Source organism: Aptenodytes patagonicus, chromosome 3, assembly GCF_965638725.1.
Source record: "Aptenodytes patagonicus chromosome 3, bAptPat1.pri.cur, whole genome shotgun sequence".
Lineage (NCBI taxonomy): Eukaryota > Metazoa > Chordata > Aves > Sphenisciformes > Spheniscidae > Aptenodytes > Aptenodytes patagonicus.
In genome coordinates, this window is record NC_134951.1 from 61,996,797 (window position 1) to 62,273,970 (window position 277,174).

General features: G+C 42.7%; 4 protein-coding genes and 1 non-coding gene across 14 annotated transcripts; 4 read left to right on the forward strand and 1 right to left on the reverse strand.

Annotated features, from left to right (window-relative positions):
* The first annotated feature begins 1,095 nt into the window (after positions 1 to 1,095).
* On the forward strand, positions 1,096 to 12,449 carry HEY2 (hes related family bHLH transcription factor with YRPW motif 2). 2 transcript variants are annotated; one of them, XM_076335489.1, is made up of 5 exons: positions 1,096 to 1,272; positions 2,439 to 2,517; positions 2,625 to 2,708; positions 5,389 to 5,470; positions 10,475 to 12,449. In XM_076335489.1, the coding sequence occupies exons 1-5, from the start codon at positions 1,190 to 1,192 to the stop codon at positions 11,149 to 11,151; spliced, it is 1,005 nt and encodes a 334-aa protein (XP_076191604.1). In that variant the 5' UTR covers positions 1,096 to 1,189; the 3' UTR covers positions 11,152 to 12,449. The 2 variants fall into 2 exon arrangements, with proteins under 2 accessions (XP_076191604.1, XP_076191605.1); XM_076335490.1 differs by lacking the exon at positions 2,625 to 2,708.
* Positions 12,450 to 25,627: 13,178 nt separating this feature from the next.
* Positions 25,628 to 25,699, reverse strand: TRNAE-CUC (transfer RNA glutamic acid (anticodon CUC)). The gene has a single exon. It is a non-coding gene; the product is annotated as a tRNA-Glu (tRNA).
* Positions 25,700 to 25,965: 266 nt separating this feature from the next.
* Positions 25,966 to 131,417, forward strand: NCOA7 (nuclear receptor coactivator 7). Of its 6 annotated transcripts, none has more exons than XM_076333533.1 (17): positions 25,966 to 26,048; positions 28,232 to 28,422; positions 50,539 to 50,668; positions 69,701 to 69,954; positions 94,275 to 94,354; positions 95,215 to 95,322; positions 96,742 to 96,843; positions 97,900 to 98,025; positions 100,370 to 100,554; positions 102,001 to 103,067; positions 104,551 to 104,719; positions 114,917 to 115,064; positions 126,106 to 126,231; positions 126,709 to 126,861; positions 127,404 to 127,499; positions 128,171 to 128,244; positions 129,157 to 131,417. In XM_076333533.1, exons 3-17 carry the CDS (start codon positions 50,619 to 50,621, stop codon positions 129,290 to 129,292), a joined length of 2,874 nt encoding a protein of 957 aa, XP_076189648.1. In that variant the 5' UTR covers positions 25,966 to 26,048; positions 28,232 to 28,422; positions 50,539 to 50,618; the 3' UTR covers positions 129,293 to 131,417. The 6 variants fall into 6 exon arrangements, with proteins under 6 accessions (XP_076189648.1, XP_076189652.1, XP_076189653.1 ...); XM_076333537.1 differs by having other exon boundaries at positions 102,034 to 103,067; XM_076333538.1 differs by having other exon boundaries at positions 25,967 to 26,048; positions 102,001 to 102,653.
* Positions 131,418 to 133,609: 2,192 nt separating this feature from the next.
* On the forward strand, positions 133,610 to 140,860 carry HINT3 (histidine triad nucleotide binding protein 3). Its single transcript, XM_076333539.1, has 5 exons — positions 133,610 to 133,762; positions 134,552 to 134,669; positions 136,039 to 136,108; positions 136,944 to 137,070; positions 139,041 to 140,860. Exons 1-5 carry the CDS (start codon positions 133,610 to 133,612, stop codon positions 139,086 to 139,088), a joined length of 516 nt encoding a protein of 171 aa, XP_076189654.1. The 3' UTR covers positions 139,089 to 140,860.
* Positions 140,861 to 149,673: 8,813 nt separating this feature from the next.
* TRMT11 (tRNA methyltransferase 11) lies at positions 149,674 to 180,007 on the forward strand. Of its 4 annotated transcripts, none has more exons than XM_076333540.1 (13): positions 149,674 to 149,752; positions 153,304 to 153,369; positions 154,103 to 154,176; positions 156,118 to 156,199; positions 156,294 to 156,386; positions 157,449 to 157,583; positions 159,250 to 159,406; positions 163,515 to 163,595; positions 164,274 to 164,438; positions 165,847 to 165,919; positions 166,666 to 166,797; positions 171,714 to 171,834; positions 179,418 to 180,007. In XM_076333540.1, the coding sequence occupies exons 1-13, from the start codon at positions 149,678 to 149,680 to the stop codon at positions 179,547 to 179,549; spliced, it is 1,386 nt and encodes a 461-aa protein (XP_076189655.1). In that variant the 5' UTR covers positions 149,674 to 149,677; the 3' UTR covers positions 179,550 to 180,007. The 4 variants fall into 4 exon arrangements, with proteins under 4 accessions (XP_076189655.1, XP_076189657.1, XP_076189659.1 ...); XM_076333544.1 differs by lacking the exon at positions 149,674 to 149,752 and adding an exon at positions 151,633 to 151,651; XM_076333542.1 differs by lacking the exon at positions 166,666 to 166,797.
* The last annotated feature ends 97,167 nt before the right edge of the window (positions 180,008 to 277,174 follow it).

Consider the following 277,174-nt stretch of genomic DNA (forward strand, 5'->3'; position numbering starts at 1 on the left):
CCGCGCTGCAAGTCCTCCGTGCTGCTGAGCGACCCGCGGCTCCGTGTGTCCCCCGAGAGTCACGGTAACACGGCGGTGCCAAGGCTGGTGCCGGCGCCGCAGGGCGCCGACCGCCCCCGGCCCCCCTCGGCCAGCGTCCCGGCAGCAGGGGCGGGAGAAAAATGTCCCCGGGAAGGTGGCAAAGGGGACGGAGGGGGGACAGGCTGAGAGGGATAGTCACCGAAGGTGAAAGATTGAATTTCCGCGGATAATATATCGGAGAACAAACCACCCCGAATGTGTTTTGTCAGGAATCCGGAATTAGAAAACACAGTCCCAAACAAAAGCAAAATAAAACCCGCCTGTTACAGATCCGCCAGTAACCGAGCCGCTAAGCTTCCTCCAAGTCCTTTCCAGCCGGGATTATCGCCGTGCTTGGCTCCCGTCCCTGCAAGTGCCCGCTACCCCTCGGCGCGCCCGTGGGAGCCCTGTGGGACGGGGCGGACGGGGCCGCTCGCCCGGCCGGGCCGGGATTTATACCTTTCCCGGGATTTCTGCCTTTCCCGGGATTTACGCCACCCCCAAACCCGCGCTCCTCTCCCCTGCAAGACACCCCGCGGCATCCCAGGAGGGGCGGCCAGGGCTGCCCGGCACCGCCGGAGGCTTTGCAGGACAGGGCGGGGGGCTGATCCGGCTCGGGTCTTACGGGCCAGGGGCAGCAAGGCTCCCCAAAATGCCGGGTGGGATTGCGGGGCCGCCCCCCGCTCCGGCGGCATGGGAGGGCTGGGAGCCGGATCCCGTTTCTTCCCCCCGGAGGGCGAACCCCGGGGCTGCCCCGGAGCTCCGCGCCCCCCCCCCCTCCAGCCCCATGCCGGGGGCATCTGCCCCTCTCCGCTCCCCGCCTGCCGGGGGCCGAGGGCGGCCGGGCCCCCCCGCGGGGCGGCCGCCCGCTCCTCCGCGCCGCTCCGCGCCGCTCCGCGGTGGGCGGCCCCCCTTCCCCGTCACCCCCGGCGGGGCGGGTCTTGCCGGGGGCGGGCCGTCGGGCTTGAGGCCGTGCCGCGGCGTGGGAAAGCACCTCAGAGAGGGTTTGCCCTGCTGACGGTGCGGAGCCGAGCCGAGCCGTGCCGAAGGCCCCCCCCCACACACACCCCGGATTTATTTATCTCTGCCCCTCCCCCGGCTATAAGCTGCGCCGCGTCCTGTGCCCACGATGAAGCGACCTTGCGAGGAAACTACCTCAGACAGCGACATGGACGAGACTATAGACGTGGGGAGTGAGAACAACTACTCGGGGTAAGTGGGGCACCCCCGGCCTCCCCGGGGGCCGCCGTCTCCGCGGGCGGTGGCGGGGGCCGGGATGCGCCCCGGCATGGGGCAGAGCGAGGGGGAAACCCGGCCGGGGCGGCCCCCCGAGTGCGAAGCGGGGTGCGGTTTTGTCCCCCTCCAGGTCAACTAGCAGCTTGTTGATAGCCCCCCAAGAATTCGCCCCGCGGTCTAGCTGCCCGAGCCTCGAAATTACGCGGAGCACTCAGGTGGCTTGTGAGCCAGCAGGCTGCAGTTGATTAGCTCCGCTTAATTTGCCGGCTTCAATCAGATCTCTTCCCAAATAGCTCCTGAGCAGGCCGAACAACCTAAGGGAATCGGCGCCAGTGGGAAATGAGCTGTGGAAAGTAAGCAGGGATCCACGGTAGTTGAAGGGTAACCTCAGCAAACCCTGCGTGCACGCCGAGGGTGAGCTGTGGCCTTTGCCGACGGAGGGCCGGCCCGCCGGCTCCGCCGGGACGGCGCTGGTTTTCAAAGCTGGTCTTGCCAATTTAGAGGCACATGCACCGGAGCCCCGTCCCGTCCGCACCAGTGGCTAAATGAGTATCAAAAGCTACTGGATTTTTTGCTCGCTCATGGTGAAATAAAAACCTTTCTGTACTTGTGGGTAGTGTAGTTTTAAAAGTGGATTTTGAATTCTGTTCCTGATGCGGGACAACGCAACAGAGCCGGGCTGGGCGGCTGGCTTTGTACTCGAGCATCTGCTGACTCGTGTAGCAGTGGGCAGGAACGTCAAAACCTAGCAGGCCAGGCAGAAGCCGTGGCATCGGAGACATGTGCTTGCCACTGCTGTTAGCGTATAGAGATGGTTCACGTGGTTTTGGGTCCGGTTCTTCGGCCCGTGTTTGGTAGGCAGGGCTATGCAATGAAGACGAAATCAGCTGAGCTGGGCAGTGAACTGTCTTCAGACAGGGACTTTATTCCCGACAGAGTGTTCTGTCAATTCAACATGCATGCTGGGGCAATCCACAATGAAATCTCTCTCTCTCTAAAAATACTGTGCAGTGCAAAGCGCGTCTTCTAAGCAGTGAAAACGGCATGAGAGGGACTATGCATACTTAATGTGGTGACCTAAGGTGTCTTCGGAGAGCAGTGTCAAGTTGTGCAACACCTGACATACTTTTATTGTTTCACAGGCAAAGTAATAGTTCTGTCATTCGATCAAATTCCCCAACAACGACATCTCAGATTATGGCCAGAAAGAAAAGGAGAGGGGTACGTTGCGTTTAATTCTTTTCCCGTGTGACAATTTGCATGTGTGCTGTGATTTTGCCCTTCAACATTTTTTATAAACTTCATGTGTTTTGTTTTTTTGGGAATAGATTATAGAGAAAAGGCGCCGTGATCGTATAAATAACAGTTTATCAGAGCTGAGGCGGCTTGTGCCAACTGCTTTTGAAAAACAAGTAAGCCCTTTTTTTTTTTTTTGTAATTCTGTATCTCATCTGGCAATGTTAGTTCTCTTGTCAAACTCATTAAAATAATATTGTATGTGTCCTGATCTGGCACAAAGCAGGCATTTCAATAAAATGCTTTCTTGTGGCGAAACTATTAGAAACATAATTCATTATAAGGCTGAAAAACATTTCCATTCTTTGGCTTGTTTTTCCCTTAAGGGTAACTGTGTTCATGGTGCCTCTGTTCTTTCGATGAATTCCAGTAGTGGTTTTGTTAAAAATGCACTTTACTCCATAGTTAAAAAAAATACTCAAACCCAAGACAACTCCCCCAAACCTCTATGTCAATTAGCCTTCTGTCTAAATCTTTAAATATAATCTCCTTCACCCCTACTTTAAGAAACCTTTATTTTTTAGTCTGTATTTCAGTTGCAGACTAATCAATCCAGTTTCCTGAAAAGGGAACAGACAGTCTGGATTATTCACGTTTTAAAATGACTCTTTAGAACCAGGGCATTAGGAGAGGGAATAGGCCCACGTCGTGTGAGCCAGCGAAGTTAGTGATACGTTCGAAGACATTCAGTGAGAAAGTGTTCAGTGGGAACGCTGGAAGGATCCAGCTAACTTTGGTTCAGCTCCTTGGTCATGAAAGTACAGACCAAAAGGTTGGAATACAATCTGTTCTGTAGAAAAGGGCATTTTGTTTATGCCATTCAAATTAAATTATTTATTTACTTTTCCATATCTTGATTTTTATTTTTCGGGCTTTGATTCAGTTTTTGTTCCTGTTTTACTGGAGGTATCTGAAGATCTATGGATATGTGCAATTGACACTACATTTGAATAAAAAGGAACCAACTGAAAATAAAGAACCTGACTTTCTTGTAGTAGTAAAATAAAAACCAGAAAGTAAAATTTGAGAGCAGGATTGCAAGGTGCTGAATGTCAGTGGTAACTGCGTAGCAAGCACCGCACCATATTAGGCCTGTTACATCCCTGGTCTGAACAAAAGCTAAAAAGAAATTTTAAATATTGTTATCATGGTGAAAGCATCACTTGTGTCACCTGCAATACGCTTTTAATAACTAGTAGTTGTAACTGTGCCCTTCCATAGGTCCTGGCAAAATGGAGTGATGGAGGTATTTCCAGCTAGATAAACAGGGGCAAGAGACAACAGTTGTTTGTCCCATTCGATTGTTTACTTCTTGAAAACCACAAACGTTATAAAACAAGTCCTACAGAGCCTTTGGAAATTACCCAGCGCCATGCAGTTTTTAGCTATTAGTCACTCTCACTGAGATGGCTTGTACTGTGTCTGTGGAAAAGATGAAGTCTGAGAAAAGTGCAGGATGTAGTCGCATGTAAAATGGGGACTTCTGACCAAAAATTCACAGGCGCACCAACCTAGGAAAGCGCCGAAGGCAATAAGCGGATTGAAAAAAATGTATTGGCGTAAAAATGAGCGCGCGCTGTATTCTGTTCAGAAAGCCCCACCATTTTTCTGCAATATGCCAAGGACAAAGTCATCAGTCCTTTTCCAGCTCCTTGACATTCAGCTCACTGAAGTTTCCACGTTGGAGGTTTAGTTTCGCTTCCGCCTCCCTCCCTCCTTCCCTCCCCAAATCACAGCTCTGCTCTCCAGAGTCCCTCGCAGAGATTAGCGCTGGCGAAGCGGGGCTGCAGAGGAGGGTGTAAGCCTTACCTAACTTGCACACGTGCAACCTGGGTGAAGCCGGCTGAGGCTGCAGGACGGCCGACGGCAGTGGGGTGGCCCGGATGATAAGTAAGAGAAAAAATTGGCTTGCAGGATGCGATTCGCCGGTGGCTGAAGCTTGTGCAGCCCTGGTTTTAACTGATGCCAAGGGATGATCTCTTGCACTGGAATAACATTTGCGTGGTAAACTCAGACATCTGGGCGTGCTCCAGATATTCCAGGGAATGCTACCATGCAAAATAGTTTTATTTATAGATTAATATTGTAATACTGCCTTTCGAGTTGTACTTTATACTTTTCCAGCTCCTATTGTGGCTCTGTGAGTCACCCTCAGTAACAGAAGAGATTTTTACTGACACAGAAGCTGAACTCTTCCCTTTTCACAGTGTTTAGCTTCATGTCCCTGCAAACTAGGCCTCTCGCTAACTTAAAATACAGTGGACTGTGGGGTTGTTTTTTCAGTCGAGAATGAGGATAGAATATTCAGCAGCCAAATGACATGTTGAAAAGTAATAGGCGATAAAGAAAGAGGGATACTTCTCGGTGTGTGTCCACAGGGACACCTACTGGTAAAAGCAGAAAAAAAATGTTGCAGCAGGGTCTCCATCGATCACTGTGCAGACCTGTCCTGCCGGCTCTCCGTTTGTGTTTGTTGTTAAAAAGAAAGCCCGGAAAGTTACGTATTTCTCTCATTTCATGAAGACGTCATCTCTGCACTATCTTCATGGCCAGAGCTACGCTGAGCTATAGCCTTAATAAAGCAAAGTTGTGCTGCTGCTGCTTGTATTGCTAGACAGGAGATGGCATTAGTCCTTAGACAAAGTCTGGGAGGCAGATGCTCGCGAAAGAATTAAGCTGAGAATGTCTAACGATAGGGGAAATTGAAACCATAAGGCTGAGCTCAGTGGAAAGTATATCAAATGAAAGTTTCTAGTACTTGTAAGCCTTTGTTTATATGAGTCTCTTATCTCAAAGGGATCTGCCAAATTAGAAAAAGCGGAAATACTGCAAATGACAGTGGACCATCTGAAGATGCTGCAGGCGACGGGAGGTAAAGGTAAGGAGCCGACGGTTTCTTTTCTAATATTTGGGGAAATCTCAGCAAAAAAAGTGCTTTGAGGAGCCGTGATAGGCGTTTCCAGATTAAAGGAGTGGAAATCAATGCTAATGGCAGGATTGAACTCGTGGGAAAGAACTACTGGGACAAAAGAAGCACTTGACCCTGGGCTTGTGTTTGCTTTCATAACACTGTGGGAGTAAAGGCTTCATTCACAGGCAGCCCAGTCAGAGATTTGTTTGGGGTTTCCAAAGAGGACTGAAATCTGCACAGGGAGACAAAACAAATACACAAACACCAAACATAAACAGGAGGTTTGTGGCAACAATTGTGTAGCACAAAACCCATGCTAAACCTCATTATCCAGCAGCTATACCGAAGGAAGTGGATGGAGAGGAACTTTCATTGTTTATGTATTTTCTTTGTTCTGGAAAGACTTTTAAATGCCAGGTTGGACCGTCTCATTCGCCAGAACTAACCCCAGTCTTGCTCTGTGCAGCTCCAGGTATCTGATAAAGCAGACAGGCAGACGGCTAGCAGTGCTCTCTGCACTCGTATTTATATGTTGTATTTGTGTGTCAGAGGTCTGGCTAGCTCCCTGCTAGTGGGTGCTGGCGTTGATGCAGGGGCTGCACTGGCTGACCCACTAGATCAGCCGGCTGCCGGGAGTCGAGCGTACCTCGCTTCTGCAAGCTGACAGTCCCGAGGCTGGAGGCCAAATGATTTCAGCCACCCATGAGATATTCTGTATAGCCATGATTTTGGAACTTTTGGAGTGAAAAACTTGCTGGCCTCCTGTAAGCGCGGTCCCACGTCCCGTGCCATCGACTGTGATTACGGTTCAAATTGTTGCAATGGAAACCAGCTGATTTTTCATTGACCCATTCTGCCATATAAGTAAAGGCTAGAAAAGAGGCGGCTGCTGCTCTGTCTCTTACTTTTTCGATTAAACTCAAAAGTTTTTAGCCCATGACTGAATTACTGCTCCTTTCTGTACCTTGCAGCGATTACAGAATTCAACGTGGAATCAGTGCATGCTTAACAACAGATGGTTATAGGAAAGCATGTCGAAGGCTGGTGTTCTGTTATTTGTGAAAATTAACACCGGGCTGATGTATGTATTTTCTAGGTGTTAAGAGGCTTTTCCTAGGGGTCCATTTAAGCTTAAAATTTATGGGTAGCTTGTTCCATGAGAGGTGAAAGGGATTTTATTGCCCTTCATATAACAGATACACCTCCTGATTCCTCGGAAAATGTGCAAAATTAAATAAAAAAAAAAATCCTAATTTTTATATCTAAAAACATCCTTTAAAAAGCACTATTTAGTTGGTAAAGCTACACTTTTGAAAGTTACAAAACACCAGAATTAATCATGCTTGTGCAATTTGAATTCAGATCCTCTGTGTGTGTGCGTGATGGTGCCATCTTTAATGGCATGGTTGCGTGCTGGCTTTCCACAAGCTCTGTCTCACTTGGTGCACAGGGCGATCAACGCTCAGCTGCTGAGGGAAGCGGTGGTTGTTTCCCTTCATCCTCCCCATGCGACGTGCAGCTCAGCCATCCTAACGTCACCCCTGCTTCACGCTGCACATCGTCCCTCTTAAAAACTGCACCAGCTCCCACCCCTCTGATGTCTGCACTGAGAGTGGGAAGGCCAGGAGGTCAACCCTCCTTCCCCTGCCTCCCTACCCCAAAAAAGTATGTGGGGGATTATTTTACAACTGGGTTAGGTCGGGTGGCCCAGCTAGCAGGGCAGGGGATGAAGTGCCTGGGGTGGGAGCTGCCGGGCAGAGAGAGGTGTCGGCAGAGCCCCGGCCTCCGGCTGCAGCCAGGCAAGCTGGATTTTATTAGCAGTCCCAGGTCCTGCGGTCTCTTCCTTGGCCCACCGCCGCTGCCGTGCCTCTCCCTGCCCCGGCTGACACCGGCGTGCCTGTGGCTGCCAGAGGGCGGTGCGGGGAAGGACGAAGCGTCGGGGTGCGGGGAGAGGCGATGCCGACTTACACCCGTATGAGCCCACTGCCGCCGGGTGTGCGACCGCAGCCACCTTCACGCCATACACAGCCCTGTTTGTTGGTCGCAGGTGGCACATCAATATAACACCCAACTGCTTCACAAATACTATGACTTTATCTTCTCCTTCTGATAAGAGTAATCTCTCCAGAGATAAGCGTAATCTCACTGCATGGATTAAGAAACTTTTAAGAAAAAGAGGTTTGCAAGTTAGTACCGGGCAAAGTTTAAGCCTGCGTTTCCTGCTTGCTTAATGTTTTACTTCGCAACCTAAGTAACAGCTTTAAATATAATTTCTTAGGGTGTTTTTAAGGCAGACATTTGTTTTATTTGCAAGTGTAGTTATTCCCACTTTGTAACTCATCTTCCGAGCCAGAAACTTTTTTGGATCAGCAAAAAAATGAGTTCCATCATTTTTCCTATGGATCAAAGCTATTATCGCAGCAGGGAGAAATGGGTCCTGATACCCTTATGCTCCCCTGTGTTGAGGGCTGGGGAGAGCTCGTCCTCTTCCTCCTCACACAGAAATGGAGGACACCCACGATGGGGAATGCCTGGGGCTAAGAAAGCCAGGGTGGAGTCATCCGCTGCTCAGCGTGCTGAGCCCGAGGTGGGTACGGCAGAAGAAAACCGACGTGGCTCCCATCCCTTCTCTGCTTTTCGGAGCTGCCCAGGCTGCCGCCTCTGAGGTCCTGCGCAGATTCCGTGTTTCCGCCGCCCTGACGCAGGTGCGGGCAATGGTGTCCTGTTCAGGTTGAGTTATTATTTTGGCCTGGGGCCAGGGCTTTTCGCTGACCGTGCAAGCAAGCACAGGGGAGGAGTAATTTGTCAACAGCGAGTAGCTCGCTGGGACTTCGGTGTTGTTTTATTGCAGCTTCACTGCAAATTTAGCTTGGGTGACTGACACCTGGGTCAGCAACATGGATTAATATAGCTCAAATGACTTAACTGGTGTCCTGTGTGCAGAGCAGGTGGGTTACCAGGATAGCTGAAGGAAAACCGAGACTTCCCATTCGCTACAAAATGCCGGCATGTATGCGTGTGGTGGTGGTGGAGGATGTTCTTGGGTTTTGGAAAGAAACGAGAAACAACATTTTTAAGTCTCTCTCAGAAGGGGGAAGCTAGCAAAGGGGAAACCTGGAAAAGATAACCTTCAAAATCGAAACATAATGGAGCCTGGGAGTCCCAGCTCTCATCTCCCCTCTGTTTTCATGTCTCGGCCACCATAGGAGACTGAGAGGGAGCCAGGATCACCAGGGCTTTGGGACGGCTCATCACAGAGCCAGCAGCTCACACTCAGGGGAAGCTGGTGACAACCACATCCCCCACGTCTCCTCCGGTCCGGAGGGAGGGAGGCCGGGAAGCCCTGGCTTGAGCTGCGCGCTCTCAGGACTCCCAGGCTGGCTGACTCGTGGCCAGAGCCGGGAGGCGGCTTTGGCTGCGCGACAGCCCCTCTGAAGCCGCCGGAGGTCCTGGAGCCTCTGGCGCGGAGGCAGTCCCCATGCCAGGCTGGCTGGCACCCGAGCAGGTACCCTGCTAGCTCGCCACCGCTGGCCTGCCTGGCATTTGTTTCTCAGGAGTTCACTCAAACCGTGGCATTTTCACAGGTTGCTTGGTCGCAGTGGACCTGGGAAAAAACTGCAGGAGTCAGTGCTTGCCGAGACAAGTCCTCGACCCCTCATGCTCACCGATCTGCTGGCTGAGCCGGCATTTCTCTCGGGTTTCGTACAGCCTCAGATGAGCGAGGCAGCCTGGGTCAAAATCGCTGTTGTAATTTGGCAAGAAGGGGTATACAGCAGGCAGGGGATTTGGGGCGATGTCTATAAATGTGCCCAAGTTAATTCTATAATGCGGGCGTGCAGTGACAGAAAGGCTCTTTTCTTGCTTGAAAGTTGATAAAAGTGAAAACAACTATCTAAGGTGCTAGCATTTTTCAGAAAGACTGAGATTATTTCATGCCAGAGGGTGCAAGGCCTAATGCAGGTATTTCTGCCACATTCCTCCATAATAAGGGCACTTGATCTTTATATACTAACACACATCATAGTCACACATACCTAAAAATTTTCACTGAAAGCAAGAGGAAAAAACACCGTGCCAGCTTGGGAGTGGATAGGACATTGTTTCCCCAAGGAGACTACTTTTAAACTAAAATAGGAAAATTCCAAAAACTGGAATAGGTTTTTGTAGTTGATGAGCTGCAACTTAAGCACTAGATTTGATGCTAGACCCTTTTAGAAAGGGAATATCTTTTCATGTGCATTTAATAAGGCTTTTCTTTTTTCCAAATGCTTTTTTGTCCCAAGCCTGTGGAGCTCCAGTTGCTGTTTGTTGAAATACCTCATGGGCCATATGACTGTCAGTCTTCCATCTCCAAATTAGCAATGGCATTACATAAAACGTTTTCTCAGTAAAGCTTTTTATTGTGTGTGTGCAGAGTCATGACAAGATGTTTTTAGTTTGTAGTTAAATAACACCGTATGTCATATTGTCTTAATGACTCTGTGAAGTAGATGGGACCCCGGCAGCAGTTACAACTATCTCACAATGTCGAGAAATAGTTTGAGGGCATTACTAGGAATGCCAGTGTAGGGAAGAAAAGGCAGGGTAGTACATGCAAGCTCTCTCATCTCCAGCCTGTTTCTTTGTGTGGATAAACGTCTGGTTCAGACACACGTGCAGGGTCAATATTGCACTGCAGCAGCTTGCTGAGGAATTTCAGGAGAGGCATCGTATATCTTTTTAAGTATCACGAGTACTTATGGACTTAATTCTTTTCATTTGTATAGTCTGCAAAAACAACTGCAGCCTATTGCATTACAGGGATGGTCACACAAATCATTTACAGATCAGAGAACAAACTTTTCGCGTTGCAAATCTTAACCCGTAAATGGGAGATCTGGCGGCTGAGCGAGGACCGAGTTAGCCATGTCACCTAATGCTGGCTGGGAAACCGGATCGACACTCAATGCATCTTTTGCCCTCCCCTTGCAGGTTATTTTGACGCTCATTCCCTGGCCATGGATTTCATGAGCATTGGCTTCCGGGAGTGCTTGACAGAAGTCGCTAGGTACCTGACTTCGGTGGAAGGTCTCGACACATCTGACCCCCTGCGCGTTAGACTCGTGTCTCACCTGAGCACCTGTGCCTCTCAGAGGGAAGCCGCCGCCATGACCTCCTCCATGGCCCACCACCACCACCCCTTGCACCCTCACCACTGGGCAGCCGCCTTTCACCACCTCCCGGCCACTTTGCTGCAGCCGAACGGACTCCACGGCTCCGATGCCGCCCCGTGCAGACTCTCCTCGGACGTGCCCCCGCACGGCTCCGCCCTGCTCACAGCCACATTCGCCCACGCCGACGCCGCCCTCAGAGTCCCCTCCGCTGGCAGCGTCGCTCCCTGCGTCCCTCCTCTTTCTACCTCCCTCTTGTCCCTCTCGGCTACCGTTCACGCCGCAGCAGCGGCAGCCACGGCCGCTGCCCAGAGCTTCCCCCTCTCCTTCACCGGCGCCTTCCCCATGCTTCCCCCCAGCGCGGCCGCCGCCGTGGCTGCGGCGACAGCCATCACCCCTCCATTGGCTGTATCAGCCACCGCCAGCCCTCAGCAGGCTGGCAGCGGGGGCAGCACTAAACCATACCGACCTTGGGGGACTGAAGTTGGAGCCTTTTAAGTCCCCCCTCTCCCTTCCCGGTCCGGCTCCCTCCTCTCCCTCAGCACACGCGCGCGTGCACACCCACACCCCCACGTGCACACCCACACACGAGCCTCCGGGACTCGGCATGTCCTTCCTGCTCAGCCCGGCCGAGGGGCCGCCTTCACCCAAAGGGCCTGAGAGGTGCCAGCAAGCCCGCCGAGGAATGGCGCAGCCATCCTCGTTTCAGGCGTCAGAGAGGACACGGGATGGTATCTTCTTCTCGGTTTGTTTTGCTGGAGGCACCTTGAGGGAGCAGCAGTGGCTTTCAGAAACAGCGTGACCATATCGGCATGTAGAGGTTTCCTGGGAAATACGTAGACACTAGAACTAATAATTCTCCAGCTATGCATCCTTGTTTGGCAGAGAGCTGAGGGATCGCACCTACCGGATCTCCCCAGGCTAGAAAAAGAGTTCGAGTTTCATAAGTGCCTGACATTGAAAAAATAATAATAAAGAAATTATATATATGTGTGTTCTGCTAAAACAAATAACATTGCACAGGTATGGAAATGGTATGGGAGAGAGGGGAAATCCTGCATTCAACTTCAGGACTAGGATATCTTTCCAGTGAAGAGTGTGCTCTTGAAGGGGAGAGGGTTTTTTTAGCCAAAAGATTGCCGAGAAAGAATGTTCGATTTGACAGGCCTAGTTCTCGCTTCCTTAGTTCACTTTCTTTGTACAGACTTGCCAAATTGTGACATCTAGCATAGCATTGGTAAAAGCAATTATCTTATCAGTGCTGGGATTAATGAACGTTTCAGCACTGCCTGTGAGCCTTGAGGCACCCTTTTTTATGGCTTAAATATGGTGCTAGCTTGTATCTGCACAAACAGTGAATTTGTCATGCACCCAGAAGTAACCACCTATTTAAAGTGTGCACACTTGGATACGGTTGATTCATGCCAATACAAGAGACTCGGTGTTGCAAGAGTTCAAATTAACTTATTTAGCCGTATTTGGACATTTACTTTTAGCCGATTCTGTGCAAGATCCCTCTTCTTTTCACTATCAACTACAGGGAGAAAGATCACTCTGGGTATGAATGAAGTTACGGTAGGGACAATTTTTAAATTGGCTATTAACACGCCAACATTGTAATGTGGGTTTGATTCCAAACCAAAATGAATGTATTAAAGGGTATGTCAGTAAATTATTTTGTCAATACCCAGACAACTAGTGCTGCATAAAATGGTTTGCTTTCATTTTTTATTACAGTGACTTAAAATAACCTAAGTATTTTAATACATCCAGTCAAGAACTAGAGATTTTATGTAAAAAAAAAAAAATAAAACACAGCATGTATTATTATGCACTTGATTTCTCTGCTGTGTGGAGAAAGCAATAAGCATTGAGAATGTTAAACATTATGCAAAATATACTTTAAAATATTTGTTTTAAAAATACTGTACCTAGTCGGTCTTTTATGCATTACTTGGTTAACCTTTTTTCTATGCAAAAGTCTTTACATATCACTAATTAAACGAAGTCCTTTTTGACTGCATTTTATGGATGATTTGTTGCAGTTCTTGTTTGCTCTTGAGGAATACTCGTGGACTCAAAGTTAGCTTCTGCCACTGGTAAGAAGCCGGTCGGCTGCTCCGTCCTCTTCTGCTCCCCTTGCTCAGCCAGGGAGCCCGTCTCATACAGCGTGCTCTGAAATAGGCAGAAAAAAGCAGTCAGTAAAGGAGCATTGGTTTTCAGGCTTGTAAACTGGTTCTGCATTGACGGTACGCTTGATGATACAAACCCATCTGTCCATCCCAGAGAGCCCCCAGAATTGTTGGGGTTTCTAGGTTCAGCTTTCCTTCAGATCCTCACTAAGGGCCTGTGTTTAGAAGGGGAAAATTTCAACCCAATGACATCATTAAATATCTGGATTGAGAGAGGGTGGTTTTCTCCTCCAGTTCTGGTCTTCTAATTTAGCAGTTCTCACTGAGGCGAGGGTTTGTTACCGTTTCACCTTAGATCTGCAAAGCCCCTCTGTAGAAGGCGTGTAAAGCTCTGTCCGTAAGGATAAGCAGGAAGTCTTAGTGTCCAAAAGACACTAAAAGATTATTATGCCCAAATAACAGCTGACAAGACTGAGGCACAGAAATGGGGTGACCACCCTCCAGCCAGACAGAGACTTCATCCGTTGCCAAAATGCAGCCTCAGCTCGGTGACTCGCTCCCCATCATCCCTTTCTCCCAAATGTTAAACGTGTAACCCATCCCCTCCTGCATCAGCTGGGCTCCAGCACCCAGGCGAGGAGGGGTTGTGATCTGCCAGAACAGCATGCTGTCCCATGGAGAAAATGGACAAAAGAGGGGGAAGAAGGCTTGCTACCCCTGCACTGTAAATCATCCTTGATATTCTTTGAAGTTTTGTTGTTTGGGGAGGAATTTGACATTCTTTGGTTCAGGACACAAATGCTGTACTGCTGTAGTGGCACGTTTAGCAGCATCCAGTTCAGGTACCATTCACTTTCCGTACGAGCAGTTTCAAGAATAAAGATGACATTAGTCAACTGGGAAGTAGACAAAAAGTGGGCTTTGTTTACATGAAAAAGAGCAGGTTGCAACCCTACTTGACTTTAAGCTGTTAATTATTCACTTGCCCTCTAAGAGCCTGGTAGGAGGTCTCCCGTGCATCACACCATGTTAAAAATGGGCAGCCACTGACTTGGTTCCACCTAAAGGCTTCAATCTAATTGATGTGCTGCAAATCATTATAATTTGGTGCCCCAAATGCAACATTTTGCCCCATTCTAAAGAAAGAAATTTTGAAAAAACATTTCTGAGACTGATTAGATGAAAGCATAGTTGTTTTAGCATCCTGAAACAACGCATCATGGATGGATTTGTGCAGCCTCTGTGTTTGGGCTTATCCCATTTTCACTGTCGCAAAACAGGCCAAATTCATGTATGCTGAGTTGCTGATGTCTCCTCTATTTCTTGTTTTGTAATCTTTTGTTTTGGCTTGTTTTGTTTTGTTTTTTAATCTGAATCACCTGAAGGGACCAGCACATGAGGCAGGAGCTCAGCCTTCATACCTGTTTAGTCCTGAGCTTCTGTTGGCAATGTTACCTCTGTGACAGCGGATGAAGATTTCCCAAGTGAGAAATTAATGGAGAAGAAGCATATTTTACATATACTGCTGGAAAGACATCAGAGGGTAATAGTTTCTGATGGCTTTGGTTGTAGCTGTGCTAACAGGTCAGAGCTGAAGGAGTCTGTAATTTTTAAAACAGAGCAAGGGAAAGCTGTTTCCTTGGCATAAACAAGATCCAAAAGGTAGGACTCGTGGCTGTGCATGCGCAACGTTACTTCGGCCCTTTTCTATCTTTATTCTGCATTCAATGATGAATGGACCTGGAGGAAGAAGAACATTTGTAATTTATATAATTTAGGACTAGATCATAGCACATGAAAGCAAATCAGGCTGCTTGCTCAAAAGTAAGCAGTTGGCTTTGAAACCTTAAATTCCAGTTACCAAGAGGATCAAAGGAGGTGATGCAATTTCCTAGAATGTTTTTCTTAAGAGGAAAAAGCTAAAAACCAGTTCTGTCACTCAGCATTAGCAGGTTTGAAACCTTAGCCCTCAGCAGCGCAAATAAAAAGCACTTAGGCTGCTCTAGCTGCGGGACTAACTGTGTCACACAGCACCGGGAGAAGATGATTACCCTAGAGAGGACACGGGCATCTGGGAGGCGGTGCCGCCTGCCCTCCCTTTGCTCTGACTGCAAGTGGAGGAAATCCGGCATTAGGTATTGCCCCAGAAGAAAAACCGGCTACTGTGGCCGAGGGCTGAATGCATATATTCAGAGCAGAATAATCGTATCCTGGCTGTGACTACATCTGCCTGAACAACTGCCAGGAGGTGCCAGTTCATGCTCATGCCTCCTTAGTGTATGTAAGCCTTCAAAATGTTTGTTTGCAGCTATTCTGAAAGATGATACTTCAATTGGGTTGTCATGAGATAAGTAAAGGGCATTTACCGAAGCCTGGGGCGTGGATATTGGCAAATTCTTAGGGCCATTGTAAACGAGAAGTTTCTTCTTCGTAATACAAAAAGGTCACAAGCATCTTTTCATCAGATATCAGAAGATACCACATCAGAAAATACTACTGAAGCGTGGACTGTTACCAGCTCTGCAGTCACCAGTCTCATTAGTCACCTGCTTCTACAGGCACAGTTAGCCTGAGATCACACAAATGAGGACCTGAGTGATTTAATAGTCACAGGTACTTTTGTCCAACTTCAAGAAAAGATGAAGAAACTGGTATAGCTTTGTTGGCAAGCTTCATGTGCCCAGCCTCATTTGTGTGAGGCTACTGCCTGAACCTGAGTGTAATTTTACTTAACGCTGAAATGTTCACTTGTGCTCTGTTCCTCTGCTTCACCATTTTACACAGCAAAGAATTGTGTTTTGGAAGCTAATGTGTAAAGGTCTCAGAAGGGATGGCCGCAGCAACACATCTGACCGTGACCAGAAATGATAAGCAGAGGAGCACCAGGCAGGTGCTAGAAATGCTGGGATCTCAACTTAGAGGGTAAACCCAAGCTTTCCTGATTTACTAATGAAACAGAATTTTGACAGATAATTATCTGAAAAGAGGTGTTTTGGTTTGGGGTTTGGTTTTGGGTTTTTTTTTGGGGGGGTGCCTCTGGAATTGCTACTACTGAAAGTTGTAAAGTGCTATTAATGTGTAAATACAATCACTTAGTCGGCATTCAGTTGCCTAAATGTTTTCCATGTCCTAAGCTGGGCTCCAACTATTAGTCTGGAAGGTGCAGGTCTCCCTTGTGTCCTGTGTCACCTCTACCAGCCCGGTGCAGACGCCTGGGAAACCCAAGGTTGCTTAAGTGGCACTAAATGCATATGGCCAGGCAACTGAATTTCTCCTTCTCTATCTTGCATCATCTGTGGAGAGATAGGATTTGAAGCTTAATAATATTTTCACGTGATCTAATTTTTTTCAAAGAATCAGCCTCCTTCTCACCTGAAGAAACAACAGAACAGTATCAAAATCATTTGATGATAATGTGTTGTTATCACCTACCCATTTTGTAAAACTAAGACCAGTCAACACCTGCAATGGGCTCATTCAACACTAACTTCAGAACTTCTCTTAATGCTCTGGCTGCAGCAGTGGTGGTGATTATAACAGGATGTCAATATAATTTCTTTTTAAAGGGATATTTTTTCTGCATTCATGGTGGCAGTGCAAAGCTGGGATACGTGAATTAGTGTTGTACCCTAGAAATTCAAAAATCAGAAGCAAAAGGAAATTAATATGGGAAATAAAAGGAAATGTGTCTACAAATGTTACTTTCATGGTCTGGAGGGGCAGACTACTTTTTTACAGCTACAGCTGCTGATATTGAATTAAAGAAAAGCTAAATGTTTTAGATGATGTTTATCTGAACAGTGCTATTACTTATTCTACAGGAAAGTCCTTCTGAGGTGTTGATTTAATTTTGCTTTCCACACAGTCCATATTCAGCGTTTTTCTCTTCTACAAAGGAAAGTCTTCAGGATGCAAAAAATACCTTGATGCAACACTGAAATTGCGGTTGCAATCGCCTAACAGCTGAGAAATATTCTAACTCTGCCCAGGTCTTCATGTATGCTACACTGCAAGACCTCCTTCTATGGAATCAACACACTACTCCAGGAAAGAGTATATTACTGGAAGATGTGAAGAAAAGTGTTTTACCTGTAAAGAATACCCATAGATAGTATTCTGTATTACTGTGTGGTAGGTGAAAATCTAATAAATGACTACAAGGCAATCCATAAACCCAAGGAGACAAAACTACAATTACTTAAAGGCCTACGCTTTTTCCCCCCTTGGTTTTGATTTAACTCTGAATGCCATTTTTTTTTTCATGTATCAGACAGCCAAGTAACTTTATTTGTCTTTAGGAGAAGGACTCTCCCTCGGGAAGTTTAAAAGGAAATGTTATGCATTTAAGGTACACCTTTGCAACTAGATTAACAAGATGAGGTCTGTTGTGTGTGGACAGCTCAGTTTTCAATTACTCTTCCCAGCACAACACTTGGGTTTAATATACAAGCCTTAAAATAAAATAACATTGTTTCTCTCCCCACCCCCTCTCCTTCTGTTGCTTTCTAAATGTGTTTTGGTGGAGAAGGGAGTTTATTTTGTTTGGGTTTTCTTGCGTTTGTTTTTCTGAAGAGGCACTGGGGTGGCAAGGGGGAGCGGCGGCGGGGCACGCTGGCTCCTCGGGCACGAGGAGCATCTCCTTCCTTCTGGGTAGGGAAAGCCGCTTCCTCGCCTTTTCCCTCCCCTGCCCCCTTTTTGGGCGGCCGTCCCACCGGGCAGCCCCCTCCCCGCTTTCCCGACAGAAAGGAAAGGCAAACGGGTTGCAACCACCGCGAAAGACTGCGGTTTCAGCCGGCTGTCCCAGTCTCTCTCGCAGTGCTCTTTTCATTCCGTCGATCACAAAGGCCAAAGTGTGTGGTTTTTGATCATTGCCTCAGGTCTTCAGCCGTGATCCGCCATCACATGACTGGTGTCTGCTTCCTTCCCTCCCCCTGTTATCACGGGCCTGCTACCTGCCCAGCTACGATGACTTTGTCCCTTCATTTATTATTGCAGTTAGTGGATAAAAATGCTACAAACAGGAATCCCAAAACAAAACAAAACAAAACAAATAAAAACGTTTCTCGATACTGCTGAAAACTGACCTTCATGTGCCGCCCTGTCCTCCTTCAAGGCCTGCTAAACCCACAATAAAGATTCCCATTAGTAAATCACTATTGGATCATTAAACCTTTTTAAGGCAGTATGTGCCTTACCAAGAGAATGAAGATTACGACACAGCAGTGGCTGCTGCCCACTGACAATCATGGGAACCAACCTCAGTAATAAATCCATGAATTATCTGGCTCTCTTTGACCGGTTCTCACGCCAGAGCAGCTCCTTTGATGTGACCGTCAAAACCCAAGGATGCCCAATAGCAGTAGCCACCAACAAAACAATAGAGAAGTAATAATTCAATGTAAATATGTAAAACCTGCTTGCCCATATGCCCAGCTTTTGCAGTGGGGTATTTCTGTGCCTGTGGTTGAAACAGGAGACAAAAAAGAGAAATAAAGCCCTTTCTTTTCTGTGTATAACCTTTTAAGGGAAGAAAAGCTGGGCATGTTAGAGAGGTATTTTTTAGCTACCGTTGATGTGCATGACTTTTTCAGCTAAGGGGGGCTTCCCTGCCGCTTTTCAAAATCAGTCTGATACTTCAGCACCAATATGCACTTAAGGACTGATCCTGCAGATGGACTAAGGATGTCCCTCTGAGGGACACAGAGGAACTATTTCTCTTCAGTGGGACTATTCATATAAATAAAGTTATTCGTGCTTTTAAGCCCCTGCAGGACCAAAAATTTAGAGGATGCATTCTCATTTATCTGATTTGTAAAAATATTTAGGTGTCAAGCTCCTTTTCATTGTTTAAATATGTCAAAAATACAACTGTGCGTTAGTCTGCTTCTTGGCTGCCCACCTGTGAAGTGGGAATAGTGTTACTTAGTTTCTTGTCCTTGGTCTTCCCTAATTAGACCTCAGACTCCAGGGGAAAGATTGTCTCCACACTCATGTTCATCTTGTGAGCACCCTTAACTAGAGTTTCTGGTCCTTACCGTGAGCCTCCAGTTAATAGAAGGTAGTAGCTGTCCTGGAGCCCAGATGCTAGTGAGGGAGGCAAATTTCTGATGGCATAAGGGATGACATGGAAGACAAATACCCTTCAAACTGTATGACCAGAGGAGAAGCAGGATTTATTACATTACTTTTAAACATTCATTTTTTAACTCTTAAAGCAGGATCAGCAAACTGTAAGAGAGAGTAGGTACAAAAGATTTTAAGATACCTGGTTTTCAAAAGCACTGAAGTACCTGTAAGTACACCAACATGATGGGAATGAATAAGCAGAGGACACTAGTTCTGGGTATTGCTGTGCTGAGCTGTCACGGGGGAATCGCTGCCGTGCTTGGGGCGAGGTGACTCTTGCCTGCCTGTAGGCAGACGGCTGCCCGCTCCCACTGCCTGCGGCGTGTTTCGTGAGCTACCCACTCCAAGCAGCCCAGCAATGGAGTGCAGTCACCAAGAAAGCAGACAGGCAGGGGGTGACGGGAGCCTCTTCTAAACTTCTGTGTTTCTGAAGAAGTGTGGCAGTACGGCATATCGCAGCGAGCTGTTGCATATTGCCTGCGTTCACAGCCAGAGCCGCCAGCAGCCCCCATCACTCCTTTCTCACCAAACACAGACCGCAGGAGGTCATGGTGGGAAGCCCAGAGGTGAGCACTTCAGAACTGTGTTTGGCATGCACACAAGGGCTCCCTGTGAGCCTTGCAGCAGGCAGTGGAGTCACGGTGATAGGAGCTCGTGCTCGTCATCGCATGTGTTTCACACTCAGCTTCAGCCTGCTTACATAAGGGGAGATGAGCGCAGTGTGGTTGGAGGGATGAAAACCACCCGGCAGGCTACATCAAGATGCTCCATTTCGATTGACCTGAGGCCATTGTCCAAACACATCTGAAGCTGAGACTTTCTACCCAGCTTCGGGTAGAGAAGGAACAAACTGAAGACCATATACTGCAAAACTTCATCCTCTTACAATTAGACAGGCAGTCTCTTATCTGAACAGAGGGGAAGATCATTCCTGTTTCTTTCATATATTTTGCTGGATCCCTTGCGCAGAACTGCAGCTTACACAATACCGATTATGCCGTTTATGGAATAGAGAGTTGTCATTTATGTCAAAAAAATCCCTTGTAAAGGATGCGGGGCCAGTTTGAGTGCATAGCCGCTTGGCAGCAGAGCTGCAGAAGGCACCCTGCCGTGGCCACGCTCCACCAGTCGCCTTGGCCTCGCCTGGGTCACTGCTATTCCCTGTTACACGCAGCGGGCAGCACCACCAGCCAGAGCATGTGTTGTAATATCAATTTATAGCCTGTTATTATTTTCCTGCTTTTGGGGGAAGCTGGCACCTCCCAGCTCCGTTTTCCTGCCAGCAAGACAAAGATTAGGCACAGCATAATAACATTGTCAATACAGTTTACTAAAATGTGATTAATCAAAAGAGCACATGGGAAACAAAGCATGGAAAAGCAGAAGGTAATGATTGACTGTAGACACAAGGCAGTAATAAAAGGGGTCTAGAAAGCAGATTTTCAGCGTGTAAGTGAAAAAGTTCAGGCATTTAAAAGGATCAGAGCTCTCATAATTTCATGATCAGAGCACTTCTTAATAGGACATGGCAATTGCTCCTGTAAAAGGACTTTTTGGAAAATGGTCCTTGGGTAGTATTATCTAGATCTGTGTGTCGTAATTAAATCTGCATTGGACTTTCATTACCGTCACCTTAAATAAAATGCCTCAGTTTGGACAAAATAATTTATCTTAAAATATGATTCAGAGTAAGTTTTCCAGCTGTAGTTCTGAAGGGACAGTCCTAGCAGGATTTGAAATGAGGTTGTTATGTTTTTTTAGTTTATCTTACTGTCCAGGAGATGTTCCATATCTGTAGCTAGGAAAGAGATTTACAGTTATGTTTTAAGACAGCAGTATTTTACAGAAAGGATCTTGGGGAGAGATAATAGGAGGAGGGGGGAAAAAAAAAGTCTGGAGAAGGGATTGTGCCTGAAAGCATCTTTTTTTTTTTTCCCCTTCCATCTCCAGCAGTTTAATAAACACTTTGCTTTGTTTGTGTGCTTTGACTGCCATGGTGACAACAGCACTAATGTCATAGCACAGGCTGCTCCCATGGTCCACCAGCCTTGTGAATCAGTGCAGAAGGGAACAAAACCAGACCCTTCTTGTCTCCCTGGCCAGCTGATCACGATGCCCTGGGATCCTGATCTGGGATGCAGAAATTCTGGTTCCCTCCTTTGCTTTGGCACAGACTTTCTGCATGATCTTCAGTTCAAAATCTACAGGTGAAAAGCAGAGATGCTGCTGGCCCCTGATGGAGCAGCTGTGAGGATGAACACATCCACGGCCACACGGTTCTTCGTCACTCTGGTAATGGCATATATCATCAATGTATAAATGCCACAGAGAGACCGAGGTGTTAAAGAATCCAAGACATACTCCTGATAATCCTTTGTAACTTCTCTTTTTTAAATGCTACATTAAGGCTGTTTAAAAGACAGCTTGTAAAGCTTCCACGTACAGCCTTAGACTCAAGGAAACACGTTGCATATGATTTGGCTTAATAGCAGCTTCATCTGTACATGAAGTTGGGTTTATCAGCAAATACAAAGCCTTCATTACAGCTTATTGGAATTAAACGGGCACAATGTTAACCTATAGAATTAAATCTGAAACCTTCAGAGCAGGGACCATGCTGGGCGGCACGGGTGGGTGGTGGCAGACACGGGACCGGGGTGCCACCTCGTGGCATATTCAAACAATATTTTTATCAATAAGCAGAGGCTCGTTGCCCTGTAGAGGACAGCATGAAGTTGTACTTGTTTATGTCTGCAATAAAACAAAAAATAAGGGGATAAGTGGCCACCAGAACGTCCTGGGAACAGAATAAATCCAGTGACCGCATGACTGTATGCCCTTCAGATAGAAGTGAAATATGAGGGCAAGTAGAAAGTATGCCTTTAGAAAAAAACTGGGAGCTTTCATTTTCTAAAGAGTCTATTGGTTGTAAAAGTCATGAAAAAATTTATGTTCACTCACAGGCAAGATATTTCATATAAGATTGGAAAAAACTTAAGAAGCGGAATTAATGTAGGGCTATAACTTAAAGGAGGTAACCAGAAAGAAAAGTTAATGCCAGAGATAAAAGATCAAGTTTGGATGTGAAAGCTCCTGTTCCCAAATTTTCCAATAAAGTATAGAAAGTAAGAATTAACAGTCTTATCCAGAAACTCAGCTGCTGGTTTAAATTGATCTATAGTTAAAGTATTGTATTCCTTACCTTCTTTATTTCTACTGCAGTGCATTCCCATCAACCTTGGCTGCGAGATGGAAGGCAATTGGTCAAGCTTTTGAGGAAGAACAGAAATGAAAGTAAAATCCAGTATCTCAGAATAATCACAGCTAGAAGCAAATTCAGCCACACTTTGAGAATGTGATGCTTAAAAAAAACCCCAAAACCAACAACAAAACAATAACAACAACAACCACCACCACATTGATCTTATATTTGTTTGAAATACCTTTGTTCTAGCCTGTGCAGCCATGTGCCAGATTGCTTTTGTAATGTGTCTTTGATTGTACTGCCAGTCCTCTGCAAAATAGCCCACCTTTTCTGGGGCTTCAGCATGCCAGTGTCATGAGTTACTTATTATTTAAAACAAAAATATCAACAAAGACCCTAGGAAAGATGCTTCTTCCACCTGTTAGAAAGAAGTACCCTGTTCCTTCCCTCCATCATGTTAATCTAAGGCCCAGGAAACAGGGAGTCAGAAACTGCCATAACTGTTCAACCCATACTGAGGATGAACACTTAACCTGGAGTCTTTTCAACTCAAACTAGGACACCTTTAATTACAGTGGAACCTGAAATGGTAGGACACCAGCAAGAGGACTGGTTCCCACTCCTTGCCAGGTGGATATTTGTCCTCTGCGCAAGGGCAAGTTTTAGGTCTGCCGTTGGACTGCAAAGGGGTTAGGAAGGCCATTAGGTAGCTTCCTCAGAGACTATGCTTCCATTCCTAGCAAAATACTGGAAACTGTACTCTTTCTTTGTGTGCAAGAGCTATTCTGGTGACTTCTTCCAGGTTTCTAAAATCTTACATATGATTATCCTTTCTCAGATGACTCTAAAGCTGGACTCATGGTGCTAAGAGCATGCAAACATATTACTGCAAAAAATGAGTTAAAACCAAAGGAAATGCTTTTTTTGCTACTATTCTGCAAAACCATACCTATACCTTTTCGGGGAGACTAGTCAACACCAGAAATTCACTTTAGCTGCTTCTAAAATGACCCATCATTTTCTGAAGTAGAAAACAGCAACTTCTTCCACCAACCTGGTAAGGCATTTCACTGAGTCTGAAGAGGGAGGGGAGAATCTAAGAGCCCCACACAGCTATCTCAGTGCAACTCATGTAAACTGGTAATTATAGGGGAAAGTCCAAGATGAAGTAATAAAATTAGGACTCCCAGGACCTTAGGAGACCCACTGAGCTATTCCCCTGGCCCAGTCTGGGACCCTTGATGAGGTGCTTGCCCAGCCCGCTCTTAACAACCTCCAGCCACAGGAATGCAGTAATTCCTTAGGTTACATCCTTTGGTCCCAGGGCTTAGCTATTATTGGGCAGCTTTTCTTAATATCTAAAGGGTAATGACAGCCCTTTTGACTGTTTGCTTTCTGTCTTAAAGCAAAGGCAATCCCATCCTTTTGCACCCCCCTGAAGCTTCCTTGTCATAAAAAATATAGCGGAGGACCTTGGGATTTCTCATGAGACGCTCCTGTCTACATTGGAGGGCAGCCCAGACGGCAGTACGTCTCCGGCACGCCCTGGAAAAGGCAGCCAAAGCCATTATTTCCAGTGGTGTTTTCACATTAGGGCAAAGTACTCCAGCATAAAGCATGCCCTGCCAGTATTAATGAGTTATATGGGTGATGCAAGGGCCATGGCTTGCTCCTGGCAGCAGGGAGGATCCCTGCTGAAGCATAATCTGCCAGGTATGCTAGCCTTTGTTTTGCAGTCTAAGATGATAACTTTATTATTCTGATTTATTACCAATATTTCTTGGTTTAACTGCAGCAGTGTATTTGGTCTGGCTCGGATGGAGTTAATTTTCCCCATAACAGCCCTCATAGTGCTGTGCTTTGTATTTGTAGCTAGAAGGGTGTTGATAACACATCAGTGTTTTGGCTACTGCTGAGCAGTGCTCCCACAGCATCGAGGCTCTCTCCCCAACACTCCCCTCTCCCAAGGCCAGTAGGCTGGGGGGCGGGGAGGACAGTTTGAGAGGGGACACAGCTGGGACGGCTGACCTAAACTGACCAAAGGGATATTCCATATGACAGTCGTGCTCAGCAATAAAGACTGAGGGAAGGGTGAGGGGAGGGATTAATTTTTAAGGCATTTGTCTTCCAAAGCAACTGCTACGTGTACTGGGGCCCTGTTTCTAAGCAAGTCAATGGGCATCACCTGCTGATGCAAAGTAAAGAATAAATCTTTATTTTGCTTTGCTTCCATGCATGGCCTTTGCTTTCTTTCATTAAACTGCCTTTATCTCAACCCATGAGTTTTTCATCTTATTTTCTTCCCATATCCTGCTGAGGAGGGGGGTGAGAGAGCAGCTGGGTGGGCAACTGGTGGCCAGCCAAGGTCAGCCTACCACAGGCTGCTCCAACATGAAGGAAGAGGTCCTCCCACTGCCTTCTCTCTCACCCCACAAATCATGGGCGGGGTGGGAGGTGGGGGGCGAAGAAGAGCAACTCTTGCTGGAGCCCTGGATGTGGGTTTGGGTGCGCTGCTGATGTGCTCTGCTACAGGACAGAGCTGGGAGCTCCGGGAGGAGGAGGGGAGGCACCCTGCTGCTGCAGGACTGGAAGAGGCTTTACCCGGTTCTTATCCCCTCTCTTCCCCACCTGCCAGGGTACCCGCACCGTTTTTAGGAGCTGAGAAGGCGTGGTGAGGGCTTCATTGCAGGAGGGAGCCAGACAGATGCTAATGACAGGGAGGTATTAAAACTCCCTTTGCCCTCTCCGGTTATTTCTTTCCACCTCCTGAAGAACATCTGGGATCTCTCTTGCCCCCCTAACCATATACCCAACAACCCTGCATGGTGGGGGTTGTGCAAATACACTGCAAAGAGACAGTCTGTTTGTTCCTCAGGTGAGCAAACACCATGGAGAATTGCAGCCCCCCTCGTGCCAGGACAGAGGGGACAAACCCTTCCCACCTGCTCTGGGGGAAACAACACGGTCAGAGAGGCATGAGCACACCAGTGACAGCTAAGGGCGTCCCCCCTGCCATGGCTCAAAGATTCATGATGGCACCAAATGACCATTCATCTGTGGGGAGAAAGCTGTGGGAACACCCTTAGCAGTCAGAGCAGCCAAAAAAAAAGGAAGACATGGTGTTTCTAAGTGCTGGCCAACAGCCCTGCCTGTGCCTCTCTAGGCAGACATTGCTCAGCAGCCCTCTGCTGACTCCTAGAAACCCTATGGGTGGGCATGGGGTGTCCGTAGGCAGTTTTGTGAAGGGAAGACTTCCAGACAGATGCTACAACAGGGCAGGCTTCCCCTGCCTGCCCGCGCCTGCACAGGGCGCTGAGACTTTGCACACTCCCTTCATGCATGACTCCTCCTAACTGCCAAGTGCGTCTTAAAACTCGCTGCTGGGCAGCAACGCCGACGCCTCGGGCTGGCACAGCAGCCGGCCGGATGCTTCCTGAATTGTGAAAGCAGAACGAGGGGTCGGAGAGAATCCGAAAAAGCCAGGGTCGAGGGGAAAAAGAAAAACAAGTCTTTCCCTGACCGGGAATCGAACCCGGGCCGCGGCGGTGAGAGCGCCGAATCCTAACCACTAGACCACCAGGGACCTCTATGAATCGTTTGCAACTTCTTCCTCAAGAGCGAACTCACATAACCACACCCCCGAGTCTTACTGCGTTGCTGGTTTCTCTTCTTTGTGCTCCCCCCTTCCGGGTAGTACCAAGTCCCGGAGGCAGCTGTGTGTAGGGAGGGACGTTCCATTCCACCCCACGGAAGGGGGGAGCGGCGGCGGAGTGGGGAGGAGAGGGGACGCCTCAGGCGAGGCGGGTGAGGGGCCCTCGCCGTGGGCGGGAGGCGGGATGGCGGTGGGAGGCCGGGCGGTACAGAGCCTCGGGCCCTGCCGTCAGTCCGGCGGTGCAGGAGGGGGAGCACGTGTGCCCCGCACAGCGCGACAGGCAAGAGCTGCGCGGCCGGGGCAGATGGCGGGTAGTTAGGAGGAAGGCGCCGGGGCGCGGGGGAGGCCGGGGCTTCTCCCGCCGCTTCCGGCCGCTGGGTGGGTGGCAGCCCCCGGCGGGAGCGGGGCCGAGCGGGGTTATTTTTCCTCATTTCGCGTTGCTTGTTCACGTTGTTCCTTACAAGATAGCCTGTCTACGGGGTGTTGCTGTAACGGCTGCAGGCAGGGCCTGGTCAGCCAAGCGCTCTGCATTGCAAATCCCGGCCGGCGGCTCCCGGGAGGGGAGAAACGTGCGTGCTGGTGGCGCTTTCCTCCGCTCCGTCTTAATTCCTCTTCAGGCAGGCTGTGGAAAGAAAAAGACCACAGCTGCTCCGGTGTTCGGTATTTGGTCTGCAGGGGAGAGCCGATGGAAAGGCCTGCCTCAAGTGGAATTCCGTGGCTCCACAGAGGGAAGCCAGATTGGCAGCTCACTTGCCTTGCACTGCCAGGGCCTTCTCACACGACAGACACAAATCTGTGACTTTGGTTTTTTTGGTAAGGTTTCTATGAGAGGAGTGCAAACTCTGCCATCGATGCAGATGACATCTGCGTAAGTGGTTTTTCCTCTGGTGTGTTGATTTCATGAGCAAAGTAGATCTGCGAGCTGTACTAGCAAAAGTAACTTTCCCTATTTAAGCAGTGTCCATAATATAAGAGGTTTTGCTCTATGCAAGCAAATATCTCTAGTTCTCAAACCCTCTGCTCTGAGATGCGTTATATAACATTCCATGTTAAGATAGATAAGCTTCAGACTATACGCTTGTGGACTCTGCAAATATGCGTTAGCTTATCTTTAAAAGCTTTAGAGGCTGAAAACAAACTTACCGAGACCACTTTTCCTCAGGGATGTACTCGGGAGGTTTGAGTGTTTGGTTTCTGTCTCACCAGAGTCCCTGTTCAGCCAATGGTTCATTTCATCCCAAACCCTTCACAGTAGCAGGCTTGAACAAAATGTGTATCTTGATTGCGATGGAGCTTTCTTTTGTCCAAACTGAGCAATTTTACTGTGCAATGAGGTAGATACAGTCTGATGTCTTACATACTGCAAGAACTGCATTTCACATGTGTGTATCGATAGCAGCTTCTTTGGTAAGAGTAAGGCATTTCAGGCCTTGAGGAGACGAAGCTGTGGAACGCTGGAGGCAGAGCACAGCTCACACTGAGGCACCGCTGCGGCCTGAGGCCACTGCAAAGAGGGGGACGTGGTTAGGTGAGAGAGGTCACCTGGTCCCAGCATGTAATCTGTGCCCCTTGTTGAAGAGAAAGGCAAAGTGGGACCTGGTTTCCTGCAACTTGGAACTTGCAAGGAACACCAACCGAATATTAAGGTGGTTCTATACTGCAGAAACTGAGCAAGCTTTAAAAGAGTTCATAGGCTTCACTAGGTCCACAGTGTCGTGGTTAAAATCATAGGCTTCCCCACCCTGGGTGCTTCTCAGGTGGGTTTTGGAGAGGTACTGATTTCTGTGCTTCCGTGGCTGTCATGCTAGCAGCACTTGAGACAGCTAGGTTAAAACTAGGGTAGGTCCACGTCAGCTGCATTTGCAGTGTTGAAGATGTGTGTTACAGAAGGGTCGTTGCCACTGTTTGTTCTTGGAGTGCCTCTGTTGTGCAACACCTCAGAGGAAGGCAGGGGTGAGCCCCCTGATTCTTAAGCTGCCTGACTGATAGAGACAAAATATTCCCCCCGACAATTTCAGAAAAGTAGCTGAACCTATGAAAGATGGGATCTCATGGCTGATGGCAGGACAGGTGAACGTGTTTTGTCCATGCCCTAGGAAACTGTTAGATGTAGAAACAAATAATTCTTGCTCTGTCATGCTTGACAATTAGCAAGCTGTATTCAAGATGTGTAATATATCATACTAAATTCCTATTGAGCAGTGAAAGGGTTGTTGATTACAGCCGTAAGTGTAGTGAAAACTCTAATGTATGTGCTAGAGAAATTTTACCGAGATAAGAAATCTTTTCCTGGATGTGAACCCAGGTTGTGGGGGGCAGGGGGGCTGACCATTAGACCACCAGGAAAGTAGCACTGAGAGTCATATGCTGTCTAGCTATTTTTAGAAATAGTTTTCTTTTCTGTACAAGTCACATGCACTGACAAAAGATTATGCCTCTTCTCTGGCTTCCTATATCCGATAGGGAAACGCATCAGTGAAACTGTCAGCGATTCAGCCTCCTGCCAGCGCAGAAGCAGCCAGTGCCTGTGCTTGCATCCCTGCGATGCTAGCTGGAGAAGAATGATCTTCCCAAAAGCGCCAGAGAAGGAATGTCAGAGGCTGATGTTTCTTTTCACTTAACACAACGGAACGGCAGTGTGTCAGTAAAACCAAGTGAGTAACATTCGATGTTAGAGGTACTGTACCCCAGCTTTCAGAGTTTGGTATGCAAAGCTGAATTTTGGAACCTGAAAAATCAGAGCGATTACTTTAAATGCAAACTGTCAAGCAGCATGAAATTAACTTGTCTGTTCCATATGAATACATTACGTATTATTATTACTTTAATTTGCCATGTTAATTGATGTGTGACAGTAGGCTTACTATGTAAGAATAACATCAAAGTAATGTGCTAATTTACTGGAAGTATATTATTTGGGTATGTTTCCGCTATATAATGGTAAGTACAAATTGTCTTTAGTACCTGGGGTACACGCTTCAGCAGTAGTGAAAATCCTTGATTTGCACAGAAGCTGTAAATGATATTTATAACTGTGTGTAATGTGTGCGTTTATCACTCCTTTCTTTCCTCAATGGTGTATTTGATCTGGAAAGTCTTGACATCAGCTTTTCTTCCTTAAGTTAGCCTGATTTAAAATGTACATCATCCCAGTTTCAGGGAGGTGGAGAGGAAAGGGAAGAAAAAGGTGATGCACGGTCTTTTGCTATTTTATGTTTAATTTCCATGTATGGTCAGAATGGTTACTTAACTCTTAGATTATAATGATTTTCTGGGGGGAAAAATACTATTGTAGTTTATATTTCTTATATCTTTTTTCACCATAATAATGTTTTTATGGAAATAATCTAAGAAAAATCTCAAAAGGCGTTGTCCAAATGTTACAGCAGTTCTGGTACTCCTAGCTCCAAGATCATCTTCCAAGCTGTACAGTGACTTGCTCTATCTTCTTGTAGTTTAATTTAAATAGAGCTAGGGGGCAGTCTGTGAGAATTTGCAGTGTCATGTCTTAATACTGTGCAGACTAGTCATTTGCTACTTACAGAAAATATTTTAGAGATCCTGAAGAAAAATGAGGGAGTAACTCACCAGCAATATTTTTATAAATACTTTTACAAGTTCTTGTATTGTTTTGCTTGATCTTCCATTCTTCCTCTGACACCGTATTTGATCCAGGAAAACTGTGTCAGCTTTTTTTCTCTTAGCCTGTGTTAAAACGCATGTGATTCCAGGGTTTGGGATAAGGTATGGCGGTGGGGTGCTTTATCCAGCGTCCACTGAGCTCAACAAAATACCTTAGTTGAAACAAATGTGACTCTTTTATCATCTCCTCATGTATCTCAGCAAATTCCTTTTCTTTTACAGTCTGTCTTCTGCAGCACATTTTGGAAGCAACTTCTGGTTTGCTCTACTAGACAGTAGAAATGGGTGCACAGAATTGGTTATTAGGGGAGAACTTCTTATAAAAGTTTCAAGCTCTGGTCCCTTTCATTTTTGTGAAACTTGTAGACATTTTCGATACCTCTGTCAAATTGAGTTATATTTAGACAATCAATTCAAAGTTACAGGGTTAGTTGGGGACACTCAGAAAATTCATCATTACATAAACCGAAGAAACCAGGCTAAAAATAGCAATGTATTGTTACAGAAGTCAACCCCCAGTGCGTGGTAGGATCAAGTAGAGCCTCAATTATGCATAAAAGTCTGCCTGTATGAAACCTATTTTGTGACTGCTTCATGCTGAATAATTGTAAGAGTAATTGGGGAAAACAGGATGACTGCTAACGGAAAAAGAAAAGATTGGTGTCACCTTTATTTTTATACCTTTTCAGAACTGGACTGTTACAGTGTTCAAGCTCATCAGTGTAATTCTTAATGGCAGGTTGTCTTCCTTAAATAAACGAGCCGTAAGCTCACACTTGCAGATGTTAAAAAGAAATTACATGTAAGGGAATGGAGTTTCTGGTAACTATAGTGGGTTTTGGTTTTTGGGGGTTGGGTGAAGAAGCCTGCATGCTGGCAGCGTGGAAACAGCAGATGATGTTTGCAGGCTTTTCAGTTTCCCATGGATCTAAAAGCTTTGGTTAACCTCAATTTCCAAAATCGGTTGTTTTGTTTTCGTACTGCCCTTGAGAAAACTCCTCTCCAGAGGCAGAGCCTGGCGTTTGGGCTTTACGAAGAAATACGCCACACTCGGCTTTTTTTTTTGGCCCCAAAGACAGACCCCTTCTCCAGGACAGGGCTTGCCGGCACCTCGGCGGGTGGGTGGATGCTGGGGCCTGCGAAGCGGCTCAGGAAAAGCGCGCCTTTCTCTCCCCGCCCAGTGCTCCGGTACGGGTCCGCTCCCGGAGCGATGAGCCCATCCAGAGCCCGCCGATCCCCGGCTCCGGGGCGACCGCGATCCGCTGGGGCCGGAGCGGCCGGGCGGGGCCGAGCGGGAGGCGGGATCAGCGGGGCGGGCCAGGGGGAAGCGGCGAGGCTGGCGCTGCTCTGGCCGAGCGGGGAGCGCTGCAGCCGGCGCTCCCGCAGCGACCTCCTGCCGCCGCCCGGCAGCGGCGCCTGGTCGCAGCGCCGCGCCGCGCCGCGGGGCCGCCATGCCGCCCGCCCGCCGCCCTGCAGGTGCGCGCCGCGGGGGAGGGCCGCGTTATTTTCCTGTTTACGCCGTGCTGAGGGAGGGCGGGCAGGCGCGTCCGCTCGGCCACGGCCTTCTTCCCCGGCGGGGGGGCGGCGGGGCTGGGCCTCGCCTCGCCCCGCCCCGCCCCGCCCCGCCCCGTGGGGGCGGCAGGCAGGGGCCAGCGGCTAGCGCCGCCGGTGTTGTGGTGCCGGAGGAGGTGGCTGCCTGCTCGCTTGTTTACAGAGCCAGCCCGGCATCGCAGCGCGGGAGGTGAGGGGCGACGCCGCGGTCGTGATGTGTTTCTCCTGGTGCGTGCGTGGCCGGGAGGCGCGGGGCGGCTGCGGTGCCCTGCCCGCCAGCGGCGGCTCGGCGAGGGCTCGGCCGCCGGCCCGGGCGGCGCAGCTTGCGGTGCTATTGCTGCGAGCCCCGGCTTTCGCCTCTGCTGTCGCGTTTAACCAGCCGATACAGCTGAGTGGATCGCTTTGTTGGCTTTCAGGGCTTCCAACCTCGTTTATTTCCTCCCTCCTCAGATCTTGGGTGATTTACGGGAATGTTCTAGGCTCTCTACGTATTAATTTGTAGTCTCAGGTTGTCACGATTAAGAAGTGCTGCCGGGTGCCAAAGGTGTGTTAGTAACCGATTTTTGTCTCTTAGTCTGTGCAACGGACGTCCGTCTCTGTACCTTGTTATATGCTACTTCAGAGTTGTTTTTTAGCTGGAGGGGGTAACCTGTGTGTTGGTGATGTGTTTGCGATATTACGGTGCTAAAGGATGCAGTAACTGTTTGTCCTCTAGGTGATGAAATAAGATGATGAACGCTTAGACTCAATAATAGGCTTTTACCATGTGTTTACTTTACACGCCACAATTATGTTCTTCCATTAAGTAGTCATACATTTCTTGTATTAATGCGTAACGATGGACTTTTAATATGGGTGGGTGCCCATTAATCGATTACTGTTTGCCTCAAATGCTGTGACCCAGACTAAGGGCCTGCGTCTGGATGATACTTAAAATGCATATTGATGAACCCTCCCAGCATATTGTATCAGCAAGTGTTCACATAGCGTGGAAATCATATTTTGCTAATATTGTTCTTTTGGATGTGTATGTATACACATGCAGACTTCAGGAAATTAATGGAGAAGGCAATAGAAAATGCCAAGAAAAGTATGCGTGCGTATATACTTTCTGAATGAAAATTACTTTATCAGGAATATATGTCTTTAAATGTAAGTCATGGTTAAAAATATATAACCCCTAGTGCATTTTAGGCTGCTTTCTCTTTCATGCTTTTACCTGGAAAACGTTCATAAATATACACAAAATATTTTAAGGCTCTAAACGGGCAAGTAATGTTGGTCCTGTGAAGAGTTGTATTGAAGCTGATGGGACTGCTTATAGGCAAAATGCTGTGTGATGGCTTTTGCCTTTTTTTTTTTTTTCCTCCTACAGGAAATGCTGAACTTCAGTTAAATTCAGTACCTTTTTTCTTGTTGTGTGTTATGTTATGAAAAAGAAACACTTCTAGAAAGCTGGTTTGCCTAAGTCAGTTGTGAGGCACAGTCTCTGAGTCTGGCTCCTTGCCTTTGCCCAGTGTCCTGTTCTCACTGCACCAGCGGCCACACTCCCATTTGGATTTGTCAGGTCTACTGCTGAAATGATAAGTGATTCCCTTTGGAGTTGAAGTGACTTAGAATTGATCGGAACAGTCCTTGTCTTGTTGTATAGGAATACAGCTTTGTTGCTTTGTGTATCCAGGATTTTGAAAGAGAAGAGTAAAATTGGGTGGGGATTGGCTCTAGTAAATATTTGGCTAGCTTATGGTCCTGACTTCAGTGGACAGCTTGCAAATCCTTTACAGTGTTAGGGAATAAGTTCCTCTATTCAAGCAGAGGTGAATTCATCGGAGAGTGATTTGGGTTGGAGAATAACATTTCTTCAGAAAGGTTTTTAACAAAACTGTGAGAATCCTATAGATGGGTACTGCAGCCAGAGTGGCTCCCTGCAGTCACCCGTCTGGGTGAGTGTTTCAAAGGTGGGAAATTAATGTGAGCCTCTGCAGCATGATCTGACACAAGAAATTGCTGCTCCAGGCAGCTGGAGATGTTCACAAACGATAATTATGATGGAGATGAGGGGCAAAGGGACTCAATTTCCCTTTGCTTTCCAGTAGGCATTGAAGGAAAGCTGGAACATAACCAATGTCGAGAAGAATGGTAAAACTCCCTGTCTGGCACCTAGCTTGTGCCCTCTGTGTCTTGGCAGGTGCCTGACGCAGCAGCAGGCAGTTGTGGTCCTCAGCTCTACTGGTGGGGTGAATCTAGTGTCATCAACCAAGAAGCAGCAGACTGACAAATCTCTTCCTCCTCATGATCAATAAGCCAAAAAAGTCTAAAGCTTTACGAGCACAGCTCTTGTTTTAGTGAGGTATCCACTTGTTCATGCAGTTATTGATGGTGGGGATGGCCATCTGCCACGGAATTGGTTGTTTCTCGCTCCCTGCTGTGAGGGAGCTGGGCAGTGGGATCTGTGCCCTCGTGGATGAAAATGTATGAGTCACGCTGCTGCTACTGTGGGTTTGTCCTGGGGGTTAAGATCACTTTTCCAAAAAGAGGAAACATAATGTTACAGTTGAGGAATGAAGTCAGCATTAAGAGCACTCACTTAGGCGGCCTCCTTTGACCAGGAAGAAAAGCAGGGTAGGAGAAACGAGTTTTCAGATAGAGAGAGGGAGATATATATATATATATATATATATATATATATATATATTTTTTTTTTTTTTATCTGACTGGTTTCCTTACTCCTGTGTAATTTTTCCCTAGCCAGATTCGTGAAACAGTGAGGCAGTGACAAAACTCACAGTAAGCTAGAGAGCTTATATTCCCCCCACAAACGTAATGTTTCAGATTGATACATTAAACATATACACGGGACTATTGTTCCCCCCCCCCCCCCTTTTCTTTGCAAACCCTGCTGATTGTAGGTGGAAAGCTATACTTCTTTGTTCTTTATCAAAATGTCAGGTGGGCGTGAGCGGCTGTGCCACTGCTGGAAGGTGTCTCTTAGGAACTGTTTGTTCAGTTTTGGGGTGGGCAGCGTGCTGCAGCGGGGCAGGGGGCTGTGGTTGTGTATCTCCAGTCTCTCCTCTGCTTGCCTTCAAGGGCAGGGTGCAGGCAGGCTTCATGGGGTCTGTCGGTACTTCCCGATGGGTTGCAATGCAGAAGGTAGTAGTAAGTGCCAAGGAGGGTGAGTTACTCCAGATGCAATGCTTTGCTCTCGCACCTGTGCTGCTCCCAGTCTCTGACCAAGCTTGGAGAAATAGTACCAGTATTTCAGCTTGGTACCGTATAGCATCCTAGTGACATGCCTGTACTCGAGACTTAATGACTTGATACGGAACCACAGTTTATCCTTTAGGGAGACTTCTGGCTTACACTTGGAGCTCTCAATGGATAGAGTACTCATCATAATCTTAATAAGCCTTTCTGATTGTTATTTATTTTGTTTTTCAGATGCAAGCTGTGCTTTCAGTTGCATGCCTCAAATTCCATGTGTTGTGTGGTCCTATGGCCTTGTCAGCTAGATGAAGCTGTTCCCTGTGCTCAGTTATTCTGTCCACTTTTTTCTTTTGTTGCCTTTATTATGGCTACTATGTATGTTTTACAGGGGTTTTTTTCAACATCCTTTTTGAAATGCAGGCTCTATGACTACCCGTCATATTTAAGTAATGGTAATATCAACCTGGTTTACAGGAACAGAAAACATCCAAGCTGGGCAGGGAAGTTATAACTGTTTACACAGGCAAGATTTCCCTGTAACCTTTTGGTTACAGTGTCAAATTAGGATTGTTTATGTTTCATTCTGTGTTCACTTAGCAGGATTTAAAAGCCTTTTATTAATAGCTACCAATTTCTAGAAAGGAAATTTTCTTACAGTAGTCTCACCCACTAGTGACTGATTTTGGGATCTTCCAATAGTGTTTCCGTAGATATGAGAGCCATTTCCCCAAAATCTAAGGCTCCCCAGGCAGACAAAGAGCTGTCCCAGCGCACCAGTTAGAGGAAATCACAGCTTTGTTTTACAGAAGTTCACAGTGAGAGCTACTGCTTCCTTGAACTCAGCCTTATCTTAAGAAAAGGTAATTTATTCCCTGACTCATTTTTCAAGTAAATTTAACCTTTTCTAACAGTCCTCTCTCTATCTGCTGCTACTCCTGTCTGTTTTTTTCTGCTTTCTGTCCCACGTGCCATCTGTCTTATTTTCTGGTTTGTTTTCTTTTTAAATACTCTAAGCTAATGCAGCAGATAGAAGTATGAATATTTATGAACCATCACTGCCGCCTTCGTTCTGAGGGGAAGAGGTGTGGATGGCTTCCTGCCAGGTCAGGTGATGCTGTGATTGCAGAAACTAATTGGGATCTGCCTAGGTTGTTACTTGGAGGGGATGCTACAAGGAAGAACTCGGTATTGTCAGTGGCTCAGCACTGCTTGCATGCTGCGTCAGTAGTCACTGTGCACAAATAACGTAGTAGGTAGCACTAGTTTGTTGTTGTAGTTAACTGTCTCATCATCAAGTAATGCCCCAGTGTGGTGGCAGGGGCTTTATTTTACCATCAGCTTAAGAAGCAGCATTTCTGTAATGTTTTTTAAGTAGCTATATGGATGCCAAAGACCTGGGCGCTTCTGATAAAGCTGGTTATACTACTATATGCAGGTTTTGGTAGCTGTAACAAGCTCGGCAAAGCTTTGTAGGCCAGAGAGTGGCTTGAGTTTTTCCTTCATACTTTCTCACAAAGGTTCAGATAATTCAGAGAATCATTGAAGAGTATAAAAAAGTAATTTTACACATTAAGATTATTTGTATGATATTTAGAATATATGTTAAAAAGAAATTCTTTACTTGTAATATATAAGTAATGTTTGACTTTTTGTACTCCTTTTTTTTCCATCCTGGTTGCCAATCAAACCTTTTGCAGTGAAGCTGCTGAAGACTGATGGCTAAAGGTAGCAGCTGTGATAACCCATGTCATAAAATCCAGGCAGTTCCATCTGTCCCAGCTCCAAAAGCTTCTGAAATGCAGGTGTTGTCCGGCAGATGCATGGTGCGAGTGGTGACATCCTGGTGACAATGGGTGGGGAACCAAGGAGATAAAACTTTGACTCTTACTTTGCTATGGAACAGCATGCTGAAACATGTCCAGGTCTGTGGTGAAAGATTGACTTTGCCTGCTGTAAGCCAGTCACTTGTGTAGATATGGGCCAAATGATTGACAGCTATGCAACAGCTGATGAACATGAAAGCCCCCTTGCCACCCAGATGTGCTGGGTCAAGTAGCAAGCAGTCTGAGTAGTCATCAGAGCAGTTAGGAGATTAATTGAGAACACAAAGGAATGACAGGGGTGGCTTTCTGCCAGTGTGGTGGGTTGTTCTCCAGCCCTTGTGCTTAGGTATCAGCTGAAGAAATTTCATTTGATTTACAAGTAATTTGTTTTTGGTTTTGGGTTTTTGTTTGGTGGGGTTTTTTTAGTGTATGGTGCTGAGCTGTGTTGGTTAGGTATGCCTTCTTGTTAGGGGTGAGTAGATGGTGAGAGGTGGCTGGCATCATCACATCACTGTACAGACGCTAGGCAGGAACTTGCAGTGACATCTATATTTGTGTCCTGCTACAATCATGCTTACAGGATGGAAAGTAAAGTCTCCTGTGTTGGGCTAGTGCTGATGTGGTGGCTCATTGGGGCACATTTGTTTCCTTATATACAGGAATTCTGGATTCCTTAAAATTGAGCCCTGCTGCTAACTGATCACTCAGTGGATAAATTTTTAAGTGGGTTATTTGTTTTGAAAATTGGATTTCCCTTTGTAATGCACAATTTCTGTTAGTACAAGTAACACACTGGTTGTCACAAAAAGCGATTAAGGAGCTGGAGATCAGTTTTTTTTTCTCCTGCTCTGTTGACACTGTGCACTTGACGCTATTGTCTGCATAGTAAGTTTCAGTGTTTTGTCAACTAGTAGTGTCCTTTCCTGAGCCCTGCTCTGATAGTTCCCAGTCCCAGGCTGAGCCTGGCAGGTAACAGGCAGGTTTTACGGGAACGGGACTAGAGACTGATCTTGAGACCTAAATGGTACAGCAAGTACAAGAAGTCCAGAATCTTCTACAGGCAGGGTGGGAAGAGCAAGTAACACGAACCTCAGGAAACAACCAGACCTTATGCAGTAGCACGTGTTGGCGAGTTCTCCTGGGCTCCATGGGCGGCGAGCTGTGGAAAAAACACTGCACCCAGGAGAGTGGTTCCTAGCCCTTCTGCTCAACTCTGAGCACGCTTCGGGTTAGGCTTGTGAGAAGAGCAAGGAAGGTGCATTCCCTTCCTTGCTTTCCTCCTGGGAAGGAAATACAGACCCAGACCCGGCAGAGCAGAGGCACGCTGCTCCTCGCAGAATGGGGCCCCGCTCCACTAGGAGCGAGCCACGATTGAAGAATGCCATGGGCAGTCTGTGCAAATGCCAGCGGAAAGCTGAGGAGGTTCGCAAAAGGAAAGCTGGCGGAGCTGAAGGGGCCACCTGTAGCACCAAACCTGATTTTAAGGTGCTTCTGAGGAAACGTGTATTTCTTTGTAATGTGTTAATTTTGTCATGTGGACCCGTGTAGGATTTGGGATGTAAGGGCTTCAAGTTAGAAAATGTATTTCTTGGGCAAAATTATTGTCATCCCTCAGTAAATGGTAACAGGCCCTTAAAAGCCTCTCTCCTGGCTGTGTTTTTTTGGCTTTGTTTTTTTGGGTGGTTTTTTTTTAGTGTCTAGAAACTTTGTAAACAATCAAACTTCCATAGATGTCACTGAAATCACGACTTCACCTTCAGTACCGAGTACAGTTTTCAACTCTTAACTGCTTTGCAGTCAGCATTACGTTGCGTTTAAAATAAAAGTTTTATCTAGTGCTGTGTTTTGTAACTGTTGTTTAAGTTTTCATTTCTTCTTCATCCCACGTGCTGTGAATTCTGTGATGAAAGAGCTGTGGATTATTATTTTCTCACTGAAAGGCTCTAAGATGACAGCATACTGTGTTATAAATTGGAATTTACTTTATCTGGCCTTGAAATATATCTTTCTTCCTGCTTCTCGTCACTTTTTTTCTTTTTTATTTCACCGACTCCAGCAAGCAGATAGCTCAGAAAAGCAATTTTTACCTGTGGAAGCTAGTGCCAGGTATTACCTGTTCATTAGGTTAGCCCAGCCATGTGTTCGAGGTTGGAAGTGTGCATTTTAATCCTAGGTCTTGTAATAGTTACTGATAAGAACGTGAATCTAGCTCTGGCATAATACGCTTCCCACAGGTAATGCGTCAATCCTTTTTAACTACAAATCGCTAATGAACCCAGATGGGGTAGGTGTAAGCTGCTTTTCCTATTTTTTTTAAAGGTGTAGGCCTCTACCTAGTTTGGACAGATTTTCAGAGCAACTGTGAAAAGGTCTGAATTGCTCTCTGCCAAATTTGAACACCAAAACTGGAAGCACTATAGCCCCTCAAAAAAAGAGGCTTTAACATGGACCAAAAACACCCAAAACTCGTTAATATGTTAACTGTTTTGGCTGGCTTCAACTTGAGGAAGGGCAGGCAATTACTTTGATGTAGCTGTAAACAAGTGAAGACAAGGCTTTGTTTGAAACGTGTTGGACAATCTGAAACACTTGCCGTTACCAGCTATGTCAGGCATAACTTGTGGTGAATGGAAACTTAGCAGCTTTCATCTTTTTGGACCCCAATTCTGCAAATGTGTGCTTAGGTATTACAAGCGTAACTTGTGTAAGTGAGTAGTCCCTCTGAATGCACTTGGTACATGAGTAGAGAGCTCAGCGACGTTGTGGTACCTGGTGATGTGGCTGAGGCAGCTTCCTTGAAAATGCAGCACTGGAGGAATTGAAGCTATTTGTAAAATTAGGTCAAATTTTGTGAATGTTTTCCTCACTCCCCAGCAAAAAGAAATACCTGGCTTCACAAATGCTGAGCTACTTTGTCGATACTGTCCGTGCAAGATGTTTGAACTTGAGTTTCAAAATCAGCCTGTTTTGTTCAACAAGAGCACCTAGGTTCAACAATAATGTTTAAAACACTTGAGTAATCTGAAAATAAAATATATACTGCTGTTGTTTTACCAGAAAATTTCTACACTTCTGTTTTTTATGCAACAGTACTCAACCTTAATTCAAGTGTATTTTTAACTTTTTCTTGGTTTTTTTTAACTAAGTCCTGAACCATCTCACTGACTGAACACATCCAGAGTTGAGCAAATGAAGTCCAGATTAGATATGCTGAAAAAAGGATAGCATACAGCTGTTTTGTGTGAACCATTCTGTTCCGTCTTTTCTGCATACACAGAAATAGGTTGCTAACTTCATTTACCTGAATAATTTTGAGCAGACACTTAGCTGTGCACCGATGGCTAGAACACAGAAAAGTAGAGAACTTATTTTTATGTTTCTGGAAAGAAGCAAGCAGCTATTCAGAGAGACTCTCTAATTAGGAAGGTGAATGTAACTGTGCTGTGGTATATAGCAAGGGGAATTCAGTTTGAGCGGGGAGTTTTTGCTTTGTATATAGTGCAAGGTGACTCTCGGTACAAGGCCAGAAGCTCTGTGTAGTGTTGTACAGGAATCTGGAGATGTAGGAAGGAAAAATGGTAAGATAATAAAGGTTTTAAGGATGTTTCAGAAGAGCAAGAGAACTAAATCATTCTCAGTTACACAATACCTAAAGGAATTTTGCAAGGAGGAAGGAAATAATTAGAAACATTGCTGCTTTTAAAGCAGGCTTCAGACAATGCAGTGGGTAGAGGGTACGTTTACTGTCAATCGTTGTAATTTTAATGCACCTAATACTGCCAACATCTGAGCACCTGTGAAGCTGCATGTGCTGGTATAATACAAGGTCACACTCAACAGACTGTAATGCAATAAATGTTGCAGGTTACGGAATTGAAAAATAAACAGTGAAGGTTTCCAGTGTTAATTTTGTACATTACAAATGTACAGGATTTTCTGTTACAATTAAATTGTTCAATATGTTACTTAATGTACAGTGTATGCAATGTGACACAGTTAAGGTTGCTATGGAAACCTGGCATTTTGGTTCTGTTAATGGTGTTTCAGATAGGAAAACATTTGCATCGCATTACTATGAGACTCCTTTCTACCCCCACTCCTCAGCTCCTTTGCTTCTCAGTTGGGAGGTAGGTGACAGAGAAGAAGCCATGGCCTGGAATTTGCATGAGTCAGGATTGATTGAAAAAAGGGATGTTGAGCTGAAACTTAAAAATTAAAATTTTCCCTTCAAGTGGCTCTTTGTGTCGTGAGTTGTTTTTTGAAGTGGGGAAGTATTTAAATGTTAATCTTTCACAGTGTAGTGTCAGTGGGCTGTTAATTTGAGGGTCTTTTTCTAAAAACTTGAAAATGATAGGTACTTTCTAAAGAAAAGTTTCCAGTAATTTTCAAAGCATGATTATGAATATTGTTGGAAATGTACTTGACCTAAAAACAGTGACCAGTTCTAATACTTCCTGTTAGCTTGATGGGTTTATTCCTATTTTAACACTTTCTTGTTGCCTGGCGTTATTCTGTAAAGCATTGAGAACATGTTAACCAAGTGTCATTGAGTACAATGGGGGAATATTTACAAGTGTAAACCTAACTTTATGCTTAAACATTTTGGGACCTAAACTAATTGTAAGTAGAAGGTGATTCATGGTACCTGTGATTCATGGTACAGGTATTTGTGCCAAGCATCGCGTCAAGTCGCATCTTTGTGGTTTAAGTGACTCTTAAACACCTGTCTCTTTCTGCTCTATGTCTACTTCATTTACTGTTGGTATAAATGCCTTTACTGGTTTGGTGAGAAAATTGCTGAGAAGCGAGAGAGCAGGTTTGCTGTGAAGCTGAAAAATGCATTTGTCTTTCATAGTCTTGTTTCTCATCTCACAAATGCCGGCCGTAGGTCTCAGCAGCACTCACCTTTCAAAGTGTGTGGTTGCTGAGGCCCACCAAACGAAGTGGCTGCTCAAGGAGTTACGTCGACAGTTATCTGCCCAAGCTTTCTGCTGCAGGTCTGACTTCTGTGGCAGAAGTAAGGGTGTGCTTGCAGTTCAGCTGTGTGCAGCAAAGCCCGCTGGAAGCGGGTGTGAGCTGGCATGGCAGGATATAAACGGAACTGCAGATACAGAGCTGCTTCTGCTTACTCTGCTGCAGATAATTTCTGTGGTGATTTTGGGTGGAGGAGTGGTAGGAAGCAGCTGAAGTAGGTGAAAGGGAGGAAAGCGAAGGGCAGCAATGCTTCAAATTGGCAGCTGCTTGCTGCATGGACATATTTTAACAGCCTGAGAGAGGCGAGTGAGAGTCCAGTTTCTTTGGCTTGGCACTTCGGCTGGCCAGGGTCCCCTTGATCACCAAAGGACGTTTGCTATGCATCTATGTGCAGTGGTGCTGCTGTTTCACCAGTCCAAATCCCACTCAAGCTCTGTGTAAGTTAATTCACAGAAGCAACTCTGATGTATGGCTGGGCCTGGGATACGTGACACTGGATCCAATGGCCCTTAACAGCATTCTGTGTATGGGAAGTAGGACAGTTCTTCTGGTTGCTCACCTGGCATGGAGGTGGCACCAGGCAGTCGGCCAATTTTGTTTGCTACCTGACTTGCTCTCAAAACACACTGCTGCATAGGAGTGGTGAGGATGGAGTGACTTTCTGTTTGCTGCTTCTGTCCCTTTGCTTGGTTCAGAGTGGGGAATCTAGGGAGGACTTGGTCATGTCCCTTAAAAACCTGGTATGAGGTTTTCTGTATTTCAGTGGCTACAGAATTCATTCTGTTTATCCAAATGCTGATGGTTTTTTGCTGCCTTGTACCTGTTGTTACAGTATTTGGTAGGAAGAGACCAGTGTTTTCTGTCAACAGGCCATAAAGATGCAGGATTTGGCATTTAGACTCCGCATACATGCCTATACCTGTACAATGTGAGCATGAAAGGCTGTGGTGTTCAGAAGGCTTGGGCTTGACGCTTACTTGAACCGGGGTGGGTTAAAATAGGGGATACAAGAAAATGAAGGTGTTAATTGTTTTAAAACTTCTGCAGCAATGTCCTTGTTGACTTTAAAGTGAAAATCTTCCCAAGTGGCCTGATTTCAAACAGCACTGCACTTCTACATTTGGTATGGCGTAGCACTCTACGTGTTAATAGTTTACGCTGAGTTTTGTAACCAGTTTCTGTCTAGCAACCACAGCTGAATTACACAGTAAAATACATTGTTCCTTATGGAAAATGTATCTGGTGATGTTCAGCTGCCAATGAGGGAAGACTAAATCTGGATGTTTTTCTCTCTTGACAACCGTCACTGGTGATGTGGAATTTCTGGTAGCTCTTTTGCTTTCCCTTATTCTGTGTGAAACATGACAGCCTGAGTTAGTGGGTAAAAGTCTGCTCCCAAGCAAGGTAGAAATAATTCGACTGGGGAGCCCATTGGAGCTGAATCAAGTTTTGTTACTGTTGTTCTGTTTCTGAATCAGAAATGTTTCTGTTACATTGATTCTCATTTATTTTATTTGAACTTTGTTCATGTGGACAGGCTGTTGCAGATCCAGTTGATGAGTTGAAGGTGATCTAAGCTTAGCCTGTTCTTACTGCATTAGGAGGGAATGAAAATGCTTGGACCGTTAGCTTACTACACCTCTGTAGTGGGGATAATAACCTCCAAAACATTGCAGCCAGTTCCTCAAGAGCAAGGTTTTTTGTTTCCTTTGCCTATCTTATCGCCAGCTCTTATCTTTACTGTCCTTCAGAGTCCACAGGGTGCAGTAGCCACATAGAATCTCTCCCTCCATTTGGAGACAGAGAAATTGCGATACTGGTCTGTGTTTAATCTGAACAAGAAGTCCAGAAATTGCTTCTGCATACAAATTTATTTTCAGTCTCTTAATTTTTGCATTTTAATTATTTGGGGATTTTAAGAGTGCACCCTTGTTACAAGAAACATGACAGGCTTAATACTTTAAAGGTCAGTGGAGTTGTGTGTGTAAATAAGGGTTATTCACCTAAGCAAGGGTTGAGTCATCAGCCTCAACTTCAGTGAGGTGGAGAAGCTCTCCTAGGTTAGTTTAGAACCCTTCTGTAACTGGAACTTCTTTATAGAGCTTATTGATGTTTTAGAAATAACATTACAATTTACATGGTAATTATAATGTAACTATGTAACTGTATTAAAATAATTTCATATTTATCTTAAGATAGCTTTAGAATAAACTATTTTTTGTTCATTCTGCTGAATCCAACTTAATGTAATTAGTCTGTGCTGTGTTTTATTGGCTTGTGCTAGTGCTTTCCTGAAAGCTTCCAATCTCACTTTTAGCTAGATCATTCTGCCTGAGGAAAAGACTGTGGCTACTCTCCTCTTTGCTGGCTGGGCATTTCTGTTACCCTTTCATCTTGAGATACTGTAGTGTTTATTCTGAAACTTTTATCTTTGCTATTACACCGAGTGAAATACGTTAGCAGAATATAAAAGCAGTAAAACTGAACCTGGTTAGTCCAGTCAGTGAGGCATTAATGAAATACCGCAAAGTTTAGCATTTCTCGTAAGGTGTTAATGTACTTTCACCTTCCTATTTTTAAAAATGGCATGTCTGTTGAAATGAATGCTAGAGTTGATAATTAGCGCTTTGGTTTGTGAAGCTTAATCGTATGCATTTATATTAACCCAGTAGCAAATTGTAACATGTCTCCTCTTCTGTGTTAACCTGTTCTGTTGCCTTATGCTTGAAGGTGTTGCATGTAATGCGTCTCCTCTTCTGTGTTAACCTGTTTCTGTTGCCTTATGCTTGAAGATGTTGTGTGTGACCCTATGCTGCAACCTTGTTGGTGTTTGCATCTGCGCAGTGCCCTGGAAACTGCTTTGGGCTCACCAGAGGCACAGATAGCAACCCCAAGGGTGCAGTTTCAGATCTAATACACTAAAAATGCTTCCCCTCTATCTGATTTGTTCTACAATTTCTTATTCTGCCAGCTTGATAGACATTTTTAATATTGCTCTTGAAGTACTACATACACATCTTTCCTTTTTTTGGTCTTAATATTGTCTTGTTGGTGTAATCCTTGTCATCTCTCATGGTGCATTGTTTTAGGGGTCAGAACTGACACATGTACCCAGAAGACTTGTTATTTGTAAGAAGACACTCTGCTGCAGAGTTTCAGATCTAAGCAGAATCATTAGTAATGCTTCATGTCCAAAAATGACCGGTAGCAACATTTGAATGTTCGTATTGCAGCAGGTGATAGTAAGGAAGCGTGCAGTGGCATGAGCAGATGTATGTGGTGTTTGTCTGTAGTCTCAGGGGCAAGAGGTAAAATAGAGAAGCAAAAATAAAAAAACCTAACGTTGTGTGGGATGCAGCACTAGAGAGCAGGTGCGGGCTATGTGGTGTGTCTGGGCAGCATCCTGTTCCCTTAGCACAGTGGGGTCTCCCTGTTACATCCTTGGCATGACCACGTCCACTTGGCTGTCTCACTGGGAGTCTTCTGCCTTCATCTGCTACGTCCTCCTAACTGGAAAATCTGTGCTTAGGCCTCTCGCCTCCCCTGCTTGTTTTTCACAATATGATCGCTGCCACCATTGCTTGCCTTGTGGGGCCCCTGCTAAGGTACAGGATACTGCCCTTGACTTGGTTTCCCTAAATTCAATTCATTGCTTTTTTACATATTTCCTGAAGGAGCTGAGAGCTCCATTTAAACCTAGATCCTCAGAGGAGTTACGCTTTTTATTTCCTTTTGTGGATCTGAGCTTTAATTTCTATGCATGTGCCCACAGAGCCAAATAAAGGTGAGACTGTGCTATGGGTCTCCACTATTTGACAGTTTAAATTTTACACAGAAAATAATAACTAGCTCCTTGTCAAATTAGTCTCGTTCCTTGTTCTCATTGCTGCTGGTTATTGGGGCTGATTGGATTAAAGCTGGTGGGAGGATACTTTTACATGTTGCTCTTCTGCTCTCATTTGATTGTGTGGAGGTACCTCCTGTAGTTCAGTTCCCCATTTGCAAAGCAGGGATCTACAGCATTTTCCTACCTCGTTGGTTGAGAGGTATTGACTCTACAGGATTGTGAAAATATATGGAGAGAATTGCATGGTCTTGAACATTTTTTTTTTTTTTTTTTTTTTTAATCTGTATGTCTTCCCAGGACATGCAGTGGGCATAAATGGCCAGAGACAAGCTATCAAGTCCATTGAGTGTTCTAAAAATAATCAGTTCATTGGCTTCTGCTTTGCTAGTGCTTTGGATGTGCTGTTGTTCATGTACACGGTTTTGGAAAGTAAGGCTCACAGTTGGAGGGTTGATCGTTGATGCTTTAGAGCCAGCAAACAGGATTTCTGGGTGCTCACCCCTGAGTGCAGCAAGCAGGTCCTTTTGTTATCTCGTGAAAATGCAAACTGCTTAAACCACAAGTAGCAAGGTATATTATTCTTTATGCCTGAGAAGGAAGGGAGAAGAGAGGAAGAATAATTAAAGAAACTAGAAAAATTTATCAAAGTCTTTAGAGGACTTAAGATGCTCTGTTCATATATTTATTTTTAATGTTCCCCTCAAAAATACAGTTCCCTTCCCCTTTGTTTATTCTCAGACTTAGAGCATCTTCCTCTTCTGCTGCTTTGAACATACCATGACAGGAGGCTGCTGTCCTGCAGTGCCAGGTGGCAGAGCAGGCAGCAGGAGCTGGAAGCAGCATTTCTGGAGGTCTTGGGAGGGTGGTGGCAGTTGCAGTGGTGTGGGTACCCACAGTCGAGAGTTCAGTTTGTTCCTGTGATTTTTTTTTTTTTTTTTAATTTTTTTGTTTTTGTTTTGTGGCTTTGGAGCATTCCCACCCTCATTACAAACTCCCAGTAGCATCCCCAAGCCTAAACAGACAAAGCAAGTATCAAAAAAATGCTAATATAAATGAAAAAATCCAGAGCAATAGGACCAACATAATATACCGTACTTTTTGCTGTATTTTGTTCTTTTCTTCATACAATTATCAGATGCTGACATTGGCTAAATTTGGAGAGTGGCAATTTTTAACCGGATCCTTACTTAAATGCATTGTTTGTCCATCAGGAATATTTTCCTCTTGAAATTACCTAATAAAAGAATTAGCATTGCTCTAGACATGTAATATAAGCTTTTCACTGTCTATTTCAGTTTCGTTGTAGAAAGGGTTAAACTGAGCCTGAAATTTCTATAAAATCAGCTTTGTTATCATTTGAGTTTGGACTGTACTCACGATATACGAGTAAGATGTCTGTTTCCCAGCATATAAATATCCCTCAAATATGTACATTTTTAATAGTCTGCCTGATTCAGTCTTTGTCTGTACCAGAAAGGAGCTACCAGGAAACCAAGATTCATTTTAATCATATATCTTTAGTAACTTTTTAAGCAGTTAATATTAATAAAGAATACCTGGGGTTTCTTTCTTGGTAGGTATCAAAGGACAGGTAGGGAGGAAGTGTGGAGTAGGTTTACTTTTTTTGATACAACTTTAAAACGTCAGTGACAACCTATAAAGTAGGTGTGGCTTTTGTACTGTTACTGCTTAAAGAACTAAAAATTGAAAAGGACCTTTCAGAAATACTAGTTTTCAGTAGCAATTAGTGCAGGTTATGCTGTGGTCCTCCTAGCTTTCAGGCTTTTTTTTTCCCTTAAAGCCAACAAGTACATGAAAAATTCCCAACAACAAAAGTAAACTCAGAGATTATGAAGTCTGCACTCCTAATCGATTTGCTTTTCCTAGTAGTACATTTTCAAAGTATAATTTTCAGCCTTAAATATGCCTTACTAGAACACCACCTTTGTTTCTTCTAAGAAGGTGAGCTAAATAAGTTTTAAGTCAACAGAGTTGGAACCTGATGTTAAATTATTTCATTGTGAAAATTTTCATTAATTGGTGACTGGATATGAGATCATTGTGTATTTTTATCAGCAAAAGAAAAAAAGAAATATTTCACCTGAATGCCTTTGTTACTTGTGGTCTATGGATAACATTCCAATTTTCTGAGTGCCCATTTGTTCTGAACGTAATTTTTTTATTCCCCCTCACCGTGTGAAAGGACTTGGAGTTGCATTTAGCTGATGTGGGAAGAACAGGCTCCATACTTGCGTTGTCGTTGCTAGCTTTGTTTAGCATTGATTAAAGCAAACAGCAAACCTTACACTTGGCGAGCTGAGCAATGCCACGCTGGTTTGATGCTGGCACCTCCTGCAGCATCTGTGGTTAGGTCTAGGCTTAAGCCCTACGTCCTCTCTCTTCGTGCCCCTCTTCGCCGAAGCAGGGGCTGGCTGCTCTGGCACTGGGCAAGACAGGGCTGTGGGCAGGCAGGGTTTTCTCCTTCTGGCTCCCTGGGCAGTGATGCTCCCTTCATCTGCCAGCACCGTGCCAGAGCAGGGCTTCCCTCTTCTCGTTCCCATGGGTCCCGCTGTCCTTGTGGTTGTGGGTTTAATATTGCCTTGGTGCTCCGTGGTTATTTGATAGTTCTTGGTGTCAACGTGAGACTCAGCTCTGGCCTGTCAGTGCCCTTGCGCACTGTTGTGGGTTAACCCGGCAGGCAGCTAAACACCACACAGCTGTTCGCTCACCCCCCCGCCCCCAGTGGGATGGGGGAGAGAATTGGGGGGAAAAAAATAAAATTAATGGGTTGAGATAAAGACAGTTTAATAGGACAGAAAAGGAAGGGAAAATAATAATAGTAATGATAAAAGAATATACAAAATAAATGATGCACAATGCAATTGCTCACCATCTACTGACCAATGCCCAGCCAGTCCCCGAGCAGCAGTCACCGCCCCCCGGCCAACTCCCCCCAGTTTATGTACTGAGCATGACGACACATGGTGTGGAATATCCCTTTGGCCAGTTTGGGTCAGCTGTCCTGGCTGTGCCCCCTCCCAGCTTCTCGCTGGCAGGGTGTCGTGGATGGAAGCAAGGCTGCACTTCACTCCTAAGAGAGGAGCAACAATACACTTAATAGATATAAAACAGTGAGTTAACAAAGTTCAATGGTAAATGCGTCAGTGATTTAACAAGATTTGATGGCAAGGTACACTTGATTATTTACTGCATAGAGGACAGGGTCAGACAAAACTGTCAGGGAGACCCTCCCGTTGAGCCATGAGGTTCAGAAAGGACCCCCTTGCTTTCTAGACTCCTTCCAGAGAGGAGTCTAGGTGCGGCTGGATCCAAACCTAGTCCCAGACTTGGTCAACGGTTTATGCCTAAAGGATTATATATGCGCAATTAATCCTTTATATCACTTAGCTAAGATTTCAAAGTTTAGCATGCTATAAGTCACTTACTGAGTATCTGTTGTGGCAAGGAATCTTTCAGCCTCGAGGAGTAACCTTGAGAGGCGTCCCTACTCAAGGGGAGATCCTGTAGTGCAGCCCGCCGCCGTGCAGGAGAGCTCAAAGGGCTCTTGGGCTGCTCAATATTTATAGGGGTAAGATGATTGACTCATAGTCATATTGGCATACCGATAACTGTGGTTAGGTGGGCGTATTTCTCACAATAGCCCTTGGTTATTGTGTTTGTTATCTGGCTCCCGAATCCACTTGGAATGGACGCAGCTATCACTATCAGCATCCGTTAACGACCACCTTTGGTAGTTATCGCTTGAGCAGGGTTACAGGAGATAAAGATCAGGTTGGGCAGGGGAGCACACCATCACACAGGGCATGAGAAGCTGAAAAGTCCTTGACTAGTGTGAGCACTACTTAGCAACAACTAAAACATCGGTGTGTTATCAACATTATTTTCATCCTAAATCCAAAACACAGCACTGTACCAGCTACTAGGAAGAAAATTAACTCTACCCCAGCTGCAACCAGGACATGCAGACGCCACAGAGTGTAGTGAAGGCAAAGCAGGCAAAAGGGAAAGAGTGGTTCCTCTTTCTTTGAACTCTTTGTAGTTTGCTACAGAGGTTGTAGTTACGCTTTGAAAGATTTTATTGTAACTAAATGCAGTGCTAACAAAGCCACCATTTTTGATCCTCTGAAGATCTAAGGACCTGCCCCAACAGGGAAGATAAGTATGCATCGAAATTCTGAGGAAGTATGTGATATCTTCATACAGACTGGACATCTGAGCAGGACAACTTGTTTTGATGCTATTCTTATGCTACTATCATGTAGGTTTCTGTGTCTGGCTGAAGACTGCGACATGCATTAACTTGCAGAGATAAAATAGTATTCTCTTTATAAAGCCAAAGATGTCATAGGCAAATTTGCCATTTAAAGAGTGACCATTATGCATCAGGTAGAGTCTTACAGTAAAGATCAGAGAGACTAGATTCTTTTTGATGCACTGGATGTATTCAAAATTAATGAATAAGAAAAAGTGCATTTTGAAGCAATGGACTTTAATTGCTGTGGACTGATGCTCCATAAATATGGAGAGAAAATTATGGCAAGTATTTCTGATACGTTTGTTCTTAGGCTTTTCAAGTAGATTAGTCTATTTTTGCTACATTATCTCTTTTGTTGACATCTGGCAGTTTGTAGCTTATGATCTTTTAATGCAGGGGAAAATAATGGGAACTGATTAGGTCCCAGAGGAATTTTTCTTCTTTTGCTACAAATCATAATTTATGTGGCTTCCATTTCTTTGTTATACAGCCCGTCAGACTAAAATGTTTAGTAGTAACTTCTGGTTTGAACTTTAATCTGGAACACTGATAAGTTAACTTCTTAAGAGATCTTTATTTTGTGCATGTGCACAAGCCATCGGGGTAGGTTGAATGTGTGTTGGAGAGGGGAAGAGGATAAAACATCTTGTCAGGAATCTTGGACAGCAATTGATGTGGCATATCATTAAGTGCAGTAATTACCAAGCAGTTCTGAAATTCCCAACTCCTGGTTTCCAAGTGACTCAGTACGCCATTCTGCAAAGAGCTGGTGATTTTGGTGTCAAAAGCCAATGTTACTGGTCCTTTTTTTTTTTTTTTTAACTTCTCGGAAAACCTTCCCTAGTCCTGTCTGTCTGAAGGTGACTGCAATTCATCTGGACAGCAGGAAGTCCATAGTGTTTCTCCCTATATACTTGTTTGAACTTGTGTATTGTTCGCAACAGTCAAACCTGTCTAAAGAATGTAGCTAGCTCTTTTTTTCTTTACACTGTTTTAAAACTTTCTTATTTCTCACTATTTTACAGAATTTTTATAAAGTGAACATTATGTGTCATTCTGGTTATACTGTTTGTACTGGATATTTCCAAAGCTTCTCTTGATCTTCCTGTCTATAAAACACATGAAACCAGGAAGATGTTTTGGTATAAACTATTTAACAGCTTGCAAAATATTTTAATCCTTCCAGGGTTTTAAAACTTGCTACTGCTCTTTGGGTTACCTGCTTTGCAGGATCTCTCTTCCTCTGCTGGAGAAACTGGCCTGAGTGCATTTATTGTTTTGGGTTTTTTGTCTCATTGTATACTAAATAGGTATCACATGGCAAGCATTGACTGGTTAAAGTTTTACTTCGCTTTGTCACTGAGTCAATTGCATTTCCACAACCCTGTTGGTTTTTGTAGGTGTTGTTGACATGTTGATTTATGAACTTCCTGTTTTTAAATGTTATATACAGGGGACTGCCTGGATATGAGGTACTGAGGGGAAAAAGAGCATCACGCTTGGCTGTGCACCTTGCCCATTTGACTGTACATAATGGAGACTAAGGAAGAGAAGAAGGAACGAAGACAAGGCTATTTTGCTCGGTAAGGTTACAGGGTTTGTTTCAGTGTTGATTAAAATATGGAACTCCTCATTCTGCCTTTTTCACAAGGCTTTACGATTTTTCAAGTATGTATAAAAATGAAACCCATGCTGCATTATGTATCCAGAAAGTGCTTTCCTTGCTGTGTCCCTAATGTTGGAGTGGTATTTTTTTCCTTTTGGGTAGTGGAGATAAACTTGAATTATAATTGTTATTTGTAACACAAAGCTGTTCTTGGGTACTCAATTGCAAATTGCACTGCATTTGAGCTTCCAGCATCCAGTTCCTGAAGAGTGTTTATATAAGCACATCTAAAACATAAAAGTGTCTAAATCTAATGTTCATCTGATTTCAAATAAAGCACAGGCTAAGTAGTATTATCTCAAAGGATAAGATCAGCTAAGAAAGAGTAGTTATATGCTGATAGGTTAAGCTGCCTAGACTGTATCACCTTTATAAATACAAGCAATGTTTTTTCAGTCAATCATTTTTATCATTTGGAATTCATGATTGGTGATTTTTAAGAAATAAGTGATGTTGATTTCCTAATAACTTGTCTTTGTTAATTTAGCAAGTCTGTAATTATCTCTGAGCTCCAATGTACAAGAAGAACCAAAGCTTGCTTACTCTTGAGGGGGTAGGAGGGGGAGGAAATCAGTATAGAAAACATCTTTGACTCAAAGATACTTTCTGCACCGTTGAAGAGTATACTCTCTCTGCTCTGTACTATTACTATTCAGTAACTATTACTGAAACCGCACTAAAACACTAGCCTTAGTGCATTACAGACATCTAGAGACATGGCTGTCACACCATTTAGAAGTAGTAGCGTGGGGAAAAGTTGCAGCACTTTATTGCTGTTCAGGTGGTATGTAGTGGTGGCTAAAGACTTGAGGAAGTTTTGTGGTGAAGGATATCTGTTAATGCCAGGTAATTTGCTTTCCGTTTGGAGAAATGCAATTAGGTTGATGTTGATAGAAAGGAATGTTGCAGTTTGGGATTTTGAGAAGGGGAAATAAACAATGGCACCTATAGCAGAGGAGGTAACAAGTAGGATAAAGCAGAAGCAGCTAAAGAGATTGTACTAAGGAACAAGTAATTTCTTGTTAAGGAAGACTCAGGCTTTGAGAGAGATGTCTGAGCAAGATGCTTTAGTATTGAAGATAATGTTTTGAGTCCTTTCTAAATGCTGTCTACTAAACAAAATTGAAAGCCACAAGAGGCTATTTAATCTGTTTTGCAGCTTTCCTATGTTATCTGTGGCTACCCTCTAAAAATTCACAGGGACAATATGTCTTGTATGGGCACAGGGCATTAGGCAAGGGTCAAAAAGACCTGAAATCAGTTCTTAGTTCTAGCGCTTACCTGCTGTTTAACTCTGGGGAGGTCATCTGTCTGTTTCCCTCCTGGCTTGCATCTTTTTTCTTTATGTAGGTTGCAGGCCCTTAAATGAAGTTCCCACTCCAAGCAAACCCATGTATGATTTCTACAAGTATGTTCTTGCAGGCCCTCAAGTCATGTTTTAATAGAAGCTGAAGTAGGTCAGAAGGTGGTGTGCCCAGCTTACCTTCACGTACATTGTCTGTGTGTGCAGTCAGGGACAGAAGCAGAACTGAATTTACATGTCCTTGATTTTAGTCTAGCATCTTAAGTCTAGCATGCTTCCTTCAGTAAACAGGTGTCCCAGCATCTTGCAGATGAATGGTTTGAATGCTTTGCATGATGACCCATGTAAATGTCATATGAGTACCTGAAAATAATAGGTAGCTTATATTGCCTTTAGTGCAAAGACAGTTCTAATAATGTCCCTTATCTGTTTTTTTTTAAACTTTTTAAAATGTAGCTTTTGACTTGATGTAGACAGAAGTTCCCAGCTTAGGTGCCCGATACTGGGACACCGAGATAAGTTAATCAGGTGCCTGCTTTGGTGTTGCGATTTTGGTTGTTTTGTAGACACCCCTGTTCTGTCCTTAAATTTAAGCACCCAAGTTGAATAAGTTGTGGCCCTCATCTTTTGTGTGCTACTTCAAACACCCGCTTTTCCTGCCAGCTTGGGCTCATATTTATTAAGCCAAGAGCAACCTCAGCTGATTCCCCAACACATGCACCCCTCTACTTCCATTACTGTTTCCCCCCCCCACCTCTTATTACTGTTACGTTTTGTGAGCCTGAGATAATAGTATTTACAAAATATAAATGTATGTATAGTAAACATTCTTATGAGACAAGGACTCTACTCATGCTAACTGCTAAAGGGGAAGCAAGATTTACATGAAATAACTGTCCCCCAAATTTAGTGTTGTAAATAAGCTGGTTTAAACATTTATCCTTTAAAATATTTAAAATTTCTCTACGGAAGAGAGCCACACAGCCATCGTATCTTTCCACTACAGGTCTTCATGGTCTGAGTGCCCCAGTTTTCCCGGGTCTCTTCCCCTCCCTATGGCAAGTGAAGCTGAAATAAAACCTCACCATCCATCTTTGCTTCTTACCAAATGCTCCTTTACCCACAGTGTTTTGTGGTAAAGGGCTTATTTTTTGCCTTGGTTGGCAAGAAATGAAACAAGTAACTTTTCAAACACATAGAAATCTCTACAAAACTTTTTAAAGACCGATTTAGATTCCTTATGCAGATAAGATGTTACAGCTCGTGGGAGTTTAACAGGCAAGAAGTAAAAGTATAAGAGTAACATGCAAGCATAAATTTCTCTTATGCAATAGGTCCTTATTTAAGACTGCTACTCCTACTTAAAGACTATTCTGTGTAGTTAAGTTTTCTTGTGTAATTCTTCAAACCTTGTTTTTAGGCTCTTCTGTTGACTTCTGTGTCATTGGTTCCTAAATGGACCAATATTACTCCAGCTCTTGCAAAGAACTCTGTCTCCTCTTGCTGTGAAGTCTGTCCTGGTATCCAGCAAGTCAAAAAATAAATGGTACAGTGTACTATAGATGTACAATGGCACATCTATGTGTGTCGGGTCCCTGACTCTACTGTGACATTTGGTGCTCTTTATTGTGCCCTTGAACCCTGGTACAACTTGCCATTTCCCTCTGCCTGTGCTTCCTTTATCTTCCCTCTCTCCTTACAGAATGGAGAACCTCTTGGTTTTCCCCTGCCCATTGCGTAGGGTCAAGTTCAGTGGTATTTCACCTTGTGAAATGAATAGCTATTAAAATTTTAATTTAAAAAGGAATTAGCAAAATGAGTGACCTGTGTCACATAGAAAGAATTGCTTTGGATGTAAATTGGTAGTCTGAAACGCTGAATGTACAGCTTGAAACTGGAATTGCTTTGCATGTACTATTGTGTGATACTGGATATATTTGGACAAGAGGTTCTAGGAGATGAGAAATCGTAAGGGAAGAGTTTCAGTAGTTTTCTGAAAGAATGACGAAAGGAGCTCTTTTAGTTTTAAGTTTTCTGTGTCTCTTAACGTTCCTCACTGTGAGTTACCCAGCATTTTCCATGCTTTATATGATCTATGTCAAGTAGCTCTCTACTACTTTCTTAGCAGGGAACAACAAATAAGTAGTGCTTTATTTGAAAAAATGTTACTTTTCAACAAGTCAATCGAGATGCTTACATTAATTTTATTAATAGTTATGTCTCCAACTTGTGGTGAGCTTAATCTGAAGAATGCTGTATAGAGATGAACCGTGAAACTGATACTTACATTGAATGATTTTTTAATAGTTTCCAGGGGAATTACGAATGTTAGTTCTCAGTCTCTTTTTTTGGTCACCACTGAGAGCCAGATTTCTGAAGTCAAAGATGAAGTGCTTGTATTAGGGAAAATATTCTCACTGAGGTTTGGGTGCTTTTGTGTTTATTGAATTTACATTGGTCTTGTTACTATCATTCTTTTGAAAAAACTACATAAATGTCTGGGACATGGTCCAAAGCCCATCTGAGTAGGCAGAGACTCCCTTTAGCTCCAGATTGCTAATACTCTGTCAGAACCTGAAGCCAGTTGTACAACCTGATGTTCACCTCATGTTGCCTTATGATGTGAATATTTAAGGGAAATAAAGGATGTTTTAATTTAATTTAGATTCTTGGCTTAGATACCTAAATTTATATTCATACAGATTAAATTTGTACATTAAAACCAAGATTTTAAAATATACATGAGTTTTGTACAGTTACAATTTACTTGTTACCAGGCTCTAATTTACAGCATTTTTTCTTCCCCTAATTATTTTTTAATACCTAAAAATAAGTAAAACAAACCATACAACAAATGGTATACAGCATTCCAATCACACTAGTTGTTTACGACCTAACCTTAGCTTTCCTTTTAAACATTCACAACCTATGACAGTAGGAATCATTAATACATAGTAGCTGAGCTGTAAACAGCTAGAGCTGTAAACAGCTGGAAAGCTTAGCTGGAGAAGGAGTCATATATACTTGTCAGATTGTTACGGTCTTTTGCTGGTCCTTGCTCTTGGCTGCTGTTGGAGGCAGGATGTTGGCTTGCACAGACCCTTGGTGTGACGCACTAGGGTCACTCCTTTAGTCAGTCCTTTGGTCAGTCTTTTGCATATTGCAAACTAACAGGTTTGTAAGCGTCTCATTTGGAGTTTTTCTGGCTTTGTTCTGTTTTATTCCTGTATTCAGTACTTGCACAGTTCATATTTTTAATTCCTGTGGCTATTAAGACATAGGAAGATGATGAAATGAGAAGAATGCAGCGAGTACAGAGGGAATGTGTGGAAAGGGAGGATATCAGTGGTGGCTAGGAAGGAGGGAAACCCAGATAAGGAATATGTGCACAAACATATTTTTCTTGAGGGCATCTCCTATACGTGAGCCTTTGTCATAGCTTTTTCTGTTAGGTGCTTTTCGTGTGGGCCAGACTCATTATATCCACGCAACAGGCTTCAAATGTTGGTTGATCCTCAGATCACTATTTCTCCAGCAATCGTCTCCTTGCAAATTGTTCTTGCTCTGCTGAGCCAAAGTGTTGATGTTTATTCAGGTTTCCTGTAGCACCCATAATTTATTTTTTGCTTTTAGAAGGAAAAGTTTCCACACATTGTTTTTAAAACAAACCATCACAGAGGTTTATCTTGGGTGTGAAGAATAGTCAAGCCAAGATCCTGGAGATGCTTAATTTTTTTTTACATTACTCTAGGAAATAATACATCATTTCAGCTCATCTGTATAATGGAAATTTCTTAGCTCTGCTTCCAGACATATAAACATTACCTCATAATCCTATTATTGAAACTAAAAGCAGTATTGCGTTTTACTCACATTGTTTCGACCAATAACATGTATGCCTGAGGCATTTTATTTTCAAAGAAAAGGCTGAAGATATCACTACTTCAGATTTATGGAGTGCAATAGATATTATTTGCTCTGTTATTTAGGGGTATATGTGCGGGATATTTGCTATGTCGGATGCTGAGAGAAGCCATAAAATATTTTTCTGAAACATACAGAATCCTGATTTGCCTTCCAGTTACTTAAAATGGAGGGGTTTCAATGTTTTTAGCAGACTTTCTGCCTGCTGCTGTGTAGGTTAGTATTTCAGCTGTCCTTTGCAACTGTTGTAGTTTTCAGACATTAAAGAATGTCTAGAATTTCACAGACAGCAGCACCAGGAGCTTTCGAGTAGAGCTTTGGGAGGTTGGTCAGGTCCTTCAGATGCTTGAGAGACGCTTGCTGTTCATTGCTCATAAACTTACTGTTGTATATATAAAAAAAAATATGAAAACTTTCTTTTTATCATAGGTGTAAACCTGGAGAATGACAGTTGGGAGAATTGAACCTGCTTTTTCTGAAGAGTGTTGCAGTGCAAGGGAAACAGCTGCTTATCTTGGGAACTGTTTCCTGATCTCGCATTGCTGTTGCTTTCTGGACTCTGAGGTTTTCATATTAGCTGTCTTGTAATTCTGTGGTGCAGGATGAGAGTCAGCAGAAGAGCATGAATTACCATCTTCTACTTAGTCTGTGAGTCACAGAATTATTCCCAATGTGAGTGCTTCCTCTGGGAAGCATAAACAAGGCAGTGGTTTCTGCAGCCTCAGTTCTTTCCAGTGCTTTCATCCTCAAGAGTAGCGGAGTCATTTAGGATTGAAGAATAATTTTGTTATTGAATAACAGAGTTAGTGGAAGTATCTAATGGGGCCCTGAGGCTTTCTTCGGGGTTTTTCAAAATTTTCCAGTACCAGAAATGCTATTTATGGAGATGCAAAGCTTGCATAAGATGGGAAGCATGGTTAATCTCCTCACCCATTCACTTCCCTCTGCATGTGTAGTGAGACTGGGTAACAGTGTGGGATCTGTATAAAGAGGCCTTTTTTAGGAAAGAGAAGAAAGGCAGAGTTTCATGATGTTCTTGATTTCTTTGAGGGCTATATTACAGAATATACAGAGAGAAGAGTTGCTGTTTATTTAATCCTCAAACATGCTGTCTCACACCAGCAATTTCAGAATTTTCACTAATCAGCTTGCAAGATACGTATAAGGCTGGCTTGTTAGGCAGCAAGCATACAATGACCTTATTTGCTTTTCCCAAAGGGACCTTTGGGTGTCTCTTATCAGCCTTTAAAAAGAAACTACAAAAAAGGAACTTATTTAGCCTCCTTTTTAGAACATAAATAGTTACATGATAGGCCTTTTGATGTAGGAGTCTGTGCAGTTTTGATAAGAGTTGCTATTAACATAGTTGTAATGTATTGTGTCTTCCTCCTCCTTCCCTTCCTTGCAGCCTGCAGCTGTGTATGCTGTGCACGAGGGGTGTGCTGGAGGCTCCTGGTGGGCCGTGCCAATTACCTTTTTGCTCTTGGAGGGATTTAAAGATATTGTACCTTAAAGGCAATAGAATTTGGGGGCTTCAAAAGATGGCTTTCTGGATAGGTGCGATACAGACTTTTTACTGTTGTCTGTAGGAAACTGATATAATTACCTTTTTAAATTACGCTGGTTTTGTCGTGTCTGCAGGTATGGTCTCGTCCCTTCAGCTTCCCAGACGTGTCTTCTCTTCTGCTTTTAGGACCTACTGCATAAAATTCTGCTTAATCCCAGTGAACTGTTTTAAAAGTTAGCCTAGCTTAAATGCTGGTGGAAATTTAGCATTAATACTTGGCAGATGCGTGGTTCCACGGTCAATTTTAAAGCGATGCTGTGTAAGATGCTACTGAAAGAGATGGTCCCACTCAGCCCTCTGGTTTTGCCACGTCTCTTATGGATGGCAGAGCTGCCATCAAGGAGCTGCTGTGGCATGAAGGCCCCTTCCAGAAGCAGCCACAGTTTTGTTTAAGTGACATGGAGGCACACACCTGAAGAGATGTCTAATGGTACTGACTTTTTGGTGGTGCTGTTAATCATCTCTTGCTTGTGCTCTGAGAAATCCCAGCTGTCTTACTGCCTTGTGGCAGTAGTCCTGGTCAGCTCTCCTGTGCTTTGTACCACAAGGTAGTAGGGAGTGTTTTGAGGAGAAGAGTCAGCATTGTGAGATATGTTAGAGTTTGCTGGACTGAAGAAAACCCAGGTTGATAAGAAGCTAGACATGCCCCTTCAGGGAAGGTTGCTGGTGTTTCTGGCCCACAGGTGAAGTTGCCTCCCTTGTATCTGCTACCGTGATTCAAGACTTTTGCCCGTGTTTCTGGCATGTGCCATGCTACATTGGATCGTTGGTTTGGCTGGTGGGATGGTCTGTTTCTGGTAACAGTGCTGCACGTTTAAAGGGAAGGATATGAGTGGTACCTGCAGGAATGTGCTTTTGGAGAGAGGCAGTTTTTTCCCCTCTGTCTGAGGGACTGGAAAGCATTATATAGCTAACTAAGGGAATTCTGTCAGTAGGAGAAGAAATGCTGTGGATCCTGCATGGGGACACTGGATGACTGTCTGCTTGCACTGTATTTGAACTATTAGTTGCATGTTCTGCAGTTTCTGCTGCATGCCTGTGGGCGTTGGGCTCCCCACTCCTGCCTCCCCCAGGAAATGAAGGTTTTTCCCTCTTCCCTGGGGCTTTGGACAGGGTAAGAGGCCGTGTGGATATTCCTGATGGCATTAGGTTCCCCATGGTGCCAGGCTGGTAAATTCTCATGCCCTCAGCATTAATCCAGCTTCCAGACTGGGTTTGGAAGGGCTTTCTCCCCACCCCGCCCTGCTCCTGCCAATCTGATTATGGGGAGGTGAGTTGTAAGTGTAGGTTTGTGGTGGTTTTTTTCTGTCTTACTCTGTAGTCTGGGCAGGGAGTGTTTCCTAGGATCATCTGAAATTTAAGCATGTATGTTAGCTATGCTCTATTCCATTGAGGTCTGTGGGATTCGTCCTGTTGATTTGCGTGGGAGAAAATCCCAAGGAGAGCAGCAGAACTGGTTAGGAATTTGGGGGAGGGAGGGAGAGAATTGTCCTTATGCTGGAAAACCTTTGTAATGTAAATGAGCCATAAATCAGCTCTTTGGGTGTCTTAATGCACTGAGTATTTTCCTGTCAGACAGCAGCCTCTGGCACAGAGAACTTGTCTTGTATAGCACTTAATATAGTGATAATAACTCCAGGTTTCTACCACTATTTTTCTGGAGTGGCTGTTTTTATTTCAGTAGGCATAAACTTAACATCTAGCCAACCACAGGTAAACTTAGTTTAAATTATATTTATGTTTTTGACTTGACAGTGCATTTCTGTCAGCTGCTGAATTTTTGCTTTCAGTAATGCTTCTATAAGTACATGGCTTCAAGGTGTTAATCACATGTTTCAATCAGACAATCTTTAAAAATCAAATCTCCTTAAGCAGAAGATTTATCTGTATGTTCAATATCTGTGTTAAAAAGATGATGCTCCTCTTTCCACCTGGACCACAGCAGGTGCTGCATGTAGCAGTTGTGCTTGCCTGAGGCTGAGAAGGGTTTTTTGTTATTATCGAAGTGTTTTGTGTTACAAATGCTGCCAGTCCCCGTCCCCCCCCTCTTTTTTTTTTTTTGTTGGCAATCCCACAGAGTGTCTTAAAACTACAGTATATGACCGGTCCCGTGAACTGATGCATTTGAGCAATTTTATGCATATGAAGAATCATACCGTTAGCTTTAACAGAACGGTGTAAGTTGCTTGTAGGAACAAAGCTGTAGCAAGGGTGGTGGGAGCGGGTCCAAGGCACTGCCGCTGCTGTGGGGTGAAATGCCAGGGCACCGGGGAGGAGGGGAGGCCAGCAGCTCCCCACCCACCTGCTGTGGTAAGGGTAGGACCCAGCATGCCAGGAAACTTTCCTTCCCAGCACAGAAGGGAATGGGCAAGGGGGGCCAGTGGCAGGTGACAGGTCAGGGCGTTGCAGAGCACCTGCCTTATCTCGCTGTGGGCAGCCGGGTTTGCTAGGAGGCCCTTGTCCTTGAACGCAGCAGGGGATTGAAGATAGCTGGCCTGCTTGTCCCTGCCACCCTCCTGCTCCGCTTCTGCTAGGAGGAGGCAGCACTTAACCGCCTGGCCATGCTGCAGCCTGGGTGCATGTGGTTGCTGCCAGGAGCAATGCCACTGGATGTTAAGCAGAGGGGCTGCCTTACAAGATCAAATTCAAGAGAACTGTAACTTTCTGGTTTCCTCAGCTTATTATTCTAGTTTGGCATCTGCCTGAAGAGCGGTGGGACCTTCTGGACTCACGGAGTCCGGAGAATGTGGAGATGGAGCAGAACCTCTTGTGTCCTCCTGTAGCCTGTTCTTCCATCGTGCTGATGGAAGGCAAGATTGGTGATGAGTGCCATCCCGCAGGGGTCCGTATTGGGACCGGTACTGTTTAATATCTTCATCAGTGACATAGACAGTGGGATCGAGTGCACCCTCAGCAAGTTTGCAGACGACACCAAGCTGAGTGGTGCAGTCGACACGCCAGAGGGATGGGATGCCATCCAGAGGGACCTGGGCAAGCTGGAGAAGTGGGCCCGTGTGAACCTCATGAGGTTTAACAAGGCCAAGGGCAAGGTCCTGCACCTGGGTTGGGGCAGCCCCCACTATCAATCCAGGCTGGGGGATGAAGGGATTGAGAGCAGCCCTGCCGAGAAGGACTTGGGGGTACTGGTGGATGAAAAGCTGGACATGAGCCAGCAATGTGCGCTGGCAGCCCAGAAGGCCAATCGTATCCTGGGCTGCATCAAAAGAAGCGTGGCCAGCAGGTCGAGGGAGGTGATTCTGCCCCTCTGCTCTGCTCTGGTGAGACCCCACCTGGAGTACTGCGTCCAGCTCTGGAGCCCTCAGCATAAGAAAGACATGGACCTGTTGGAGCGGGTCCAGAGGAGGGCCACAAAAATGATCAGGGGGATGGAACACCTCTCCTCTGAAGAAAGGCTGAGAGAGTTGGGGTTGTTCAGCCTAGAGAAGAGAAGGCTTTGGGGAGACCTTATTGCAGCCTCTCAGGACTTAAAGGGGGCTTATAAAAAAGATGGCGGCAAACTTTTGAGCAGGGCCTGTTGCGACAGGACAAGGGGGAATGGCTTTAAACTAAAGGGGGGTAGATTGAGACTAGATAGAAGGAAGAAATTTTTTAGACTGAGGGTGGTGAAACACTGGCACAGGTTGCCCAGAGAGGTGGTGGATGCCCCATCCCTGGAAACATTCCAGGTCAGGTTGGACGGGGCCCTGAGCAACCTGATCGAGTTGAAGATGTCCCTGCCCACGGCAGGGGGGTTGGACTAGGTGACCTTTACAGGTCCCTTCCAACCCAAACTATTCTATGATTCTATCTCGTCCCTACGGAGCTGCAACAAACACTTGTGTGCGAGAATGGGGACAACTCCTGGGGACAGGATCAATGGTGAGCAGAGAGAGAGGCACCTTCTTTTGCTGACAAAAGTGGCTTAAAATGCTTCTTTGAACTACAAGCTTTTCCTCAAATAGTACCGTGCTCCTCCTGAATCCTAGGGGTTTGCTGTGCTTTTTGCCCCAATACCGCTGCACTCGCCATGCTTTATCTCTGACAGGCCAGTTGGGGATGCTTAAGAATGGGGAAGAAAAAAAAAAAGTGAGTGCTTGCAGGGATCCTTCACGAATGTGCCCACAGGTGTACAGGCTTCTAGCAGTTTGTGGTGTAGGTACCTGCTGAGCAAAAAACAACAACAAAAAAAGGCTATATCCCTGTGACTGTGTTCTCCATAGCCCTTCATAGGCCCTGCCATGATGAATTTTCATAGTTGCTTTTTGTATTTGTTTACATCTTTGGCAAACACAGCATGACAAAGCTATTTATTTTTAGCTGCTTTTCACCTTATCTGAAAGTATTTCTTGAAATAATTTAACGTGGTGCCCTTGGTACTTCTCATATAAGAAATACTAAAATACCATTCCCTGAGATTTTTTTCCTGGAGATGGCCTGAGCTATGTTATCGCTGCACAATGTAGGGCACGTTTCCCATGGATTTTGCTTTAACTGACCATTGATTTTCATCTACTGTTTTATCACTTCATTGTAAGTGTTTATTGCCGTTTGAGTCACTAAGCGTTAAATTTCCTTCTGACTGTTTTCAGTCAGTTTAATCAATACTAAAACTGGCTGTGTATTATCAAGAAAGATGGTACTTACCTGATCTGAGAAAGTGGGCGTGCAGCGATGACTGTATGGAGCGGTACACATCCCCCACAGCTCTCCATGTACCCTGTCGTCGTCTTTCTTCTTTTAGGTTGTTCGCAATTCTTGCACTTTGTTTCCCTATGTTAATCAATTACAAATTTAAAAGGGCCTTCCTCTTTGTTTCATGGAAGTTGAGTTTCTTGAAGAGTGTTCAACTGAGGCAGGAGTTTATCAAAGTTTCGGGGAGAACTTGAGATGTGTTTCAGCCAACCTGAATTACCATGTGCTTATTGTCCTCGTCAAATAATCTTAATAGTTTTAATATGGTGTGACTCTCCTGTGCAGAATCTGTGCAGCTTCCCTGTAACATCCTCCTTTGCCATGTAACTGCAATTCCCTTGTTCTTACAGTTTCAGCCAGCTGATGTCAAGGGGAGCGGTGGCTCGGGGAGCTGGCACTGAGCGTGGGAGAGCAGCTGGAACCCAGCACCGGCTGGAGGTGGCGGGGCAAGGCCATTCCTCCCTGGCCAGGGCGTCGGTGCAGGGAGAGTGTCTTGCTGAGCCACTTTGGGAAGAATTCATTGCATGTGTAGGAGCGGTGTGGGATGATTAATGAACACCACAGTAGGAGAAACTATCTGGCATCGTTAGCAGAGGAGAAGAGGAGGAGCAGGATGGGAGTGTGATAAGAGTCTAGTTGGTATTTGTGACAAGATAGATCTGTGGTGCGATCTGTGGCGCGGGTTTAATTGAACAAGCCTGTTAAATGAACTTCAGGCAAAGTTAAAGGAGTCATCTGAAGGGAGGGATTTCTTCATTTTGCCTTCTGCCTAAAGCTGTTCTTTGAGAGCCTGCAGTAACTGAGGTTTTAAGAGAAGGAATTAAATAGATGTCTAAATCAAACAAAACAGCTTTCCAAAATCCTTTCCCGATGGAAAAGACTTTATTAAATTGTTGTCATGGTAATGGAGTGCTGAATACATCATAACCTCTTTTGCTAAGTAAACAGAAAAGATGGGGGTACTTTTTGCCTTTGAAAATAGGAGGTTTCTTAAGCTGTGTGGGAACATTGTATTCTTAAATTTAAGAAAATAAAAACTCTGACAGCTCAAAACTCTCTCGAGTTTTACCCTGGGAAATGGTGATTATTTTTTCCACCCTAAAATAAACATAAGAGAGCTTAAGTGGAATATTTAAAATTCCCTGATATCAGTCAGAAGACTGGGGGAAAAATTAACATATTTTCATTTAATCTAAGAACTTTTTTCTATCAGAAGTTACAATGTCTTTAGAATTCCGGAACAGCTTTACTACAAATCCTTCCCTCCACGTTACGGATGATGAAACAGAGGTAGAGTGGCTTGTTTTTGTAAGCTAATGGCAGTATCAGGAAGAACACGGACATACCCTTATTGTCAGTACAGCACTTTATTCTTTGGAGCATGCCAACTTTCTTGAGCGCTGCTGATGACTGACCATGTGTGAAACCTGGTGCTGGTATTTGTTGTAAATTAGTAACAGGAGTTCCAATAAAAGTGGAAATTCCTAGCTTTGACCTGTGCTACTAATATCAGAGCTTTCTGTAGTTGCTGTTTGTCATTTGGAATGACCAGAGTATGGACACTTTTCAGTGTTTGCAACCACCATACTGCAACCACGCTGTTGTCCATGATAACTATTTCAGAGTTACTTTTTTTGTAGTTTTTTTCCCCTCTGCAGTTAGCTGTTTAAATTGCTCATAAAAAATGTGTTCCATCCCTTATTTTTGCCTTGACAGTCTGTTTTAATAGTAAACATACACAGCCTTGTGGCTTGCTCGTTTCCAAAACAGGATGCATCCCGAAATGGCTGGTGTTTCATGGAGCGTGCTTTCTTGTGGAGTGGATGCTGTTTAGTTTTAGGAAGATTTCTCACTGAGGCTGAACAGTTTTATTTCTGTTGTGAAGTGAAAGTAGCCGCACTGAGGAAGTCGGGAGTGAAGTGTTACGGTCTGGCAAGCAGTCTGACTTCCTTTGGCTTTGCGAACAGTAATGATTTATTTTGTCTTAGATTGCTTATTCGTCAGGTTACATCAGATGGGGTGAGAGCACAGCCGTGCCCAGAGCTGGCCGAGTCGTGCTGGCACCGTGCTGGGTGAAGGGGAGATGGATGATCTGTGCGGGCTGGAATAGAATAGCTAGCTAGGATCAGACCAGTGGGTGCCCAACAAGAATTTTTACTGTAAGGTTTCTGTATGTAGTCTTTTTTAATGTCATGAATTTGATTTATTTAGCTGTTCTGGATGGCATATAGGGTACAAAGATATTAGTATGTATTATATTGAGTGCAGAGATTTAAATTAAGAGTAAAATGGTTAATTCTGAATGAAATACTTGGGGTGTATATAATTTTGTATACAAAGTTAACAGGAATCTTGATGGGAACAGAACAGATTAAGTAGTTTGAAGTGTTTAAAGTTTTTTTTTTTTACAAGTTCTGTCAATCTTATTGCATATATGCATAAAATTAAAAAAAAACAGCGTTTTTAGAACATGATCTGTTTGTGCTGTGCAGGATGTTAAGCTGATCGCATGCCAGATATCAAGGCACAGTTTAGAGGATGCACATTGTGGAAAATTTCCCAAAAGGAAAACTGTGTCAGCTTCAAGATAAAATGAAGATTTCTTCTGCCTTCCCCCTTCTTTTTTTTTTATATTTTTTGGAGGGCCGCTTTGTTAGATGCTTTTGTTTCTAAAGCAAAATTTGTCCATGCTGTATGATTTTTATTAATCTAACACATCGTAAAAATCATGCCTTACTATCCTGGGAGTTTTTTAGAACATCCTACAATATGGACCTAGTGCTCTTTGTCTGTGATTAATTATTATATATCAAATGAGGTCCTATTCAATTGTTTGTTAGGCATCTCTGTTGAGTAAGTGTTAACCAAAACCAAATGGAATTTCTAGAAAAAAATTACTGTCAGATTTCCATTTCTTTATTGTCTCAGTGTCAGGGTTGCGTAGCTTTACTGGTTGCTTGTAGTCTTCTAGTGAAAATTGTGCAGATAACATCATCCCTCCTTTCTCTGATCAGTTTTCTTTTTACGCTAACCACCTACTTTGTTAGCGTAATGGGAAATTCAGGCTGTTTTATTCTAAAAATGCAGATTTATTTGCCTTTTGTAGGCCATCAGGTAGACTTGGGTCTGGAAGATGAAGTAGGCCATTTCTTGAAATATTTCCTAGCTCTTTTCCTGTAAGTCAGTGCCCAAGCTATTAAGCAGTCAGTTGCAAATTACTTTAAGTGAGCACTGCTGACCTTGTATTTTTACCTGCCTACTCTGAAATTATGTCCATTTCAGATCGTTGGTCTTTATTGAATGGTATGAGAATGGTGGTTGTGTTACAGAAAGTTTTTGCTCCCTGTTCCCTCTGTAGGGCAGATGCCCAAAAGATCTCTGCAGCCAGCTCACGGTGCCCATTAAGAACCAGTTCCTCTGATTCTCATGGGACTCAGTGGAAAAGCCCCCATGCCATCCGTTGTGCACAGTAACAGACTGAAAACTTTTACTGGAAAACTCTGTATTTGGACAGACCTAGAAAATGGCTTATCAGTTGTTGCTCAGAAAACATTTTGAGGAGCTGTAAAAGGATGCCTCTATATAAATTCCCAAGAAATGTTTTGCCTGTCAGAACCAATTACCTTCAAAAACATTATCTGGCATCTAAATGAAATTACAGATGTGTAAGACTCTCCTCAGAAATGGGAATGTGTTTACAGATTAGCTGTTCGTTTTTCCTGCCTTTCCTTTTACTCTCTCCCTCTTCCCCCAGCAACTTTCCTAGTGAAACATAACATATCCATTGACTCTGATACTGAAAAACAAATATCTTCTGCAGTAGCACCTTACCCATTCACTGGAAAAGATGCATATTGTTTTGTCTGAAAGGCTGATTTAATTGCAAAACCTGACAAAAAACTGGTCAAACTGAGGGGTTTCATTTATTTATTTATTTATTTATTCGGCCCTCATATTTTGCCCTGATAACCATTACTACAAGACTGACCGTTGGTTTCATTCAGAGAAATCCCCTTTAAAATTAAACAAAACCACTTGAAATCTTCTAAAGTAGTTGAAAAAGGAAATAATTTGACAAATGGTGTTCTTAAATCCATCTTCCGTGGCAGCTCTTGCCATGAAGGGTGGGAAATACCTGAGAGCTGGGAGAAGAGCGGATGAGACCTTCAGTCTCCAACTTCTTCAGGAGGTGATGGGTTTGAAATCTGAGCAGGAGAGGGGCTGGCAGCTTGTGTGGGTGCCCAGACTGCCTTGCTGGGATGTGCAGGTCAGTGTGAGAGAAGGGTGGGTGGAGGCTGAAGGGGGGTGCCTCAAGGGGATGGAGTTTTGTTTAAGATGCAGTAAACCCTCTGGCTGTGCTCTTCACAGCCCAATCTCTGCTGCACTGTATCAGTGCGTGGTAATAATGAATTGCCTTGTGCGTATACAGGACTTTGTATTTGCTGTAGTAAGAGGGTGCACATAATAATGTAAAAAGCATAGTAAATTTGAGGCTGCTGTTATTGTTTTAAATGCTGCTGAAGGCTTGTTTTGGTTCTTTGGGATATTATAGTCGAGGTTTTTCAAGAGTGAGTGGAGGGTTTTGCGTAATTTTGGCCAGGCTTTAGAGACCTCTAAAAGCAGCATCTTCTGAGCAGAGATCATAACCCCAGGCAGAGCTGCAGTAACTCCAAGTCCTGTGATGAACGTCATGGATACTCAGTCCGCATCCGGTATTTTTTCTAGTGCCAAGGTTGCCGCTTTGCGAGTTGGGTGGTCATTGCATTGAAATGGAGCAGTGGGCAGGAGGAGTAGGCTTGGCACTCTCTGAAAATCTGATGCCTGCCATGAGGACAGAATAGAAATTACGGAGTACACAGATTCTTGATCGCTCTTACCTGAAAGGTGCCTGTGGTGTTGCCCATCCACAGCAGCAGCTGTGTGCTGGGGATGCTGTAGGTTGTGCGATGAGTGCTCGGTGGGCTGTGGTATGTGGGAATCGGGCAAGATTAAACACTACGGGGAGAAGCATCGGTCAGTTATGTTGCGGTTAGTCAGTTCAGACGGTTGTTCCTGCTTTCCTCTTTTCTGTCACTAATGGACCAGTTCTGTTTTAGTTCTTTATTCTTAAAGTTGCCTAGGGCAACTTTGAAAACTCTAGTTCAAATGAGTATGTTTTAAGGAAAGTACTGATGGAAGCTGCTAGTATTGTCACAAGAACTGTTGACCTCTAGAGAGGTTTTTCTCTTTATTCTTTTTTTTTTCCCCTCCAAAAAAGGGTTCTGTGTTTCCATTAGCAGCTGCTTTGTTGTTGTTGTTCTGAGATACTACATATATGCTACAGAAAGCTTACTTAACAGAGTTTGTGATCAAAACAAACAGAGTAGGAATCTGAGGATGAAAGGTGCTGATGCAGTGTAAGTAGAAATGGGGCTACCAGTGGGTGCTCGACAGTTCTCGTCTACTGAAGCAGATGATTGGGGTACCCTGTGATACGCACACGTACAGGAAGGTTGTTGAGTCACTAGAGTAAAACATCAGGGCCGTGTCTGATTTACAAGTCTGGAATCAAGTACAACTGTGAGGTAAGGATATGCCATTTCAGTGTAGAGGGCTGCTTTGCAAAGATTTCTACCAGGGCTAAATATAGACATTGTGAATGCAATGTGACTGTAATGTTTTGCAGGTGTTACAGCAGCCTTTGATCAGGCCTGTGGCTTATTAGTCAAAAATAAGCTTCTTTTGCATACTCAAATTTTCATTAGTCTAAACAAAACACTTAATCTGTTATAGAGATGTATTCACTTTTATCTTTTATAAATTGCTGTAGGTTGTTTTCATATGTAGTCAGGACCTGATCTGTAAAATTTCACCCACTAAATCCCTTTTGCTGTGCAGAGTGTGAACTACTACTAGTCAACTTGCAAATCAGTGGGTTTGAATGAATGGGGAACCACTGCAGAAGTAGGATCCATCCTCACTGAGTTGGCTGCAGAATGTGGATTTCCTGATAGCATACTTTGGGAAGCATTTAAGAAATATGTATACGTACGTGTGTGATAGACACAGCTTTTGCAAGACAATCTTTTGAAATGTTTCACTGGAAAGTGTTGGTCACGTGTGGTCTGAAAAACTGCCCTCCTCCAGGGTCTCAAGCTGGATATTCTAAACTTGGGAACTGGTTTTAATGTTTTATTAAAAAAAAAAAAGTGTGTAGCCCGAAATGTCTTACTATAGTTCTCAAATGCTCTGTGTATTTATTTTTATGTTGTAGCCTGAAAAAAATACATTGTTAGAATATAAATATAACAGGTAGAAGGAAGAATCTCTGAAATTCCTGCATTATATTAATAACTTAATACATTAAGTTTTCCCTTACGTAAACTACTGCTGTGAGATCATGTAACCTTTTCCCATTTGTGGTGACTCATCGATTGTATTTTCTGTGCATAATTATTCCTGTGCACGTAACAGCATCAACAAGATTAATACACTACTGCGTTGTAACTAAGAAGTTAACGTACTAGAGAGAAGGATCATTAGATAGTTTTTTGTTTTGCGTGGTATGTGTCAGTGATTCTTAACTGACGACTATTTTTAGTGACGCTGATCCTCAGCCCATAGAGTCAGCCTTTGCTCTTGCTAAGCAAAGTCAGTGCTAAAGATGGTGATTTAGCAGAAAATTCCGTGTTAGGATTCCTGAAGCATCTTTCTCTCACTTGAGCTGTGCTTTAAGGAGTCTTCTAAAAAGAAAATACTCTTGTTGCTATAGTGATAAGCTGGAAGATTTATAGGCAGCTCATTAACATTTCTCTCAGAAGAGCTATAGCAGCTGGAAAATATTCCTGCACAAGTAGTTTGCGGCCACATTGGTCACGTTGCAGAAGGAGCTGCTGGGTGACACTTGGAGTACCAGGTGGTGTGGGTTGTGCAAGAACAGATGTGGAGTAGCATGGGTGGCCGCTGGGAGATAACCTTGGACAAAATGGAAATAAATAACAAGTTTGTATCAAAACAAGTAGCTTTATAAAGCAGGAGCAGTTGACTGTGAAGTTATGTTAGCTGTTGCATTATAATACATTAGGATCTGAAGTTTTATTTTACCCTAAGCTTCATCTTGAAAATGGGATTCAGAATCTTGTTTCTATGTTTAGATGTATGGTGGTTTAAAAACAAAACAACTCTTTGATGTTTTTTGTTTCTTTTTCCCCATTCTTCCTCCCCGGTAAACAACAGTAAAAACTTAATTACCTTTTTTGTTATTCTTGAGAAGATATCCTCGAGATGATGATACGATGTTTGAAGAGTATTCTGTAGGATAATCTTAGCTACCAAGTTACTGATGCAAAGTGTATGGTTTTTACTGAGTTGTAAGGAATTCTGATATTAAATTAATTTAAAAAAAAATCAAGTTAGCAAGTGAGTTAACTTGTCTGTAGAGGTTGGCTACATCTTAATGTTGTGGGTTTTTTCTTTATGCATAGTTTGAAAAAGAAAAGGCAAGCCAAACAAAACACCGAGACTGTCTCTGCCAATTCCCCTGGATCTCCTGTTTCCAAAACACCTTTTGAGAAAGATGATGAAAGTAAAGTTATTTTGGAGCAAATCAGTTCCTCTGAAGACAACTGTAAATTTGCTGGGGAAAAGGAAACTGTTCCAGACAAAGAAAAGAAGAAGAAAAAATACAATCAACTGAAAGATATCAGACGCACAGAACTTAAAAGATACTATAGTACTGGTGAGTTATGTTAATGCTGCAGTGTTTTGAAATATGTTTGTTTTGATAGCTTGTTAATGTACTTTTCTCATATTCTGTAGGCCTTCCTTAAAAGGATAATTGACTTTGAATATCCTTCCTGTAAAAACAAAGTTATGTAGTTCTGCATGTCATCTGCTTCTAACTTTAACCTTGTAGTTCTTAAAACATACGTACTTCTTGTTTTTCAGTTCTAAAACTCAGTGTTGTTATAGGCAACAGTTAAGTTTATTACTGCATTTTATTTTAATTTTTTTTTTAAGATTTGTCTTCAGCGTTTTATGGCATTGGGATACAGGTTTTTTGATAAGGTTATTGGTTTCATAAATTAACGTGTATTGTTTAAGACTTCAGTCTTAATTCATATTCATTTTGTCTCCTGAAGTGAGAACAAGTAAGTAAATTAACTACATATTTTTAAACAAGATGTCAAAGGGCTTGTGTGCTGGAAAGCTTGTTTCCCCCTCCACCCCCAACTGCATCAGTACCTGATTAACTGTATCAGTTAATCATAAATATCTTTTTTAGATTTATTCTTGCAAGTAATTCAGAAAAAAATCAGTTTGTGCATAAATATATGTGAGATGAGTCATATACCTATCTGTTTGCAGTTCTGGATTGTAATTTGTTAGATACTCTTCAGTAATTTTAGATATGATTTATGAAATACTTCTCCTTCCAAACTTTCTTTTGGTATTTTGTAGGAATGATCTTTTAGATTAAGAGAACTTTGGTTCCGTCTTGGAAGGAATCCTTTTTTAAAGAGAAGGCAGGCAACAGAAAACTCTAGTTATCCTAGAGGCAGACTTCTTTCCTGCTCGCACAGTGTGCATGAATGGCTGGCTCCTAAGGAGTCCTCATTAGGCTAAGAAACAAATCCACAGTAAAAATGTTGTTATGTGTTGACTGGTGCATGCAGACTAGTCCACACCTGGAGACTGTCTTCTATGAGGTAACACAAAGAAAATAAATCTTGGAGTAATGTTTCCTGGCAGGCTCAAGAGTTTATAGTGATTTATTGATCAGTCCATAATTTTTGGCAGGTTTAAATCTGATGAGATCAATAATCTGGGAACTAAAAGAAAAGAAAACTTGCGTCTCTTTGTCTGAAGTTCTGTCCACAGTGTTCTTGAAATAAAATCCATAGAAGGAAAACTGGAGAATTGTTAATGAATGAACCTGTGAACTCTGTTTTGTTAGTATGCTAATTTAAAAAAACAAACACACCAAAATATAAACTACTGTTCATTCGTAGTGAAGTGCTTCCGCTAAAAGCAGCGGTTTGTTGTTGGTTTGTACCCAAAGGAATTTGGTTTTTTTTCTGAGGTAGCTGAATTTTGTTTCTCTAGTGTTTCAGTAGTTTTGTGAAAAACACTGCAACAGTCGGCATTTGCGGTGGAGAGTCGGGGGGGAAGGAAGATGGTGGCATCCCTCTCTCTCACTGAAGAGTGCGGCAGGGCTGGCGAGGGAGAACATAAGGCTCCCCAGGTCATCTTTGGCTTGTCATCCAACAGTCACTGCAAACTCAGGTTTTACTCAGGTTTGTTTCATAAGCATTCCCATGTTTCGTGTGGGACTTGAAATGCTACTGGCCATCATGTGGGTGTGCAAAGCCTCTGGGTTCTGCAGAAACATAGAACTTCTGTAGAGAAATAGAAGAATTTAATGCTGCTGTTGAGCTGAGCACAGACCCAACTGACAAAATCCACAGAGAGAGAAACCCCTTTGTTATTTCAACACCTGCTTTCAGTTGTTCCTAAATAAAGACTTTTACCCAGCTGGTGCCTCAAAATTGTGGAAGTGGAAGTTTGAAGAGAGATGGAAAATAGTTGATTGTGAAACAAGTGCAATAGCTCCACGTTGCCTATGCGACTCTCAAAATGAAGTCATTTCAGTGGAATCGTTAGTTGACATAGTGTTAGTCTGCATGTCTTAACACCTGCCTTCGTCCACTGCAGCTGTACCTGGCAGTGGTTACCTGCTTAGCTGTTTGTTACTGCTGCTCTCCTGAAAGCTGCCGCCTTCGCTAACATCCCGAGCAGTTTCCGAGAGCTCTCCCTACACCCGTAGCAGCCTGTACGAACTGGACTTGTTTAAATAGTTGGCCTTCATCTGCATGCGGCAGAGTACGAAACCATCCGTCGCGCTGAGCTGAGCTCTACCAGAAGGTGTGCGTTCAGCAGTTCCCTGCTGGAAGATGTTAGCTGCAGTGGTGGGAAGGTACTGCCAAATCTGTAAAGACTTTATTGTTTTAATTGTTGATATACTTTCATATGAAACCGGCTAAGAGGGATTATCCATGCATATACATCTGTCTTCATTATTTAACATTATGGATGCATATACCTCAATTTTTTTTTCTTCCACATGATTTTTTCCCCTCAGAGTTGTCCCTTTATTGATGTTTCTGAGGTGCTCTGACTAAAATACTCTCTCTTACTTATGGTTAACCATTTTTCTGAGTGTCTTTGCACAAGGGCTTGGGGGTTTTGTTCGGTGGTTGTTTTTTTCCAATTACCCTGCTTTGACTTAATGTCTAGAACTTTAAGAAAATCTGATACAGGAATTACTAATTCTTTTTCTAAATGCTTTGTGCACTTCGCCAAAATGCTTAGTTTTCCAGTCAAATGCTGGAAATGCTTAGTTTTCTTTCTAGTCAAAAGAAAAATGCATTAGATGTAGCAACATTCTTGCAGATTCTCATCTGTGTGTTGATATGATGATGCATACATTATTTTATTTTGTGGCTTAATGGAGGTCCTGTCATAAGCTGCTTTGAGCCTAGAAGGGTCGTGTCTGTCACTCTAACAGAATGAAGACCCCTGCCCTCTGAATAATCTCCCTTTCATATTTCACAGGACTTTAAATCCTTCTTTATTTATTGTTCTAAGAGAAATGGGGAAGGAACATCTCCTCTCACTATAATTTGTTCCTTGCACACCACGTCCCTTCATTAGAAGTTTGTGAATGTTTGCCTTTATGAATTTGTAAATGCTGACAGTGACATCCTTACTCTTTCACTTCGAATGCCATGCCTTTTAATGGATTTATGCAAGGGCTGATACTGTCAGAAGGATTTTGTTGACTCAGTAAATCCCTCTTCTCCGGTGGAAAGTCTGTCACACAGTTTCTGAAGGCTGCGGAGAACTGGAGGTGGTGGTGCTCCCTGCCACACTTTGTAGAAAAGAGAGTGGTTAAAAGACTTTTCTTACTCTTTGGAGAAGATGGAAGCGCAGCGATGGAGCGAGGAGCTCCTCGCCTGGTATCCAAGTGCCGTGTTGTGTTAATGCCTGCAGCCGGCGGGTGGCATCGCTGAGCCGAGGAGGAGGAGTTGCGACTCGGGCATCCTCTAGAAGGGGATCCCTCTCCCCAGCCGAGATTGTGCCGTACAGCGTATCTGCTACCACTGTGGTGGCACCATTACAAATAACCTAATGGTATGAGGTCTTGATCATTTCTCTTGAGGCACTGCTAAACGGCTGAACAGATCCCGCTGCGAGAAGGCTTCTCCTGTGTAACCTCATATTTTCCTTTTCTCTTAGCACTTGTGTTGTTCTTCAGTGGCTCTATAATTCTGGAATATATCTGTACCATTCAATCTCCAAATCTCTAAGACAAGGGAAGATATAGCCCTTGTTTTCTTGTCCTAAAACAACAGAGGCTCTGATACTGTTTGTTTTTCTTTCCTGAGGACCAATGAAAATAACCACCTTTCTCCTTATTTTTGCCTCATCTCTTGGCTGATGTGGCAATCGGCTTCTGAACTTTGTCGTTTTACCCTTTCTGCTGCTGTTGCTGCAGTAATCTTCTTTCAGACTCCCAAGGATGTGTCTGTCTGGCAGAGTGCAATGGTTGCATAGGTACCCTGGCTGCTGTACCCAGTGCCCAGGATGCTCTCCCCTTCTTCTTGGGATAACCTAGTTGACCTACTTTTGCAGCTTGGCTGCTTAGTTCAGACACACTTTCTGTGGGAAGCCTGTTTTTGTTGGCAGATGTTGACTTGCTAAGCTTCGATTTATCTTTTTTTTTTCTCTTTCTTTTCCTCATTGTTTTCCTCTCCCCACTCCACCCCCCGCCATGTTGCAGGCTCTAAAACACTTTCACAAACCCGAGGCGAGTTGCCAGGAACCCAGCACTGGAACTGTAACAGCTTGGAAGCACCAGATTGGCTCTAGGGCAGGATGGACATCTCTGGGACAGACTTGCTAGGTGGACTCCTGTGAGACTAAGAAACCAGGATTCCTGTCAGCAATTGCTAAGCTGGATGATGATGATTATGTTTTGCCACTGGAGATGCTGAAACAGGAAAAAAGGTGACCTTCTGAAAGCAGGCGGTGTAACAGTGGTGCAAATTAGGGTTGAGTGCGGTCCTCTGAATTTTGTCCATATATTTATTCCAGCATGATATAATGCATCTTTCTACCAGATGTGCAGAATAGTCCCAGATTGCACTGATTTTGCTTGAAATCATAAGTGGTCAGCATATGTGAGGAATTGTTCTCCATTAAAAAATGCATCATAAAGAAAAGTTTGATTTAGGTGACTTGTCCTACATCACACAGTTACTTTTATCAGCAAAATAAAATCCAGTTAACTAGCTTATCATTCTGCTCTCTAATCATAAAGCCATCCTTTCTCATTCACTGTATGGTGTTCAGTTTTTGCAGCAAGCGAGTGGGAGGTGAGACTAACAAAACCTCCTGATTTCTGTCCAAAACAAGCAGGAGTCCTAAACAGTGTGACAAGAGTCCTGAGAGGGAAAAATGGTATGTGCCCATTTAATGAGACAGTATATTTCATGTTGAATAGGAGGTGCCAGAGTATCTTCCCAGAGTCCAGAGGCAGAAAACAGATGCCTTTTTGAATTGTCCTCCCTGCCATCACTCGGGCAGGGGGTGATACTGGAGCAGTGTGGCACGCGTGCAGTTACCAAGCCTCTGAATGTTCTGGGTAGCTGGCCAAGAACAAATGTTAGTAAGTAAAAGAGAGAGGGCATAGCCATTTTCATCACCCATAATGTGGTAAGATTTGCCCTGACTGGCACAGCATCAGCAGAGGCAGCTCCCATGATACCAGCAGTACTTACTCTGTTTCAAAGTTGGAAGTTGCTTGTAACACAGTGAAAATTTATAGAGAATTTAAATTTAATAAAAAGGTGGGGCACTTACTGAACCCACTTTGCATAATCGTTTCTAATAGGTCATTTGCTAAATAGGCGTAATCTGAAGTGGACTTTTCAGTATATATTGAGTTGAAAATTGAAACTTCCTTCTGCTAATGAGTCCTGGTTTTGTCTTTCCTACTACCTGGTATGGTTGTTCAACAGTAGGATGCAGTTGAGGACTTAATTAAGGTGCTAGGCATAAAAAAGTAGAGTACATTTAAAAAAAATAAGAAAATCCATATACGTTCTTGCTGGTAATTAGCTAACGGTAATCAGGCCTAATCTCGGGGCTTGATTTGGTCAGCCCTATTTGTGTGGCAAAGTACTTTGTATTCTAAGTAATCCAAGTGATTTACAAACTGGACTACTCAGTGTTGTGTTAAGTTGCTTAATACAACAGTAAGAGGAACAGGATCTGAATTTTCCCAAGTTCTGAGACCTTGCTTTAGCCTTTGTGTTTCAGGTTGGCTTCAGACAGCAAAAATGAGAGTAGGTGTAAGGAGGGGTGAAAAGGGAAATAATTTTTTTTCTTCCAAAATCAAGATCTCAAATAAAATTAAAGCAGCATAGGAAGAAGTTTATTTGGTTGTAATTGCCTGCGTAGAATAACAATGGGTTTGGAATAACTTACATATAAGTGTAAACTGGATGTAGTTGGCAGTGGCTTGGTTGGGAAGCTTCAGGCAGTTGGTATATTAGCATCGGTTGCTGAAGCCATGTGGAAAGAATGAGGTGGACGAATGACTGAAAGGCAGCTGGTTTCAGATCACTTGTTTTGGAATAAGAACAAATGATCTCAAATCCCAGGGGATCGGTGTTAAGGCCACCAGATTATATTCAAGCTGGGTTGTTAATTGGTGTTTACTAGAAACTGTGGCATACAGAAGGGATGCCTTGTCTGCAGGCAGGAGAATTTGATCTGAGCAGTAAGTACCAGAAATAATGTTGTTAGCGCTTCTGAAAATTTGGATGGAAACATCTTAACGCTGCTTGAGCTCCCCACGTGTGGAATGCTCTTCTAATTCTCATCTTGATGGATCAGCTCCTGTTTGTTGTAAAACTAAGTAAAAGACACAAATAAGCGAAACTTGGTGTTCTGTATGTAATCCTTCGGTATTGCCTATCAACGCGTGACAAGTTGCCTCAAAACCTATAGTTAAGACAGAAGACTGAGCTGTTTTTAAGTCTGCTGTTAGATGGAAGTGAAGCTATATGGATATATAAAACCATATTGTAAACCTGGCCATTGATAGTCCGTAAACTAATGTACATTTCAAATGGGAAGCAAGGGAATTGAAATGGGAAAGTAAAGGACAGAACATGAAAACAGTGTCCAGTAACATAAAAATAGAGAGATTCAAGTCTGTTAAGAACAAAAGAGAAACTAACAATAATTTTAGCTCGTTATGTGATGCTAGTGGTTGAATTTTCAGTGATTTTCTGGTGTGCATCTGGGCAGCAGGGAGGAGGAAAGGTTGTAGAAGGAGAATTGATGTATTTGTATCCTCTGGTGTGATTCTCTCCACTCAAACGGTTAGAAATTAGGTAAACATTAGCTTAAGAGATGTAATCTCTTTTTTTTTAATTGGCAGAGCTGCTTTTCGTGCAGGAGTCCTAAGAGCTTATTGATGAACCTTCTTGATCACTGATGTGGCTTTTCTTCAGTAACCCTTTCAAAAGGGTTGATACAAGATTTTTATATTCCTTCCTTTAATTTTCAAATAGTCAACCAAGGCTAATTGCATTTGTAAGAATTATGTTGCTGATGTTACGTACTAGTATTTTGTGAGGCCCTTGAGTTTATATTCTAGAACATCATAAGTTTTAAATTTGGACGGTGTCTCCCTCCAGTAGGATGACTGAACAAGTGTGTTTAGCTCTGAAGGGATCAGTTGCTTGCTGTGTGTGATTTAACACTTTTATAGGTGGGGAAAGAAAAAGTACCCATCACATTTGCACAAAGTTGTAAGGATTGTAAGCAGCACAAGTTACCAGTGCTGAGTTATGTGAATTGATCGGTAGTTTGAGCACAGGCAAATTACATGTATTAAAGGTAGGTTGTAGAACAAAGATTTCTGGGATGAGGGGCCTGTAACTCTGAAAAATTACTTGGGGTACTTGATGTGCATATTTACTTGAGTGTAACCTTCCAGTACATTACTTTGGAGAAGAAAAAATAGTACAGGTACTTGGAAGTTTTATGCAAGAGAGTAATAGAAATTATGGTGTGACTGCTGGTGAACCACTATGTCCCAGCCTGATGTCCGTGATTCTAGGGCGAAGAAGTGCTAGAGGGGCCATAGGAATGACCATGCTGTTTCAGACCAGGGCCTGTTTAGTGCAGCACTGTTCTCCCACAAAGGCCACACCTGGATGTCTGGGGAAGATTAAGAACACAGTGAATTTTGTAAAATTATCCGCACTAATGTTCTCCTGTCCTCTGATTATTTTCAACTGTTGGGGATCTTCTGAGCTGCTTGTAGTTTGTGCATTTGGGGATTGTTCTTCCATATGCTTACCTTGTCTCTCCCTGGGCCTGTGCAGATTTCTACAATATCTTTTGGTAAAGAGTGCACAGGTTTGCTACCATTTGCATGAAGCACAGTCTTGCTCCTGCTGGCTTTGTTTGGTGGCCACGGGTTCTTGTAGAAGAAACTGAACAGTCAATCCCTACTCACCATCTCCAAGCCTCCTATGATTTTTTTTTTTTTTTTGTAATCTCTCTATAAAATACCCCTCTTTCATCATTTCATTTCCAGGCTGAAGAACTTCAGCATTCCTTTATGTGTAAGCTGTTTCATAGCTTTGCTTGTCCTTGTTACCCTTCTCTGAACCTCCAGGACCCAGGATGCTGGGACAGGGAATGTTTTTGCTCTTAACTCAGATTCTCAGTCTTGATTTACTGTGAGCTCTGTTTAGCACAGCTCAGGGAGGAAGCAAATGTTTGGAGACAAGAGGGAGTTGTGAGAGACTCCTTCAGTTATAATGGTTCTTGATCGGGGGCAAAAAAACCCAGAGCCTTATCCTAAATTACTTGTGTAAGTAATTGAAATGTCATACCAAAGAGTTCTGGCAGGCTGAGCTGGCTAGAAGATGGAGAGAAACAAGTGGAGATTAGAAATCAGGGATACCTTTTTAACAGTGGCAGTAATTATTGAGGGGAGAAAATTAAAAAGGGTTGCAGTGGAATTTCTGTCACTGGGGAAGAAATACCAGGATTTGATATTTCTCAAAGTTACATTCTACTACAGCAGTTACTCAAAGTAAGATTTAAGATAGTGACATTTTGTGATCTATTCTGCAAAGGTCAGACTAGGGAATGACACGACTGGTATCTGATCAGGTAAAACTGATCTCACTGCTGAAAGAACCAGATGTGTTTCCAAGGGCTGTCTGTTTTCCCAGGGCCTGAATTTTCAGGAAGAGTGAGCACTTACATCCTTAATTATATTTAAATGCAGATGCACTTAACATCTCTGAAAAGTGCCCCCCCTTACCCCTGCCCGGAGGAAGGGAGGAAAGCTGTGGAGCAGTTGGTCACATAGCACACAGCGAGGCTGTGGCAGGTGTATGCGTGCAGGAGGAGAAAGGGAAGCATGTTGGGAGAATTAATGAAGAGAGTTGTCATATTTCTGCCGGGGATAATGAAGGGAAATACGTCTGCGTGGTTAGTGAGTCCTTCACTTCCAGAATCCACTGGCTCATCGTGTTTGGGGTAGTCTGAACTTCCCCACATTGTACCAGCTGCCTGTTGGGTCTTGTGCTTGCTGAGCATGGGTGTCCTGTGAAGTTACTCTGAGTGCCTGCAGTGCAGCTCATTGGAGGTGATCTTGGTAGCGTATCTTGTCCTGGGGGAAAGGGCTGGACAGGTTTTTCTCTTCAACATTTCCTGGGAGGGCTGTTGACCAAGCAGACTGGATCCTTTGCCTCTTCCCCTACCCAGGTTTCCAGGACCCGCGCCCTGAGTGCCTGCGGAGCAGTCCTCTGCAGTGCAGTCCTCTGCAGTATATTGGTGCCGTAGTCTCTTTCCCCTGCCTAGTGACTCCCTGTAGCTCTCTGGGGATCTCTGCCCACAGGGAAGAGGCAGAATATTCTCTTCGTAGTTTCAGACATGAGGTTTACATTTGTAAGATTTTTATCTCTTTAAGGCAGGAATATTCATAAGCCAAGTACATAAGGACCACGAGAGAGTGCATTTGAAGTCGTATTGCAAATCTTTTAGTCTCCAAGCAGACGTGTGAGGGAGTAATTCTCCGGGAGTCTGCATAACTCAAGCCTGGTATCCTCAAGGCAGACTCTTAATTTCTCCTCTTCAACAACTTCCCATACTGTGCTTGAAATACACTGTCGGAAGTTAATCTAAATGCTCTAAAAAGCAGAACTCCTTTCACCTGCGTTTAAATAATAACACAAAGTTAAGCCAGATCGTTTTTATTTTGTAACGCGCTCGCTCCCAGCTTTCCACAGTGACATTTTCTCATGTCTCATCAGTCTGTCGTGATGTCTGTGATGCGACACATCAGGTCGCGCTTGGGATCAGTAGCATGTATAAACTGAGTTGCTCTTTTCTATGGCTCCTGAGGATTTGCGTGATGAAGTGCTGGCAGTCAGCAACACATCAGATGCTGATGTCATCTCTGTACACGAAAATAGGGCATGTGTCCCGTATCTTTAGAGTCTTTGTGATTTTTGTCTATATTTTTGACCTATGACCTTGTAATCGCCAACCAATAGACAAGGCAGTACAGCATGTGTTTTAAAGAGATGTCCTGGTTAACTTAGATGGCATAGCCTTCCCACACAAGCTGCCGTGTGTTCAAGAAGCAAAATGAATGAAGGAAAACAGCATGTGTAGTGTTAACAGTTTTCTAAAATGCGCATGTCGTCTTTTGTGATGCCCAAGTATACGTTCCCTCAGCCCTGGTCTGTTGACAGGCTGATTTTCCTCGCTCTGTATTGTGTTTGAGTCCCTGATGTAGTGGACAGTCAGAAATTTTATGGTGGCAGTGTTGTGATTTAGGTACTGACACTTACCTGAACAGCGTTCACCAGCAATGCTGTCTGTCGGACCACAGAAAGACCAGTGGGCAGCTTCTCTTCCACACATCTGCAAAATGCTCCTGAGCCTACCTACACCCAAAGTGAGTAAAAATTCACTGAACCTTCTTTTTCTGCATCCCCTCATCTCTTGAAATAATCACCGACCCTGTTTACCTCCACCTTTGTATAAGAAACCTGGAACGAGTTCTGATTGTCACCATACTCCTCCCAGGGTGTGCTTTCATAAACAGTTTAAGCCAACCTAAAGCGTCCATGTTGCTGCTAAAAGAGGATGTACTGTCCGTCCTCCTCCTGAGCCCAGTTGGGTGGTCCCAGTCCTGGCCTTCAGCCGTCACCAGCCCAGAGTCAGGAGCTGCTTTCCCTAGGCTGGCATCTAGCGACCTCGGCCAGTGCAGGGCTGGTGGCAGGAACGCGTGGAGGAAGAAGGTTGGTGGAATCGCCCCTTTCGACAACAGCTTCAGTGTAGGTTGGTTTAAGCTGCTCGTGGAGCTGTGCCCAAATCCAGTACTGCTCCAGAGGGACTGATGTTGGGTCTGTTTTCAGGGGGAGCTGTACAGAGTCATGTGCATTAAACTTTTGTCACTGTCAAGGTAAATTCGTTGAAGAAATTAAAGTTAGATGTATGAAAGTGTTGATTTTTAAGCATTACTTAGTATGAAAAGTCTATCTGGTGTTTTTTCTAAAAAAAAAAAAAAAAAAAAATCCCAAAACAAATAATGTGCAGTTTAAATTATATGTTGGGGATTTTCAGTGTTTCTTAATAGAAGTCTTTGCTTTTTCTCATTCACACTATTTTGTTTCTTAAGTTAACCTGAATGAACTCCATCCAGCAGAGGCCTGAGAAAAGCAGTGTGAAAGCTTTCCTTCCTGTACCTGGATTTTCTTTGAAAACAGGATGTAGCATTTGCGTAAGAATTGGGTTCCTGAGCACACAGTTAGCTACCAAGTGTCTGAAGAGCTCATCCGGGCACGTGACAGAAAATAAGAACAACCTTCTCTATCTGATCTAAGGATACATGTAGCTTTCTTCTTCCAGTTCCCAGTAACGCAGCGTATTTCTGTAGTGCGTTCAAAGATTGACGTACTTCAGCTATGCTGTGTGGTTTGATCTGGTTTATTGAGTTGATAGCACAAACACCTGTGTGGAGTATACATCTACAGGTGACCAACTTAGCCAGAAAAACTCTTTCACATGCAGTGAATAATGGGGGAAAATGCTATCCGAGGGAGCACTTACCAAATACTTTATTACTGTCTTTATCAAACTTAGAATGTAGGGTTTTTTCCCCATGATTTTAAAGAAAACCAGGGGAAGTAATTTGTTCTGGTTTTTCACATGTAATTCAGCTTGCTATTTTTTGGAGTGTAGACTTCTTGTCTTAAGTCCGTGGTCACTGTTGCAATGTGGTAAGACAGCTAAGACCCCACTGGCTGATAAATTTGGCAAAGCACAAAACTCATTGTGTCTTGCAGCTCCACCTGGCTTTATCACTGCACCCAAGAGGGCCCTTCTTCCTACACAAATACACAAGGCGAGCAGAATATTTTAGAGGTAGACTGTCAAACGCAGGGATCTTGGGGTAGATTGAATGGTCTTGAACTAGAAACTGGAAGAAGTGATGATAGATGGTATGAACAGCTTCTAATCTTGAGTCTGCACATTTCTTTTATATGAGTAAAGCCGAACTCTGGATGGGGAGGAGGTTTCTGGATGCTGAGTCTGTGAATTGTCTTGTGCAAGTTGGTATTTCTGTGGAAGGCTGACTTAACATTGTGTATTTGTATAATGCTAATCATGCTACTGGGGAACTAGACCATACTGTTGCCAAACAGTCTGGAGGATATAATAATGCAGTTTTGGGGTTCTTGTTGTATACATATCCAGTGTACCCAGCAAGTTGGTAGCAGCCCATGCTGAAGTTCCTATTGCTGCATCTTTGCTTTGGCTGTTATTCACACTTCTTAGGTTGAAGATAGTATGCGTACCTACACGCTGTGTAATTACTTCCCTGATAGCTGTAGACCTCATGGATGGTAGCTATTTAATATGCCCTTAGGTAGTAGACATCTGTTGCTTGCAGGCCATCTCTTGTGTGGCTGATAAATGTGGTTCATAAACTTTTGCTCTGAAGGAGGATAAAGCACTTAGCTGAAGATGTGGTATTTGACTGCTGACTATGGTTAATCTAAGGTGGTGTTCATGTGAAGTAGGACTTTGGTCTGTCTTGTGGATAGCTCAGGTGAACAGTGTGCTCCCAAGTCCATCTTACATAGGCTGTTGGAGGTGGGTGAAATAGCAGTGGGGAGAGACAGTTACTAGTGGTAAATGAAAAGTAGGTCAGGAAGAGTCCACAGTTTGATGACACCATGAAGTGGTTATCCAGAGCACGTGGGAACAAGCTCCTGTCATGGAAATGGCAATCACTTCCTGTTGTTACAGGCATGTCACTGTTTCACCGCAACTATCCAGGGCCAGAACAAATACACGGTTACAAGTATTTCCACAGTAAGTATAGTTAGATCTTGTACACAAAATGCAGGAGAGCACTTGCAAATATTTTCCCATGTGAAATTTTCTGTGGATTTCCTTTTGAATGTCACACTTAGAGCTTTGTGTAACAAGATCTCCTTTTGTTTCATCATTGCTTTGTCTATGCGCAGGAGTGTGCAGAATGACACCTGACTGTGGAATGGAAGGCTAAAATTATCACATGTCTTTGTATCCAGACAGCTTCAGTGGGAACTAAAGACAACCTTCAGAAAAGGAATTGTGATAACATATATCAGACATAGGACTGATAATGAAGAGCGAAAACAATTAATTGTCCTTTTCTAAAGGAAAGAACAGAGTTAGGACCTGGATCTACCACCCGACTGCTTCAGCTGTGATGGGGCTGTTTTTTTCAGACAGTCCTACCCTTCCTCATTCCCATCCCCTCATTCTCCCCCTGCCCCATCCCTCCCTTCCCTCTCTTATCCTCAGTGCTGACACCAAGATTGGTTAAATGCCACCTTGCTCTGGGAGGATTAGGCAGATTGGGATGGGTCAAGAGACAATATATTAGTGTAGGATGAGCAGAAACTATTTGCTGTTTTAAAGCATAATCCAAAAAACTAAGCTCCCCAGAAGTGAGGAACTGAAAACTTGTTTTTATACAATAATATGGATAGATCCAAATTGTACACTGTTGCATTTTGAAATAGCGTTGCTCAGGCTAAAACCTCACATACGAATGTGATTCGTGGTGAGGATCCAAGCTGCTTGTAGCTTGGATCTTGCTCTCTGCTGTACTAACAGTCGTATAATTCCTTAGAGATAGTAATTGTTGTATAATTCCTTATAGAGACTAAACAGGTCAAGCTTCATTTTAAAAATAATGAGGGCTTCCTTCCCTCTTAGATCTGTTACTCCTTCTTACTGCCCTCTTGTCCACCACCTTATTTGTTGCTAAAACTTATTATGCCATCTTAATCTTTCTGGTTGTCCCTCACAATCTTTAAGTGTAATAAAAAAGTTTATATGTGTAAAATGGTTTTCTCTTTAAAATTTCTTCCTTAAAGTGGTCCAGGCTAGATTTAGACTGCATCCATTCATCTGGTGACTGTAGTTTTCTTAGGCAGTAGTTTCAAAGTACAGCTGAGTGCTATGAAGAGCTTGATGTTCCACAATGTGAATTAACACCTTGCTGCTGCTGCTGAACAGGGAGGTCTTGTGCTTTCTCTGCCTGCTCTGAACTACGTTTTTTCCCCTCCCTCTGAACTGGCACCGGCATTCATCTGATCACAAGGTAAGATGAGTCAATTCACTAGACCAACAAAGAAAAAAATTGAGATAGTTGATTGTTTTAATCGGTTGTCTCTCTGTGGTGTCAGATGAGAGCCAGAGCCCAAGGTAGAAAGAGATGTGAGGAGAGAACAGCTCCCTTCCTCTTAGGAGCCATTAATTTGGCTTATGAAACCATACCCCTGTGTCTGCCTTGAAGAATTGGGGGTCACTGTCACTGCTAAGTAATGTGAGATTGAAGGAATCCAGAGCACAAAAGTCGTACACTTCTCTGTGGTCTAACTTTATATATCTTTTGAAACTTCAATCCTGGATATCTTTGTATAATTGTACTGCATTACACAAACACTTTTCTTCTGCCTTAAGTAAGCTACGGTTTAAAAGTAAGCTACCAAACTGATCTTCTAGGCCACTGCACCTTTGCTGAAGTCAATTCAGTAGCTGTGTGGGTTTTGTTCCTATTGCACCTCCTAAACCCAAATCAAATTAATCCTGACGTGATTCTTTCATTTTCTTTCAAGTATTTGCATATGGGGGAGTTTGGTTCATCCTGTAAATGTATTCCTCTACGTAAGCAGTATTGACTTTACTTTTGAGCTCAAAGTGTTGTATGGTTGCTTTTACAGTTATTTAACATGCTCTAAATACAATCTAATTTAAGAGCTGTTCGCATTTTTTCCTTTTCTCCAAAGTATTCTCCTTTTGTGTAAGGAAAATTACTTTACCCAGTTGTGTTTCTTATTCCTGTACCGCTTTTATTTCTGCTTTTCATTTGTATAGCTGCATTGAACAAATATAAATTTGAGAATGACATATCTCCTACAAATCTAAAAATACTAACCTGATTTATAATATGAAGTAAGACTACTTCTGCAATGAAGTTCTTTGCCCAGCTGCCAATGTACAGTCTTGGACAAGTCAGAGGTCTACAGATGTACAGCTTGTGTTGAACTTCAGGCATTTGAGCAGTCCGTTTTGGTTTTGACACTACTCTTTACCTGCGTTTGGTGTTTTGACGCTTTCTAGTATTATAGTATGTCAGTGTGAACTGTCAATTTCAATAAAATAAGGAATAAAACTTCAAAATGCCCCAGCGTAAAATCTCCAAGAGGGATGCAGTTACTTCAGAACCCTAAATTGCTCTTGGAAAACTTCACCCAGGCACTTATGCAGATCTTACCCAAAATGAAGCAGGGATTGGTATCTCAACATCAGTTACATCTCCTCCAAGAGCAAAGCCACGTATGGTTTAATAATACAGTTAACAACTGTTAGCTCTTTGCTCAGTCTCTATATGTGTTTCACCCTTGTGTAAGGAGGTGTTCATTTGTGTCTGCAAGAACTTTGCTTACAGAAGCATTCCAGTTGCATCATGAAGACTTGGTTTAAAAGTCCAGAGAGGTTGTAGATACCCCATCCCTGGAAACATTCAAGGTGGGGTTGGATGGGGCTCTGAGCAACCTGCTCTAGTTGAAGATGTCCCTGCCCACAGCAGGGGGGTTGGATTAGATGACCTTTAGAGGTCCCTTCCAACCCAAACGATTCTATGATTCTATGAAAAATTGTATGAACTGTTCCCCAAAATGTGACTAGCAGAAATGAGATTGTTTCCTCTTAACTGTTTTTCTTAACTGTTTTTCTTTCGCCTCTTGAAACACAAACCACTCTGTCCTTTGGAGAGATGCTCAGGATAGTTATGTTTCTGTACATTACATTCCGTAGGGACGTAGAAAATTATTTCTTGAAATCTAAACAGCTGTTTAAAAACAGTCTCAGTGTGTGTTACAGTTCTGCCTCAAACCCAAAAGGGAACGTGACCTTTGTTTTGATCCACAGACAGCTGAAGACAATGTTTGCTCATGCACCCAGTCTATCTCAGAGAGGCTTAGGACACAAAACATTTGCACCATGTAGGACATTTTCCCCAGCACAAAAGAAAAGCATGTGTAACCAGTTTACTTAAAGGTAAAGAAAGACAGATACAATCATTGCAGCTGGGAGCTATTCTCCTGTCCAGCTGATAAATAACTTAACTTGTTCCTAATGTGTGTTCAGCAGCAAAGCCTGGTCCTTGTCAGACCTGAAAAGTGTGTTTGTGGTCCCAAAGACTTCTCTAATTTTTCAGCCTATAGTCATTGCTCTATCAGAAACCTGTTACCTCTCTCAATAACCTTGTCTTGCCTATTTTGGCTACAAGGACCCCCCACCCCCTATCTTCGTGTTCGCTCCTTCCTTCTTCCCCAGATGACTGGGGGGATGATTCAGATATTCACATTTCGGATAGGCTGCTTTGCACCTGGAAAAAGGTGGGAGTGCGCTCCCTGGGAGTCACTCATCTCCCTTTTTCCAGGATAAGTTTCACAGGAGCTGGAGGGAGAGGCTGTCCTGCCCATCAGCATCCCCTGTTAGCAGAGGAATGGTTGTGCAGTCTCTGTCAACAAGGCACATGCATATAGAATGGCTTTCTCTACAAGCTTGCTGCGCTTTGGCAAATATCACCATGACCTATTTCTTAAGTACTGGTCTCTACCTGCAGAAGCATGCCTGTTTCCTGTCTGATATGAGGTTATCAGTTGATCTGAATCCTTCCTGTGTCTTCAGACAGCACCTAGAGCGAATGCCAGGAACCCTCCACCTCTGCCTTTACTGGACATCCTCTGCACGTCTTCCCTGCTCACAGCACTGCGCATCCCCTCCTTTAAGCTTCCCTTCTGACCGTAACATTCAATATAAAGAGTCTTCTAGTCACCCCTCTTCAGTGCTTCCTTCTGGGTGCCCAGTGACACGCCGCTTCAGCAATACTTTAGTTTCAGTACGTTTCAACTGCTGCTGTATTGTTTTCCAGCTGAGATTTAGAGCTGAAGCACTGGGCTGTTGGCTGCATCTCACACTTTCTTTACAATAATGTGTAAAATTTTCCTCTTGACAGTTGGAATGCGTGAACTATCTCCCTCTGAAATTGAGTGGTGGGGTTTTTTTGGTTTTGGTGGTTTGGGGTTTTTTCCCTTTTCCTAAACCTCAGTGACCTTTTAAACTAGATCTTTCCTCCTCTCGCTTTTGAAGCAGATCCTCACAAAGGAAACTTTGAATGCAGCAGCGCGCGTCTTGCCATCTTAAACACGAGAGCTGCTTAGCTGCCTGGAACTTGGCACTCTTGGTGAGCGCTTGTCCCCCCTGCGCTGTTCCTGCAGGGCTTGTGTCTCCTGCTCTGTGTCCACCTTGTTCAAGTGCCAGCAAAAAAGTGGCAGTGATGCTGCCCTGGACAATGCCTCCTTGCAAGGCTTCTGGTGGGAGGAACCCTGCTGCAGGGAGGCCCTTTGCCCTTGCTCAGCTGGAGGCCTTTCTGGGTGCGCAGGCACCTCTGCGTGTCCCGTTGCCCAAAAATACCCCATTGCCCAAGTGTGGGTGCTGTCTGTCCTCCAGCCCCGCGCACGGCTGCGGGGGAAGGATGGCCATGGGTCCTCTGTTGCTTTGACTGTAGTGGGAAAGGGTCGCTTCGCGTTTTAGTGCAGCACATTTAGGTGGTAATAAACTGTTAAAACATGTAACGTAGCATCGCTTTGTGCCTCTGCAAAGGAGCTAAAGCCACATTTTGAGGAGGAAGGAGTAAAAAAAGAGAGAATTTAAGTTCCTTGAAAATATTTGCAGTTTTTCATGTAGAAACTGCAGTGTATAAATATTGTATGAATATCAATAGCCAAATTCTTATTTAAATGTGCCTTAAAATACCTTCTCAATTTATAGCAGAAGGAGTTACTACCTTTTTTATATCAGTTCTTTGAACTGCTTGTCATTTTTGTTGGGGCCCTGTATTTTCTGGTGATCTCTTTATTCCTTTGAAAGACTTGCTTGGAAAATAGCTAGTGGAGAATCACAATCAATTTTTACTGAGAACAGAGAAAAGTTGTTCAAGGTGTAGCTATTTCAGAATCATGTGCCTGGATTTGTATAGATCAGGGAATTGCTATTCTCCTATGCCAGGAGAAGTTTCACTAATGGAGGAACACAGGTGTGGTCATGATGGGTGACAGCTGCCTTTTTGTTTCAGGTGACTTCAGCAGCAGAGAAGGTGGAAGCCAAATAATAATATGATTCAGTAGAGGAAAAATATGGAGAAGTAGAGGTGAGGGCTTGGTAGGAGGCTGTGGGGAAAGTGGGAAGCAGAACAGAAAACCGGACACCTAAGGTGGTGGGATATCGTGGGGGTTTTTTTGTTTGGTGGGTTTTTGGTTTGGTTTGTGGTTGTGGTTTTTGGTTGTTTTGTTTTTTTTTTTTAATATGGTAGCAGTCCACTACCCAAATCTGAGAAGGGAATGTTTCTGTCTAACTTGCTGCCTTTTCCTCAGGGAGATAGGTCTGATCAGATGCCTAAAAACCTTTTTTTATGGATGTGCACCCCAGCTGCTGCAGCTGGCTAAAGGAGGGAATGGGGCTGGGATAATGTCTCTTCCTAGAAGGCTGCTGCGGCCTCTGGGAAGTGCTGGGATGTCAGAGTGTGTGGAGGGTGTCCCAAAACAAGGATCTGTCCCCTGTAGTGGTGGGGTTCACCCGTGCTTGACAGACGCTGAAAGAAAGACTTTTTATTTAATAGTAATAATTTTAATGTGAATGCTGTTCAGTTCACTTTGAGAGCCATGAGAAGAGCCAGAAAGGTGCATGTGGAGACATGATTAAATCATTCTATACACAACTCTGCACATAACAGCATTGCTGAAAGTTATTAAAATGTTAGTCTAGAAAGTAGAAATGGAAAAAATTGTTCAGATAAACTGATTTGTCTTTCTCCTTCCTCCTCTACCAGTCCAAGCAGGACTCTCATATTCTTGAGGTCTCTGTGTCTCTAGAATGACTTAAGTGATACTTTCTGTACTCCATCTCTGTCAAGATAGTTGGTATCAGGCCTCATTGACCGATAAGGGAACTACCCCAGGAAGCCTCGTTTGCTTAATTTCTTATCAGTACTCCGATTAGATTACTCCAAGCGATAACTGTTCTCCCCTGAATTTATTGCATTTCAGATTCTTGTAAACTACCTTCGGGTTTTCACTCCTTGGTCCTGGTGCTTGGCTAGACTGTAGTAATATAGTTTTATTTCTAAATAAATAGGTCCTAAACCAGCAGTGATGTACTCAGTGATGTGGAAAAATATGACTAGTATCTTACAGTTTTAAGGAAACCCTCATTATGTCATTGCACAAATTAATGTTTTTTTCACATCTTAAAATCTGCATTTGGTTTTCCTTCCTCCATCTCAAAAAAGATATAGTAGGAGAAGAAAGACTAACGAGAAGGACAGCCTGTGTGATCAGAGAAATAGGAGAGAGTCTAAAGTTATGCTAGTATTAGTCAACCTGAAATAACTAAGAGATGATGTTGGAAATCTGTGACATTGTGAATGGTATGCAGAAGGTGAATAAGGAACATTTATTTGTTCACCCTTAAAATAGCGTTAATTAGGATGCTCAGTGAAATTAATCAAGTATAAAGTACAAGAAAGGAAGCACTATTTTATGTAGCACATCATGGTACTGTGGGATTCGTTGGCATAGGACTGGTGTGGAGGTCTTGAAGGGAGTGGGCAGTTTAGTGGATGCTGCTCCTCTACCCTGGGAAATCCATGATTTCTAGAAGCCAAGGGGGCTAGTCAGGGGAAAGATTTCTCTATTTACATGCTGCCCAAGTGTTTGGTAAGGCGGAGATTAATGAGTAAAATGGACTTTTGGTCAAAGTATGCCATTGCCTCTATTCTCTCAGGCTACTGAGTTTGTTTACCTGGTGTGGGAAATGGTCAGTCCTTTGGCCCCTTGTTTACTTCAGCATTCCTGCTAACGTTACCAGATGTCAGCCTAACTGATGGCTTGGGAACTGTTGGGCAGGTTCAGCTGTCACTGCCAGCACTGCAAAACCTCGCACTGATTTCAGCCGGCAGCAGGTTAGTCTGTAACGTTGGTGTTGATGGTATTGTCTTGCAGTGGCACGTCATATGTCAGTGTGAGCAGCCCGGGATTCTGTTGATGCTTCTTGACCTATTTGATCTACTTATACAGCTATTTACATAGTTGCAGAAGTGTAATTCTCCTATCATGTGTCAAGGTCTTTTGGATGATAAACTGATTGACCTCTTTGTCATACTCCTTCAATAGTTGCTTTCCAAATTATTCCTAGGTAACTCTTTTTGTAAGGTTTCCCATAGCATTGCAAAATGAAATACAAAGTGTCTGCTAGGAAACTGAGTTAGGTATAAATATATCAATAAGGGCAGAAAAATTTCCACTCTAGACCTATGTGTTTTCAATAGGCCTGTATTTTCGTGCCTGTTCTCATTGCTCATTAATTTTACTATTTTCACATAATTCTTATTTTACATGTTTCCTGAAATCACAGAGAGGTTCAGTCCACCCACTCCGCCCTTTTCCTAAAAATGCAGTGTTAATGCAAATTTGCCTTAACACCTAGTCAGTTCTGATGGTTGTACGATCCCATCTTCAGTGTACGTGCAGTGCAGGAAAACTTGGGAGGCAGAATTGCGAGTCACTTCACCACTAAGCAAATGTCCAAGTTCAAAAAGTAGCCAGTGGCTTTTATTTTAAAGCCTGTAGAGAGGTGCAGCTCTTCCATCTAGTTCTGTCTGAAAGAAACGTGGTTACCAAGGACTCCATCGTGCCTGCGTGTGCTCTGGGTGCTTTTGGGACTACTAATAGTGCTAGCTGCCCTCAGATCACGTCAGAAAACATTTGGCTTCCTGAAGGAGAAATGAGAGAGGATAAGGGAACTGGAGAAATAGTATATTGTGGTGTTTTGCTTGCTTTGCCAGGCTTTCCACTCCTTCCACCGTAACCATTCATGCGGAGTGTAATTTGTGATCTTGGCCTTGCTACGTGTACGTGTAAGTGGGGTTAGCAGTACCTGTCAGATTTAATGGATTCATTGGAATTTTTTTTCCTCTGAAGGTCTGAATTTTTTAATTTACGATTTTAAAGCTTTATATGCACAATTAAAAATATAGACTAGTTAAGACTTCCCACTGTTCAAAGTGATATGGTGTTATTTGTAACTGCCAAAGCCTGCCAAGTAGTTATGCTCAGTGTAAGGACGGTGTCCAGAACCCATTGTTGGGATTTAAAAAAAAAAAAAAGGGGGGGGGGGGGGGGGGGGGCGGGGAGGAGAAACCAAAATCTAACACTTCTTGTTTGGATGTTTTCAGAAGACAGGTAGGTTCGCAGACTGTGACTGCTGCTTCTGGGCTGTAGCTAAACAGACTATACAACATATATTCTTGCATGTAGATGTGAAAGAAAAGCAAGCCATCTAATCATTGGGCTTATTTAAGATTTATTAACCTTTATTGGCAAAAGAAGGACTGTATTATGTTTATTCTAAACTCAGCTTGTCTTTGGAACTTTCTCTTTTACTTGTCTGACAGTTTTGGGTTTTCAACTATGTGTGAGTATCTAGCTCACTCTTCTGTATTGCACCATGGTTGTGTGGAGACCCTATTAAACAAACAGACCCACAATCCTGTCAGCCAAGAACTAGAGCGTATTATACGTCTCCTTGCAGCACAGTATTTCAGGTCATAACTTCTCACTGGATAGTATTTTTTTATCTCCAAACTTAGGCAGCCAATGCAATTAGGAGGACCTGAAAAATACAGTGTGTTTTACAGGGGGGGAGAGAGGTGTGAGAGAGAGGAACATCCCCTCCCAGGTAGGAAGCTGTAGAGGAGAAAGTTATCTGTGTTGCTAGAGTGTTTTGTGCCATGGTGGCATAGCGGTTGCTGTCATGGTCAGCTCTCAGTCACCATCCCACCTTCCAAAGGTAAAACTTTAGAACAAAAATGTTTAGCTAATACCAAACATCATAAGCTCTGCAGAGAAACTGCTTTTATTGCATATTGTTATTCCTCCCATCCACACACAGACTTAAACTTTTTCATGTTCAGCAGGTACAAAATCTCTCCCTCTCTCTCTTGACATCTCTCCTGGGCTACTTTATTTTTATTTCCCGCCCACCCCAAGGTCTTACTGATGCATGTCTAGTTAGTATGAAGTAATTGTTCTTAACTGTTTCCTACTTTGTGTGCTGTTTCAGAGCTAAGCTAGAGTTAATATATCTGAAAACTTGTCTACTTTTTTCCAGCTAGACCAAATGATTTACTAGAAGATGAAGTCTACTTATAGACCTTTCTTCTCTCTCTCCAGTGATAGGTTGCAGGCAGCTTTGGTAGTTTGCCTGCATGGGTGTGATACAAAGTTCTAGTTATCCTGGAGTAATTGAAATGGTATCTCCCGAGTAGCACAAAATAGTGTGAACTCGCTCATTGTTAGTTGGGGGAGTTTCTTCAGGCAGGATTATGTCCATATCGGCAGTTGTACATAAATAATGGATTAAGGAAACATCCACTATTTGCCACTTCTTTGTCTGTCATATTAGCATTGTGTTTCTGATGGTTTAATACCATGCTCTGCTAATGCTGTCATTACCTCTTTTTTCATCCTTCACCATAGACTGCTTTGACTTTGATCAGAGGAAGATGGTGTGACAATGGTGGAAATACAAATGGTCAGAAAAAGGCAGCAAGAATGCTAATTTTAAAAGTTTTGCTATGGGTCTCCAGCCTGAGAGATGAAAAGTCTTGAGATCATTGAGTGATGCTCTGTTCCAAAATGCTGTCAGGGAAAAGCCAGCGTCATCCTGATCTTCCTCTTCCTACCTCTGCCCTTCATGCCATGTATACTATCCACATGTACTTAAATTGTGTGTGTTTAGTCCCTGCATGCTTTCTGCCTCTGTTACATTGTGGGAAAAACGTCTTTGCTATCTGTTACATCGCTAACCGTGGCACTTCTCATGACTGCATCCCTGGCCGGTAGTGGGCGGGGTACCTCTGCAGTAATGCCTGGTTGTATGTTCAGCTGCGTGCACCAGGCTGGGCTCTTGTGAGTCTCTGTTGACTGAAGGAGACGGTCTCTGACTGTGTAGCCTCTGGAAGACACTGAGGCAGCCCCCAGCATTAACCTCGCTGTGGAAATGGGCTGGCAGAAGGGTCAGGTGCAGCATGCTTCTGAGCCCCTCCTTTCTTCTTGTGTACATTACAGTGGGGCAGGCGAGTCCTTGCCCTTCCTTTTACTATCTGCCTCTTGCTCTCTGGAAATAGCAAAGGTTGCAGCAAAGCCTGAATGCGAGCCAGAAGCCCTGCACTGCCATTCCCTGTCCTTTCCTCCCTGACCTCCTCCTGGAGCTGTCGGCTTGGACTGCGGGAACGGTCCCCCCAGGAGGGCAGCGTCTCCCCGCTCCTGGTCCTGGCTTCTGGCTTTGCCGGGCCCAGCCCTGCCTTGCCTTCTCGCCTCTTCCTGTCTCGGCCGGGCTTCAGCACCCTGCCGGAAGCAGCAGGACCTTTCCGAGGGGCCGGGGGCAAGCAGGCTGGACGAGCAGGGCAGCCATGCACGGCCTCTCTGCGCTCCGGCCCCGCTCCTGGAGCTGGGGCTGCGTGCCACCCTCGTCCCCCCCAGGTATGCGGGTCTGGGTTCGGGGTGCTGAGGGTGAGCCCTTGGGTCCGGTGTCGCTTTCAGGGAGCTGGGGTTGGCTGGGCAGCAGGCGTCTTCCCTGATCCTCGGCTTTGCCTACCCTCTGCTGTGGTAAGAATTGGAAATAGCTACCCTGCTCATGCTCCCGAGAGCTCACATGTGCCTTTTGAGTCTTGCAAGGGTTTCTGCAGGTGCGATGAGTTTTGCATGCTGTAGCTGATGGAAAATGTCTTCTGAACAAGCTTTATGCTTTCTGATACTTGACTGTATACTGTATGCCTGCGTGTTTTGCAGGACTCGGCATACTTTTACCTTCAGAGTTTAAAATAGTATTTAAATATGATGTACTAGTGGTGAAGTGGTGATTAACCAGTATTTGTTATAGTTGTACTGATTCAGTATCAGTGCGTACGTTCATCTGCTGGTTTCTGCCTCAGCCTTGATAGCAGCTCATCACACAAACTACTTGTATCCAGCAGCTGAATTGTGTAAGAATCGCAGAGAAAAACATGGGAGCAGTTCTGTATTGATATGGTATCATGCATACATTACTCTTGCAGAGTTCCTGAATGATTACTAAACCTGCTGTACTTGATGAAGTTTTGCTTGCCTTGCAATGCAATTTTAAGGCCTAACAGATGTTTTTGATGTGCCCTCTTGTTCCTGTTCACAGCTGCAATTTGCACATCCTGTAGATCTTTCAAAACGTGTTGATAGGCAAACACCTTGAAAGTCAATTACTTGAATAATTTTTTTTTCTCTTTAGATGACAACCAAAACAAAACCAATGAAAAGAAAGAGAAAAAAATGGTTTCTCAGAAACCCCTTGGTACCATAGAATATACTGTAAGTATTGGTGTGTGCTTTGTTCATGTCTGCTTTTTGACAGTGGAGTTGTTGAGGTCGAGAGGGAGCCAGTGGCACAAAACTGAAAGCGCTAAGTGAATGCTGGCTGCAGTTTGTACCTGTCTCAACAGGGATTGCTGCAAGTATCATTGTGTGGGAAGAGCTAGGCTCACGTCCTGAACCACTCACTGTTCAACCCAGGTCCTCTGCCTCTTCTCACAGCTGTCAGTCCTGTTTTTACTTCGGCACCATGGCTCTTTAGTAGAGTAATCAGTTTTGTTACTCTGAAAAATACTTCCATTCCACAGTGTTACTTAGGTCATCAAATAGTTGGCCTGTGCTTGGTCCTGAGATGATTTGAGACCTCTTTAAGCTGGAGCAGGGTGGCAGTGTGCTGCTGCGGCGGCTCAGAGGACTAACTCTGCCCAGGAGGTCTCTGTGTGTGAGCCAGCCAGGTCCCTGAACCCCACCCTCCATCACACAGAGCGACTGTGGAAAGCGAGTGTCCCAGCTGGGAACAGCACAAATGCCTGACGTGCTGCGACTGCTGAAGGTCTAATGAACTTTTCAGTGTGTGTCCTTTCCCCACTTGCCAGACCAGTTCTAAATAAGGTGGTGCTGCTTTAAAGTTTTATGAGAAAAGGAGAGGGACATCTCTAACACCTCTCCATTTTATCTACTGTATAGTATGAGAGAATATTTTTTTCTTTTTATTGATACTGGCTTATCACATAAGCTATTAAACAGGGTGTGTTGAGACCATCACATCTGTTCCCTGCAAACAGTCTGTTAGACGGTTTTAGTTCAGCTGGTGTGCTGAATGTTCACTATGGTATCTTAAGCTTCAACTCTTTCTTCAGGCTGGAAATCAGGACACCATAAACAGCATAGCATTAAAGTTTAACATCACCCCAAACAAGCTTGTGGAGCTCAATAAACTTTTCACGCAGACGATTGTGCCAGGCCAGGTAAATCTTTTATGTTTTTTTTTTTAATACCTGAAACCTGATTATTTGCTATGTATTTAAAAGCTTTTTACTACTTTCACATATCTTTTAGGTACTTGGATGCAAGGATAATGGACAGTAATTTAAATCCCTCAAAGGGGAACTCGCTAGGTCATTACCTGGAGTTGAGGTGCGGGGGGGGCTTTGTAATTGCCATATCTGACTCCTATTATTTATTTGCTGTCACTAAAGCTTAAAAATGACTCTGAAGCTCGAGAGGGTAATGTAGCTGTTGCAAGAGAGTCGAATTCTTGGAAAGCCTAGGTGAATGCTACATATAATACATTAAAGAATTAGAGAGTTAGATACAGTAATTGAAATGGCTCTTTGCCATTATGTTGGGGATGAGTCAGTCTCCTGTAAAATGAGAAACAAATGGAGATAGACTGTTTTTGGGAGAGTCAGGTAATGGAAATGCAAATGTGAAGGCTAACACCTGGTTCATGAAGAGCAGATCTCTACTTCTGCTTCATGGACATGAAGAGATTGAAGTGTCCTGATTTGCAGATGGGGAAACTGAGGCACAAAGAGATGGCATGACTTGCCTAAGAATACCCAGCAGGCAAAAGCTGAGATAAGCAAAATGGTTTTATTTTTCTGAACATTTTTAGTTTAAAACTAAACTGTGAACTTTTTTTTTAACTTTAAAAGTATCTCTCTTTGCTCTGACACTTGCAACAAATGACTCTGTGTTTTTATTTGGGGTGGAGGTCCAAAGCTGTACTGCAATTTTAGTATTGCTGTACTAAAAATCTGGGATGTTTACTGTGAGGGAATGTGAAAATTCGAACAAAGCATTATATTTTTATATGCACTTGTATTAGTGTAAGGGTTTTTTTCTTTTAGGTGTAGTACATGATGCTAAAATGCTGGTTCGTATAAAGAATTTTTTCTTAAATTCGGAGATGCAAGTATGTTTTTGGAAACAGACAACCTATAGCGAATTGTTATAAACTTCTAGCACTAAAAATCCCCCATCTTCAGCAATGGCCTTCTCTTTGGACCAGAGTTTGCTGTTACAGGTTAATGACTATTAATAGTCGTTTTACAGTTACTTGTTTTGTAGTTGCAATAGTTGCAAGACAACCTGGGATTGTAACTTTGGGGGAAAATAAGGAGTTTCTCATTCTGTGGAAAATGTTCTATTTTCTTGCTTGTGCTGCAAAACAAAACGTAGAGCTAGATCCTGTAATTAATTAGACCTGCATGTGTCCTGCCATCACCACCCGTGAAGGAGTCTAGAATAAGTAGTTGTTAAGGAGTGCATTGCAGTCACGAGCAATCAATATTGGGCTGTCTTTCTAGTAGAACGTAGTAGTTACAGTGAATAACTTTTTGAAGCTTGTGTCTTACTGTTCTGACATATGTGTTTGTATTTAGATTCTCTTTGTGCCAGAAACAAGCGCTGCGAGGCTGTCTTCTTTCAGTCCTGGTGCTCCCGTTTCTCCTTCATCATCAGATGCCGAATATGATAAACTCCCTGTAAGTCAAACATTGGTTCACTGGTCTTAAACTCAGAAAATAATTTCTGATTCTGAAGCTGAGATTCAAGGCTGTGTAAATAGCAGGTTTTTGAGGTTACGGTTCAGACCTTGTGTGTAGTGTATTGACTAACGCTAATTTTAATTTGCTGTACTACAAAATTTACCATCTCTTTAAAATATTCCAAATTAAGGGAATTCTGTCTGAGTGTAGAAACCCAGTACAAGTTCAGTTGGGCCCAGAGTCTATCAAAGCAATGGAAAATGGTGTATAGTTTTTAAAGAATAGAAAGTTAAATATGAAGAATTATTTAGTGTTTCACCCTGGAGATTTCTGTGCTGCTCTGCATTCCGGAGCCTTGATCCTGCATTGGGATCCTTGAGCACGGAGGCTGTTAGTTTAGTCTGAGCAGCCAGTTTCTTTCTAGTTAAGCGTATTATGGTGGTACCCATATATAGACTTGTCTTATGTAGACAAGACTGCTGGATTTAATCTTTGTGAAAGGCCTTGGCATAGCTGATCTTTCATTTTCCTTAGAAGGGTGATTGGCCATGATGATTTTGGATAGTAGTCTTAGGGAGTTTAGCTGTCCACCTGCTGATGTTAAAGCAATTAGACATTTCAAATCCGTAACTAACGAAAAGGAAAGTGGAGAGAAGCCTGAAGTGGATAACTGTGTTTAACCTTAGACTTACGCCTCTGTGCCACCTGCATGGGGAGTCACACCAGTGCACTGTGTGCAGAGGTCTTCAGTGTAGATGAGGTGGCAGGACTGGCCCTTTCTTAATGAGAGTACCTCTTTGAAATTCAGTGAGCTGACTTGCCTTGGCGTTTTTTAATTTCTTGCCTGTTATTTGTATGGAGGGTTTTTGTAATGTTACGAGGTTTTTCTTCCATACAGGATACTGCAGGAAGTGTACATACATACATGACCACCGCTTTTCTTCTTTAAGCAAAAGGAAAATAGTTGGTTGAACCTGGCCTTTTAGTTGCCCAAAATTTAAAAGTGTATGATTCTGGTCCTGTTGCTCTGCACTGAACTTTTTCTTTTTTAAGGATGCTGATTTGGCAAGAAAGGCCTTCAAACCAGTTGAGAGAGTCCTGTCCTCTACTTCAGAAGAGGATGAGCCTGTGGTTGTCAAATTTTTAAAAATGAATTGTCGTTACTTCACAGATGGTAAGGTAGGTGGAACCTGACTTTTGGGCATTGTTTGAGATTCTTTAAAAGCAAAATGTTTGGATAATTGAGAGATGAATACTCGGGGAGTCAAATGTGCTCCATGTTGTAATGAATGTAAATGTTATGATGGCTTTATCTGTCACTGCTGTGTTTATTGGTACCGTGGTAATATGCTGTATCATTTTGTTCTCTCAATTGTTTAATCTGTTATGATAACTGCTTCATGAAAGAGTAGCTCTTCTACCCATCTTCATTCCCTTACCATGACTTACCAGAATTATCTGTTTGAGTGTATTGCTAGATACACAGAGAAAACTGCACTTTAGAGTTATGACATGTCAAGATTAGTTGTCCAGTTCCATCCAATTGTGCAACAGCTTTATAAAACAAGCACATGCCTATCTATTTCATTTATGACTTTAAGCTAGATTTTTAACTGTTTCCAGAGCAGTGTTTCCAAATATGTCCATGTTGCTTCTGCACTTGCTAATGAATGTCATGGAAACCCTAATAAAAAGATAAATATTGCATGATACAACCTTTTCTTTCTTTTTCTTGCAAGCATTCTTGTAACATACGTGTTCCCACTGGGACTGCAACCCTAAGTTTTACAGCAGCTGTTTTAGAAGCAAAGGCACAAAGCTTGGGCAGTATTTTAACCCTCTTTTCTTCTCAAGGTTGTAAGACACTGTCTTCTTGAACTGTCTACTTTGATATATCTATTCTTGTTGATTCTGGTTTCAGTTAGATGCCTGCATGTTTGGGCTTTCAAGTTCTCTGGAATTTATAACACTGGAGATGCTAACCATTAGAGTTTAAACATATTTTTCCCTTAGTCCTGACTTTTGTAAGATGGATGTGTTTACACCTACAGTTTTTGGCTTCTTTTCGCATCGAGTGGATGTAGACTGTATTTAACCACTCTGCAATTTTTCAGTCTGCTATTTTGTAGAAAGTAATAGAGGGCTACTTGATGTCTCGCACGTAAATTAGGGCAATGCTGTCGCTTTGTTATGTGATGCTTGCTAGGTGCAGAGGATACAGATTGCCAGTTTTATGGCTGCAGGGCTGAAAAAGTAATTTGCAGTCAGAAAGATCAAAAGTGGGACGGCTTCTTTGCCAGTGTAGCTAAAATCCCTTGTTGCCTTGCTTCCTGCAGTGGCTGGGTAGGAAGTACAGCCTACTGATGTATTGCTCTTCTGGCTAAATAGAGTTACGTACCAGTGGGAGAAGCCTCTGCACTTGATTTTGATTCTTTCATCCAAACACAAACCAGGCATGTGTGCGTGAGTCATACAGGAGAAGCAAATGGGAAATACATACAGACTTCGCTTTACAAAGGAGCAGGCACATATATACTCACTTGCCAGTGCCAAGCCATCAGCTTGGTGTCTCCCTGATTTAAAAAAAAAAACAAACCAAGCTTGTGGTCCTTTACCTGCCTATTCATTAGCCTTCCTTGGCTTGCCTTGCAGATGACCGTGGATAATTAATAGTACCTACAGTGTAGGTCATTCCTGTTGATCTGTGGCTCCTATTTGTCAGATGTCATGATTTACGCACACCTTCTGAGTTGGTCTGGTGAATTTTGTAGCTCATCTGGAAGAGAGGGTGCAGGAGCAAGACATTGGAGATCTCCTTTTTAAACCTTGAAAAATGGTCAGTTGTCATAGGTTGAATGCTGAATAATGGCTGCATCCTCTTATCGAATCCATGGCTAGAGCATGTTTTCAAGAATTAAATGCGTCTTCTACAGCTGTGCAAAATATGCTTGGATCAGTGGTAGAAGCTGCTTCTAGATCAGGGAGAAACTGTTTCATGTCAGGTCCCTATATATAGAAGTTTTTTGCATGTACCTCTGGGAGAGCAGATCAAGGGGAACTGTAATGTAGCTTAGCATAGCAACCTTGACATTTCCATGAGTAAGACTGCCTTCAGGTGTGCTGGCTGCATAGAAATTCATGTATCGTATGAAGGTGTCTGCATCTAGAATAAAATGGTACTTTTTTTTTTTTTTTTTTAAATCCACTAACCTATTTTGTCTGAGATAGATTAACAGTCTGCAGTTTTAGCTTGTAGCAACCAGCACTGAAAGTTGAATAGTTCAGAAGTTTTTCCTTATCGGCCAGGAACTTGGGTGTCACTAAGCAATCTTTTTCTTTACTCTCCTTACAATGTCTGACTTGATGCAATTGGAAACCAAAATGTTTTGTTAGCAAACGTTGCATGACGGGGTATAAAGAGGCAGGAGAGAGGTTTTTCTTTTTAGGATAGTAGCCTAAAATCCAATACCAAATGATAAGTGTATCAAGTGTGATGTGCTAACTCTTCCTTCTCCTATTTTAGGGTGTAGTCGGAGGAGTCATGATAGTAACTCCAAACAATATCATGTTTGACCCACATAAGTCTGATCCTCTGGTAATTGAGAATGGCTGTGAAGAATATGGGCTCATCTGCCCCATGGAGGAGGTTGTCTCAATAGCTCTCTACAATGACATCTCTCACATGAAGATTAAAGACGCATTGCCATCGTAAGGAGTGTTCTTCCCTGAACTTATGTTTACAGATTTTCAGTAAGGGTCATGGAAAAGGAGGGGGGGGGTTGTGGAGGGGAAGAGTTTTAATGCAGCAGAATAAAACAAATCAGGGAAGGAAGGTGCCAGCAAAAGGAATGATTCACTTGTATTGTTCTTCCTCTTTCTTTTTAGAACACTTCAGTAGCAGTAGAGAGATATGGGTCATGAATATGAGAACCAAAGTGCGAAGGAGACCAGTAAAATCCAGTAACTATGCCACATCAGTGGCATGCCATGGTTGGGCTCTTGCACTGACCCATCTCTGGGGTTATTTCGGTGGAAGTGAAGAGGGTTAGATTTGGACCATTTGTTGTGTTACCAGGACTGTTCTGAGAGGAGTATTTAAAACTTCTGAAGATAACACAACTTAACTGCCGTCTTCAGTACTTACTGAAATACTAGTCTGTGGAATACTTCCACTTCAGAACCAGAAATGCATTGATAGTTCGCATTTATAATACATAATAGACGTTCTGGGATGGGCTACTTTCATTTATGCGTAGTCTAGGCACTGCTTATGTATTTGTTCTAAGCAAGGTTTTGTCCTTACAGGCAACACCTGTTGGATCAGTGAAATTCATCTGCTTCCCTCCATTTTCTCATTTCAAGAAAAACTTTCCAGATACTTGTGTTGTGCTCATTACTAGTGTGTCTAGTAACTTTTCAGTTACTTTTAAGTGATGAGAATCTTGTTTTCTCATTCACCTCAGACTTTTTAGCAATAATGAAGAGCTCAAGTTGTATGCTGTTAAGTTTTTAAGAATTTTCCATCTTGAAATGTTTTATGATTTAAAAGAAAGAAAAATCTGCTTTAAAAAGAAATCTTTGGGGAAGTCTGCATTCAAACAGTACATTTGAGTAATGGAGAAAAATAAACCAAAAGAAACCCAACTCTGTTGCCTGTCACTGTTTTGCAGTAAACATGTTCAAACAGGGTATGGCTTATCTTCGATTTGCTTTCTTCTCAAAAATACATTTGTACTGACTAGGGAAGCATGGATGGTTGTAGAGGTTGACTCATTCTCAGGTGTGGGAAATAATATTAATATGGTATGAATGAAATTCCAGCAGCTAAATACATATCCTGTGGTTTTTTGGTTACTGAACTTCTGATGACTTGCACATTGTTATTACATGTGTACCATTTCTTCACCCATGTGGCATATTCTGCCAAGTGGTTTACTCATTTTATTTCGGTATTATCCTTTCTGCATTTTCCTCCATTTTGTTTAAAATCACTTATTTCCACTGACGTATGTTTATTTTGGAGAAAGTAATTTTTCGTTGAGTTTCAGAGCTTAAGTTAAGTTGGTATATTATTTATTTTTTCTTTTCCGTTTTTTTTTTCTGTTTCCATTTTGCTTTTAACATCCAATGTACATCCATCATTTTCCCTGACAGTGACATACCAAAGGATCTTTGTCCTCTGTACAGGCCAGGAGAATGGGAAGACCTATCCTCTGAGAAAGATATCAATCCTTTCAGCAAATTCAAATCCCTTAGCAAGGAAAAGAGGCAGCAGAATGGGGATCCGTCCATTGCTCTGGGTGCCAAACAGATAAAGCCTCCAGATAAGGAAAAGGCTGCTGATTTTGAAGTTCTTCAGTCATCTGAGAGTACAAGCTCAATCAAGTCAAAGTCACTGGAGTTTCCCAGCAACATCACTGCCACCAAACGTTTGGAAAAGTTTGCTGTGGATCCATGTGCCAAGGAGCCTTCTGGGGAAAAAAATGCTTCAGATGTCAAAACCAAAGAAAAATCCCTTTTGGGAGAAGGCGAGGATGACTTCATTGAGCTGGAAAAAACGTCATCTCATACGGATAGAGGGTTGGACAGGAAAATCTCAGTAACGGAAGGCTTGCTGGTTGACCCCAGGGAGTTGGGGAGAACTAAGCAGCAGGTAACAAAACCCACTACAGAAGTCCAGGAGCACTTGACAGTTGATTCCTTGGAAAAAAAGGACAGTGTTGAACCTAAAGCTGACTTAGACTTAGAGCTGTGTGAAAAGCAAGATGTTATCCCAGAAGTAAACAAATGTGTCAGTTCCCCGACAGGTAAGGTGGAGACTGCATTGGACACTAAGAAAGAGCTAGAGAAAGATAAACTTATTGAATTTTACCTCAATAAAGATGGGAATGGGTCTCAGTCATCTGAAGACTTACACAAGGCTGAAATCCAGAAGGGTGAAAACAATAAAGCAATTGGCATAGACCTTACACTTAGCTGTTCAAAGTCCCACGCTAATGAAGTCCATACAATTAAAAGTATGGAGCTTGATTCCTGCTGTGTTGAAAGGAAAGCAACTTCATTAGAAATCAGCTCAGCAGCAGCAGAGGAAAAGGATCTGAAAGAGTCTGTGGACTCTTCATTAGTACCAGCTATAGACAAGACCTGTCAAGAAACACAGTTAGACAATCAATCAGAAATCAGACTGTGGCTGCTGCAGAAAATTCAAGTGCCAATTGAAGGTAGGTCTCTGGTTATCCTTGTTTCCTCTGAGACTTGGACAGCATTATAACGGTAACCTTTGAATTGATAGCCTTCTGCTCTAAATTTTCTCTTTTCTATAATACCTGGTCTCTCTCTCTTTTTTTTTTTTTTTTTTTTTTACTCTTGTATATTACATTTTTATATTATCTGCTATTTAGAAGAAAAAAATACCTTCAAATTCCCTAAGCTTCTAGTTTGATAAGTAGCTTGTGTGCTCTTTCCATATTCAGTGATCACTGTTTACATAATCTTCACGTCTGTTTACTGGCTTTAAGAAGGACAGTGAAGTGTCATCCAGTTGTATTGACAGGGACACTTCATGGCTAGGAATTGTCAGTCTGTATTGGTAATTTCTGTTGCTTCAGTGAAGTCTGTCAGTGTATTTCTGATAGTATCCAAAGTAGTACTGCATTGCTGTAAAGAGGGATGCCAAACTATTCTTGACACTATTTACATCTGTCTAGTGTCTTTCATGCTATGGAAACGGTTAAAGAAGTGATAGATAGGAATATATGTAGAGTCTTACTGACAGATCATTTTGTCCTGATTGGTCATTGGGTTATTATAAATAAAATTCAGGCTGTTACTGGAAAGCATATAACAAAATGAAATCTCAGTTTAGATAGCGTGTACACTTATTACTATTTCTACTACAGCCCAGTGCCTCTAATCACTAGTCCATCCTGGAGCGCTGATGCTCCTTTCTTGGTAGTTCAGTGAACCAGTAGACATACCCTTGATTCACATCAGGGATGCTAAGAGTGGAAGTCTTTATTTTAAAAGCAGTTGTTCTTAAAATGATTTTTCCTTTCTTTTGGAAGGGTTTATATCTCACTAGTTGTATTTGGTGATCGTTCTCATTGGGAGAGGAAAAAAAAAAAGCTGTATGTATACTCCTAAAATGAATGAGGCAACTTCAGTGTGATTGAGGCTATAGTTTAATAAGCAATTTTTTTGTCACGCTAGCAACGTAACGAACTTAAACTGCTCTTATGCTTGACCCTGTCTTGTGCAGACAAAAGGTGTTTGTATGGCTGTCTGACGGTCAGAGTTGAGGAACTGATTGGGGGTGGGTGCACGCGCGCGTGTGTGCAGGGTTACCCTTCAACTGGATGGGTTTCCTGGACCCAGTCAAACACTGTCCCCTTTACTTGCCTGCTTCATGTTGCAGTTTGCATCCTGATCATCTCACTGATTGGTTTTCCAGGGCTGTTCTGCACGTAGCTCTACAGCTGAGGGTGATACAGGCTGTGACAAAATGTGAATAAATGGCCACAGTTTAGGATGAACAAGGATTTATTAAACCAGTTTTGCTATTGAATGACGTGTCAGGTTTAATTCTGTGTACAGTGCCTCTAAGTATTCCTTTGCGTGAGATTATTAATATTTATGACAATGTTTTATCAGCTGCAGTATTTGGACTTTCCTGTAAGAAGCTCATTTCTTTCGTCTCTCATTCAGATATGCTTCCTTCAAAAGAGGAGAAGAGCAAGACTCCTCCAATGTTTCTGTGCATTAAAGTAGGCAAGCCCATGAGAAAGTCCTTTGCGTCTCAGGGCACCACCATGTCTCAACAGTACAGTAAAAAGATAAAGCAACCAGAGTACTGGTTTGCTGTTCCTCGGGAAAGGTAAGCTGCAGTTCATAGCATGAAAACATGTTTTGTTTTGTTGTTTTTTTTTTTTTTCTTTAAATGTATAGTGCTTTCTAGAGTTGAATCTGACTTTCCCTGCGTGGTCCAAGGTGTGAAATGCAGCAAGGATGCTGAGATGAGGAGAGGGGTGCCCTCGTTTCATTGCATGCCAGAGAGATAAAGAACTGTTTGTTGCTGGCCTAATATGGCTCCCAGTGGGAAGGAAGAAGGGATCAGGTGCCACTTGGAAGATGAAAAGAGGGATATACGTGCAGCTAACGTGATAAAAGCACTGGGGGATGATCTGGGTTTCGGCTGTAGTCTAGGAAGTGAGGAAAAGGGGAGCAGTGGCAAGAGAGGCAAGGAATCTACTAAGGTGCCAGTGCTAAAAAATAGGTATTTCACATGAGCGAAGGGGTATGATGTGGAAAAGGGAGACACTCCTAACGGAATGGGTGTGGCTATTTCTGCCTTCAGGCCCATAAAAAAAAAAGTTCCTTCCTTTGTGATAAAATCCATTTAAATTTTTTATGTGCCTGTAGGTATGTATGTATGCATAAATAGTACTATAGCAAAAAAAAAAAGAAAAGTGAAAGCCTGTAATTTTCCACATAAATCACCCAAGAATTTTCACTGGCTCTGAGGAATCAAATCCCTGGTCCTTGCTAGAAGGCAGCTAGAGCAACTCTCCGGTCTGTTGGTGAACCAAAATAGGGAAATCAGTGATCACACTTCTGGTGAATTAGATACCAGGAAGGAAGAATCTGAACTTGTGATCAATCTCAAAGGTGTCTCTGTAAGATGCAGTCAATTTTTTTCTTTTTTTTAATAATTTTTCAGAATATTTAGTTTTATTTTCAAATTTGTAGCATCTGTGTTGATTTAAGTGTTTATTTCTTGTATTTTAGAAATGAGTGTTTTAAGCAGACCAGTAGTGTGGAAGTTGCTGACCAGGGGAGGAGGGGGAGAGGTTTAATCCGGCTGGAATGTGGCCATCGGGAATGTAGCTGAAGTTAGCTTTTGGTTTGCTTGCTATCTGCTGAACCCAGTCCTTGGCTCCTCAGGGATTGCAAAAGGGCGGGTTCAGAAAATTCTAGGTTAAAGTGTGAGTAAATACTTCAAGGAGTTGGAGTGATGCTGTAATATAACACAAGGTCAGTTATTGCTTTGGGGATAGTGTATCTAATGTTGAATAAAGCTGCTGAGCTGAACTGAGGTCGTCTCCAATCATTGCTCTGTGCAACAGGTAAATCTATTAAGCTTCTTACCACAAACTTGGAAAACAGCTTCTTTACTTGTCATTTTATGAGCAGAAATTTTCTGATTAGTGAGGGGACCTAATCCATGTATAAACTGAAGTGTTGACAACTGGCTTATACTTAAGTTTTTAGAATGAGGAAAAAGTAATTTCTGCAGTGAGCTGTTGCAGCAGCACTTGGCTGTACTGGCTGACAGGTCAGATCTTTGCTGTCGGGGCTGCTGTTCAGATCTTGATCAAAATTAGTGGTGAATGTAATATAAGATTGGGTCATTTTGGTGCTGTTCATGCATGCCTGTTTTAATACCGCAGAGGTGCATAAAAGATCATGTAGAACTTAAAATTAAATGCGAGACCCACTCGTTCGTATTAATGCAAGACAAGTCTTTGCCTAACAAGTCAGTGTTTTCTCCAAACTCTCGGATGCCTTCCCAAAGCAAAATGCATCACTTCCTACCCGCTGGTGATATTCTTGCACTAGTATTGCATAGCATATAATTGTCAGTGTTGCATCTTGAGTGCCATGGACAGTAGGTCGTTTGGGATGGCTTTGGAATGTATTTTTGGTACAATGTATTAAAATAATTTACTGAGTTTAAAAACATTTGGAATGCAATTTATATTCATGTATGAAAATATCAATCAATATCATCTCATTGGCCATAAAGCAGCATAAATAAAACACTTTCTGTCCAGTGCACATTAGCTTGTGCAGCATCTTAATGTTTTGTAGTAATTAAAAACAGACAAACAAACCAAACCTGGACTGAGATTGTGAAGAAATTGGTGTGCATGTCTATAGTCACTGTGTAAGTTAAATCTTCCTCTCATTTGCATTTAATTACATTTTTCCATGGTCTCTTACTGTTTGCTGTTAAAACAGCTTCTGTCATCAATTGTGAAAATGGCTCCATTTTCAGCCTGGGGCCTGTAGCCCACCGCCCCTGGTAGAACTGCTCATCCATCTTCAGGCTGCTGCTGCTTTCCTGGCCTTAGCAGGCTGCATGAAGGCTGGACTCGGGGCGGGGGGGGGGGGTGGGGGGTGGAGACGTACTTACCTTTTTAAATTTTTTTTTGCCTTCTTTTTTACTTTTTTTTTTTTAATGGAAGCCTCTGGAAACATGATTAATACAGAGAGAAGACTGTTAGGCTGATATTCTTTATGAAGGCTGTCAATAAGTCTTAAGTCTTGATTGCCTTTTGTGGCTGTTGTAGGTTTTCTCTCTTCCTACGTGGCTTCCCGGGTGCCGAGAGTGTCCTGGCGTGCGTCGCCCCGTGACCCGCACAGCGTGGCTGAGTTAATCAGTGACTACAGGGCTGCTTTGCATTGCCCGCTTGATCACAGTGGTGCTCGGCTTGACACGTAGCAGGGGGAGATAGACATCTTGAGTTGCCTTATATACGGATTACTACAGATTACTCCGTCTAGGGCAGCTTCTTGTCGGGTTCAACTGAGCAGAGAGGCACCCATGTTTTTGGACACTGATAGAGAGATTGATTCTTTTCCTGAGAAGTCTTGCAATGGGTATAGCTTACAGTATTAGAGGGTAAGTCTTACACGCTCTTACTAAATGGATTTATGTTTAAATGGTATGCAGATTTTCCACCCTAGTGGATTTTGAGTAGTAGCAGGTCAGTAATTATGTCACAGATTTCCTCAGGGTCTTGCAGAGGAAAATGCCTTGCACTGGGGCAGAGATAGTAATGCAGAATTTCTTTGTTTATAAACATGTGTCCTAACAAATAATTTCCTCATTTTAGCATTGACTAGTTCCTCAGTCAAGAAGTAGATCTCACTGATTATCTATAATATAAATTTGGCAGACAAGTTTGGTTTATGAATGTGTAATTTGCATTGATGTTGATGTAAAAGACATTGCACTGAGATCATGCTGCTGAGAGAGCCTCTGCTTTTTTGGAAGTTTCTTTTTTGAGAGCAGGCAGATTTTCAAGGAGGAAAAGTAACAGGGCTTGAGCTTTGCTTCTGTTTTTCAGTCTTAGCTTCCTGCCCCATTGATAAGTTTGGTTTGGGGAGTTGGGTGAGTTTTGGTTTGATTTTTTTGTTACTGTTTCTGTGGGGTTTCCTTTTGTAGAGCAAGAATGTTGCCTGGTTGTGACTCCTGTTAGTATCTAGTGCATAACACCCTGTAGTTAATAGGTTTGAAGCTGAGATCTGGAAGAACTTGCAGCACAAGTAGCTGGAGTCAATACCTACGTGATGCTTCCATGCAGTTACACAGGGCTTTGCATAGAGAGACAATGGTTAAGATGGTTCTGATGCTGAAGGATCACTCTTCCATGCCCTTCTTAATGGAATGGAATAGGTAGCATAAAGCTTAGATTTAGACTCCTTTTGAATTAGCCTTCTACAAATAGAGTACTCCTAGGCTCCTGATAAATAAGATATCAAACTATACAAATAAAACCTATGAAAACCTGTTTGTATCGATAGCTTAATATCTTATAATGAGGGCTCATATAAGTTTATATAAGCCTGTATAAGCATATGAGGGCTTACGATACCTTAGCCCTCATAAGATTCATGAATGATTATCATCTAGTCAGGCATGTTTATAACAAAGTCGTAGGACTCCTCTGAATTAATTCCTGTTTCTAGGCCAGGAGCTGTGGTTGGACTTAGAGCTTTTGTACATGTATCACAGGATGCAGAAACCCTCTCCCGCTACCCAAACACACAAATTTGGAAGTAGCCCCCCTCCCACCTGTGACTGACTTGAAGACATTCATTTATGGAAAACTGGTTTGCCTCTGCCCTCAAAGAAGTCAGATATTGTTGCCGTATCAACAGAAATGGTGGTGGTGATGATGTCAGTTTGGGACCTCCTAAATTAGAGTATATCTTTTAGAAGAAAGATAATTTATGGTTCCCCCTCAACAATCAGCTGTAGCTTGACAAGTTGTCTGGTGTGTTTTATTGATAATTGCCTTTGCTCTTTTTCAGTGCACTATATACCTACTTCAGTTTTTCTGGCTTCTGGTCCCTGGTTGTGGTTTTATCTGTATTACCAGGATTCAGTTCCTCTTAATGTAGGCTATCACAGGGTATTGCTCCTGTAAGCTAAATAACTCTTTTTGCCTCTTGCTGTACGGCAGTTGGTTTTGCATCTCTAAGCTGCAACACTTGAGCGTGACTTGGGAATGGTGCACCAGAGATGGGCAGAGTATTCCAGCAGTGGTCACCAAAGTGTCGAACACCAAACTAAACACAATCTCATTCCTTCTGCTAAATGTTGCTTTCTTGGTACGTTCAAGGATCGCACCAAGTATTGTCATCAGTGTGCTGGTGCGGAGCTCTTACTCCAAAATTCAGAGCTGTTATCCCAGGTCTCTAGCGTCCTTCTGCCACGGGTAAAGTACTATCCTGCAAGCACAGCCTCTGCTCACTGGTCTTCAGTGTGTGCTCTTCTGTTTGGATGCATTCACACACACAGCTGATTGTGCCCAGTTTACGAAGCAATGCAGTGGCATAAATACCCCACAAAGCTTTTGTCTTACACTGATTTTATCACTTTGCTGTCACGATCTTTATGTCATGTTTTGTACTCTCCAAAATCAGTTTTCTACTGAATTTATCTCCTTCACGATAAACTTTTCTTTTTACATTTGTTTTGTGCCCCGTGTGTGTGTGTTACTATGAAGGTCTTTGTAAGCATATTCACCTTCCTTTTAATCTGGCTACAGCTGGGTAGGGATCCCTCTTTAATCAATGTTCCGTCTTTCATTTTTGATTTGTGTCTCCTAGGTTGGGTGGTTGGTTTTTTTTTTTTTTTTTTTTTAAGAAAAAGAGTTTCCTGTTACCATCTTTCCCTTTTGAATAATTTCTTTCTGGGGTGATTAACTTCAGATTTGTGAAGTTGTTTCTTTCCAAGTATTTTATGTTTTATTATGTTTCTCTGTTAGTGCATGACACACTCATAAGCATGTGATCACCAAAACAACTATTGAGTTCTAGGATAAATTTCCTTGCAGCTGTCAAGTTGGCTGTAAGAGTATTCCTCAAGCAGTGGTTTTTCAATTTAAAAATAGTCTCAAATTTTTTTCAATTTGGTAGCTTGGAAATACCACCATCGCATAATGTTATAATTTTATTAACAGAGAAGGGATGCTCTGCATCCCCTTTCTGAATGACCTCACTTCTACAGTCACCTATTTCTTATTTTATGCTGCTGCTTCTTAAATCTGGAGTGTCTGGATTTATTTAGCATCTGTCCATGGTAGAGGAAAACTTAGTTATGGACTACTTAAACTGAGCATATACAGGTCCGTGGGGCCTGACAGGAAATACTCTGAGTGTACTGAGGAATTTGGTTGATGTTATTGCAAGGCTGCTTTCTATCATCCTTTAAAAGGTTATGATCATTGGGAGAGGTCCTTAATAATTGGAAAAACAAATACTGCAACCATCTTCAGAAAAAACGAGGGGGATCTGTGAGAGCACAGGGCAGTCAGCTTCACCTCGGTCCCTGGGAAGATTATGAAGCATGTCCTTATGGACACCATTTCCAAGCACATGGAGGGCAAGAAGTGATCAGGAACAGCTATCATAGATTTACCAAGGGCAAATTTTTTTTCTACCACCCAGATAACTTTTCTGTTTGGGATGACTAGCTCTGTGAAAAAGGGGAGAGCAAGGGATTGTTGTTTTACCATGACCTTATTAAGGCTTTCAACACTAACTTCCATAGTATCCTTATAGCCAAATTGGAGAGATGTGACCTGGACAGGTAGACTACCAGGTGGGTGAAAAACTGACTGGACCATTGGGCTCAAAGGGTTGATAGCTACTCTGAGTGGCAGCCAGGTGCAAGTGGTATTCCTTGGGGACTGGTACTGTTTAATGCCTTCATCAGCGACACGGACACTGGGACAGAATACACCTTTGTCATTTCGGGGGATGATGCCAAATTTGAGGAGTGTTCATATATTGGAGGGCAGGGCTGCTGTTCAGAGGGACCTCAACACAGAGGAATGGGCTGACAGAAATGTCAGGATGTTCAGAAATGTTCAGAGAAGGCAAATGCGAAGTTGTGCACCTGGGGTGGAGCAGCCCCTGCAGTGGAACAGTCTGGGGATGGGTGGCCTGGGGAGCAGCTCTGCAGAAAAGGAGCTCTGGAAGTTGAGAGCAAACTCAACCTAAGTCAGCGGTGTGTCTTTGCAGTAATGAAGGCTTCACTTCTTGCTGGCCTGCGTAAGGAAGAGCATAGCCAACAGCTTGGGTGGTGGTTATTCCCCTCTTCCTTTTGGATATGTGGTTAAAAAAGGTGGGGGGCGGGGGGGGGGGAAGAGAGGGGGGAAAAAAAAAAGTAGGATGGCACCAGACCCTTCTCAGATCACATGCTGCATGTGTTGGAGGAAATTGTGATTAGATAGAAGAGAAGAACAACATGAGACTGGTTATGTATGGAACAGGTTGCATGGAGAGGTTGCAGAATCTCTGTTGGAGATTTTCACAACTGCAAATGGACAAGACTGTGCAACCTCCTCTAACTTGGAAGTTAGCTCTGCTATAAACAGAAGTTGGCCTAGGTGATCTCCAGAGGTGCCTTACAACCTAAGTACATTCTGCGATTCTGAGATGAGAGTATGCTGCTCTCCTCCACCCACCTGCATGAACGTGCTTTCAAACTGGTCTTGGCCAGACAGCAGCAACCACTGGTTTTATTGTTCTTTCATAGGGATTTGTAGGAATTAAGTACTTAGCTGTCCAGACTAGGACTACTGCACATAAAATACACAGTGCTCAAGTTAAATGTCTCTTTCAGTTAAAACTCACATTAGTTAGCAAAGAGATGATCATACTGCTCTTTCTGAAGCCTCTGTGAACAAGTGAAGAGGAACGGGGCATGCTGAGTGGCACCTATTGATGTCGGAAAACTTCTGCAGTTAGAAGAAAAGGTCTTGACTAAAATGAGATGATAGAGCTTTTAGAAGGGCCTTCCATAGTTCACTGGTTTTAGATCTATGCAAACTTGTACGGAATTGTGTGGCCTCTCACAAAGAAGGGGGGAACCCTTGGCAGTGGGAGTGTTGACCCTCTTTTAGCCTTTTCCAGGCAATTATTGGCGAGAATGATCCCAAAGACTGATTGTTTGCACAGTACTACCTTGATCTCGTGTGTGTGTGTGTGTTGCTGCAGAGGAACGAACAGCAGCTAAAATTTTTACTTTGATATCAACATTAGCTACCTTACTTGTTCTTGATGAAGGGAGGCTGCCGATGCCTCAGGAACTAGTGTTGGGTGTTCACAAATTTAGGACAATTGTACTAAAACTGTATTTGGTTGTATATATTTGTCCTGGTTTCGGCTGGGATAGGGTTAATTTTCTTCCTAGTAGCTGGTACAGTGCTGGGTTTTGGATTTAGTATGAGAATAATGTTGGTAACACACCGATGTTTTAGTTGTTGCTAGGTAATGCTTACACTAGTCAAGGGCTTTTCAGCTTCTCATGCTCTACCCACTGAGAAGGCTGGAGGTGCACGAGAAGCTGGGAGGGGGCCCAGCCAGGACAGCTGACCCAAACTGGCCAAAGGGACATTCCATACCATGTGACGTCATGCTCAGTACATAAACTGGGGGAAAGCTGGCCGGGGGGGGCACTGCTCAGGGACTGGCTGGGCATCAGTCGGCGGGTGGTAGAAAATTGCATTGTGCATCACTTGCTTTGTATATTCTTTTTTTATTATTATTATTATTATTATTATTATTATTATTATTATTATTACTATTTTATTTTATTTCAATTATTAAACTGTTCTTATCTCAACCCACGAGTTTTCTCACTTTTACTCTTCCGATTCTCTCCCCCATCCCACTGGGGTAGGGGGGAGTGAGCAAGCAGCTGCGTGGTGCTCAGTTGCCAGCTGAGGTTAAACTACGACAGTCCTTTTTGGCGTCCAACGTGGGGCACGAAGGGTTTGAGATAACAACAGATTAACCAGAGCGCATTAAGGAATTTATATCTGTTAACAGTTGCGGGTCACAATATTTATTCATCTGTTCTCGATATTAGATATCTCTATATCTGATCTGCATCATGCTCTTTTTTTTGCTGTACATGTTAAAGATTAGTGTTGGTTTTTGCAGTTTGCTGTGGTGTGCAGTGATTAGTGATGTTTTGCCTGAGACCTTGAACTTAATCTGGTATTTGAGCTTTATGCTGAAGCCATTACTGTACTTTGGGTACCACTTCGTGGAGACAATTAGCAATTATAGTTCTTCCTCTGAGAGGCTTTTTATGGAGGAAATACAGAATGGCAGCATTGCTGCTTTCTTCTGTGATGTTTCCTCCTTCATTACAGTAACTTTTCAGTATCTTGAACATCCTTGGGTAGTTAAGATACTTCTATTGGTATTTCTTGGGAACATTGTTTCAGTTTTGTCTAAGGTTAATAAGCAATTTAAGAATATCATCCAGAGATCTGCCCCAAGGCTGGATAGTTATGAGCACCAGGGTGTGTGGGATAGCATGAGCAAGTACCTAAGACAATATTAAAAATGTTTCACAGGTACAGTTCTTATTTGATAACAAAAATTTAAATTCTGCTAGAACATGTTAGCCATGCACCACAGAAGTGTTTGTGAATGAGCAAAGGAGAAGAGAAAAAAAACGATGGCAATGCTAATTTGTTCCTTTTTCATGGTTAAGAGGATGTTTCCATGATGAAGCAAAGTCAATCCTTTGTTCTTTCTGAGGGTAGTGGAAATTGGATCCAAATTTCTTGAGGCCTAAGTGGGTCAAACCCCTCCAAATATCTCACTTTGACTGTGAATTAGTGTAGCTGTCATGAGCGGGCAACAATTTCACAGCTGTCAGTTTATGCAGTTATAACTGACATCAGACTCTAGCCCTCGTTGGTAGGAGTACAGAACAAAAAATGTAGACTTGATTGGAAAAATCTCTGGAATTATACTAATGACCCTGAACAGAATCCAACAGTGCTGAAATGGTGTTTTAAGATTATTTGTGCATATACATATAAATCCAAGTAACTTGAAATAATGGGGGAAAATGTCTAAATTTCTCTATTTTTCTTGGTTTGTATTGATCAAGTAATTGCCGGACAAAACTTTCTGGTGAATAACTGGAGAAAGATCCAATGTCATAAGTACTTACTATCTTTCTATCTGCCCTCTTTAATTAGGGTTTAATTTTTTTTTTTTTGCTGGCAATTCAACTTCTTGTACAGTAGATCCACTATCATATTCCTGTTTGAAATTGAATGTGTTCATTTTAACTTTTAATATACTACATAAATTCCTTCTTTAGAAATTGTTTCACTGTTTGTTATGGATGTTGTCAAAGAACATCTCTTTAAAGACAGTGTTTGAGAGCTGATGACATTTATGGAAGGGCATATACTCCTGGTACTATATCATTAGCAAAGCTGTCAGTAACTGCTTATTTTCATTATGCTAACAGAATGAAGACTTGTTTTGTTGTTAGTCTCTATAACTTTTAGAGGGCAGCTAGAAATGTAGTGTAGACTTTACATATCTTACATATCTGTGATATCTTATGGCTTGGTTTATGCAGGAGGTCAAACTAAATAGTTAAAGTGAGGGTTTTCTTTTATGGACTTAACTTTTGTGAGTATGATCTAACACCAAACAACTTGTCGTCTTAATATGAATCGTGTGGGACTGGACAAGCTACTTAGTTTTTCCATGATGCTTTGGCTGTGTGTATAGCAAAGGGAGGAAAAAAAATATTGTGGGGACGGAAAGCAGAGAAACCTTGAAATGCTTCAGGCTGTGAGGTGGAAGGAGCCTTGTGTGGTATGCGAGGATGGAAGTACTCAGGTGTCCTATTTATGGTTGTCCCTTCTTTGTCATTGGGCAAAACCTCAGTACTACATGACAATGCTGTGTTCATGGACCACTGCACAACGGTTGTCTCCTCCTCTTCCGTTTACAGGGTGGATCACTTGTACACATTTTTTGTTCAGTGGTCACCAGAAATATATGGGAAAGATGCCAAAGAGCAAGGCTTTGTCGTGGTAGAAAAGGAGGAGCTTGACATGATAGACAACTTCTTCAGTGAGCCCACTACTAAAAGCTGGGAGGTGAGTGCTTTCTGCCATTGTATGAAGCACGTGCGTATCAAGTGTGCATCCCCTGTTAAGAATCTCAGCACTTGCTCTTTTGATCATTTTTATGGTGTTTCTTTATAATGCTTGCTGCTTCATACAGAAGTCTCCTCAAGGCTTGTATCTGTCTTACAAATGTACTCATATTCCTTCAGTCCTCCTTTCTTCTCTCCCTAGAAAGAGCAGGCAAACAACTGGGAGCTCTGTGGTGTGCAGCCTGCAGAAGTTGTGTAAATATTTTGGTTATGTGATGTTAGCCTTTTGCAAAACTATACAGGTGTATGTTGTCAGCATTGCTAAATTCGTGGTGTGCTTATATGCTACAAATAAAACCTCCAAAATGTATATGTACACGTAAACACCAACAGACTGCTGTGTGCTGGTTGAAATGGGTCGGTATGTGATGTTGTGCCATACCGTTGCTTCTCAGGTACACGCAGCAATACTGTTTAAATATCAGTTGTAAGATGGATAGGTTTTAGACTGGGACTTTGGCTTTTTCATATGGGGGCTTTTGCAATCTGTTTTAACTACTTGGCAGGCCTGTGTTTGTTATCTATCTCTTGTGCATACAAAGCCTAGTTTCTAAGGGAAATAAGCTCGCACACAATTTTAATGATATTTCTGAATGCTGAAGCACTTGCTGTGCTAAGGATATGGGTTAAATTAAAAAATTGGTAAATCCCTAAGTGGGAAATATCTTGATGGTGATTTAAAAAGTGATCTGATTCTTTGTCTTAAACATAAACTTGTTTTGAAAATTCTACTGCCCTCTTTTTTTTAAAGTATTTCTATCTTCAGACTATATTGTCCTGTTCAGAAGTGGAGCTCGGGAGTGGGGCTTGTCATTTGAAATGTAGCAACATCACCTCTAATCCCAAATAGCTTTTATTTTTACAGTTTTGTAATTTCTTAATGTTGGTGCTTTGAATTGCAAGATGAAAAAAAAAAAAAGTCTTCGTTCCTTGTTTTGCTCAGAGGTGAGTGCAGTCATATATTGCACTAGGTTTCACTGTTCAGTTGTTATTTGCATGCCATTTTCATAAAACCAAAATGAAGGAGGAGGGCCAGTGATCCGAAGAACAGAGGTGGGAGGGATCTGGCCACACTGGGAGCTTTTCTCTCATTGTTTTGTTTAAAAATGTATTGGGAGAAGAATTAGCTGGAAACAGCTTCTTAAAGGTGTGTCTCTCTTATTTGTAATATATTCAAGCTTTACAAATTTAAAGTAGGTCTGCCAGGAAATCTCTATTGAAAGTCCAAATTTGGGCATGATTACTGTGAAAGTTTCACTCTCCCTTGTGGGGAAACAGAAAGTGTGACTGTAGAGAAGCATATAAGCAATTTTATCACAGCGTGCCATGGGCAGTAGCTGTCTGTCATGCTTGTGGGCGAGAGCTCTTGCCACTAGAGCGGGGAAGTGCAGTGGATGCTGCGAAATAAAGAGGTAGATGATGAAAGGGAAACAAATGCCTTGGAATTTTCGAGTTCTTTACTGTGCCAGACCTGACCAGGAGGAACCTTTTGTGAAGGTATGTTGAACTGTGTCCCTGTCTGAACGGCATGGATCTGATACAGCACTTCTGTCCTAGTAAAAAATGTGCTCCGTATTCAGATGAATTTTAACAGGGTATTTCCACCCTAGGTAGCTTGCTTTCTCAGTCCCATAAAATCTTTAAAAGATTTTGTAGATCCAGTGGTAGTGGTTGATTCTTTTCGTCTGTTTCTGCTTTTGTGTGGTCTGTAAATATCTGATCTTGCAGATATCCTTTTTTTGCAGTTGTTGACTCTGAACTTTATTCAAATGTGTGCTTCAGTTATAGACTGAACAGGTATCTATGCAGTGAAGAGGGGGGCTTGTCTATCTTTGGAGTTGATTTGCAATTTACAGCTGTGTTAATAGATTTTCTGTGGTTGCCTATGTCTGAGTTTGGTTGCATTTTGCTACAGATACCTATTGCTGGTTGATTTACTGTGATACTTCCCCCCCCCCCCCCCCCCCCCCCCGGGGGGGAGACTATTCCTAGAAAATAGTCTTTGAAAGAGGAATTGATACTTTTGATATAATACGAAAAAGGTGTTCCTTCAAAAAAAATAAAGTTATGGCCTGGGAGATGAGGAGGGAAGGAAAACCATTTAGGAGGTGGAAAAAGAGCAAGGATAAAAGGAAAGACTGTTTTCCTTTAACAGTTTGTTGGTCTTTTTTAAATTGATCTTAATTTTGTCATGCAAACCTTCCCTGAAATTGGCCATATGAAAAATTTTCCAGCACAGGATTCTCTGCAGTCTCAGAAGTCCCAGGACTAGATCCCACTGAGCCTGGGCTGGAGGGACAGGATGTAGCTGTACAGCTCTTCAGTATCACCGGCAGGAATACCTGTACTGCCCAGGTGCACAGGGGCACGTAACAAAGTTAATTCTGCAGGCTGGATTTTGCCTTGTGGTGATCCTTCCCGTCTTTTCCTAACCTCACTGTGTGTGTTGGGGCACCAGTGCCCAGATGCCCTGCTCGGGACGGCTGCCCTGTGCTCAGCTCCAGGCGTCTGCAGGTGAATGCAGGCTGGATGTACGTGCGTGCAGCGGACGTGTTGCTCGTGTCCCACTGCAGAAGCTAGGTGTGACTGACAGTATTAGGGCTGTGTCCTACCCGTGGTGAACTCCTCACCAGCCCTGGTCTTCATGAAAAGCTCCTTCTCTGTGCTTTGTAGTGTGGTTAAATCTGCAGCTGGAGTCAGTCCAGCGGATTTGTTTTCTCGCCTGTGGGGCAGGTGTGTGTAGGACCTCCAGGCACTTCTTGGCAACTGTCTCGACTTCGACAGCTTCTGCAAGTTCAAGCAGTGATCGTGAAGGTGTGGAGGAGTTATGCAAAACTTTATCCCTGTGTAAAGTGAAAGTCGTTTGAAAGCCCTATTTGCAGGGAGGTGTGTGGCAGTGGCGCAGTGTGCTCTGCAGCCACATCTTGAGGTTCCTGCTCCAAGGTAAGACCTCTGTGGTGATACGCTCATGGAAGGAAGGCAGTATAAGGTTTCCTGTTTGTTTTGTAGTTAGGCCTCCTTGCTTCCCCTTTTCTTTCTCATCAGCCCCATTTCTGAGCTCTTGCTGTTACTTCCTGTTTGCCATGGTGGCACTGAGCCTCAGCTAAAGCCCCACTGCCAGGCACAGTGTGCCTCGTGTCCTGGTTTCGGCTGGGATAATTTTCTTCCTAGTAGCTGGTACAGTGCTGTGTTTTGGATTTAGTATGAGAATAATGTTGATAACACACCGATGTTTTAGTTGTTGCTAAGCAGTGCTTACACTAGTCAAGGGCTTTTCAGCTTCTCATGCCCTGCCAGTGAGAAGCTGGGAGGGGGCCCAGCCAGGACAGCTGACCCAAATTGGCCAAAGGGATATTCCATACCATGCAACGTCATGCTCAGTATATAAACTGGGGGGAGTTGGCCGGGGCACAGTGACCGCTGCTCAGGAGCTGGCTGGGCATCGGTTGGCAGGTGGTGAGCAATTGCACTGTGCATCGCTTCTTTTGTATATTCTTTTATCATTATTATTACTATTATTTTCCCTTCCTTTTCTGTCCTGTTAAACTGTCTTTATCTCAACCGATGAATTTTACTTTTTTTTTTTCCCCTGATTCTCTCCCCCATCCCACTGGGGGTGGGGGGGTGAGCGAATGGCTGTGTGGTGTTTAGCTGCCTGCCGGGTTAAACCACAACAGTCCTTTTGGCACCCAACGTGGGGCACGAAGGGCTGAGATAACAACAGATCTGACCAGACCGTGTGAAGGCAAACTTGTTATAAGCATTCATTATATTGGTTTAATAGTCGCTGGTCACAACGTTGATTAATTTGCTCTCAGAGCTGCCGTGCTTGCTCTCAGAGGTGTGTTATGTAACCCCGTACTTGCCGTGTATGTTCCCTGTTGTGCTGACTGCCGCCTCTGGGAGCTGGATATCATTTTGCTGCACTGTGTAACACTACTGGCTTATGATATGATAAAATTATTGGTCATGAGACTAGTTTTTGTATTTGTACATATGTATTTGTACTTGGCATTGCTGTCATCTCCGTACTTCGGGAGCCACTTTTCAGAAACTATTAGTAATTACACTCTTCACCTTTTCTCCTCGGGGAACCAATCTATGGGGGAGACAGAGGGGGACACTTTCCCCCACTCCTTCACCTTCCCTTTCTCCTTCAGGCTAGTTACAACAGCTCTTGAGAATTTTGAATATCCTTGGGATGTTCAAACCAGCATGTTCCTATTGCTGTGTCTCCTGAATGTGTTTCAGGTCTTGTTTAAGGTTAAACAATTATTTATGAATACCATCCAGAGATCAACCCCCGTGACAGGCGCTGCAGCTACTCCAACCCTGGCGACAGGCATTGTGGCTGAACTAGAGAACCAACCCGTGCTGGTATCAGTCGCCCCTATACACAAGAAGAAATACACAAGAAAATCAACTCGTTTAGTAAGGGATGAAGATGAACCAGGGCCATCATGAGAACAGGAGGAGGAAGAGGCAGAACCCATAAATGCGATGGTAACCACCTGATCCCTATCCCTGAGTGAGCTGCGAGATATGCAAAAAGATTTCAGTCGTCATCCAGGTGAGCACGTTGTCACCTGGCTGCTCCGATGCTGAGATAACGGGGCCAGTAGCCTGGAATTAAAGGTAGGGAAGCCAAGCAGCTGGGATCCTTTTCCAGGGAAGGGGGCATTGACAAAGTGATTGGAAAAGGGACACAAGCCCTCAGCCTCTGGAGGCGACTCCTGTCAAGCGTGAAGGAAAGGTATCCCTTCAAGAAAGATGTTATATGTCACCCAGGCAAGTGGACCACCACGCAGAGAGGTATCCAGTACCTGAGGGAATTAGCCGTGCTGGAGGTGACTTATGATGACCTGGACAACAAGCAGTTATCCAGAGATCCAGATGAAATCAGGTGCACATGACCCATGTGGTGGAAGTTTGTACGGAGTGCACCATCATCACATGCCAACTCATTGGCAGTAATGACCTGGAAAGATGGGAAGGGACAAATGGTTGGTGAACTGGCTGGCCAACTCCGGCAATGCAAAGAGAGTCTCTCTTCCTCCCTACGGGCCTGAGTCTCGGCTGTGGAGAAACTGTCCCGGGAGTTCCAGAGATTCAAAGAGGATATGTCTTACTCCCCACCTGTATGGACCAGTATCTCGGCCATTAGGAGTAAGTGTCCCTCTGCTCAAAGAGAGAGGATATAGTGGGTACACACCACGGGCCACCCTGTGGTTTTACCTATGTGACCACAGAGAGGACATGAGGAAGTGGGATGGAAAATCTACCTCGACCCTAGAGGCACAGGTATGTGAGTTGCAAGGAAAAACAATCACAAAAGGGGGTTCTCCAAGGAAAATTGCTGCTCCAGTTTCCAGTGGGCAGTTCCCCAGACAGAGTAGAAGGGCTGATCCTACTTCCGATATTAATAAAGGGACTTTTGATTCGCATTTACAGGAAGTGAGTAATGAATACTATGACCAGGACTAGAGGGGCCCTGCCTCTAGCCAGGTGGAGGAAAGGGACAGCTGGGTTTACTGGACTGTGTGGATTCAGTGGCCTGGCACATCGGACCCACAGGAGTATAAGGCTCTAGTGGACACCGGTGCACAGTGTACCCTAATGCCATCAAGCTATATAGGGGCAGAACCCATCTGTATTTCTGGGGTGATGGGGGGATCCCAACAACTAACTGTATTGGAAGCCGAAGTGAGTCTAACTGGGAATGAGTGGCAAAAGCACCCCATTGAGACTGGCCCAGAGGCTCCGTGCATCCTTGGCATAGACTACCTCAGGGGAGGGTATTTCAGGGACCCAAAAGGGTACCGGTGGGCTTTTGGTCTAGCTGCCTTGGAGGCGGAGGAAATTAAACAGCTCTCCACCCTGCCTGGTCTCTTGAAGGACCCTTCTATTGTGGGGTTGCTGAGGGCCAAAGAAAAATGGGTGCCAATTGCTACCACAACGGTGCACTGGCAGCAATATCGTACCAACAGAGACTCCCCGATTCCCATTCATGAGCTGATTCGTCGACTGGAGAGCCAAGGAGTGATCAGCAAGACTCGCCCACCCTTTAACAGTCCCATATGGCCAGTGTGAAAGTCTAATGGAGAGTGGAGACTAACAGCAGACTATCGTGGCCTGAATGAAGTCACACAGCTGCTGAGTGCTGCCATGCCGGACATGCTAGAACTTCAATACGAACTGGAGTCAAAGGCAGCCAAGTGGTATGCCACAATTGATATCGCTAATGCGTTTTTCTCAATCCCTTTGGCAGCAGAGTGCAGGTCACGGTTTGCTTTCACTTGGAGGGGCGTTCAGTACACCTGGAACCGACTGCCCCAGGGGTGGAAACACAGCCCTACCATTTGCCATGGACTGATCCAGACTGCACTGGAACAGGGTGGAGCTCCAGAACACCTGCAATACATTGATGACATCATTGTGTGGGGCAACACAGCAGAAGAAGTTTTTGAGAAAGGGAAGAAAATAGTGCAAATCCTTCTGAAGGACGGTTTTGCCATAAAACAAAGTAAGTTCAAGGGACCTGCACAGGAGATCCAATTTTTAGGAATAAAATGGCAAGATGGATGTTGTCAGATCCCAATGGATGTGATCAACAAAATAACAGCCTTGTCTCCACCCACTAGCAAAAAGGAAACACAAGCTTTCTTAGGCGTTGTGGGTTTTTGGAGAATGCATATTCCAAATTACAGTCTGATTGTAAGCCCTCTCTATCAAGTGACCCGAAAGAAGAATGATTTCAAATGGGGCCCTGAGCAATGACAAGCCTTTGAACAAATTAAACAAGAGATAGCTCATGCAGTAGCCCTGGGGCCAGTCCGGGCAGGGCAAGATGTAAAAAAATGTGCTTTACATCGCAGCCAGGGAGAATGGCCCTACCTGGAGCTTCTGGCAGAAAGCAGCAGGGGAGACTCGAGGTCGACCCCTCGGGTTTTGGAGCCGGGGATACAGAGGACCCGAGGCCCGCTGTACTCCAACTGAAAGAGATACTGGCAGCATATGAAGGGGTTCGAGCTGCTTCGGAAGTGGTTGGTACTGAAGCACAGCTCCTCCTGGCACCCCGACTGCCGGTGCTGGGCTGGATGTTCAGAGGGAGGGTCCCCTGTACACATCATGCAACTGATGCTACATGGAGTAAGTGGGTTGCACTGATCACACAACGGGCTCGAATAGGAAACCCCAGTCGCCCAGGAATCTTGGAAGTGATTATGGACTGGCCAGAAGGCAAAGATTTCGGAATATCACCAGAGGAGGAGGTGACGCGTGCTGAGGAGGCCCAACTGTATAATAAACTACCAGAAAATGAGAAGCAATATGCCCTGTTCACTGATGGGTCCTGTCGTCTTGTGGGAAAGCATCGGAGGTGGAAAGCTGCTGTGTGGAGTCCTATGCGACAAGTTGTAGAAACTGCTGAAGGAGAAGGTGAATCGAGCCAATCTGCAGAAATAAAGGCCATCCAGCTGGCTTTAGACATTGCTGACCGAGAAAAGTGGCCAGTGCTCTGTCTCTATACTGACTCATGGATGGTGGCAAATGTCCTGTGGGGGTGGTTGCAGCAATGGAAGCAGAGCAACTGGCAGCGCAGAGGCAAACCCATCTGGGCTGCCGCATTGTGGCAAGATATTGCTGCCCAGGTGGAGAACCTGGTTGTAAAAGTCCGTCACGTAGATGCTGACGTACCCAAGAGTCGGGCCACTGAAGAACATCAAAACAACCAGCAGGTGGATCAGGCTGCTAAGACTGAAGTGGCTCAGGTGGATCTGGACTGGCAACATAAGGGTGAATTATTTATAGCTCGGTGGGCCCATGACACCTCAGGCCACTAAGGAAGAGATGCAACATACAGATGGGCTCATGATCGAGGGGTGGACTTGACCATGGACACTATTGCGCAGGTTATCCATGAATGCGAAACATGCGCTGCAATCAAGCAAGCCAAGCGGTTAAAGCCTCTTTGGTATGGAGGATGGTGGCTGAAATGTAAATATGGGGAGGCCTGGCAGATCGATTATATCACACTCCCACAAACCCGCCAAGGCAAGCGCCACGTGCTTACAATGGTGGAGGCAACCACCGGATGGCTGGAAACATATCCCGTGCCCCATGCCACCGCCCGGAACACTATCCTGGGCCTTGAAAAGCAAGTCCTATGGCGACATGGCACCCCAGAAAGAATTGAGTCAGACAACGGGACTCATTTCCGAAACAACCTCATAGACACCTGGGCCAAAGAGCACGGCATTGAGTGGGTGTATCACATCCCCCATCATGCACCAGCCTCTGGGAAAATTGAACAATATAATGGACTGATAAAGACTACACTGAGAGCAATGGGTGCTGGGATGTTCAAACATTGGGATACGCATTTAGCAAAAGCCACCTGGTTAGTCAACACCAGGGGATCTGCCAATCGAGCAGACCCTGCCCAGTCAAAACTTTTACGTACTGTGGAAGGGGATGAAGTCCCTGTAGTGCACATAAAAAAGAATATGCTGAGGAAGACAGTCTGGGTTATTCCTGCCTTGGGCAAAGACAAACCCATCCGTAGGATTGCTTTTGCTCAAGGACCTGGGTGCACCTGGTGGATAATGCGGAAGGATGGAGAAGTCTGTATGTGTACCTCAACGGGATTTGGTTTTGGGTGAGAATAGCCAATGAATTAAATTGTACGATGTTAATTGCTATATAATACTCTATATCATCACTTCTATGGTTGCTACATGCCATATCAACAGTATTACAGTAAGAATCAACTAGATTAATGAAGAATGAATTTTGATGAAACCGAGCAAAGTGCAGCGGTGATGGAACCAAAACTGGCTTCAGCATGCAACAATGCAACACCACACATCATCTCTCCTGCCCTAAAGGACTGTTATGACAGGTGGAGCCCAAAGTCATGGACTAAATGAACTCAATGAACATTTTATAGGGATAGCCCATAGAATAAGGGAATGATATCTGTGTTTATATATCAAAAGATGGGAAAAGTGGTGGTGATTAATTGGAATGTATTGGAAAGTGTGGGGACTTGGGCATGATGTAGATGGTATAGAATAAGGGGTGGATACTGTCCTGGTTTCACCTGGGATAGAGTTAGTTGTCTTTCTAGTAGCTGGTACAGTACTGTGTTTTGGATTTAGGATGAGAATAACATTGATAACACACTGATGTTTTGGTTGTTGCTGAGCAGTGCTTAAATTAAGTCAAGGACTTTCACCTTCTCATGCCCTGCCAGTGAGAAGCTGGGAGGGGGCCCAGCCAGGACAGCTGACCCAAACTGGCCAAAGGGACATTCCATACCATGTGACGTCATGCTCAGTATATAAACTGGGGGGAGTTGGCCGGGGGAGGGGTGACCGCTGCTCAGGAGCTGGCTGGGCATCAGTCGGCAGGTGGTGAGCAGTTGCATTGTGCATCGCTTCTTTTGTATATTCTTTTATCATTACTATTATTATTTACCCTTCCTTTTCTGTCCTATTAAACTGTCTTTATCTCAACCCATGGATTTTACTCTTTTTTCTTTTTCCCCTGATTCTCTCCCCCATCCCACTGGGGGTGGGGGGGTGAGTGAAGGGCTGTGTGGTATTCAGCTGCCTGCCGGGTTAAACCACAATACTCATCTCGTCTCCCGCTGCTGTGCGGAGCCAAGGCTCCTGTCACTCGCTAAGCGCCCCGAGCTGCACTGAATGGTTAGCAGCTTTCCAGCTGTGCCAGATGATGCTCTCTGCCAGCCAGGAGGCCAAGCACCCCAGCAGCAACTTGTCAGGAGCCAGGACACCCTGGCTGCTGCCGCTGAGGAGTGAGGCAGCGACGGCCCCTCTGCGGTAAGCTCCAGGCACCATGGGTGCTGCCAGCCTGGGAGCTCCTGCCCTGTGCCACGTTTGGGCCCGTTTCTGCCCATGCTGTGTGGGGTTCAGAGTTTGTCCCCTGTCTCTCTCAGCACCTCTTAGGCGGCTGAGTCCTTTCATAGACAAGTATTAAGCATATGGACTTGCATTCTCATTTTATTTTCCATATGGGAAAAGGTAGTGTGGCTTACCTGTAGTTGCTGGAGAGAAGTCTGTGCTTTGTTTTATAAGTATTTAAATTTAAACCTGACATTAGAAATACTTACGTGGACTCACCTTTTAAAATACTACAACGTGCTCTTTTTATAAAGTCTTAAGCAAAGGAATAAACAGAAGTTTCCAAAGAGCTGTTTGATCATTTGCAACTAAGAATGTATTTTATAAAGGCCTTGACACTCAGAATGAGTATTTCCAAGAACTTATGTAAACTGGATGCTCAAAATCTTACTCAGTACATTTCCTACAAGACAGAACTTCAAAATATCTGTTCAAGTTGATTTACGTTTTTACTTCTTTGCTATATTCATTCTGTTTCAGTTTGTATGCACAAAACCATGTCTGAGTCAGTAAAGAAAACCAGGAAAAAGCTGCTGTTTTAATAAAGAGAAGTGAAATTTTAAACTTTCGTATTCTCATGCATTAGCACCTGAGAAAATAATTAATGTACTCAGCTAGCTGCATGAGAAAAAACAAAGAAGCTTCTGTGTCCTCCTCATTTAGACTCCCACAAGACATCTAGTTCAGATGTGTGTAGTGTGCCTCAAAAGAAGCAGCTGCACTTTAGCCTTCTGGCTTGGGACCAAGTATGTCTGAGACGGACCACATGATGTCACCTGGTTACCTCAATGTTTATTAATCCCAAAAGACTCTACAGCTGTGGGAGGTCACCCGGGCGTGAAGAAATTCTGGCTGTGCTGTCGCAAAGACACCTTGCCAGTTGAGAATTTCCCCATTTGGTTAAGGCTGCCTGTGCTTGATACAACCATCCCATACTGTGGTTTTGCTCCACGCAGCGTAACAGCTGAGGAATATGTTGTTTTAAATTAATTTGCTTCAACAGAGGATTGACAGCATAAGAGCTATGCTTTAGGTTGGACACTTGTTCTCTTGCTTCAGATCATTACTGTAGAAGAAGCAAAACGACGAAAGAGCGTTTGCAGTTACTATGAAGAAGATGACGATGATACTTTGCCTGTCTTAAAGCATCACAGTGCCCTCCTAGAGAATATGCACATAGAGCAGGTATGACTAGAAAAACCTCGTTTCCCTGTTAGCTGTGGTGCTGTCTCTGCTGAGTGTGGGACATTCTGCCTTCTGGAGGCAATGCCAATGCTTTTTAAGACTTTGTAAAGTACTTAGTGTGTTGGAGTGTCCTTGTGCAGGGTCCTGTTTGCTGCAGCACTGGCTCACCTGGAAAGTGTATTTCTGTGTTTTGCGACTCTGGAGTTTGAGTTGTGATGTTGAGGACTGGCAACTCTTTCAGTGCTCGGAGAGGGGGTGCCAGTTTTGAAATCTCTCACAGGTGATGTGAATGCAGACAGTCGGGCTCAGAGTACAAGGCCACATGTATGTGGCAGAAGTGTTAAGCTGCTGGCATCAGCTGCTCCCTTGACAGCCATTTTTTGGCTCAGAAGCCCCTGCAGAAAGGGAATAGCGTGGGGCACCACCTGTCACCCAACCTGTTGAATATGTAACCATTTCCCCCTGTTCATTGCCTAGCTTGCCCGGCGCTTGCCCGCACGAGTGCAGGGATATCCGTGGCGGCTTGCGTACAGTACACTGGAGCATGGGACTAGCCTGAAGACTCTGTACCGTAAATCGGCATCTCTCGACAGTCCAGTTCTCCTTGTCATCAAGGATATGGACAACCAGGTAAGGAGTGCTTGTTCTGCGGGGGTTGGACTGAAAGGGCAATATTACAAAAAGTGATCAATATAAAGTACTAGTCATACCGTGAAGTGACATTATACCAAAATAAGACATTGGTGTTTTCTTTTATATTTCTACTGCTTAAACTAAACTTACAGGCAGGAAAGTACATCAGCACTTCTAGAAATACCTGCCCCCAGCTTCATAACTGCAATGAGTGCTCCTTTTAATAGTGCCTGTGGAAGTATCTTCCTTAGGTATCTCAGTTAACGAGCTGTCACAAATAACGCCTCTGTGGAGGTCTAGTACTTCCGTAGCTCCTAGAGTCGGCATTCCTGTTGCCATTGTTGTCATCTGGCTTTTAACTTGCAGGATACAAAAGATTTGTAGGAGTACTTGCTCATCTGATGTACTTTACTAGTTGGTTCTTCTAATATGAAATGCCATCTCAGTTGTTCTTTAGAAAGTATTTTGAAATGTTTGGATTTTTTTTTCTCTAGTTTTGCACTGTCCTCAAAAGTAGTTTAATCATTTTATTCTGACAGATATTTGGAGCATATGCTACACATCCCTTCAGGTTTAGTGACCATTACTATGGCACTGGTGAAACATTCCTCTACACATTCAGTCCAAATTTCAAGGTACGTGGGTGTTCACTTTCTCAAATAAGATTTTTGGGTTCCACTTCTGAAACATTTACGAGATTTTTATGAAGACAGCATATTTGAGTTTAGAAGATGTGCCAGCTGTTGATGAATGCAGTTAATCACTCATTGCTTCAATGCAATGCTTTAAACAAAAGTGGCTGTGATTATCTGAAGTGCTGAGAGGACAGTCTGTAAGGGTGAGGAGAGGGTTTTAAGTGGATGGAAGGGGGAAGCAGGGAGGAGTACGAAGTAGACTGTCAAAGACTCACCTTGGAAGGCAGTGATACCAAGAATAGGGTATGATTTCACATGTGCTTAGGATCACAGTGACGCAAACCAGAGATAAGAGTGCTACTGAAATACCCCTTAATGTTCATGGCTTATGCATTTTTCAATGTTGAACACATTGTTCCTTTTTAACAGAATGCCTGTTGATGTAGAGATTGAAGCAGAATTTTAAAAAGGATTGGGGTGTCTTGTTCATAGTTTTAAATATGTATTGTTCCTTTACTTTCTACCTGTTACCTCTTCCTCCTCTCCCTTCAAGAAAAAAATAAAATATGACCACACCAAAAAATATCTGCTAAGAGTCAGTCCCCAGTAGTTTTAGAGTACAAGAATCCTCACAGTCCAAATATATTTGGGTTTTTTTTCCCCTCCCTCAGGTATTCAAATGGAGTGGAGAGAACACCTACTTCATCAACGGAGACACCAGCTCTCTGGAGCTCGGAGGTGGAGGGTGAGTGAAAGTTTGGTTTTTCAAATCAGGTAGTGTTTTTTGTTTTTTTTTTTTAATGAGAATAGGGACAATGCTAGTTGCAAAAAACCCTAATCAGTAAAATGGCTGAACTCACTTTTAGTAAACTGTTTAGAGCAGATACCTCAGCAATCTGATTTCTGTTATAGTCCCAGAGCAATTTCCGTTCTTAGAGTGACTGATGTTGGGCAATTAAATTTTTTTTTTTTTTTGAGATCAGGAAAAAAACATGTTTTGGGTAGATACATGTCTCTTTGCTGAAGAGGTTTGCTACTGGAAGATAATCTCTAATGGCAGTTTTGCCAGCAGCTTCTAAGGTTTCTCACATGGTCCTTATTAAATTGTCATTATTCTGTTGCTACACAGAGCAAGGATACAGACAGTGCTTAATCGGGTCCTAAATTTCAAAGGCCAGTGGGTGTGAAATCAAGGGCTAAGACTATACGACTAACTAAAGCTGACTGCAGGCTGCACCACAGGACATCTGGGCATGGTTTGCATTGAGTGTGTAATTGGGAGGAGCACTCCTCCTCCTCCTAAACCAGAAGGGGCCGTGTTCACATCCAAACAGCCAGGGAAGGGGACCCTGACGTCTGCGCCCTGGTGTCGGTCACAGCCACAGCTGGCAGTGCAAACAGCCAAATGGCACGGGGCGGCCACGGCCGCACGCTCGGTCCTGCGCTCTGCCCCACTTGCTGGCGCAAACAAAAGCGAGGGGACTGCTCCGCGAGCTTCTTGGCAAGTGCTTTGCCAGGATTGAGCTCTTCACATTCGGTCTAAGAGATCCTCAGAATTACCTAGATTCCTCCATATCGCTACTCTGGTTGTTTCTACAGCTTCCAGTATTTTCACTATTACATACAACCTGAAATTTGTCATGTGTTTCCTTTTTAGTGGCCGGTTTGGCTTATGGTTGGATGCAGATTTGTATCACGGGCGAAGCAACTCCTGCAGCACCTTCAATAATGACATCTTATCTAAAAAAGAAGATTTCATAATACAAGATGTAGAAGTATGGACATTTGAATGAAGTACCGACTGCCTTAAGGACTGGATCCATTAGGCACTTAAACGCTAACTAGAAGGTGCAGGCTGCCTCACAAGGTTACACACTTTTTCCTCAAGTTTGTACCGGAGCATGACTACGCAAAAAAAAAAACCCAAGAAAAAACAGAGCTGGTTTTGAGAGGCAGTAAGAGACAGAACAGTAAGAGATCAGTCTGAAGTGGTTTTTACTTCCTCCTCCAACATTGCTCCATCGAAGATATGATGCTTATGAAAACATTCATGGTGTATAAGTTGAAAACTTCTTCTGTAACTGTGAAAAATATCCTGTGGGAAAACTGTATCTAGTACATTCCATGTGTATTTATGTTTAACGTACAAATGCTAACCAAAAATAAAAGGTTACTTTACCAAAATCTACAGCATACTGTTTGCCATGGAAAAAAATCAGAAACAGGTGTACACAGCACTTAAGGGAACATGTTTTTAAAATCTTCTTATTTATTGTTATTGTATAGCAGATTTTTTTTTTTGTAAATGTATTAGCTATGAGTTTTTTTCTTTTAATGTTTCAAATCTAAATTTGCTAAATAATTACTATTCAGCTAGGTTTCTTATGCATTGGCATTTATTCTGAATCAATTTATTTGATTTCTGAAGTTAATTTTTGTATTTTATTTTGTAAATGGGGTTTGGTTTTCATTTTACCCTGATTAGAGGGTTTGTTTTCTGGCAGAAACACTTGAGTGCATAATTCTGTTTTGGTTTTTTTCTGAGACGAGGGAGAAGGTGGATAGTGCTTCTTATTAACTCTGCTGCCACATTCCTCTTAATAGATTATTATTTTGGCAGCGTATGGAGACACTGGGCAAACTGCCACCTGGTATAGACTGTATCAGCTGTGTTGCAGTCAAAAGAATTGGGACAGCATGCTCTGAGCATCTGCCCTAATATTATTTGACTGTTTACAAAGGACATTTCTAAGAGAGGATTGTTTTTCTGTATCATCACCAAATGATTCAAAATAAGCCACCCACTGTGCTTTTATGAGCACTTCTCTACAAATTGAAGAATAACTGCTTTGTTAAGGAGAAAATACAATTGAGATTTAGAGAAGAATGCTATTTCCCTAACAGGCCAGGTCATGTTAGCATAATACTTGTTTTCTTAGTAATTATCCATATGATTTGCTTCCCGAAAAAGACTTGAAGCAACAGGCTGGCTTAGGATTTGACAGGCAACTAAATATTCTTCTTTGTTTTTCATGAAATAATCAGATACTTTTCCCCCCTCCCCCCTCAACACTGAAAAGAAAAGACTGCATGTTACAAAATGAAAATTTTGGTAAATAGAGAGAGCGTGACAGAGGACTGGCAATCTTCACTGTTTGCTAGAGAATTCTGCTTTCCCATTACGCTGTGGTTTTGTTTACACAATCCAGACCCAACCAACATTAGGACGCTGTTCTGCCCTTAGACTCGAATGTGTCATGGTCCTGAGAAAGGTGGGTTTTAGAAACAGTAGTGTGCTTCCATGCATTAAACAGTACAGTCTAATTTTGGAATATTACCAAGTAATACAACTAATTTAGTTACTGTTCTTCCCTTTTTGAATAGATTAAAAAAAAAAAAAAGCGGCCAAGTGGTTTTCTCTCAAAAGCACTACTAAATCTTAATCCTGCACAGAAATTTCACAGTCTAAAAGCCAATGCTATATACAGTAAGCCTGTAAGACACTGCACGTGAGCTTTTCACACTTCCCTTTTATGTGGTCTACTACAGCCATAAATAAAGTTCATATTGGTAATGCTGTAAAATATTTTGGAAGCTGCTAACAGCGTAATGCTTTGAAGATACCAGGAATATCTAATACTCTTCGCTCTTTTAAACGGTGGCAGACCACTTAATAGTTAAGGGAAAAAAAAAAAAAAACTACAAACCAAGTTCAACATTTCACATATGTTTCACTATTGCTACCTACAACTTACTCCATTATATTATCCTTGTCAGAGCATATCTAAACGCTGTGGTCTATACTCAAAACAGTGTTCAATCAAAATTCTGTGACCCTTGAAACTATGAATATTGAATATATGTAATGCAGTGCTATCACAATATTTTCAATAAAGGAATTTATGCATTCAGAAGCTTCTTACAGATGTTTTCTCTTTTATTCACAAACTTTAGTACATTTTAAAGACGGAAGGATGCAGCTTTAGTTACAGGTTATGCTGACAAATACCTACGCCTCCCTTCAAAAAGAATTCCAGCAATATCGTATTTCAGAAACATGGCTAAGAAGTTGGGGGTTTTTGTCTTTTGTTTTGTTTCGTTCTTTTTTCTTGTGTGGTATGGCATCTCCAAAAAGAGACGTGTTTTGAGTTCACTCAAAGACAGACTGTGACAAGGGGGTAAGAAATACCAGTAATCCTGTTCCGGTTTAACAGTAGTTTAACTAGTAGTTCTCGTTGCTTCTCTCAGCTGTAGTGAATGACATGTATTCCCTCATTGTTTTTGACCATCCTGGTCCCAGAAGTCAAAAGTCTGTGTACATCGTTTTTGTACGCACCCTTGTTACGTTTCTAAAGTCTTCATGTGTTTTTCTTTCTGTCCGAGCAAGACAAAGGCATACAATGTCTTAGAAGTACTTGAGTTTTGCCTTTATTGGTTTTATGGTATACAGAGGTGGCATTAAGAAAAAAAAAACTACGGTTACGCATGAAAGGGAACAAGTATGCTATCTGTGAACCTTGCTCTGAGTGCAATGGCAGTAAGAATTTTCTTAAGAGGAAAATTACGGTCACTAGTAATTTTTCTCTCAGAGGGAGAACAAAAGCTTGCTCTTGCAACACGAAGCATACGTACTTTAGTGGTACGTGGATAAAGATTTCTGATTCAGGACAGTGTTGAAATGCTCATTCACAGCAAGGCTTGTAGGCGCCCGCCTAAGTGCAGATGTTCAATTTGGTGCTGGTTTCAGTGCAGTTTTTGCACCGGATGTTTTGTACAAAGCTGGCTTTAGAGCAAAGTAAAACCCATTACTTTCAGAATAATCCTCGTGTGTAAACTTTCAAGATTTCACTTGCCTGTTTGTAGCAGAGAAAAGGAGCGGGTTAGCTCGCTGCAAAGGGATTGCCTCGCGCTCTGCAGGTCAGCAATTGCTGGCAAATGAGCTTCTTTGAGTAGAATAGCTATGTCCTACTTGTACAAGCACAGCTCTCTTGCTCTGAAAGAAATGCATTTTTGAAAAATCTCATTCTAAATTTTGCAACTCGTTACCACGAGTTAGGTGGTGGTAGCTCCTAACTACGGCCTGTTGTCTGTGGAACAAGTACTTTGTGCCATTTGGGCTGCGTGAAGAACATAAACATTGAAATTCTGTGGTCAGAGATTCTGCAGCTCTGCAACTCTAGTCTAATGAAGAGTGCAAGCCATTTAAAATACAAATTCTTAAGAACACATTTTTAGAAATTGAAGGTTAGCTACCACTTAGAAATACCCTCCGGTAGCGTCGGAAGCGGTTGATAACGCTGAGGGTGGTGAAGCACTGGCACAGGTTGCCCAGAGAGGTGGTGGCTGCCCCATCCCTGGAAACATTCAAGGTGGGGTTGGACGGGGCCCTGAGCAACCTGATCTAGTTGAAGATGCCCCTGCCCACGGCAGGGGGGTTGGGCTAGGTGACCTTTAGAGGTCCCTTCCGCCCCAAACCATTCTATGATTGATTCTATGAATTGGATGAGCTCAGAATGCATTCACTTAATTTTATTCCCAGTTTGTACCTTTTGTTTTTTTTTTTTTTTTAAGCGAAAACTCATGGTGAGCAGACTTCATGTATTTTTATCGAGGCTTCAGCGTGCGGCTGGAGGTTTGCGTCAAGCCGGCGGCGGCATTCAGTGCCCCACAGGCGCAGAACCGGGCCGCGTCAGGGGTGGATCAGCGGCTGCAGCCGTGCCTGACTGAGCTGTGCGTACGGCTTCGTTGAGAGGAAAGTTTCCGAGGCCGGGGTTCCTTCGGGGCGCGGCGGCGCCGTGAGCGGCCATACCGCCGGCAAGCTCCGCGGCCGCCTTTTCTCGCGCCCCGTCCCGCGCGGGGGGTGGGGGGCGGGGGGGGGGGGCACTCCCGCGGCCGGCGCGCGCCCCCTGGCGGCGCAGGAGGCGGGCGGGGCGCCGCGGCGGGCGCGCGCGGCTGGTCCTCGGCCCGGCGCCCCGCCATTGGCGCTTCGCGGCGAGCGCGTGAGGGCGCCGCCCCGCCCCCGCTTCCCCCGCCGCCAGGCGCCGGTAGGGGGCGCGCGCGGGCCCGGCGGTCGGGCGGCGGCTGCAGGCGGAGGGCGAGAGGCTGGGGCTATGGCGGGGGAGGAGGAGGAGGGGGCCGCGGCCGCCGCCGCCGCCGCCGCCGCGGGGAGAGAAGCCGGGAACGGCGGCGGCTACGACGGCAAGTGCGTGTTCTGCAGGATCGCCCGCCGGGAGGAGCCGGGCACGGCGTTGCTCCCCTGCGAGGTGGGTGAGGGGCGCTCGGGCCTCCCCCGGTGTCCCGCCGCGGCTCCCGCGGCCGCTTCCGCCCTTCGCCGCCGCCCTTGTCCTCTGTCCCGGAGGTGCGGGTCGGGCCAGCTCCCCGCTGGCAGCCGAGAGGCTTTTGTCGGCCTGGGCGGGCGGTTGTTGCTCGTTGCCGGCTTTTAACGAAGGGCCGAATTCTGGCTGTGGCCGTGCCGGTGCGAGAGCTCCCGTGCGGGTCCCGGTGCCCGCTCGGCACCGGCGCCTGCGGAGAGGGCGTGGCTCCGGGAGAGCAGGAGAGGGCCGAGGGGGTTAATCTGGGAATGACAGACCGAAGGCTGAAGTCCCGTGCGCGTCGGCCGGCCGGTGCCGGCCCTGCCGCGGGGTAAGGCGGTGCCCGGGCTGCCAGCTCGCCGAGGGTGCTGCTGTAAAAGGCTTGGCGGGTTGGGGGTAGTCTTAAGGGTGGCGTGCTCTTCGACGGAGGTAGGAGCGCAGCATCGGCCAGAAGGGAGCTATCTTGCTATCCTTAAATGCCGGCGCAACGGCTAGAAACCTAGAGCGTTTCCCCATAGAAAAGCAGACACCGAGGAGTCCTGGCTGCAGAAGGTCAGCTGAGGACGCACATCGTGCTTGCGAGTCCTTCTGTAGGCTGGCTCCAAAAATCTTAAGATTTTTGCTAGTTACTTCAAGTATGATGTTAAGTGTTACACTGGTATGGGGAAGACGGACTTTGTTGACTACTCTTTGCCAATGTCCTCGTCCTAATCAATTTAATATGTTTGCATCCTTTTTTAGTACGAAGACCTTGTTTGCTTTAGAGATATCAGACCCGGTGCCCCCCATCACTATCTGGTGGTGCCGGTGGAGCACATGGGAAACTGCAAAACGCTGAAGACGGAACACATACCTGTAGGTAAGGCTGTAAGTGTGTGTTTAACTTGAAGGAAAATCATTTTGCATGGTCTTAAGTAGTGTGTTGTCAAGTAAATCACACCTTTGAGCACCATTTGGTTGTGAATGTAAACACTGAAATAGGTGGTGTGAGTGTAGGTAGGGACTTACCCTTCCTGGGAACTTCCATGTGCTACTCTAGAACAGCACGCTTTTTTGTGCAATTCTAGGAAAACATTGCACTAGTGCACGAAATCTCTTTTGTTTGCATGGACTATAGCTGCCTCTGCACTTTGTTGGAAGTACAACTTTATTTTTAAAAATATTTATGTGCTGCTTCATTGTGTTTTCTTAGATATGTATGCAATTTCAAATATCAAAAATTATAGAAGAATTTTATAAAATGCATATTTTATAATAAGCGCTACATAATTTTTCAGGAAACGGGAGTAAGAGAAGAAAGAGGGAAATGGTGTTCCAATAAACTTCAATAATTTTTGAAAAGATAAAATTCTAATATATTGAAGCTATGATGTTGATAGGCTTTTTTTTTTTCCCCTTAAGAAAACGTTGTCGTGGAATTAGTTGTTTCACAAGAAATGCCTAGCTAAGTATGTTGAATAATGGAAGAAACTGCTGACATACATGCATGAAGAGATTCCACCTTATGGAAGATTACAGGTGGTGCAAGACAAGAGTTATAGTTGCACGTTGCAAATCTTGCATCACTGTACTACCTTCTAAACATAGGGTAGTTTTCTCCAGAAACAACTTCTATATGTGTTTGGCTTCAAGGTAATTCCTTAGACTTTTGCCTTGAGATTTTGTATTACGGTTGCTTCTCTTCTCAGTGATACAGTAATGAAACTTTGTCCTAGTAATAAGTGGGACTGAGAATTTTATTTTATTTTAATTTTAATTTTTGTGCCATCTCTGAAACTTGCTAACTTATGCCAGGCTGCACAGGACCTAGAGATCAAAGTCCTGTAGCTGTGGAGGGATATAACACTGGAATTAGTGTAAACATCATCATTCTGACCAATCAGTATTTGTTGGTTTTTTTTTCATAAGGGTGCGGTGATACCATGGCCTTGGCCAAAGTTGTTAGAATGATACCACGCTTAAAACATCATTAGTGTGGAAATCTGTAATAGTGGTGCTTTTCATGTCGATCATTGCACAACACTGACTTTACAATCTTTGTTTGATTATGAGTAGTTACAGTATTTATGTTTTGAAAAACCCATGTTTGTGATGTCAGTCTAACCAGTTTGTTGAAGTTAATATTCAAAGATTTTGTTTCTGAAGAATACCTTTTTTAAATTACTTGATGATGTATGGTATGTAAAACATTACTTAAACATTAAATGAAATTTATTTGTGTTTAATAGTGAAGAGAATGATGGAAGTTGGAAAAGCTGTCCTCCAGAGAAATAATTTTAGTGACTTGAATGATATAAGGTATGTAATGGAAACCTCCTGTGTTTATTGAGTATGTTTTTTACTTTTCGGAATGCTATTTTAGAGGTGATGGCAACAACTGCAGTATGATTTATTGAAGAAATCGGGTCTGCATTCACTTATCGCATGACTTCTCAAGTAGAATGTGCTGGCATTGAATATAAACTCTTTTTTTCTGATGAATTTCCAGCGCAGATTGCATTCCAACTCTGAGATTCTTTCTTGACCACATCTTGGGATAGGGAGGGCACTTAAAACAACTTACCTAAAAGGCTGCTCTTTAATTATGTGCTGAAAATATGCTCTAAGTCCTAGATTCCAAAAGAGAGGTAAACTTGGTCCTATTCAAGCAGGGCACTGCATTGTGTTTCAGTCATACCCGCATTCATTTGATTTCAGTGCTGCACCCTTTAGTTTAAGCCAGTGCCTTTGATAGCCGAAGTAAATTGTAACATAATTTAAATAGCATAGTGTACAGGGAGCTGGGCCTTTGTGATTAAAATAGTAGGAAACTACATTCATCTAGTGACAGTTGGCTTTCCAGCTGAAAACTAGATATGATACATTTAAGAGACATTTTGTGAAGAAGGAGGGTTTAAAAAATAAAATGTCTCTTAAATACAGTGATGTGAAGGAGGAGGTTAGTGGGCATTTGAAAAGGTTTCCTGAGAGCATAATGAAAGGAAAGGGCGTATTTTTGTTCCTGCCTTTATGTACAAGGAAAATGTGATGAGTTGAGTTCTTAATTCAGTTGATCATGTGAAGTAACTTGCAATGTTTCACTTCTTCCTGAATTAACATCACCAGTATTTTTTACTTGTTTTCCTTTCCTAAGAATGGGTTTTCACTGGCCTCCGTTCTGCTCAATATCCCACTTGCACCTTCACGTCCTGGCCCCAGCCAGTCAGCTAGGATTCTTATCCAGACTCATTTACAGAATCAATTCCTACTGGTTTATCACGGTAAGTGTAATGCAGATGAGCTTTTCAGTAGGTTTTCAATTGCAAGCTGAAAATGTGACATCTTTCTAACATTTTAACTTTGTCCAAAAATGCTTTCAGCAATTATTTTTGTCATTACTGTAATTATTAACTATTTATATTTTGCATTAAGTATTTGAGAAAACATAATTGTAAAATATAACTTTAACGTCTATGCTTATTAAGGGAAATGGAGTGAGAAAAACATTCACAGTAGTTCTGGATCTAATGTGTAGCTTCGGTTATTGTGATACGCTTCTGAGGACACTTTTTAAGTATTTGTTCTTTTATGTGAAAGGATATATTCAAATGTGATGGGCTATGCACGTACCCTGGTTCATCCAATTTAGGTGAAAAACATGGCCACCTAATGATTGCTTGTATCATTTCACGTGTTTTTTCTCATCGTGTCATCTTTAGACTGAAACAAGTGCCTGCTTTACAAAAACATTGTTTGTACCGATTTATGTCAGCAGAGGTGAGCAATGAAACTGAACTGGCACTGACTAAATCACTCTTTGAAAATCTGTCTCTCGAGAACTAAAGCTTACTCTCGCTGCTTTGATGCAGCAAAGAACCGATCGTTGCAATGTAGCTACAGCATCCTGGTGTCATTGCACAGCCCCAAAACAAAGATGCTGAAAAGGGTCTGTCTCATCTAAAGAATATAGACAGCCTCTTAAAGACAAAAAACTTGGTTTCTTCACAGTGGTACCTTGCTGGAGATCTTACCTAGCTCAAAAAAAGCAGATGTGTCTCTGCTGTATTGTAGAGCGTTACATAGATATTTGGCCCTCAAATAAGTATAGTTGTGTAGTTTTACTGCATACTATCTTGGATTAGCTCAGGGAGATCTGTACCAAGTTTGGTTATCCAATATGGATGCACTTCAAAAGATATTTTGCCCTGTTGTCAAGTTGGAAAATGTTCTTGAGTTGGTTTTGGGTTGGTTTTTTTTTTTTTTTTTTAAATTGTAATGGCTCGAATGTGATACTTGTTCAGGAATGCAAAACAAGATTCAGATAACTTCATTTTCAGTTGCTCCATGCTTTATCTAGCTTTATTTGCAAATAAACTGCAAGAGCTACTTAACTCCTGTTAAGTTGTTCCTACCCTAAGTAGCTGATTGCATTTTCACTGTGTGTATTTAAAACATGCCAGACTTAAACTTTTCACCTTTTAACATGGTTCCTTTGGAGATCTTAATGAAACCTCAAGCACTAGTTCAAAACAAAAGATTTTTTCTGCCAGTCCCACTGAATTAGGCTGACAGTAAACTGATTTGTTTCAGAAGTGCCCATGTTAGTCACCGTGTGCCCAATCTGGCCTGCTAGAACAATGTTGGCAGACTTCCTTCTGCCCTGAGCCTTTCTGAGGGCTCTGTGGGCTGGTGCTGTTACATATACAAAGTACAGCTGTCCCAGTTATGCGCTAGATGCATAAATAGCCGTACGATGAGAAAAGTTACGTGTGAGCATGGTGACATAACCAAAGAATGGCTGTATATCTCGTGACATGAACCACATATGCGAATGCACTCCATCCCTCAGCAACGTATGTGGCTGGTGTGCAGCTGGTTGGGTGATGAGGGGCCACAACACGCTGTTCTGGAGCGTCTCCCAAAGAATTCAAGGCCTCACGGCTTGGTTGTTCTGAGCACTGCTCTCTTCTGAGGTCTTTAAAACCACACTGCTCTATCTGCTGTTTATTTGCTCAAACATCCGCTGACTTTCATAGGTTCTGTTTCCTTTTCTGATCGCCTAATGGGAGTTTGATGGAAACTGTGAGAGTCTGCTGTTTAAAGCAATCATTGTATTCTGCTTCTGTTGTATGCTTTGTCTTCAAGAATGAAAAGTAAATGCTCTGTCAGTGTCACTTACTATTTTTAAAATGGAATTTTCAGTAAACTGAAGGTCCACGGTGTAATTAATGCATTGCTTTCTCTTTCATAGGCTGAACAACTGATTGAGCGACTGCAAACTGAAAATGCTGCCAGTTGAAAGCACTCTTAGCCTTGTGTCGCTAGCCGGTTTGTTCTTTGTCTTTGAACTCTGATTTAAGGTTGTACAGTTTGATGTTACCAATAATAAATACCAGGATAAAAAAAGCTTTAGTTCCTTATGAGGAAATACACACAGAATTTGTAGCTGCCAACCTAATTCTCCCATTTGGATACTTGAGTCTGTATACTTCTCTGACAATAAGGCGATGTATTTTAATTATAATTTTATATTTGTGTGTATATATATACGTACATAATACATACACACACATATGCACACGTGCAGAGAACTGTTCCTAGTAAAAGGCAGGGTACAGCAGCAGAATGTACTGCAACTAAGGCAACAAGTTACTACTAACAGCATGTATGTGGTACCAAAAGGAATATTTGTTGTGGAATCAAGCTTTTATTTTAAAGATGCATTGTTCTGGGATCGCAAGTAACATTTAAAACATTTACGTTTCCATCTGTGTTTGTATGATATGTTACTTATGCCTAGTTATTAGTAGGTACATTGCTGAAAGTACACTACTAACTTTCTGGTGCTAAACCACTTTAACGTATTACCTGTCTTATTTGCATGACAGTGATATAGTAAATGTTAATACAATAGGTGCCCAGGGTGTGGTAATGCTATATAACATAGAATATAGTTTAAATGTATGTGTAAGTGGTTGTATGTTGGACTTAAAGATTGTTTCCCTCTTACGTGCACAATATTTTAAATTAGTTATCGTATGTTTACAAAAAATGTGACGAATTTGGAGGAACTGATTTAATATACCGCTCTTCTGTGTGATGGTAGAAAAAAAAATCCAAATTTTTAGATGGTTCTGATATTGTTCTCACTGGAAGTCCTTTGGAGATTACTGATGCCTTGGCTAAATTTGATTTCTAAATGAAGTCGTAAAAGAAACGGGTCTTTAGTGCAGTGAGTATGTGGCAGGCTTGCATAATAGCAATCTGTTTTGAATTTGGGATAGCAGGGACTCAGCCCAAAACTGGAACATGTTGGGTTGCTTAAGGAACCTGCTGAACATCTGCCTTTGCTGTACCACTCTAATCACTAATGCTAGCGCTCTGTTTTTCAATGCCGTATTAAGGCAGACTGTTTGGAAAGCTAAAACTCCAGAAAACACGGAGTGGATTTTCTTCATTCACAGGGCGTAGCTCTTGGTGCCTAACTGATCAAGTGTGTGTCCTTGGCTCATGCATTTAGATGCAGCTGAGGTGGTGATGGTCTGTTGCACCTGCAAGCTTCCCTGAACGTCATCTTCTCAGTGATTTCCACTGATCCTGCACCTGTTGCCTTAGTGGTAGAATGTATTGTAATATTCTCACTGTAAACTATACGTAATACTTAAGAAAGTTCACACCCTTCTGAAGAACAATGTTTTCTACCCAGAAGAGTTTACACCCCTCTTTTCTGTAAGACCTTGTTCCTGATGTCCTGTTATTAGTGGGCACTCACATGTCATTTGCAGCCCTTTAGGGTTTGAATTTGTAACATTAGGTAGGAAGAGTGTGAATTAAAGCCGCTGGACTTTGACTACTTCTGTGCAATAGATTAGGAGGTTTGAGCTGGCTCCCAGCTTTGTGAAATACCTGAACACTGAGATCTTTCAAGAGTTAATACTGTGTATGTGTTCTGATTTGTAATTAATTTATGTAACTGTACTTAACTGTGACATGTAACATTTAAAGTACCAACATGAACTGTTGTCAGACAGGATTAATAAACAAACAAATAAATGCTAACCTTGGAATGATCTTCCAGTGCAATGGAATAGTTGACTGTGGGGGTTGACCCTAGATACCCGCTTTGCTTGCTCTTCACCCCCAACCCCAGTGGGATGGGGGAGAGAATAGGAAGAGCAAAAGTGAGAAAACTCATGGGTCGAGATACAGACAGTTTAATATATGAAGGAAAGAGGAAGAAAAAAACCAAGGCATGCAATGCAAAGGTAATCACTCATGACGTCCCACAAGCAGGCCAATAGCAATGGCTGCCCCCCCCCCCCCCCAAAAAAAAACCCTCTCCTCAGCTTTTATTGCTGAGCATGACATTATATGGCATGGAATATCCCTGCTGGTCAATTTGTGCCAGTTGTGCGGGTTGTGTCCCCTCCCAGCTTTTTGCCTGCTGGAGGGGCAGAGCAGGAAAAAGAGAGGGCCTTGACGCTGCGCAAGCACTGCTCGGCAATCGCCAGAACGCTGGTGTGTTATCAACGCTCTTTTCAGTCACAAACCCAAAACATGGCACCTTATGGGCTGTTCTGAAGGAATTTATCTCCATCCCAGCTAGACCCAGTACATTGTCAAATGTACACAGAAGCTCAAAGGTCAACTTTTATGTTTGAGAAGGGTCCCACTAATGACAGTGAGACTGGAAAGGTAAAAATCAGGATATAATCTAGCTTCCAAACTTTTGCTGATGAGCAAGATGGGGAATTCAACCTGTCTCTGACACTAGCAGACAGGCCTCAGAACAGCTCAAACAAAGTGTTAAACGCCACGTTAATTACTGAAATGAATGCTCAGTACCTCATTAGTGTTTTTCAGCACAGGACCACGTGCCATTTTCCTTCTGTATTGACAAGCATTCTCGGACTCAGCAGATAATTTTTTTAATTAGGCTAAGAAATGTTTTCTGAAAAGCCTATCCTAATGCTTTGAGTATGTTTCAGAATTACTGGCTAGCCCCTGGAAGAGGCGGTGGGCAGACCCCATTAACTATGTCACCCTCTTCTACAGCAGCATTGTAACATCATTTTTAAAATTCCAGAATCTTCCGTGGAGCTTTCCAGTGAGCAAAGATCAATAAAATACTCTTGGAGAGCGAACTCAGCAGCTCTTACTCTCCAAGAGCCTGGAGAAGCAAAGGAAAGTTGCTTAGCCACTGCCCCTGGCTCTGTTGTTCTTTGATCCGGTATTAGCAGTCCTGAGAAAAGCTGCTTTTTTGACTACATGTTTAGGAGTGACAAAGCTTTAATTGTACTCTTTTGCTCAATTGTTTTACATAAACTCCCAACCTAATGCAAACCCAGAGAGTAATGCTTTTATGCTGAAGTACTAACTGCCCCCTCTGAAAGGACGAAACAGATACACATACAACGCCGTTAAATGTAGAATTAAAAAAAAAGTTTGTGTCTTGACTACGGACAGCATTTTCAATGTGATTAAATTGGTAATAGCTCCTCAAGCTATTCTGAAGTCTTCCTAAGTGTGAGTTGTAAATGAAAGCATAAAAATGGGAGCAAACCAGTGAAAATCGTATTTGAAATTTGACAAACTCGGAAACAATAAAACGCTGCATAAAAACTCACTTGCTGTCATTTCAAGCTGATGTGCAGTATTTATTGAAGTGCTGAAAGTGCTTTCAGTATTTGACAAGACAAAATACAGATAATCCCTATATAATGTACAGTCCAAAACAGATGCAGAATTCACAGGCTTCAAGTGGAAGAAGAGGAGAGACCACTGAGGGAGGTTGCCACAAAGAAGTGAAGTTTAGGAGAGATTCGAAGAGCTGAAAGTTACTTAGTAGGGCAAGAACACCTTTTAGAAGGTCAGCGGTTACTTACTACTCCAAATAATCTGCAATACTAAAAACCTTACATGCTACAATTTTTGTAAAAAGAATTTGACAAATTCTGTTCCATTTACTGTAGTGGGAGCCTGTTGCAAAAAAGTTGCCTGTTTAAAAGTTTAAATTCCTGTTTCAGATGTAAATGCTAATCTAATCTCCACATCGCAGGTGAGGAAGCAGAATTTCGGAAAACTCGTAAACTAGTAGCTAAATTGAGTGTTACGTGCATTACATATGATGCATTCGTGACTATACAGGCTTCAGGAGTAATTTTTTATTCTGGAGTGTACCAGTGGACAAACTGACCTATTGTATTATCTATCTTTTAGGCTTCTTCTGAAATACTGGCTATTGCCGGAAGCAGGAGATTGGATTTGTCAACCTGCGTGCTGACGCAGTTTGGCAGCTTTTTGGTGTTTATATCCATTGCATGGGCACACAGAAAGATTTCAATCACTCTTTAGAGAATGCTCATCTAAAGCTGGCCCGTAGGAAATTTGGCCCTATAATTGTTTAAAAAATCCATCCCTCTATAAATAATATTTTTGATAATAATCCTTGGTTTTATTCAAAATATCATGATAGGGCAAGCTTTTTGTAGTCGCTTACAAAGCGGCTAAGACCATTTCATTAGGGCTTACTCTGCTTCTCTCTGTTTGATCAGAGGCGTGCTTAAAGCCCTTGTAGGTGTACTCAAGTGATATTTAAACCAATCACCAGCAGGAGAGAGTGCAGCAGAGGGCATGTAAGTATCTAACACTCACTACTACATATATGGCAATGGAAGCCCAGATTCCTGTCATTTAACTACTTGAGACAGACTTAATTAAGAACTAGTAAGTTTGCATGAGCTAGACTTGGATCTTAGGGTGCTCAGGCTACACACTGCCTCAACTGTGTGTCTTTTAATGTATTATTTGTACAATGTCTAGTAATGTATTATTTTTCCTGATATTACCATCCTGTTAGTCAGCTGGCAACACCTGAACCGCCCGATACTGCTTCCTGCAAGTGCTACAGCAGCACTGACTGAATTCCAGAATTAAACAAACCGCGTTCCGTAGCTGTATTACAAAAAGCTCGATTCGTTTTGAAATCAAAACGCATGTCCGGGCTTTATCTAATGGGAGCTGACATCCACTGAGGTGTGCTCATGTCGTTTTGGCAAGAAACGCTTTTCCAAAAAACGAAGCATTTGAAACACGTTAAGATCACAAATTACATGTCTCGTTGTCAGCTGCAAGACATAGATTTGTTTAGGAAGGAGGAGTTGGTTTGAAAACTAAGGGAACACACACCAGCAGTGCCTGGTGCAGCACATATTCCCCAGTTTCCAACATGGTAAAATTATGTGGTGATTAAAACCCATCCTTTGTTTCCCCCTCCATGATGTAGCTGCATCTGACTCCCCTGTCCCCCCGATACACTTATTTCAGCACATTCATTTCTTCCCTTTTTTTCTGTTTTCATTGTCCTTCCAGTAGGAAAAGGAGGCAGAGGGACAATGAAATCCATATTTTTATTTGCCCAGTCAAAAGGCTTATTTTGATGCAAATCCCCATTGGATGAAAATGTCAAAACAAAAAAACATTCTTTTAGGCTTTTTGCAAAAAATGTTTTTTTATATAAATAGCATAAAATAATCTATCACTTTTATCAAGTTCATAATTTATATTAAATTTCAATATCCTTTTGAGGCAAGAGAATATCATACTTGAAAGATCCATCAAGTAGTGTAGTTAACACCACATAAAAGCTTTCATTTGCACTGGTAAAAAATAGAATTTTATACTTCTAATTATACCGTTTTCTTGGTAGGAAGCATTGTAAATACCGCTCCTGATTGTTTTTAATAGCGTCGTTACAACTATTGTATATAACCAATCCTTTTGTTTTTTTTAAACATAGAAAAAGTTCCCCCAGAAGAACCATGAAGGAAATTGTTACCGGTCATCCTTCAGTCTCAGTTTTAACTAGCTGATCATTTTTTCTCCCAGTTTGGAGAACTCACAACTGTGCTTTAAGCACAGCTGTGCCTCAGCTAAATGAGGTATGGGACTGCACAGCTGTACTTTTATTTATGCGTTTGGCACTACAGGAACTCTACTCTCCTCCTGTTGTAAATGACATTGCTACATGTTTGTGAAAGAAGAGAAAGAGCCTTTCTTTTGTCCCCCTCACGAATGCACAGTGCCCCAAGATACAGTTCCAGTTATCCTTCGCATCTTTATGTTGTGGCACCCTCCTTTCTATGAAGGGATACTAGCTGAATTCACCAAGGCGGCTGCAGAGCTTTGTGATCATCTAGGGTATGACACAGCACTAGAAGAATAGAACAGATGAAAATGGTGCGAGATACAAAGAGGAAAAAGAACAAGAGACACAGAAGGCTTGGAGAAGATATGATGATGAGAATAGGCTATTAAATACCAGGACTATTGCAGCTCTCCAAAATACATGCAAGATGCATCTAATTTAGGAAACATCAAATATTCTTGCTGTGATATTTCCCTAAATTCCGGAGCTTTCATATACCTCATGAAAGTCAACATAACTTCCATTTATTCAGTTTCACCACGTGAAAATAACCTAAACTTTTGCTATATATCAGTCTCCTTTTTTGAAGAAGTATATGAATTCCCATAAAAGTTTTCAGTCCTGTGTTTTACCAATCAAAATCCCCCCCAAGGCGAGTATTTCACAACCTGCAAGAATCAGTGTTGTACGGTAGCAAGTTAGTAATTTATACTTTCAGTAACTTAAAGCAGTAAGCCAGCGGAGCTATTTGAAGAACTGCGGTATACTTGGTAGTGGATGGTAATAATGAAAGGACAATCCAATGGCAGCGTGATGGATTAGTTGATTATTTGTGATTTCTGTCCAAATCTCTACCATTTTTACAAAAATACTTTTTTCATCCTTCTCACCCGTTTTCTCTCCTGCTCATGTCCCAGTAAGTAGCTGAGTTGAAATTCTGTAATGAAAACCTCTTTCAAGATGGTATCCAGATACGTTTTTCCAAATGGAACCATGCAGCAGAATTCATCAGATGACAAAGCCTTATTCTAGTAAAGTGATGATCACATCATCATCTTTTCCTTGCCAAAGCATTTCACCTTCAAAACGAACCAGACCGTGTTTTCTGGCTCTTAACAAGATTCCCACTACTTTATTGGATATTGTCACGTATGTTTCAAACAGCTGCCCGAATGTCACGCTCACATGTCCATCTTCTCCCACCTCTCCAGTGCTTCTAATGATCAAGCACAGCTCTTCTACTTCCTTACCCACGTGTGAGTGAGCATCTTTCCCTCTCTGCTCTGTCCGAGAGCCTTCAGGGGGTCTCCCGTAGGTAGGATCTCCTCTGTGAGTATGCACAGGTTTAGACGCAAGCCTGTCGTCGTTGCTGAACGGGTTCTTTCTCTGATACTCAATGTGATCCTCCGCCCAGGTCTGCCAACTTTTCCTCAAGTCACCCACCGCACCGGTAGCTTTAGCACCCTGCCCTTTATCTTCTTCCATTTCTTGAAAATGTTTTATGGCACTCAAGCAGGAAACAAATCAATCTCTGGTTGTGGCTGTGGTTCCTGGGTGCACTGTCAGCTGCGAAGGAAAAACACAAATCAGCCTGATAATTTTTGGAAGAGTTTTGCCCGAGTGAGAAGCGAGGCTGCTGAAAAAGACATTAAACATCTGAAGATTTTGTTAAGTCCACCTATAATTCTACAGCAATGAGGAAAGTAAAAGTGATTCAGCTGAAATTCAGACGTCACTTTGTAACACCGGGCAGTAAGTTACGCTCACAAGGTTACAGGGCGTACCACCGGTCCCGCAGTGACCGTACGTACCCCGCGGCCTCCGTGCAACGCAAACGTGGTGCAGTACCTCCTCTTCATGCAATGACGCCTTCTAAAGAACTTTATCCTTATACCCGGCAGCCCCGCAGACCTCCCAAACAGTCTGATGCAGTGCTGGCTGACCTGTTCAGCCCAGGCTTACTGACGGGCAAGAGCGCAAACCATTCCCCAAGGCAAGCGCACCAACCCATGCACAGGGGTGGGCAGCCCTTCTCCTGCCTGCACGCTGATTAAAGGTGGACAAACCCACGCTGTGCCGACACGGTGCCCACAGGCTGCGGTAGTTATTATGCACAGAAAACATCATCTGGAGCCGAAACGCCGATACACGGTGGAAGCAGGGGGATTTTCCTCATCAGACACCGAAAAGAGAAACAGAAATCCCGTTAGCGAGTGTGGCACCGTCTGCAGCACCCTATTTAGCAAAGAAGACAAAACCAGAACAGATAGTTCTCCCTTAAAAGGCTGTGCTGCACAGCCATGTCTGCCTACTAAAACCTACACGCAGGCTTCGGGCAAGGGAGCTTGCCTTCGAGAGGGGAAACTGCTCAGCTCCTCCAGGTACACAGGCTGCCCGCCACCTATAAAATGACGTGTACTTAGATGATGGACTCTCTGTGCAGTATGCAATTATTTTGAAGAATTAGGGACAGATTTTATATACCTATAGAGATCCGACTGTGTTATAACCATGTCTTTCATATCCTTCACCTGTCGAAACACACAAACTAGAGTTTCCATACTGCACATTAGTAGAGCCGATACTTTTCTTACAGACATTTGGAGATAAAACAGAGGATTAATGCTGGCTTTTCTATGGGGAAATGGACAGAAATGCAAATTCTGAACAATTTAATAACTGAATTATAGATTAGGCATTTCTATATTTTAAAAGCATTGTTTATTTTTAAGTAAGGTTTCATAGGTATTTGTCCATATATACATGTTGATGCTGCTGCACGTGAACCCCACGAGCCGTGACAGAGCTCCCTGAATGCCCCAGCAGAACGTGCAAGTCACAGTCAAAAAAACTTTGGTTGCGTTTGGGTCTAGAAGAGTGCATGGGGTGAGCAGATGGCAATACAACAGCTGCAAAAGAGAACTGAGAAAGGTAAACAGCAGTACACATTAAATAATGGCTTTTCATTCACAGTCTCTCACTTTTAAATTGAAACTCATGATCGTCATATGATCCTGTTGTTATATTTTTTGTGAGAGGAGGGTGGTTAATTCTAGCTTCCTGGATAAATTTCAATTTGAGTAATTACACTTTGTGTACTTAAAATTCCCCTGAAGGCTAAAAAGGATAATTTTCCTTTCCCTCCCTAAAATAGTTATGTAACATTGTCGATGTAAGATGACTCCCCAAATCCACGCTAACAAACTGCTCGATTCTCCTCAGTGGCAGTACAGGAATGTATGTTAAGTTTACAAACACAGCATCTGAAAAGCACTTTGTTTTTATGTCAGGATCAAATACACTGTAAGTCTTACTTATTAATATACACACACTCTCAAACTATGCTGAGCAGCATATAGAGACTGCCAGTGATTTTGCATGGATCCTCAAGTCAAAAGCAGGAAAAAACAGGGCTTTAGTTAAATTCTTCTGTAGAAAACAGTATCACTGGAAAATTGAGGTATTCATCTTCTGAGGACAGGCAGCAATGCTCTGCAGATAGAGTAGTGCACATTAAGTAAGAGAAAGCCAATCTCAGAGAGATTAATCTTAAATAGTAATACCAATAACCCCTCCTAAGGAGTTTCTAAAATGGAAGCTATACAGCTAAGAAATTTAAAGTGAGACAGACCGGAAAAATAAAAGCAGTCTTCCACTAAATCTTTTTCAGCAATCCCAAGATTTTGTAAGCAATCTCAGACTCGCAGGGCTTGTCAGCACTTCAGCAATGTGTTTATTGCCGAGTCTCGGCACTCAACTGCTGAGGTGAACGAGCCTGTTCCACATCTACCTCTTTTCTTTCTCTTCTAGGAAAGTTCACGTTTAGATGACAGTTCACATTTAGATTGCTTTCTTGTCAATCGTCAGGACTAAAGCTTCATAGCAAACCTCAGTTTTGATTACCGCAGGAAGAGATAACTGGAGAAACTGCAGAATGAGATTAGGGACATGCATAAAGAACGCGGCCCGTGCCAGTGCTCACAGGTCATGAGCAAAATCTTAGCCATCTAGAAAAAAGCTGTCCAAAAATCAGCACAGAAAATACAGAACATGAGTTCAGTGCTGAGCTGTCCTGGTCCTAATAAAAGGCTTACTGAAATCTGGATAAACTGAACATTTCAGCTCAACATTACAGGGAGATCAGTGAGTACGGGATTATAGTTACCAAGTCTAGATGTTAAAATAAAACAAAATATAAGCCGCAATACAAAAAACTTCCCCCCCCCCCCCCCTTGTTAAATAGTCACATCTCTGCCCCTTTCCTGGGAACCTGTTTCTCGACTCTATCTGCTCCTACACCCACGTCACCGGCCCTGACCTCCTTCCCACGGAAAAACGAACGTGGCTCCTTCGGCGCCTGTTAATTGTGAATGTTATTTAATGATCCGCTCCAGCGATGCCAGCGAGGGAAGGTTACTGCCGGGGGAAGGAGAGGCTGCAGCTGCGCAGCCCTAAGGGCATGGCCCAAACCAGCCGGGTGCCCCCGGCCAGTAAAACGCTGTTGAGCATGTGTCCCCAGTATACATGTATTTACTTATTTATAAATTATATACAGGTACTACTGTATAATGCACATGGCGCGCATTATAAAGCATACACTAAATTAAAAAAAAGGATGAGAAGGAGACGAAATAAACACTCATTAATTAAGAGTGCGAGCAGCACTTTGTCCCCGCACCCCGCGCTGGCAGCCGCTGCTCCGGACCCCCTCAGCCAGCAGAGCCGCCGGCAGCGCTTGTACCCAGCGCTGCGGAGGGGCGCGGGGCGGCACACGGGGTGCGGGGGGCTCTTTTCGTCACGCTGCCCTTGCCGGTGGCCGCGGCCGCGCCGGCAGCGGCGCCCCCCCCGCCGCGGCGGGCGGGCTCCTCCCGCCGACCCCGCCCCTCCCGCTCCCGCTCCCGCCGCGGCGCTGGGCCCGCCCGGCGGCGCATGCGGCCCGGGGAGGCGGGGGATGGCCGGAGATGGCGCGGCCGGCCTCGGCGCTCCGGCGGTACCTGCTGCTGCTGGCGCAGGAGCACCTCGAGTTCCGCCTGCCGGTGAGCGCCCCGCGGGGCCGGGGCCAGGATCGGGGCCGGCGGCCCGGCGGGGTCGAGCCGCTGAGGCGGGGGGCCGGGCGAGGCGCTGCCCTCGGGAGCGGCCCCGGGCAGCGCGGCCCCGGGCGTGCCCGGGAGGCAGCCTGGCTCTGGCGGGGCCTCGGCTGCCGCCCGCCCCGCGCGGCTCGGGGAGAGCCCGCGGGGGCGGGGGGCGCCCGGTGCCCCTTCACTCGCCGCTCTCCGTGTCCTGTGGCAAGCGACCCCCTGGCGCGGGGCTGCCTCTTTTCCCCTCAGCCTTGCAGCGGGCGTAGGCCTCCTCCTCCTGCCCCCAGCCTCCATGGAGAGCCTCTTCCTGCTGGCTCTAAGACGACGCTTTCCTTGCCGCTCTCAGGAGCCTTTGGAGCCAGGAGAGGTTGCCAGTAAAGTGCCTGGGGCTCCAGATAGGAAATGGAAACTTGGAGGAAAGAATGGGTTTATGAAAATGTTTCTGAGGTCCTGTTTCGGTGACTTTCTAGTTTGTTTAAACTATGTAGCTGCCCCCACGGGTGTGATGTGGGGTACGTAAATGGTCGGTGCTGCCCTGGTGACGTGTGAGCTCTTCTCTGTCCCAGGTGTTCATGGAGCTGCGTGAGGCAGGAGGGTTGCGGATATCTTCATTTTCTGGAGGAAGACTTGGGGAGCAGCGAGGACGGGGCTTCCCTGAAGTCCTAGGGCCTGCACGCATGCCAGGATCAAACGGAGGTCTCCAAGGCCTTGGCTGGCATCCTCGACGCGAGCCTCCCTCCTCTGTGTCACACTGGTGGCACCGAGGACTGCTCGCTTTTGGCTTTTAATTCTGAGCGTTTCTTTCCATGCGGTCAGAAGGGTTCACGCTGTGCTGGCTGATGCGGGATCAGAGAGAGTAGACCCGCTCCTGCGGTAGGATCACAGCATGTCAGGTGTGGGAGCCAGCGAGTCCTGCGTCCATAACTGCAGTCTACTTGTCATTGACACGTTTATGCCAGTTGGTTGCAAAATTTGGGGTGAGGAGTTTGTTCCCTGACACTAAATTGGTTTTATCTTATCAAGTGGTATTCACAGAAATTATTAAAAAAAAAAAAGTAACTTATCTGAAGCTCCCTGTTATTTTTTTATGAGTCCCTGGTGTTTTTTATGGGTCCTTGGTGAATGTCTAGCATACGCTCAATTTCTGTGTTTATAAGAAAACCCATTTGTTTGTAAATTTAACTTGTGATTTATTTTTTTTTCCCCATGATGACTTACAGAGTTACTACACACTGTAACAAATTTTGATACCTTAAGTGCTCTTCTAGGCACCATCTTGAAGAACTGGTAATACGATATCCAGGTTATTGTTTAAAATAGTGCTGAAATGCAGAGTTATTTTGTCAGAATTGGTAGGTCGTCATTACACATGTTTTAAATAATGCAATACACGTTAAATATTTTATTTTCCTTGTTTTCATTAAGGCTTTCTTTTGTGCGTTGTTTTTTACTATTTGCTTTGTGGGAACCAAGACATGAATTTTTTTATTTATGATCAACCCAATTTTTCTTTAGGCGAGAAAATCATCAGATTAAGTAAAAAAAAGACTATATATATATGCAACGTAGAAAGTTTTTCTTTTTTCGCCAGGGTTGTAGTTGCAGTTGGTTGACACAGCTGCTGAAGAAAGCAGTTCCATTTCCCTTCTCTTGTACTCTGGTGACTGCTCAGCCACGTGTTTGGCTTTGTGATGAGCTGCATTAGGGACCTGATTTGTCTGAAAGCTTAACGGAATAAGCAAGGACAGATTTTTCGGCCACATCAGCTGCCTGATCTCCATCTCGACCACACCTGCATATGGGATAGGAGAGGACTGCTTTTCTTCTGGTGGTGGTGCTGGATCACAACAGCTGAAGGTGTTTGTTGAAGTCCACATTTGTTGTTAAGTGTCTGTAGAATGAAGTTCTGTGTTTCATATTTCTTAGTCGATAAGAAACCGTGCTCCCTAGTCAGGGATCTCTCTTTGGTTAGGTCAGATACTGAGGGGTAACATCAGGCATCCTGTTTTCCAGCACAGGGTGTCTCTAATGGACAGATAGATGTATGTCAAATATTTTCTTATCAGTATCTTCAGGCAGATCTGTTCCAGTGCTTCACTGTCTTTACTCTTGGAAGGATCTTCCCAACCTCTCATCCAGAGCACTGCTGTGATCTGAACCTGGTGCTCTCGTCTCCTCCGTAGTAAACGTCAAAAATGGATTATTACCTTCTTTTATCACGGCAACCTTTAGCATGCGTAGAGGTCATGATCGCATTTCTCTCCAAGCCTTTCCTTACAGACCATGTTTTCTCCGCTTCTCATTCTTGTCACTTTCCTGTAGGTAATATTACCGGTAGTGTGTGGACATGCCACCGATTCATGTGTAAAATCTCAGGTGCTTTTGTTGTCCCAGGACCGTACAATGAAATGGTTATGCATAAACTTTTATTCTCCTGGAGCAAACCCCCTGTTTTTTCCAGCATTTCTTATGTCCTTCCTATGCAAATGGAAAGATGGAAATGAGTGGGGTAATGTCCCACTGAAGTCATGTGCTAGTGTTATGTAGGGGTTTTCTTTTCCTCCGTTTTTTGGGGTACTTCATGGTAATCTTTTTATTTACCCACTTGGTTCAAATCTAAGCCAATATGAAAATTTCCTTCCGTGTTCTTTTGCCAGTAACATTCAGAGGCTGCAGCGTGTCATTTCTAGCGAAGGGGCTGCATGAGAAACATCCCCAATGTTTACCTCTCACTTTAGTTCAAAAGCCTTTTTAGTGGGTGGTTTTTTAATTATCGCTTGCTACCTTGTTTCTTGGAGATTTGCTGGTTTCTGTGTTCAGTTTACAGCCTCTGATTTAGTTTACTCTGGAAAAGACACCTGCTGAAGAAAACTGTTGAGATACCTGTAAAGCAGAGAGGTAACAGAAAAGGGATTGATGCTCAGTGCTGGGCCTGGCCCTGGGTCAGAGCGTTTCTAGTGAGGCATTGCTTTTACGTGAATTAGTCAGAAAAATATTTAAGAATAGATAGACTAATATTGTAAGAGGAATATTGTTGTGAGAGCGTAGGATTGAACAGTAAAGATTTCAATGAAAGAGGAATAGAAAAATGCAAAACAGTTGGATTTGATTACTGAAATTTGCCTAACTTGGATCTTATTGTATACTGTACAACATTTCATAAATTATTCGTGGCTCGTTCTTTTAGAACTGAACTCTGAGAAAGCTGTTTTTTATACAAGCTGAATTTAATTGTGAACTTCTGCCCTATCCACACAATTACTCCAAATATTTCATTGCCAGTTCCTGTAGTAAGTCAGCAGTAAATGCTGTTCGTTCTTCTGTTGCCATCTCTAAGATTTTGTTCATAATCCCTATGCAGGTCACAGTCTGATAGAATTTATGGTGTGCTGCTCTATCTCTGAAATTGTCTCGTTACAAAAATCTGCTGTGCTCTTTTTTTTCTTTTTTTAAAAAACCCCACCGTTAGTTAATGCTCCTAAAGCCTGACCTTTATACTTTCATTTTAGGAAATAACATCTTTGCTCTCGCTTTATGATGGACAATTCAGTGGTGAGCAGGAAATTCGTGTAAATGTAAGTGAGGACTAAATATTTTACTTGAGTGCATGTATGGTATACAAGTATGTTCTTTATAGTATTTTTATTAAATATGGGTAGCTGAATAAATTTTGGAGTTTCTTAAGGAATCTTCCAAAACCGAGCAATTCTCAATTTCAGTAAAGACTTGGAACTGAGTAAACGATGCACAAAATGCACCTCAGGATGTCTTCATTTAACAGTGTGAAAAGAAACAGTGCCATCTGTTGGGAGGCTCTCCCTTCTTTTCAGAATAGCCGAACTATGAAAACATTCAGCAGCCGTTTGAATTTGGTGTTTGCCTCTAAATCAATGAGACAGCGTATTTGGAAGAGTGAAGCTAGGAAGCTGTGTGATTCTGGTCTCAATGCTTAGTCAGAGAACGTTACCGTGTTTTAGTTACTACTTGTGTGCAATGAGGTGTTTTGAGTCTTTAGAGGATGAATAATCTAGAGAAGCATAAACAAATAGTAATATTTTACCAAGTCAAAGATATGGTGGGAAAATGAAATACCTAATAAAATTTCTCAGACATTCAAGCTGAGTATACAGTTTTACCTCAAATTAAATGTTTTATCCTCATGTTCTCTGTACAGTTAACAGATTTATTTATTTTTTTTAATCTTCAGCATGCATGTTCTGTTTTTATAGAACGGAATTGTGTAGTTGTGTAATTCACGTGACATCCTCCCACTAGGTATTTGCATCACTTATCTTCTCTTTATTTCAGTCTCCATTTTGGATTCTCAATATTCCTTCAGAAGAGATGGCAAGGGGACTAATGAAACGGACAGTGTGTGCAAAGTAAGAGGTGAAAAATCTTGTAAATGATAATGTAGGCGGTGGAAAATTGTTCTGCTATATTGTGGCAAATATTAATTTTGTATGGAGTCTTAAAATAAACAGTCTCTGTTTACCTCTAGAATCGAGGAGGCATTACTGGAGCCTGTAGGACTGATTATGTAGCATGCCCGTCCTCTTTACTTAGTGTACAATCAATGCAGGGTCTTGAAACGGTGTTCTTCACTGCAGAGCCAGTACTTGTCTTGTAGCGTCACTGATGTTTTAGTCGCCTTGAATAATGTTTAGTCAGTGGCTTGTTTTAAAATGTGTATGGAATTAAAAGATAAAACCAGTGATACGTGAAAACTGAAAGTCAAGTTTGGAAGGCAAAGGTAGTGATTCCTTGTGTCACCCTCCTAGTGCTGGTATCTGAGCCCTCAGCCCAGACCGCTGCAGCAGAGGTCCTTCTAGAAAATTCAGGAGCACAGGAATATGCCAGAGAGATTGTTCCAGCAGCTTTTGGTCCTTTTTAGAGGTGTCTGCATAACATGCTTTCCAGTGAGGCTTGAGAGATACCTCAGAGGTATGATTCAGGATGAGAAGCAGCATAGCTGTGGTATGGCTCTCTGACTATACTAAATTTGGGGTGTCTGTGCTGTCCTGGTCAGGGTTAGTTTGAGCGCCTCTGCAGAGCGTTGCATGGTCCTTGTTGAGTGCTTCTTGTGTCAGGTGTTCAGTTTTACCTACAATGACTTGGGTTGTACACTCTTGCCTAAAGAAACCCCATGTATACAAAGCTTCTCCAACAGTTGAATAAAATTCCAAGATGAATATTGGGTTCCCTCTAGTACAGCCTATGCTGCCAGCATTTCCATTGCTCCATCTAGAAATATCGTTTAAATTCTCACAGTAGATAGAAGCAGATGCTATAGAAAAAAATTAGACACCGTGAAAAATGTACTTTTTTTCAGGGTAAATGTGGGTTAGAAATGTAGCCTTAAATAATTTATTCAGGAAGGGAATACTTTAACAAAATGGCTTACCACTGGGCCTTGGTATCTGCTATTGTCACTTAGTAAAATGTAGTTCTCTTATTTTTGCTTGAGTGAGCTAAACCTTTGAACATTTTGAAGATTTTCTTTCAGGAGTCATCTTTGAAAAAGTACTACATGGTACTGCTAATCCTTAAAGGCTGTGTTTACGGTGTGTTGCAAATGCACATAAGAATGTCTAACAATATATGCAGTGACACTAGGATTCCTGTACTAAAAAGATTTTTTTTCTTTGATACAGAAAATCCACTCAGTTGGGATATTTGAATGCTGGGGGAAAGGTCTATGATGTGGTGTTGCACCTTCATTACCGTAGCATCGGTTATCTCATCTTCCAAGGCAATGCTTTTCTTAAAGCCAGCAATATGGAAACAAAACAAAAAAAATGTAAGGCAGCATAGTGTTTAAACATCTGAAAATATCAGATATCATAACCACATCTTAAAATGGGATAGAACCTCTGATGATGTCATTATATGTAGGATGTTACAGTTTCACAGTTTGTTTTACTCCAGGGTAGCGTAACACTTTGAAAGTCTGTTCTTGACCTTTTTCAGCCTTTGCTTACCCCATCAAATTGATAGGTACAAATGAATTTTGTCTCATTCGCTGGTATCACTGTGTGCCAGAAAAAGGTCTGGTGATATCCAAGGGTACTAAGACTGAAATTTACCTTTTAGTATATGTTGCCAAACAAAAAAGCTTCATCGAAATACCAGTTTAGGATTAAAAATAAGTGTGTCCTTGTTAAGAATAAAACTTAAGCATGTGCTAAGAGTTAAATGACACACTTCAGTACTCCATAAAGCAAAGCCTAAATACATTGGCCAAGAAGGTTAAACGGAGTAAGTATCTGCAAGGCATTTTTTACCCCTGTATGACTGCACCCTAAAAAACTTTGTAATTTCAGGTCTATATTTGAACTGTGGGGTCATGGAAGATCTGCGGGGGAGCTCTATGCATCTTTGAAGAACTATCCAATGGACAAGATGGTATGCGTATAAAGAATCTGGATAATATGGTTCCTCAAGCACACTGAATATCACTGCAACTGTACTAATGAAAGTGTCTTTGCCTTTTTTTCAGCTTCCATATCTACAGTCAGACTCTACTTACAAAGTACATATTCATACATTTAATAAAACACTGACGCAAGCACAGAAAATAAAAAAGATAGATGTAAGTAGATGTTTAAGAGAACTTTGACGTTTAATTTAATCTATTCACGTTGTTCGTATTCCGTGCTATCGGTGTTGTCTAGAGTGTATTTAAGTTTGCGTTTCCTGAAGATCTTAAAGCAGTTTACAGCTTATGCCTTATCAGCTCTAAATGAGATCTTTGTGTCTGAATTAACATTCTCCTCAAAATTCATGACTTTGTATTTTTTTTTCTGAACAGATCATGTAAGGCATGTACAAAGACAAACAAATACCACTGCTGATTTCAGCCCAGTGTGCTGGGGAAACTGAAGCTTATTGCCCAAAACTATAAGATTCAAACGGCTAGAGTTAGGTGCTAGAATTTTAGAAAATCTGTTGCTTGAGCTCCGTATTAGGCATTTATTGTTGCAGAATGTGAAACAAGCCAGTCCAGTGACTTCAGCTGCAAGCTGTGGATTGTGTGCTGATTTCCTGTTCTGTCCTTATGCTCTTGTCTGCGCTTCTGCCCGCCTCCTAACTGTATCAGTATTTTAATTAGGAATTTTTTCTAAATTACTGTTAATTTCTGCTCTTCCACATTCTATTTTTAGCAGCTATTTATCCTATTTACTTCATTTACAGAGACTGAAATTCTGTCTTAATAGTAGCTACCCTTTCCTGTTTGTTCAGTTTTTGTGTACATGAAATAATGCTGACTATGTAAATTGGTGTAGCTGCACATCACTGAAATTTTAAATCCCATTGTTCATCATCAGTGTTGTTTTATAACTTGAAAATTGCATAATTAATATGCACAGTTCATTTCCTCTAAAGTTGGATTCTGTTCAGTTAATAAAAAATGTTATTGTTCCTGATTTCTAATCCTTAATCATTTGAGCTATGCTATCTTTATTCACAAGAAAAGCATTTCAAAAATCCAGAGAAAATTGAGAATGTACCTGTAGTCCTAATCTGTCATTTCTCACAAGTGGAATTGTGGTTTGTTTTTTGGTTTTTTTTTTTATTTTTATTTTTTTGTGGGGTGCCTATTTAAAAAAATTTGACCCTGTTATTTTTGACTCTGTTCTTCTTTATTGTATAGGCCCTTGAATTTCTGCCATTCAAAGGAAAAGTAAGTTTAAAGAATCCAGAACACATCTTCTGGATTTTGGAAGATTATGGAATGGATCCTAATAATGTTCCAGAAGAGCCCTTTCATTTGTATTTTGGTAGATGGGTGCGTGAGTATGCTTGCTTCAGTTCTTATGAGCTTGTATTTTCAGGAAAGTGTTCTTCAATTTAAATGTAAAAAAATGTGTTGAATTTTAATGGAAGCAGACAATATAATTATGGCTGAATCTGTCGCTGCATGATACACTGATGCAAGTCTTGAAAGTCCTTATTGTGACTAGGAAAAAGCAGGTTAATTGAGCAATTTAGAGGTGGAAAAAATTGAAGTTGTATCTGGGAACACACCTTATCTTGCCCTCCACTGAGGGAACTCAACACAGCAGTAAGACTGCACAGCTATGGTGGTGTATTATATTATTGTGGGCTCAGATGGAGCTAAAAGCAGCAGCCGCTTGTTTCAAACACGAAGAAAGATATACGGGAACTGTAGATGGCTTGCGGCCCCGCTGAGCTGCATCAGCCCTACTGGAGCATTCTGTAAGTGTTTCAAGTGGTCCTGAAGGGCACAGACTGATCCCTGAGGCTTTGGACATCAGGGGGTCCAGCCCACAGGTGGATGCTCGCCACCGCGGGACACTGACAATGCAGTGCTGTACAGTAGGAGCAACATTCAAAAACTGTCTGGAGCTTGTCATCTGAGGTGTTTACTACAAACTTTCTAGCCTGTTGAGTATATGCGCTCCAAACCTGCTGCATTGTTAGGATATCCTGAGGAAATCTGATCTGGTCTTTTATTTCTTGTGAGGAAGAAGTGGCTCCCCAAAGGACATCTTCCAGAATGACACCAGCCACTGATGGGAATATGTGCTTGCAATGTCCTGGGTCAAGGGCAGCTGGAAGGAGGGAGAACCACTGCTGAGGTTGTACAGCTATGGTCAGGGGCTGTGCACAGAGAAGTTAGAGATCCAAGTGATCCTTTAGCACCTGTGAATATTCTCCATGCCTGTGATTAATGTGAAAGCACCCTGGGTTGTGACAATACTGCAAAACATTGCAGCTGTTGTCCCATCTGTGCTGGATTCCTGAAGTGTTTAAAAAGGAGTAAACCAACCTGAAAAAAATAGGCAAGTGTATTTTGTTTACCCAGAAAACTGATGTTGACCGGAGCTGGGGGATAGTGTTGGAAGAGCTTTTGAACGTGTTTGCTTCCAGACTGCTTTGGTCCTCTTCAACATATTTTGGAAGTCTGATGTAAAAATGTTAGCATTTGGTCTTTGTTTGTTTTTCCAGTAAATTCTGATCTGTCAGTGCTATCCTAAACTTAGTTTTTGAGCGTGACAGAAAAGTCAGTGAAGATGGAAATTCTGTGTGACCTTAAGCATAAGCATGTGTATGTGCATGCACGTGTTAACATGCATTTCTGCTGCTCATCATTTTGAAATTCTTTTAACTCTGAAATGCCAGGAATTGTTTTTCTGATACCTAGAATAATAGCAAAGTTGCTCCAATTGCTATTTCTTCAGAAGAATTTTCCCTCTAAATTGTTTGTATATTTTTGACCTCTGTCTTGAAGAATTTATCTAGGTGTTGAACCAAGATATCTGTTGCTTGGAAAGAAGTCTGTCATATTTTCAGATGGCAGAAAGCAAAGTGATGTGTTATGAACTGAAGAGTTACCTGTTTGTTGGATGGTGTCACTTAAGCAAGTCTGTTAGCCTGTCTGCTTATATCTTGTATTTAAGACCTGACAGTGGTTTTAAATGTTTCAACAGATTGCAGATGGCCAAAGAGAACTTATCGAGTCCTACAGTGTAAAAAAGAGACACTTTATTGGAAATACTAGCATGGATGCCTGCCTGTCGTTCATTATGGCAAACCATGGGAGAGTAAAACCCAACGATGTTGTATATGATCCATTTGTTGGAACAGGTATATATTTTTTTTCTACTGGTGGGAAAAACTGGGAGATTACTGCTCGCACCACACTTTTACTTGGCACAGTGGCTTCTGGTGGTTGACTGAGATTTGAGATGATACCAAAAGCAAAGTAGTGATTATAAAATGAATGTTTTGTTAAATTGAGAGGGAGGCTAACTTCAGAAGATGTAAACGGTTTATTTTACACTTCTGACAAGTCTGTCTTCACTGTATTATTTTATGTAACATGGCTTAAACACCAGTTCATGCGTGTCACGGACTGCTTAAGATCCAAAGTGACTAAGAACTGAAATTTGGCTAGAGCACTCCCTGCAGCCACTTTCAGAATGTTAGAAGGAGCAGCATTTTTGGAGGTGGCTATTTAGAGGAGTGCTGAGGGCACTTCTGGGCATATAGCATAACATAGCAATAGTTAGGTCAATAGCATTCAATAGTGATCAGTTCCTTGTACCATCATGTCTTGTCTTCAGGACAATATTGTTCACACCATGTATTCTCCCCCAGCTGAACTTTTCTTAGTTAAGCCAGGAGGGGGAGCTTTTATTCCACGTATTGCTGTGTGTGGCATAGAAGTATTTTTTATCTAAGGGAAACTCAGCTGTTTTGTAGGTGAAATAGAAGATCTGTTGTGTCAGGTTGTGCCATTTAATCATACAAGAGTATATTGTGTTAAGCTACCTATAGTAGTTTCTTCAAAAGCATAACAAAGGCTGTCTTTCTGACCTGGATTTTGCTAAACTTTGATCCAGAAGACCATGTGCGAGATGCATACAATTAAAAATACTTACATTAATGGGAGGATGGAGAGAATTCACTGCAGAAATCACTGCAGAGAAGTTAGGGAGAGATAAGACAACGCTACAGGGTCACTAGTAGGACAGATTCTTATTAGCACGTGGCTTCTCTGTACCATAGAAAACAGACCAGGAATATGATATTTTCAGAAACACAAGGCTTCAGTGAACTGTATGTTTTTGTCTTAAATTTTTGTTAATATACGACCTGATTTTTTGCATGCATGATAACATCTTATGAAATTTTGTCCTCCTTGTGCTTGTGTTCCTTGCAGATGGGTAGTACTCTTTGAAAGGTTGAGGAAATTCTTCTGCTTCATCTCCAAGCAGTTTGTTTCATTTCGGTGTCTATGGTTTTGTGTCTTTTTACAAAAATCTGCTAAACCTAAATCACAAAAAATTATCTGAGAGCATTCATTCTCTTGGGAGTGCAAATTGAAGAGAAAAAAAAGGAAGGGTAAAGTTAGAGGAAGAAAAATCACATAGAAGCGGTGAAGCTATAGAAATTCAAGAGAAATGTTAAGTCGTGTTTCAGTTCAAAAATGTAACATATACAAAATTCTCTCCAAATTGCCTGATGATTTGAATTGCAATTTTCCTGGTTTTATTGCATTAGACAGCTGTAATACACAGGCTTGAGATTAAAGGTGCATAGGGACACCGGAGATACTGGGTGGCACAGCATTTGTCAGTAAAGTGTATTTATGACTTAACAACTAAACAGTGGCTTTTGCACCTACTTTTGGTGAGTAAACCCCGGGAATTTCAATAGTATCTTGAGGTTCTTCAGAGGATTTTCAAGATTGTCAGTGCAACAGTGCCCTGCCACTGGAATTTTGGGGTGTAGCTCAGAGTTGAGAGTGATGCAGTGGGTTTGAGCTGATGGGTTTGGAAAGAACGTACATTGAGGATTTGAGGAGTACTTTGAAGAAACTGCAGTTCAGATTTCTTTATTGGTACAACTTCAATACCTGGCTTGGTTTTTCCCTGGTTTTTATGCTGAAAAGGTAAATAGTATGAAATTAGAATGGCCTTGCAAAATGGTGCTTGCTTGTTGGAAACAAACTGTTTTTGCTGGATGAGCCAAATCACAAGTCTTCCACAATAGCATAAGAGTGGACAATTGGATTTTGTCCTTGGAATGGAAACTGCTTTTGACCAGGCTGGTTTAGGAGACTTGATTCCCCTTTTTTGTAAAGCAGAATTGGAAAGGCCAGGATTGTTTCTGAGTTGTAAAATGTAACTTCCGTAAACTGTTAGATATTCTTTCCTCAGTGTTGGGCAGAAGGAAGCCTGGAGGTTTCTGGAAGAATAAATTAAGTCTTTTACCTGAATACTTCGTACTTCTTCCTAGACGGTCTGTTCTGATTATCTCAGTAAGCTGCTTGTTCGTACCTTTGGAAGATGTTTGTCCCTACTTTCCCTTTGTCAATTCGTGATACTGCATAATTGCAAATGACAGGAATTTTTTCTTTGACATCCTGGAGGATAAGTAGTATGACCGGACCGTCATCTGTGCTGAAGAGATGGGGGAAATAGTGTACAATAGAAAGGCATGAAGTTCTGTGCCATCATCATTCTGCTAATAGTCATCAGGGGACACAATGATTCTCTGATTAACCCTTTGTATACATCTGTTTGATATAGTAGGTCAAAGGGCTGGCCATATTAGAGTATTTAAGTATTCATGCACCTTCTGTGTGAACACAATTGAACTAGTACCAGCTGAGACTTATTAAAAGCTGTAAGTTCATGTTTTCCTAACTTTTTTTTCCCCTGTGATTAAAAACATTCTTAGATGGGCAAAGTACTTTCTTCTTACTTTTTTTATAGGACTGGGTGGTATGCCATACTTGGGGTCAGGGCTAGCTAAATTTGTCTTGACCCTCTGGAGGTACTGCCCATCTGTTCTGAGGGATTGCAGCCGAGAAGGGAAATGGGTGACTCCACTGGGGTGAGTAACCTTGCTTTTCCCTGATCCATTTCACAAGAAAAAACAGAGGATTTTTTTTTTTCTTCTTTCTCCCTCACCTTCAGTTTTGGTACAGTTCATTAGCATATGATGTAGGAGCTTTCTAGTGCCCTGAGATGGGATCTTTAGCCTGTGCACGCAGTGCGTGCTAGGGATTTGTTGTTGCTGAGCGGGTGGCGTGGGGCAATGCAGCCACCTGAGGTGCTCCTCCACACTGCCGGTGAATGGGAGAATTGGTGTCACCCGCACAGCCAGCTTGCGCGTTGTTCCCTGTGCTGGTCAACTCTCATCCTGCAGCAATCGTCCCCTTTTATTTTAGCAGGACTGTTTGTATCCGTAAGCAGTTGACATCAGAAGTGTGGGGTTCACAGCCTTGTTCTCAGTCACTGTTTTAAACCTGTTTTAAACCATTCTGTTAGTTACATACCTCCTTATTAACAACTCGACAACACAGCTCTTCGGTAATCTTCTGCTGTACGTCTTTTTTTTTCATTTGGAAGCTGTTAAAGAGATAATGTCATTTGCTCTTTTCTGTGGGCTACTCAACCATTGCCCAGTTTCAAGGGGCAATCACACATGCTTTTTTTTGGTAGGTGTTTTTTTAATTAGGAAAGCAGATCACAATAGTAGTGATTAAAAAATTAGTTTTATTGCAGGATGAGTACGCTGATAAACGTACTGACAAAATAGGCGGCATGCAGAAAAAAATGCATCTGTATATAGTTTTCACACTGCAAAACAATTACAGAAACTTTTTTGATATTGCTGTTTACGTTGGAGATATTTACATTTTCAAGGTTCTTGACCATTGCTTCTTACCCAGGGAATGGCCACATTATACAACAAGTTTGATTTTAGACACAGTTAAGGAGACTGACTTTGAGAACAGACAGGGTAGAATTGCCATTCGTTTGGTGGTGATTTTTCAAACTGTTTGCCAACAATTTGAAATTCTGCTGTTTGCGAAGTAGAATTTAAAGTTTTGGTTCATGTAATGATTAAAGGATCTTGTTGCCTTGAAATACAGAAAACCATGAACAAACTCCTAAGAACAGTCTCCAGAGATAAGGAGTGACATAGGGCATAGCAAGATAAGAAAGATCAGGTATAACAGACAAGGGACGTAGTGTTATTATCTCTGATTATAGTTGCGTAGTGATTCTAACTGGTTGGTAGTTTTAATTCTTCTTTTTTTTTTTTTCTTTTTCTTGGGTCTAGCTTTGGGTCTAGTGTCCTACTGGTGTAAACTCCTGAAGTTCCTCAGCAAAAAATCCTAACACAGATAACATTTATGACAGCAGTTTATACTTTTCCCCTTTTCTCCCCTTTATAGGTGGCCTTCTAATCTCCTCAGCACACTTTGGAGCATATGTGTGTGGTACTGATATAGATTACAACACCATCCATGGATTAGGTATGTTACATATTTCTAAGCCACTGAAATCTTACTCTCTGGAATCTAAGAGTACTGATGGTAGCGAATGATATTTAGCGGATTTTAAAGCAACGTTAATCTTCGCAGGATTTATTTGGTCATGCTTATTTTTATTGACCAATTTACATGTATCCTAGCTAAGCTATTCTCTTATTTTTTAAGCAGGAAATATTTAATAAAAGGAATAATGAAAACCAAAACAAAGTTCCAAATAATAATTACAACAGCTGTGTGCTTTCTTAGCCTGTGATGTAGGAAGCTTCTTGTAACCTAACCCAGGAAGTCTAATCCCATAATTTGCACTGCGGTTTTTCAGAGAAGTAAGAATATCTGACTTATTGGACAGGATTATGACTGATGGATAGTGAGAACATTTTACAAACCAACATTTTTATAAATGTGTTCTGTGACACCCTATGCAGACGGTGCAGCAGAACTTTTCTCATGTATTGTCGTTATTCCTTGCTACTTGTGAAGTTTATCGCAAATACTTGTGACAGTGAGTAGAGTAAGGCAAGAGATAAACTCTGGTTTTGTATGTGACATTTAATTCTTTTCCTTTAAAATAAATGATAGAGTGTATGAAAGCTTCTCCTATAAAATAGTTTGCTGTTGAGTATGCTTTCTTCCGTTCCATGCCCCCCGCCCTTCCCCCAGGCAAGGCAAGCAGAAAGAACCAGAAATGGAGAGGGCCAGATGAAAATATCAGAGCTAATCTCCGACAGTATGGTTTAGAGAAATATTACCTTGATGCACTAGTTTCTGATTCTTCAAGACCAATATGGCGAAAAGGGATGCTGTTTGATGCAATCATTACAGATCGTAAGTTTGTTAATGCTTTTTGTTGCCTAATAACAATGACTAAAAGATTATTGCCTATGTCTATGCCTGTGTACGTTGATTTAATGTCTTGATGAGTGCTCAGATCTGCAGTTTCCATATTACAAAAGATGACCGTTGAGAGCAGCACTGTGGAAATTGGATCTGCATTTGACATCTCTGCATTTATTTTAAGGATAGTTATAAATGTGTAACAAAGCTGGCGATAATACTTTCTTCCATGGAGAGAATATTATGCTCACCAGTAGAAATCAGTATGGCTGAAAATCATCCTTCGAAGAAGTCCCATTCAGTAAAGGCATAACTTTATGGATGCACAGAGACTTCTTACCAGAATGGTCCATGCTGCTGTTAGGACTTGATCTGCAACACACTGCAGTCTGCCATGCAGCTCTGAAGGACTTCTGGAGACTTATGTTAAGTGCTTATTGGAGTGCTTCCAAAGAGAAATTTTAATGCACTTCTGATACACTTGACTACTAGAAGCACTAGTGGTTTGAAAGGATCCTCTGCTTTTTTAGAAACCTATGTACTTAACACCATTTGTCATTCATGCATGAGAGGGAGTAGAGGCTAAGGGAATAAATAAAAGACCTTGATACAGCAATGTCTGATCTCTAGTGCTGGCTCTTACGATGACACATTCATATTAATTAGAAATAGGGAGTGTGACTTTTCTTTGTGGGTTGCCTGCTAATTTTTATTTGGCCTGTTTGTCAGTAAGACAATGTAAAACATTAATATGACTTAGAACTGAGTTTGCAAATTGTGTCGCAACTTCTGCGTTTACAAAATGGTGATATTGGTGCTTCCATGATGCTGAAGCAAGTCTCACAAAAACAAATGTGTTGAACAAGAAATAAGTATGTTATGCTATTAGCAATGTGCAAAAAACGTATGAGAAAAAGCCATCTCTGGCTTTTCTTATCTCTCTGTGTGAGAATTACCATTTGTGTAATGTGTTGGCAAGAGATTCCAATATATGCAATTTTGAAAAAGGTTAGCTAAGTGCTATAGGGGAGATGTTTATGCCTGTCGAAAGAGGATGGGATTATTTGTCACATGTTGGAAATGTAAGGAATATCTTTTAATGAACAAAACAGAAAAGCATTGTCCTTTGTAGTGTAGCAAATGTCTAGGCTGTTAGAAGCCTCTTACAGCTGAAGGGCTTTCTTTGAAACAGTTTTAAAGTAACCTTTTGGAGGAAGAAACTTTTAATAGATCTTGAAGAAATGACCCTTATCGATTTTTTACTTTGTAAAAGCTTTTCTTTTTTTTAACTTTGTATAAGCCACAGTTTGTGCACTGTTATGTATGTATAATATAAGTGTATGTTATTTGGACAAAGGGTGAGGTTCTCATCTCTGCCTTATGCATTTGCTTTGTGTAGCACCATATGGTATCAGAGAAGCTACTCGCAGAACGGGTTCGCAAAAGGAAACAGTTAAGTCAGCTGAAAGAAGGTTGGTAAGCTGTCTTGTCTGTTGTAGAGTATAAATGTCTTGATGGAAACCCAGTCACAGTTTTAGAATCTTTATTATTTCTTGGTTGGCTGTCAGCAGTTAAAAAAATGATAGTAATAATAATTAAAGAAGAAAAGCCCTTTTTGTTCTGTTTGCAAAACTAGTACGTCACTTCCTGAAATCCCCTTGGTTTTGTTCTCCCTGCTTATCATTTGCATGTGTTCACATTTCAAATCCTATTTCTCGTCTCTGTCAGCCACCATTACCTTGTGTTTCCTATTCTCAGAAAGTGCTTTTCAGGCCCTGCAAGCTGCAAAATCAGTCTAAAATGGAATACCTCTATTTTACCTTAACCTTCTCTCTTGGATTTCCACTGCTCTTTTCTCTTCAGAGAGAACACATGGCTCCTCCACTGCCCGGCCTTCCTTGTCTTCTACCTTTTACTGTAAATTGCTCTTAAGAAAGATGCTGTGCAAAATAACTGTTCCCAACATGCTTGTGATTCTTTGATTTCCACAGCTACTAAAGGTGATAGTCTAAAGAGCCAGTAGGGGAATTTGGGAAGTCATATTTCTCATAGTAGAAGTTGTACACCTGGATTGTCCTAGGTAGTTTTGCAAATCTCAGATAGTGCTATTTTGTGGTTTGGGGTTTTGTGTTTAGGTTTGGTTGTTTTTTTTTTTTTTACTTAAAAATGCAGGTTTTACCTGTGCTTTTATGTTTACAATTGTAAATTTTTTGTTTAGCACAGAAAATCACATCTTCGTTTCATCCAGTTATCATCTAAGTGACATCTTTTTTGACCTATTGAAGTTTGCAGCAGAATATCTGGTGATGGGAGGAAGATTAGTTTACTGGCTGCCGATATACAGGCCTGAGTATGTATTCTTGATTTCTGGTATGTAGTATGTCAGAACGGGTGCTACGTTCTCGCTGTGCTTTCTTTTGGGGCATAGTACAGCTGGAACTTCCATAGTAGTAGCAATTAAGAGTAATGCTTAGTCTTCATATTTTAAAACTTCGTATGAGGGAAAGCAGATTTGAAATAAGGTTTTTGGCTGGAGATAATTCCTGATTATTACCAAAAAGAAAAAAAACCTTCACATGTCCTTGCAAATGCATGTCCAATGGGTTGAGGTTTAAGCTTAGAAAATTAGACTTTCAAGGTGCAGATAGATTTCTAAGATAATAGTAGCCAGGCTCTTATTAATATGTGTTTCTACTAGAGTGGTTGATAGAGGTGCATGACAAGGTCCTGTAAGAGAACATTCTTGGCTCTTTGGGGTTTGGCACTACTAATTCAGCTTTCTTCTGAGAAACCAGAAGTCAAGTGACCAAAAGATGTCAGTGAGAGGCAGGAAGCGCAGGGGAGCAGCCCTTTTAAGGACGAGAGAGGCCAGCAGAGACTGCAGGATGCTGTCTGCTCAGTAGTGCAGCCTGGGATTAGAACTGGGTTTAAAAGGAAAAACATCTGTTTGCATACCTTACTTCAGCATCTCTTAGATAAGGTTTTGAGGTTGTTTTGTTTTGTTGCTTGGGTTTTTTTTCCCAAAACTGTTTCGTAGTAAAGTGAGGAGTTGATGTACAGTAGCTGTTTCTAAGTATTTTCCAGATGTAGATGTGCTCTGAAGGTAGCTTCTACAATGTCATATGTTTCTATGTACAGTCAAACTATACTGATATATAAAGTAGTTGTTGTCCCTGGTTTCACCGTGGAAATGGCTTGTGACAGTCCTACATTTAATTACCACATGCTGTTTTGAAAATTTGGAAATCAAAAGGAGCCATTTCTGTTACATGCTTCCATAACAGAAGAGTGCACTTAGTAGCTTGCATTTTTATTTTTTTTTTTAATGATAGAATTGGTATCTTAGGCTTTTTTTCTTGTAAGACTATTCACAAACAAAACAATGAATGCCATTAGCAGTATTATAGCTAATTGTTCAAAATGTCTTAATACATGCTTAAGCCTGACAGACCGTGTGTGGTTGTGAATTCTTAGATTTCCATGTCAATAAACCTCTGTTTGGAATTACTGAGTTTATTCTGTTTGTCAAGATACAGAGCTTTTTGTCTGCTCATTGAACATTGGTGAGAGCATGCTTCCTCAGTACAGCAGTATTAGATAACTATGAACTGCACATTCTGGTTCTACTTTAGTTGCTGTTTTGGGGAGGTCAGCGCTCTCAAGCTCTAGTTGGGTTGCCTCTTAAAAAGTAAATTTGTACTTACTACTACGAATTGACTTTATGCAATGAAGGTTGAACTACTGAAGTCACTATATTAGCACAGAATATTAGTATAGTCACTTTATTTTCAGCTGTAATGATGAACACAGGAACAAATGTTAAAGCAAGTATGTGGGGGGAAGATAAGATACTGTCTACTAATATGTTGTGCTATCAAGTATCCCTTGGCAACACCTGCCATCAGGTTCATGTGTTATTTGAGATCCTTGTGTATTTCCTTAAATTAAAAGCAAAACTGGATTAAAATGGATGTCTGTTAAAACCACTGCTACTATATTTCTTATTTGATAACGTTCTGAGTTTTACCTGAAAGAATGTAGAAATATATGCATTAATGCTAACAGACAAGGCTTTTTAACAAAGTGATAATAATCTCTCCCTCTGCAAGATAGCATCTCACTCCAAAGTTTACTCTTTCAATCTGACATTGAAATCATTGTCGAGTCTGAATTCTTTTAATTCCTTTGCAGTCAGACTTTTATATGGTTATGAAGAGAAACTTTTAAGATGTTGTGGCAGAGTGCCTACCTTGTAAGAGAGGGAGGCAGTTTGGTGGTACTAGATGCATCAAAAGTCTTGTGTAATAGAAAAAACAATTGAGAATTAATTTGATTCTTCTTTGTCAAAAGCACGTTTTGACTTCACCTAGCAGAAGTGGTGACTTGATTTCACACGAGAAGTGACTGAAATGTTGGTTTGCGATCTGGAAGTTTTGGAACAATGCAAAGAGGCAGTACTGTTTGTACTTATTATTCTTCTACTTAAATACTTCCTATTTACAAGTCTGTGTTTGGTATTGTCTTATTTGTTCAACAGCTCACTGTTATCTTTAAGAAACGTCAAGATTTCCATCAGCACCTACATGGATCCTATTTTGAGTTGTGTTGGATTTGACTTCTCTTTCTCCCAGAACAATACATTTACTTTGTAAAGTGCATTCAGAAAATCCACTTCTTTACAGGAAAAATATAAAGCTCCTCCTTTGTATCTTTTAAGTTGAAGTGATAGGTGTGAAAGTTGTTTAGTTCTGCTTTTTAATGTCCGATTTCTGTTGACCCCCAAGCATTGGGGAATCATGAGAGCAAGCGTTTTATATGAAATCATAGTCACTGGCAATACCATATACCATTTTCTGTATTATGTTGTAGTAACTATTATAGGAAAGCTTATTACAAAAACTAAGACTAAATGGCTGATCTATATTTCAGTATATAGGAAGGATGTCTGATTTCATATCTGTTTTATTAGCTAGGTCAATACTTCTTGCTCCTCTAGTCCTATGCAAAGCTTTTAAATCCTTACATTCCTCTTTCAGCATTTGGAGAAATAGAAGGATTGAAAACAGTCTAGAGAAAGCTGTTTCTACAGAAAATAGTATGCTTATGAGATGGGGCATTTAAAACACTGTAACTGTTTGCTTCCATAGACAGGATTTAATTGCAACCCAGTGTTGCTACCATCTGATGTTAAAAGATAATGGATTTTTTTTCTTCCCTTTAGAAGAAGTAATTACAATATGATACATTTGTAACACCAAATTCTGAAGTCCAGGAATGTCACTGTCTGATAAGAGCTGGTTTAATACAATTTGGAATCGAAATGTAATTGTCTCCTTTTAGGGAGACAGAGTTAAGTCTCTTGTTCCTGCAACGTTGTATGTGTTGACTGTGGAATACATTTTTAAAATCACAGCTCCTGATTGGCTAAGTTATTACTCCTGATTGGCTGAGGTATTTTCTACTTGAAATGATACAGGCAGGCCTGTGTGCATACATTAACATACAATCATAGAATAGTTTGGGTTGGAAGGGACCTCTGAAGGTCATCTAGTCCAACCCCCCTGCCGTGGGCAGGGACATCTTCAACTCGATCAGGTTGCTCAGAGCCCCGTCCAACCCCACCTTGAATGTTTCCAGGGATGGGGCAGCCACCACCTCTCTGGGCAACCTGTGCCAGTGCTTCACCACCCTCAGCGTAAAAAATTTCTTCCTTATATCTAGTCTCAACCTACCCCCCTTTAGTTTAAAGCCATTCCCCCTTGTCCTGTTGCAACAGGCCCTGCTCAAAAGTCTGCCGCCATCTTTTTTATAAGCCCCCTTTAAGTTCTGATAGGCTGCAGTAAGGTCTCCCCGAAGCCTTCTCTTCTCTAGGCTGAACAACCCCAACTCTCTCAGCCTTCCTTCATAGGAGAGGTGTTCCATCCCCCTGATCATTTTTGTGGCCCTCTTCTGGACCTGCTCCAACAGGTCCGTGTCTTTCTTATGCTGAGGGCTCCAGAGCTGGACGCAGTACTCCAGGTGGGGTCTCACCAGAGCAGAGTAGAGGGGCAGAATCACCTCCCTCGACCTGCTGGCCACGCTTCTTTTGATGCAGCCCAGGATACAGTTGGCCTTCTGGGCTGCCAGCGCACATTGCTGGCTCATGTCCAGCTTTTCATCCACCAGTACCCCCAAGTCCTTCTCGGCAGGGCTGCTCTCAATGCCTTCATCCCCCAGCCTGGATTGATACTGGGGGTTGCCCCGACCCAGGTGCAGGACCTTGCCCTTGGCCTTGTTAAACCTCATGAGGTTCACACGGGCCCACTTCTCCAGCTTGCCCAGGTCCCTCTGGATGGCATCCCGTCCCTCTGGCGTGTCGACTGCACGACTCATCTTGGTGTCATCTGCAAACTTGCTGACGGTGCACTTGATCCCACTGTCTATGTCATTGATGAAGGTATTAAACAGTACCGGTCCCAATACAGACCCTTGTGGGATGCCACTTGTCACCAGTCTCCATCTGGACATTGAGCCATTGACCACTACCCTCTGGATGCGACCATCTAACCAATTCCTCACCCACTGGACAGTCCACCCATCAAATCCATACCTCTCCAGTTTAGAGAGAAGGATGTTGTGGGGGACCATGTCAAAGGCCCTACGGAGGTCCAGATAGACGACATCTGTAGCCCTTCCTGTGTCCACTGATGTAGTCACTCCATCATAGAAGGCCACTACGTTAGTCAGGCAGGACTTGCCCTTGGTGAAGCCGTGCTGGCTGTCTCGAATCACCTCCCTGTCCTCCATGTGCCTTAGCATAGCTTCCAGGAGGATCTGTTCCATGATCTTCCCAGGCACAGACGTGAGACTGACTGGCCTGTAGTTCCCCGGGCCTTCCTTTTTTCCCTTTTTAAAAATGGGGGTTATGTTTCCCCTTTTCCAGTGAGTGGGAACTTCACCGGACTGCCACGACTTCTCAAATACGATGGATAGTGGCTTAGCAACTTCATCTGTATGTAACATCATGTAAATACATGTAGAAAATGTGTGTGTGTGTCTGTTTACTGTGAGGCTTTAATTTATTCTACACATTTTACGTCACAAGATGATTAGAATATATGATGTAAAAACTCTGGAGCACCAATACGTGAATTTCTTTAATCAGATTAAAATGCATAGCAACTTTTTAGTGTAAGCCATTTTGTGAAGAATCTGTATGAATTCTGTTTCAGATGCAAGTGTTCCAGTTCATGAGCTTACAGCTCTATGAATGTTTATTTCTTCCAGATACACAGAAGAGATCATTCCCCGCCACCCGTGCCTGAAACTTATTAGCAACTGTGAGCAGATGCTTTCCAGCCACACATCAAGGCGCCTGATAACCATGGAAAAGGTGAAAGAATTCAAGGTAAGCTTGCATTCTTGATTATATTGTGTAAAATAGTAGCTATGGCATTCATGAAAAGTTTGTGCTATTCAGCATTTGATCCTTATTTCTATCACACTTGAGTATTTTATGATGAGAGTTAAAGCTTTTGTAAAATCGCCACACGTTTCTTTAAAATAAATTGGGTAGTGATTTAAGGGACCGTTCTGGTTTTGGTCTTTTCCTTTTTCTCCTCAGTTTTTGGTAAACTATTCATCCTGAGCAAGCCACTTAATAGTGTGAAAGAGATCTTTGAACTTACAGTTACTTGTGAAAGTTGCATATGCTTTTCTTGGAAGCAAGAATCCCATCCGCAGAGATGCCTAGATGCCTAAATTCCCATTGATTCCAAAGTGTAATTTGGTGCGCAAGTAAATACTAAATGCCTTTGCGGGTCTGGCAGTACAGGTAAACTGTATTCAATCCTGTTACTTCATTTTTAGAGTGCTACTTTTTTAGCTTTTGGAAATAATATGTAGCTCTGACGTAAGTACAGTGAAGCACATTGTTTATTGGTTTTGTTTTTTTTGTTTTGGGACATGCTAAGTGCCTCTCCTGTGGCATTGAGACCAGGGAATATTACATCCAGGTCTCCTTTTTCTTCTTGCTGCTTCTGTCACCTAATACTGTTAAAAGAGATGCTAAATGAAGGTGAAGCAAATTCTTAATGAAGACACGAGCAAATGGCGAGCAAGTGTTTTTAGTACATTTCTTGTCAGTTGGAAGAGCTATTTTAAATGACAGGAGATACAGTCAGACTGCTGTGTCTGCACGGTGCTTGCACTAATAACACAGCAGGGTTTCAGTACTGCGTTCATAATGCTAATGATTGAGATTCTCAAGCAACACCTGAATTTTTTTAAAACACTGTATGTGGAGTTCAGAGCCAGAGCTGCCAAATTCACCAGTAGCAAACCGAGAGGGTAAATTATGAAAGTTTTTGACGTGTATGTCTCAGGGTGTTCATGGAGGTTTTCTGCAGGAGTTTTATTATTGTCAGTACTGTAGGATAACATGTTCTGATTTAAAAAATGTATCCACCCTTCTGCGAATAGACTTTCATCATTTGTTATTCTTGTTTTGTGCATCAGCTGTTCTTCAGTACGTGCTTTGACAGGTTCATGTCTGGAAATGCTTAGCTCTGAGCACCTGACTCTAGTTGGCAGGCTTACTGCTTAGATAAAACTGTGCAGGTGCTTACGCTCAGGACTCCAGATGTCTTTTAGATAATTTAAAGATACCAGAACCTATGTACTGTTTCTGATGATGCAAAACTTGTCCAAATAACAAAATACATATTGACTCCTTAGCTAGTGCCTGCTTGGTTTAGGGTCTTGTTGTTTGGTGTCTAACTATCTAAGATTTCCCCACCCCAGTGTCCCTTACCTGGGATGTGTTTTTTACTGTCTTAATATCTTGAACAACCTTTGAATTGGATACTTCTCAGTATCAGACTCATCAGATATGATCATAAAATTCAATAGTTGGAGCTGTGGCCATTTTTCTTTTTCCCAAATGAAAGAGTGAATTTTTATGAATATATAAGCATTTATGTTTCCGGACAGTTCCTGTCTGCTTTACTAAACTGGTTTGTAACAGGCACTCACAGATGCCTTTTAATTCAGCTTAGTGTAGTACTCGCAAGTGGCTAAGAAGTTTTACAAATCATGTAGTGTCATTATACAGTCCTTCGGTTTCGCCAGTGTTTGCCACCAATAATGAATTCCAAATTTCACAGCAAATTCGATTTCACTAGTAACACTCTAAACTCTTAACTGGAGATGAATTCAATCAGTTACTGAATGTGAAATCAGTGGTGCAATTTGATTGTGCTTGTAATATAAAGGAGACCAAAGTGAATGTAAAAAATGAATATGTCTAGTTGAAGTATTGATCTATCATAACTAATCATAAGCATGAAGATCATAAATGTTGGATTAAAAACATCACGAAAGGTGGTATATAACTTGCTGTCTTGTAAGCGTCCAGTCTGTTCTGTTTAAGTTTACGATGAAAACTGGAAAAGATTTCTTACGAAACACAGTGTTGATATGAATAGACTTTTCCAGCACGTGCACAATATGAGCAGAAGAGTTGTTTGTTTTTTAACATTTAAGGGTTTTTTTGGACAGCTACGGTGGTCATTAGTAACTCCCCTCCTCCCCAGTCTTAAGTTATAGTGATAATAGTAAAAGTGAATGAAGGCAGTTGTTGTAGAGGGCAGCTAGCAGTAGCCAGCTGGTGACTTCTAGTCTTCTAAAACTCTGAAAGCAGAAGAATTAGAGAAGTGAAGAATAGGAGCGTGGAATGGGAGAGGAACAAAACAGAAGTGATATGAGGTGAGAGCTTACTAGTCTGATGTATTACTTTTTCCTATGGGCATTAGTGTCCATTCTTCTGGTATTAAACAGATATGGATCTCCCCAATATCTCTCTAAACCTGAAATAAAACTTTCTAATTGATATTGTAGCAGGCAGGACTATGTGTGAGTCTACCCTCATTGAACTGTGAAGGGAGGGTTTTTTAAAGCCGTAAAAACACAAGTCTAGCTCTCTAAAGACTGTAGGCATTCATATGTAAGAACTGGAATACAGCGGTAGCAGAAGAATGAGAAGCTGTTGGCCGAGTAGATTCATGTTGTAATGTCTGTCGACTCTGATCTAATAGGAGTCCAGTCTTCTGCTTTAGGTCAGAGGAGATTTGAACCAATTCTTCCAGCCTGAATCAAGTAAAAATGTACTGTGCCAGTTTATTTTTCAAATCCTTAAAAAATATATGTAAGTTATGTAAGACTGAAAGGTCTCAATTTGTGCCACTATATCTGAATTGTCATCATTATTTTTTAATATAAATGTCAAATAACTGGTAAGTGCTTAATCAGTAGCAAAACTGGAGTATAAAAACTTACAGCTTTATTACCACAAGGTTCTTGGATATCTATATCTGGTGATCAACCAACTATTTTCAGAACAAGTAGACTTGCTAACAGGGTTTAACTGTAGGGTTGTTTGGGTTCCCTTTTTTTTTTTTTTACAACAGTATGTCTAGCTTTCTGTTTTCTGAGGCTTGTTGATTTCCCCATGCTGAATTATTTCAGCTATTGCTGAATTGTTTCATTCCTCTGCTGGCCGTCTTACAGAAATATCTGGTATCTATTTGGCTGGTAAATGCTACCTAGTTCTGAAATTTCTAATTAGGACTTCTTGAAAAAAAAAATTGGAGGAGAGATCTGTAATTGACAAGGGCTAAGAGAAACACCTAGAAATTATGTAGCAAGATGAAACAGAAAACTTGACTGAAGGATGAGCTCTGGGCATATGACTGCCCATGAAAGGACTCTGGAGCATCGGGCATACAAATCCACCACGCTGAATGGGTCCAGCATTTCCATGTCACACGGTCACTCCAGAGTTGTTACTGGTGTAGAATTTTTCCTACTGAATTTAGCAGTGTCGGTTCCTGGATATGACCCTGTTGTCCCTGATTTGGAAACTGCTCGGCGTTGTTTATAGCTGTGTAACATTACTACAAGTGGTTTCTATAGCTACTGTCCAGCACCAGATGTAGAGTGGTAGGAAGCTGTGATAAGGCTAGGAAGATTTTTTTAAACAAAAACTGAATGCGGGTAATTACCCTGAGGCTGAACTGAGGCATGCTAGGTTCATAAAAACCTTTAGAATTTCACTTAATATTTGCCAAGATTTAAAGAAAAACAAAGCTTTCTTGTTATCTTTAAGCTTCCCCCTCTTTCTTCCATCTCTTTCATTATTATTGGAGATCTGTAACACCTTTTTTGGTGTTGTCTTTAGAACAAGTCAGCGTTGAGTTGAAAACTCATATTAGCTAAAAGCCATTTGGTAGCAAGCACTTTGACAAGAGCTTTATTGGTTTTCAGTTGTCACAGAAGTCATCGTAAAACATTTCAGAGCAAAAGTTTTATGTGATAACTGTTGTTTGCAATTAGTCTGCTGTTTTGAGAACTTAAATTATTCAAAGTGAGAACCAAGGATGATGATAAAGAATGACCAGGGATTAGTGAACATCTTCGGTTCTGACTTTTACAAATAAAAGAAGTCTTTGTCGTCTTGGTAGTGCTGGCAGACTGGGGAAAGAGCTGACTTAGTTCCAAGTAGGCTGATCGTTGCTGATCAGTCTTGGAAATGATTTCTTGGGAAGTCTCACTGTTTTGTGTTGAGTGACCAATTACAAACTTTATGCCTTGAAAACTACGTACAGTTTTTTCAAAGGAAATAAGTGAAAAAAGCTCCTCACCTCTAGATGCAGCTGTGTGTCACAAGCAGTACTCCTTACTCCTCTTCCAGTGTGTCATGTTAAGAGGAGGAAAGAGACTATCTCCCTTAAAACACTGTCGTTCAACTCCATTCCCTGAACTTAAATTAAAAAAAAAAAAAAAGGCGAGAGAAAGGAAAAAACATCCATATTAACTGCACTGGACAATTAATGCACTTGAGAGAGAGTTGACGCTGCCGCTGACACCCTCCGTAGGAGATCTTCTCTCACTGCAAAACATTCCTGCCAAATATTTAGAGTGCATATTCTACCAATTTACGCTACTCAAGATAGAGCTTAACTGAGGATGTTTGACTGGCTTCCTTACTGAAATGAGCCTGTGCCTGATGCCCAGGCATCAGGTCTAGTGCAAGTAGTCACAACAAATTGTTTCATGAAGATGATTTTTGACAAGTTCTTATCTCTGTAGAGTTAAATGCGGCCTATCCCTAGTGTTCAGATTGTACCCATTCAGCTCCCTGTATAGATATAAAATACCCTAATTTAGAATTTGTTCGGAAATCATTAGTCTCTGAAATCTAAGAATTCCTCTTACTTTGATCAGTTCTCACGTTGCCCATAAAACTGTTTTGACCAGTAAATGTCAACAGTGAGTGGCATCTCCAGGTAGTTCAGGGTATCTTATTTTCTTTTCCCTTTTTTAAGAAGCAATTCCCAATCTGTTACTTTTCTTTAAAGCAATTACCATCTTATTGGGCAGTCATGTCTGTACAGGGGAGAGGTAGGGAATGGAAGCTCTTAAGCTGGAATTACTGTGATGTGGGCCAGGAGCTTCCTTTGTAAGCTCTCCCGAGAAATCTGTTCCTGACTGCATTATCTCCTCTCATCTAGCGAGCAATGATTTGCATAGCTTTTGATGAAGCCTGGATTTACAAAATGGATTCTGCTGTGGAGTGATGCACCAAGCCTGTTTCCATTTCATGAATGCAGATGCTCCTCTTACAGCTGTATTTAACTCGAAGTTTGTTCTCTTACATATCATATCCTCTCTTTGCCCTAAGCAGCTTGGGGGTAGAGGGGGGTAGTTCCCTTCTTCCTTCCTCCCTTCACCCTGAATCAGCATTTTGTTACTTAAGGAATCAAGATGAATGGTGTACAGATGTGTGACCTCTTAGAGGCTGTAAGGATTAATTTTTATGTTAAAATACTGTTGACACATATATCATTATCCTTCAGGGTCAAATATCCCATCCATTTCTCAAAACAAGCAAATTATGTAGAATTATCATTAAAACACATCTCAAAAGTATAAAAACATATTCTATGTTTAGGTCAAAGAAGGATTACTGACCTGCAAATTCAGGGGAAGAATAAGTGCTCTTTTCCTCAGAGTGGTCCCGTATAAGAGATCTGGAGAAGTGGGTACAGGCTGGCTGTGAGAGGAGTGTGTCTTAAATCCTCCTTGTTTTTGTCTGCCAATAGTAATTTTTTTTTTCCCCATGGACATGTTAGAAGCCTGTTGATTGTCAGCCTGAGAATGGTCTTAGAGATGGCAGTCTCTCACAGGTGACCAAAAGACAATAGATAGTACTGTGTCTGCAGTGGGTTTACTGAGGTCATTTTCTCCTGCTATTTTCCAACATCGCAGTATTTAAATAGAACTAATTTGCTGCTACTGGTGTACATGTACATGGATATCCACATGGCACTTAACTTTTAGCAGGTTAATTTAAGCCAGTGGCATGCTTCTGATGCCTGCTAGGATAGCAGATGAGAACAACTTCATAGGAATATCTCATTGTGTCCAGAAGAGGGCACTTGTATATGCACACAAACATCTTGCTGTGTTGAAAAACCTTTTGTTTCACTCCTTTAGAATGCATATTAGGATATCCAAAGCAAGATGAGGTGTTGATCTTGCTTGGTGAAAGCCTGGAAAGGCTACAAAATAGCTGAAGAGGGAGATTGTCTGCTAGGATTCAGTTCATCCTTGCACTGTAATACTTGCGTAGTTTGAAAATACTGACTTAAATCTACTTCCATGTTCCTACTACTTATGCTAAAGCATTCCACAGTAACCTTATTTTCAGATATGAACAAATAACTCTGAACTGTAAACCTAAGTAATGAACCAATCTGTATGTTGCTACATTGCTTAAAAAAATCATAGCAATGAGGATGCATTGAGAAGAAACACTTAGTGGAATGGAGGTTCAGTTCTGTCGTGTGCTCATTTTTATTTTCTCTTTGCACAGTTCAGTTGTTCTATGTGAGCCTGTTTATCTCTGTTCCATCTTGCTATTGAGCATAATAAACTGACATCAACCATAAGTGTAAAACTGTTCTTAAAAGTTGCCATCAGTTTTCTTTTGCATTCGAAGTTTGATGAATTGTTTATCTTACTTGTCAACTAATATTATCAATACTGTATCTTAATTACATAAAGCCACAGTACACATTGAACTAAATTTTTGCATATATAATGGGCCAATTTTCTAAACTATGTTCTTGGCTGATGTAAAATAGGTATTGTGTGTAGGGATTTACTGTGTCAACTTTAACTTTCGGAAGTACGTGAATACTGCATAAGAAAAAATTCTCTGATTGCGCTTCAGTAACTGTAGGAACTCATTTTAGTCATTTGTGTTCCTCTTCTGTTTGTATCTGCCTGCCACAAACCTTAGAGTGATTGAATTCTCCAGATGGTATTTTTTCTGGAAACTAATCTTTATATTTTCCTTTATAAAAGTCTGTGTGGTATAGTACCTGTGCTCTCATTCATTCATGCAAGGGTTGGATTCTGGTGATGTTAGGTGAGATATTTCCAGTGATGCAGCACTGTTAAAACTTCAAGTGTCTGGTACTGACAACTTGCATCATTTTGCTGTACAGAGTAGAATAATGAAAATTTGAATGAGTACATAAAAAAAAAAAAAACAAACAAAAAACCAACAAAAACCCCTTGTCTGCTTACAGCTTGTATTTGATCAATGTCAAATGAGAATCCATTGCATATGGATTTTCTTTTCTGTTAAATGTTAAGACTTTGCAGTAGGAGGTATATGTTCTTGTTAATCCTAATGGAAACCTTAGCATTCTATTTTTGGAATTCTTTAATCAATCTAATGACTTAAATGTTTGCCATTGAATTGTAAAAAAAAAAACAAACAAACAAACAAACCCCAACCAAACAAAAAACCAACAACTTTACTCTTGCTTGTAATTGTCTGAAAAAGTTTGGAGGAAAACCAATGGCAATACATGCTGAGCATACTACTGTAAAACCTAACGCTTGCATTTTGATACCATGCAGGATCAAGATCAGAATTCTTACTTGTTGGACGGTCAATATATGCCATACAGGGGACACAATTCATTCCGTGAGAAGTATTTCAGTGGTGTGACAAAGAGGATTGCCAAGGAAGAAAAAGACAATCAGAAGTAAAATATAATATAAACAGATTAAAAAATGAGGAAAGAAAGAAGATCGTGTTTCTTTGTAAGGACATCTGGATATGAACATTCATTTGGATGCTTCAGAAAAATAAATACTGCTTTTAATTTTAAAACAAGATGAAACCTACAACGCAGGTTGAGAGCAGTTCTTTTTAATTAGCTTTGTTTATAGCGGATATTATTGTACAAGTTTTTTTAGTCTTATTTGATTTATATTTGTACTTTCAAGTACTAATGATGATTGACTAAAACCATTATTATTGTTCTTTCACCATTAACGTTTACAAAAAAGTAGTAGTATTTGGCTTCTTAAACTGTGAACATCTGGCTGTTTTAGAAACACGTGGTGGTGATCAAGGATTGCTTATTGAGAAGATAATTTTCATTTGTTTTTGTTTTTTTGTAAATTGTATACAATAAACCAGAAAAGATTGTTGTGAGTTTTTTTTAGTTGTTGCATGCAATAACTGCTCGTATGAATTCTGATGGCTCTGGCTGAGGCCAGCAGTGTTTAAAACAAATGAAAAACACAAAGAAACAAACGCGGGCACGCGCACCCCCCCAAAAGCCTCTGTGACCTGACAAACTCTGGAGAGCCTATTAAACCCTGTGAAGCCTGTCCACATCTGAAGCTCATCTGTACCTTGGATTTGCTTTTGCATTCCTAAAACTTGACTCTTGGTCAAGCCAACTGTCTGCAATTTTTGGTTCAGAAACTGATAGTTAAAGCAGTAACAACAACAGCATAAAATCAGTAATGGTTCCCTAATGGTATTAAGCCTAATTAAATCTTTGAAACTGAAGCTGTATTTGTTAAAGGGCAAACGTTGCTGAATCCACACCATGTCCATCATGAAAATACCTCGTTTGAAAACCACTAAGCCCATTAATTCAGGATGTTAATGGCTCTTCTCAGTTTGACGGTCAAATATTCTTCAGCAGGGTGTTGGTGAATGTATCTACTTGCTCCAGCCAGAGCAAGCCTTGCTTCTCAACTCGCTGCAAGTTACTGACTGTGGTCATGTTACAATCTTGTAGATTATAATCTTTAAGCGCCTCTCCAAAAAACCGATGATACCTAGGAAGGCACAAGTCACTGTGTATATATGATCGAGTTCATTAACTGAATGTGCTCTTCTGTGTGTTGTGGTCCTCAGCTGCAGCAGGGAGAGCTCATGTACTCAATGACAACTTTGTCTGACCTGGATCTAATCTGTGGTGTGTGAGGAAGTTCTGAAATAGTGATTTATTTTCCGTGTTTCCATTATAAATCACTTTGTTTTGAGACTTTTAATGTCAGCCATATAATAGTTGTTCTGGGCTAAACTTGGAGCGAGATCAAAGCTCAGAAAATTTTTCAAGAGCAGAAGTTGAATTGATCACTTTCAAATATTACATCAAAAAAATTCTGCTTCTGAAAACCTGTCTTCATATAACTTCTGACTTCAATTTTAGCATTACAATTTGGCATTCAGCTTTTATTACTTTACAAATTAAAATTACTTTCTGTTCTTCATAGGCAAGGAATTTTTCTAGATGGATTTATTATGCATTTATAACTTCATTTTCATAAAAGTTACCCTACATAGACATGATCTAAATGGTTATACAAGATGTAAGGTAGTGGCAAATCTGGCTCTGTCTGTTCAAAGAGAATGATTTAGTTTATTTCTCCTCTGCCTGGTCCAACTTTTAGTCCATTCAGCAGCAGTGGTGTGGCCTCTGTTTAGCAGTTCATACATAACAGCTCTATCGTTACTGAAGAATACCGTTTTGAACAGAAACTGTAAGTGTATTTGGGGTACTGCATCAATGTCCGCTAATCAAAAATAGTTCAGAATTGAAATCAGATGTTCACGCTCTGCTGATCCCCAACTTTAAAGCTATCATTTGGAAAATTTCTGATCTCTAACTTTCTCCTCACTTAATGTGCAGGCTCCAGCCTATTGTGCGCGCAGACTTGCAAAGTGGAGGCGTTTATAGCTGTAGAGCCGTGACACAGTCCTCGCGCTCTCTCTAGCGAAGGACTGACAGGCGGGTGAGTTATCCTTTCGGCAGGATTTGGCCATCGATGGCCGCGGTTTCTGGCACTTTTGTTCGATCTGGTTCCATTCAGTCTCTTTCTGTGAGGTTCCAGTTTTCTGTCCCTGGCAGGGAAGGTCAGTTCACGAATCTGCGCTGAACTCATGCCGTTGTCATTCTCTCCTTTGGGGTGGTTTGTGCCATTTTCCAGTTTTGAAAAGTAAATGTTATTTTTGGAGCGCTTTGTTGCGCTGCAGCAAATTGGATGGAGGGAGGAGCTGAAAACGGCTGCGAGGTCATATGGGCAGAGGCTGTCTCTTGCTGTAGGAAGTGATTTGTTGAGGCAACAAAGGGAAAGAGCCCCCTCTTTTCACAGAATCCCTTTACCTGGTGGTGGTGTTCCTGGCTGCTAAGCCTCCCACGTATCTATGGGAAGAGGAAGTGGAAAAGTAGCGGAAATAGATTTTCTCCGCATTAATTGTGTGTCCTACCTGCTATCTCACTCTAGTACTTTTTTAAATTAGTGGCCAGTTTGAACAAGTTTGACGGAAGATCAAGGTTTGATGAGGTGTTACAGATAACAGGGAGCTACAAATTTTGTGGAAATAGGCAGAGGTGTTGAAGAAATAAGACCTAGTTAATCTCTTCCTGGGAAAAGGTTGTAATATGAGTTCAACTCTCATTAAACATCAGAGAACCCACATGGAAACAAGACCTGGAGACAAAAACTCTAACCAATGTTTTTTGTTGCTGCTGTGGCAACCAGTGCTGGTCCTGCTGCTTCTTGATCTTCCCTTTAAAACAAAAAGACTCAAATAAAAGAACACAAAGAGCTTTTTTAGAAGGAACATAAAGGTGTCGGCTGAACTTTCCACTTCTACTCAAGCTATGAGACCGACTCGCAAAAACTCAGACTCGGTAGTTTCTCCTTATCACTCTGATGAGAGGAGTCAAGCAGATGTGTCAGCTTGCTGAACATCTCAAGGAGAGCGCAGTCCTCCCTTTAAACCACCCCAAGAAACTGGTGTCTGTTGTTGGGACAACATCTAACTCTGGGTCTCCTCTAGTAGAGCAGGCTTTTTGTTTCCACAACACCTGTTGCTGGACTTTGTGCTGGTACCATGCACTGCAGCAATGTCCACTCACTGGATACGGGCACTTCAACAGCAACTCTTGAAGTTTGGTTTTGGTGGATCCTTCCTTCCTCTCTACCTGTTCAACGGGGCTGGAAGGCTGTGGTGGAAGTCCTTAACTGTTTGGCATCTCTTCTTTTTCCATTAGACTAGTATTTTAGCTCAGAGTTGTGACTTATAAGAGGGTCATAGGTATCCATGCACATGGCAGTTGGCAGAAGGCAGTCAAATTTTTGTAGGTTCTCAGTCAAGGCTCACCTGTCCAAAAATGCTGAAAAATGCTGCTAAGAAGATAAAGTACGGGCTTTCTCTCAGGCTGTTTCGATATTAGTTAACTGTAGAGATGTTACAGGGGGGAAACACCTTAATAATTCTGAATCTCCTCTTTCCTTCTATCACTGCTTTTTAAGATTTCTTCTTAACGGCTATTTCCACTGTCCCCAGGACAACTCCACAGCCTCAGGGCCACCAGCCAGAGAAGGGTGTCACAGAGATGGTGACCCTGTGACTTTGTGCTGTCCTCTGGCCACAGGTTTTCCAGAGACAAAAATGTCCAGTTGGAGAGGGCGAGACTGGAGCAGATGATACGCAGCGGTTACGGGTTTCCCTGTTGGACAACAAGCGGCTCTGGGGTTGTTAGCTGACAGGAGGCTGATGAAGTCTCCAAAAGGCAAACGTTGTTCTCTGCTGGCTCAGCTCCTGTCACCACCATGTTCCTCTTTTCTGACTCTCCTTTCCACCCCTTCACAGAAGCTGAGAAGAAAAAATTAATGCGTTCTTTCTTTGCTGTTTAGCTTGGTCTGCAGTTTAAACTGAGGTCCAGAGTTGAACAAGGCTGTCTTTTCAGCCTGGAAACTTCTTCCCTGCTCCTAAAAAAACCCAGAGTTGTGGGTACCCAGGGGAATGAAGAGGCCGGTATCCCTCTCTGCCTTTCTCTTCTGTTTGCTATTTGGAAAAATGTGGTTTTTTAACCTTGTTCTCTTATGTCATTGATTTTGGTGATCACATAATTTAAAACAGCGAAATATATCTTACCTGCCTCCATGCTACCCTTTTTAATATATTTCTCTGATGTTCTCTTATTGGCTTATTGGACTGTAAAAATCTCTGTTTATGTATGTATCCTCACAACTGTTTTCATTATAGTTTTCTGTCACGGCTGCTGTTATTTTGCACAGTGCCTCCAATCAGTTACAGCTTTCCTGAGCCTACGGGTGGGCAGCACACCACCCAAAAGAGATGTCAGCTCTCTGTTAGCTAAAAGGCCTCATCAGACCCAAAGAGAGAGAGGAAGGACAATCTGTCTGGCTGCACTAAGGGTATTGGACCTCAAGACAGGTTTGCCAAGTAAGATCTTTTTTAATTCTTGTAGGTTGCTTAAAGCGAGGTGGGCAGCTGAAAGGTAAACCCCATTGACAGGAGAGAGATCTTACTGTCTTCACTGCCACTGTTGCGATCATAGTATCTGTCCGCTCTGTGAGGTGCCCAGGAGATGCATTACAGGTTGCTGACAACCCACAGCTGACCTAGGCACAGGAGGCTTCAGGTTCCTGTCAGGTTTGACAAGGAGTCTTTTGAGTACAACTGGGTAGGAACAGGTCATTTTGCTTCATTTAAAACTCCCCAAAAGTTAATTTTTTAAATTCAATTTTCGGGTGCTGCAAAGAGACTGTTTTGTACAAAGATATGATGATTGCCAATGATCATCTGAGATTCTAATCCAAAATTTCTGTTGCTTTACATAAAAATGGTTAAAATAAAAAAAAAATCTTACCTTCTAAAGATGTCAAAACAGCACAGTATTATCCTTGTTTTAATTCTTTCCAAAACTAAATTTTATTTTAAAATTACATTTCAATTTTTTTTTCAATGAAAATGCCACTTGCTGCATAAAATTCTAATTTAAAAATTGTTCTTCACGGATTCATTCTAATAAATTTTTCACTAATAAAGTGCAAAATAACAGGTCATGTTACTGTATGTGATGGGATAAGTAGTTAATTCTAATCAAATACATAACTCCTAACTAAACAATCTCATCTCCATAAGGACTTACCAGTGGCAAAATAGTCATATAGCAATTAATCACAATACTTCCTGCTATAAGAGTCTGTCCCAAAAGATGGGATGTCTCTGCGTGGATGTTCAGTGCCACGACTGGACAGCCCAGAGTGTCTTTGCTTTATCCTGAGGCTGATACGAGAGATTTCCACTGAACGCTGGGAATTACGCTGATGATTGCATTTTGGAGGCAAGACTAATCCTTGATCTATCTTTTTTCTACTGAATGTGGCACTAGGAGAAATGCCAGTGGGTAATTTCAGTACAGGATAAATTTAGCTATGAAAGTTCTTAACAAGTAGTAGGGAAGGTTCCTAAAATACTGTGATTTTTGGCTAGAGATGAAACATAGCTATGTGGAGAAAATCCTGTGAGTAGTTGGATCTATTCAATTGGAAGGATAGGTCTTTACACACAGACAGTCTTCTCCACTGAGCTGTGGTCCTGTGCTTCATGTGAATGTATGTGATGGGTGGAATGATGCTTCTCTGGCCACAGTACTTGCCTTTATAAATTGTTCTGCTCTACAGGTTTGTTTTGAGGCTGTTTGCATAAAGCTGTGAGAACCTGAGATTAGAAGTGCTAGGCAGGTGCAATGTGTTTATTGCAGTAACAGTTGTACAAAGCAGAGAGTAGGATAACCAGAATCATGAGCAGCACCATGGGACACACACTCCTGTCTTGGAGAGAACCTTGTGTCTTGCTAATAAACAAACCCCTAGCAGTTGAAGAAAGTTTTGGGAAGTTTCTACTCTCTCTTCACAATGTGTATGTGGCAGAGAGTACTCGTATTCCTTTGCTTGAACCTCTTCCCTTAACACAACACTCTCTGGAAAAAGGTAATGAAATTACATGATAAAAAGGGCTGGTTTGCTTAATCAGTAAGTATTCTTGGCCCCTCACTACAAGAAGGACGTTGAGGTGCTGGAGCGTGTCCAGAGAAGGGCAACGAGGCTGGTGAGGGGTCTGGAGAACAAGTCTTATGAGGAGCAGCTGAGGGAACTGGGGTGGTTTAGCCTGGAGAAGAGGAGGCTGAGGGGAGACCTCATCGCTCTCTACAACTACCTGAAAGGAGGTTGTAGCGAGGTGGGGGTCGGTCTCTTCTCCCAAGTAACAAGCGATAGGACGAGAGGAAATGGCCTCAAGTTGCGCCAGGGGAGGTTTAGATTGGACATGAGGAAAAATGTCTTTCCTGAAAGAGTGGTTAAACATTGGACCAGGCTGCCCAGGGAAGTGGTTGAGTCCCCATCCCTGGAGGTATTTAAAAGACATGTAGATGAGGCGCTTAGGGACATGGTTTAGTGGGCATGGTGTTGGGTCGACAGTTGGACCCAATGATCTTAGAGGTCTTTCCATTCAACCTTAATGATTTTATGATTCTATTTGTCAAAGGTGGCATTTGCAAAATGTCACGTTTTAGTCTCCACGGCTTGCAACAGGAGCTGTTACAGAGGTGCGTGTGTACCTATGGGTGGTTCTTCAATAGTGGTTACTGGAAAGCAGCTTCTTCAGAAGCGTGATGCCTCTGCTCAGTCCTGTAATTGCGAAACAGCTGGTATGGACGGCAGTGAATATGCTTGTGCATATTTGCCCAGTATGCACCCAAGCACCGCCTGCGTTTGTTCTGCCTCCCCGTTCTGGTGTTCCCCGCAGCGACCTGACAAGCTGCAGGCTGAACTCGATAAACTACTGCTGTTTGCTATGGGGAATGACCTGCCAAAAAACCGCACAGGCCCCGTGCTGCTGGGGCCAGGGAAGCGGGACCTCCCCTCTCACCCCAGCCGCCTTGCCTCTTTATAAAGCAAAGAAAATTTCTACCTCAGTAAGAAATTAATTTTACAATAACCATAGAATAGCATTTTTAGCCTTATGTAAAGATGTCAAAGAAGACAAAGATATGGACTATTTCTTAATTAAATATAGATTTTCTTTTGTTTTTTGTTTTTACTCTAAAAGCAAACCAAAACACGTTTGTGCCAAGAACTGTTATATCCCACCCTCCTTTCTCTTTTTTTTTTAATTGTATTTTTATATGCTTGGCAGAATTAATGATGAAAATCTTTCCAGCTGTGACTTTGCCAGAATCCCTTTCTGAAGCTCCTACTAATTTGGATTAAAACCGGATGGATGAAAGCCTCGAACAGCAAATCCTGGCAGTAGATTTGCTGAGGCCCCACAGCATATACTTCTCCAACTGTTCTTATCTTCTGAGGCAAAAAAAAAAAAAAAAAAAAGAAAAATATAAGCAAACATAATTTTGTAATTACACAGTTGTTAGCGCTCTCCCTGCCTTTCCCCTCCCTGGGCTGGGGCGGCGGGTGTCTGCGTGCAGGGCATGGAGCACGCAGCCAGTGGCTCCCACCCGCCCAAGTAGCCTGCTGGGGCTCCCCTTTGCAGGACGGACCTCTGGCTTTTGCAGGGCGAGGTTTTGATTTCAGGGTGGTAGGTTTTTTAAGCGCTCTTACCAGCTACTCTTCGCATTAACAGCCAGCGTGGATTTTAGAGAGAGTTGCCATGCTGGGAAGTAACTGTTCAAAATGGCAAAAGTGGGTGTGCAAGCCTGTCATTGCAGAGACGTGAAGCCACCGAGCTTCCTGAGTCCCGGCTTGCTGGGTGCTCACCTCGCTTGCTTAATTCTCGCAGCGTTGGCGCCGTGTTTTCTTACTGTCCAGGCTTCCTGGAGCCAGCAGCTGCAAGCTCTCCTACTGCCACAAACAAATTAATTTCTTTAAATTGGACAGATCGATCTCTGGCAAGCGGCCCATGTTCCTTCCCCTCCTCCCTCTCTCCAGGAGAGTTTTCTGGAAGCTTGTGAGCTTACTAAGACCTTGCTCGGTGTGTTCCTCTCCTCACGACCACGCCGAGACAGAGGAAAGGCAGTGCTCTGAATGCAGGCAGTGCCATGGGACGCTGACGGTCTCTTCTTGTGGCCTTGCCAGAGGGTGCCCTCTCCACCAGTGCAGCCCCTCCGGGTGTGAGGCTGCAGCTCACGAGGGCATCCGAAAGCCACTTGTGAGCACGTTGGCTTAGATGCCAGCACTTGCCAGAGGGGATGGCAGGAGCTCCTCGCTGCAGATGCTCTGAGTGCCTTGCTGACCTGCCTGGAGCACCTCCTGCATGGAGAAGGAATACGAATACTACCAGTTATATTTACGGCATATTCTGTTAATCATTATGAACAACAGCAACAGCATCTTTCCCAGATGGACCACTTACAATTTCTGGCGAATCTGAAGATTGTGAAGGAGGTGGCCGCTGCTAAAGCATTATGGAGGACGGTGTAGGCAGCAGCATCTCCCGTCTCCAGGCTGTGCCTGCTGGCACGGAAAGCCATGCAGCCCCTCTGATCTCCTGCGGGAGACCTACCCCTTCCACTCATTTCCACTGGGCTGAGGGCTTTGTTTTTAAAGGCTGTGGTCCTTGTCACCATTAGCTGCTGGTTTTCTCCATCGGCTGTTCAGCAGGTGTGAGCAGATGCTTGACAGGCTGCCTCAGCTTGCCTCCCAGCTGCTTTGAAGGAACAGGGGAAATGCACAGTGACTGAGCTCATCTTTCCTTCTCAGGATGCCTTAAGGTAGGGATGAATGTAGCCTCAAGGAGGCAGAAAGAGGAAAGTGAAATGTCTCAGCTGAAGTCCAGCCTGTCTTTCAGTGAGGAGAGGCAGCACTGGGGTGTATTTTCAGCCATCATCTTGCGTATTTCCATACCAAATGTGCACAGTCTGTGAGCAAGAAGTACTTCTTTCCTGACTGCCACCTTTGCAAATGCATTTTGAGTTCTGTAACAGCAAGTGGATTTTTTTCTGCTCATCGTATTATGAGCAGAAAGAGTTATTCCGGATAATGTATTCTCCTTACAAGTTCTTTATAAAGCTATTGCCTTCAGATTGTGCCCTTGAAAACATCTGCCACAATCCACCTGTTTATAGTATTAGTGCAAAAACAAGACATGAATTTGGACACGCTTCTTTTTAAAGATACATTGTTTAATCATCTTCTAATTATCAACAAACAGCAGGTCTTGAATCCCACTTATGAAATAATAAAATATTTTAATGGGTTGCTTTGCTTTTCCATCAGCTTGTAACTCTTAGGCTGGCATGTCAGAATCTAGAAGTCCGTAACATAAGCCACAAGGAGCATTCATTTTTGCATGAGCAATTCCCACTGTATTCAGTGGTAATAATGTATACCATTCAGAGAAGAGAATTAAGGTAAAAGATAATATAGAAAGTTCTTTGTTGACAGTAAGGCCTACGTGGTCCTTACAGCGATAATGGATTGAAATGAACTCCCTGAAAAAGCTAAAGCTTTTGACAAAGTAACCTAGTAAATGATGAATATTATACAATTTTAGTTTAATATGATAAAAGTTTTTAATTCATTCAACTCTACAAGAACAACAAGATATGGAAGATTTTTGAATCCTTCCTCTGATTTTTCATCTCACTAAGAATCATTTGTACTTTAGAAATGTATACCTAATTAACAAGAGCTATCCATTTAACTCACTACCAATGAATGGGACAAAATAGTTTATTTTTTCCCATGATACTTCATTCTCTCTTGATTTATGGAAATCAGGCATGGTTTGGGAATGACACTTCCAAAATTTGGGTTGTTTAAACCATACAATACTCTGATTTTTTAGAATTTCAGATAGCGGGCTTTCAGGAATTGCTGCAAGTTTGAGAAAGCCTGCTTTCCAGATACCCATTTTGAATGGTATTGATTGTTCTAACCTCCTTTAATTTTTTTACTAACTGGGTCTCATATCAAGATTGATACTGCTGATCAAGTTGGCAGGTAAGTACTTTGTCTTTTACCAAACTGGCACAACGTTGGCTTTATTCCGGATATCTTAAGTTTCTGCAACACACTGACAATCCTTATTTAGACTGATGTTTGACTCACCTAATCTTTCATGTCAACGTCTATATCTAAAGCAGTCTTGTTAGTCTCCTTCTAGTCAGTGGAGAGGAGTAAGTCCAGAGCACTTGTCAGTCTGCTCTTCTAGAGCTCTTGGATGTCCACGACTCAGACGTGCTCATTTAAGAATTACTCTAGTTGGTAATGTCTATTTTTTTACTGAAACTCTTTGTTTACAGTGAGGCCAGTTAATTCACCTTCGTTTCATACACGCATATCAGCTGCTGCTTCTCTAATGCTGGGTAAGAATATTTATGAAATAGTTCTGCCTCTTCATTTTCAGCTACTTTGTCCATCCAAAAATGAACCAATTTGTTTTTGATATACAGCAAAAAACAAGAATTCAACAAACAGGCAGGGGAGCAAACACCCAAACGTGAAAATCTCTTAGTATCTTTTGGCGGTCACAGAATTTATTTCCCTTTGTCCTTTTGGCCGCCTTATCAGTTTTCTGGCTTATGATTTCTATGAGTTGCTGCCTACTTCTCCTTTTTTCATGAGTTATTTAAATATTTGTACAGCTAATTTTACTTCCCCTTTCACTAGATTGTTACTTTATATGTATGATGCTTTGGGGAGCTGATGGGTGAGATACGAATCCTGCCTGGGAGTGCCGGATTACATTTCATGAAAGGTTCTGCAGATGAGTTATTGCTCTGCAGCAAGTCCTCAGCCTGTGGTTTCACAAGCAGGGAAGCTAATGTGACAGTGCAGTGCTGCTGAAAGGAGAGGCGTTTTGTGCCTTTTCCCTGTGGTCCTGGCTTTTCTCACGCTGTGCTCAGCAGAGTTGCCCACTCTGGCACTGACGCCGGTTCTTACTGGAGCCTTTCTTGTGCCGGTTCAACTTACTAAGCCAGCAGAAAACTATTCTTTTTGCTGAAAAGATTCCTGCAAGGGAGTGAATTTCCTTCCATCGGAGGTGAGCTGTTGGATCAGCTCACTGTGGTCATGAAACTGTGGTCTCTGTCACATCGCCCCTAGACCTCGGCCTGACTGCGGAGACTGTGCAGCTCCTCGCTGAATCGCCCAAGAACCTCCTGGCAGGAGAAGGAAAGCAGCTGACGGTCTTTTGTGTCGCAGTGGGCTTTGTTAAACATAAAATTGTGCAAGGTTGAAGAAGAAAAGTCATTAGCTGCCTTTCTCAACACAGATTGACCATGTCTTTGACAAAAGGAAAGATAAACTAAAGTGAGAAGGATTGCCTTTGGGGGTTTTTACTCACTTGCGACTTGTGCTTTATCCTGTTTTTCTTTTAAATGAAGAGCTATGTTGTGGCTGCTGAAAGCCGCCTTTTCTTGTTGTGATCCAGGGACAGGGTGTGCCAAAGTTAACCCAGAGGAACCATGAGGATCAGTAGTGGAACCACAACTGGGCTTTTGGTCCATGGGATTTAGCACCTCGGAGGGGTGTGAAGAGGTTTGCAGCCCTGGGGTGCTTGCAGCCTCTCTTCAGGTTCTGGAGGGTTTTAAGGTGTAGAAAAGTCCAGCCACAGTGTGCGTCACAGCAGCAAAAATTTCCTTTTTTTGTCTGTGATGGTGGATCTTGAGGTGTTCAGTGCTCTCTTTTTTAATATCTCCTAATTACTACTTCTGTTTTCCTTTCAAAAATTCTCTCTCCAAACTGATTTGGCTCATAATAGTTTCCAGACCTGTGAAACTGGCCCTTTTGGAGCATATTGTGTTTCTGATTTGGTCTTTGTCCTATTTGGATTTGCATCTCAGTGGCTACTGATTTTTACTGAGAAATCAGTTCTTTCCTCTCAGTCTGTCGACTGAGGGGTGGCCTGGGATTCCTTTAATTTGGATGCTGCAACTTTTTGACCCGGGCATTTCAAAGAGCACGCCTGGGTAGCTGGTGTGAGGATGTGCTGGGCTTTTTTTGCTCTCTGAGTGTGGTTTGGTGAGACAGTCCTTGTCTGTGTGGGTAAGGTTTGAGTAGCAGGACATAAACCAGACTCAATGTGTGAAATCACTGACTAGTTAATCCCACCCTGAATAGTACGGGGGAGCAGCAGTGTTGTGTAGCAGGTTAAGTCAGTTACCCAGCAAACAGCAGCACACAGAGGAGTTTTGGGAGGTGTTTGGGACAAGATGCTATGTGTATACTCGTGGGGGTATTTGCACCCTACATGCTGAGATGATGAAGCAGTACAAGAGTGACAGAGCAGCAGTTGTGACTGCAATGGGGACCCATTATATCACAAAATATTTGTGATCGCTAATGTCAAGAAAGACTAATTTATCTATGGAGCATTGCTAGTCTGTGAGCACCGATGGTGCTGGGACTAAAACATGCTCATAGAATTTCATTAAAACTGCTAAGTAATTGGTGCTTATCACTCCACATGTAAAATAAGTGCCTGCCTTATTTAACTCAGTGTTGTGCTGAGATACTCAGTATGAGAGACACAAGAATAACATTTATTTTTTAAGAAAGTTTTGTCTTATTAATGGCAGACCTTCACAGGAGTCATATGAGAACGGAGATGTCATTTAAAACTTACTGTTCTTCCATGTCACCTTCAGGCACGTTTTGCCAGATCTGAAATCTAGAGCAGTGTTGACACTATTCTCTCACTCCAGTGAGAATAGACCATTCAGATCCTCCTCCATCACTCAGCAGAGCTGTGACAAGGTGAAGAGAAAAACGTCACAACATTTCAGAGAGTCTGTCTTAGCCTTCTTCACAGGATGCAACTCATCAGCGCAAAGAGAGAGGACAGAGTGGTGAGGTACCTCCAGCACATGCCTAGAAGATTATTTTCAAAGTTTTCTGTTTGTTCTTCTAGAAATGAATTCCCACTCTATGATGATGGATGTTTTCAGTCTTAAAGGTAAGAGACTAGACTATCAGATTACTGGTATGGACAACTGATTGCGTTGGCTGTTCCAGCAGCCTGTGTTTTTATGTCTGTGCTTAACTCTACCTTTCTAGCCTTCACTGCTACAGATGGATACTGGACTGCTGTTCCTAGATGAAATTAGAATAATAGACGCTAGAGATGGAAAAATACCTAATGGTCCATTCCCCTATAGCTGCCAAATAGACTTTATTAAAAAAAAGTGCAGGCAAATAACTTCCATGGCAAACTTTTACCATGAAATATTACATCCTCTTTATAGTCTGGGCAGAGAGCAGGAAATCTAACCACTTCTTGGCTTAAGGTTTTGCCAGTCTGTAAGCTTGGTACCCAAAGACTCTATTTTGGTACCAGTTGCCTTTTGCTTTGTAGATTTGGACCATCTGGAAAGTTGGATAGGGCAGTTTTTAAAGTGTCGAACTAATCTGTTGTGTTAATACCTAAGTTCTGAAAAAGGGGGTGAAGAATATCTGTCAAATCACAAACATTAAGCACCCAGTCCCACAGGTTGCTTTATTTATAACTCAAAGCACAAGTGCTGTAACTTTGCAGTAGTCCCTGCTGTAACTTTAGGATGCCTTTGTAGCTGCAATGGCTGAATGTACTTCACTTTGACTCACTGTCAAAAATATAGCTGTTCTGAGCGGGACAAAAGGGGTGCCTTTCTCCAAAATGATCCCTATCTGCCGGCTGTCCTATCAGATACATAACTGCACTGTTGCTTCTGAGTTTCCTCGGAACTGATCTCAATGTGTGATTTTATAAACCAGGGTTTTCAGCATTCAAAGGCGTGGGTGGGTGGGTGGGTGGTGGTGCGGGGTGCTTTTGTAAATCTGGACCCCACAGAAGTAACTAAAATGCCTCATTTAGGTTATTGAACCTGTAACGGAAAAAAAGCCCTGCAGACATTGTAACGGTTTAATTGGTATTCAATTGCTTGTACTTTTTCAGGCTTTTAAAGAAAAATATCAAAGAATGAACTATAAAACCAGATGTATATCTCCAGAGATTTAAATTGTCCAGTTTCCAGTGACATGCTTTAATTCTCCTCCCACTTAGTAATTTTACATTGGCACAAGTCCTTTGGACAAGAAAGGGCAACTGACCCCTCCAAAATTATTGTTCTTACATTGAACTGGAAACGATGGGATCTCACGAAATCTGTAATCTCATTAATTATAATTGTATATACATGTTTTTTAATTCTGAATGCTCTAATTGATGTCTTGGAGGTGATCCAGAGGAAGGCTTCAGTCTATGCAGTTTTGCACATGCTTAGGTGCTTAGCCAGCTTTAGAAATTATTATAGGTAAGGAATTACTGACGACCAAGCTTTTCCACTCCTTTCCCTGTTCCTCCCCCTCTCCCTTCCCCGCATCGTTACTTAGATTTCAGTTAGTTCAGGTGCTCCCTGTTACATAAATGTCTGCCTGAAAAAAAAACCCCGACAAAACCCAGCCCCAAAAAACCCCACCAGAGCCTGGGTTTGTGTTCTGAAGGTCCCAAGTCTTTGTTTCAGCTGCTCCTTGTGAGAAAGGGGCTCCTGCTGCGGCCGGCTTCGAGGTGACGCGCCAGCAGCAGCCTCTTAGCACCTGCCTGGACGGGCGGTTAGAGGGGAAAGGGATCTGTGCCTGGCTGTCACAGGCCAAGACAGACACCCTTCTCCCCACTGAGGTTGTGGGAGACAACACTTGGTGTGTTGAGCTGCTTTATTTTGTGCCGTCGGTACCTTTTCTGTTGAAGCAGGACATTGTGCCCTGAGGTGTGGGGCTTGGAAGGACCAAAATGTGCCATGTGCTTGGCTCCAAACGTGTCTGCTTCATGCCAGTAAAACCGCTCACCCGTTTGCAGGGGGTAGAGCAGCCGATCTCTTGGGCTGGGCACTGATGACCTGAGTTCTCCTGGTGATAGCTGTTCTTCTGGGAACATATTGTGGTAATTCCGTCAGGTAAATGGTTGGGACCTCTACTTATAATGTGCAACAGGGCAATAAGGCGGGGTAGGGATTTAAACCCAGAGGAAATAGCCTCTGTCTATATGAATTGGAAGAGAGTTTGGAATCCCAAGGTCTCATCTTGTTCTGGTTTCTTTGTGGGTTCACCTTCCTCTTTCCTACTCATTACTTATGACAGAATGAAGTTTACCAAGACCTTTCATTTTCCTGACTCCTGTCCCAGAAGCAGAAACTCAGGATGAGGTAGGATCTACGCCAGCCTCGGTTTCTTTTCTATTCTCTATAGGTTGTCATCCGAGTATTAACTACATAGATATACATACAATAACATATATATAGGAGAAACAGATGCAAAGTATGGTTTCTACTAAAAATGATCACTTTATTTCTTATGGAAACCACGATCTTGCCTGTTACCATTGGTTTAAAATACGACTAATTGTTTGGACAGGCCAGCAGTTTAGTTGGATGGTTGGCTAAATAGTGTAAGTTGTTTAAGAGTGAAGTAGTTGATTTTGATGATAAAATATGCTCAAATATTATTACAGTTGTGTGTTTGCCTGAAAATTGAGGGGAAAGGTTTTTTTTTTTTCTTTTTTTGGCTGAATTCTTGGTTTTCTTGGCCAAGGAAATTGTTCTATGTCAATCTGATTTGCAAAGAAATTGTTCAGTGGAGACCTGAAACTGTTTATTAGAGCTATTGGGGTAAGGCTGAGATTGGGGACCTTTCGTTACAGATGGAGGACAGAAATTGCTTTTGTTAAAGAGTCTGAGGAATAGAATGAACCTAAACTTGTTATTAATTCTACTTGCAAGAGAAGAAATTGGAAAACTGCAAAATAAAGGGTCACTCATATACTTCCAGCTCCATTTCTATTGCAGCTAAGATCTTGGGAGAGGTTGATCTGTCTGTTTTAAGGTTATATTTTTCCCTTCTTAATCTAGCTTTGAAAGTCATATGGCAGAGAGCAGGAGGATTTGTAACATCTTTGAATATTTTGAATAAGGGTAGTATTTCTCAGCCTTTCTTAATTGAAGTCTTGTAGTCTTATAAAAGTCTATGAACCTTTCTGTATCCCATTCTGTGTTGGATAAAAGGGTCAGTAATAAGTAAGAAAATTGTTGGCAATTGAGCTAATCCCTTTGCAAAATCCTAGCTTACTCTCGTAATCAAACGATTTGATTAGAAGTGTTGATAATAAAAATGTCTTTACACCTGCCAATAGGTCCTGCCAACCCATAAAAACTGATGGCTGAGTGACTGTCTCCCACTGTTTTCTCCAGCAGGCAGTGACACTTCCCAGCAAACCCCCTTGGAACCCACGCGTATGTTTGAAGCAAGGTGTAGTCATTTTACCAGCTACCTCCTGATGTTGTAGAAACCCCGGTGCTCTGTGGACCTCGAGCTGAGTAGCAGAGATGAAAGAGAGCAGAGCTGTGGCCCCTCACAAGCAGTTTTCCTTCTTTTCTCTCTTTTATAAAATTTCTGCTTTTGAGCTTCAGCTGGGCAAAGTGGGGATGTATTAGAGTTGATTCTTCAGCAGGAATTGGCAAGCAAATCCAGTGTTTCCCAAAGGAAGGAAGGAGAGCCGTTTAGAGCAGGAGAACAGTCTCTTTTCCTGTATTTTGCCTGGTGGGGTGATGGGCCTGAGCCTGAGGAAAAGGGTGGAGAATCCTTCAGTGGTTACATCTTGAAGGAGCGAGAGTGTTGAGACGCACTTAGCATGCTGTTGTCCTTAGGCTGTGGCTGGCCTAGTGGGGCTGGCTGCAGGGTGTGCACAAAGTGATAACAAGTCAGCAGAAATGGAAACAATGCAGATGGACTTGTTCTACACACCAAAGATTTTCAGGCTGATTGTAGTAGAAATTCAAGGCATTTTTTTCAGCTAATTGCAGCACTACCATTGGCATAGCCTCTAGTACAAACTCTGGGAAATCAGGGTTTATAGAGCTGTATTCAGAGGTGATGTGTCAATTATGCCATCTTCCACAGGCAGCCTTCAGCTGCCTCCGATGAGATGAGCTACTTTCTGTGACTTTTCCAGTTGTACGATGAAGTCTAGGTTGTTGTCTCTAATGTGCCATAGACCTAGAAGTAAAATTGGAGCTTTGAACGTGCATTTCTACCTATGTCCTGACCATGAGGAGATCCAAGTCCTGCAAAGGAAGTTTACTGCTGGCTAAGTGACTGAGTGGGGTTAAAAAGGAGGCATTACAGTAACCTACTATTTGGAGTCTGGCACTCTGAGTATACTCATCATTTCTTAATCTGTCCCTGGGTCTGGTTATAATTTGCGTCTTGAGCAATCGTATTGCGTTCTGCATTTGCATTTGTGTTTTCTTTTTCTATTGTTAAACCTGTTTTCATCTTACACATTTTTCATTCTTCTGCAGCCCGTAGCCAGTGATAGATGACAAGGTTCAAATGGAGAAGGTCAATTAGATCATCCAGTGTCCATGTCTGCCAGCACAGGATTATTGCTTTCATGGTCTATTTGCTATTGTTTTGTCCAGCCGATTGCTAAATAGGTCCTGTTTATTCGACAAAGTTTTGCCACAATAATACCATACATAACCTTAATTATAACAAGGGAGTAGTCTGGGGTATTGTTGAGAGGTGGGAGATGGTCTCGTACGGTCAGAAAAATTATCTGTTTTTTGACTCTTCTTACTCAGATCAGATTCGGTACGTTTTTCTGAAGCACATTTCATTAACCGGTCAAATCAAACATCTACATCAACAGCACTGTTTGCATACTGCTTATCTCAATCCTTTCAGTCTAGAATATTCTCTTAGCAGAGAACAAGATGGCTAGTGGCATGCATTGTCTTTAACTCAAAGGTTCTTTTGTTTGTTGAGAGCATGTTTGCTTGTATGTTTACAGTCATTCTGGGCAAAGAGGTCTGCAGTTTGTTTTCCTGTGGTTTCAAATTGCAGTGGTTTATCTAGTAGGGAAGCCTGTCTTAAGGAGCTAGATAAGACACTACTGAAAATTACTTGCCTACAGCAGGAAATAGAGTTTCACTGGCAGCCACAGAGACAGAAATCCACTGAATCTGAGACTGGAAGTGATGCTGCACTGCAAACTTCGTTATGAAAATGACTTAGTGCACATTTATCTTAAATTTCAAAAAATCCATAATACAAGTCTAAAGCATATATAATTCATGCCAATTTCAAAATGATTTTCTAAGGTTAGACTTTCAAGATTATTCTAAATTTGACAATGAGAAATATACTTTTAATTATTTTAAGCAGGTTTCTTCAGTGCCTTAAGGTCTGCAAACCAACCAAAATCAGTGGAGAGGTTGCCTGCAAGCAATATACAGCTGTCCATATTATAACATTACATAAATAGATTCTGCTCATGCAGAAGCATTTTACTGTTAGCTGGATGAAACCACATAAATATTCTTTGGGATAGTTGTTTTTTGGATGTAGCTCTCAGCTGATTTCACATAAATATTACTCTTGTACACTTAATAAGGGAGCATAAGGAGAAGGTAAATTTCTGGCAGAGTTCAACAGATATCGCATCCAATATAAAAGAAATACACAGCTGCGCTTCTCGTCCTCAGGGAGAGCAGAGCCTTCTTTCAAAAGGCAGCAAGCGCAAGGGAAGATAACAAGAGTCTGTCTATCAGTTTTCCGTGCCTAATACAGGGGTGAGAAAATGCTGACAAAGAGCTGGCTGTGAAACTCTTCTACATTAAGCTTTTACAAAGTTTATCTGCGTCTTCACGTTACTGTGAGTAACATAGGCAGCTATGGGATTGTTGTGTTAGTATCAGATGGGTCGATTTCTCAGGGCACCTAAATCTGGATTTCTAGGCACAGTTGAAAGGCCATGCTGTCCACCTAAGCCTCTGTCTGTTGTCATGCTTACCGCAGCTTCAGTCTTGGTGTGGCCGGTCTTTTCAGAGCCCCACTTACCTCCAAGTTCTTGCAGAGCAACTTCTCAAATGGAGCACGTCTTCCCCCATCACAGCTGTAGGTTGGCCTTCACACTTATCCTCAGGCTGGGTCTTGCTTTTGCAAGCAACCATAAATTAGGCTTTTCAGGATGTATTGGACAGATGTTGCCCAGTAGACAGAAGGCTGACCTGGGAAGTGGGGTATTTTTGCAAACTCGCACTCTCTAGCTGTTTTGGAACAAAAATTTTAATGCCATACTGACATTCTCTGTCGGCATTCAGCTTACTACTTCATCTGGTGTTTTAAGGTGAGCCTTTCTCAGTTTCTCCTGTTGAAGCCGTTTCACTTTGCATAGTCGCTGGGGGAGGGAGAGGGTGCAGGTGAGCCTGATTTGATGTGGGTGCTCGCATGTGTTGTGCAGCAGTCAGGACCAAATCCTTGCAGATCCGGCAGCATGGAGGTTTGAAGCAGGTTTCCCTCCTCTGTGGAGGGTGATCTAGCTACCAAGATACTGACTGCAATGGGAGGCGAAGAAAAGAGCAAAGTGTCTTTTTGTGACAAACTGGGCTTGAACACCTACCTTCAGGAGGAGATTCAAGACTGAGCAGAGAGAGAGATTTTTCCTGTCTCTGACTGTGGTCCTGTTCTGTTCTTCTGTGGTTTCTCCAGGCCAGTGTAAATAACTTCATGCTCAGTGTGCTGGTTTCTAGGAATACTATTCTAAGGCACCTAATTCTCCCCGGGAATCCTATCTTGACTGTCTAATTCCTGGCTGAGGAGTCTGCTAGGCAACAGGAAATCTGCAAATTAAAACATTGCAACATCTAAGTCCCTGGCTGTGCCCCAGCTTTGCTGGAGAACCAGTTTTCATCTGTTTGCCTATGAAAAATACACTCAGATGTATATCCTTTCTCTTGCATCATTTAAATGATTCCTCATGTTTCCCACCGGCTATTATTTTTATTACCCATATGCAGTCACTTTGCTGCTCATTTTGCTCATTGTAATGCAGCCAGTAGCACTCTTGTTTCTTGATCCCCCAAAATGTGTGGTTTAAGGTCCCACATTAGCAAAAGTTGGTTAAAGTTAAGTGGGCTTAGCCCTCCAGCTTCTCCTATTTTGTGGTAGGAGCTGGACCCAGCTCATTTAACCGTTGCAGAGATGGACTGTCCGTCCTGATTCACTGGGCTGGATGACTTCTCCTCTTCCGCAGCCGTAGTCTTGTTCTTCCTTATAAAGATGTTGGAAGGGACTGTGCTCTGAGTTGCTTGCTGACAGCCATCAGTACAGCACTAGTCAACTTCACTTCTCCCATTTACTGACTGATCCAGGGTCCTCTCTTTATGAATCCAAGAATTATTTTCTCTTCCTTCCCCCACAGCACGAGCTCACAGCTCGCTGACAGCAACACCGAGAGGGAGCTTCACTGCTAGCAGCGTCCTCTTTGAGAAGACAGACTAATCCATGGTCCCGTGGCCGAAACACTCAGAAGTACGTAGGTGTCAAGTATTCCAGTGCATGCACAGGTGCTCAGGGAGCCCATGAATTGTTTTTGGAAATCAAGGGTAAATCTAATCAACATTTTTTCTCCACTGAAGAACAAGTCTGAATGTTCAAGCAAATTTGTGGGCATTGATGCTTGGAAGATCCTGAAGCTCTTGGAGACTCCCAAATTTAAGTGACAGGTAGACTGCGTCTACTCCCCTCCAGGCCTTTTTTGGGAGAGAGGTTTTTCTTTTTTTGCCCAGAAGGAGAGGAAGGTGTCTTGCCTGTTAGTGACTCTCAAGGACAACCTTTGGAAAAAGGCATAAACCAACAAAAATAAATTGCAGTATTTATTCCTGGGGATATTTTTTAGTGTGGCCAGAAGTGTGTGTGCCTTATCCTATTATTTTATTTTTCTGTCCTTCTGTAATAGTATGATGCTCAGCACTAAGCAAGCTTTTTTTTCAGATGACATGCCTGCAGAAATGTGAGTGACTCACTGATACTCTCTCTAGATTTCTGATGTTGACACCATAACACACACTTTGCTCTGGGGACCTTTTATCAGCCTTCTACACCTGTATTTTAAAAAACAATGAAAATCTTACCAGAAAATCAATGTTGATATTCAGGATTTCCTGGTAATAGATTATTGAAACACTGGAGTGGAGGGCAGAGCATCTCTGCCTGAAGTTGTTCAGTCACCTGCTGCACAGAGACTTGGTATTCAAAGACTGGCTGGCTCACTGCTTACCTCTGATGGTAAAGTAAGGCAGACCCCAAAGCACTGAGAAGGGATTTAGGCACTTCCAGCTCTACCTGCTTACTCAGTCTGTGGGACACCCGGTTTGAAAACCCTCCTTTGCCAGGGGGAACCAGGGCTGTTTAACCCATCTTCTAGGAGAAAAGGATTAGAAAGCTTTGTGGTGAGGGACCTCAGTCTCCCTGTTGAAGCTGTCGTCTTTGGGTTCAAGGATTTAATTACCATGTTCAGAGGAAGCACTGGCAGAGGCAGGGCTGTCTTGCCAGGCTGTGAGACCTCTCAGGAGACCGTGGTGGATCCCACTCTCCCACTGCACCAAATCTTTCAGAGACAGGAATCCACTTCTCACCCTCCTAGGTGACTGTCACAGATACTTCTTTAGTTCACATAAAGCAAAAGAGCTTGTACGTGAGGCAATGCCCTGCAGAATGGAGGGAAGACCCTGTTTCAGAGAGGTAGGGTGTGGGAAGGGGAGGAGAAATTGAACCAGGAGGCTCAACATCTTGCAAGAGAAAGGTGAATCATACCTATTTATGCTAAAAAAATGTATGCAACCAGTGCAGGGCTCAGCATTGCAGTGTTTCAGTTCTGCCTGCGAAACTGGACCTCTGGTCTGTGTAGCTGGGAGATAAATAAATTCTGGATTTGGAAGGACTTGTCCTGAGCCGTAGGAATAAAAACTTGTTTACAGTGCACAAGGTAAGATTTACTGAGCACTGTCATTATTAATAGTATGAACCTATGTAACAACTTACTCCTTTCTAGCTGACAGTTCCCTGGCCCAAGCTGAGAGTCCTGGACTGTCATCAAGGATGTTGTTATGCATAACATATTAACAGCATTGCTTCAGATTATTTCTGATTACATCTCTCTCTTTGTTCCTTTCCAGTTTCTTTTTCCCAGGTCTGCTCATTCCCACTCTGCTTCTTCCCCCTCTCTTCTGGCTGCTCAGCTGCCAAATTTCTAGTCTGTCTGTGTGCTGCCCCGTAATCACTGCACCTGGGGCCAGCCTCAGCATCCCGGAGAAAGGCAGGCGTTGGGTGCCCACTTGGGTGGCATTGTGAGCATCCCCAAGGGGAAGGGGAGCCACTGGCTCTCCAGGCCAAGAGATGAGAGTCTGGCCCCGTATTCATATGCCAGAGCTCCAGGCTCTCAGCTACGGTAAGTTAGCATTGAAACAACCAGGGGATCTTTGTAATATACGTTAGCTGAGCATCTGCTTCAGAAAACGTGTCAGATTTAAGGGTATGGAAATTCCTTCATTATTGGAATTCCCCAAACTTCAGCAGTCAGCAGGTTTCATATGCTAATAATATTTGTGACAACAGGGAGCCTACGTGGGGATTAAAATAAGGCTGGAGGTAGAATTAACCCAAATTCCTGGCTTTTGCCAGTTACAAATAGTGCTGCAGTATTGAAATTTTCACCTTACGTATTTCAAGAATCACTGCACTAGAGCCAAAGGTGATGGGAGCAGTCTTGCATTGCCCTATAAATTCAGCTGCATGAACTAGGAGGTCTAGCTGCATGATTAGATTTAATCTAACCTATTATTCACAGAGTGGTGTGTAAAGCGCATTAGGAGAAATGGATTTATTTAAGATGCCATCTAAAGCAACTGATTTTAATAATTGGACAAGTGCTGAGCCAAAGAACGAGATTTTCTGCTTATCAGCAACTTTTGCTGCTTCATATGCAAATTTGATAATATAATGAGTGTTGGGGCCTAGTTTGTCCTTGAGCATATGTGCAGAGCTGGCTGACCCCAAGGACAGGAACAGGATACGTGCCTCCAAAGGCATAAGGGGGCCTCTTCATTTGTTCTACATAAATCTCTGTCTTTAATGACTTGAGGGAGAATGTTCGAATACTTAAATGGACATTATTCTTGAACATGAAGTTTTAATAGTGCACATTTTAAGTTTGTCATCAACCTGTATAAATTTGTAGCAGATGAGAGTCTGTGTGCAATGCGTTACCTGCTTTGAAGCGAAAGCCTGTTCCACGACTGAGGAATCCATCCTCCATGCACTAGGTCCTGAAGAAATCAACTCTCCAGCCTACAACTTGCTGGGAGAAACTAATGATGAGCAGGATGGGTAAAAGAATTTCTACTACCACTATCTATACACACTTTAGGAGCAGCAGCTGCAGCTGTCATGGTAATTTTGCTTTTAGCTTGCTGTCAGTATAATGAAGAAAGAAAAGCTAGAGGACTGGTTTTTAATCACAGCATTAATTTTTTAGGCTAGATGTTAGTTGCGTGTCAGAACTGAAATCTTTGTAGGGGCAAGTGATATATTTACTGGACGCACTTGAAAGCCTTAGAATTCAAAACAATACCAAAATGTTTTAAATACGTATTTAGTCAAATATACTTTCAACAGCGTGAAATGTGTAATAGAGCCGCTTCTGTTTTGATTTCAAAACAGCTAGCTTTTGTTTTCTGTCTGAAGCTGCACACTGTTGTAGTTGGGTAACTTTCTCATAGGGTGCGATGGAAAGGAGTCATGGAAGTGTAAACCCCCCCTTGCAATCTCCTATGAAACAGCCGTTAAAGGAAACCCAAACCCAGACAATTTTAGGTGCTTCTGCCATCAGAGGTGGCAGGACTGACACCTGCGGGGCCGGCTGAGCCCGGGAGCCGGGGACACGTCCCTGGAAGCGCCTGTCTCTGAGTCACTGCAGCAGCCGAGCTCGGGCTAAATTGGAAACAGAAATACCGATTGTCATGTCACCCGGATGCTCTGCCTCCAGCCAAATGGTAGATGGAAAAAAATGCTACCAGATGTTCTCATGTTATTAATATTGTTATTATTGTTATTATAAATAATATTCCTTATTGGCTGGCTTTCACTCCTGGCACATCTGGAGTGCACATGCTTGGGAGGAGAGCACCAGCAGCCCATCGCTCCCCCGTTTCCTTGCACACCTGTAAAAGAGGCCGGGCGGACCCTGCTCCCTGCGCTGGAGAGTGAGGGGCGAGGGGGGCTCCCTGTGGCGGGGTGCCCCCCGCGCTGCTGCCCTCCTGCTGCTGCTAGTACTAGCCTGAGCTCTGCCAGTGTCTTGGTGATGTTGGCCAAGCCCAGGCCTTTGTTCCACTTTCCTCTTTCCAGCAGGGTGAGATCCTTTCACCCACAGCCCTATTTTGAGAGCTTTGCATCCATACGCAGCCCTGGGTTTATATGATGAGAGCAAGCTCTTCTGATGCTTCTCTTGCCAGACATTTTGCTGTTGGAGATGCTGATGTGACATGCCTGTGTCCTGAAGCACCTCTGGCCAAGAAAGCAGGATGCTAGGTGCCACTTTGGTGGAAGTTCACTGGCTAAACCTCCTTATCCAATGTTAGACCAGAAACTCTCCAAAAATGTTTCTGTGTAATTGCTCCCACTCTGTGTCACCCAAAAAATGGACTGGTTTTGGAGGTGAAAATGGAGAGTATGGCATCACTCCAGTGTAGGTGTCACCATAAACTTTGGCAAACTCTGTGTCTTAAGGATGCGCCAGCTACCAGGCACCGTTTAATGTAAGCACCAAACCATTGCTGGAGTAGAAATTATCCTGTTATACCCACTTAGGCCAACTGTCTAGGAATACAGGAACAAGAAAAAAAAATACTGGAGGAGGTGATGACAGTGGTTCATTAAAAATAATAAAATGCTAGGATACTATTAAGCATGGCATACCAGTATTTGTACACCTCTAAGCTGAGCAAACACAGCTCCATGTAAATAGATGGAGCTTTATAAATGGACTTTTGTGGTCATACTAACTGTGTAATAAGACAGTGTATTTTTAATTATTACATTGTGGTGACATACAGAATGCATAAAGCCCTTTCCATGGACACGGGAAGATGCTGCGCCTGCCATTAGAAGTTTATAAAAAAATGAAGTACAGCCCTCTGAAGGTCAGGTTTGCCTGGGATGGCTGTACGCACAGCACATCTCCCTCCACATAGCCCTGTGCCACAGGGAGCACTGCTGCCCAGGCAGCTGAGGGCCCGGCCACCATGGGTCACAATTCCCAGCCAGGGGAGCACAGACCCACCTGTGGTCCTTGCATTCCTGGCTAGAAACGGGAGAGGTGCCTGGTGCAGATGCTGCAAAAGGGCAATGCCCGCTGTGGCTGGAGAGCCTCTTCCCAAAGGCAAACCTGAGTGAGGGACACCCTGGCCAAAACAGTCAGCTGCGTTCTGGGTGAAATCTCAGCTGTGCTGCGCACAGGAGCTAGCTGCAATCACAACAAAACCAGTCATCACATCTGACTTTAGTTGCTGTGGGTCTGTATTGGAGCAATTCCTTTGCCAATGGCTTCAGTAATGATCATCTTTTTTTATCTACACTTTGAGCAAGGCTCATCCTATGCGATGAGCTTTCCATGCAATCAAGTTTTCTGGAGGACGTCTCCTTTTCTAGCTGGAAGGTTTCTCCAGGCAGAATTGAAGAGTTTTACACACCGGCCAGGGGTTTTCCAGTCCGTGACTACATGAGGATGTTTGGGCTTCCGGAAATGCAGAAGCTGTAGGGAAAGGGCTCGGATCACTCACAGCCCCTCCATGCACACCGGGAACTTCCCAGGCAGGTCACGCAGGTGGTGCCGGCCAGAAACCCTCCTGGGAACAGTGGGGACCCTTGCGGGTCTAAGGCTGCAGACTAAGCCCTTCGTTCCTCTACGGACTAGCTTGAAATGTCTTCTTTTTTTTTTCCCCTCCTTTTCCTTTTGCACCTCTGGGGAACAGAATCAGCCAAGTATATATGGGTGGAAGCGGCTTTTTCAGACATCTTGCATTCCCCCAACATGCTGCTGGAAAACAAAACCAGTGCTAGTCTGAAGCCATAAAGAAACAGCAGGAAACCTTTTCTCTATTAAATCAACGAGGTACTGTGGTCGACGTGAATAAGTCACAGACTTCATGCTTGCCACCTGAGAGACATCCACTCATCCTATGGAAAAGAGAGAAGCAATTAGGCTAAGTCATGGGCAAATGAAGAGATAAGGGTGTTTGTTCCTCTCTTCCTTTCCCTGCTATTTTAGAACCCAGTAGTTTTCTGCTCCAAGTGGAAAATAAGGATCATGACTGTATTCAGCCTTGGTTTTTGTTAGATGCTTATAAATCTTGCTAATTAACTGTAGAAATCATAAAAGCTCAGCATCATGTTTTAATCATAAGCTCCTCGGGCCACTGATGTTCATGTTGTTCCCTGGATCCTCATTTCCATGTACAAATTACTGAGCCCATAACACTTTGGCAGCTCATCTCTCATGCCAATGATATTTCCAACAGCATTATTATTTCAGTAACTAAGCCACAAGCCTACACCTGCAAAAAATAAAAATAAAGGAATAACACAGCAGTGGAAGGTCCCCCCTCCTTGTACTGGTGGAATATTAAAGCTTCTTCAAAGTAATTAAACACAGGTTCAAGTATAAAGCCTGGCTGACAGATCAGTAAAACCATTTTCTCTTTCCCAAGAAGCTAAAGAAAAATTCCCCAGTCAGCAGCCAAGGAGGATAGGAAACTGTAAGCACCGCACTAAGACACCAGTGCTAACATGCTGGGAATTTCTGGGGCAGTACAACAGATCCAAGGCATCGTGGACACAGCTGTGAAATCAAACCTCGGTTGAATTCTTATCCAAATCACCATAAACGAGGTCAGCATCTGCTAAGACACTGGATAATAATAGCTTGCTTAATTATACATTTTGCCTGTAATTTAGTCCAGACCAACTTTCCTAGTGGCAGTGGAGGAGGGTATTTTCCAGTTCTTTTATGTTCCTGCGATTAGTGGATAATGCCCTCGGTGTATGTGCATGCATCTAATTTTCACTTTCAACTTCAATGCAATTTAACATTGTCAAAATAAATATTATTCTTCACTTTTCCAAATTTTATTTCAGCGCTTGTAAAGTAAATATTTTGCTTAGGAATGTGGAAAGCCTGTGCCTGCTTACTGATGCTCTCTCTGAGGGGGAGAAGGAGTCCATCCCTCTATTGCGGCAGCTCAGGATCGCCCAGCAGCTGATGGTGCTTCTTTCATGGAGGATGAGGCCTTCCTAACCTGTGGCAGAGGAGCAGGGTGGACGGCCAGGGATACCTGCTTTGGCCACTTCTGTCAAGTTTGCCTTAGCTACAGCCCAAATAATAAAGGAGGAATGGGATAATGGGATAAAAGCTTCTTTTTTTGTTCCCTTACGTGAATTGCCATACTAAACTCATCTTTGAACAGTTAGACATCAGTCACGTTCATTTACTGTCAGCAAGATGACGATGTCAGTCAAATTTCTGAGCATCTCAGAGCTCCTGTGCTCGGCACGGCTGTGAGAACTGCAGAAAATCGAGCTGAGCCAAGCTTGACCGTTTGGATTCCCCCACCTCTGCAGTGGCGTGGCTGAGGTGTCACAGGCGTCTGGTGGTTATTCCTCATACACCTAAAACTGGTTGCTGGCAGCGAAGATCACCATTGAAAAGAATATCTTGGTTTGCAGCTGCAGGAGAAAAGCATATAGGTAGGACCTGGCCTGCCCCGAGTGTGCATCTCCAGCCCGTGCTGGGGGAGGCTTAGGTGAGTAAAGGGAAGCTCTCTGTAACTGTTCCCTTGGTCAAACAAAAGCACCCCTCAAGATAGATAAGTTACATCTGCTAAAAAATTGCATTAAAACGTCACCAATCATGAGTTTCTGGTTAAGTCTTATTTTCTGAGCTGTTTTCAAGCAAAAGTGAAAATTGAAAACTGGCAAACTTACAAGATCAATAGGGTTTACTTAAATAACTCACCAATTAGCATGTCTGTGGCTTTTAGCAACATTGTATTCTTGCCAATCACACTGGTTTAAACTTTCCCTCATATATAAATTACACACCCAGATTCATGTCTCCTTTTCCCTTTTCTTTTCTTCTGTTTTCTTCTCCTTTTCTTTCTTTTCCCTTTCCTTTCCTTTCCTTTCCTTTCCTTTCCTTTCCTTTCCTTTCCTTTCCTTTCCTTTCCTTTCCTTTCCTTTCCTTTCCTTTCCTTTCCTTTCCTTTCCTTTCCTTTCCTTTCCTTTCCTTTCCTTTCCTTTCCTTTCCTTTCCTTTTCCTTTTCCTTTTCCTTTTCCTTTTCCTTTTCCTTTTCCTTTTCTTTTCTCTTTTCCCTCTCCTCTCCTCTCCTCTCCTCTCCTCTCCTCTCCTCTCCTCTCCTCTCCTCTCCTCTCCTCTCCTCTCCTCTCCTCTCCTCTCCTCTCCTCTCCTCTCCTCTCCTCTCCTCTCCTCTCCTCTCCTCTCCTCTCCCTTCCCCCTCCACTGACTCCTACATCTGATGTCTCCAGGGAAGTCTGTCCAGCAGGTGAGAAGCGTGACTTGGGGGCAGATGCCCTGCGGCATCGGTAGCGTGAGGACTGAAGCAGAGATCGAGGAGAGATCGCCAGGCTCCCTATGAGATGTGTAACCAATACTTCTTATTTCAAGTTCAAAGGTCTGCGGGGGATAGAGGGTCTTAATAAACACACTTTTTAGAGGATCAAGTGAGAGCTGTGGTCAGCATTGCTCTTCTTTCTCCGAGTCTGGCCAGCAAATCATGGCTGTTACTTTTTTGGAAGCAGCCCTAGCTACTGTCACCCATGCCTTGTCCCCTTGTGCCTGCGCTGCTGCAGCGGCAGCAGCCTCCCTCCCAGGAGGCTGGGAAGGAGAAGGTGCAGAGTGCAGCTGGCCTTGCCACGAGGGTGGCTGCGCTGGGGCCGGCAGACGATGGCCTGTGGACAGATTTAGCTTGCAGAGTCTCGAATCGAGTATTAGTTTTAGCTAAAACATCTGCAAATAGCTAGGAGCTTGTGTGTTCGAGAGGCCTGTCCCTGTTCTTGACTCTGTGCGTGCGTTCATCCATTCGGTTTGACTTTGCTATCCAGGAGAAAGAGCTGTGAGCCCAGTGTCCTTCATGAAGCTCTCTTTGCTTTGACATTTGCATGCGAGACATGCAGCTGCATTACCCTGGCTTAGTGAGCGGAGATGTGGCCGCCGAACTGCAGTGACCTGCTGTAGACGTCCCCTCAGCCCCTCGGGCAAGTGAGGCAGGAGCCCAGGGATGTGAACCTCGGTGAGGTCGGCTGAAGCCGTGCTGTTTCACCTTGCGCTCGCCATGTGCGAAGCGTGCTCACGCAGACGCTCGCCGCACAGCAGCTCATTAAGCAAGGGGAACCCGATCTTGTGTCTGAGCCCTTGTTCAGCCTGAAACAGGCCAGATTTGTTGACCTTAAAGGCACACTGCAAACCACATTATTCCTCATAGGCATTTGCAGAGGTTATGAGCCTGGGGAACATGTGGTTAAAAGGGAACTAGGCCATTTATTTACTTGGTTTCATTTTATTCTTTTCCTTTCCCGGTGCAGCACGTTATTTTATTTGCTATGAAAATGCCTATGGCAATTGGATAGGCACTTTTCTGCGTCTGAGAAATCTGAAGAAATTACAAGTCTTCGAGGGGCTTAAACATCATCTTGTGTTTAGGTAAGATGAAGCTTAACAACAACCTGGACTAAGATGAGTTTATACATAGGCACATAAAGCTCCAGGGTGGTCTTAGCGGGTCTGCTGAATCTGCCCTTCATCTGCAGCGCTCCAGCCGTGTTTCCTGCTGTGAGTTTGCACAGGTGTCTGCATAATCTGGCTTCCAGTGTACTCATTTCTTGCGATGAGACACCAGACCGAAAAAAAATCACATTACACCAACTTAGCCTGAGATCAGTTTTCTGGGCTGGCAGTCAGGGGAAAACCTCTGGTGAACTGTGCATGTCTGACACGGAGAGTGGGGAGACCGTCAGGCTCTGGACCCCTCAAGGCCGTTTTTAGAGATGTGCTTTCCAGGGCTGACCTGCCCTGAGCATGACATAAGGGAGCCCACACAGTGAGTCAGTGCTGGAACCGAGTTCCTGGCGCTCGGTCCTCTGCTCACTCTGCTAAACCACGCTGAGATTAAACCAACAGAGGCAAAGAGGGAGCCTGGATATGAGGGAATTTAGCAGGGAACCTGCCTTGACTCATTAATGGAAACTTTTGAAAACAGGCAGCAGCAGTAATTTTATTATATTTTTTTCCCCATGCTGAAACAATTTGTGTGCAGTAGAGTCATTCCCTGGAAAAACATTTCTTTAATTTATCTTCTTTAATTATCACTCATCTTTAGCAGCATCTGGTTCTGATATTTTATTAGAAAGTTTGTATGTTTGAACCAGGCCTGGGTGGTATTTCATTTTTTCTTGTTTCCATTTTCTACTGTGATGGTACTTCCCATGGTGGGAAGAGATTGGCTTTGCTTTATTTCACAAGGCATAATAAATCATACGGCCATTCTACTTTAACATCATTATTACCATGTAAGCATGCTCAGAGACATATCCTGCAGATTACTTGGTGTATTTACTTGAGGTTAGAATGCCAAGCATTACAAACAGCAGACTGGGTTCCTGTTGTGAAGATGTGCATACTGCTTATGGGAAGATTTACTTTCTAGCCAAGATCTTAGCATCTGACTGGTGATGCTGAATAGCTTATGATGTCCAAAACAAAGCCTGATTTTTGAGAGAACTCCCTAAAATTGGGCCCCTGTAATATTTCTTAGGTTGTGCATCCAAAGCATGAGGTACTAGGCATCCAGCTCCCTGCTGAGATTTTGAGCTGTAGTTTCTATGAGCAATTGTGGACAGAAGAGAAAAGATTGCTGCTCTTATGGGCCAGTTCTTTCCTTGTTAGTATTACTTTTCAAGACTAGCTCCCTGATAAGGGACAAGGTGCTGCTTAGGTTATCTAAGGTTGACAAACCTTTTGTTTTTGCTGCTGATTCGTTCTTCAGCTACATGTCATTTTCTTTATGATCATATATGACCTCCTCTAACCCACCAGTGTTGGTCAGAAATCGTCTATCAGATGAACTTTAATTCACCTGTAACAAGAAGACACCTGATTTTCTGAACAGGAGAAAAATGTCCTTCAGAGAATTGCAGATATAAGCTATCATAATTTTACATCTGAAAGAATAAAAATGAGATGTGGTTTAACGTCAGCCGGCAACTAGGCACCACACAGCCACTCGCTGACTCCCCCCCAGTGGGATGGGGGAGAGAATCGGAAGGGTAAAAGTGAGAAAACTCGTGGGTTGAGATAAAGACAGTTTAATAGGTAAAGCAAAAGCTGCGCACGCAAGCAAAGCAAAACCAGGAATTCATTCACTCCTTCCCATGGGCAGGCAGGTGTTCAGCCATCTCCAGGGAAGCAGGGCTCCATCATGTGTAACGGTTACTTGGGAAGACAAACGCCATCACTCCAAACGTCCCCCCCTTCCTTCTTCTTCCCCCAACTTTATATACTGAGCATGACGTCACATGGTGTGGAATATCCCTTTGGCCAGTTTGGGTCAGCTGTCCTGGCTGTGCCCCCTCCCAGCTTCTTGTGCACCTCCAGCCTTCTCAGTGGGTAGAGCATGGGAAGCTGAAAAGTCCTTGACTAGTGTAAGCACTGCTTAGCAACAGCTAAAACATCGGTGTGTTATCAACATTATTCTCACCCTAAATCCAAAACCCAGCACTGTACCAGCTACTAGGAAGGAAATTAACTCTATCCCAGCCGAAACCAGGACATGAGATCATGAAGCCAGCTATTAAAGGAGACCTTTAGACAGAAATAAAGAAATGCAGATGTCAGTTGAAGGTTTTCAGTACCTACAGTATTGTACTTTCCTTCCAGTGGCATCTGCTTACTCAACATGCTGTACTGGATTTTGTGGTGTATACTTAGTTCGTGGTCTGCCTGTTTTCCCTATCATGCAATGTTTTCTTCTGGTTAGACAGAATTATGGTCAGTGTGGTAAGGGTAAATTAAATATGACCTAGCAGTCACTTGTCCTCATATACATAAGCCAGTGAGTGTTCGCTGTTGTCCAGCAAGGGCTGTGTCCTTTCTTACTGATGCACATCTATAATGCCCACAGAAGTCTCAATGAAATTTCATCTAAATAAACAGTTTGGTTTTGGAAGAGGAGAACTGCTAGTCCTGAAACGCAGCATGGAAAAGCAGTGCTATGAGGATATGCTCAAAAGATCACGAGGAGGACATGCATTAGCACTTCTTGTTACTGCCTTGGAGCTGGAAGGCAGGAACTGAGCAGGCGTGGTACCTACCCCACTGCAAATGTAATGCAAGATCATTAATATGCTAGTAGATAAAACATGATTTCAGGTGACTTAAACTAGCCTAGCTTACTTATTTGCAGTAGAGCAAAGGATACTAGGTCCTAGCAAGAGGTGTTACCTTCTTCAGCACCAATAAACAATGCTTTCTCCTGATGGTATAAGCTTGCCCTGTGCATCAGTTCAAGCACACTCTGTCCCACTCAGGCTGACTGCAGGACTAGCAACACTTCTGTCCCTCTGGTGTTGGGACTCTGATGGGCTGCAAAGCCCACAAGATGAGAAGAAAATAGTTTGGCTCAGACATCAGGCACTGTCTGATGCTCTTCTTGGCAGGAGAGATGTGGAGGAGCCAACTGCAGGTGTCTGACCAGGGTGATCCAGAACCAGCTGGGCTGCGGGGCTCACAGGGTGGCCTCTACATCCATAGTCCCACCAGTTGTACAGGGAGGAAAGGTTTCACCAAAATGTCCAGCCATGTTTGGATGCCTGTGGACTTTCCCTCAAGGATAGTGTGACAAATGATGCCCACAAAATGTCAAAACCGCTTTCTCAAAACTATAGTTTTGTTTCCTTTTCCAAAAAGCATTTATAAAATGAGCAATTCTTCCCCATCCTCCAAGTTATCCAAAGCTCTGCCCCTTTGGCAACTGAGGCAGGTCTCACTTCTGCAGACACTACAACGAGTGCCTGAGTCTCGGTCTGGTGCTCCTGAACAGCTCCCCAAGATCTCCCTGGCTCTGAAAAGAGAGTCCTGCTGATGCAGCCAGAGTTCATTTGTGCTTCTTCGTTGTCAGACTTTTGGCTCTGTTTTTCCCAACCAGTTCAGTAGGCCCTGCAGGAAGCTGAACCAGACTCCTGCGAGCCCATGACTTTCCCATTGTCCTGTGTTAACTGCAGGGCCGGCTGAGTTCAAGCCATTTTTCTTCCTTTCTGATTGTTTTCCTTATAGTCTGTTATTAAACTTAACCAAAATATTTGTGCAATAAACAGTTATTAGGCCAATGCACACTGTTAAAATTATTGCGGAGTAGCTCTCTGTCCATCACACCGTGCATTACCCAGCCAAATATGCAATAGGCTGCTCCTTGTCCGTCACATATACAGATGTCCCTAGGACATCAACTTTAGAGTCGCGCAGCATGATGAACGTAGAGAGACGCCTGCCCCAACACCTGTGCTCTTCTGATCAGTCTAAGCAATCCACAGGTTCAGGGGTGTTTCTGAAAAGGTTTTGTTAAGAAGATTTGAACTGGGGCCATGTGGCAACGTTAAGGTTTGGTCTTGGATGGTCTTAATCTTGTTTCCCTGATTTTGGAACAACAGTGAAGAGATCACCCAGCTCTGAGGTGAAGTACAAATAGGCAGCAGCTCAGTTTAATCACGGATATAACATCAAGGTGGTGGAAGGTTGTTATCATTTGTTCAATGGACTGCGTTAAATGCATGACGTCACAGTGCCATTGCAGTGGCTAGAGAGCATACGCTTTTTATCCAGCTAACAAGAAAAACACATCCAGAGTCTTTGCTGGATCTTAACAGGTAACCCAAAAAGAAAATAAGCATGGACAGTAATGTGCTCTTTCACCTCTAGTTGAGTCCCATCCTGCCTCTCCTCTGGGAGGGAAATATGTTTTGGTAGAGGTAGTTTTATGGGGAGTGTGAAGGGAGGAAGGCATTAGGGAGAGGAGAGACTAGTGATCCCACTCATACTGAAAACAGCTTGGCCTCCCACCCAGAGGGAACAGTAACTGCTCCAAGACACTCCTCCTGTCCCAGCTACCCCATCCTGGGGAACAAAAAGAGACTTCATCTTCCTGGGGTACCAAAAAAAATCATCTTTTGCCCTGACAAAGCCACTGAAATAGAAGGAAACAAAAGCCTCCCTCAGAAAGGTGGAAAATGGTCATGTAATTAGCAAGCTGGATCTCTTTTTTCTGTGCTGTGTTTTTCGGCTGTCATGGATGTAAACTTGGGCTTGTGGTTGAAACGGCAACAACTGTAAACTTCAAAGAATAAATTCCTCCACGCTTTTTTAATAAGCGTCTACCCTCATCAGCAGACAATCTGCATGGTTCAGCTGAGTTTCTAATTCTCCAGTACTTTCATGCACGAAGTACAAGCTATGGTTTCCCAGTCTTGTTTTAGGACACAGCACTCACCCATTAGAGGGAAATTTTTCCATATTGCTCACTGACAGGATATGGAAGGAGTGAATATTTTGCTGGAAAGACCTGGGGTTATTCCCTAACAAATTGAGTGTGGTATCTGTGGCTTGGCATGAACATCAGCACTGATTTGTCTCACTGTAGCCCAGAATCACCATGAGATATCTGATTGCCCCAGCAGGCACATACGCAGGTTAGTGTACTCCTTCCAGGTATTTTTTCTCTTGCTTTCTATTGATTCACTCCCAGGGGCATCCTAGATCTGACCCTCGGTAAAGCACACAGTCCCCTCTTGCTCTGTCTTCCTTTTCAGCCATTTTCAGCCTTCTTATGTCCAAAATTAAGCGGAGAAAGGAATAAGTACACCATGATATTTAGGCCAGAGGTCCCTGGCTCGTTTATGGCTTATTTAGTAAGCACTTGTTGAGCAGTTGAGCAACTGAGTTTACTGTTGAGCATTTCTTTCCTTTCCTTTCCCTTTAATATTTTCCTCTCATAAGCCTTAGTGGTTGGGTGCTGCTGAATATCGATTGCATTGCATTTGGGTCTTGGATCATAACTTCACAAAATTTGGGAAAAGCTTCCTATGCCTTCAGCTCTCAGAAACAATCACAAACAAAAATAACCTTTGCATTAAATCTGAATGATGTGGGGACATCTTCACCTTGCTGAGGCTGACTTCAGGATCGTAAGTCATGATTCATGGCTGGTCAGTGCCATGGCCTGTGACTCTGGGAAGTTCCCGGATACACTGAAGAGCCATCAGGATCCAGCTGCCAACTCACTGTTGTACTGAGATATTTCTCTTGTTCTTGTGTCAATAACAGTAGATTTCTTTTTCAAAGGGGCCATTTCCCACTTCTTCCTTATCCTCTTCTGACTCTTCTGGAGAAAATAAGGGCACCCAGCATTAGCACTGGTGATCTGACCCCAACACCCAGTACTTCTGGTTGTAACTGACAATAAAGACGTAGCTTATTTCTTCAATAAGGCAACTTTGCAGATAATATGTAGGTCAGCTTGGGGAACCCAGTCATTTGCAAGGCAGGTCGTGTGTTTTGAATTCATTTCCTTCCCTTACTCTCCACGTATATCCGTGGCTTGACCTTTATTGGAGATTTTTAGGAACAGATTGAACATATCACTCTCAGCTGTATTTAGCCTGCTTCACATTAAAAGCATGGAGTAAATGACTTCTTGAGATCCCTTCCAGCCTTGTTTCTGGGATGTTTATGACTCTCACTCTACTAGAATACACTGTGCAAAAATGTTACCCTGCATTTTACATATGCTGCCTGTGAATCTGTTTGTTCAAGCTGGACCCCTCCCCACGTGGTATACCTCTGGCTGTTTTCAGTCCATATAGGTGGACTGTCCTCCAACTCCAGTTGCTTCTTTTATGCCTGCGGTACATTTGTCTTTTAGTTGTTTTGTCTCCTTTTGGATGTCCTCTTATGCATTTCAATTTAAGGAATCAGCTTCTTATTTGCTTGGTTCCTCTTTTAGTAGCTGCAAGATCTCTTGTAGGTCAGTTAGATTGTGCTGAACAAGAAAAAGGGAAAGCTTTTAGGCAGGGTTCCTTCAATTCTCTGAACATAACCTATTCTGGGGATCCAGCTCTGCTATTTTAGGCACTAATAATGGGCGGGATGTTCAAAATCCTATTTTTATTGTTGCGGATCATTGGGAGCCTGTAGTAATGCAGTAAGGCTTCACAATGCCATGAATAATTACCATGTTTATTGACATGAGTTTTCATATGGGATCAAGTAGAAGTCCAGAGGGTTGGTTTGGATCTATTCTGTGGATCAAGATAAATAACTAAGAGATGGCTTTTTTTCCCCCCTTTTTAATTTTCCCCTAGTTGTGTCGAAGTCCTGGACAGATCCACAGACGAAGTATTTAAAAGGCCCTTTCAGGAATAGCTAGTCCTAAGCAGAAACAGCTCCTGCCTAGGTCAGCCAGTTGGTGTACTTCAGGGGACACGCTAGGACACTGCAGCATCAGTGATAAGTCTCATTTACTGAAATGTTAGAATTATCTCCAAGATATATAAAAAAGAAATTTCATTTTGTCTCTGAAATTTAATCTAGTCAGCTGACTGAATGGATCACAGAGCTCTAGTTTTGAATGCCTTTATTTTGTGGGGAGCTGTTGTTTTGTAGGGATGTTTCTACTTATGTCAAATAAATGTTATTGCTATTTGATATGGAAGCCAGATACCACTGTCTGCATAAGAAAATGCTACTTTTTTGGTACACTGGGATGCCAAGTAGACGTGTTAATATATGGCTACATGTATACACTCCCTAAAGTCTCTCCTGGTACCAATAGCAGATGAAAAGAATATAGATATATTTACTGGAGTATCTGTAGATAACTAGAACACTTATACCTGCAAAAAAAGTCTTATTTTGCATTCTTGATCAATCAGAAATACAGTCCAGATCTTCAAGGAAAAAAACCCAAACAACAAAAAACCAACTTCGTAAGAGCAGTGAAAGATCAAGCTGCAGTCTATTTTTTTCTTCTAGGGAACAATGAATGAGGTGTTGATGAATGCCTTCTCCTGGTCTACTTCAGCCACCAATGTTGTAAGAGTATGGGTAAGTTAGCTCCAGACACATACTCTCTGTCCAGATCAGGGGAGTGGCAGGGGCACTTTGCAGTTACCTCCTGGGCCATAAGTTGGGGTTTCTACTCCATGGGATGGAGGGAACCAGTCTGCAGCTGGGTCTGCTCCCAGCATAGCATTGGATGTAGCTGGCGTAAATACCTAGGCAGAGGAGCTAGGAAGTACTCCCAGGTCCTGCCGGACAGACATGGGCAAAATGCCTGGTGCTTGTAAAGTATTTTGGAGCAGGGATAGATGAGAGATAGCAAATCTTGCATGCTTAATACTTACAAATTACCTTTCCGAAGGCACACTTCCTTCCTTTCAGCCAGCTGTTCTGCCTCAGCACTCTTAGCTGGTAGTCTTCCAGAGCTGCAATGTGAGTTTAAATTAATTTCTTGAAAAATCTTCCTCCTTGCTGCAGTTTTCTTACCCCTCTTTCCTGAAGCTCTGTCAACTGAGTCTGTTGTGCTATATAAGAAAGAGTTAGTTGAACCAAGGTTATTTTCAGCGATTCTTGTTCTATTTCATAATAAAATTTGATGAGAAAAAGACTGGTCAGTCAAATATCTTCACTGACCTTTTCTGCCCAGTGTTTGCTGTCAAAACAAAATGTTTTTGAGCATTTTCTTTTCATTTGTATTACGTGGGTTTAGGCAAGGGCTCAATCTAATACTTAGCAAAGGCAATAGAGTCCTTTCATCTACAGGCTTGCGTGAGCATTGGATCAGCCCCTAACTGCCTGTGTCTGTATTTTTTGCCATGGAAGTTGAAAGCTTGGGGGCCTAGATTGGAGCCCTCACACAGGAATTATAGGCAGGGAAAATCCAATGGATGGAAATGGGAAGCCTACTTGAACTGCACCTTCACCCTTTTTCTATTTCTCAGTCTGGAAGTCTGGAGGGACAGCGAGAGATTTTGAGTGTTTGTTGCTGACCCCAGCAGTAGGTATTTTCACTGCTCCCACTTATCCTGGCAGCTGTCCCTATCCCTGTGTACTAGGATCATGGACTGTGTATGGATGACTAGTATGGTAGAGAGGGAGGACAGTCCTCAATCTGACGTGATGTGCTCAGATCCCAGTATTGTCAGTCTGCTTGTCTGATCATTCACACAGGTCTTTACATCTTTATATGCCTCAGCTTCTTATCAATAAAATGGGAATAATAACATCTTGAGAAACAACCATGGTGTACTACAGCAGATGTCCATCCAGCCCATTACCTTCTCTTACCACCCAGTAGCAGATTCTCAAAGCAGGAGTTCTTGGTCACAACCTTGGTGATTTATGTGGGAGTTTTTAAAAGATGACTGAAGATTTTTTTTTCTATCCCATCCCTTTAGCAGTGAAAGAGAAATTAAGTCTCCTCCTCAGCCGTCAAAATTCACAGCCGGGCATATTAACTTAAATCTTCTCGTTCTCACTTCACCTTAGTGCCCTGGTCTGTGACCTGCGACAGATGCATGCTCTGATTCAGGGTCCCTGCTGCCTGGTGACTGATGGCCCGTGGGAACAGTAACCTTTTCAGCCACCGCCACTAAATTTGGCAAGGACTGTGAATCAGAGCCCTAAAATTAGGGGGAGTGAGTGAATCTCTCTGTGCATCTAGCTGTGATTACACATCACGTCTGTGCACAGGCTTCACACACAACTTCCCCCTCTAAGTTATTTATATAATGTAATTATCCCTGTGTGTTTTGGAAATGTTCAATCTTTCCTTTAAATCAGTCTGATCATTTTATTCTTATTTAAAGACAATGGCTATGAAGTATCACAGGTGAATTTATTACTAAAAATGTCCTCTCCAACTGTGCAATGCATTTATTTCAAAGTCTAATGGTCTTCCTTTCCTTTCTCACTATGTAATCTTTATTAGGGTCTTCCATGATTAATTTTGGAACAGGAACACGAAAGGGGCAGCTCTCCAAGAATGGCATTGTCTGCATTCACTCTCAGATGGATTTTTTTTTATTTATTTCTTTGTTAAAAGATATTTCATTCAGAGAATCCCCGCTGAGCTTTTTATTGCAGAAAATTAGGGATCATAAATCGTCTCCCAGAAAACTATAAATCCAGTACTATTGAAACATTCCATGGGCAGAGCTTGGCTCTTTGATGAAATCACTCCTTTTTCTTGTGTAATTTATGAGCTTTTTTTCAGCATGGGGGGATTTATGCTTTTAAATTGCTCACCAGGGTTTTATTGAATATAATTTGCTAGCAAATTTATATGAGCCAAATATATTGCATTTTATCCACAATTATGAGCAATAAAATTGATGGGGCTTTACTTTTCATTTTCTTCTGGCAAGCAGAGGAAACATGAGTTTATCCTGAACTTGGAATGAGGTTTCTCAGGGATACATGTGTACAATTAAAAATGAAAAGAGTGTAGTCAGCAAGGCAGAGGTGCCATTTTGGAAACTTTATTTGGTGTATGGGAGGAGGCAAGCTAGATTTCTCTTGCTCCAAAGGGACTGTAAAACACTGAGGAGCTGAGTTAAAGCCACCGAAGCCTATGACACACATCGACTTCTGCAGGGTTTGAATCACACTGTTGGGAGGGGAGGTGTAGATAAGTTGTCTAAGAGCTGCTTGTCTTTCCAGGTCTCCTTTCGTCCCATTTTCCTGTGATATTCTGATTTGCATTTGGTTCATGCTGGTATATTCAAAGGCACAAACAAAATCCCCAATATAACCCTACCTTCTATGATTTATTTGATTTACTATATCTAAATTGTGTTCATTTCTGTATGCCTATTTTCCTTGAGGACTTTTCTGACCGACAGAAAATAGCAATAAAACTCCACGTATCATTAATCTCTCTAAGGCATAAGGAGCCATAACGGTGTTCCATGTCCTGATTCTTAACAGGCTGTTATTTCCAAATATTGTTTCCTCAAAATGAGACTTCTAAACCCATAGTTACCTTCATAACACAGTCAGATGCAAACATTGCAGCTTGCTTCTGAGTCAGTGTGTGACCTTTGGGGTGCACCAGAGCACTTAGGTGACAGGGTATGTGATGGGAAGAAAAATTAAGGTGCAAGACTACACCTGGGCAAAATATCCCTCCTAGCAGGGCCTTACACTGCTTTGAGCTTTGTCCCGTGGACTCACCCGCTTTGGGCCAGCACATCTGCTGCAGCCCTGCCTGCCTGCCTGTCCGTCCCTCTCTCTGTTGGCTTCATAGGCTCTGAATCACGTCCCTCCATAGGAATGTCAAACCCTTACAGTGTAGACTTGTAGTCTGGGAGAAGAAATGCTTAAGCTGATTTAGCTGAACTGGGGCAAGCTGGTTTGTAGACACGCATTACAGTGCAAACTGGGAAAAGGCTGAATTTAGCTGCTCTAAAATGGTGGGAGTTTCAAAAGCAGGAGGGCACCAGTCTCTGGCCTGCACCCAGTGGTTGTCCAAAGGACGGGGGACTGACCCACCTCTGTAACCTTACTTTTAACAGGAGGGAAAGCACCTTCTGTCCCAAGGGAAGCATTCAGAGGAAACATCCTAACGAGGATCCCTGTAACTTTTCCCTCCCTTTTTGGCCTTCTCTTTCAGGTTTTACAGCAGGAGGGCTCAATTTGGCACAGAGCAGGTACCTTGAGGTTTTCTTCACACTGAAGGAAATTAAGGCTGCAATTTGAAATGGGCAAATCAAAGGAAATTCAAAGTTTAAAAGACCCACATACTCTGTCAGCTATTCATCCCACAAGAGCCCAAGCTGTTGGTATGGCCAGTGCATTAACAGTGAATATCCTGTCTGGCTCATGCCCATTTTTTGCCATAGCTGTATTATTATTTAAACATTCTATAGGTTTTGCACTTAATGTATACAGAGTGATGATCGCTGGGGCCATAATAATGAAATATGACTTTCTTAATGAAATTTCAGTCCCAGCTCATTTCACTGCTGACATTGAGGTGACTGCAAATAAACACTTTCCAGAAGAGTCAGTTAAATGGCTGCATAAGCAATTTATCAAATACTGTAACATTTAAATAAATAAAAAAGAAGTATTCAAGTATGGTATATTACTGCCTGTGGCTTTGTTCCCAATAACCTCACTCCTTGTCTTTCTAATAGTTAGATTCCCACTGACAGAAAACAAATCTCTCTCCAACTTGGAGAATTTTATCAGATTTATCTGAATGTCCGATCAATGTGTAGGAAACAAATGGAGTCAGCAACATGATTTAAATTAGAAGTCTAACAATTTACAATCTCCACTGGTTTCTCATAAACCTTATTAACGTTTGGCATTGGGTACCAAGGAACTATAAATAACATTCCAAAAGAACATTTATATCTGCTTAGACTCTCGTTATTTGTCTTCAACACAGCTTAAATAATGTCAGTAATACCTTCATCATGAACAGGAAATGAAAAAGTTACCCCATACATGTTTTGTCTTTTAATCAAATATTATTTTCTCTTAGAACTGCAGAACTGCTTTTTTTTTAATATTTATTTTATTTATTCACAACTTACGGCTACAATTTCCACTTGTTTTTCTAGATCTCAGTAGCGTACAAACCCTTCCCAGCTGAACAAAGCTGAACAGTTTCTTCGCATCTCTCCATGCAGTCCTTCCCTCCCACCCCTTGACCTTGGCTGCTGTTGGAGGCCAGGCTCTCTCCTCAGGGACGTGGGCAGGGGCAACACCATGACACGATGAGCTGCCTGCCGGAAGAGGCGGCACGAGAAAGGAGGGCACCATCAGGCATTTCTAAAATTTGGTCTGATTGTAGCAGAGCAGGAGATGAGAGAGATTTATAGACACCCTCCCCAAACTGCCCTCACTCATTTCCTATATTCTTAATCCTCTTTCTTTCTCTCATTTTAGTCTTTTCTCCTGTCTATGTGCAAAGATTTCATTTCCTTCCTTAGAAGAATGGACGCAGATTTTCTTTTCCATCCAACACATCCAAACACTCCTGTCCAAAATTCAGTTCTGTTCTGAAATCATCTGTTCCCAATCTGCTGCGTGGTCCTTGCTATTTTGATTGCCTCTCTCAGCTGGAAGACTAGTTCTTCAGGAAAAGATGTAGCATTTCTCTCTGCTTCTAAAACATTGTGCAACTGCCAGGCTCTGCACCTAAGAAGTCTCACCTAGGGTAGGATTCATTGGGCCAAATGTCAACATCTACACCAGAAGATCTACTTTTGCTGAGTCAGTGAATTAAGAGTGAATATATTGTGATGAAACTGGCACCTGATCTTGCTGGTATCTAGTAAATGAACAAGGCAACAGAGAAGCAACAGACATAGTGCATCATACATAGAATAAAGGCAAAGAGATTAAAATATGAAAAACATTTAGTGGTCTGGAAAAGAACAAATAGTAGAAAGAAGCAAAAATCCAACAAATGTTGCCCATGTCGACATTGTAAAAAGAGAATTAGTTCTTACAGATATGCAGAGCACATTTGTCTGAGCTAACTTTAGAGGCTTACAGAGCCTACTTCCTTTCTAGTCAAAGAAAAGAAATAGGTATGTTGGGAGAGCAATTCACCTGCCCTGTTTAAGATGTCTGCCTTAGGAAGAGGTAAACTGCATTGTAGATGTGTCTGTTTCTCCCCATTGACTATAGAGTGAGTTTAGACAATTAGGCCAGGTGTAGATGTCTATTGGCATTTAATAGTAGGTGAGATGAGCCTCGGTGGCCATAGCAGAAAGGATGCAGCAACGCACACTGTGCTGGGAGCGATGTGGCAGCCTTCCACCGTGACTCACCACAGGGAGCAAAGAAATGGGCTGCATAGCCAGAACTTCATGCACATTGGTGCAGCCAGTCCCCTGGGACTGGTGCCAAGTGGTATACGATAACCCAACCCACACGATGGGAAAGAAACTCTGATAATGTCCTACACACAGCAGTTCCCTCCAGCGGCTCCTTGTATGAGATGAAATCAGGGAAAAGTTGTGTCCTTGTAATTACCTTTGCTCCTTTTCAAGGCATCCAGACTCCAGGTCACCTTGTCTGCTAGACTCTCATCATGGCCTCTTGCCTTTCTTGGACAGCCCTTCCCACAGCACTCCCAGGGCCCACAGCTACAGCCTGGAAACCCTAAGCTAGACAGCTTTCCAGGGTTGCTCTCTCCTTTGTATCCCTCTCATCAGCCCCTGTCAATACTTGTCTCTCTCCAGTCGTCCGCTACATCTATTCCATGCAGACTGTTGCATCTGTGAAGCAAACCCTCGTGGCTGCCTCTCCACCCAGCCACCCACACTCCCCCTCGCAGCCCAGTGGGGCAGGTGAGACCCTTTTCTAAAGTATTAAGGAAGTCAGCACAGAGTGGTAAAGCTTCACTTGCAATTTTTGTTTTTAGCCTGGCTCCTAACAAGGCACTTAGATTCAGAAGGGTCTTTGGAGCCAAAAAAAAGAAAAAAAAAAAAGTACCAAAGTCGGAAAAGGAAAGAATAGAGACAAAAATTAAAAAGCCACAGAAATGCTCAAAGAAATATTTCAAAGAGGTGACAATTAGATTTAGCTCCTCAGAATGATGTGACAGTTTCAAAGGCAGAAATATTTGACATTCAGTAGCATAAGAACTGGTGGAAAATTAATTCCAACAATGTCTAGCCATGAAGCCAAATGTTTCTTCACCTACAGAAGTCAACTGCAAGAAAAACAAAACCTTTAGCTTGACCTTCAAACAACAATTAGTGGCTGATTTATTGACACGGTTTTCCAGAAAATGGATAATGCTTATGAAGACATTGAGAAGACTGTAAAATAAATTATATTTTCTTTGAGCTTCAAGGGATGTAGCCAATTTTCCACTTTAAACAAGCTCTGCCAGGGTGTCCTTTTGTTAGGTCTAAGAATTAAAATCAAACAAAACAACAGCTTTATTGTAGATGTGGTTTAGCAATAGACCTGAGGCTACTACTCAGTATTAAATCTCCACAGTAAAAAAGAGGAATAATTACACACTTTGTTATGGAAATTACATGATAAGTTCATTAGAAACGTCTCTGAAAATAAAGCTAAGTACATGGTAATTCAGTTTTCCACTACCAAGTTATCTCCTCACTGTGACTATTTGAAGGAAATTGTGGTATTCTGCATGGGAGTCAGAAATCATTGTAAGTTGCAAGTTGCAAGAGTTACTTCGTATTTTTGAAAGCTTTTTTTTTCTTTTCCCCTCAAGTGCTGATTGTTGGTAGCAGCCATCTCTAAAAGTGCTTCCAAAGGTACGTGGCACCCACAAAGCTGAGTTTAGGCTGTCAACATACAAGCAAGATTTGTGCAATTTTTTGAAGTGCCTAAGTTCCATTTTCAAAAGGGATTTGAGAACCTCAGAGCCCAGATCACCCACCCAACTCCTGCAGCATAGCAGGTTAACACGTGTCCACTAAGCTGCAATACCTCTCCGTGTGTCTGCTTTCAGTCTGTGGCAGCTCTGAACTTACCTCATAGTATGAGAGGTTTAAATTAGGCCAAATTACATTGCATTTGTATGCACACAGACATTTACTGCCATTCAGCTTATGCACAACCTCTCGTAGTTCCTGGGTGGACAAGTTTGAGTAACCTGACCATGTGTTTGATCTCTAAGTACCACTCAAAGTCAACAGGGCTTAGTAACAAAGGTGCTTCTGAAGGCTTTACACAGAAACTGGTACTTGCTTGTGAAGTACCCACGTCTGATCGATTTAAGGAGATCCTAGCAATTTTAGGAAAACAACGGTAGGCAGCCTGTAAGCGGGCAATACTTGCTAAAGAGCTGCTCGTCATCAGATGATTGATCTGGCATTGGTCCTTATGCCACATTATACGATGGATTGTCCTCATATAGAGGTTTACTGCTTAAATTTGCTTTAATATCTTCTCTGTGGAAAGTGTATAATTTGTGTGATGACACAGGTGAGGGGGATGACTTTCATTCATCTCAGACCCACCAAAAGTCCCAGTCAAGGAGCAGAGCCCAGCACGATGACCTGTAAGGAGACCTCAGCCCCAGAGACCTCCCCATATGCCTCCCATTTGGGGCACAGGATGACAATGCTGGAAACACAGCAAAACGTTCTTCACCTCAGCACTGACAGGCAAGGATCCAGAGAAGGTGGCCTTGGGGAGTGCCTGAGATACTTGAGAGCAGCCAACGTTTCCATGTGGCTGGTCACCTGTGAGTTTCGGATTCTTTTTATGACACATTTTTCTGAAATGCTCTCATTCTGGACACTTAACGCTTTGCTGTAAGGAAGCTGGGCAGCCCTTTCATAACCCTGCCATTTTCTCCAGACACAGCAGAGCAACAATGGTTGAAAAAAACTGAATGCCCGTGATTCGTACGGGTAAAGTCATCTGAAGCAATCACCAGAATGGGACTTTATTCAGAGACACCTTATGCTGGAAGAATTTCCTTTTATGGATACAATTGGGGTTATTCTACCCCTGCTGGCTCTATAAGCTTTGGTGGTAGATTTCAGCAATTCCCTACTGCCTTGTCACTTTGTTTGGCTGGATATCGAGCTCCCGGTCTGCCAGCTGTCCAGAAATTCTGCATGAAGGCCACTCGGCATAAGAGGCAACAGTCAACCTGCACATTTGCACAAGGAGTCTTGCAGCTGGGACTTGTTGGACTTGCGGTAAATGCTTCAATCAATTGCCATTAGAACTGGGCTGAAATCAGACCATTCTGGATTGCCAGTAAAGGAAGGTCTCCTTATGCACATGTACATCCCGATTCAACCTGACTTTAATTCTGTATTGAAATAAGAGAGACTGAGTATGAACTGATTCAAAGTGAACATCAAAGGTTTGTATAGATTTTAAATAACTGATTCTCGGTCCATGTTGATGAAGCAGATTAATATTAGCATACCACATTTAGAAATGGGGAAACTGATACAGACATTTATGTCCAGTAACTTTTAGGTGGTTAAATTGCTAGGTGAACACCTCAGGAGAAAAAAAAACATTTGATTTTTTACAGCAACGTAAGGAGAAGGCCTACAATGTCTCTCACTAGCCAGAAACTCGGCAGTCTTGCTCAGAGGTTGTTTTTAAAAATTGCTCTAGCCCAGCCTCCCAAGCCACACAGGGAGTCAGTGAGAAGAGCCAGGTGAGAACTAAGGAGTTTCTAATCACTGCTTGTGTTTTCCCACTTCTAACCCAAGCTTCTGGACTAAATATAAAGTGAGCTGTCAAGTAAATGCACTCACGCCATATGCTAGAAACATCACAAAGCTTTGTTGGCCATATAAAAATCACTGCACATGGGAACAATAACTCTTTCTTGAAAACCAAATAACTATTCTGATCTAAATCAATCAGGCCTGAGAAAGACAGAAAATCCACCCCTTTCAGGATATGGTCACTGCACAAGTGTTAGGAATATAACACAGATTTAAAAAACCACACTCTCTGGTACCTGCCCTTCTCAGAGCTATTGCTTTTAAGTGTGAGCTATAAGGCCTCTTATGCCAACATTTTCGCCCAGAGGAAATATCCCTGTCAGTGATATAACCCCTTACAGGTCAGAGTCCTTAACTGGAAGCCAGCCCTCTTGGCTGATGGAGTGTTCACTGCAGAGCACACAGTGAAGTGTCAGTCAGGTTTTCCCTTGCACTTTTTCTCCTCCATTCCTCATTTTCAATGTATGATAACTTGAGAATTAAATTCAAGACAAATAATTTGTAGAAAGCTGGGCAGTCACTGCTTTTTCAGATGTGTATTGGAAAATTTAAAGGTAACTATGTCTCTGAGTTCAGTTTCTAACTGCAAATTTGTTTGAAGGCATAAGGACAGTTGTGTCTGGGTAGATCTAATTTGCTGTGTATATTTAAGTGGAGCTTTGGAGACTTTTGAGCATGTTATTGTACAAAAAAACAACAGAAAGGAAGACAGCACATCAGAAAACCTGTGCACCTCATAGAGAAGTGACAGAGGCATGTATGGGGCAGGAACTTTCACTTTTATTTTCACACTACCTTGTGTAATGACCTTAACTAATTTCTGACCAGGACTCTCAAATACTACAAAAATACAAGCCAACAACAATAACAAGAGGGAGGGATCTCGGCTTCCTCTGTCTTGCCAGGGCTTTTTATGGCGGGACAGGGGTGCCTGGGGAGGGGGGACGGGCTTTTCCACAGCCCTCTTCTCCATTTGGATCATTCTGGGACACGTTTGTGAACTGACACCCCGAATGACCCCGGCCAGGGCCAGAGCTGCTCCATGCGGTGCCGGGATCTACATAGTTCCCTTTAAAAACAACCGGCTCCCCACGGGCTGGAATGAATGAGCCTAATTAGCTATGGTTTGTATCCCATGGCTGAGCAGGCACCAGCCCTGACCCAAACCCCTCCTGGGACTGGGGCATCCCTGGGGGCCTGCTCATGTGTGCACTCACTGAGCTGTGCTAAGGGCACCCTTCCCTCAGGCAGGGCACGGTCTCCCTAACCAGCCTCGAGGACAACCTGCGCACAGCTTCAGAAGTGGCTTGAGTGGAATGGAAGGACAGCAGATGAATGTGCACACAGGTGGGGTCGCTGCAGCATTTCCAAGGCAGGCAGGCAAACAATTCGGTGTTTACAATTTTAAATACTTTGACTGCAAATGCAATGATCTATGTGGGAAAATATAAAGGAGAGAAAAGAGGGTTATGGGATGACCTGGAGGAACACAGCAAAGTTAAAGAGGGGGATTTGCAGCCGGGCTCTTCAAGGTCAGCCACCAGTGTGGTTATCATTAAGTGTTGCAAACAGAAGCCAAACTAGAATCATGTGACAACAAAATTCAATTTTTAGAAGTGGTTTGGGGTTTGTTTGCTTGTTTGTTTGTTTGTTCAGCTAGCATCCCACTGCTTTATCCTTATCACGCTGCCCAAAATCTACTTTGCATATACAGCAAGTCTTCAAGAAAAATCTCACAGTCTGATCAAAGCCAGGGAAGGGAAAAGGTCAAAGCACAGGTTATAATGCGCACAGCTCCAGGGAGCTCTGTGTCACACGTGCGTTTGTATATATAAACAAAATCCTCTCTGCATGATGCACTGACAGTAGATAAGATTCACGGAGTGCGCTAGTCAGGAAGCAGCACTGTGCTGACAAAACTGCGTGGCGGCTGTGAGATAAGCAGTGTGAAATGACCAGCTGCAGAGCAGAACCTTCCCAGGCAGGCCTGAATACTTGTCCCCATGCTGAGACCTGGATCTTGCAGCTATTTTTTTCACATACAGAAAAAATACTGGGAGATCTTTAAGATTTTTCCTAAATAGTAGCATAAAAAGTGATTGCAATAGCCCCACTGCCTGGTTGTTCATGACTTTACTCTCCCTGTGTGGCTCCCACTTGGCTCACCATTGCAGTGCTGCTGGAGCCACAGTGTATCTCGCTAGGCATGAGAGAGTGCTGTACTTTCAAAGATAAATTCATAAATTCAGAGATTCATAAAGTGTAAGGCCAGCAGAGACTGTTATGATAATTTGTTCTGACCTTTTCCATCATGCGGGTCATGGAGTACCATATATATATATATATATATATATATATAAAAATATATAAAAGAATCACTGAATGCCACGTCATGGAGCTTAACTTTATTTTATCTGATTCAAAAATCAGACCAGCAGGCTACTTGTCTTTCCCTCCTCACTGCTTACAATCTTTATTTGGCTTCAGTGGACTTGGCTTTCTCAAACTTTTCTCTATATTCCTGTTAGGTCTCTGTGTGTAGATGTACCTTCAGACCCAAGGTCTTCTGCCTGCCCAGCACCATGCAAGGCAGAGTTTGCTAGAGGAATCCGTCTAACCACGTCTCATGCCTGAGGCCAGCCAAGCTTGCTTCCCAGTATGAGCAGCTATACTGTGCCTGTGCGGTGCCATTGAACAGAGCTGCTTGGGGAAACTCCAGGACTGGGAGTTTGTCTCTAGCTCTGCTTTGCTGTTTCTTTCCCACAATTCCTCTCCTTCTTCTCCCTCTCCCTCAGACATTTTCCCTGTTCAGCTTCCCATCACTGGCAATATGTCCTCCTTTGCTGCCTTGACTCTATTGCTTGGATGTATTAGTGCTCAGCTACCTGATTACTTTTAATTCCTTTCTTTGTTGTATTGATTTTGCCATAACTGAATCCATCTGCTGCATCTGACCGATGGGAGGATGGGAAGGCTGTTTTTCAAATGGCTTCTTTCCTCCTTAAAAGGGCGGTGTTTTACAGAACTCAGCATGAGAGTTTTGGTGCTGTCTAGAAATTTCCACAGAACATGTTCTGTATCATTTCATTACCGCTCAGCTATTTGCTGGTTATTATTAACAAATTTGATTATGGTGGGTCAAATTGTATGTGAAATATACAGTGTTCCCTTTTCCTTGTTCCTCCAAATAGCTATTTGTGCCAGTCATGTACTGTGCTCTGAGCCAACAACAGTCCCACAACTGCCAAAAACGCAGTTGAAGCAGGAGTCTCCCATATTTTCATCTTTCCACTTGCTCCCTGGCCAACATCCTCAGCTTCCCTTCAAACTACCAGCTCCCTCATCCCCACGACCTGCTCAGCCTGTGCAGCAATCTCCTCCCCATCCACAGCTCTCTTCCCCGGTGGCAGGCCAGAACAAGGAGGTGCACTGTAAATAGGAGAGACCTCTTTGGTTTGCTTCGCATGGGGTCCTGCTTGCCGACAGTCTGCCCATTTTAGCTGGTGGGAACCGTTTTTGGAGGAGAGGAGTGAGCCAGATGCTCAGCAAAACCCATCCTGGGAGCAGTGCTGGAAGGAGCAGAAGAACAAACAGCAGCAGAGATGTTTCAGAAAGGACAAGCAAAAAAAGTGGGAACATGGATGCGGGAAAAGCAGCCTACCTGACTGCGCTAGTTGTGTGCTCCAGCACCAAGCTTTCCTCCGTGGCCCGTCGGGACCTATACACTGTTCGCACTCTTCATTCCTCCAAGTACCTCTGCTCGACTCAAAGCAGTTGGTCACCTGAACACGTTAGGTGGTTGTTCTGCCTCCAGATGGCAGATGGTGATACCAAGACAAGCTTTGCAGCAGTTCTCCAGCTGTGGATGCCAGATGGTGCTTCTTGGACAGACACAAAGATAAAGCCAACTTTTTCCTGACTCAGCTTGGCTTCCACAAGCTCAGCTGCTATTGCAGAGGTGAAAGACAGTATCACAATGACTCGCTCATTATACACTATACATTTCACAGAAGGTTTATTAGCATTTTTTTAATGCAGATGCACTGAGCAAGACTTCCTGCCTGATGGCCAAGCATAACCTTGAGGCCATGTGAAAAAACCATGAAAGCACTGTTTCCACTGTGATTAACTGCCCTGAATGCTGGATTTGTGCATAACAGAGAGGAATTCACCCCATAGCCTGGGGGGAAGCTTCGCTTTTCAAGTAGCAGAATGATCTAACACCTCAAATCTGCAGGTAGGACCAAAGAGTCAGCCAACATGACTGATGCCACCTCTGTTTTGACCTGTTCTTCTGTTCTTGTGAAACAGGGTCAATGATGAATCCCAGCAGGTGTGCTGGGATGCCTTTTGCATCCTCCCATGCATGCAACAAATCTGCAGCTGTTCTCATCTCATGGCTTATGGTAGTGGACATAGCCAAGGGCAGTGTGAAGGTGGGTGAAGGTGGAGAGGGTTCATGGGTGAAGGTGGAGAAGGTTCAAGGACGATGCAGAGATTAAGGAAACTTCTCCCAGGAAGTTAAGAGAGTGCCTTAATGGTTAAGTGAAACCCATCCAACGTTAATTCAGCCTTCTGGCTGACATTTTGATACAACATGTATGATGGAAATCAGCATTTTAATTTCTGCAATAACCACCACAGTACAGAAGTATTGTTCAGAAGTTTTCTATTACTGTCTGGAGTGTTAGTTTTTATGGTGCCATATACATGTGCAGTATGGACAAGTTACAGTTGCCGTGGGAATGTTAGTAATGAAATTCTTGAGTTCTCAGTGCTTAAAAATCTCAAATGAGTTATAAAGGAGACTTGTTTGCATTTCATTTCCTTAGTTAAAGGCAGAAAAAATAATTCCCACAGCACTTTGTGGCAAAATTTGCCAAACTAACATCCCTCCATCTTAAAGCTCTGTTCAACTTTTTTTCCAACAAGTCTCTCATTTATCCCTCATTACTACGATGAGAGCAAAATGGTTTTTTTAATAGCTCTGAGGAAATGCAATGCCCTTCCTGTCACTATAGTTTCCCACTGATATTCTGATATAACCTGAGTTCTGGAAAGGTGAAACTGTGTTCAGGGTACAGAGTGAGACACCCTGAAACCTGGGATTTATTTCCACTCTTGGGCGATCTTCAGCATCTCCCCTGACTTCTGTTTTTTGATTTTGCTGTCTGTAAAAAGAAGCTTTTGCTGCTTATCCACCCTTTTGTTTTTTCCTGGGTCTACTCGATAGTGAGTCTAGAGTGCTGTTGGAAGTCTGGATGAGGTTGAGGTTGGGAACTGAAAAAATCCAGGTAAGTATTCATGCTGTGTAAATCAGTTATGCCACAATATGTAAACATCAGGCCTGTTTTGGGAATTACAAAGGAGAATTTTCCCCCCAGTAGATATCACAATTTTCTGTTTTAAAATGCTGGTTTCCTCCACGTGATCTCCCACTTCCCCATTCCCACTAGCGCACATCACCTAGAATTCAACAGCATCCTCCTGTTCAACGAGACAGGCCATTATTATATCCCAAGCATGCACATGATGAAAAGGTTTCATGCTTTTATCTGCGCGCTGAGATTGAGCAGTATGTCATGAGAGTTTCTTCAATTCTCACAACATTAAGTGGGAGAGGAGTTTACTGTTATCACAGCCCAATGTTGTTTTTGTTTATCTGAGAAATCCTCTCTTTGAGAACGATTTTTGGAAAGTGTCTGATACTTTTGATCCCTCCTCCCCCCATTTAAAATTAGCTCTTAACCTCCTTTTGGCAGGAAAGGAATAAGGTCTAGGGCCTGAAGACAACAGGCAACCACATACCACCAGGAAAAGAGTTCATTTTTTTCCTGATAAGAGAATAGTTGCTGGAGCAGAAGCTGACCACAGGACAGCTAGAGCAGCTCTTTCGAGTTAATCTGCTTCCCCTTCGGACCTCATTCCACAGCGCAGATAACAATAAAGGATTTAACAGGCAATGCTCCATTCAGAAAGGCGCTGTGAGGCTCCCTGTGTATTTGAAGGCAACATCAACAGGAATTGTAGGGTCTCAGGCTAAAGTCTGTAGGGTGCCTAATAATCTGTTACTCTCAAAGCTGTAGTTTAGGGGCTAGATACACATCTGGTAGGAATGTATTCGTAGCAAAGCCAAGGTATTTGTAGACCTTACAACTGCAACATAAAATGCTATTTTGCACTCAGGAAAGACGTAAGGTTATGTTTCTGTTTCAGGCACACATCTAGATGTATGTACAAAATGCGAAATCGTACTACTGCTTTCCAGTCTTTGAAAACTGCATTCAGGACAGTTTTAAGTGAAAATCTTTGCCACTACACAGCTGAGGATTGTAGGGATGAATGCAGTGCGCGAAACAATTACAGAAAGCTTGGGAGCCACAATCCTTCATTTGTCTGTGAGGGGGCATGCAACTCCTTAGAGTAATTTGCTGTCATTATAGTACAACAGTGTAATGGTCACGAGTCCATGTGAAGGGGTGAGATGGGCAATTGATATTAAGGATATAGGTATATGGATGGGAAGAGAGAGAAAGGATATGGGGATGCTGTGGTAAGAGATGGAGGGAAAAGGGCATAGTCTGAAGTTAGTTGAGAAAGTGAAAAAGAAAAAATGAAAGAGGGGAAAGAAAAGACAAAACAGACAAAGAAGAAAACGTATAAACAACAGAGACCCAGAGAAGTCAGAAAATGGATAAGACAACTTACATTAAGATTGATTAATGTATTGCATAGTCATTAACAGTGACCAAGAATGAATAATAAGACAATGAGCACAGGTGCCTCCAATCTGCTCTGTCTTCCAGAGTGCTCCTTTACAGACTCTGGCATTTCGGAAACCTGGATGTATTGAGGAGCTTGGACAGGAAACTGTGGAGAGTAGATGTCTCTGCTGGCCCAGCTCTACCACATAGTCTGTGCATTAATCATCAAGTCTTGGAATCTGGAGAAGAAGCAGTTATTTTGGGAAAAATAAGAGGCAGGGCTTGAGTATGAAAGAAGGGTTTGGATGTAGCAGTATAGGACGAGGGATCTAGTGATCAAATGCTAGTAAGAAGATGACAAATATTTTACCTTTCATCAGCATCTCACTCATTTATCCGATAGCACTCTATAGACATGTAATTGTTGACTACAGAACTGGTCCAATGTTGATTTGAGCAAAAGAGGTATCTTCAATGAACCTTGTATTAATGTTTGTTCTACTCCCAGTTGAAAGAGTACTAAAGTTAAGAGTTTGGGTCTGATTCTTAATAACACTGACAATGTCTACATTTATATAAATACACATTTTTAGATATATCTTATTTTTTCATTTGCAGAGAACAGCAATCAAAAAGGGGGAGGGAAAATTGTTCTAGAGGACACAACTAGGACTGATTTCTGAAAATGTCAGCAACTTGCTTTACATATGAATTAGTATTTGAGAAAAATCAACACATAGCCAGAGGAAGAAGAAGAAAGAATAATAAAACATTACTGAATTATGCTATGAATAGCATTGTTTAAATGAGTTGTTTCATAACTGTGAATCACATGTTCTTTTTTTAATCATTCCCAACACATGTCCTGTACTGGACAGTGTTAACTTGTCAGCTCAGAGAATATGAATTCTCAGTTTCAAATGTCATCTGAATTCCTAAACCTCTAACCTTTTAGGGTTCTAATTACTTCCATCCAAGTTGACTAACTTAATGAATGGGATTTATATGCTTGATTACAACAGTGAAATTTGGTTCAGTGGAGCAGATCCTCGGCTGTTAAGCTTCAGAGGTATGGTGACAACTCTGCCAGTCAAGGCAGAGTTACACTGACCTGTAAAGTGCCAGTGGCTTAGTCCCCTACAAAATACCACATGCCCTCAACATCTTGTAAAGGTGCTGGCAGCTGTGTTAGCTCGATACCTTGCAGAATTGCTTAGCATCTCAAAAAAATGACTCCTAAACTGACTTCATATTCTACTTTTTTTTTTTTTTTTGGCTGGTTTTCTTTGTCTCCTGAAAAATCACAGGAAAAATCACAACAATGCTGTTAAAGCTGGAGATGGGGCATAAATGGAGCCTTTAACCAACCCCATCCCCTCCCCCAGATTTAATGATTCAGATAAAATGGAATGACATCCAAACCAAGTTGTTTTTGTTTTTGCAAAACCAAAACCTGAGTGATGAGGTTTTGCAAAATTCAAACCCAAACTACTCCAGTTTGTCCATTATAGACATGAGACTGAACTCAAAACCTTTTATCTGGGCCCTCTATCCCCTCTGGACTTGGGTGGTTTGGCTAAAAATGGAACCTGGATTTAAACCATCCCAGATTTGGGTTGTGCAAATCACAACCTGACTAGTGTAGTTCTTCAAAACCAAAACCATAACATGGCCCTCTTGTTCTATCCCTAATTAAATTAAATGCTTTGTGTCCAGAGCATAATGGAGACTGAAATGTACAGAAGAATATTATCAGCATAACACAACCTTCTATTTTATTCATTCCCAAAAGGCCTGATCCTGAAATCACAAAGCCCTCTCTTGCCTCATCAGACCATCCTTCTGGGCACTTGGCGAGATACTTCTGCTTTGAAGAGGGCTGCTGCTGCTTTCTTTGAAAATAGTGAATTAACTTTCATTGAATTCAGGAGCAATGTACACTTTTTCACTTGTATTTTCTGGGTACTTTGTTATTGCATATATGTGCAGGTTATGAAGTCTCTTCTGTTTCAGGAGGGGCTGAAGTAGAGCAGAATTGGCCATGTCCCTGTCATCAGAAGAGAGCAGGTTTATTTCTTGAACAAGTTTTTTCAGCTTCTGACCTCCTATAAGTCTGGTACCAGAAGAAACAGGGCTCCCTGTATGGCATCTTCTGGCATTTCTGATAGACTCTACCATCTTGTCGATCTTCCTAAGAGAGTGTCTCCTGGCATAAAAGCAGCCGACGCAGCTCCTATGACAGTCCTAAACACCTTCCTGGGCAGGGGCATAGCAAGTTCTTGAAGGACTTTCTGTGAACCTTTGCCCATCTTGGATTTTTGCTTGTGATGGAGGTATGCTTTCGCAGCTTTGGCACTGTCTCTGCCTTCCCTTGCTGCCACAAGCGAGGGTCCGAGGGCAGTGCTTTTCCACCTCTGGACTGTCTGTGGACTACTTTGAAAAGGCCAGTGAATGGTAACTAAGAAACACAAGCCTAGTGGCAATAGGATTTAAGGCAGTATCATGTACTCTGCCTCTCCAGCGTAACGTTTTAGGGGGTCTGCAAATAAAGAGATACCTGAAAACCACCAGCAGCATTCACAGAGAGGTCTCCTAGAGATCTGGGAAGGGAGATGAGTGGTGCCGAGAAGCCAGCTCCACCCTGGCTCCCAAAGGAGGCAGAGAGTCCCAGCTCCCCCTGCCCAGGACCTGCTGCTTTCCCAGTAGCTATGCTAACAGACCAAGAGTCCTTTTTCTAGTTCTGTAGGACAGTTGCAGGCTAAACTTAAGCTAATGCTTCACTTTTATTTATTTAGCTGGATCCCATTTTCTGATGTTTTGGTTCTTTCTTACAGGTAAATTGTTACTTCTCTGTTAGCGTTTCGCTGTTGCTGCCATTCTCTGCTGATTTTTTCTGTTTTTTTCACGTTTGGATTCCAATAGGTTATTTAGAAGGAATAATGGCAAAGGAGAACTTTTTAAGAGCAGCATAGGCAGATTAAAAACACCCCATCCTTTAAAGACCGAAACCTGTGAACTTAACAGTAATAGTTTTCCTTGTCTACTCCAAGTGCTAAGACTCGTACACTTTCTGTACGGCTACAAGCTACTCTGAGGAGAAACAGTCACAGAACCGGAGCAAGCTGGACATTTAACCAGATAGCTGGCACAATTACAATTATACCACAAGTCAGCTTGGACTAATAAGTTGAATGAAACTCAAAGCCCAGTGTCTTTTTTTGCCCTAAGCAATTACTTTTATCCAGTATGTTCTCTTAAAAAGAAACAGGCTAAAAACTAAGGAAAAAAATGCAATCCTATGTGCCTAAAGTTAAACAATGAAACCCGTGCCAGCAGTGCCTCCTTACCCTGCCCGGGAGCCCCAGGGGAGGGGATGTTGTGGGTTTGTCCTCTCTTTTCATCCACAGCGCAGGGCAGGGGGAAGAGGGAGAGTTTTGTTTCATGAGAAGAACAAGAGAGGGATCTTCTTCCTTTCTCCGCTTCCAAGTCAGGAAGGAGGAGGCAGCCGAGATGGGGGTAGGGGAACGGAGGGAGGTCATGGGAGAGGGTTGTACCTTCCCTTTGGCATCATGGGCTCCCTCCAGAGAATTCCGTCACTTAGTTGTTAAAACAAGTAAAATTTCCTTCCCCTGCCTCGTATCTTCCTGTTGACCCAGAGCGTCTCCCTCCTAGTCTTCACTTGGTACCACCAGGATATATCGCTCTTCAGCGATCCCACCTGTTGGACAGTTTGCCGGGCTGGGGTGGAGCAGTAAATGTGCATGCCTTATGTCTGGGTCTCTGTAGTACTGCACATCTGGGTAAGATTAAACAAAGCCAGGGGCGGGAAGTGCCAGTATAACAAAGCGTACAAGCCATAAGTGCTCAATTTAGGGCCCGTGCATATGTTTTCAATGCTAATTTGAAGCAAACCTTTTCAGATTCATGCTTCAGTGTCCTTTTGCGATGTCTAGAAATGATGTAACTCCAATGCCTTTCATCCTTAGGACCATGCCGTTATTTGGCCTAACCTGCCCAGGCTCCTAACACAAAACCGTATGGTTAGCATCTCAGACATTTTCCTGTCAGGGCAACTGCCCCCATATAGGTTTTTGTCAGGCTATCACTAGAAATTTGCTGTGGTGTGAAGCCAGGCCCAGGCCTAGAAGTTTATGGATGGGGAAGAGCCCAAAGCCATTGAGATCCCTTATATGGGCCTTGATATGGCTCCTCTGGAAGGGCTGGGCACAGGCAGATCTGAGTGTTGTGCTGCTCAAGCCCCCGAGAGGTCCCTGGGCTCAGATCCTGCTGAGCATGGTGAGGACCGAGACCAAGTGACAGCGGGGCAGCGTGCCTGGCGGGCAAAGTTGCTGCAGAGCTGTCTCTTTCTCCTGCTATCTCATGGCATCCAGCTACCCTTTGTGAGCTGAGAGTAAGTTGGGCAAATGTCAAACCATGTAAAAATATGGGTGTTTCAAAACCTGCTGCTCTGGAGCAAAGGGAACATAAAAATGTTGGGGGGTTATGTAGCTGCACTAAATCTGTACATTTGATTCAGAACAGGCTGGATAATATTTTTCCACTCCTGTGCCCTCCACTTTTTGACAAGGTCAGGCTAAGCTCCAAAATAGACCCTCTGAATCTGACCTGCAAGCTCATCTCCGTGGTTGCCCCATATCTCTCCTGGTGTCACCCGTAGGTACGAGCAGAGAGGAGCTGAAGGAAGCACCACCAGCTGAGGGAAATGGGGAAGAGCATGACCATCCTGAGGGAGACTGATGTGGCAGGTCAGAGAGGAAAGGTTTTGGAGTTTGGGTGTTGACTTTTTCAATGAGAGAGTGAAAAAAGCTAGAAAGAAGATACTTGTGAGAAAAATCCTCTCCAAAGACGTTCGTGGTGGAAATATTTTCAAGAAGCCCAGTCTTCAGATCTGCTTACTACATTGATTGAGTTGCACTGTACAGCTCAGTTCTCAAAAGTTGTTAAAAGTGTTCCTTCTGAGAAGGGCTATCCTTCCTCCCATCCATCTGCCATGAAAAACAGGTTTCCCACTATCACATGCAGAACCTTTGAGGCAGAACTGGCTTGAACTATAAAGTTAATAGCATGTCCATAAATAAGTGAATTATCCTCAGACATTTTGGTGGATCTCTTAAAATATTTACTTTTTAGGGGCAAGTTGGGTAATGGGTTTTCCCCAAACTTTAAAGTTTTAGTGGGCAACAAAGAATGCAGAGTAGAAGCTGCTTACCAGATGTTCCACAGCCTGGAGAGATAAAAGGAGATTGTTTTTACAAGTATAAATGGTGATATAGTAGCCTGCACTGTGTAAAGTACATATTTTTATTAAGTCATTATGCAGTTGGACAAATAATTTTCCATATTTCCCAGTCATAACCTGCCTCATCCACACTGAATTTTTTGCCAGTTTTGACTGCTTCTTTTTCACTTTACAATGCTGGCAAACTTGTTAGGATTTTTTTTTTTTTTTTAAACCTCCTCGACTTTATTGCTTTAGTCATTTAAAATGACATCATATTTTGAAACTTTAGATAAATCTAATAAAGCTAATCTCATTAATAGAGTGCAAAAATATCCTAACACTCCAAAGTGATTAAACAGTTTGGGGAAATTGCTTTCTGCAGAAGACATACCCAAAGGCAACAGAGGATTCAGATCTGGACTCATGTAAATGAACTTGACTTGGTTAGCAGTGCTGCACTAATTTACTAGGTGTTGTAGACCTGGTCCTTAATTTATAAGAGTCAAACAATCAGAATAAATTGGGTGAAAGTCTTTAAAGCAGCAGAACAGCAAGAAGGTAAAGGTTTATTTTCCCATAGGATCTACCATCTTTTTAAATTTTCCGTACTATGTTTGTGAAGTGAAAACCTTGGAATCTTGTCTCTGTTTTCAGATCATAGTAAATAAAGAAACCTGAAGAAGCAGACAGTGTGCTGTCATCAAAAGCACATGGGAGCTCCCCATTTACTGCTGTTTCAAACAGGATTACCCAGAAGTTTTTCTTTTTGAGTCTGCAGGTTTAGTTTGGTTGTGTGTGCTTCTCTGTGTGCAGTTAGCCCCTTTATAGCCTTTTGCAGGGGAAAAAAAAAACCAACAAAGGAAAAGAATAAGAAAAATATCTTTTTTTATAAAAATATCTATTTTTTGTCTCTTTTGGGTTTTTTTACAGCCTTATGTTATTGGGATACCTAAACTTCTCTCTATTCAAATGGCTTCTGTCCTACAGATGCTTTTCAAAGTTGCAGGTGACCATAGAAAGTAGGAGGATGTGCAATCTTTGCCTTCATCCTGCAGAGGAAGGATGACAGGAGCCCAAGCAGGCAGAAACTGATAAGATTTTCCATTGTCACCTTTAATAGTACACATAGGATACATGCTTTTATTAAGCACTGGATTCAGGTGATACAAACCATAGGCAGATGAACTGGTCTGGCATAACTGACTCCTCTGTGCTTCTGTCTGCAAAATATAGGTTATTTGCAGAATTGATACTGAAAAGAGCAGTATGATGCTGAAGAACTTTTAAAATTTCTTTGCTATTCTGGTTGTGATCAGGAGTGAAAGCACAGGTCCTGAGATGCTATTAAAAATCCTGGACTTCATGAAGTCCAAGACAACAGGCGGTAAAGCCCACTTCCAAAAGTTTTCTAATCTCATGCTGTGAATTTTGTAGCTTTGGATAGGCCTAGCTTTGAGAATTCATCAAAACTGAACTGAAATTAGAACTGTCAAAGACTGGCCTGTTGCTGGTGCTATGAATTAAAGCAATTTTATATGTAGCAGATCCTTGTAGCCTATATGACTTCTAACAGAAATTGCCAAAATGCTCCTGAAAAGACTTATTCCGATTTTAACATTTTGTGACCACACCACAGTGTTTGTTTTAGGCAAGAGCATTTGACCCACGGTTTATATTAATTTAAGGTAAAAAAGAAGATAAGACAATCCAGTAAAGTGCTAGATTGGACCATTTCATGTGCACCGTCAGATGTAAACCCCATGCATTTGAAAATTAAAGCTCTAGTTCCTGAATTCGAACCTGTGGGATTATACTCTACAGTTCTGACTACGTTTGATTTGTGAGATTTAAAGCACTTCTGTATTTTCTTTCTTTTTCTTTTTAATCTAAATTAGAAATAAAGCCATGGAAATAAATAGGGCATTATTCTTGGCTTTGGTTCAGTTTCAGATCCAGACCCCGAACCCCAGCTGAAATGTACCATGGATCTTAAATGCTGCTTTCTTGAACTGCCTTTGGTCAGAGTATGCTGCATTTCACATAGATCAATGCAATCACTACCTCTGAATTCTATGCTTGAACAACAGACAGAATTTTAAAAATCCAAAGCTGTCTCAGTAATTGCTACCTGAGTAAAAAATATCACAAGGTATTACTTGAGAATATAATCTATATAATTTTGAGATCCTGCTAAGAATGAATGGCCAAAACATGAGATGAGTGAGGAGATCCTTCTTCCTTTCTCCCAACCAGTTAAAGAGTAAGAGGTAATTTAAAGGCTTCAGAAAGAACCAAACAAAAATAAAGGATTGCAGAAGAAAACTGGATTTCCTCCCATGAAAACATGAAAATAGGAAGAGAGATTTCATTCAGGAGAAAAAGCAATCAATGAAAGTTTCTTATTGAAATGTAAATCGACATGTATTTTCCACAGATGTTTAAATGGGAGCCAAAGAAACTTTAACAAGCAGTGCAAGATAAAAATAAAAAGATTAGAGACATTCTAAAATAACACCCAGACTTGTATCAGTGTTATATTTCAGCTGGGAAAAAGTCTGAGCAACAAAAGGAATTGTATTTGCAGTTTGAGAGATCTGTAAATAGCATTAGGAAAAAATACACCTGCTTTGAAATTGCGTATTAAATGACCCCTGGGTGAGACAGTTTGTTGGCATATGATTCACCAGAAGTATCATGTTTTAGATGCTTTTTATTTTTCAGTCTTCAGTTTCCCTGGAGTAGGGTGTCATCAGCTCTGTGCAATGCCTCGTCACAGTGTCATATGTACAGCAGTAAGTCCCATAGAAGCCATAGCTGGTATGTGGTGTAAGGTACTTCATTATTTTTACTGAATATTCCTATGAAATAAACCTTTTAACTCTGTTTCACTTCAGAAACTCCTGTGAAAGATGGATCCACTTCTGCATTAGAAAGTGAGTGAGGAAAGTTGCAACGTGCAGAACAATTCTCTTTAGCACGTGAGCAATAGCCAATACCTTTGAGCTAGCAGTCTGATCTCATTTTGTAGGCCCTCCTGCCAAAAACGTTTAGTGAGATGGTGTTTGGGTATAAGTCTAGCCTGAAGCTTCGTTGGAGAGATGTCTGGCAGCTCACTGAAAGACCGCAGGGGATATCAAAACTCCAGCAGCGAGATTCTCCTCCAGGAGGGTAGGATTTAAATAATATTTTATTTAACACAGTGACTCCATGTCCTGCTCCTCTAGCGCGTATGTCACTGATCTGTGAGGCTTACAGTTACAGAAACACTGATGTATTGCTTTTCATGTTGCTCATTCACTGAACTCTACAGACAGTCTTCCCAGCAGTTAAAATTTCCAGTGTTTTCTATTGTCTAAGTGCCTTGAAAGGTCCAGCCCCAGCTGGAAACATATAGGCATGGTATTTGCTGCATAGGAATTATATAGGAAATTCTACATATTGTCAGAGTGTTACCTACTATATTAAAGGTAGGCGGAATTTAGGCTTTGTGGACTTAAGCTATTGTTATGAACGATGGTTCAGTGCCACAGCATCTCGAGGTTATTCGGCTGCTCTGTACAAACAGATGAAGGTGTTGCCTCCCAAAGCCAACACCAAGAGGGCAGACAAAGCAGCTGTCCAGGCTTCCCAGTGCTGTCTGCTTCTACGTACCTCAGGTGCTGCTAAAACTGGCCTCCTCTGTGTAAGCACCAAAGGGTAAATTCAATTACCGTGTCTCCTGCTAGAGTGAGGTAACCAGACATCCCAGACTCCCTGCTTGGCCAGAAGACCTGTGATTTTTAATAGCCATTAAAAATATATTTATTTTTTGCTGTTCTTGGCTGATCTTCTCCTTTCATGCTGATTAACAATGCTCTGATCTTTTACTGCTGCCTTTTAGTAACATAACAGCCTTCCAAGATGGAAGAAGGCCATGCTATTCCTCTAACTAGTGTTTATGTACCCTGTAATAATTTTTCTTCCATGGTTGCTGCTTTTGCTAGTTTCTTTTTGACATCCTATTCCATACATTTTATTTTAAATGTAGGGGCATTTCTCTTAATTTTCCACGAGGCCTTTTATTTGTGTTTAATTTAGAGTTTTGAGTGTTGCTTCTTGGTCTGCAATCCTTGCAGACATTGAAGTTACCAGCTGCGATTTTGTGACATTGCTAATAATTTCTCCTTTTGTTCTAAATGGAATATTCTCTGATACGTATTCTTTTGATTAATCTGAGGTTCTTTTCTGTTAACAAGGGACAGCATGGCTCAGGGAGTAGGCAATGGGGTATGAAAACATTTGCCACTATCTTGCTACTCCGTGTCTAGACTGAGGAAGTTAACAAAATGGTTTTGTATGAGAAGGGTTTCTCTTTTTCTTTGCATTTGATTGCTCTAATTTGATCCTCAAGAAGCGAGTTTAATAGCTGTTAAGAGTGTGACGTTGCTAATGAAAATGAACAGATTGCTACTTCATTCTACAATAAAAACAAGTGTGTGGTGATTTTATTAGAGAAAAATTTCTGCATGTGTAATTGATATTTTCCTTTCCTATATTCTGTTTATTTATAGTGTAACAAAACGATTTACAGCTAAAACAATTGCATGTAGCAAGCAGATTGTTTCAAATGAAATAAAATTTTTTCTTCCAAGTGGCACACTGTGAGACCTGTTGAAGATTTAAGTAGCAGACACATATATATGAATCCCTTTAATGTGCTTTTTTTAATAAAAAACCCTACATGAATGGAAACTTTTAAAAATGAACTATAATCACAGAAATGCTTCAGCTTTTGCAGGTGGGCAGAGGAAATTCTACTTCACTGTATAAATCACTTAAAAATGTCTTGGCTTGCAAAGCTTCTGAACTCTGCTCTGTGCAGTATCAAAGGATTATGGGTGTTATGGAAAGAGAGCGTGGATTATGGGTATTAAATAGGAAGACTACCAGGGGACACATGGCACAAACATGAAGACCTTGTGGATAAAAGGATTTACAGAGTGGAAGATTTTTAGTCTTCCCTTCATGACTTGATGCCTTCATAAAAGAAAAAAACAAATACTTCTCTGTCCAAATAGGTTGTTGGCTATTACTGCACTCAGTGTTTTATCTCACATTCTCTTGGTTCAGCTTTGGATCAGTGGGTTTCACTCAGGTTAAGATTTGCTGCGGCTCTCATGCTTTTGTTCTTACAAGAGGGAGAGTTATCTTAATACCTCTATTAATTTACTATGTAATGACAAGGTCACAGTGCTATGGAATACGGATGCTAGTGGGAGAAAGAGGCAGAGAGTAGTATTTTACCTCTAGAAAAACACTTTTGAAAAGATCTTTGTGGCATTTTTGAGTCAACCCAATGGGCAATGACCCTAGCTACATTTGGAGTCATTTGGTGGTACTTATCTGAAGCTAGCGAGCTACTGCTTCTGAAGGCTTAGGGAAGTTTTATTTCAAGGTCGATGCTGATTCACAATAAAAATGTGTACTCTGTTTTAATAAATAATATGTTTGTTTTATATTTACAGAGCATTTGCAGGGGCTGCAACCTTGCTGTACTAAACATTGGACATGCACAAAGCAAGAAAGTACTCTAAAGATCTTACAGATCAAAACAGACAGTACAGAGCATGGGAAAAGGCAAATATCTCTGTTTTACAAAGAGGGAATTGAGGCCCAGGTCCTCCAAAATGCTTCCTGCTTTAGGTGCCTAAATCTCACTGAAATCAGTGTAAGCCAGACACTGAAGTGCCTTCAGCATCTGAGGTGCCAGTGCCAGGGCTGTCCAGAGACGGCACCACACAACGCGGTGGAGGTGAGCCAGACAGATCTGGTGGGGATGCAGGGTAGCTTGGCTCGTAGAGCAGCATCCCTGAGTCCACAGGAATGCCTCTCCACAGACCGATCAGGCAGGCTCACCCCTACCCATGCTCACTTATGCTCAGTCAGTACCCTTTTCCTCTAGCCTTCTAGTTTTTGGGTTTGGGCTTTTTTTTTTCAGTTTTGAATGTAGCGTTAATGGAATCAACAGGGTCGTCTGTCTACTGACCTACATTGGCACCTTCCTAATGACTTGTACTTGGGCATTTAGGAAGCCTGGAGCTGAGCCGAGGCCGTCTGAACATCGGTCTTTATCCACTGGCACTATCCTGTGTCCCTCCTACATTCTTTCAGAAAATATTGCATATGAAGGTTCTCTGTGTAACTGCAGTTGCGTTCTCAGGATGGCTTTTTTTGTAGAATATACTTCAACACACACAGTCTATAATGCAGGCATGCACATACAATGGTATGTTTCAAACCAGCTGGGTGCTCACGACACCGAGGCAGTGTAAGGGCAGAGGTCTGTTTCCAATCTGAACAATTAGTCAGCTCCACTGGCATCACTGAAGCTCACAGAAGTACTTCTGAGAGGCTTTCGCGTGCCCTGTTCACAAGGGTGTGCCATTAGCCAAAGCCCAAATTAGCTGTAAAAATTGAGCCAAGTGAGGACTTGAATGACCCCTGACCAAGACAACTTTTTCTGTATAGGAATGAGTTTTATCCGTGGTGACTAAATCTCACAGGATCAAACCTGTAGATAGTGAAAAGTAAGCAAGATGTTAGCAATCCACTTTAATCACACCAGAGAGTTATTAGTAACAGAACAGGAGGAAAAAAGGAATAAGTTATGCTGAGTATCTTCCTTTAAAAATAAATTTAATAGAAAAATTATTTCCATTTGCTTGAGCTGCTCTTTTCCTATCCCGCTGTTTTCATCTCTCAGCTGCCAAGGGCAGAATGATGTGATTCATAGACTTTTTAATTGAAATTGTACACAGCCAAATCATAGAGCTGCTGCTCCCTTGGAAGTCAGTGGCAAAACTCCCAGTGGCTTCAACGGAAGTAAGCTTGGTCTATCAATGGATAGGGAAAAATATAACATCCACCTGGGTGATCCAGAAAAGGGTCCCTTACATTTGTGGGACCGTGCCCTGGTTCATGTCCTGTGGTACCTTACCGGTTCTTGCATAGCTGCAGATCTTGTGGTTTCATCTGCCTCTTTTGAGAGTCTGCACTTCTGCCCGACTGATTTTATAGTTAACTTCTGATGTTTAGCCTAAATTTGTCATCTCAGTGTGTCAGGCTATTCCAGCACATCCTGTACCTTGTCAAACCAGGACTATTTCCCTTTAGTGTATTCTGTGCAGAGCAAGATCTCTTAAAACGTCTGGTTTGAAGGTTTTCTTTGTTTGCTTTAAAGATTACACCAGTGTAACTCTCCTTCTGGTCATCTTCCTTCAAATCTTCCGTGATTTACCTACTCATCTATGACTATTCATCACCTTTTCCTACCCTAAATGCAACTCTGTGTAGAGCACTGGATGTACGACTGCAGTCTCCAGGGTTGCAGTGCCAGATCCTGGATGGTGCTGAGTGGCTGGGTTTGCTCCAGCAAAGCACTTAAGTACTGCTCAGAAACAAAGCAAGTGAGTAATCCCAGAAGCAGAAGACAGTGTCACTCCTTACATGCTTTATTGCTGAATGGAATTCGATGGACTTGTCAGCCTCCAGTTAATAAATGGGACTGATTGCAGAGTAGCTGGCAGTACCAGGGCTGTCAGACATACAGAGACCAGGGAGACCAGGCCTGTCGAGCAGAGCCTTTACAATGTTGACAGAAGGATGACATTTTTTAAAGAGAGAGATGCTTTAGTTAGATGTATGTTCAAAATCTACAGCTGGAGCTAATTATTTTGTCTCATTTTGAATATTACTCAGATGCTGGCTGATCAGTGAGCCTGCTAGACTACTATCAGTGATCTATGGGCAGTATAGTTGGGTTATCACCTCCTCTACCGCTCAGGAAAGATGTTGGATTGATTAGCGCAGAGACTGAGGCTGAACACAGTCGTTCTCAATCTCTTCCAGACTGCGACCCCAAGTCACAAAAAGAGGGAGTTTCAGGATTCCTCTTCTCTGATCCTAATAAAAGAAGGTGTTTCTTGCACATGTGTATATATCCCTGCAGACTCATCACATCCAGTAGACCGATTTTACTATTATTTACTCGTTGAAAGGATTAAACATCTGCAGCACTGCAAACGTCATCTCTTTCACATCCACTTATAGTGGAGTCCTCCGTGGCTGTGTAAGCCAGTGATCTATAGAACTGCCTTGCTGCATGCTTTTGCACCTTCCGGTCTGAAAGTGGCCTCTTCAGCTATTTGCTTTCTTCTAGGCTACTCTAAGCCTTCTCTTCTCTCTGGAATAGATAGATCATCCTTGCTGATTTGGGGGGAGGGGAGAGGGCTGGTTCATAAAAAACCCCAAACAAATAAAAGATTTTGCAATGTTTATGTGAATAGGTTGTCTGATCATAAATTTAATTTTATTTTCATGAACAGCTAGCTGCATACTCAAATTTTGCATGATAAGAGATCCTTGCAGTGTGGACAGTTATAATTCCTACAAATTTTTTGGCGCTATTGATCAGTTCAAGTGAAAACAATCAAGTCAGTTCTGCCAAATCCTCCACCCATGTACTTCTGGTGAGCTAAGCAGCAGCGTGCTATTGCAGAGCACTGCACTGAACATCTGTGCAAATTTGTAAATGTAGATGCATTGCAGAACAACAGATTTTCTCAGTAGTAAGTGGAAATGGCAAAAAGAATACTATATCTCCTAGATGAAAAGTTTGTTATAGGTCATCCATATGTTCTTTTTTCCACAACTTTTGTTCACTTTGTAAGTGCAATTTAGGTCAGAGACCTTGCCATGCGATATAGTCTGGTCTGCTGTCTCTTCCCACAATTTCCATGTTTGAAGCAATTTTCCTTCAGGAAAGAAGGTCACTTTTCCTGTTTGCGAGCCAGGGACACAGACTGCAGACATCTGGGAGGCAAAGCAGATTCGGGGCAGCTAGTCTGAAGGGGGAGAGTTGGCACAGGAAGGGTCCTACTCTTCCCTGTTCCTCCTCCCAGCTCTTTTGGGAACTTTGTTTAAACAGTAGTGGGGATCACCACATAATAGTATACAGAGGTCAGCTATCCCCTCTATATAAGAGCGGATAGACCTCGGAGAGACTTTGTTCTTGCTGACCTCGGCAGCATTGCTGGGGGCACGCTTCCTCCTCCTTGCTGGCTCTTGACTCCCATGGAGTAGCTTTGGGTAGACTCTTAGGGGTAGTTTTGCCATGTGGGAGCAAAAAGCAAGGCAGCAAGCTAAAATTTTGAAACTTCCCTTTCATGATCTGCCCCTTCCCAAATTTCATTGTAACATCAGTAGTACTACATTTGTGATGGCATAACTCAAGGCACTTTATGCTAGTTGTGAAATTATATGGAGTTGCTCTAGATGGTGTTGACATTCCAGAGTTTTGTTGTGTACTATCTCACACAAGTAGAACGGGACAGATGTTGATCTCTTTTATCCAGGTACACTCTCTGAAGTACTTCTCCAAGCACCTGTTCTTTATGCGGTAAATAAATCACAAGGGAGAGGAGAGTGATATTATTCTTTGACTAAAATCCTAAATCAGTTTTCAATGAGCCGTACATTAAATTTACATTTATCTTACTATGCTCAATAGTGCGAGATTTTTCTCTGGTCTGCTTAAACATATCAATGGATCTATAGCTGACAGTAGCAAACCACTGTATCAGATCAAATGAAGGGTAAAAATGCAGTTTTGCCTGGAAAATTTCACAGTGATTTTCCTATCCCTCCTCCCTCCGAGTTTTCAAATGATGCTATGTAACTGACATTTCCCACTGGACAATAAATAACCTGTTCATCTGAGGTAAGTCTGATGCGAGAGAAAAGAGAGCTGTGAGAGCTGTGAGAAAAGATGCCTCTTGTGTTTATTCTAAAATGATGCTCCAAGGAGTTAAGCAAACTCAGAATTTCAGATCTCGCCACCATCTGGTTTGTATCAGCAGAAACCAAAAACTTACAGCAGTCTGGCTGGATCGTTACACTGTGTCTGTGCGTGTGTGTGTCTTAACTTCTCCTGACATTACCTGAGAGACCACTAGACTGGAAGATGCTCATGTTTCTTCACACACACACACACATATGCACAAACCAGCATTAAGTGTATTCTTCATCTGCTTAGCCTCTTCACCCCGTTCAGTGCCAGTCGTGTGAGCAGTGCCATCTCTTATGGTCAGTCAGGTCACCTAATTTAGGTACCTACCTCTTCCACTAAGAATATAACAGACCTTTTGGAAATATTGGGTGCTAGTCTCTACTCAACTGCCTCATCTGCACATCTTCCTTCTGAGGTACCTAATGGGAGAGGGGACCAGAGGGACGCTCCTTTCACATAGCAGTGGTCACAGTGCTCTCATGGGCAGTGGGATGCCTTGAATGCTGGGTCCACTCAGCTGGACAAGGAGCAAACTTCTCTCTTCATCTTGCAGAAGTAACTGAGCTGCAAGACCATACTGTATCCCACTTGAGACCATCTCTTCTTTCTGTTGAAGGTGAATCGCAGGAAACAGCAGCAAGAGACATGTTGACTTTAGCTGATTAGTTAGTTACTTGACTGTGAAGGGAGCAAGCTGGGGGTTAGACCCTACTTCTTGGGACGGGTATGCATTTCCCTTCAGTTTGTCACTGGACTAGTTGTAGGTTAAAGAAAATCCAGAAGAGACCTGGGAGAATGGGCTAGGCCTTTCAACCCTCTCCCTACAAGATGAGTGCCCTAACCAGTAGCTTACAATCATATTCCTTGTTGCCTTTTCTCTGGCTGTCTCTGTAGCTCTTGCATGCCCAGCTGCATTGTGGCTCAGTTTCAAGAGGGAGAATGAGGAATGCTCTTGCCCAGCGTACCCTATGATCTGGTGGTTAGAGCACTTTTTAGGGAGTGAGTGGGCTTAATCCCTCTTAGGCTGATCAGTCCCTTTTGCTTCCTGCTTTAATCCTTTACTATCCAAAGGCAGATACCAACACTGCTTCTGACTGTCTTTAACTCTTCGTGCTTCTCCTAGAGCCTTGTGCAGTGTTCAGGTGCAGTATTCATGCACCAAAACGATTCTGCAGCAGAGCTTTGTGTGCCTGTTTCTGCAGAGCATGGACTTTTGGACATAAAGTGAATAAAGATGGAAATGCCCAAGGAACATTTATATAGGAAGAACAAATGAATCTGGGTTAAATAGTGGAAGGAGGATTGGATTAGCATTTGTGCAAACCTGCTTGTGCCTGCAGGTAAGATTTAAAGAACAGGATGCCACCTTGACCATCTGCAGAATTTCACAGACAGCACTGCTCAGGATATCATCCTGAAGTGCTCCAGTCCTTGGGAGTAGCTGTCACTGTTTTAGTCCCTCAGGAACCCGTACAAGAATTCTTCTGGGTTTAAAAAGAGGCAGCACGTGCTTTGGAGACCTGTTTCTGTATGCCAGCACCTTCACACGACTATGCATGTGTGGTTTCCGATTTCTACTACTTTGGTTACTTTTCTCCTTGTTTAACTATTGGCAGGCCTTTTGTTTGCAACTTTCCTGATTCAGTTATACATCTTTGTACCTGGATATCCTTTACAGCTAACAATATTTCAAAGCAGTTTTTAGTTTTTCCCTCCTTCCAGTTGCAATGATCTGCTGGTAGTTAGAAAAAGAGAGAGGCACATGGATGTGCTTCTATGTCCCTGTGTCTTTTTTCCTCCTTTTTTTTTGATCCATCCCTCTGTACCTGTTTCTCCTCCTTGTTGCCAGTTGCATTTCATCTCATTTTTTGTCTGCGCTTCAGTTCTAAAGACAGATAGAATCATAGAATCATAGAATCATAGAATCATAGAATCATAGAATGGTTTGGGTTGGAAGGGACCTCTAAAGGTCATCTAGTCCAACCCCCCTGCCGTGGGCAGGGGCATCTTCAACTAGATCAGGTTGCTCAGAGCCCCGTCCAACCCCACCTTGAATGTTTCCAGGGATGGGGCATCCACCACCTCTCTGGGCAACCTGTGCCAGTGCTTCACCACCCTCAGCGTAAAAAATTTCTTCCTTCTATCTAGTCTAAATCTACCCTGTTTTAGTTTAAAACCATTCCCCCTTGTCCTATTGCAACTCCTGCAATGCAATACTGTAATGTTGTACAGCGAAGAAAAATGTGCTGGGCTTGCTGACTTGTAAACTGCTGCATTTTGACTTTTAATATCAAAAAGATGTGATCAGTAAAAGCAGAAGAAAAGTTTTCAAAGCTTTTGAGACCTCTTTGGAGAACCTCAAAATCAGCAACGGAAAGCAGGAAACATACATTTCCTATCATACGTTTTTTCCAATTTCCAAAACATATATAATTATGGCCAATCCTGTTTAAATTATACTCTGGAAAAAATTATTTAAATAGTAGAAGATTCCACTGCATTAGGAAAAGCTTATAGCTGCATGAGAGAGGATGCTGTGTCTAGCTGCCTAGAAATGTGGTTGAAGTCCAAACTGACCCTGCCGAAAGGATCAGAAATCTGTGCTGTTCCTGCTAGGTGGTATTTGCATACAGCTGGTCAGGGACAGATTTACTGGGGAAGCTAGAGGAGGAGAGCAGTGGTGGAGTAACAGTGGCTAAGCTAAAACATTCAGGATGCTGAAGGCAGATACCCAATCTCCTTGGCACCTCTGGGATGTTAGGAAGGGCCTATTTCACACCTGTTTGACTAGAAAAATCCGTGGGATTATTCCTTCTCCTGTCCTTCAAAATCTTTTTAAGAAAGTTGAATGGAAAATCATGTCTTTCAAATGTTTCTGTTTTTTATTTCTTCATGAACTGCTTTGCCATTTCCCCACCATTCTCTTCTGAAAGAAGAGGAATTTCTCAACACTTCTCTCCCATAAGTGCAGTGTTAAGAGGTTGAAAAGGTCGGGCGATAGCATTTTCATTAGTAGGCTTAGATCAAATAGATGATTGGAAATATTCTTGTTCTGGTTTAACCAAAGAAATGTGGAAATTACTACTGCAGCTATTTCCAGACCTACACATTCAGTAGAGCATAAGGAATAAACTGGTTTCAAAGACAAACCAGCTACATGAGTCTTAACAATAGGTCCCTGCAGGACAGCCACATGTTCAAAGATAAATAGAAATCTCTCTTTCCTTTCTGGCAGGGCCTGGGAGATGAGGAAGGGGAGATCCTGGGAAGACTCAAAAGCCAGTGCTCAAAAAGGTGCACATGTGGGTAAACCTGGCCAAGGGCGTGCTACCTGCAAGCTCTTGAATAGCATCTGGTACTTCTGATTCTTAGTCCTAGAGCCCAAGGCAATGTCTGACTTTACTGGGGCTTCGAATTTTCACCTGTTTACACATAAACTATGCCTGGGTGAAGGAAAGTATAGAAAGTGGCTGGGGGTGGATGAGAGGTAAGACACGGGGATACTTAAATGCTTTTTATTTTCTCCTGGCAGAGATCAGCAGGCTGAGGAAGCCTGTGTTAGCTGATTGTCTCCAGTTGTCTCTGTGCTCTTCTTTTCCCAGGCTTATGCAGTGTTTGGAGACGTGTAATTTATACACTACACAGGCTGTACCTTTGACTCCAGGTCTGGCCAGTGACAGTCAGAGATTATGATGACTTTGATGACATTTCGTGACCATGGGTGTTTGGGTGAAATGACTTGCTCTCAGTCTAAATAAATCTTATTGCATGCTCACAGCAGGGTCTTTGGGAGAGCAAGGGAGTGGGGAGATGAGCTGTATTTTGTGGTATAGCTCTGCCCACTGCATGTGAGGTGCTTTGGTGGGGTTTGGCATGAGGAAAACCAGTGCTGTTCCTGCCACACTGGTGCAGAGAGGCTCAGTTGGATATATTCAGGCTTTGGTGCAGTACCTTTAAGCTCTTGGATAAACCTCATTGATTTTGATTACTTGTATACTTAAGCAGAGGCTAGCTTTTTGTGCTCGGTTGGATTGGTGCTATAATGAGCACTAAATGACTTGAATTCCTTCCCTTCCTCCTTTTTTAAAGCTGTCAATATTTTATTTTTAGAAAGAGCACAAAGGAAGCAATGGCGAGGGGAAAGAGGAAACTGCTCCCAGTGCTAAAACCTTGTTTTGAGTTGTGGACATAATGACGAGATGCATTGCCTTTCCTAGTTCTGTAGATTAATGATTGATTTACCAGGAAATGTGATGTTATTACAAATGTGGGGCCTAATTTGGATTTTGTTGCTTGGGAGTTGCCTGGGTGGGGAAGGAAAGTGGGATCCAGCCCTTATTTTTGCTCCTCTTCTCAGCCTTGGGAATGTACATGTTCAACTAACATTTGTCTCACTCGTTTTGCACAGTCTGCTCGTCACTGCCATTTGCTGAAGCAGACCAAATACTGCTAGCACAGGGGAGCCCAGACTGCACACTTACTCTGCCCTGTCAGGCAGTAGCTACATTTTAGAAGGAAACCGCAGTACTAAACTGGGATCTCAGGTTCCATGCAGTGTATGCAAAGCAGTTTCATTTAAAATGTCAGGTTTACCTTGGCAGAGCCACTCTTTAGTAGGGATTAAGGCTGTAAAAACCACTGAATCATACTCTGTGTTTCCATCTGTGTGCCAGGTCACAAACATAAATTGTAATGTTGGCCCTCATCCGTCATCACATAACGCTCTGGCATACTTTTTCATTCCCCGAATATGAGTGGAATGAGAAGGTTACTTGGAAAGTCATCTGTCTGAGAAGCTGTCCTGTTACAATTAGTGGGCAATCTTGAATTTCATCTCTGGAAGATTATGAAGTGAAGAAGGGAGGGGGAATGGGATGTGTATGGTAGGTTACCAGAGCCTCTGGTAAGCCAATCTGACCATGACCCAAAAGGCTGAAGCAAAAAAAGTTGGGGGAATCAGACAATGCTATTTTTTAAACAAAAATGTGTAAAGATGACCTCAAACAGCCAAATTTGGACCTAGATATGAGTTTAAATTTCAAGCAATTCTAAACTTCAGGGATATTTAGAGGTGGGAGTTTAGTTTGGCTTGCATCTGGTATCAAGGAATCGCTTTTCTTTCTAAAGGCTTCTCAGACGCCAGAGTGAATGAAGGGCAGCTCTTAGGTGGGAGCAGTAGAATAAGGGAAAATAGCAGAACAACTGGATGGGGTCGTAGCTGTAGATTAATCACGTAAAGTTAGCAATGATGACCTTGCAAGTTATCTGAAGCTATCTTCTTCCTCTGCATCTCTTCACATCTGTACTACAAGTCAAGGGCTGTTGTCTTAGCCGTGCTTCTGTCACAGCACCTGCAAGTTGCGTACAGTCTGATTTGGCTGTATTTTTTAGAGACCTGCAACAGCCAACCTAAACCACCCTGGTGCTGTAGTAAGGCAAGAAGGACCTTTTTTCATACCACTTATGTTTCTTTCAAATATGCAGAGGACATTATCCTTTCAAGAGCTTTCAGACAGACTGCAAAAGAAACTTTGTACTTCAAACTTTTGTGACAAATATGTTTTCTCTCTCTTTTTTTTTCTTTTCTTGGTCAGGAAATGTGTTACCATTTTTCTACCGGCTGTAGTCTGGGATATTAGATGCTCTGAGAGGAAAATAAATGCTTAAAGCTTCCTTCCTCTGGCACTTCATTAATGCCAAGAAGGAGGATGGATAGTGTTGGTTTAATTAGCAGGCTTTTGTTAAAAGAATTGGTTGGAACTACCTGATTGCAGTTTTACCCAGCAAAAGAAACACAAAAATTACATCCTAGAACAGAACATTGCCTCTAGCAAGAGCAATGTTTATAATATATTTGGATATATGTGTCGTACTTCACAATTTTATTCCTGACTCCTGCTGGGGACTGACTTAGGCCTTGAAACATGAGGATTGTGTCTCCTGTACTAACTAATTTAACTGCTTGGTGACTTGGCATCACTGTTTTTTTGCCTCCTCTCTAAACCTATGTGTTGTGTAGTCTTTTGTTAGATAGGTTTATTTAGACATTTTTTGTCAGACTATAAATTAAGACATTTTTTATAGTGCTCCTGATTTTTCATTGCTCACTCAGTTCTACCTGAACTGCTTTCCTTTTGTGTTTGCTGTCAGTCTTTGCTCACATGAGGTAACGCTGAAAATCACAGGGTTTGGGCACTGCCAGGGTAGTGGTCTGTGTGAATGTTTGGTTTCATCCTGCATAATACCCACAGAATTTTGCAGGTGTCCAGTGATGTGTAGAAGAGCATGATTTGGCTGCACGAGCAGGAATTTCTTTACTCATTGCCATGGTGGATATTGTCAGCATACATACAAAGGCATTGCTTCATGTGTTGGGTGTACGTCTCTCTGCAAGGCACTTCTATAGTATACTGTTCAATGAGAAAATTTTATCCTGAACCCTGGCAGTGCGTGCCTGGTTTGCTTCCTGAAGTACGAAACTTTCTATTTCCTCTCTGTTTTTATCCTACCATCATTATTGCTGTTTTGGTAATTTATGTAATTCTGGTTTGAGTTCCCGTGAGCTCTTCCCCTGCATTGTTCCAGTTTGTTCTGCAAGCACATATTCAGCAGCAAATTACAAAAGAACTGTTTCTAAATGGGTAGCATTTTGAACAAAAGAAGAAAACTGTAATTATTCCAATGAGGATTTGAGCAAGCCATCAGAATTAACAGTGCTGCTTTTCCAAATGTGCCACTGTTTTGATTAGCTTATGTGCTTATACAATCCCTGCCGTGGCAGTGACCGTAACTGAATGCCTGTAACCGCAGGCAGAAAGCTATTAGAGCCCATCCACAAAAAAGCAGCTATTTCAGTTTTCTTCTCATCAAAAGCCTACAGTGCCCAAGTGATGCCAGCTAAGTATTTGTTTCTGTGGGATTGTTATCTCTTTCTACCATTCAAAATACTTTTTTTTTGCAGAATGGTTTAAACTTGATCTATTAATAATGTTTTTAAAAAGTGTGTTCTTCAACACATTCTTTGGGTAGTGCCAAAAAACAGCCCTTGAAGCAGGGAAAACAACCCTAATTTCGCTGACCACTTGAGGGAGGTGGTGTGTTGTCTGGATGGTGGAACCAAAACCAGTGTTGTTACTAGCTTGCAATAGAAATATCAAAGTTTTAAGTCTTTTGTAGGCAAAAGGGAATACTGGACTTCAGCAGTGACTGCTTTTCCTCACGAAGCCGTTCCCCATGCAGTCTATGATAATTCATTTGTGACTAGCCAGTTTCTGCTTTCTGAAGGGCATACAGTTTACAGAATAAAGAAAAATTAAGTTGGACCAAATAAATGTCTTTGTTCTCATCAGAAGCAAATTAGAAAAAGCAAAATCTAAGGAAGGGTTTTAAAGGCCGACAGAACAAAATGTGAGATTTCAATGGCTGTGCAACATATTTTTCAGAATAAGGATGTTTACTGACTGGCCTGAACTCAAGTACAATTATGAATGAAAAGTTCTCCATTCCTCTAAATGAGTTATGTGCAATACTTGGAGACCCGACCTTTTATCCCTTCCTCTGTCTTCCCTTCCGTCCCACGGATGTTTGGCCTGGCGGTGCTGCAGAACTGCCAAGGTAAAGGCAATACTAATGTGTTTTACCCATCTGAAGGACTTGGAGGTAAGCCTAGAGTTTGGGAGAAATTAGGAACTGAAACATTTCAGAACTATTGTCAGATCTGGGGTTCGGGCCCACCTCCTCAAATGAAAATGAAAAAGAAAATCCATGTAAAACGAGCAGCACAGTCCCCTGCGTGGGGCATTGCATACAGCAGAGCTGCAGAGGACGGAGGAACCGCAGAAGCCCCACTCATCCGGCACGTCGTCACCAATGGCAGCTGGCTCCACGTCCTCTGAAGAAGGTATTGCAAAGTCTAGAGCAGCAACCATCCTAGAAAACAGAGCTAGAGTGGATTGAGAAGTGGAGACACCAAAACTGACTAAAGCAGAACAGCAGGTTTTATTTTCTGAGTAGAACAGAAGCTGCTGCATGTCTTTTCTCCTGTTTGTAAGTACCAGCTTAATGTTTGGCCTGTCCAGAGCAGGATGACATGGCTGATTTATACTCAGCCAGCAGTGCTTTATAACCCCGGGATCCTCTTCCGTCCTTGTCCACCTAACCAGTTGTTCCCCATCCTGCATCTGAGAAGCTCATTCCTCCCGGCTAAGTGTAGTACTTTGTGTTCTTCCTTGTTGAATACCATCCTGTTTTTTTCATGTGACTTCAGTTTTCAGGATCATTCTGAGCTCTTTGGCATGTCTGAAGCTCCACTCTTCCTATTGTCTGCAGATTTAATAAGGACTTTCTGTTTTCCATCACCTAGACTGTTCATGAAAATATGCTCACTGAAGGAGATTTCCCCCAAACCCTGGTTAACAGAGATTGGCTTAAATCTAAAACACATTTAATTGTTCTCCTAAAGCTTTATATCTGCCTGCTGTAACTGAGGATAGTCTGTATTTAATGTAAGCATTTTAATTAGCTGGTCTTTCTGAAACATACAGTATCATCTCTTCAAGGAATGGGGTTCTGCAAAAGTGGGTAAAGACTTTTCCAAATAAGTCCCTCTAACTGTGCATCCTGTTTTCTAATAAGGTGAACTGTCCCTTATAGGTCATCAGGCTTCCTACCTAAAATACTCTAAATTTAGGAATCTGTGCTCAATAGTTTGAGCTCTGTGGAGGGTTTATGGCTCTTTCTGTTTATCTGCCATTTTTACTCTGGCATCAAATAGAGTTTGAACCCCAAAAATAAAAATAACTGCGTGAGTTTGCAGATTACTAAGAAACTGAAGTCTGCTGGGAAGTAAGGGCTCTGAGTGACAATTTTGACACAAATAATGCTCAGCCTCCATATTAATAAGAACATGCTGATGAAGTGTCAGAAACAATATCCTGTAGCTAAATAAGTTACAATAGTCTTCTTTTCCTCACCAACAAAATTGGTTTTATCCTACACACTTACATCATGTTGACTGCTAATTTTGACAAGGTCTCTGCTGTCCTACATTTAGCTGGCAATATTTTAAGAAGCCACAAAACCTCCCTTTTATTGTCCTCTTTCACTTTTTTTTCTGCATCCTGTCTACTTGACTGATATTTTCTTCCATGAGAACTCTTCTACGAGGGGCTTGTAGACCCCTCTTTTGCATATTAACCCAATCAACTATGACTGGTTTGAGTTCCTAAAACACACTTCTGAAAGGACCTAGGAGTGCTTGTTATTCCCGTACAAAGGAGACAGTAGTAAGTTAGATGACTGACAATGAAAAAAGAAAAGAATACAAAATGTTTGATGAGCTCCGTACCAAAAAAAAAGGGAGTTAATATGACTGTTTTAAAATATGCATAGTATTTATTGCTTTTTAATCTTGATCAAGACTTACCAAAAAGTTAAAAGATACAGATGAAATACAGTTAAGTGGCTAGTAAATGATAACTGCACATGCAGTACTTCCCAATGCACTGTGTTTTTTAGCAGGGTTCGGTTCTGATTTGTCTAATTATTGCCTTTCTTTACCGTTGTAGTATTTCCATGTGATTGCTACTTTCATTGCTGCTGAATTTATCAGTCAGGCGTTTCTTGGGATTTGGTTTATAAAGATGAAGACCAAACAGTCTGAGCTCACTGCCTACTTCAAAAACACCTGCCTTTTGGCATTCCTGGTAGATCTAATGCTCAAATAACATACTTCTTTAAGTAAGGAGATGGTTTTCAATTGCTGAAGCCCTTTGGTAGGTATTAATAGGGCACTGATAAAAACATTTAGAATCAATTTTTTAGCTAAATTATTGTTTATTACATTAAAAAAGAGCCAACAGCAGAAGGTTGCACCCATGGAGGGTGAAGGGTTCAGGTGGTTTACATCTTAAAAAAAACCACGAGCAAAAACACCTTAGTCAAAGAATTCTGTTGTGAATATGGCTGGGAGTGGCTGTGCATTTTATTATCCCCTCTTTTGATTAGCTTGTTCCTTTATACTTCACTGCTGGTGATTAAAACAAAAGTTATATTCACATCTACTCAAGCTAGTAGAGGGAAAATAGACAGCAAAGGACTTCCGCCGCAAGCTATGGTATGGTGAGATTTGTTACGCTGAATGCAGAAACACAAGCTATTACAATGCGCTGCAGTGCACACTCTTTCCAGGACTGATTGATGACATTTCCATATATAGTTAGGAGTAAGACATTGCTTTTGAAAATAGAATTAAAACTTTCCCTTTTTAGGAGCAAGCACCACTTTGGCAACACAACCAGCCCCAAGTACATTAGTTCTTTTGGTCAAAACATTAACAGGGTACTTTGTTAACAAAATGTTCAGGTCATGATGAGGTCAAAGCATGAACTGTAAGACTTTTTATGAGCTAAATGTTTCCAAATAGCACTCCAAGTTGAAAGTGCTGAAATTAAAGCTTTTCTCCTGTAAACAGTGTGTTGCTGAGCTGAGTATATGTTGTTTTTTTCAATTACTCAGCATAAGGTGATGGGACTGTGCAATGACACGCGTCCGCTGAGCAAAGACAGATGTCACCAGAAACATCTGGATGGTAGGAACGCTTCAAGGAAAAGAAAATAAAGACATATTTGTGTTGTTGCTTTCTGTCTCTCTCTCCAGCTTGGCAACTATTTGCCTGTTTTCCAAAATGAAAACTTTGTGCAACAACGTATTGTCTCAATTGTAGACATGAATCTGATGTTCTGATCCAGTTAGCAAAATAATAACTTTCCCCCTTGTATTCATACTTTCGGAGTCAGGTCTAGATTTGCAAATGCCCGTGGACATTCATTCCCAGCGGGATGGACTATCTGTAGGTGGGAGCTCAGCAGCCGAACTGAAGGTAGGTAGCACTGGCTAGCCCATGACATTCCCGCGAAGAGTGAGATATGATTTTGGATTCTGTTTTAATGTAGAAATTATTTTACTTTGCTACTATAATTTTAGTGACACATTTTGTACTATGGAGAAAGTAGATCATAATTAAAATTTACATAGTATCTACAGAAGTACAAGATAGTTCTTGTCTAACTAAATCCACTCCTTACTCCTCATAAGAACATAAATTAGCAGCAACAGTGCAAAGTATTAATGTGAGATAATTTTGAAAAGAAAAGACACGGCTAAAAGCATGTGAATTTTGAATAGGGAGGAACAGAAATGAATGCAGTTTCCTAAGCTCTGCAGGCCATGCTGTCATGTAATCCAGACATTTCCAAAATTGCGCGTGGGTCTGTACAAGTTTCAGCTACCCAAAAACATTCCAGGTTTTGTTTTGTTGTAAGAGGAGACTCAAAACACGAGGAATGCTTACCCAAATGTTTTTATGCACATTTTTCTACCACCTTGAATGAAGCATGGCAATGTTAACACTGAAAACCCCAGAACTGCTGCTTGCATCCAGAAACGCAATATTATTATGTAAGTGCATCTAATTTGCTTTGTATACAGGAGAAAACTGGAAGGAAACTGAGCTAGAACTGAGCTGCCTGTTTTGCCTGTCAGGCCATCAGTGGCTTCACAGTAGAAATTACAACAGACTTCAGCATCATGGTCTTAATAGACAGGATCACGGTTTTGGAGATTGCCCTGGCTTTTGTCACGGACGCTTTGAAGTTGAAGAGAGCATGACTTGGCATATAACTTGTGCAAGACAATGTTTTGAAGAATATAATACGAAGTTGCAGTGCTGCAAGGAGAGGTTGTTTTTTTTATTATTACATACACTTTATGGTATAATCTAGAGAGTTCTATACTTAGTGTTTACTCTGCATTTAGCCCCTTATGTTATAAGAATATAATGTGGGTAATAGAAAAATCTGTTCTAGTGACTCAAAAGCAACAACACTGCAAAAAGGAGCCGAAAACAAATGTTTTCCATTGCTTATTTCTGATCGCCTAAATTAAAAGTGATTTTCAGACTAGTATACAGAATAAAAAAATACATTAAATAAAGATAGTGTCAAATATAAATTGTCACAGTGGTTCAAACAACCTAAAATGAGATCTAGCTTTAATAAAAGTATAATTCCATCCTGCTCCTCATTCCTAAGAACAAAATTATGTCTTTCATCCTGGATCTCATTTAATTTGAAAAAACCTTGTGCCTTATTGGCATACTAATTAAAAAAAAAAAAAGAACTAGACAAAAGGGGGGAATCCGAGGAATCACTGACAGAGCCATGCACAATGAAAGCGCCACCATAGATGGGAGGCTGTTCTTTGGGGTCTCCATTTTAAAATTTTGTCTCTGACTTCTATTACTTCAATACATTATTTTGAGAAATTGGAAAAGGCAAAAGGGAAGAACTACATTTGGAATATATACCTAACTATAGCAGGGGTGCAGACCTGCAGCTGCGAACTGGCACAGCTCCTCTCACGAGAGATATAGGTGTAGCTATATATATATATATATATATATCTCCATGCTGATACAGCCAAGCTACCCACAGATGTGTTAGCTGGATGTGTGTGTCATGGCCAACCCACCATGCAAATCCTGAGGGGAATTCCTGGATCTGGAAAAGCTACGGTAGCTATATGAGGGTGTCTCCCCTACCACTTAGCAATGTGTGGGAAGCGTGGGTGATTGTCAACTTGTGGTAATACGGTGAACAAGAGGGATAAAATTATATGGATATGACGGACCACTTTTTATACAGTATGAAGGCTAAACGTGGTTTTGGGGTCTCAGGGATTCATTTCTGCTTGTCCAGTTCTGGGTGAAAATACTTGTATTGCAGTTTGCAGTGGCAGAATAGCTACTTCACATCATGCCAGCTAGAGAGATCTTGTGTAACCTGTGCTCATGAGTTGGGTCCTGCAAATCTGAGTCCAATATTATAAGAATAAGTGAAGAGAAATAGTGACGTGAGATAACCTTAGCAATGACTACTAATAAAAGATGTGTGAACTGGATACACAATGTACTGGAGCAGTTGAGCCAAAAGAAGTTTCTACTGCAACTCAAAAGGCATGTTAAAATCCTGTGTTATAATCAAGAATACATGCCCCCAAATTAATGGATCATAACAAAATTTGCAAGGTACAGTCAGGTCTAAACTAATGAATTGTACATGGTTTTGAGTCCTGTTATCCCAGTTGCTTCAAAGCAGCTCAGGAAGAGGCAGCTGGAGTCTTTTCTCTCTCGCATATCAGCCACAGAACACACATTAGTCCTGTTTATGGAGTCTCACCACATCATTTTCACAGCAACTTGTGTAGAAAAATGCATTTTCACTGGAAAGGCGAGATTTGTAAAAACTGTGACTTTTCTTGAGGACTGATGGACTGACCAAGACTGAAAACATCATGAAGTGACTTTAGTTAATAACAATGTTTGATACTCGCCTTCCCAAGAGCTGCAAAGACTTGAGATGAAGAAACCAAAGTGCCCAGAACAGAGCAGACTTGCATAAATTCACGCACCAAGACCATGACAGGCTGAGGAACAGAAATCCAGCCTTCTTGGAGACTGTGGTCCTTGTTCTGCACACTTGGCAACTGAACTGTGCACTAAAGTGAAAAAAAAAAAATCAAACTGTTTCTTCTTTAGTTCTCTAACAGGAGTCATCACCGAACAGACCCAATGCTCTGCAGGCTGATGGCAGCTCTGTGCCAGCGTTTGCAAAGGCAGCGTATTTTCTCTTCAAAACCTTTTCCTCCAAGGCACAGATCGTGGTTGTCAGCATCTCCGTCTATGGCATATCGAATATGAGTTTCCAGAGCATAAGGACTTCATTATGTGCCACAGGCTTTGGTTTTCCTCTCCCTCTGCCCTTGCCCTCCTCAGTGGTAGCAGAGGTTCAGACCAGATCTGTCACTGACAGGATCACCTGGACCGGAAAAGCACAGGCAGGATTTCAACGCACTCGCGCCCTTGTTCGCCACCCCTCCGCGCCTGCTCCCCACCGGTGGGACAGGGCTTCACCACTCATGGCAGCACTGCAGCTCCCTCCTCCAGCTCCACCAAGGTTATGGCTAGTGAGAGTCAAGAGGAAACAAAACAAAGAAGAGACACCCTCCTCTGACAAAAGGGCCTCTCACAACGAACAGATCCTGTTTCAGAGCAGGTGAGAAAAAATAAGAGGAGCTCCTTTATCAGTCAGCTCAGCCTGGAGAGATGGAGAATGAAAGCAATCTTTGAAACAACCTGATGAGGCAGGAGGTCGAGCTTGTGGGAACACTTCTAGCACAGCTTGCACCCTCCTCCTCGCTGTGGCATTGCTTGGAGGTGCCCTGGGGTACCTTGAAGCTAGATGGTCTCTACCTGACTGCAGCTTTGGCTGTCAGAGGCAGCGGGCAGGGGCGTGATAAGCTCTCGGGAGAAAGGTGCAGCTCGCCCCACGTTAGCGCACCAGGCTGTACCTCTGATTTCAAGGTCATCTCACGTCCTGAGCTTGGCCTCCCAGGTCTCACACGCCTGCACTTGAGAAGCAGACCACCTATTTCTGCTCCTTTTCTCCATTCCCTGTGCATTTGGGTTTCTGTTAGAAGTGAAGCAAGTCCTCCTGACAGAAATATCGAAACCTGCTTCCAAGCAGTGGACTGGAAGGCTGCATTCCTCTATCTGCTGGAATTTTCTTTTTCTTTCCATGAGCTAACACTGTAAATCCCACAGCAAGGCATGAATAAACAAAAAACTAGGAAGGATTAGGACGTACTATTTAGCGAATCATGACTAACACAGCCCCATCTTGTTTCCTCTGAAAGTGTGCCACAAAAGTTCAACAAATATTATTGTGAAATGAACCACAAAGTCTTTACACACTTTAGAAATGACATCTTCACCCATTTTCCCTGGCAACAAACAAGTGGATTTAGTTTCTAGTTGATGGGAAAATCTCTAAATTTAAAACACTTGATAAGTGACACAAGACTGGAGTTTTTCAATTCTTTTCCTCCCTCCTACACCCTTCCTGTATGGCAAATATAATTTAGCAGAAGATTCCAAAAGTCAGAGGGTTTTAACCAAGATGAGAGGCTACTTGCTTTGCCTTTTGCTAAGAAAACACTCAGCAATGACTCCTTCTGTGAAGTGAAAGATTTAGAAATATTACTGGGACACCGGCCTCTTGTGTGCATAATTGCTGTCGATGTCAGGGGGAATGGAGTGTATACAAAGAGGTGTTTTCTGGTGCACAAGAATGGGGAAAGAAGAAATACTTTCTTGTTGTAATGTGACCAGTGGTGTTATGAGTGCCTGTGTGCTTACATGTGTAAGATGTTCTTCGAAGACATAGACGTATCTATGGTTTTGAGGCGCTGGCCATAAGCAAGTTTGTTTTAAAAAGTAATTCTCCTAGTCACTAGTCTTGAGATAGATTAAAAGACCCATTTGTAAAAAAGTTCAGCGAAAATTCTGGAAGGGGAGGACAGGCTGAGGTTCTAAAATTGCTCATTACAGTATTATTTGTAAGCATTTGTTGTAACACCATTTTAAAAACAAAATCCCCTAGACAATACAGATAGATCCTTACCATACATAAAACTAAATAAAGACAGGAGGAAAGAAAGAGCAAGCACACCTGGTATTGCCGCAAATCTAATTCCTTTTAGTAATGTGGGTGCTATAATTCCATTCCCCCAGCAGCTATGGATGTTTTTGAGCTCCATGAAAACTGATCACAGGATTTTAGTATCTTAGAAAATATGTCCGAGAGTGTCATGGTCTTTCAATACTGGGGAAACAGGCCTAGGAATTCTGGGCTTGCCCAGATATTGCCTACAATGCAGATGAGTATTTTTCTTTCATACATGGGACCAATTCCTTTGCGCTAACAAGGATCCACCTACTCCCATTCTTTGTTCCCTGGCTTAGCATCTCCCCCAAAATCCTCACATGCAGTCCCTTGTGTCTGCAAGAACCAGATTTTGCAGAAGATAATCCCGAAGGATGGGAAGGGAAATATTAGAAACAAGTGCTAAGAGTGGTGTAGAATAAAAGTTCTGGTTAAACCACCCATTCTCACTGGAGTTTTAACTCTTCCAAACTTCAGAGCCTTACTTCAGACTTCCTCTCCATTTGGAGAAAAGTTATTGTCTTTTCTTTCCACAAAAGGTATTCAGTAACTGTCTTCAAGCTCCATTTAACAGGAGCCCTTTTGCTACGCTAAGGAAAGTCATCCCCTGTTCACAGCTCAAGAGATCTTGGGGACATTTTTTATTCTGATGATTCTGTTTTAAGTACAAACACAATGAAAGACTGAAACAGATGGCAATATATTTGTCTCTAAAGTTTGCATGTATGTTCAACAACATTTTTATAAGACTTTAAAGAGTCGTCTTTTCCTGACACCCGTAATCCGAAATTGCTTTTTCAAGTAAAATGAATCTGCTTGACTCTCAGTGATGTTGCAGTGTCAGAAGATAGCTGTCCTTTCTTCATAGTTTTGCTGTGCTAACATGACTTCTTCCTCTGTATATTTCTTAAGACTACTATACACTTCGATATTCAAGGGTTAGACCTGCATGCAGCACTCAACATGGATTCACACCGTGGTTTAATGAAGTTTTCGTTTCCCCCTCTATTCCTTGTGCCTAAAACACAGAGTGGACACTTCTGGAAAGCTGTCTGCATGCTCACTAATTACTTTGAAGAAATATTTAATATTTGAGCTGTGACTTCCATCTAGAAGAGCAGTTTTGACTCTTCCTTACTAAATCAAATCTTTCCATGTGGCTACTAATTCTAGATTTTATTACAGTTTCCATAGTTTCCCCTATATGGAACTGAGACTTATTGATCTGTAGTTCCCCAAATCTTCCCTGATGGCTCAAAAATGGTGTCATATTTGTTGCTTTCTGTTTCTCTAGGAATGAGATTGATTTTAAGTGACAGATTACACATAACATTTTCACATTGGTACATGTGTTCCTTCAGAAAGCCCGGGTGAACACCATCTGGTCCTTCTGATTTCCTACTTCTCATTTTATAAATTTTATTCAAAAATCTCTTCTGACACTGCAATTTGAAACAGCCCATCAGACTCAGCCCTCTGTAAAGAAAGGCTGTGGTGGAAACCTCCCTTACTAAGTAAAGATTTAATTTAGTTTTTCTTTAATGGCCTTATCTTTCTGGAAAGCTTCTTCTACAGCTGAATCTGTTGACTCTATAGACTCTTTGCCATGCTTCTTCCTTCTGATGCATTTGAAACCTTGTCAATTTTTTTTCACTCTTGCCTCTATTTCATAAGAATTCTTCATGTTTTGAATGCTCCCATGAAACTGTAGAACTTATGCTAAGTATGCAGCGAAACATTGCTTTTATGACTAGAAAAACAAAAAAAGGACACAAGTTAAAAAAAGAATACGCTAATGCCTTCTGTTTAAACCAGTGGACTAACTCGACAGCTTTTTTAAAAATCAGTGTTAATAAAGTACAAGGTATAACATTTCTACTGAGAAACTGCTAAAAATATTGATTCTTCACAAACAAAAAATTACAAGATTTGTTTTCCTCTCGGCTAACAAAACCAAAGGATTACAGATATCACTGTGTTTCATGCTCCATAAATGAAACTGTTCCTTTCCATATGCACTGCATATTACATTAGTGTTGCAATTCATAGATGAACTTTCTTGTTTGGCATTAGATCACATACACACTCAGACACGCAGGCAGAAAGCAGGAATATAAATACACAGCTTTGCCCCTTTCCAAGTGCAAATGCTCGAGGCTCTTCCAGCATCCATTGCAGTCAGCTCCAAAAGCAAGTGTTCTAGTTTGTGGAGCTCAATTTGTCATGAAATAAAATACTGGAGACTGTCATGGGTGAGTGCTGTTATGGGAAGCTAATCTGACTTGGACAGGAGAGAAACGGAGTATTAGCTTTTTGGTGAGAGGGAAGAAAAAAAATATACAGCTTATGTTATTCCACCGCGAGGTCTTCCCCATTAAATCTGCTTTATCACAGATGTACCTCTAGACCAGAAAGATGAACTGCCAGGAACTCTATTTGGAGGCCACATGCAGGCTCCCAGAAGGAGCTGGATCATGGCAGCTATACACACACACACACAGATTTATGAGCCTTCGCCTCTGGTTTTATTGATTTAGCAGGTTTAGAGCCACTCTGACAATGTTACTGGCTGGAGTCCACATTTCCATGTGGCCTTGTAGCCTACAACCAGGCCTAGACTTACTGACAAAGGAGATACCAGACAGAAGATTAACTGGTAAACATCAATTTCATTATCAATCACTCATTGTAGAATGGCTCCCAGAGGATTTTGGGATCAATAACAAAAGTGGATAAAAGCACAGATATGGGGCTGCATATTTGCTTCCTACCTTCCCTCAGATCATGAAGCTAAAAACAGAATAACCATGCATTACACCTCTGTGTCCTGCTACAGCAATGTGGCTCCGCTCACAGCAAGCATTGGTGTTTCTTGGACATGCTCTCTGCTATGTCAGCTGAGGACATCTGGATTTGGTCCTTTTTAGTTGTATAACTAAACTGCACACATAATACACACACAAAAGAAAAGCCTGGTTACATGAGTTTTTCAGTTATGCTTTTACTGAAAAATAGCTCCTGGATTTAATAAGGGCCAATGTGTAAATTATAGAATCTAAATACTCTACCAGTACTATCTCCCGGTACTGCTACGAAGTGAGCTTTCCTATGAAATAGGGTTATTAACAGCTTTTGGCATAGAACTGATTGTTCTCCTGTTAATATCAAGGGCTGATGTGGGTAGATCCAGAAAATGCCAAGTACAATAAGATGTCTCAGCCATAGTGTTTGCATATTTAATTTCAGTTTTCCAAAAGCAGCAACAATGCTTTCTTTATGTGTGAGATGCCTATATCTCACCAATCCCACCCCCTCTGTCCCTGCCATCATTCCCCATTTCCTTCTCTCCCTCCAAACAGCCATAAATGAAACAAACCTTTCCCAGTCCAACACAAACCTTTTTTCTACCCTGGTCTTTAATATCTCATCCACCTAATCCTCCTTTGAGATAGATGTTTGAACAGGGCTTTCCTCCACAAACATTCACTAGACAAGAGTTAGAACTCCAAAGAAAATCAAGAGCTAAAGCAAAATTTTTCATATTATTTTTGTCTCCAGAAAAAATTATTTTTGCATGACAATGGTCCAGCATTGCTTTTGCTTTCCAAGACTAATCGATTTGTAGAAAAAAAAAGTCGGGATTTTTGTTTGTAAAAGTTAAGAGTTAGGAAGGAAGTTGAAAACAAACACAAAAGAAGCCAGTTAATATTCAACCACTTATCTATCATAATCTCCAAACATTTTTAGAAGACTCCTTGTTGAAGATAAAGTGAGTCCTAAAAAGATGTACTATGTTTTCCCCAAGTTTTTCATTTACCTATGCTGAACAATATAACACTGATCTGAACCCTACTTACCAAATGGTCCAGGTCTGTTTCTAAAGTCTTTTCTTTCCAATATTTAACTATATTTCCAGTATTTGTGTTAGTTAGAGATTGTATAAATAATGATTTAAGGTTTTCTCCTGGCTCATTGATAAAAGCTGTTTACATTACAGGGCCATGAACTGATTTCTGTGGCCAGGGATGGCTCTTGCTATTTCACTGCAGCAAATGAAATAGATTTTGCTGTCCACTTCTGCATATTCACAGGAATACAGACCTGGGGACATTAGTTTGTTTTACCTACGCTGTAATACAGTAATGAAGATGTAAATCAATTAAAAGGTCACTTTCACACTTGGAATTGATCTAAGAAGAGCGATCTTTTAAAAATTAATGACATATAATAACATAGTAACAACTTCATGCACTACAGGAAGAAGAGGCTTAGGGGAAGGCAGCCTAGTGATAAGTAGCCACACCAAGCACTTAGAAGTCATGACTGAAACTCAGAAGCCCCATTTCTACATTTATTTTAACAGGTAATGAACACGCCTCATTCTTCAAAATAAAGTCACTTGACTGGGGTCTTGAAGAAGAATGAATTAGATTTTAAAAAAACCCCCTATGTTAACTTTGTCCTACAAATTTCTAGCAACTATTTAAGGGCAATATATTCTGCAAAGATGAAACCCACAGTTGTTTACATTGTCAAAGAGATATCAGCACATAAATGCTGATCAATTATATAATATTTCCTTTCCTTTTCTGTCATCCTAGGTAGCTATGTAGTCTGCCGCTGTGACACACCAGCTTTTCCGGAGAGACCTCTGGACCCTCATCTCCCCTGCATTGCTTCCTGCTTTGAAATTTCACTTGAGGGTCTATTACCCAGTAATTAGTGCATTTAACTTGACCTGTATGTTTCGTTTGCTGTAGTGTCTCAATCAAAATGTTCCACAGTACTAAATCAAATATCCCACCATGGAAATTATTTTAACCCTATTACCTTTATCAAAAAAACCCCATAACCTTAGTTTAAAAAAGTAGTTTGACATAGGCTCATGGGAAAAGCCTACGGAAATAAGAATTCATTGGAGAGCACCTTCTTTTAATCAAATCCAGTATTGGTCACATCATTTTGCTTAGGACTGAAGGCAGCTTGCCAGGTCTACAGATTACTTCGTCACCTTGTTTACCCTTTTAAGTAAGCCCATCAGATGGCACTGTTGCACATAGTCTTGTAAGTTCTCTCTCAGCCCATTTGAGCAAATTTTTAGTCCTGTAAGAAAAGGGTTTTGTTGAGTCTTTTTTTCCCCAGATCTATGACCTCTATGGGACCCATGAGAAACAGTCACTGCTTTTTTTTTTTTATTTTCTGCCATAGAAAGACTTTCACCAGATAGAGCTATCTGACCTTGAGAATCAGACATAGGCATTTGAACGGTGGTCCTTGAAAGAAGAAAGAAATTCCTGGAGTGGTGTGTTAGGTGTATTATAAAACTAGTTGCATTAAGACGGGACTGGTATACCGTTGATAACAGTGGCAAGGCTGCAGAGCCATGATGAGAAGGAAAGTCATTCTCCCTTTCCCCACTTCTTCCTCTCTTGCCCGCCGTGCCAAGGGGTCTCTGCCATACCTTTCCCACCGGTCAGCCTGTTCTCTCCAGCTTCTGGGGATGTGGCCTCCCTGGGTCAGGGAAGGTCTTCATTCAAGACAAACATGGAATATTAGAAGAAAGAAACGTGGGAGGAAAAAGCAAGATGCAGCTGAGGAAAAGGCCTGCTTTGTTCTATGTGGCTTCAGCACTTCCCTTGTCTGCCTTAAACCAACTGGCGTCACACATACATTCATTTTGTATGTGTTCTTTACACTTGCTTTGTTACTTAAGGAAAAAGGCATTAGAAGTTGATTAAAAAGTGCTGTATTAGCCACTGAGGGATCCATGTACTGCAGCAGAAATACCCTTAACAAAACATAAAACTTCAAACAAACCAGACAAGTGAACAGCCGTATTCTTGCCTACGCCGTTCAAGAATTTTATTTTGTTAGAAAACCAGCAGAAAGTTAGTAAACAGTCAGTTTGACCAAGGCAGTCCTATTACCTGCTAGCAAAATCTCCTGCTTAGGCTGGCTGTTCTTGGTTTCTTCGCCTCATGAAAACAAAAAGGCTTGAATTGTAACTAACAAAGATTCCAAATGGCCTACAAAATGAGTTCCTTTCCTAATATAGTATCACATTGTTATGGCTATAATAGAACATTCTCTGTGGCAGATATTTAGCATCTGAAGAAAAAGCCCAATCATGCAAGATCCTAAAATAAAACTGAGGAAATGATGTATGTGCATGTGTATGCATGTGCACTGGGAGGACATAGATCACCTTTTGCCTGAAAGTTTTATTTTAAAATATCCACTATTTATTAATTGAATCATAAGGTCAGTGATTTACTTCTCTTTCATACTTATTCCCGGGAAAAATGCCGCGCTAGTCAGAGAAAGCACAAGAACTAACCCATACAGAAATGATTTATCCAGTCATTGGAGGCTCCAATATTCTTTAAGTGAAGCCCCCAACTAATTTTGATGATGAATGACAGAGTCACAAATAGTGGGCCAGACCTTCACCAAGCAGAGTCAGTGTAATTATATGAATATAAACTGGGAAAGAGCTTATTTGCAGAATATATGACATACATCCAAAATTGGCTTCAGTGCAATGGGTCAGACAGTAATATTAGCATGGGTTTAGATAAAACACAAGTCAGACTCCTCCCAGTTCCATTGCCTTTATCCTGACTTTAACCATCACCTTCATCCATTTCTTTCAACTGAATCAATTCTGGTTTGCACCAGTGTGGCAGGAGGAACAGGTCCCTTGCTGTGGCCAGACACTTCAGCAGTGAACTCAGTGATGGATCACAGTTATTCTTATACAAGAAAACATTTATCATCTATTTGTGACCCATTTGTTTTGTTTGTAGTCTTGAATTTAAATTAATTCCATGCTCCTTTGTGAAACACTCATTGACCAGGAAGAGAAGTTTGAACTTTAAAATAATCCCATAGCTACCCAGTTCTGCATGGGAATTGCATTACTTGTAGCTTGAGGAGAATGACTTGTGGTAGCTAATTCCTTTTTCTTGACCCCCGAGTTTAACAAAGACCTTTCCATGTTACCACTTTCACAGGCCAGCATAGATGCTCTTTTTTCATGATGCCTTCTTTGGAATAGAACCAGGCTCTGAAAAGTCCCCTTGGAAATGAGAATGTGTCCTGCCACGTGCTCCATGGGGAAGGAGGAACACCAGGGCGACTGATGGAGGTTTTGTGTCCTAAAGTAAAGGTACAGGCTTTCTGCAAAAGGGGACAGAGGAAGGGGCTTTCTTTTTCCATATGTCTATGGTCTATTAGAAAAGGTTGGTTATAGTCTCACGGTAAACCTGGATTGCCTTCTTCCCACCCCCACCCCCCCTGAATCTCAAGACAGTAAATGCAGCAAATGACCCACCGCACACGAGTTAATGTTTTAGCAGTCTCACGGATGGGCCCCACAAGGATGTGAGATCTGCATGGGGCAGGCACAATGTAGCTGTCTTGTAGGGTTCAGCTGAGCACATGGTATCCTGGCCGCAGTACCAATCATTTTAAACTGACTGCGACCTGAAGATACAAGATGCTCATTAGAGGCCTTAGTAGCCTAATATCATCAGTAGATTGAACAAAGCTGTTCAAGTCTTTGCCAGCACAAACATTAATAAAAGGGACCATGTCAATAAAAGTTTCCCAGATGAACCCATATAATAAGGCACTTATAGACTATTATAAACAATTTGCCCCTTGGTGGTTGTCCGTTATCAGGCCCAGTCAAAGCCTTGATAAGCCTTGCCTCTTTAGGAATCATTAATTTCCTCGGAAATTTAAACAGCTGTCACTTGTGATATTCTTCAGGTGTACATGTGGGAAAGATTAGCTAGTGTTTATAATCCAATCTGTTCATTAAGCGCCTGCCCATGTGGAACCTCCTTCGCAGGCTGAGAGTCCGGCTTGCAAATCTCCCACAGATAATTGGAGGCAGCCATGAATTATGCGAATGAGCTGTCAACAACAGGGATTGTGAGGCTTTACTAATATCAGCTGGTCTCAGTACAACGTTTAATGATTTCTCGCAAATGGGATTCAGCTCCTCTGGGCCCATGTACTTAGTCCTTATGAACAAGGACAGCCAGGTTGATGGCTTGCGCTTCCTGCTTGGGCTGCTGTCCTTCCCGCTTGCTCTTGCTCTCTGATGTGACATCTTTCTACAACACAGTGAAATGCCTCATACTGGAATTAGGGCCATGTGAGCTAACTGTCAGTACCTCGAGGGCACTGATGGGCCTTAATGGCCCCAACCGGCCTCTCTTGAGACACTTGCCCGCACTTCCTCTGCCCAGGGGCTCTCTATAAGGTCAGGAATGGGCACCTGGTCCCGTCCTGAGCTATGTTGTAGGTGTGCCTGTCTCCAGCCCTGCCTCCCCAACGGACCTTGGACCTACACTGTAGTTAGCTTGTATCCTGGATGGACCCCTCAGTCATGTGTCGCAACTTATCTCCAGCCCTGTCTCCAGCTCCATCTCTTTTTGCTCCTTCATCACTTGTGTTGGGTGCTGTTGATGGTCCCTGCTACAGCCCCTGGCTCTGCCTGCTGTGCTTAGCCCCTGTGGGATGGTGCCTCATTGGTGAGGGCACGGCCTGTGCCGGAGTCACCCTTGGCTGCTGACTTGTCCTCCTTCATGGGGCAATCCTGTTCTTGCTACTCCCTGACTGTAACTCTCTGATAGGTAAAAGCTCCAGGGCCATGTCTGTGCTGCTTCATTGGGAACACACTTTCTCTGTGTCCCTTGGGTCATGCTCTAGTATTGAAGATGCTTCTGAAGCTCCTGGTTCGATGGCTGTGGTGGCAGTCAAGGGTACAGGTGTCATTGGGTAGCAGAGTTTTCTAAAACAGTGACATAGCTCAAGGAGTCAATGACTTGCACAGCCATGTCCTTAAGAGCACAAGTACTTTTAAACACCTACTTATTTCCACTCTTGCTCATTGTGTAATTCCACTCAGGCAGCAAGATCAGTCATCATCACAATACTTGGCATATGATCATTTAGCATGAGCTAAGTGTTTCAGATGGCTCATGGTTTTGCTTAGAAGGGGGGAGCAGCTGACAAAGTACAGCCTCTCCCACTGAAGCTACTGGGAGTGGAAGCTGCTAAATGCCTTGCAGAGGATGCTTAGTGTTCAAATAGAAAGTAATTTTCTCAGTTTACCCCTTCTTGATTATTCTAAAAAGGTAATGTTCATTTTTTCATTCCCCAACCCTTACCCTTCCTTGAAGTTTCTAACAGTCAGCTTGAATACAATTCTCTCCATTTCCCTTCTCTCTCTCTGCTTATCTTTAAACCATTGCCTTTACAATGAAAAGAGAGAGACTGTATCTCATTTCAGGGTCCACCCAAGCCTGGTTTAGGCAGACTGCAAGGACTGCTGAGCCTTCAGGCAAGATCTCTCATCTAGGCCAGGGTGGAAGGTTTGGGTTTTGAGTGAGAGTTTTTGAAGGGATGGGTGGAGGTGCGTGTCAATACTTCTAAAAGTCATGCTCTGGCTTTGAAGTACTTTTCTGGAGATAAACAGATTCTGCATATACCACACACTGACTCTGGAATTTGTGCTACTGCCTGACCTCTTTGACTAAGAAAGATTGATCTTTGATTTTCAGATGGGCTCCATTCTTACAGCAGAAGTCTGCTCTGACCCATCACATAGACCAGCAGAATAAGTCAGTGCAGACTGAAGGTGTGCCAAGTACCAGATTGGCTCAGCAATGCTGAGTTTGATTGAACTATTTTGTTATTGTCTGTGATGTTAATTTATTGTGGTCAATAGGTTTGCCACTGGAACATGAAACAGTGGACACTGGGGTATATCTTTCAAGAGCAGTGTAGGTATGTCATTACACTTACTGATTCATTTCAAACAATGGTTAGATATTTATGTTTTAGAGCAAGAACAGGATTTGACTGAAGAACAAATGAGTGAATAAGGCAAACTGCATATTGGACTACATTAAGAGGAGCATGGCTAGTTGATCAAGGGAAGTTATAACTACCCTTTACTTGGTGCTTGGGAGGCCACACCTGGGATACAGAGTCTAGTTTTGGCCCCAGTTCAAGAGCAAGAAACTGGAGAGAGACTAGAGGGGCTACCAAGCTGGTTGGGAGCCCAGAACACATCACCTGTGAGGAGAGGCTGAGGGAGCTGGGCTTGTTTCTTCCTGGCAAAGAGAAGGCTAAAGAGTGATCTAATAGCAATAGAAGCAGAGTTACAAAGATGACAGAGACAAACTTTCATCTTTTGTGGCAAAGTATGTAAGAAGGGTCAATGGACACAAAATGTGGCTTGGGAGGACATTAGGAAAAAACTTTTTGACTAGGAGGATAGAGCAGGGGACCAGGTAGTGTGTTATGACAGCCAGACACTTCTCATTAGTGCCCAGTGAAAGGACAAAGGGTGCAAACTGAAGTATAGGAAACTCAGTTTAAACATAAGAAAAAACCTTTTTTATGGTAAGGATGATCAAACGTTGGAACAGGTTGCCCAGAGAGGCTGCGGAAATATCCATCCTTGGATATTTCAAAATCTGCCTAGGGAAGGTCCTGGACAACCTGCTCTAGCTGATCCTGCTCTGATCAGGGCGGGTAGACTAGATGATTGTGAGAAGTTACTTCCAACCTCAGTTATCCTCTGATCCCCTGAAGTTTGTCTGTTGTCGCTAGATTGGTCGGAATTTGGAACCTTGCTTTTTTTCCTCTGAGTATATGACAGATACAGTCAGCTTTTGATGATCCAAAAGTGAATTCTCAGGTTGTGCATTAACTATGAAACTCGTGCAGAGTCATCAAACCTAGCTCAGTCTGAGCCAGCTCAGGTCCAGAACAGTCTCTCTGAGTTTGTGCAGTACCATACATCACTAACTTGGGTCAGCACTACTTGAATGACTTTTCTTGAATATACCCTCAAAGTACAATCTGATAGCTTGTATCAGCTGTATTTTGACACTGTCTGGGTAGTATTAGCTCTGTAATAACCTCAAGAAATTAAGATGCACCTTTATTTAAATCTCCCTACTGATATTGAAACAGTACAAGTTTGGAGTTTGTTTAAAAATCAGGCTCTATTGGTGTCACACCTTATTTTCTCTCCCTACATGTATCAGGTTATGCTCAGTTTTTAAGAACACAATTTATGAAGGAAGCCACTTTTCATAAGAGGATATAAATTTAATCTACATGTGTCACCATTGTGGAACTCTTACCTGATTCTTCTCCCAGGTGTACCAGTACAGTCACAGGTGTACCACAAGCTGCTTCTGCTGAATTTTCCTGTAGCTTCTTAAACATAAAAGAAATAGTCTAAGCAGTTTTACCTAGTCTTCAGCAATTCTTTTTTTTCTAGCTAATTTCAATTTTAAGGTGCCCAGCTCCCTTTAAAATGGACTACTTTAACATTGCACTACGCATCTGCTCAGTTGCTGAAGCTGCAGACTTGGGAAATTGTGCCTGGTGGGAAGACCTCCAGAGCCTGCAGTTATATAGCTATACTGTTCATATAACAGAAAACACAGATCTTTAGCATATACATTGATGTCAATACATTGATATTGCACTACCTATTGGAAATTACCCAATTAAAAAAAAATAAATTGGAATGATTGTGCAGGGTAGCCAGGAAATAGTGTGAGGGTGGCCATTGCATTTGCACAGAGCAATTAATGCCAAATATGAACACCTAGGAGGTTGAGCCCTACTACTCTTTTTGACTATGTGCAAGCGGATGGTCAACTTTTCCTCTGCCACTAAAAACCAATACCTTGCAGGAAAAGTAGCTTATATCAAATTGCCTTAAAAAACAGTTGCATCCCAAGACTACTCACTTTGCCTTTTACAGAAATGGTTTTAGAAGAAAGCTTATCTTAAAACTTGTTTACTTTAACAATAGCGAACAATTTATAAGAACAAATTGGGTGAAAAGGGACCTAACCGCTTCTTCTCATACACTGGTCTTATCAGTGCACCCTTGCTTAGTGGCGATGTCTCTTAACACTATGCTGCAGTTACTGATGTCTTTGCTGCTCTGGGAAAAGTCTCTATCCCAGTCGGAACCCAGAGCTACATAAGCCTCTCCTTTTGGTCTTTACTGTAGACAAGTAATTAATCTTGTGACCTGGAGGAGGAGAAAGACACTACCTGACCACTTTTTTTTAATAGTGATTAGTAAGTAGTTCAAAAGGGCACTACACATTGAAGGCCTAAGTCAACCCTAATATTGTTTCAATGACTCAGCTGCGTTACACTGACAGTTAGATGGTGAAAAATTAACGTTATTTCAAAGCCTGCACACACTGGAGGAAAGTAATAGTACAATCACAGCATGCTACGTGCCCAGGTTCAGTCTTCATAGACTCCAGGTCTCCTTCGCCTCCTCTCACTGAAGGGGCAGTTCTGCATAACACCAAATTATCACAGGGTGTGAGGAACCGCATTGGCAGAAATGAGTTCCTGGAAACTGGTCAGTCAGCGGAGATGAGGCTCTGTGTCCTACCAGCAATGTGACTTGTTGGAGGAGATGCAGCTTCTTCTGGTCCTTTTAATGGAAAGCTCACACGGGAGTGGGTAGCTGACCCATCTTGCCCCTTTCTGGTAAAAATCATGCCCATATCTTCTACCTCACCTGCAGAGTCAAGACTCCTCCAGGCCACATTAATCTTGTGCTCTTTTTCTGTCCTTTGGCAGGGCCTTTAGAGGAAAGGCTGCTGCCAGCACTGGCCAGGTTTTTGGGAGTAGGTGGCCATGGTGTGCTATGTGTTGACCTCAGTGCTCTATGTGTGTTGGAAGCAGGCTGTAATGGACTGCAGCTGTAGACGGACATCCTTATCTCTGGATCACGGTAGAGCATAAGCGAGAACGTGCCTCACAGCTGAGGCCCTACTGTGGATATGCAGGCACTTAGGGAGCTTTAAGACCATAAAAAGGCATAATAGAGGTGCCCACTAAATTTTAGATGCCTTCGTGATAAGGCATTGCTGGATAATAGCTTTCTTCATCACTTTTCTTGGACCTAAGTTTTGTCTACATTGCATCCATCTTGGGTGCTCTTGATCCTTCTCAACAAATTGGAAGCAAATTTTTTTGGTATAACTGAGTTATATTTTGAAACGTTCGGCATAAGCATTTTAATGAAGTTTTGGAATTCTGTTTCCAGGATGAAGTTTGAAATTTTGATATATTTTCTTTTCAGTTCCTCCCTTTCCTTGGCAATCCCCTGCTAGCATTAGATTAAAGTGTTTGCCTTTCTGAATTGTAGCCTAAATGGTTACAGCTGTTGAATCATCCCAGGCTAATCAGGATGAATTATGGTATCTGATATTTGAATAGACTTAGCTCTCCCTTCACTTAGCTTTGTAAATCATTTTGCCTATGTCTATACAACCTTTGACATGAAACCATGCTCATGGCATGCTCCCTGACACAGCTGCCTCCCAGGTGGCTCACAGACAGCCTGTCTGGGCAAACCAGGTGGTGAGATCAAGGCTGTGGGATGCCACCTGTTGGGATGGTCTCCACGATCATCTGGGGCCAACCTTGCAGATTGGCTGCCTATCCTTGGGAACTGCGAAGCTGGTGCCGCAGTCGGCCAAAGGATGGTTCTCCAGGCTGTGCTGGGAGCAGTGAGGTCCAGTGACAGCAACCTGGGTCACCCAAGAGTCCAGATCACCTGAAACATCCATATAGAGGAGGCAGGTTCAAGGTCAAGCTGGGAAGTTGAGCCAGCTGGCAATGGTCAGGCTCAGGCACAGCTGCAAATGTCACTCAGGCAGAAATCAAGGGTGCGGGTCTACGCTTAAAAGCAGCTCCCGAGGGAAGAAGGGTAGAAACCCTCTTCTCACAGCTCCTTCCCCATAGCTCTCTGGCTCAAGGCCATACAGTTGTCTCAAAAGCTGGCCCTAAGACCGGGCAGCCAGGCCCTGGCAAAAGAGGCAGGGGGGGAAGAAGTTGCATGCAGGGCCCTGACAAGCAGTGTAGCCTTGCCCTTGGAGATAGCTGGATATAAGCTGTTGTGCAACATAGCTCTCCCATTCTGAAAACAGGTTTGCCAATGTATATGCTAAAGTTTCTTATCTTGCATCACGCTGCCTTTGAAAGCACAACTGGGCCTG

Excerpts from the sequence above, each read along its gene's own strand:
- NCOA7 (XM_076333533.1), top strand. The coding sequence starts at position 50,619 with ATGGAGACTAAGGAAGAGAAGAAGGAACGAAGACAAGGCTATTTTGCT. Across the intron at positions 100,555-102,000 it reads ATTAAAGACGCATTGCCATC|TGACATACCAAAGGATCTTT; the intron begins GTAAGGAGTGTT and ends TTTCCCTGACAG. Across the intron at positions 126,862-127,403 it reads TCAAGGATATGGACAACCAG|ATATTTGGAGCATATGCTAC; the intron begins GTAAGGAGTGCT and ends TTATTCTGACAG.
- HINT3 (XM_076333539.1), top strand. The coding sequence starts at position 133,610 with ATGGCGGGGGAGGAGGAGGAGGGGGCCGCGGCCGCCGCCGCCGCCGCC. Across the intron at positions 134,670-136,038 it reads GACGGAACACATACCTGTAG|TGAAGAGAATGATGGAAGTT; the intron begins GTAAGGCTGTAA and ends TGTGTTTAATAG. Across the intron at positions 137,071-139,040 it reads ATTCCTACTGGTTTATCACG|GCTGAACAACTGATTGAGCG; the intron begins GTAAGTGTAATG and ends TCTCTTTCATAG.
- HEY2 (XM_076335489.1), top strand. The coding sequence starts at position 1,190 with ATGAAGCGACCTTGCGAGGAAACTACCTCAGACAGCGACATGGACGAG. Across the intron at positions 1,273-2,438 it reads AGTGAGAACAACTACTCGGG|GCAAAGTAATAGTTCTGTCA; the intron begins GTAAGTGGGGCA and ends ATTGTTTCACAG. Across the intron at positions 2,709-5,388 it reads CAACTGCTTTTGAAAAACAA|GGATCTGCCAAATTAGAAAA; the intron begins GTAAGCCCTTTT and ends CTTATCTCAAAG.
- TRMT11 (XM_076333540.1), top strand. The coding sequence starts at position 149,678 with ATGGCGCGGCCGGCCTCGGCGCTCCGGCGGTACCTGCTGCTGCTGGCG. Across the intron at positions 149,753-153,303 it reads ACCTCGAGTTCCGCCTGCCG|GAAATAACATCTTTGCTCTC; the intron begins GTGAGCGCCCCG and ends CTTTCATTTTAG. Across the intron at positions 157,584-159,249 it reads ATTTGTATTTTGGTAGATGG|ATTGCAGATGGCCAAAGAGA; the intron begins GTGCGTGAGTAT and ends ATGTTTCAACAG.